This window comes from Papio anubis, chromosome 2, assembly GCF_008728515.1.
Source record: "Papio anubis isolate 15944 chromosome 2, Panubis1.0, whole genome shotgun sequence".
In the NCBI taxonomy this organism is placed as follows: domain Eukaryota; kingdom Metazoa; phylum Chordata; class Mammalia; order Primates; family Cercopithecidae; genus Papio; species Papio anubis.
In genome coordinates this window covers 76259453-76547810 of record NC_044977.1, presented here as the reverse complement: position 1 = coordinate 76547810, position 288358 = coordinate 76259453, and the positions used below count along the sequence as shown (strand labels likewise).

General features: G+C 39.9%; 4 protein-coding genes across 30 annotated transcripts; 2 read left to right on the top strand and 2 right to left on the bottom strand.

Annotated features, from left to right (window-relative positions):
• The first annotated feature begins 79568 nt into the window (after positions 1-79568).
• On the top strand, positions 79569-95680 carry C2H3orf49 (chromosome 2 C3orf49 homolog). Its single transcript, XM_031662923.1, has 5 exons — positions 79569-82162; positions 87084-87403; positions 91440-91564; positions 94912-95025; positions 95480-95680. Exons 1-5 carry the CDS (start codon positions 82038-82040, stop codon positions 95678-95680), a joined length of 885 nt encoding a protein of 294 aa, XP_031518783.1. The 5' UTR covers positions 79569-82037.
• A 1972-nt stretch (positions 95681-97652) lies between these two features.
• On the bottom strand, positions 97653-127652 carry THOC7 (THO complex 7). Of its 7 annotated transcripts, XM_021934272.1 has the most exons (9): positions 127518-127551; positions 118624-118725; positions 103437-103554; positions 102176-102303; positions 101778-101864; positions 100080-100137; positions 99104-99170; positions 98935-99004; positions 97653-97985 (listed from the first exon to the last, which is right to left on the bottom strand). In XM_021934272.1, the coding sequence occupies exons 1-9, from the start codon at positions 127534-127536 to the stop codon at positions 97918-97920; spliced, it is 717 nt and encodes a 238-aa protein (XP_021789964.1). In that variant the 5' UTR covers positions 127537-127551; the 3' UTR covers positions 97653-97917. The 7 variants fall into 7 exon arrangements, with proteins under 7 accessions (XP_021789964.1, XP_009198667.2, XP_021789965.1 ...); XM_009200403.3 differs by lacking the exon at positions 118624-118725 and having other exon boundaries at positions 97655-97985; positions 127518-127652; XM_021934273.2 differs by lacking the exons at positions 118624-118725; positions 127518-127551 and adding an exon at positions 126120-127073 and having other exon boundaries at positions 97655-97985.
• A 116-nt stretch (positions 127653-127768) lies between these two features.
• ATXN7 (ataxin 7) lies at positions 127769-279423 on the top strand. Of its 17 annotated transcripts, none has more exons than XR_004182146.1 (15): positions 127769-127881; positions 162135-162233; positions 175948-176262; positions 176497-176565; positions 184076-184129; positions 217358-217462; positions 244958-245210; positions 247238-247497; positions 247972-248054; positions 253171-253436; positions 255274-255472; positions 255837-255958; positions 260476-261454; positions 270839-271037; positions 276735-279423. XR_004182146.1 is itself a non-coding variant. In XM_031663213.1 (15 exons), the coding sequence occupies exons 3-15, from the start codon at positions 175959-175961 to the stop codon at positions 264532-264534; spliced, it is 2871 nt and encodes a 956-aa protein (XP_031519073.1). In that variant the 5' UTR covers positions 127769-127881; positions 162135-162233; positions 175948-175958; the 3' UTR covers positions 264535-268539. The 17 variants fall into 17 exon arrangements, 16 of the variants coding, with proteins under 16 accessions (XP_031519073.1, XP_031519075.1, XP_021789951.1 ...); XM_031663213.1 differs by lacking the exons at positions 270839-271037; positions 276735-279423 and adding exons at positions 262598-262664; positions 264425-268539; XM_031663215.1 differs by lacking the exons at positions 184076-184129; positions 270839-271037; positions 276735-279423 and adding exons at positions 262598-262664; positions 264425-268539.
• PSMD6 (proteasome 26S subunit, non-ATPase 6) lies at positions 275488-288119 on the bottom strand. 5 transcript variants are annotated; one of them, XM_003894222.5, is made up of 8 exons: positions 287795-288119; positions 286834-287039; positions 283812-283957; positions 283334-283553; positions 283113-283221; positions 278337-278505; positions 275852-275929; positions 275488-275701 (listed from the first exon to the last, which is right to left on the bottom strand). In XM_003894222.5, the coding sequence occupies exons 1-8, from the start codon at positions 287937-287939 to the stop codon at positions 275605-275607; spliced, it is 1170 nt and encodes a 389-aa protein (XP_003894271.1). In that variant the 5' UTR covers positions 287940-288119; the 3' UTR covers positions 275488-275604. The 5 variants fall into 5 exon arrangements, with proteins under 5 accessions (XP_003894271.1, XP_009198664.1, XP_009198663.1 ...); XM_009200400.3 differs by having other exon boundaries at positions 275491-275701; positions 287563-287993; XM_009200399.4 differs by lacking the exon at positions 287795-288119 and adding an exon at positions 287651-287772 and having other exon boundaries at positions 275491-275701.
• Positions 288120-288358: the final 239 nt, after the last annotated feature.

The following is a 288358-nucleotide window of genomic DNA, read 5'->3' as shown; positions in this document are numbered from 1 at the left end:
ACACAGCTAATAACAATAATAGTACTAGTGACTTTGGTTATTATAATAAATATAATTAATGACTTTTCAAACACTGTGGGTTAGATGTTATGCTAATCATTTTAAATAAATTGATTATTGTGTTCCATGTTGATTTTTTAATTAAAATAATAAGAGGGAATTTTTTTTAAAAAAGTTCAATCGATAGGCTTTATCCACAAGCATCACCTGCAATCAGGTAGTTTGGTGCCTTTGAAGATACTGCATACTGTTAAATAAAGAACTCTGTAAACCTAATGTTATTATTCACTGCAATAAACACAAACTAAATTTGTTTTAGGTCCAATGGGACGTCTAGACTGGCCCTACAGTCAGGTGCACTAGGAGCAATGTGTTCATTATAACAAGAACACAATAAAACTGCCAATTTTTCCTATTTAAAGCCATCCACAGAGAGCTTAGATGATGAGCTAACAAAATGAGATGTCATTAATTACATTCCTTGATAATTTTGATCCAAAATGGATCATTTTGCTTTTTCCAACTGAAAGTAAATCATTTATTATACATGAAGGAGTATAATTTTGGAGCTGGATGAAATATCAGGTAACAATACTTCATGGAAGCCATTATGCATATGTCTTGGTCCATAGCAGCTTTGTTTTCAACTGGTGAAAATATGCTGGTCTGGTCCAAGGAGCCTTCTGAACGAGGAAAAACCTAATGTTTTTGAATTATCTAGATCAGATTTCACACAGTCACCTAGATTTCCTCTTTGCTTCAATTATATAATTCTAATGATTATTTTTGCTTCACAACAAAAAAGAGCTGCCTGGTAGATAGTGAGCTTCCTATCTCGAGGATATTTAATCAGACCTAGGAGCAACACCAAAAACATCGTAGGAGAAATTCATCTCAGTCTATCAAACAAGGATTTGGCTATTAATATTTCAAAGGTAATTTATTTATTAATTCTATTAGGTATTTATCCAAAGGAAAAGAAAACAATATATCAAGGAGATACCTACACTCACATGTTTATTGCAGCACTATACCCCAATAGTAAAGATATGGAATTAACCTATGTGTTCATCAACCGACAAACTGATAAAAGAAATGTAGTACATATATAAAATGGAATAGTATTCCACCATAAAAAGAATAAAGTCATGTCATTTATAGCAACACAGATGGAACCGGAGGTCAATATGTTAAGTGAAATAAGTCAGACACTGAAAGACAAATTTCACATGTTCTCACTCATCTGTGGGAGCTGAAACAATTTATTTCATGGAGGCAGAAAGTAGAATGATATATACCAGAGCCTGGGAAGGGCATGTGGGTGGGAGTGGGGATAAAGAGAGGCTGATCAATGGGCACAAACATACAGTTAGATAAAAGAAGCAAGTTCTAATGTTCAATAGCAGACTAGGGTGACTATAGTTAGCAACAATGTATTATATATTTCAAAGTAGTGATGAGGACTTGAAATGTTTGCAACACATAGAAATATTCAAGATGATGGATACTCCAAATGCCTTGACTTGATCATTATACATTCTATGCATGTAGCAAAATATCACATGTTCCTTATAAATATAAAAACTTTACACATAGTAAATATGTAAATGAAAAGTGTTGAACCTTTTTCTTGAGCCTAGCATTATGGGATGAAACTGTGTGTAAGTCGCAGCTCCTATCTTCAAGCAAAACACAGTCTAGTAATTCCTTTTAACTTTGAGATTCTATAACTTCATCTTAATAAAATTTATATCAGATCTCTATTTTCCACTTTTAAATATTTTCTTTAGGGTCAATTTTTAAAATACTACTTATTTGTGTTTTTTTATATAGAGAGAAATGCAGGAAGATATCATCTCACCTTTTTTCCTGGTGTAAGTTAGCTATTGCTATATAACAAAGAGGTGGCTCTGAACAGCCATTATTTATTATTGTAGTTCACATGTCTGTGGGCCAGCTAAAGGATCGGTGATCTAGGCTGGCCTGAGTTGGGCAGTTCTGTTCATCTCGGTCAGGCTCATGTATCTGCTGGTTGCCTGGAGATTTTGTTGTGGGTTAGGCTTGACTGGAGCAGCTCCAAATCATACGTAGATAAGGACTGGAGAATGTGATTGAAAAGCTATCACAATTTTCTTTTGTCTGAACCAAAAGGAACTTTAGGATCTGCATAGGAGAGCCTTACTGCGTAGATACGAAAGAGTCTCATTTTTGCAGAAGAGACTTAGATAGAGTTTACTCCATCACCTCCCCCATTCCTCACAGAAAGAGTAGGACTTACCCAATAAAGAAATGCCATGTCTCCCTGGCCCCAAAGACCTGTGGAGGCACTGACAGGTATAGAGTAAGGCTCCTCTGTCCCTGGAACTGAGAGAGCAAGGGACGCTCTGTTATTATGACAGATCTGATGGTCTCCCTCACTGTACCATCAACCAACACAGAGGAGTCAGAAGTGCCTCCACCCCTGCCGCAAAAAGGTCCATTGCAACTCAACCTCAGCCTCAAAGTAGACAAAGAAAAATGATAATAAATCCAAGGGGCCCAAGTGTCCAAGGGAGCCAAGAATCCTGAGGAAGAACAAATAAAACAATCAGATCAGACCAATACTGGAAAGGAACTGTTGGAAGAGGCAGGCAACAACTTCAATAAAAGCAAAACAAGATGACCTAGATTCATATATAATATGCACTGGTGCATATCTTCCCCCCACACATAGACACACACACACAGACATGTACACTTCTCTGGAACCAAAAACATGATTTGGGGCATCCAAATCGGTAAAGAGGAAGTCAGACTGTCACTATTTGTTGATGACATGATCGTATACCTAGAAAACTCTAAAGACTCCTCCAAAATGCTCCTAGAACTGGCAAATAAGTTCAGCAAATTTTCAGAATATAAAATTAATATAAGCAAATCAGTAGCCCTGCTATACACCGACAGCAACCAAACTGAGAATCAAATCAAGAAGTCAACCCCTTTTACAATAGCTGCAAAAGAAAAATAAAATATTTAGGAATAAACTTAATCAAGGAGGTGAAAGAGCTCTACAAGGAAAAGTACAATCATAGATGACACAAACAAATGGAAACATATCCCATGCTCATAGATGGCTAGAATGAATATTGTGAAAATGGCCATACTGCCAAAAGCAATCTTCAAATTCAATGCAATTCCCATCAAATTCCACCATCAATCTTCACAGAACTAGAAGAAACCTCCTAAAATTCATATTGAACTAAAAAAGAACCCACATAACCAAAGCAAGACTAAGCAAAAAGAACAAGCCTAGAGGCATTGCATTACCTGACTTCAAACTATACTGTAAGGCCATAGTCACCAAAAGAGCATGGTATTGGTGTAAGAACAGGCACATAGACCAATGGATCAGAATAGAGAACCCAAAAATAAAGCCAAATGCTTGAAGTCAACTGATCTTCAACAATACAAACAAAAACATAAAGTGGAGAAAGGACACCCTATTCAACAAACAGTGCAGGAATAATTGGCAAGCCATGTGCAGAAGAATGAAACTGGATTCTCATCTCTCACCTTATACAAAAATCAGCTCAAGATGAATCAAAGACTTAAATCTAAGACCTGAAGCCATAAAAATTCTAGAAGATAACATTGGAAAAACCCTTCCAAACACTGGCTTAGGCAAAGACTTCGTGACCAAGAATGCAAAAGCAAATACAATGAAAACAAAGATAAATAGATGGGACTTAATTAAACTAAAAGGCTTCTGTGCAGCAACAGAAATAATTGGCAGAATAAACAGACAACCCACAGAGTGGGAGAAAATCTTTGCAATCTATACATCTAACAAAAGACTAATATCCAGAATCTAAAAGAAACTCAAACAAATTAGCAAGAATAAAACAAACAATCTGATAAAAAAGTAGGCTAAGGACATGAATAGACAATTTTCAAATGAAGATATACAAATGGCCAACAAACATATTAAAAAATGCTCAAAATCACTAATGATCAGAGAAAGGCAAATCAAAACCCCAATGTGATACCACCTTACTCCTGAAAGAACAGCCATAATCAAAAAATCAAAAAATTATAGACGTTGGCAGAGTTGTGATGAAAAGGGAACACTTTTACACTGTTGGTGGGAATGTAAACTAGTACAACCACTATGGAAAACAGTATGGAGATTCCTTAAAGAACTAAAAGTAAATCTACCATTTGATCCAGCAATCCCACTCCTGGGTATCTACTCAGAGGAAAAGAAGTCATTATACAAAAAAGATACTTGCACACATATGTTTATAGCACCACAGTTTGCAATTACAAACATATGGAACCAGCCCAAATGCCCATCAATCAACAAGTGGATAAAGAAAATTATATACTAATATATATAAATTATATATAATAAATAAATTATACATTATTATGTATCTTATAAATATATATTATAAACTATATATAGGTATACACCATAGAATACTACTCAACCATACACAGTGGTGGCAAGGCTTAGCTGCTACAAAGAAGGCATGTTTTAGACAAATACTCATGTGTGTGGGCAAAACACTCAAGGACTGTATTTGTGACTAACCATATAACAGGTTATTTTAGTTTCTTCTCTGTGGAAAGTATAAAGCATTCCAATAAAGGGTTTAATATAGATATTTTTTGCACCCATGCTGTTGACTGCCAAATGTAATAGTCTGATCATGATGTTGAAAAATTGTGTCTTTATTTAAAAAGAAAATAATGCCCTAAATTATTACCACCAAAAAATCCCTACTTATTTTACTAAAGAATAGAAATAATATTTGTACAAGGTTAGAAAATTCAGTAGTACATAAAACTATGAATGAGAAAGTAAAAATCTTACTTTGTCTTCTGCATTTTCCTCCCCTAGACTTTTCTAGGAAAAAGGAATCATTTAATAATGATTAATATAGTTTCCTGAATTTCTTACAACCCTCTAAAGTTTATGCATATACCTATACTTATTTTTATTTTTTAATTTATAGTAATAATAATTCTGTAGTTTATCCAACTTTATTACTTAATATATCATCATATCAATACATGCTTAATTATTTTTTCTTTATATTCTGCTTATGTAACCTAATTCTTTCTAATAGCCACATTGTACATTTCATAATACTGACATGATATGATTTTTCAACCAATTTCTTATTAACGGACATTTTTATTTTATTCAAGTTGTTTTTCTCTTACAAATAATGCTATCAAGAGCAAATACCTAAATACATTTTGTAGATCTTTTGTAAGAACCTCTACAGGGAAATTTCAAGCAGTGAAATGGCCAAGTCAAAGATATTTGCATTTTTATTGATTAAAAGCCTTGAAAATGTTCTGGTACTTAGTAGGCACTCAATAAATACTTATTAAAACTAAAACAGTTATATTGTCTATCAGAAAGATTGCCTTGATTTATTACAAATATTAAATTATTTTTAAACTGTAATAGTTTAATTGTGACCCTACCCAAAGGATGTATTTATTTCCTAATTTCCAGAACCAGTGAACATGATCTTATTTGGAAAACGGGTCTTTGCAGATGTGATTAACGTAAGAATCTTGGGATGAAGGGATTATCCTTGTTCTGTAGGTGGGCCCTAAATCCAAAGATAGGCATTCTTATAAGAGAGAAACTTGATAGATACACAAAGGGAAAAGAGATGTGAAGGGGGAGACTGAGATTAGAGGGATGCAGCCACGGTCTAGGAATCAGGGTCAGACACTAGGAGCTGAAAGTGGCAAGGAACAGATTTTCCCCTAGAGCCTTCAAAGGCCATGTGGTCCTGCCAAAAACTTCATTCCGGAATTCTAGCCAGCAGACCTGTGACAGAATACATTTCTGTTGCTTTAAGACACTAAGTTTGTGCTAATTTGTGATGGCAGCCTCAGGAAGCTAATACAATGATTATTACTAAATTGAAGATGGTTAGTACAACAGGAGAGAGCATCTGGAGTTTGGAGTCAAATTGATTATGACACAAAGAGGGGTCAGGTTGCACAGTCCTGCCCCTGTGGACACTCTTTGTAACTCTCTCTCCAATGACGACTGTCATCTCCAGTTCATGCATTCATTCTCCCAGATACATCTGAAACTGAGACCCAAAACAACTAAACAAGGGAAAACAAACACTAACTTACCGATTTTTCTTGGTTTGGGCAGAGGCAGATCAAATACAAATTGATTCAATCCAATTTTGAAAAGAAAGTTAATAAATGCTGTTTCCTTTTTTTTTTTTTCTTAAAAGCCCAGGTGGTGGCAGGTGGAGACTCACACATGTATATCCATCAAATCATAATTGATCCAGAGAGAGCCTTGTTGGAGAGAGAAGAGCATTTTCCCAGACAATCTTTGGTCTCTCCCCTGGTTGGAAATTATCATGCCATCTGGAAAAAAGAAGTATACTCCTTTCACAGACGTTGTGCAACTAATTATCAACCAATTCCAACTTGGATTGGCCTAGAACCATGGAGTGACCCCCTCTGTGTTCCCATGTCCCAAGCCACTGCTCTCTCAGCAACCAATTTTGATTTAATGAAACTGATCCTACTTTATGCTTAAAATAGTGCTTACAGTTTAAAAAGCACTGCCAAAGGTGGAACCTTAATTGTTTTGTGTTGTTTCCCATGACAAAACTATGGGATAGAAATGGGGCAGATATTATTGTATACATTTTCCGGAAGAAGAAACAACAAGGTTTAGAGAGGCTACGAGATTTGCCACAAGCCTTAAACTTCAAATTCACCGATGTCCTTTGCACCATAATGCCTCCTGAGAATCGACCCATTTGAGGTAGACATCAAGAAAAAATGAGTCTGTTTACTTTCAGATGCTCTCTTTCATTAGGAGGCCGTTGTGTCTCTGAGCTTAAAAGGAATCCTCTGTGTGTATACATGCAAAGGAAGATAAATAAGACATTTCTTATCATCCAAGCCCCCAATATCCTCTGAGTCAAATAGTTCGTTGCTCATTATATGTTTTACTTTCGATAAGATTAATTTTTAAAAAATTATTCCAAGTTGGCTGGGCGCAGTGGTTCACACCTGTAATCCCACCACTTTGGAAGGCTGAGACAAGTGGATCACAAGGTCAGGAGATTGAGACCATCCTGGCTAACACAGAGAAACTCCGACTCTACTAAAAATACAAAAAGTTAGCTGGGCATGGTGGCGGGCGCCTGCAGTCCCAGGTACTCGGGAGGCTGAGGCAGGAGAATGGCGTGAACCTAGGAGGCGGAGCTTGCAGTGAGCTGAGATGGCGCCACTGCACTCCAGCCTAGATGGCAGAGAGAGACTCTGTCTCAAAAAAAAAAAAAAAAAAAAATTGTTCCAAGCTGAACTCCATCATGGAGTAAATGTAAATTTAGCCTCTACCATCAACAGCATTTTTGGCCTCCTTCTATCGTATATCTTCTGATATCCAAGGCAGGAGATAATCAGAGAGTCCATTTAAAACTTATTGTCTAAGTACATAGCTCTCGTAAGACTTGATTTTGACATTTCCTTGGCAATTCACTAATAAGTAAAATTTTCAGGTGATTACTCTCTATAGGGCTATAAAAAGAAAATTAAAAGCAAGATCAGTTGTGCTTTTGAAAAGTGCTGAAAAAATCCTGATTTTTTTAATGATTACCAGACACCAAAAAAGTTATTTTCTAAAGATAATTCCCATTTCTGTTCCATGAGTCATGGAGAAATAAGCAATTTGAATTAAAGGCAAGATATCTGAATTCATATATTCAAATTTATTTATTCACAAATGTATAGAGAGTCCCCACTCTGTGCCAAGCATGTACTGGGGCTGAAGCAGTGAGCAAAATAGTCTCTGATCTTAAAAAGCACACACTGTACTGGGCAGAGTAAGACAATGAACATATGTCAATTTAGTATCTCGTTTTCAGCAAAACATGTTCAGAGATTCAAAGCTCACCACTCCTGCCGCCTTCACACAGACACCCTGAAATGGAAGCTCACAGAAAGCTATAAACACAGACAAAGCAGCTGGCCTCATGTCTATAATTTTAGGTAGCCAAGAAAAACTGCCTGTGACAATCATATACACAAAAAACCAATCATTCAGGCACTGGAAAAATGCTATCCTTGCAAAGGAATGTTTAAGGATGTGGACTCCTCTAAAGGATGGACCTCTGGAAGGGAATGTGTGTTTGCCAAGGGCTCCTTCTGGTGCCTGGGGGTCTTCTTCCACTTTCTTGCACCTGTTCTGCTGTTATATTCATATACATTCCCAGAGACTGTGGGAAGGAAAAAACAAAACACAGATAAAGTGAATTACAATGAACTTGCAAAGCATTTATTTTTCCCATGAAATGTTTTATTGAGCATTTGCTAGATAGCTGGCATAGTGATGAGTTTATCTTCTCAAGTCTTGTTCTTTTACCAAAGGAAAAACTAGAAGCAGAACCTGAAGCAGTATGTGGTTTCATGTGCATTAAAAATTGCCCCTTTAATACAAGGGAGTTATTTTGTGGTATCGGAACAGTTTTGCATCTTGATAGTGGTAGTAGTTATCTGGATCTATAAAGGTGATTAAATGTCATACACATAGACATATAAAAATAAATATACGCAATAACTGGGGAAATCTTAGTAAAGTCTGTGGTCTAGTTTGTTGTGTTGTACCAACGTCAATTTCCTGATTTTGGCAATGCGCTATAGTAATGAAAGATGTGACCTGTGGGGAAAGCTGGGTAATGGGTACACAGTACCTCTCTGTATTATTTTTTTTTGTAATTTTTTGTGAGTTTGTAATTGTTTGAAAAGCAAAAGTTTTTTTAAGTCAAATGGGTTTTTTAATTGAAATTAATCTGCCATGTATAGGGTCTGAGGTTTAATTAGCCAACCCTTCACAGAAACAATAATGTAGTAACAGTAATATACAAGAGAAAAGAAATAAGGTAAAAAAATGGCCTGATATAGTAGGAAATCAACCAATTATTTCTTAGGTGACTGAGGTGTAATTAATGAATAAAAAGAACAATGATAACAGTAATAACTGATCCTATAGTATTTACTATATGCCAGACTCTGTTTTCACATATCAATTTATTTAATCTGTTCAATGTCCTTGTTAGGTAGTAAATATTATTTGCCACATTTTAGAAATAAGAGAGCTGGAGCACAGATATGTTAAGTAATCTGCCAATACCACATCATCTATAAGTGGCAGACCTAGATTTGAATCCCAGCAGTCCAGCTGCAGACTCCAAATACTAACAACCTAGGGCAGGGGGCCACATCTTATCTCACTTTAGATTGGGCTCCATGAACAAAATAGTACCTTATGCGTCATATTTTAGGTTCCACAGAACATTTGATAAACGATAGTATGTTCTAACAAATATAGCTAAACCTATTTTTATTTTAAAGTATTTTTCTTCTTTAAATGTCATGTGAAACTTCACAGTGCTAAGTCTGCTCTCAAAGATACATTAATTGAAAGGTGATTCTTCTTCCAGGACCACTGTACTAAAGTGGACAATGCATTTCCCTTCCTTCACACACACAAAAATCTATACCACCAAAAAGTCTATACCCTCATTCAACAGTTCATGTTGGAACTGAAAACCAATTGCTGAGGTACACATCAAACATCCAGGTTCAAAATAAGTCAAATGTATCCATCCAAACATACAGTAACAATGTCCTCCTATTGAGTAGACCAAAGGTGATGAGTATCTGTCAAACACTGAATCAACAAAAAGTGACTGCAATAGCTTGTTGTCTTTATTAGATCATGTACACTTGTTTTTTTCTCTTGAAAATGGAAGTACCTAAAGCCAAGTCTTTGTTGATCCACTGGTTTTTGTCAGGCCATTCAATGATAGGAGAGGTCATGAATAGTGTTAGGGATAAAGGTTTCTGCGTCAGACTGCCTGGCTTCTAATCCTGACTCCTTCCTCTCACTAAAATATGGTTGTAGGGAAGTTGCCTTATCTCTCTTGGCCACAGTTTTCTCATTTATAAAATGAGGATAATACTAGTCACTACCTCATAAGTAGTTGTCAGAATGTACAATTCATGTAAAAGCATTTTGACCACACTCAGAATTCAGTAAATGTTTACTGTAATTTGATATTAGAAATACCCTAAAAACATCTTGCAATAAGTCTGCAACTGCATAGTTAAATATAAACATTTTCAGTTTGCTAAGAATAATAATGTTAAAATTAACTAGATTACATAGCAGCATTATTCACACTAGCCAAAAGGTGGAAGCAATGCAAGAATCCATTGATTGATGACTGGACAAACAAAATGTGGTATGTAAGTACAAGGGAATGTTTATTCTACCTTAAACAGGCAGGAAATTTTGACACATGCTGCAACATAGATGAACCTTGAAGAAAGACATTATACTAAGTAAAAAAAAGCCAGCCACACAAAAACAAATATTGTATGAGTCTACTTACATGAAGTACTTAGAGTAGTCAAATTCATAGAGACAGAAAGTAGAATGGTGGTTAACAGAGGCTATGGGGAGGGGAGATCAGAAAGCTATTGTTTAATGAGTATAGAGTTTCAGTTAGGGAAGATGAAAGTGTTCTGGAGGTAGTGGTGATGGTTGCACAGCAATGTGCATGTACTTAGTGCCACAGAACTGTACATTTATAAATGATTAAAATGATAATTCTGTGTTGTATATATTTAACACAATAAAGATTTAAACAACTTAATAATTATGAACTGCTTAGAACAAGCCTGGTACTTTGTAAGTACTAAATGAGTATTTATAAAATATACTTTTTTACGGATCATTACTGGTCATTAGAGAAATGCAAATCAAAACCACAATGAGATACCATCTCATGCCAGTTAGAATGGCGATCATTAAAAAGTCAGGAAACAACAGATGCTGAATAGGATGTGGAGAAATAGGAATGCTTTTACACTGTTGGTGGGACTGTCAACTAGTTCAACCATTGTGGAAGACAGTGTGACAATTCCTCCAGGATCTAGAACCAGAAATACCATTTGACCCAGCAATCCCATTACTGGGTATATACCCAAAGCATTATAAACTGTTCTACTATAAAGACACATACACACATATGTGACACATACACACATATGTTTATTGCAGCACTATTCACAATAGCAAAGACTTGGAGCCAACCCAAATGCCCATCAGTGATAGACTGGATAAAGAAAATGTGGCACATATACACCATGGAATACTATGCAGCTATAAAAATGGATGAGTTCATGTCCTTTGCAGGACATGGATGAAGGTAGAAACTATCATTCTCAGCAAACTAACACAGGAACAGAAAACCAAACACCACATGTTCTCACTCATAAGTGGGAGTTGAACCATGAGAACATATGTACACAGGGAGGGGAACATCACACACCAGGGCCTGTCAGGAGGTGGGGGGCTAGAGGAGGGATAGCATTAGGAGAAATACCTAATGTAGATGACAGGTTGATGGGTGCAGCAAACCACCATGGCACGTGTATACCTATGTAACAAACCTGCATGTTCTGCATATGTATCCCAGACCTTAAAGTATAATAATAAAAAAACCTATATATATATATACTTTTTTAAAGAAGGAAACAAGAAATGGCATACAGTAATTTTTATCAGTTCCAATAATAAGAAGAAAGTAGAGAAAGAACCCAGAGAAGGGCATGGAGGTCCATTGTGGGCTGCTCTGCCATTCTTACACCAAGAAGTCTGGTAGAAGACACTCCACCCACAGCTGGCACACAACAGTCATCTTACTGCCCTTGTACCTAAGGACCTAGCTACCTACTCCTTATCTGACTCTATTCTACCACTATTAAGATTAAATCTCTGCTCTAAACATTTCCACTAACTCTTTTCCTCCCTTTGAAAGGAAAGAAAGCCATGTTACTCTAGACACATTTATTCCATACTCTAGACTCTAAGCCTTGTTTTAATATCCATGAAATGGGGACAACAATGATACTTCTTTCACAGGAAGATAGAATATGAAAATAGAATGTTAATTCTCATTGTTTGGAACTTCAATAGGACAAGTCATATTTAGCATAGGTGAGCACTCAATAAATGTTCATGTATGCTTTCAATGAATTCCTGGAAATTGGAACTCATTAGGGCTAAGTTATTTAATATAGATCAGATTAGGATATAAATAGTATGTTTTTAATTTTACAAAACACTTTCTAAAGGAATGACTTGCTTTAAGGAGAGCTTGGCAGTCAATAATAAAGCATCAATAATTTCATGCCAAGCTATCCAGAGGTGTCAGGATTTAACTTGCAGTAAAGTGTCTCAAGCTGTTATCGTGCCAATGAGTCTTCTATGGCTAATACCTCATGTTGAGTGACAGTTTACAAAATGACTTTTACTTTATTATATTCATGTTTAAACTTCACAACCACCCCATGAAAGAGAGAAAGCCCACACTGTTGTGCCTTCTTTGCAGCCGGTGAAAGGGAGACTCGGGGAGGTTAAGTGCTTTGTCCATGTTCACATGGAGTGTTAGTAGTTGTGTCAACACTCAAACCCGAGTCTTCTAACTCTACACCAGGGCTTTTCCAATAACTCTGATGACTTTCTATTTCTGCCTCTTTCTTTAGGAAAGAAATGCATGAAAAAAAACCTTCAAAATGTTTTATAAAATGGAGGTATGATCTGCTTGGCAATTCCAGGGATCATAACAGATAAATCTTTAGAACAGGGATTGCAAATCCATGACCCATTTGGACTATAGATGTGGTTGATTAAAGATGGCTACAAATTCTTTGACTCCCGTACCTTGAGAAGTGGGGTGCTGCTCCTCTCTTTGAATCTGGATAGACTCTGACTGCTTTAATGAGGCAGAAGTGATGCTATGCCAATTTCTAGGCCTGATCCCCAAGAAATCACAACTTTCCCTCCTATCTCTTGGGCTTTCTCCAAGAGATCTAAACTGCCATGTAGGGGGTTCACCTATCCCTGCTGGAGCAACTATATGAAGAGTCTCTGTATTAGTCCATTCTCATGCTGCTAATAAAGACACACCTGAGACTGCACAATTTATAAATGAAAGAGGTTTAACGGACTCACAGTTCCACATGACTGGGGAAGCCTCACGATCATAGCAGAAAGTAAAAGAGAAGCAAAGGCACATCTTACATGGCGGCAGGCAAGAGAGCTTGTGCAGGGGAACTCCCATTTGTAAAACTATCAGATCTCGTGAGATTTATTCACTACCAGTTTCATGGGGGAAACTGACCCCACGATTCAATCATTTCCACCTGGCCCCGCCCTTGACATGTGGGGATTATTACAATTCAAGGTGAGATTTGGGTGGGGACACAGCCAAACCATATCAGGCCCTGAGATTATATGAAGAGGAAGTGGGACCCAGTAGGGCCAAACTGTAACTGTTCCCACCAAGCTATCATGCTTGTGAGTGAAGCCACTGTGGACCTGCAAGACCAGACAGACTGCCAGCTGAATACCATTGAAGTGACCGTTTATAAAGCCAAAAAAAAAAAAAGGTCCAGGTGATAACCTGTTCAAATTCCTGACACACTAAAATGTGAGATATAATAAAATGGTGGTTATTCTAAGCTAGTAAGTCTTGGGGGAAGTTTGTTGCACAACATATAACTAGGGAATGAGGTAGATGCGTTTTATTTGGCCTACACAGTAGAGTTTAATTGAATTATTTGACTACTTTTAAAGGTGGGTGGATTTCATGTAACAATTTAGATTTCTAGCTTCCTTTTGAAGTACCAAAATTATGGCAACACAAGGCCTCTTCCCAGTAATTTGATGGAGTTGAGTGACAGCCACGTCCCCCAAGCATTAGCTGCCATTGATGATTGAATTTACTGTTTTATCTGACCCCTTACAGTCATTTATTTTACCTGCCTGGTCCTAAAATAGTAGTCCTTAGGACACAGCCTCATTTTATAAAAGAAGAAGTAATTCATTCACATAGTTTAATATCTAAATAGGTGAAATGCACTTAACTCAAAAGATATTTAAACACCATACCTGGATCAATGGCTCCTCGATCAAACACAGTCTCATATACAGTGGTTTCCTTTTAAAAAGCACAATGTATTAGCAATAAAGTCAGCTTGAGAAGATTTGTTTTTACAAGCATTGAAGACTTTGAGCAGATGACTTCTTATAAGTTACCTCATCTTTCTAATTTATAGAGAGCTAACAGCCTCAAGACAAAAGACTTCCTGCTGTTTGTATCTCTTCCTAATCCCATCCCCCACATCAGTCTGCCTGTCATGCCCTCTTATCAGGGTGTGACTGCATTTGGAGATAGAGTGATTAAGTTAAATGAGATCACATGAGTGAGCCTTAATCCAATACGACTGATGTCCTTCTAAGAATTGGAGACTAGGACACAAACAGCACAGGCTGAGGGATGACTGTGAGGACGTAGTAAGAAGGTGGCCATCTGCAAGCCAAAGAGAGAGACCTCAGAAGAAACTAAATCTGCTGACACCTTGATCTTGGACTTCCAGCCTCTAGCACTGTGAGAGATAAATTTACATGGTCTAAGCTACCTAGGCTGTCATATTTTGTTATGGCAGATGAAGCAGACTCATACAGGAGATGAGCTGGCATTGGTTTACTAAAGGAAGAGGCAGAGGAAGGAAGCATTGAAAGAGAACCAGTTTATGAAACAATATTGTGGTCAATTAGGATTCGGCTAGAAATGTTCTTGGTTTATGAGGAGGTAAGCAGAGAGAAGAAAGGAAATGAAGACTAAAAATGCCCTCCTTGTTCCATTCTACATTGGCTTTTCCTGGAACCAGCCTTATCCTTGTACAGTCATTTATATGGATCATTTAGTGAATGAGCCTCAGCCAATTTGAAGATGGTTTGCATACTCTAGGGTTTAGATTTTTTAACATCTGCTAAGAAACTCCAGGGTTGAAGAACTTATTTAGATCAATCACATGTATAAACTATTTACAAATACAGTGTTTATGTTTATTTCTATTTTATTTATTTATTTTTTAGATGGAGTCTCATTCTATCACCCAGACTGGAGTGCAATGACATGATCTTGACTCACTGCAACCTCCACCTCCCGGGCTCAAGCAATTCTCATGCCTCAGTGTCCCAATAGCTGGGACTACAGGCGTGCACCACTATACCTAGCTAATTTTTGTATTTTTAGTAGAGACGGGGTTTTGCCATGTTGCCCAGGCTGGTCTCAAGTTCCTGACCTCAAGTCATCTGCCCTTCTCAGCCTCCCAAAGTGCTGGAATTACAGGTGTGAGCCACCATGCCTGGACTAGTTTTTATTTTTAAGAATGGTGAATAACGCTAAGGTTCCCTTTGTCTAGAGGTTGTTTTTTTTTTCTCTTGAATGCATGTGTAGTACTTGAGGCAGATTTTGATCTAAGCCAAATTCTAAAACTTAACCTGAATTTACAGTTTTGTAATGCACACAAATTCAGCAAAAGGAGATAAATTGAAATTCTTTTACTTCCTATGATGATTGAGTATGTTTACCATATGTTTATATGAAAGAATTTCTCATTGTACAACAATTACAAGGAAAAATGTTCTCTTTCTTTTACTGTAGAGGTTCACAAAAATGTACTTACTGTTAACACTTCTAATTTTTTATTTCTGTTTCCTGTGGCAATAATTTCCTTTTGATTTCCATCGCCTATTACAAAATAAATAAATAAAAGTCAAGTATGTGATGAGTGGCTTTTTAAAAATCACACAATTCAAGCATAGTCATGTAACAATTAACAATCTGTATCTTACCTACAATATACTTAATTCCTCTGTATGAAAAGAAAATTTGACAAAATATCAGCTTTATTATGTTAACAGATGACAAAAACAATTTCATTCAATAGTCAGTACATGATTATCCCATCTCCAAGAAAAAAGAAATACAGTATAAGGAAGAATAAAATGGTCTTCATTAACCATCACCACCACATCCTTCACTGCACCATAAACAGATTCTATTTAGTTAATAAACATTCATATCCAACTCATTTTTGAAGTCATGATATTCTGCACTCTGAAGAGATATTTTTAGATGGTGAAGAAAGTAGCTATATTTTCTATCCACTTATTTGGCCTCTCTGCCCTGCTCCAGACATGCTCCAAAGAGACTTAAAACCAGTCAGATGTGTGGAGAGGGTACCTAATTTATCACCAGTCCCTCAACTAGTTTCTGGTGCTAATCAAACACCTATGAAACCACTTGCATCAAAATAATATGAAAAAATTGTTTGTTTGTTGGCTCACAAATTTTTGTTTAAAACATAATCTCGGCCAGGTGCGGTGGCTCACACCTGTAATCCCAGTACTTTGGGAGGCCGAGGCAGGTGGATTTCCTGAACTCAGGAGTTCAAGACCAGCCTGGGCAACAAGGTGAAACCCCATCCCTACTATAATACATAAAATCAGCTGCGCTGGCGGCATGCACCTGTAATCCCAGCTACTCGGGAGGCTGAGGCAGGAGAATTGCTAGAACTGGGGAGGCGGAGCTTGTAGTGAGCCAAGATTGTGCCACTGCACTCCAGCCTGGGCAACAGAGCAAGACTCACTGTCGAAAGAAAGAAAGAAAGAAAGAAAGAAAGAAAGAAAGAAGAAAGAAGAAAGAAAGAAAGAGCGAGACAAAACATAATCTCTAGAAAATCTGTTTCATATCTAAGGTGGGAACTCAATGGCTTTCGCGTTATGCTGTTTTTTCAAAGAAACTCTAACTGTTTGGGATAGAGTAGGTTTGAGATCATTGGTAAAAAGGAACCATCAAGTTTTGTATACCGAGTACTTTCCTCTGCCCTTCAAAAGCATACAGAAGCCCTTAGAGTAAGTTTACCAAACCTCAACTGGTTTTAGCTCTTTATATCAAAAGCTTAGAAAAAAAAATCACATACTTGGGTTTGGCGTTGGAGACTTCCTTAGTCGTTTTCTGACAGCATTCCATAATGTTCCCATATTTCCAAAGCAGGAAACATACCCAGGAAATCAACCCAGCAAAGAAAATAGCCATCAGAGTGAAGATAAAAGGAACGTACCAGTCTTTGGATTTGTACGTGTTTATAGCTGTGTACACGATAGTCAGACCTTTTCTTTGCTGAGAAATATCATTTCAAAGGAAATACAGCATTAGTTGTGTTTTCAGAAAGCATCTGTTTACACATAGTAGCAGCAGTACAGAGCCATAGTCCTTTACAGACAGGAAGATATTGTCTAATATATGCATATTTTTTAAAACACTACAGGTGTTGGGACCTGTGTAGTTTTAAAACACTACAGGAACACCCTTGCATATGGAAGGCCCAAATTAAGGATGTGAAAACTTGAATTCTATGCAATGACCACTCTGTGATCTTGAACAAACCATTTCTCCTCTTTGTCTTCACTTTTCTCATTTGTAAAATCAAGAGTTTTCACTAGGTGGTATCTGAGGTCCTTTTAAGCTTATATGCTCCATTATCTACTCTACACACAATAACTGCTTTTGTGCAGCTTAAGAGAACAATGTGTTCTTGAAAATCAAGCATTCTGTTGAGAGGATTTGCCATCCATGTTTTTTTCAATGCTTCTATTTCAAAGGATAGAAAACAACAAAATAAACTAACCATAAAGTTTACTGAACAGACTTTATCTGTGCATTACTCAGGAGCCATTCTGGAATTCTGCAGAGGCTTTACATACCTATTTTTTAAATAATACAATACTAACAGGTCTGCTAAACTTTGTAAGCTTTGGATTGAAGATAAAATGAAATGATGAATATAATACATGCAGTGCAATGCCTGGCACATGGTATGTGCTCATGACTATAAATATCATGGCTACCAGAGAAGAAACCTTTTTTTTTCTTTTTTTTCTTTTTTTTTTTTTTGAGATGGAGTCTCACTCTGTCGCCGAGGCTGGAGTGCAGTGGCGTGATCTCGGCTCAACGCAACCTCCACCTCCCCAGTTCAAGCAATTCTCCTGCCTCAGCCTCCCGAGTAGCTGGGACTACAGGTGCTTGCCACTACACCCGGCTAATTTTTTGTCGTTTTAGTAGAGACGAGGTTTCACCGTGTTAGCCAGGATGGTCTCGATCTCCTGACTTCGTGATCCGCCCACCTCGGCCTCCCAAAGTGCTGGGATTACAGGCATGAGCCATCGCGCCAGGCCACGAGAATAAACTTTCAAAATACCCATTTGTAGAGATTTTTAATTGATAGAATTTTAGATTTTTAATTGATAGAATTCACTGAGTGATTTAATTGATTAGATTTAATTGATAGAATTCACTGATGGGCAGGACTTTCAGATCATTCAGACGACCTAATTAGTTTCTTAGGAGTTCTCTATGCTCTACCTGCAATTCTCACAAACTCTGTTTCACCTCACAATTTATACTCATAGATGTACACTCTAAAATGTAGTCCTGTGCTGGATGGTGTAGTGCCCAAGTGGAAAAGCACATGGGTGAAGGAGCTGCCCTGAGTAGCCCTTTAGCCTTTTTAGATGAAACATGAACTTACAGTAGAACATTTCCCACACAGAGACCCAAATAAAATTCTATGACTCTTTACTTCAGAACCAGTGGTTGGAGGAGGTGGCATATTGGCTCTTCTCACATAAATATCTATAACAGCAGTGCCCGTTCTGGGCTTGGTGGATTTGCTATATTTCAAGTTGTCATCAATTATATGTACAACAAGATGGTACCACCTCTGCACTTCAGCTTGAGACTCAAAATTGAAAGGATTCTTCACAATTAATTTTGGAGTATTTGAACCTCGAGTTGGGTCAAATCCAAAATGATGGTTCTCGTTTCCTTTAAAAGGGATAATTGAAAAGTTAGAATTATTTTAAGGTATATTGAAAGGTTTTCTCAAACTACTTTAAATTGCTATTAAAACACAGAAGGCATAATTTTTTTTAAAAATTTCCATTGCACCATGAGTTTTTATATCTATACATGGCTTATTAAAAAATTGAGATCAAATGAGCAACAAATTCAGTTGGTTAGGGAAAAAAATTTAAAGATTAAGATCATGAATCTGATCCCATATACGGCCAGCAAGCTTCAAATTATTATCCAATTACTTTGTCTAATTGATTCTCCTTTCCTTCTACTCAGATCAATTTGATTTCCATCTTCAACTTAGTCTAGTTCAATATAAAATGGGCCTGTCAGATCATAAAGATCTATTGAACCCCTTCTAATTTTAAGTTATCTCCATAGCCCTGGAGACAATGTTGATGTACATGGTCCTGACCTTCATGGAACTTATCACCCAGCAAGGGAATAAGACATCAAACTAGTCTTTAAAATCAACTGGCAATGTGCTTACTGATTTCCAAGCTTCTACTCCTACAGATAAATGACAGCAAGTCTGACCTCCATAATTTAAATAGGTCTCCACGTTATGCTGTCTCATGATACCCAGTAGTTTTCCTTTATAGAACTTATCACAGTTTGTAATTTTATAATTGCTGGTGTTACTACTAGTTTAACAAACAATGAGTGCCATAAATATCTGTCTCATATACTTCTGTGTACCCATTTCCCAGCACAGTGCCTGATACATAGTTGGTCCCAACATATGCCTTTCATAAAAAATAAGATAGCTTAAGTTGATACAGATCTGTGCAAATCCAAAAATAACACAGTTTGAAAACATGTATCCTATTGAATCTGTACGAATAGCATTGAATGGAAAGGTGGCTGTTGTTATCCAGCACCCTGGACAGCAGACTTCATTCCTTGCAACTTAACCTTCAGCATTTCCCATTCAGGTCCAAAGTCTTTTGTCAAAGCGTCTGTAAAATTACTGATACTTCCATTATAGAAAGAATTAGATTTGATATGTGAAAGTAAAAAGGATGCCTTGAGGAAACAATGCTATGGATATTAAATAGTTTAACCCTTATAAACATAATCATTTCTGAGGTTATATATGCTGTCTAACAGGGCAAAACTAATGTCAATTTGACATACGCTCATGATTAAAAGAAATAGCAAAATTATGCACCAGAAACCATCTCAAAACGAATTTAAAAATCTTGTGAATCTCTGTCGTGGCAGTTCAGGGCAAAGCCATTGACGTTTGTCCCAAGAGCAACATTGTCAAAAATGACTGTCTTATACAGAGAGGGTGTGCAGACAGGTGCTTCATCATTCTCGTTTTCAATGTCAACAGTGACCTGTCAGCCATGAGGGAAGAAGAAACATCAAATCCACACCATGTGACTATTTATACACAATATCAGAAATAAGCATATGGGTAGAGACGGATCATTTGGAATTATTAAATAAAAAGTCTAGAGACTTGGATTTGAAAAAAATGTTCCTGCAGATTGGAATTCTGGCTGTCAATCAACCAATCAGTGGTTTATTATTCCTGGGTTAACTGTGACATTCAATGTAGCCATTAGGGAGGACTTTGGGCTCATTAGACAAGCTTACGGAAAGTTCACAATTTATGTAAATGATGAGAAAAGGAAAGCTGAAGAATGACACCTCTAAAAATTATAAACCCTTGAACTCTTTAAATATCTATGCTTAATGACATAGATAAATTTGCTTCCTCTTTCTCAAAAGAGCTTCCTCAGTACTACTGTCTCAAACTCAATATTTTACTGGTAACAATATGATTACTTCAAAATATGCTCTGACTTTAATTTAGGGACTGTTATCAACCTTTTCTTAATTAAAATACCATAAACCAGGAAACTATGATTTACATAGAAAAAGATCAAAATATCAAGAATTTTTAAATGTCAGTGATCGAATGCCAGTCAGCCTAGAAAGGTTATCTACCCCACTCTTAGATGACTAATAACTTTCTCAACAATACTTGCAGAAGAATCCCTGGTGCGCTCATATTTGCAAGTATTATCTTTTAAAAATATTTTATGTAATGTTTTAAAAACACATCTAAATTCTTAAGGAATGGTTCATTCTTTAATACTACTTCTATAGACAGCTATACGTCTCATTAAATATGTGAGACATTTTTACATAATAATTAAATGGATTTTAAGGAGATTTCTGGAGTAGTCCAGTGCTATTTCCATTATATCACAGAAAGATATCAGAAATCTTTATTAAAATCCTGGGCCTGACACTTACTGGTGCCTTTATTTGGCACAAGTGACTTACCTTTGCTTTCTTCATCTGCAAAAAGCAGATCTCAATCTCTACCTTCTCAGGACTGTCAGAAGGATCAGTTCATTCGTTCAGTGAATATTTATTGAACACTTACTATGTGCCAAGCACTGATCTAGACACCACAGAAGCTACAATGGAAAACCAAAAACAAAGACCCTGATCTATTATAATTTATTCTAATGAGGAAAGCAAAGCAATAACTATATTGACAAATAAATATATTAGGCAATATCATAGAGTAAACTGATGCTATTTGGGTTAAGGAGATAGAGAACAGCTGATGGAAGTATTTTAAGACGGAATTCTTTCTTTGACTCACTCACCTATTCCCTTTCTCCCATATTTGTTACATGTCCTTAAGCATGTGTGTATCCTCACAGAATATGTAGCTTTTAGTTGTATAATTTTGACTTGCATAAATGATATGGTGCTATAGACCTTTTGTGTTTCCTGCTTGTCTCACCCAGGGCCACATATGTGCTATCCATGTTTTTGTCTGTATAACTTATTTGCTATTTCTGGAGTCTGTATTCCATAGTATGCATCTACCACATTTACTTGCTCATTTCCCTAATAATGAACACACATGGATTGCTTCAAATGCCCACCATTACACACAATGTAAAAGGCCCTTATAAACAAATTTCATTTGGGCAGAGATATGATTAAAGTGAGAATGTGAGCCAATGGAAGATAAGCATTACAGTCTTTGGCAGAGGTTCTGAGGTAAAACGTGGTTGGTGTGTTGGAAAAACAGCAAATGTTTCATGTGGCTGGACTGAAATAAGTAAGAGGGAGAGAGCTAGGAGGTAAAGACAAAATGGTAGCCAGGGCCCAGATCATACAGGGCACTGCAGACTTTGGAAATGACATTGGAGCTTAGCTAAGCATGATGGGAAGCCAATGGAGAATGTTGAGGAAGAGGATGATTTATCTTTGTAAAAGGTCACTCTGGCTGTGGTGTGAAGAGTAGGTTGTGAAGGGCACAAGTGGGAATGGCGGTTCTAATCAAGAAGCTGCTACACTAGACCAGGTGAGGTATGGTGAAGGCACAGTTGGGGTATTAGCAGTAGACAAGTAAGAAGTGGAAGGACTTAGGGTACATTTTGAAATTAGAGATGACAGAAATTGCTGTTGGATAGGAGAAATAATCTAGGGTATGTGATAGTGATTAAGTGCTCAGGCTTAATCCTTCTCCTTCTTTCAAATGGGTAATCTTGGATAAGTTACCTAACTTTGAAGCCTAGGAAATAAAATTCTTTCATATGTTGAAAGTAGCATCAGTAACTACCCAATGAGATGAGATTGAATTCTAAATAAGATAATCAAGGGCATTTCATAACACTTGACTTTTGTTAGGTTCTCAAACATGAGTGGGTGATGATGATAGTGATGATGATGATGGATTCCACTTTTGAGCTTAAAGCCCTATCTCCCTTTTCTGAATTTGAAAGTAACATGCGTGTGTGTGTGTGTGTGTGTGTGTGTATATGTGTATATGTGTATATATATATAATTTGACATATATATACATATATATATAAATAAAATTTGGCACTCGCTATATACTAGTTAACTTCTCACATGTTAAAATTTTGAAGCTTTCTGATCATATATGGTACCTTATACTTCTTTGTAACCTAGGATGTTGTACATAGAGTAAACATTCAATAAATATTCATTAAAGAAAGAAAGAATGAACAAGCTCCTGCTTTGTTTTTGGGCAAAACAGAGTCACTTGAAGATTTGAGGGTTGTTGAATTATTATTAAATCTGCTTTCCCCTCTTCTCATTTGTAGCAAGTAAATGATAATTCTAAGTGGTATCATACTATACTATTTGTGAGTCCTTAAATGTCTGCAGGAAATACTGCCACAGGTAACTAGGTCTAAAGATCACTTTCATGGGTATCACACTGAGACAAACAAGCCACGTAATCCCTTCCTCATGACTGTAACTCAGTCCCTGTGAAAGTCATTCTAACTATGATATGAATGGTCTGATGTTTTCATCACAATGACACACTCAGGAAACCTAATAACCATATAAGCGGCAAGCCAGGGGACTCTGTACAGTAGAAGGAAATGTGCAGTGAGTCATTAGGCCAGATGGAGACCTTGTAATTATTTAAGCCTACTGTTTCTTCTCCAATGACAAAACTTTATTGTCATTAATAACAGGCACCACATCATCAGTACAGCAGCATTCACTCTTGATTTCTTTCAAGAGTCCTTTGACATTGCTTACATAACTTAGAGGGCCATACTTTCCCCCACTGTGATGCCAGAAGAATGCACCTTGGTTAACTACCTTCATTACAAACATCACCTCTCAACAAGAGGCAGCCTGTGTTTAAGTCCAGTTCTACAAATCTTATAATTAGGGAATTAAGGGAAGTTTTCTAAACTCTGTGCCTCAGTTTCCTCACCTGTAGGGTGAAAATGATTATAGCATATTATTACCTACCTAAAAAGTTTAAGGTGAGGATGTACTATGTCAATATATATAATGTGTCTAGAACTGAACACATGGTAAGTACTAGATGAATATTTGACATTATTATGTTTATTATTTTCATCAGAATGAGAGGCATTAGCAGGTTCTTCATTTTCAACCAAGCCTCAAACTTTTAAAGTTTAGCATGTGCAAGTTATAGAATGTTTAGGCAGTAAGAGAAAGTTATGATCATTCTCCACTGCTGTAACTGTTTGACCAGTCTGATTTTAATAAATTAGAATTTAATAGAGCATCTCTATAATGTCAAAACCTGGGTCTCTCTACTTACCATAGTCATTGCTGTACGAGGGTGAAATCTGTCACAGTCCACAGCTTCCACGGTGAGGTTATATTGCTTCACAGACTCATAGTCTGGCTGTGTGGTAAGTTCGATCATTCCAGAGAGAGGATGAATCCAGAATCTTTGTATAACCTGGGTGTCTCCATTGGCTATTTTGTATGTCACACAGTTTGGTGGGTGGTCTTCATCAATGGCAATCACTCTTCCAACTTTGTAGAATGCTGCCAATAACATTTTACAAGGCTCATTCTCATCATGCAGATACATTGCTTTAAAAAACTTAACATATCTTTGTTTACCAAATAGTATCATAGTTTCTCAAAGGATCAGCCTCTATTCTTTCGGACAACGAAATATGTTTGAAGACCTTCAACTCTACATAATGGAAGACAAATTGAGAGAAAGTCCTCTATCACTTTAAACCATTTGCCTTGAGTCAAATAACATCAGTTAACAGTAAGTTTACAATAATAATGATTAGCTTACATGCACTACATGAATATTTTCTACTAGGCATTATGCTAAGATTAGCATCAGATAATGGTTCACAGCACAGACTCAAACCAGACTTCCTAGGCTACAAGTTTCAGCTCTGTCATTTATTAGTGCAACTCATTGGAAGATTCTGCAACCTCTCCAGGCCTCATATTCTTTATCCGCAAACTAGGAATAATATATACCATACAAAGTTGTTGTGAGGATTGAATGAGTTAAAATGTATAAAGCACTTTGAATAGTACCTGGTATATAAGTAAATACTAAGTAAAAAATAACTATTATTTAATTGAATTATCTCATTGAATCTTCTCAACAGGCTTATGATATATCTACTATTACTGTCCTCATTTTATAGATAAGTAAATTAGGCCTAGTGGTATTAAGTAACTTGCTCACCATCACAGAGCTAATAGCGGTAGAATCAGGATTTAAATCGGTACTTGATGATTCTACAGTCCATATTTTAAAAATCACTTTCTGTAATTCCAGCGTGCAATACCCCCAAATAATCTCTTAGAAGAGAAATGGGTATGATCCATTGGCTGCATAATAAATATACTCAAATTGTTATTATTATTATTTTAAGACAGGGTCTCACTCCATCACCCAAGCAGGAGTGCAGTAGTGCAACCATGGCTTACTACAACCTCAGCCTCCTGGCTCAAGTGGTCCTCCTGCCTCAGCCTCCTGAGTAACTGGGACTACAGTTGCATGCCACCACACCAAGGTAATTAAAAAAAAAAAATTATAGATATGAGGTCCCACTATGTTGCCCAGACTGGTCTCAAACTCCTGGGCTCAAGCAATCCTTGCACCTTGGCCTCACAAAGTACTGGGATTACAGGCATGAACTACTGCACCCAGTCTAGACCCAAATTCTTTATCCTTCCTATGTTCATGCTTTTTGCCATTTAACCTCATAGTGCCCCTCCCATTCTGACTTGGGGCCCAGCCTGCAACTTGTTTTTGCCAATGGGATATTAGCAAATCCGATGCAAGCAGAAACCTGAAAGGTACTTGCATGATCAGGCTTGCTTTTCTTGTGCACTTTTTTTCTTTTTTCTTTCTTCTTTTTTTTTAGATAGAGTCTGGCTCTGTCGCCCAGGCTGGAGTGCAGTGGCATGATCTCAGCTCTCAACTCACTGCAACCTCTGCTTCCTGGGTTCAAGTGATTCTCCTGTCTAAGCCTCTCAAGAAGCTGGGATTACAGGTGCCCACCACCATGCCTGGCTAATTTTGTTTTTGCTTTTGTTTTTGTTTTTTTGACAGTCTCACTCTGTCCCCCAGATTGGAGTGCAGTAGTGCAATCTCGGCTCACTGTAACCTCCACCTTCTGAGTTCAAGCGATTCTCCTGCCTCAGCCTCCTGAGTAGCTGGGATTACAGGTGCCCACCACCACGCCCAGCTACTTTTTGTATTTTTGGTAGAGACAGGGTTCCACCATGTTGGCCAGGCTGGTCTCGAACTCCTGACCTCAGGTGATTCGCCTGCCTTGGCCTCTCAAAATGCTGTGATTACAGGTGTGAGCCACCATGCCTGGCCTCTTTGCAATTCCTCCTTTTTCCTGAAAACAAGCTCAGGCTAGCCTGCTGGAAGATGAGAGAGGAACCAAACCTTCCCAGTCACCCCAGCCAAAGCCAGAATAGATCAGCTGAAAGCTAGCCAACTCTCACAATTTTGAGCAAGCCCAGTCATGACCAGACAGACAAGGCAGCCACTTCTTAGACTCATGGGCTAAATAAATGTTTATTGTATTACACTAGTATTTTGTTGGTCTTATTACATAGCATACTTATAGTAGTAGGTAACTAGTACCACAAGTTTACCCCTCAGTCATTTTTGCCTGAACCATAAACTCCAGGGCAAATACCTTATTGCTACCATTTACTGAAATACCACTATACAATGGCTAGCTCACCAACACATGTACGGGACATTTTGGTTGCTAATAACCAAGAATAAAAAATTAAGATAAAGAAATCATTTCATTGCTGTTCCCATCACTTTCAGCCTAATAGGGTTTCTTTCTCTGTTTGTATCCTCCTTTTACAAAGGTTCCCTATCAGTCTCTAATAAAATGTTATTTTTTAATTGTTATTATTATTTTTTAATAGATACAGAGTCTCACCATATTGGTCAGGCTGGTCTTGAACTCCTGACCTCAAGTGATCTGCCCGCCTCAGCCTCCCAAAGTGCTGGAATTACAGGAGTGAGCCACCATGTCCTGCCTAATAATGTGTTATTAAGCAGGCAATGAACATGTCTCATAATGCCAAAAACAGAGAAACCATACTCATGAAAAAAATGTGTTTTATTATGGCAAATCCAGAATATAAAGAGTCCAAACTTGCTCACATGAAATAATTAGTATTAAGAGAAAAGTATCACAATGGATACAAGACCACATAAAATAGATTACATGTAAAACTGCCATCTCTATCAGACAGTCCTGGGCAAAGATGATGTCATTTTCACATTTAACACCTGAATACGTATAATAGGAAGCTTATTGTTCTATAAGTATAAAATTAACCTTTCAATAAAAACTAAAAGCTATATTGAGCATCTTTAGCTGAAGTTTAAAATAGAGTAATTATGAAACTCTGCAACTCTGCCAAATACCTCATCAAAAACTATTGGAAATGAAATATATTTTGCCTTGTGACTTGCAACCCAGTGTGATTTCATTATCATGTATTCTCTTCTAAATATTTCTGATGAAGAAATCTTTTTGCCTATTCCTAACCCCCTCTAGAAGTGTTTGCGAATTTATCACTTACCATTAGAACAAAATTACTATAAATATTATAAATTTCCATAACTTGGGGGGAAAAAAACCTCATGTAGTTCTCAAATACACTCAAATTTTCTGCGCTAATCCACACAGTATGAAAAAGACTTCCACATTAATGGATTTTTTTAAATGTCCTCAAAGTCTATAGGCCAAATGTTTGATATTACTAGGAGAGTTCATTTTCTGAGTAGTTTTACCTTTCCAATTTCCTCCTTTAAAGCAAATTGCCACTGACTGTGAAGATTTTATTTCTTCTGATGGACATCTCAAAAACCAACTCTCACCTAAATTTACTCAGTTTGTACTCTGGTGGGGAGGATGAAGGGAGATTTAAAAAAAAAAAAAAAAAGAAAGAGAAAAGTTCTGGCACATTCTACATTGTAAGCACTCAATAAATGATAGTGATTATTATTTGGAATGGTATTGCAGCTATTTTAATATGTGTCATGTAGTTAACATACTAAAACTATCAGCTAATCCTCCTCTTAACTCATAAAATAATTATTGTAATCTTTCTTTTACAGATGAGAATTCAAAGACACAAACAGATTATGTGACTTGCTTTGAGTCATTTAACCAGCAGTAAGAGAGTCAGCTTTGAATCTAGATCTACATGACTCTAGGTCTCGTAGTTTTTTGCTATATCAGTGTGCTCCCTTTTAAAGACCTAGAAGTCCTCTGTCTCGGAAAGCAAGTCACTAGAAAACTATTTGGAGAATAGTACACATAGGGATGACCCACTTATCTCTTTATATGAATTCCCAGAACTTGTTTTCAGATCTCCGTTGGTCTCAGTCACCAAATCCATCCAAGAAAACCAGCCTGTAATAATAAACAGAGAACTAGACCAGGAATTTGGAAGTTTTCATTTAGCTACAATATCTGCTACTTATTAGCTGTGTAACTTTGAGTAAACTCATTTCTTTCTCCACTCCAATTTTCTTATAGTGAAAAAAAAGAGGTCGAATCCTTCAGCCATTCCAAATCAACAATATTATGACTGAAAATTCTCAATCCTTCTTCTTAGCCATCAATAAAGTATTAAATGATGCCTAAGAAAACGTGTAAGCGTTCAATACATTTAGAGTGTTTTACCTTCAAACATAAAATTAAATTTCAGGAAAACTTCAGTTAGTTGGAAAGAAACTGAGATGAAACACTTACTTCTCCTAAAATGGTATTTTTAAAAATGCCAGTCTTAAAAGGCAAAACTATGGAGACAGTAAAAAGATCAGTGGTTGCTAGGGATTGGGGGAAGGGAGAGATAAAAAGGAAAATGGAATTTTTAGAATAGTGAAACTACTATGTATAATCATAAAATGGTGGATACATGTCATTTTACATTTGTCCAAACCCATGGAATATATAATCCAAAGGGTGAACCCCAATGTAAACTGTTAACGTTGGGTGATAATCATGTGTCCATGTAGAGTCATCAGTTGTAAAAATGCACCACTCTGGCAAGGGGTGTTGATAATGGGGGAAACTGTGCATGTCGGGGTAGGGGGGAAGGAGTGTATAGGACATCTCTGTACTTTCTCCTCAATTTTCCTGTGAACCTAAAACCGCTCTAAAAAACAGTCTCTTTTTTAAAAAATGCAAGTCTCTATTTTTAAATCTTGCGTGGTTCTGTTAACTTTGGGAGGTCGTGGAATCCCTTTTGTAACTTGATGAAGGCTATGGAGCTTTTCCCCCAGAGATTCTCAAAGCCCATGTTCACACCCTCTGCTCCAGATCTATGATTTACAAGCCAGGAAATGATTAGATGATTGTGAACTATTCAACTTCTGACTCATCATCATGCTCTTTTAACTCTAGAACTCCCTGGAGCTAGAAGATTACACTATTGACCGCTACAGAGAAATTGGAGAATATGAAGAAAGGAAAGAAGTTACTGTAATGAAGCTCTATCAATAAAAGACTACTCAAAAATCAATATTGAGTACTTCCAAAAGCCCATAGGTGGAATGGGGGGTGGGAGGGTGAGAGGGGACCAGAATCCTGTTTACAATAAATTCAATTTATATGCACCTTTTCTGGATTGTCTGGTTACATATTGCAAAATCAGACTGTATTATATTCCAGAACCAGGATATAATAGGTGTGTATTTATTTCACAGAGAGGTTAAGAACTTCTCCAAAGCTGCATAGTGAGGAAAAAAAAAAAAAAAATGAAATCCAAATACAGCCCAGATACTGTGGCTCATGCCTGTAATCCCAGCACTTTGGGAGGTGGAGGCAGGAGGATTGCTTGAACCCAGGATTTCAAGACCTGCCTGGCCGACATGGCAAAACCTCATCTCTACAAAAAATACAAAAATTAGCTGGGCATGTTAGTGTCCACCTGTAGTCCTAGCTACTTGGGAGCCTGAGATGAGATGATTGCTTGAACCTGAGGCTGCAGTGAAATGTGATTGCACCACTGCACCCCAGCCTAGGCAAGAGAGAAGAGAAAGAAAGAAAGAAAGAAAGAAAGAAAGAAACCTTATTGCGCTTAACCTTGGTGGATGGTGGGCGGGTGGATGGGTGGGCAGACGGGCGTTGGGTGGACGGATGCCGCCCGCCGCTGGCGCCAGCGGTGGATGGACGGGCGGGACGGGCGGGCCGCCGCTGGCAGGCAGATCACTTCAGGATCGATCAGTTTTCTAGATCTCTCCTCAACATTTATAGAACACAGCAGGGAAACCAGCTGATTTGAAGTAGTGTGGGTTCCACTCAGTGATATGCTGGCAAATGTTTAACAACCAACTCTCTGAAAAAAATTGGGGTGTGTGTGTGTGTGAGCGCGTGCACACACATATTCACATAAATATACGTTTGTTACAAATTTTACTGATATAAAAGATAGGGAGCATAAAATTTACAGTTAATAATGAGATATAAAATACTCTTTATTGTAAATTTCCATATAGACAATTGCTTTTCACAGAATGCTTTCACTGATTTTTAACAAACTGTTCTGTCCATTGCCACACTGTAATTGCAAATGACAAATGAGTAGCGCCAACATGAATGTTAGTTGCTATTTTCCTTTGTGTTAAAGAGTAAGGTGAAAGTGAAACCATGTCAGAACTTCACTAGTTCATCAATGATGGGCATGGCTTATTTGCTGAATTGGAAAACAGTTTTTGATTGCTAGAAGACTATTCCCACAATTTTTGTGCTACTCACAACAGTAACCTCAGATACAACAGACTTTTACATTTAATCTGTATTATTAACATTTTCTCTATCAATTTCTTAAGACAAGATAATTTAAAACAATGAATCAAGTTCTAATATGTAATGTTTGTTGATTTCTATGGTATAAATGCTCTTACCATTTTCAATTTTAAATTATCAATAATTGTCGCTAACTTGGAAAGAGAAATGCAGTAGCATGCCATTCCATCTATGGAATTTTGCCATTCTATTTATGGAATTTCACCATTCAGTCCCAATAGATGTAAATAACCTCAAGGCAAAGATAATAGCAAAATGTAGTAACATAATTAAGAAGTACTGAGTTTTTAGTATTTACTAACTTTTAACATAATTTTTGTAACTGTTTATTAATTTATTTTTAATAATGACAATTATTAATAATCAGGTTATCAAATTCCTGCAAATTTAACAACTGGCTCTTGCAAGCCAGTATTATTCAACTCTAGGACACAACTGGCTCCATCCATCCCCTGAAGTATTCAAGTCAAACCCGAAAGAGATGCTGAGGAAAGGATGTGTTCCTCTCTTAGATGACAGAAGATACAAGGAGGACCTCTGCTGTCTCTTCTAAATTTAACGTTCCTTGATCTATACTAACAAATGTGTCCTACTTAATATGTAATTCATGGCTGAAATATAATTCGGACCAAGATCTTGACTCTGGACCTAAAATCATCACCCCAGACGTTCACAGGATTGAACTGAGTGGACAATGACCACATGGTTTCTACATTCTTTGCATTTAGATCTAATTAAGAGGCAAGGGGGAAGATAAATGGAATAAAATTAATACTGTGTAATTTTTTTATTACAAAAATCCTACATCATCAAATTTTAAGGAAGTCTTCGGGGAGCCATCAAGATGATACACTGAAGGTGTTACCAACGAAAAGTGCCTTGTTCTTGAGTGTCTGGGTTCCCATAATGCTCCCTTATTTGCTTGCATTTTGCAAATGTACATGCTTTTTCCACTGGTCCCTCATTTGAAATGTGGTAGGTGTTTCCTTCTGCACGCTTCAACACGATAGACTTGGGGAATCTCTTACCTCCTGACATTTCCGGAACAGAGAATGAATAGTGTGCAGCTTTAAATACAGGGCTGAAGTCATTGGCAGGAGCAACCTTCACAATGATGGTCACAGTTACTGTGAAATTGAACACTGAATAAATGCTTTGTAGTTGTAGTTTTATTCCACAAACAAGCTCCCCGTGCCTCCAGGAACAGGTTTAGCATGGAATTTTGAAGCTGCAATGGGATTTTCTCTGCTCCCAAGTAACCCCTGCTTCCAGACTCTGTGTTCTCAAGGAACCCAAATAAATTTTGGTGCTTGCCAAAGCAACTTAGTGAAAAATACATAATGTATTGCATGGTATATTTTATTTTGTATGGTGGAAATATCCATGTATTTATATACATCATTTTAAATATATAATTATATATTTCACACAAGATGGTTTATTGTATTTTTCATGGGTACAGTCTCCTCCATTACAGAGTTTGTTAGAGTGTCACTCTCAACCCAGCATGTGACATTCTCAATTCTGCTTTTAATATATATACTAGAAACCAGAAGGGAAAGAGCCTCAGAAAATCATGTTCGAGGCTTAGCCTTGAACACATACAGCTGTTCCTAAATATACACAGAGGTTGGTTCCAAGGCCCTGGCATATAACAAAACGTGCACATGCTCAAGTCCTGCAGTCAGCTCTGCAGAACCTGTGGATACAAAAGGTTGGCACTCTAATACATGCAGGTTTCTCACACTGAATACTGTATTTTGGTTCTGCATTTGGTTGAAAAAATAATCTGTACATAAATGGACCTTCACAGTTCAAACCCATGTTATTCACGGTTCACCTGTACCCTGAGGCCTTCAACTAGCTTAATTTCTCCAAGGCTCAGTTTCCTCATCAAAGAAAAAAAGGAATAACATCAGTTTCAATCTCCTACATCACAGTGTGGGTATGAAGACAAAATGAGATCATGCCCAAGAAAGTATATTTAAACTATAAAAGATTAAGTAAAAAGCAGCTATTACATTTTAATCACCTCAGCCAAATGTTTGTATATTGTGTGTTACCAAAAATGAACTCTATATTTCAGAAAAACAAGCTTAAACTATCATTACAGAGTCGTCAAAAAGAAGGAACTTGATGTCTCAACATAAAAGCAAGAAACTTGCAAACAGGGAAAAATTTTAATAGAGGTAAAATAATAATTAACATTTACTGTAAAAGGTACTGACTTGCCATTGGCATTATTGTCCCCATTTAGGCAAGAAAGCTGAGGTTCACAGAGTTCAGTTCTTAGACAAAAATCACAAAACTCATAAGTCACTGGATGGGTATTAAACCAAGCCATGTCCACCAGCATCTCCCAAAATATCTTCTTTGAGATGCTAATGTGTCAAATGTAGAATCCTAACTAAACAGAGGTAAAAGGTTTCTTTTTGGCAAGACTTCTTCAGGTTTCTAATGTATCATTATGTATTATAAATCTCCAGGTATGCCTTGCTCCTCAAACTTATTTGACCAAAGAATTCTTCTTTAGTGGATTATCTTGTGGAATTCATGTTCTGAAGAATGCTGGTATTGTCTCTACTGAAAATCCATGCCATGGGTGTCAAACAAACAAACAAAATTTAATCTAGGATTCATAGAACCTTTACTTCAGGGAATCTGTGACATTCACTGTATTTTGGTATGTGTTGTTGTGTGCATTATTCAAGGGATAGGATCCACAGCTCTTATCAGAATCTCAAAGGTGTTCATGCCCCGCAAGATTAAGAAGCGCCATTCTACAAAGACAGGTGATTTACACTAAAGCCTCTATATTTCCTACAATGAATGTCACTCATGTGTTGCAAGAGCGGGTGCCATTTACAGCTCTGCCATACAATGATTTTTATTGCATCCATAAACACTCAAAACTATATCAATTAGCTGACTTATAAAAATATACTGAACCACTTGTGCAGTGTTACAAGCATCCTTTATTCACATCCTTTGAATGTGTTGGGTGTGAAGGGACTAGAGAGAATGGGGATTTATTATGGTGAGAAATGTCTTTCCTCTTCCATATGGGGGAAAGGGTCAAATCTGGTGAGAGGGGAAGACTCGTTTTTGATTAGAAAATCAATATGAGTAGCTGCAAGAAAAAGTATCCATCCTGAAAGGCCAACTGGGCTACAGTATAGGCTTCTTGCATCAGAACACAAGTTAGGAACAGAGAAACCACAACAAGAACACTTCCGCGCATAGTGTCATGCTTAAGTCCCTGTCCCTTAGGCATCACCTTTCCATGTGGTTGGGTCATTTGTATACAAATCACCTTTGTAGACTTAGCCTCATTACAACTCTTCTATCAGTGTCTCAAGAGGGATTTAATGAGCCCTAGATTTGTTGATTACAGTTCAGCATTAAGTTCCCTTTGGTTGCAAACATATAGATATATACCATCATTCCACTCTTATCCATCCATGACAGGCAAAGCACTCTTCCTCGTTGCTCCCAGATGCAATCTCAGAATCCTTCTCAATGATCCAAGCAATTACCACCAATGATTCAGACTTCTCACAAGAGAAGAAACTCAAATGCCACCCCTATTCTAGGCTCTCCTTTACTGAGAACTGACATTCTACTACTAAACTTATGTTTGCAACCCAAACACCCACATTGTCTTGAATATCTTTGATGCCAACCACCTACTCGATTACTTATTACCATATTTTCCAGATACAATAGATGCTTGGCATTAATAACAAATGTGCCTAGAATTTTGAGAATCCCTATTTTCACAAACACCTCTATAGCCAACTAACTCTTAAAATGGTAATACGTAGGTGAATATGTAAATGACTCTTTGGGGCACTTGTATGTTCTGATGTGTATAACACTAAGCAAAGGGAAGCAGGTGTCAGGTGTTTAACTAGGCTGGGCCACTGTCTAAGTACTCTGCTCTAGATCTATAGTGCACAATTTAAATATGTACCAAAGAGTGGCTCACAATTAGCAAAACTATGACTGCTAAATCCACAAATGCCAAGAATTTTATGATCATACAATCTGGGTGGACTTAATCTCACTGTACCAAAGACTCAGTCTAACACAGGCTGACCCAAAATGGTGGGATGGTTATGAAAAGACCAAATGGCAGAGAAGGATAACCATGCCCTGCACCTCCTTGAAGGGCCTGAGCTGTGGAACTTGACAAGTAACTCATGATTTGCATTAATATGGCTCTATATATGTCATATAAAATAATTCAAATAACATACTTTTAAAACATTCTATTACCTATATGTTCACACTACATGTTGCCAAATATCTGGTTCTTTTCAAATAAGAAGTGTCTGGCATTACTACCACAAAGGCATTCAAGTATAAAGCATAACAGTTAGGTCTACACATCCCTTGCCCCTTCTACCTCCAAGGAGTGGTATTTAAGAATTGTGTATTCCTTAAGGCATTGTTAAGAAGCAAAAGAGACTTCCCAGATCTAATGAAAACTTCCAATATGAGTCCACCTAATTCTCCCCTTCCTCCTTTGCCTAACTTCACAAAACTGCCTCAAACATGATGGATCTTTACATTTTAAAATCTAAATTGAAGAGTCTAAAGTATAGATAGTTACTGCTCTTTGAAAAGTTTATCCAGATTACCGGTATGGGAAGGATGTAGGTCATCAAATACTAAAATCATTATTTCATAAGTATGTCCAGCTGCAATTACCTCTGGGTCTTCATAGTCCAACTCTTTAGCAACCCTATAAAACAAGATTTCTTTCATCAAAAATGACCAAATTTTTTAAATGTACATGTTTTCTGTTTTGTTTTTTTGAGATGGGGGTCTCACTATGTTGCTCAGGCTATTCTGAACCTCCTGGGCTAACCAATCCTTCTACCTCTGTCTCCCAAGTAGCTGGGATTACAGGCATGTGCCACTGCACACCCAGCTAAATGTACGTGTTTCAAGTAATACATCATTCTGGAAAAGGCAAGCATATCGCCATTTTCGTTTCACAGGGATGCTCTCAGAATATGCCCAAGATTGACAAAGACTGACATACAAAAGTAGGCATTTTGGTGAAACAAAGGCACATCTTAGACTTCCTTCCAGTGTAGATTACTGTTGGACAAAGCATTGTGGAAAAGCAGAATAAAATATGGGATGTATCTTGTCTTTATTGCATGTTAATGGTGTGACCTTAGGCAAAATATTTTAAACGAGAAAATATTTTTTTCTTTCCAAACTTCAGTGTGGGAAAAAAGGGAAAATATTTTGAATGTACTCTGTAAGTGATAAAGCACTATAAAAAATGTAAGTTATTCTTATTATGATGTTTCCTCACCAATTAAAAAATACCTATTAAGTACTAATTATGGTCAAGGTACAGTTGTAGGCACTAATGATATAGCAGTAAACAAGATAGTCCCCTATCAGAGATTTGAAAACATTTAGTAGCATGGGCATGAATCTCAGGTGGCATAAACTGGAATGGATCAATATGACACCGAGTACCCTGGTGTTCAGGAACAACTACATTTTTAAAATTTTAGAAACTGACTCATTTGTCCATACATTCAAGTGTATTGAGTACCCACTATGCACCAAGCAGGTGTTGACACACAAAAATAAACCACTTAGAAATGTGGAAAGCTTACGATCTAATAACACCAACAATGAAGTAGGCATTTACAAAAAAGTCTAATAGGTGATTTGATAGGGAATGTACAACTTATAATGCAAGCCCTTATCAGGGAGAACTAAGCCAGTTATGGCATTAAATGAAGCTTTTAGGAATAAGTAACATTTAATATCTGTGGAACAATTATGTAAATATAAAAATAAATTAGAGGTGGGTAATGATGGAGATAGTTATTCAAATATGAAGTGAACATATGAAGACCCAAATATTAGCATCATGTTTATAAAACCTCCATCTTCATCCAAACTTCATTTTAAAAGGTGACAATTTGGCATTGCATTTCAAAATGAACATCAACCCAGGAAATCTCTTGGCTCAGTGCCTAAGCTTCCAAAATTCACAATATATGCAAAAATCCAGCTTGTAGCTTATGGCGTTTGTCACAAAAATCTGGGGTTAGGGCCAGAGAAAGAGAAAGGTTACCAATGGTCTCAGCCATATCTTCTGGCTAAGTGTGGGGAGGGTGATTGGTGATATTTTGGTTATGAAACCTAACAAGGATTAGCACTTTGAAATAAAGACCTATGGAAATTAGAAGTTAGAAGAAGGGATCCAAGATAGAATCCCATCTTGCAAAGCAAAAAGAAAACTTACTGTGTCCATCATCTGCTGATGGAAAGCGTATAATCTCCAGAGGGTGTAGAGAAGAGGAGCTGATCAACTGCTCCCAAAGCCAGGAGAATGAACCACTGTCACACACATAGTCACACAGACTTATCTCTAAGGAAATCAGTGTGCTTTTTACCCTTTGATTCATTTCCCCAGTTAACCAGGACACAAATTACTTTGTGCTTATTATAAGAAGGAGAAACTGATGGCAGGCAGCAAGATAATAAAGGACATGTCCAAATGCCTTCCAGCAAGGGAGGATCGCTTGAGGCCAGGAGTTCAGGACCACCCTAGGCAACACAGCAAGATCCTGTCTCTACAAAAATAAAAATAAAAATTAGTTGGGTGTGGTGGCAACACCTGTAGTCCTAGGTACTGGGGAGGCTGAGGCAAGAGAATCACTTGAGTGTAGGAGTTCAAGGCTGTGTGAGCTATGATCACACCACTGTACTCCAGCCTGGGTAACAGAGCAAGACTTTGTTTCTAAAAAAATCTTTTTTAAGACAACAGAGGAGCCCAGAATTACGCTGTGCTGTGTCAGAGTTCCTCTTGCTGAATCTACCAGCACCATCTTAACTGTGGCCATAAAATGACTCCATCTCTCTGGAGTTACAGCAACTGGTTCTCACCTGGATGACATTTTCAGCATTTGGCACTTGCTCAAAGAGTTGTCCAGAACCAACTGGGCCTGAGCTAGGAGCATAAGGAGTTGTATCAGGAGGCTCATCAAGGTCATGACACAAGAGTTTTGCAACTACTGTATCTTTCACAATTTCCTCCTTGAGTGTGTGCCTGTTTAATTTTTTAAGAAGAAAAATTCCTTTAGATGGATATTATTTTTAAATGTAATGCATTTTCCATAAATATCCACTAGTTTGGGTAATGCATGTATGTAGATGCCCTGTGTATCCTGGAGCAGACAGATCAACTTTGGAGTACCATCTAAGAAGCTATTTCCCAAAATGTTCTATGAATTTGGTAAGATTGTTTACATTTTCTGGGAGTGTGTATTTTCTGAACCCAGCTGGGCACTTGTTTGGGATGGGCAGTTGATCAAGGACATCACCTCAGTGGAGAAGTCTTGAGTGGGAATCAGATAATTTTCTGGGATTGTTCCAACCTGGAACATCTGGGTGGTGTGGTCAAGAGAGATAATCCTTACCATTCTATAGGCACAGTGGATTTATTTTCGTCTCAATATGTTTACCCATTTCTTCATCAGGATCTCTCTGCCACAAATGCTCACTCTTAAGCCTTCAGTCTCTAAATCCTACTCATCCTTCAAAGACTAACAACTGTCATTCCTCAAGAAGCTCCTCTGATTATTCCAAGTCTCATGTGTTCTTCCCCTTAACAATGAAAGCATAGCACCTAGAACTTGAAGTCATTGCATATTTTTATCAACTGTTGTTTTACATGTATTCATCTTATCACTCTGACAAGATACAATCTTCTTACAGCAAAAGACCATAATAAGTACTCATTCTGTCACCACTGGGGGCTATAGCACTGGGTGCAGCATATGGTAGGTGTTTGGTTAATTAAATAATGATTCTCCTGGGGGAAGAAGGAGAAAAGGTAGAAGAAGAAGAAGGAAAGTGGGAAGCAGAAAGGATAACATTTACTGAGTGTATGCCAAGCCCAACTAAACAAATTCCAAGCATTGATTGTATTTGATCCTTACGACAATGATATGAGGTAGGTGCAATAATCTTCTTCATTTGGAAGGTAGAGTAATTGGGACCCAAACAAGACCACATGGGTGGTAGTTAGCAAGACTAGATTTTGCTTTTCATTAGGCAATCAGGAATAAAACCTAGGAAACATGGAACCGCTGTCCTATGTGTAAATAAGAAACATAGGGGAATTAAGGGGGAAGAAGAGTGACAGAGATGTAGGTTTGGAGACTGAGTTTCTGATAATAAAAATATTCATACTAACGGTAATACAAACCCACCATCCCTTATCCAAACTCCAAAATCCAAATCTCTGAAACTGAGAATTTTTTCATAACTTACTTGGCATCAAAATTTAGCCTGACCCTACCTGAAATTTTCGACTTCAAAACCTTACCTGAACTGTCAGATCTTTATTTGTCCCATTTAGTGTGAGTATTCACTATAAATTTGAATATGGGGTACATGGGGTATTACTCTTACTGGGGAAGTTGCATAGTATATGATATACACATCCTATTACATTTCTAAAATCAGATAAAAATATCTTCATCCTGAAACATATTCAGATAATGGGTTATGTACCTGTAATAAATCTCATTTATAAAACTCATATGATATGTGAGCACTGTGTTCAGAATGTCACATAAATTATCCCATTTTTTTCTTCATAACAATCCTGCAGGGTAAGTATTATTATTATCCAATTTTCAAAAGAAAAAGCTGAAAACCCAAAGGCTTAAGTAAGTTACCAAAGATCACACAGCTGAAAAACGACAGAACCAGGATTTCAAGCTAGGTGTATGGTTCCAAAATTCAAGCTTTTACCACTTACTGCCAGATCCTGGAAACCCAACTTGCAGTAATAAATAGTGATATAGTTTGGATATTTGGCCCCTCCAAATGTCATTTTGAAATATTATTCCTAATGTTGGGAGATGGGGCCTGGTGGGAGGTGTTTGGATCATAAGCGTGGAACCCTCATGAATTGTGGGATTGGTACCACCCGTCCAGAGTCAGTTCTCACTCTGGTAGTTCATAGGAAAGCTAGTTGTTTAAAAGAGTGTGACACCTTCACCCCTCTCTTGTTCCCTCTCTTGCTATGTGATGTATCGGCTCTCCCTTTGCCTTCATCCATGAATAAAAGCTTCCTAGGCCTCACTCAAAGCCAAGCAGATGCTGGCACCATGCTTTTTGAACAGCCTTCAGAACCATAAGCTTATTAAACCTCTTTTCTTTATACATTACCCAGTCTCAGGTATTCTCTTACAGTAACACAAAATGGACTAACACAGATAGTCCCAACAGGTTATTTCTGAGGACCATTACCTGGGGTTGAACAAGAGTCAATGTGATGATTAACCACATGTCCAGTTGGGCCAATAAATATGGTAATCTCTCTGCTCTCTACCCACTCCAAATTCTTGCCCCTGCCCACTCATCTCAACTTACCTAATGAGGTACCGATCACAGAAAGGTGAGTTGTCATTAATGCCATGGATATAGGCAGTTACTAGAATTGCTGCACACCGCCGGTTACAGTCACAAGCCTTAATCGAGAAGGACTGGACACTTGCAAACTCTGTTCTCTCCATGTCAAGACGTGTAGCAGTAACCACAGTCCCATGCTCTGTAACAAAATAGCACATCTTCTACAAACTGGTCCATGCTGTCATTTTCAAAATTACTTTATTACATACATAGCAATGGAAAAGATAAGGTGAAAATTATGCCCCATTCATTAGAATTAAGAAATAGATTCAGGCCAGGCGTGGTGGCTCACGCTTGTAATCCTAGCACTTTGGAAGGTCCAGGTGGGGAGATCACTTGATGCCAGGAGCTTGAGGCAAGCTCTGGCAGCATAGTGAGACAGATCTCTTCAAAAATAAAAATTACAAGTTAGCCATGTGTCGGTGGGAGGATCGCTTGTGCCCAGTTCAAGTGTGCTGTGATCACACAACTGCACTCTAGCCTGAGCCACAGAGCAAGACACTGTCCCATAAAATAAATAAATAAAATAACAGAAAAAGAAACTGATTCAAAATATAGGCACAATTTTAATTGTTTATCACCAAAATACACTAATTAATCATACTATGTTAGCTGATCACAAAAACAAAATTATTTTTGGCTTAGGGGAACAGAGAAGACTTTTTAGAAGAGGAGGCCCTTATTTGGGGACTTGACATATGTAGGATAAGAAAATGGTGGTGAAGCGGCTGGGCGCGGTGGCTCAAGCCTGTAATCCCAGCACTTTGGGAGGCCGAGACGGGCGGATCACGAAGTCAGGAGATTGAGACCATCCTGGCTAACATGGTGAAACCCCGTCTCCACTAAAAAATACAAAAAAACTAGCCGGGCGAGGTGGCGGGCGCCTGTAGTCCCAGCTACTCGGGAGGCTGAGGCAGGAGAATGGTGTGAACCCGGAAGGCGGAGCTTGCAGTGAGCTGAGATCCGGCCACTGCACTCCAGCCTAGGAGACAGAGCGAGACTCCGTCTCAAAACAAACAAACAAACAAACAAACAAGCAAACAAGAAAATGGTGGTGAATGGGGAGATCATTCCCAGTAGAGAGTATGATAAATGAAAATACGAACCATAACTCACTGTGCTTCTTTCCACACATCCATCCACTTACCCACTCGACAAACATTTACTGAGTGCCAATTATGTGCCAGGGAACTGTGCTAAGCTCTGTATATGCTACAATGAAGTGCAATCTCTGCATTTATCAAATTTATAGTCTGGGCTTGGAGACAAACACTAAGCAAGTGTAGAAAATCACAATACAAAATTCGAACAGACATATTATTAAGAAAATGAAAACTGTAATGTGATTTTTTAAAATAAGATCTAATGGTCAGATCCTGAAAAACACAAGAGCAGACATCCCAAGGCAGGCAGCCTAGTTGTTTGGTTTCAGTATAATGGACCAAGGTGGCCAAGGAACAGGATGAGGTTGGAGAAAGATGCAAAGGCCAGAGAAAATACCTTGGGAATGAGGTAAGAAGTTTGGATTGCATTCCGAATGCAAAGGAAAATCCAAGGAGGATTTTACACAGGGGAGGAATATGATCCAGTTTGACTTCAAAAAATTATTCTAGCTGCTCTGTGGAGATTATTGGAGGCAGTAAGGGTGAAAGAAGAAGCCCAGTTAAGACAAATGAGCATTAACTTAGGTAAGAGGGAATGGTGGCTATCATGACTGGGGGCTCCTCTAGAGACAGAATCTGAAATGGGGATTTGAGTGAAAGTAGTTTATTTGGGCGGTGCTCAGAGCTATGTGGCATAAGGAAAGTCATACAGGGAAGGAAAAATCCCAATAAAAAGTACATTATCAAACAAGTCATTACTGTGGGAAGCTAGAATTTAATAATCCTGGGATCCCTGGAAGCCAGTGTAGAATGCACATTCAAAATTGTCCCCCACCAGAGGCAAAGAACTAGAGTGCACCAATTCCCTTTATTCATTGACTGATAACTCCTAGCAGGTAGTAGTTCTCTAACACTTCTTGGGGGGTGGGGCAAGGCAGAGCAGATATCAGATCCCAATAATACCTGAAGCAAAGAAATGCATATACTAGCAGGTGGAAATTGGGTGCTGCACTGAATTGTTAAGGCTTGAGGAGGTATGAGTAGGATATTGACAGCATTGGCTACAATGGCTTAAACCAGCCTATGTGCTAAGATGACCACCTTCCTTACTCAGCCCTAGACGAAGCTTTAAATACCACACAATCTGACCCGTCCCTGGTCTCAGCCACAGCTGATTGGATGAGGAATGAATGAGTGACTCTAGAAAGTCCAATCCAATCTCTCTCTCAAAAAATTTGGACCTGAAGTACAGAGTAGAGTTAGTTAGATCTGAGAAGATGTGCTAGAAGGGTATGTTCAGTGAAGGGCTAGGACTGCTGCTTTGTAGCAGATGAACAGCCACATGTTAGCTCATGAGTGAACAAAGACTTGGGTCTCACAGAGAGTTATTCAACAGATGTTTATGAAGCATCTACTATGTGCTTCATGTTGAGGTTCTTAAAACGAAGAAGACTGATATGTAACCCCAAGAAACTCAGTCTGTGGAGGAAATAAAAAGATCAACAGAAGACGGCAATAGCATATGATAGGATATATAATTTGTCAAGAACATTTCTCAACCTACCTTTGTCAACTGCAAAGTAATCATTCTGTGGATCTAGTTCAAAGGTTAAATCCCCCAGGTTATCTTCATCTGTTGCCTGGTGCTCCTATGATTTTCCCAATTGGAATTTCTTCATCCAGTGAGATGTCAACTTTATTGTGCCAAGTTGAGTTTATGGAAGTCACACTCGAGACAGCATTTTCAATATTTAGTAAACGTGTTTTAAAAGGAAAAATTATGAGAGAGGCATTTGCTTGCTTTGTATTCTTTTCTTCACCTTATGGTGGCAAAAGAGTAGGAGGTCGGAGATTGCAATGATAAGAGTGGAATTTGTGACCATGAGCTTAACAAGCAACCCATTTATTGAGCACTTACCTACAGTTTAGACAAACTCCTAAGCATTTTTTAAGTGTTCCTGAATTTCCTCGCAGCAACCCTAGGAAGTAGGGACCATTTTTTGTCCTCATTTTACAGTCATGGAAATGGAAATTGTAAGACCTTAGGTAACTTTCAGAAGTAAATATCAAGGTGGCTGAGAGAGGAGTTGACCCTGGGCCTATCTGGCTCTAGAGAGCCTGTATGCTTAATCACTGTGCTCTTATCCTTCTGTAAGAACCAGCTTCTTACTGGTTCTTATACTGAATCATTGTTGACCCTCAATATGGTTTTATAAACTCCTTGATGATAATATTAGCCAGACTCTCCCTTGAGGATAGAGATAATCCAACATAAGTAAGACACTAAGAACATATTGCACTAATAACACTTTATACTATTGCAATTTCAATACACTTTACACTCTAAAATTATTTTGCTTTCAGTTTTTAGAAAACCCTTTTTTAAAAATCTTACATCTTAAAGTAGTTGTTTACATCTTACTCGCTTATTTCCCTTCTCAAAAAAAAAAACAAAGCAAACATAAAAATTTAATAATGAATTTGTAAAACATTTTCAAATTCAATTTTCAAGCTCAAACTAAAATATTATGTTTTATGGTCTTACCTGCAGGTAAGAACGGGGTCCTTATTGTTTACATTGATGAGAAAAATCTTTAGATTTCCAGTTGTGAACAGTCCTCCAGAATCAACCACTTTAATAATCAGTGAAAAACTGAAAATGAAGCCACAAGAAAGACAGCTGAGATTTTATAGAAACTAACAGACTTTCACAGAAGTAGAATCTGTTTAGTTACAACAATCAGTTAAAACAATCGATTCATCTAATTAAAGTGTCAATCAAGCCAGTTATTTTAACAGTTAGAAATGGCTAACATTTTGTTAAGGACTAAATCAGTCAAGTCAGTTGATAGGACAGGCAGGAACTTAGAAAAGTCTGCTAATCTCCATATACAATGAAAAGGCAAGGGGATAATCCTTAGCATGTTATAGCAAACAGAGCTTATGGCTATGGGTTCTTACCTTCCAAACACTGATGTTTCAATTTTGGAAACAGACAAATGCACAGGAGAAGGTGTTAAGAACATTTCAAAACAATTTAATGACTATGGGGGGATATTAGGACAGTTAGATGACTAACGGGATTTTATTTTAACAGAGATGTGTAGGGGTTTGAGGCAAAAGAGTGCTCAAAATGATGAAACTGAATGTATCCTAATGGAAAGATGAATGTTCACATCCATAAAGTATGATCTTGGGTAGGCCAACTCTCCCAATTTGCCCAGGACTGTCCAGGTCCAGAGATTTAGCACTGTAAATCTCCCATCCCAGAAAACTCCCCTGTTCCAGCCAAACTGAGAGAGTTGGTTATCCCTTCAGAAAAATAAAAAAAAGTACTTGAAATTTACTATTAAGACCAAACTGACTGTTTTTTTTCATTTGTAATAAAAACTAAACCAGTTTTCAATATCCCTCTTCTTTCATAATTTTTCCTACAAGAAGATTATCTATGAGATACTGTTGACAAAAACCACAAGTCAATCTCTTTTAAGAATAAAGACACTTAAAAAATAATTCTGGGCTGGGCGCGGTGGCTCATACCTGTAATCCCAGCACTTTGGGAGGCTGAGGTAGGCAGATCGTAAGGTCAGGAGATTGAGACCATCCTGGCTAATACAGTGAAACCCTGTCTCTACTAAAAATTACACACACACACACACACACACAAAGTTAGCTGGGCGTGGTGGTGGGCACCTGTAGTCCCAGCTACTCAGGAGGCTGAGGCAGGAGAATGGCATGAACCCGGGAGGTGGAGCTTGCGGTGAGCCAAGATTGTGCCACCACACTCCAGCCTGGGCAACAGAGCGAGATTCCATCTCAAATAAATAAATAAATAAATAAATAAATAATAATTCTGGGAAGCCTTAACTACAAGAATAGAAGGAATAAGATGTGGACAAGATCCGCAGCATTAAAGAATTCAAGTTACCTGTGGTCTAGCTGAATGCTGGAGGGTTGATGACAGCAAGGAAGGAAGAAAGCAATGAGCCTTTCTAACACTTTCATCAGGATTTGAACAAGTGATTTCATGGCCCCTATATCTTTTTTGAAAGGAAAGAACGGAGACAATTGATAAAAATCAGTGAGGCATTTCCAAATTTCCTTGACTCTCACTTAAAGATCTGCTCAGTGACCCTAAAAGCTCTGCAGCTAAGAAGAAAATTAAGGAATAGCGTACTCTCTGTAAAACTTCAATGAGGTCCCATTGCAAAGCTTTAGCCAAATACTTATTTATTCGAATTCTGCAAACAGGGGTTAAGTTGTCCCATGTTAGCTCCTCTGATTTAAATCATACTGAGAAAAAGGAAAGATTTAGTTTTCACTTATCAAGAAAAAGTTAGTTTGTTAAAAACTCATTAACAACTTTTACTCCCATTGTTAACAAATCTGGGGATTTATAAATACCTTGCTGGTGCATAATCACTCTTCCATGAGGTACACCAGGCCAAAAAGAAAAGAAAAACAAAACTGTGATGGCTATAATCCATTATTCCCAGAGCAATTTATGAAATAAGATAATTTAAATAATTGTTTGTCATGGGGCACAGCAGTGAGATTAAAGGAAAATGGATAAAGAGTCTGGCAATTTCTACTAAAAAATTATATAAAGATAATGCATACAGCTGACTTTAAGAAGTTGGCCGAAGAAAGCATATCCCTTTTTTTGGCCAAGCATGGTGGCTCACGCCTGTAATCCCAGCATTTTGGGAGGCCGAGGCAGCTGTATTACCTGAGGTCAGGAATTTGAGACCAGCCTGGCCAACATGGTGAAACTCCATCTCTACTAAAAATACAAAAATTAACCGGGCGTGGTGGCACATGCCTGTAATCTCCCAGCTACTCAGGAGGCTGAGGCAGGTGAATCACTTGAATCCAGGAAGTAGAAGTTGCAGTGAGCCAAATTCGCACCACTGCACTCCAACCTGGGTGACAGAGTGAGACTCCATCTCAAAAAAAAAAAAAAAAAAAAAAAAGTGAAAATGTCAGAAAGACTCATTGCTTTCTTCCTTCCTTGCTGTCATCAACCCTCCAGCATTCAGCTAGACCCCACGTAACTTGAATTCTTTAATGCTGCAGATCTCGTCCAGTTTTGAACTCCTAATCTGTTTCACTGAGAGGTAATCTCATATGATGTGTGGGCCCCTAGTCTCCGATGGACTGCTCTTCTTTTTTTTTTTTTTTTTTTTTTTTTTGAGACAGAGTCTTGCTCTGTCACCCAGGCTGGAGCGCAGTGCAGTGGCACGATCTTGGCTCACTGCAAGCTCTGCCTCCTGGGTTCACGCCATTCTCCTGCCTCAGCCTCCCGAGTAGCTGGGACTACAGGTGCCCACCACTATGCCTGGCTAATTTTTTGTATTTTTAGTAGAGACGGAGTTTCACCGTGTTAGCCAGGATGGTCTCGATCTCCTGACCTCGAAATCCACCCACCTCGGCCTCCTAAAGTGCTGAGATTACAGGCGTGAGCCACCATGCCCGGCCTCCACTGGACTTCTCTTCTAAAGATGCCAACACTTAGGATGTATGCTATCCTCAGCTTTCATAATAGAAAAGAATCTCTTATCAGATTCAGGAGCAATTTGATTGGAAAGGTTTAAAGGTCCATTTCCTTTTCCTATGAAGCACATTGATGCAGAACATATTACTGAAAAGGGTGTTCACAAAAATCACTATAAAAATAAAAATAATAACTTGAACCAGTGGCTACCCACTTGGCAGATGTAATGTCAGTGCATTAACTTTTTAAAGATACTGTATTACACTGTGAATGAATTCTGTGTCACAGGTATCCAGAGAGGAGTGCTCACCTACTTCCACAGCAGGATGCAAATGCCACCCCCAAAATAATCGTGGCTTCACTCTGAAAACAGAATGATGCAGAGAGGAGCCCCAACGCCAAGTCTAGCATCAACCAGCCACCATGCAACTATAGGTTAAGTAATGATCTCATTAAAACACACACACACACACACACACACATCAAAAGCATCTTAATTTTGGGAGCACATCAAGGCCAGATGAGGGAAAATATTCATGAAAAGGGAAATACTAACCAAAGAACTGGCATTTCGAATGAAAACCCAGTAGCAGTATTTACCTTCTAGATCCACTTTCAAAATCAAAAACTGCTGCTGTGGAAATTGTTCCGATGCTGTTGATTGTAAAGCCAGAGCCCTCCGGGGAAATGAAGTACTGTTTATTGGACAGTAAAGAGAAAGCAAAATATTGCAGATACATCAGCTACTTCCCTGGCAAGGTTCCACACATCTCTAAAAACCAGACCTGAAATCTCTTTGTGCTCTGAGCCCATTCCCACTCCCCTGACCCCCAGCCATATATGATAGACTCTCAGTAAATGGTTGTAACTGATGATGATGATGATGATGAAATTACATTCTGTTCAACCAATTTCAAGTTTCAATTCTTTCAAGTTTCTATTCCTTTTCAAGAATAGAAAAGTGAGTTTTCCTATTCTTTTATGTTCAGTGTGTTATCTGAAAGTTTCTCACAACACTTCCCCCAATGCTAAAATTAAATAAAAAGGAGTTTACATTTAGAGAAACATGCTGACTGTTTAATAAGAACTCAGGCATAATTTTGTTTGTTTGCATGTTGATGGAAAGGATGGGCTTTTGTGGGGAGGGAGGTCATAGAGCTGAAGAAGAAGGAAAAAAAATATGAAATATTGAGACGTCTGTTCATCTGAATTTGTATGTGTAGGCACAGGCAATATTTTATCAAGTTGTTTTTTTAACCTCTCATTGATTTTCATTTATACTACCTTCCAGTTATTCTGTTAAGTGCTTCAAATACGTTGTCTTTTAATTCTCACAATAACTCTATGTCATAGATACTGATATTATCCCTATCTCACAGACAGGAAACACTGAGGCCTAGAAAACTCAAGTGACTTGTCCCCAGTTTGAGAGCTGAGTCTTTAGTCACTTTACTTCATGACTCTCTGTTCTCTACATTGTATCCCTAAGACAAACTTCTTGAGAAAGACAACAGTGGAAGTCAGGGTCTCTAATCTAGGTGAGAATCAAATGACCAGAAAAATCCAGGGCAAAAATCCATAAGAGGATTAATATCAAGAGTTCATTACCCTGAGTGCTATTTACTTAATAATTGTGTAGACACAAAGATCATTTAATAGAGAAGATTAAGCCCAGAAGAATTGCAAAGCAACCTCAAAATCTTTTGGAGGAATGAGTGACCTTTTAATTTATCAACTTGCTGATGAATCATCATGTTCTGATTCATTTTAATTCATACCCTCCATTCTCATACATATAAATAAGATGGACTTGATTTCTGCTCTTTCTGTAGAGCAATGTAGAATATTAGCATTCAGGAACACAGGCAAATCCATCATATATTTACTCTTATGTCAAACACAGGAATTATAATGCTTGTCTCATGGAGAAAGGATGAAAGGAGGTTGTGGTTAAATTACCTGAGAGCACTCGCACACACTGGGTCTGCTTATGTATAAATATATATGATTTTTAAAAGACGGTTGCATTTATGTTTGTAGCCATTCCAAAATTTGCAGTTCCTAATTCAATTTCAGTGTCACACAGTTGTCAACAATTGTTTGGGAAGCAATGCACATTGGGAAGCTACATCTTCATGAGGTTTAATTTTTCATAAAATTCAATATCCTTTTTTTTAAAAAAAAAAAAAAAATTGATGACACTGATATGAACAACTCCCGCCGTCTTTTAGGGAAGGTCTGGAGATGGTGGTTGCTAGGCAGCCAGGGCCATCACTGGGAAAGCCACCTAAATGAAAGATTCCCCGAACAGGAAAGCAGTCCTAGGAATGAGAAATTAACTGTCTGTGGGCCAGGCAACTAAGATTCTTTTTCTATTTGTTTTTTTCCCCTCCCACTGTATCTGTAATAATGCCATCAACTGGTGAAGAAATATTTGAGCTATAAAATAACAATGGCAACACAACTCCCAGGTTCTGAAGCATGAGCACAGATTACAGGTGAGAATGTGTGTCAAAAGGAGCCATCAGTTTTTCCGGATGGACTTACACACAGAAGCCACTTTATTCCCTTCTCTGAAAGCCTTGTTCATGACTATTTGCTTTTAAAGAATCTCGGGAATTGGAAATGTCAGTGCCCAAACTTCAGGTCAAACACAATGAGAAGAGTTAGAGCCCCTCCGACAGCTCGCAAGCTGGGTGCTTCAAGAGCAGGGACATAGGAACCATGGCTGGATTCTTCTGGGTTCTTAGCATCATTGATAATAAAAATAACAATGGTGATAGCTATCAGTTACTCTGACCCTGTGCTCAGATTTTTTCTTAATGAATTCATTTAATTCTTGAGATGATGCTAGCCCATTTTACAGGTGAGGAAGCTGAGGCTTGCAAATGTTAAGGAAGTGGCCCATGAACACATAACTAGTGAGTGGTTAGGCTGAAATTCAAACCCAAGTCTTTCTGACTCCAGAGCCATTGTGTTATTGTGCTGGTCTCATAGAAGACTACTTTCCTGGGAGAAATACAATATGTCTTTCTATGTTAAAACTTGTAAATTAACCGGGTGTGGTAGCACACACCTGTAATCCCAGCTACTAGGGAGGCCGAGGCAGGAGAATTGCTTGAACCCTGGGGGCGGAGGTTGCAGTGAGCCAAGATCGCGCCACGGTACTCCAGCCTGGGCGACAGAGCAAGACTCTGTCTCAAAAAAAAAAAGGAAGTACCATGGGATATATGCTTGCCCTTGAAAGCTTGAGACTTCACATGAAATCCTTTTTCCTTTCCTCCAGAGTATATTAGATCCCTCTCGTACATCCACTTTATAAGCAGTAGGAAAGGTTTTTTACCTATACACTTGCACTGGACTATTAGAGCCATTATCCTTCCTAGCACAAATCCTTATTAACCACTCTAATACATTGTCCTTATAGCTAGCTATAAAGCTAGACACCTCTATGCAAGTCGCTGTAGTATCTTTGCTTTCTGAACCCAGACCTAGCCTCAGAATCCTTCTCAACACTCCTGAGAGCCTCTATGCATCAATAAGAGAGGGTATGCAAGTGGAATAGGATTTGCCATCCTTGACCTAGCCAGATGTTCTCAGTGGACTTACCCAGGTGTTTACTGTTTCCCTGGTGGCAGCTAAGGCATCTGAAAACAAATATTTGTAAAATACGCAGAATTATTGAATCATAATACCTGGTGTAGGCAGGCCCAGGAATGTGAATTTCTAACAGGCTGACCAAAGTAATGTTTATGTACTCTAAACCTGGTTCTTTTAAAGCGATTTTCAACCTTGGTTATACAATGGAACCACCTGGAGAGCTTTAAATGGGACAATGTCCAGAACACACCTGAGACCAATGAAATCAGAATCTCGGGGGTGTAACCTGGGAACGAATATTTGTTAAACGGTGTATAACTTCACAGTGCAGCCAAGTCTAGGATCTTGCTATAGCACATCTCCTTTTTTTTTTTTGGCACCTCAATCCGGTAATCTATTTCAGACCTATATCTTTCATAGATCTGAGTAGACCGGTATTTATCATTCTTTCACATGTTTCCATTAGACAGATTAACTCTGCGTGATTTAACACATTAGTTTATATAGGTTCTCTTCCAGCTCAGGGGCCTTCGTTTTTGGTATGTATCTTAAGATTTCCCCAGAAACAGACCCTAAAATGAAAATTTTTGTGCAAGTTATTTAGTAAGCGCTTCAGAAAAACTGTGGAAGAGGGACTGAGATGGCAAGGAGGCCAAGCAAAAGAGTGATTGCAAAATACCACAGATGCAGCTTTAGCTTGGCCCTGTAGGCAAGCTCAGGAGTGCACGTTCTGCCTCAGAGTTGTCCCCACACAAGGAAAAAAGATGGGGCTTTCATATTCATTCAGTGGTTAAGGGTTACTCCAGGGAGACGTAAATTCCCAGGTACTTTTTGTTTTTTCAACCTGCAACAAACACCCAAAGGCAGCCCTCTCTTCTGGCTGATGGAAGAGCAGAAGCACGTTGAAACTGGTGGGGAATGGGGTGCACCACACAAAAATGGCAAAAAGGTATCCAAAGGGATATGGGAAGAGCATGGATATTGTCCACCGCAGTCCCTAAAATTTCCTTTGTTGTAGAAGGCTGAAATAATTGTTTGGCTGAATCATACTAGAAAGCAGAGTTAGTTACCACATTAGGAAATCAATCACCTTATATGTGAGTAGCATTTAATTCTGTCCCTCCCATATTCTTTGACAAGTCTGATAGCAAGTGGGCTTCATTTCATCTCTGAATTGATTGGTAAGGGCTACCCAGAGCATTGTACTGAGAGAAAAGGTGAGCTCAGGATCAATTAGTGATGCCTGTCATGAGCAAATGAGAAGGCAATCAATACTGTCAGTGAACACTGATGCCTCAGGTACCATCAGAATGCCTAGGGAGATTTTAAACAATACTGATGCCTGGGCCCATTCCCACAGATTCTGACTTAATTGGTCTGAGAGGGTGCCCTGGCGTTTGTGTTTTATTAAAATCATTCCACTTGGTTCTATTGTTGCAGTCAAGACAAAGAACCACAGTAATATGCACCATGAATTGCCATGCTATTTCCCAGTTGTTCCAGGAAATATTTTCAGGAATACTTTAAAACAATGAAATAAATCCTCCTAAAAACAAATATTTTATTATAATTCCTTCCTCAGCCTCATAAAAATTTCTTTTTCAAATGTGAACATCAGGACATTTTTGTTTGTTTTGTCTTGGGCCTTCAACAAAGTGTTGACCTTAAACATGCTAACTGACGCCAAATCTTCATCTTGCATGAAAAGACTTAAATTATTGATTTCTTTTCATATATCCTCAAATAATTACACTCAGAGACAAACATACCTCTGTAAAACAATCATCTTTACCTGCAGGAAACATTGCCAGAATGTATATATTTGCAGTGTGTAACACAGAAAATAATAACTCATTGTGCAATTGTTCAGACTTTATTGCTTGCAGCAAAATGATTTAGCAATGGCATGACTACTGGCTATAGTATGTTACAAACTTGCATGCCATCTTGTGGAGGATGTTGCAAGTTGTGCAACTATGAAGTAAACAACTGCCGGAAAAAATATTTGTTAAAACTATTATTGTGGTTTTCTCCAAATACCTGACTTTCATGTGGAGAATTAAAGATGTTTTCTAGATAATTAAAGCTCTTCTTAAAATCACTTTTCCAAAATTATATAGCTACTTCAAGCCAAATTGTTTTTTAGCTTGAATCATCCAGATAATTGCCTCCATTCTCGTTTTTTTGGCCACTCTATGACTAAACTAAATGATATTTCATCATATAACAAAATTATCTAACATCATATCATATGACTCAAACCTTTTCCCCCTGTTCTCTTGGTGTCACAAAAAGATAAAATTTTAAGATGACGTTAGGGTAGAAGACCAGGACAGTGGGAGCAACCCAGAAATTAATCTCTCAAGTGATTCTGCAAACATTTCCTGAGAGTCTACTATGAATTAAGAAAAACAAGGCCCACTGCCTGTTTATGTGAAGGAAGAACACAGATAACACAATTTTATAAAAGCATTGATATGTCTACAGGACCACCAACCAATTAGGTAAAAGCAAACCATTCCCTTGCTATGTAAATTGGCATCAAGTAGCCCAAAGAGTTAGTTTTTCTACTAGGTGCAAAAGGTTTACATCTCTAGGTAATCTCATCTTTTTAATAAACATGAGAAAAGATTTGTGTGCATCGGCACCACCCAAGTGATGTGGTATTACATGAACGGCAAAACATTTTTGTTTTGTCCTGTTTTGTTGGCTGTTTGCTCTGAACAGTTTAACCACTGACAAATCTTCATTTTATTGCTGTGAATAGACTTAAATTATGGATTCATGTGTAGTGACACCTTGAATGGGTTCCCACCCCTTTCACATCCTCTCCTTCTTGACACTGACCACAGTGGGTTTTAAGAAAACCCCAAAGAGCTCTTTCTGTTCCCAAAAAGATAGCCACCCTTATTGTCCTTCAAGGGCAATGACTATATCAACCATTTAAATGTCCTAAGAGACTAGTCTTAAGCATAAATTATAATCAGTGAGGACTATTCACCTCTTACCACCTTTAAGCAACCACTGGGACATATCCATCATACCTCACATACCTCAGTCATCCCAGGAAGTTCAGTCCTTCTCACCAGGACACCCGCTTATCCCACTGACATCATCAAACCCTTTCAATGTGTCCTCAAAAATTTAGTCTCTCATCAGCAATCTCCCCTACATCCTCCACCTCTTCTCTGAATGTTCCCTTTCCCTTTCACATTTCTCTGGACAATTCCCTCTCCTTTTCTTGGAGGCAGCAAATTCGTGCTTTTTCCCCTTCTTCAGGTCTCCAGCACTCCCCGCAGCCCCCTCCCTCTCCTCACTCTCTGCTGCTGGCCTCATTTCTTATTTCACTGAGTGGAAGCAATCAGAAGAAAATATCCACTGCCACTATTTAAAATCCTTGATTATCGTTTTAAAATTGCAAACTATTCCTTTATAGAGTTCCTTATCCTTTTCACTGCTTTATTTTGCTCCATCACACTTGGCAGCATCTGATATACCAAAATATATGGGCAATCTTCCTACCACTAGAATATCAGCTCCATGAGAGCAGAGATTTTTGTCTCTTTCCTTCACTGTTAAAGCCCCACTTCTTAGAATATTGCTTGGGACAAATAAGCACTCAATAAATAATTTTTGGTCTGATACACTGACTCGCACCTGTAATCCCAGCATTTATGGAGGCCAAACAGGACAATCGCTTGAGCCCAGGAGTTTGACACCAGCCTGGGAAACATAGCAGGACACTGTTTCTACAAAAATTTAAAAAATTAGCCAGTGGTGGCGACATGCACCTGTTGTCCCAGCTACTTAGGAAGTTGATGGGAGGATCACCTGAGCCTGGGAGGTTGAGACTTCAATGAGCTATGATCATGTCACTGCACATTCAGCCATGGGCAAAGAGAAGCGAGACTCGTCTCAAATACTATCACAGCGCCCCCCGCCGCCACACACACACACACACACACACAATTGTTGTAAGGGCAACAGAATGAACATGCAATTACCCTACTTGCCTTTTAGAATATGTCACCTGATCCCCATCTTCCTCCCTGGTTCTATAAACAAACTGTGCTTCTGACAGCAGGCCCTCCACTCATGCCTGGATGCCATCACTTCAACAACTGTTGTCACTAACTCCTGCATTATTCATTTTCTCCTCTCTATTGGATTATCCCTATCCACATAGAACATGCTAGAATATTTCTCATCATTCCAAAGTAAAAATTTCCCTTGATTCCAAAATCTCCTTTAGGTACTATCCTATTTTCCTGCTCTGCTTTTTAGGAAAATTCTGTGAAAGTTGTCTCTGCTCACTATTGCTACTTTCCTCATCTATCATTCTCTTGAAACTTCTCCAATTAGACTTTCATTCTCACTTCACCAAATGAACCCACTTATCAAGGTCACCAAAGATCTCCATTCATTCACTCATTAAACACCTCCTATGTGCCAGGTACTTGTCTGAGTTCTAGCAATTAACATTTGCCACTTCAGTGATTGGTCATCTCAGTTCTCATCTCCCTCAACATCTCAGCTGCACTTGACCAATCTCTCCTTGAAATACATTGTCCTGAGGCAGGAAAATAGGGTCTGGAGGCAGGCAACCTAAGGCTGTTTCACAAGGACTTCCTAAAACTAAATTGAAAGGAAATCTCTAACTTTCCACACCTAAGTAACAAAAGGATCAGAGGCTTCACCCTTTGCAAACAACCTCACCTTTTCTGCACTGCAGATGGGAAATTGGCTGTCTGCAATAAATCAGCCTGATTGCGGGTCCAGTCTTCCTTTGCAACTTTTTAACTTCACTCCAGCCTCTGAATGGTTGCTGTCCACAACCAGCCAGACTGATTGGGGGCAGAGCCTTTGTTTGCATAGAAGTATAACTTTGTAACTTCACCCTAGCCTCTTGTTGGTTACTTTTTGCAACCAATCAGATGTTTGCACAGGAATGTGACCTTTATAACTTCACTTCAGCCTCTGGTTGGTTGCTTTCTGCAACAAATCAGACTGATTGCGGACTACCATTTTTGTTTACATGAGTTAAGCAGGATGTGGCCAATGGGAAACTTCTAGCGGGTATTTGAACCCAAGAAGATCCTGTATCCTTGCCCTCGAGCTGCTGCTCAGGTCTGCTCCCACACTGTGGAGTGTACTTTCATTTTCAATTAATCCCTGCTTTGTTCTTTCATTGTCTCATTCATTCTTTGCTTTGCTGGCGTTTTTTCCAATTCTTTGTTCAAAATGCCAAGAACCTGGACAACTTGCAGTCACGACCCTCTACCAGTGACAGCCCTATACTTCTGGGAGACACTTCACTCTCCTGATTTTCCTTTTACCTTACTGGTCCTGTTCAATCTCATTTGCTCAATCCTCCTCTTCCTTCTAACCGCCGGAGGTAATCTCATTTGGTTCCAGGCTGTAAACACTGTGTACAAACTGGTAATTCCACCTTGACACTCCAGGCCCCATGTCTTTGATGAACTACATATTTTTAAACCTAGTTGCCTACTCTTTCTGGATGTCTAATTGGCTTCTCAATCTAAACATGGTCAAAACAAAGCACACAATTTTCCTCCTCAACCTCATTTCTCTTTAATGAGTTGCTCAGGCCAAAAACCTGGAAACTATCTTGATCCCTCTCTTTCCATTATATCCCACACCCAATTTGTCAAGTCTGTCAACATTACCTCCAAAATATATGCAAACTGCCAACCTGTTTAGGAGGAAAGGGTAATCATGTTTGCAACTTACTTTGAAGTGCACAAATATAATAAGAGGAATCCATATATGGATACAAAAACAGATAATGGTGTGATAATGCAGAGACAGTAAAATATTAATGATAGAATCTAGTGGTGGGTATGTGGGTGTTCACTCTCAGTTTTTCAGCTCTTTCACCTTTTTGGTATATTTAAAATTTTCTATAATGAAATGTTGGGAAAAATATGTAAAATGCAATAACTTCTCACCACCCCAAATGCCCGCATTATCTCTCACCTGGACTGTGGCAGTCACCTCTAAATGGTCTCCCTGCTTCCATTCTCGCCTCTTGACAGTCAACTTTTTCACACAGAAGATAGTTTGATCTTTTTAAAATGTTATTAATATGATTTATTCCCCTACCAAAACTTTCCAATGGGATTAATCCCACATTAGTCAAAAGAAGATCCAGAGTCCTTACCAATGTTTGAAAGGACCCACAAAATCTGATGCTGGCTACATCTCCATGTCATCTTTCTAATTCTCCCACTCACTCTTTGCTCTTCGGTCAAATTGGTATTTTTGTGGTGCCTTCCAGATAAATGCTAAGCCTGTTTCTTCCTCAGGGCCTTTGTCAACAGCATTCTACTCCAAGATACATGCAATATACAATTTTGACTAATCTAAGTGTATCTTCAAATAACACTATATGACTTTATAGATAGTGTGGGTATCTTATAAGAGAGTTCTTATTTCCAGTTTTTCCTCTTGTCGCTTATGATGTTGCTGCCATTCATTTCACTTATGCACGTGATATAATCACCCAATATACTGTTACTATTAAAGTGATCTTTTAGATCAACTAAAAAGAGAAATACATGTACTTTACCTTCATTTATTCCTTCTATATCCTTCTTTATGCAGATCCAAGTTTCCGCGCCGTATAATTTGCTTTCTCCCTGGAACTTCCTTTAACATTTTTTGCAGGACAGGTGTCTGGTGGTCATGAATTTCCTCAGTTTTTGTTTGTCTGAGAAAGTCTTTATTTCTCCTTAGCTTTTTTTGTTTATTTGAGGTACACTTGACCTCAATTTAAAATTGGATATATCTAAGGTATGGAATTTGATGACTTGATGTAATTTTATTGGATATATTTTATTTAAATATCAATAAAATTTCATTTTAAATACTTCATTCCACTCCCGTTTTGTTTGGTTTCTAATGAAAAGTCTGCTGTAATTCTTATCCTGTTCCTCTATAGGTAAGGTGTTTTTCCCTCTGGCATCTTTCAAGATTTTCTCTTTCTCTTTGGCTTCTGAGGCTTGAATATGGTATGTCTAGGGGTATGTGTGTGTATGCAGGTATGTGTGCATATATAAAATCTGGTAGATGAGTCCTAGATAATATGAGGCTCAGGCGAAGTCTTTTCCTTTGGAGAGTAGGCCTTTGTCATGCAGAAAACTCTGGGATTATTTCACCATGATTCTCTTCTCCTCCCTCTCCCAGAGACACAAGGTGTTCTTTCTTGGATCTTGACTGTGAGAACCTAGTAGGGTTCATAACGGTAAAACTTACAAAAGTGTAGGACTACCCCCACAAGACTGTGACACACAGTTTCTCACTCTCCTGCTAGTCCACACTTAGCCTCCAGTAATTCATCAAAGCTACCAAGTAAATCTTCCCACCAGTCTATGGTTCCAGAAGCTTCTGTGCCAAATAAGCAGAGGTTGGCTATCAGTTTTCTGTTTACCCATCACTCCAGATTTTGGAGTGGCAGTTTGCCCTGAGGTGTCCAAGAAAAGTTTTGATTTTCATTTTGTTCAGCTTTTCTTTGTTGTGAAGATGAGAAGTCCCACTTTTTCTACATCTCGGAACAAGTATCAGGGACTCTTAACATGTAGAGTAGTAATGGTGGTGAAGTATGAAAAGCCCTGGCCCTGGAATTTAGGTAGGTTTAGAAGTGGATATAATCCAGATTCATTACATTGTCATTTATTCAGCAATTACTATGGAATTTCGTCTTTCATCTTTCTAATAACCCCAGAGATAGATCATATTAGATCAACCTTGCAGAGGGTTCTAGCACAATCTTCCTACTCTGTGGATTCTAGTTAGGCATGTATAAGATGTTAACAGGTGTTACATTTTTTAAGTGCAGTGGACAAATAATTGGAACAAATTTGATTAAACACACATCTCTCTATTAGACAACTCCATGGGGAATTTAATGTGCTGTGTATTGTTAATTCAGGGGAGATGTGTAGACATCATTTCCCAAAATAATTTGATTACAGGATCTTTTATTTTTCTCATGGAGCATCTGGTAAAATGTGTGTTTTGTGGAATACTTTGGGAACTGTTGGTATGATAGGAAACATGCAAGATTTAGAGCAAGATGGACATGAATTTGAATTGCCACTCCACTACTTACTGTTGAGGCAAATTACTTCATTTAGCAATATATTAGGTAATACTACAGCAACAATAGCATCTACTTCAGGGATTAACATGGGGATTCAATGATATAAAGTATGTGCCTATCACATAATAACCACTTAATAGTTATTAATATCATTTTTACTATCATCATCATCATCAGGCCCCAAAACATTGGCAACTTCTTCTTAATACTAGAACCTGTTTTTCTCTGAATCAATATAAAGACTCAGACAAATGAATATTGTTATCCAGTAATGAGTACATGAATAGCATCTGGCCTGATCTACTGTGTCAGAATGATGTGTGTAGGCGTGTGTCTAAATGTAAGTTTCCACGCCTATGTCACCACTGAAATGTCATTCCATGATTGGTGAAATTCTGAGAGAACATTGCATAGGCCTTCCAAATATGACCCAGGAACAAATTCTCTTCTGTGAAAAGTGTAGGGCCGGAACCAGAAACATTTAATCTCTATGAGCAAGCATTTAGAAGTCCTTTATTTCAAATGAATTACTTGCATTAATTGTCTAGTAAGTCATTTTGATTGTACATGGAGTCACAACTAAACCTTATCGGACTGTGATGTGTTTTACGCCCTGTAATGTCAACATTTTAGGTGGGTGAGCTGCCATGGAGAATACCAAGGAAGCAATTGTGTTATGATATCTGATTCCTGTGTGGCTGGAGCTGCTCAGTGCTGCATTCCATCCTATAATCTTGAACATGTTGATTTGGAGCAATATGCATGATTAGGTGGTTTAATTGCATGTTATAAAGAAAGCTGTGACCTTTCCAGTCCCTTCCTGGATGTGCTATTGGGAGAAGGAGTAGACAAATGTGTGTGAGGAATCTTGCATAATTATTTAAGAATACTCAATACTTTTTAAAACCTTGTGGACAATACCTCAAATATTAGTGGTCATCTATTGCTTAAAGAAAATTTTGTATGACTCAAGTTGCCTTGAGCAAGTATCCAATAGTATTACCAAAAGTTGTAGATATTGAGTGTACAGCATCAACACGTACAATTCTGTAATTTTTAGCCAGTCTGGGAAAGCAATACAACACTAAAAATGAAAGACACAATATTCTTTTCTATCAATTCGTTAGCTAAAATATTATAGTTTAATAATGCCATAACCATTCCATATGACATCAAAAATTAAGACATTATTGTAAAGCCTATCAATTGCAAAATGTTTTACAGTTTAAAAACTACTTTCGTGTTCATATAAACGTAATCAAATATTATGTTTAATTATAATGAGAGAAAGCAATATGAGACAAGACAAAGCAGGTATCATTTTCCCAAATTTACAGTTGAAACACCAAAGCAAAAGTGTTAAGTGATTTGCAGTAGTAGAGTAAGAACTTAAACCCAAGCCTCTTGGTACCAAGCCCATAGTTTCCTCTCCATCTAGGGCATTATAAAACCTGAGGACGAGACCTCGAGTTTTGAAATACAAATTAATTCTGCCAGAAAGCTGGATTCTTTCGCTACCTGTATACAACCAAGATTCCTAAGAACAAAATGAAATGTCATGACATCTGTTGCTAAAGTTACCTAAGGATTAGGTTGGGTCGGCGTGCACAGGATGGAATGTACTAGAAGGGAATCAATCACCCGGACAACCCAGACCTTAATCATTTTCACCTAAAGTATCCTGATAATTGAGGCAAAGGTATGTTTGAAACCTAAGTTGTGGGTATAACTGACTTGATTGCCTCCATGGCTTTACATTTGAATTCAATCACACATAAAACCACTAGGCACTGTTACTCTCTGTCCCAAAGCATAAATTACCTCCAAAACAGCATCCTCTGGGTCGTTGGCTGCTGCTCGGTAAATGACTGTGCCTGGGGCAGTATCTTCCAGGATATAAATCTCAGAAACTGCCAGAAAATGTACAACAGATGTGCTTGAATGAGCATCACCACCATAAGCCCAAAACCCCTCATCCAATCTGAATTTCAGATAAAACTTAAGGCATTGTGCTTGCTCAGCACAGATGTTTTTATAGCGCTATTCCCATTAATCCCATAATGATAATAATAATAATATACCATTTGTCAAGTGTCTCTTATGTGTCAAGTATAGAGCAATGAGATTTATACATTTAAACAGGAACAATGTTGAACATTTTTTGAGTGCTTATTAATTACTAAGCACTTAACATCACTGGTGAGTTTATTATCATTTCCATTTTACTAAGGTTTAGAAAGATTGAATAACTGGCTCAAGGTCACATAGCTAATACGTTAATATTGCCTAATTATTTTATTAAAGTTTATCTTGTCCTTAATTTTGCTTTCTTCCCGTATGTTTTTAAAACAGTGAGGAATACAAACTTGCAAATTTGCCAGTTTGCAAGTTTTTCCAGGGAACAGGAACCTTGAGGCAGTAAGAGATCCTTGAGTGTGTGAGGGGAAGAACCACCCAGGGGAAACTGCTGCACCATTGTGCCAAGAAGGCAGGATTTGTGGATAGCCAAGGGGTCCATGGGCCTGCTTAGGGGGTAGCCAGGACCTGCTCATCTGATGAACAAATGCTCATCAAGTGTCCACAAGCACTCTGGCACCAAGCTGCCAGTTTTAGAAGTCAGAAGAGCATAATTTCACCTTGGATCTGCCCAGGAGGAGTTTACCATCTGCCCTGGGGAAGGGAAAAAATGGAGACACTTGTTGAGCACCTGCTGTGTATCTGGCACTTTAAAACCCTGAGCCTCATCAAGATGGGATTAATATCTCAGTTTAATCATTGGGGAAACTGAGGCTTAGACAAGACAAGTAGTTCTCTCCGGTTAGTTGTCACTCCAATATCTGAGCCTCAATTTTTTCATAATAGAGAACATGTAGGCATTAAATATTTGACTACATAGAAAGAGACAGAGATGAGGAAGAGAGAAAGTGAAAGAGATACATACGTGATGAAAAAAATAAAAATTAAAAAACAGAAAGCAAGAAGAAGCAAAAAAGCCATGATCCCTGTCCTTGGTGAAGCTTCTAGCTTAATGATATAGACACATCATTAATTAAATAATCACACAAATAAGAGAATAATTTTAGTACACAATCATCAAACAAATAAATGAATAATTCTCAACACTGAGGCAGTTCCTTCACCTTTCTAAGTCTGTTGTCTATGTAATAGAACTAAGAGTAGAACTTACCTCTAGTGCTGTGAGCATTAAATGACGTAGTCAAGTTAAAGCTCTTAGGACAGTGCCTGGGACATCATTAGTGCCCAGTGTCAGCCATTTATCATTTCTATTGTTACTGTCATTCTTATCACTATTATAGCCATGATGTTTTGAGAGTACAAGGGGTACAGGACACAGCATCTATGTAGACATATCCACTAGAGCCCTCTTTCCCCAAGAGAAGAGCCTCTGTACCTTGGTCACCCTGGGCAAGAGATCCAGTGAAGGTGGGCGGTTCATTCACATCTGCAATCTGGATTAAAATGGTCTGTGATGCTGTTGCCCCTTGGTTGTCTTTGGCATAGATTATCAGGGAATAGAGTGTCACCATCTCAAAGTCCAGCTTGGGTACTCCAGTGGTGAATAACTAGATTTTTTTTAAATGAGGAATGATGGAGTGAATGACTGGCTTCATCAGGATGTAGATGGAATAGTTTAGGTCTATAATCCCTATTATCAGTCAGCACTTTTTTAAAGACACAAAAATCTTGTACTTAAAAAGTATGGTGATCTGATTTTTTTAAAAACTTCCATGAGCCGAGAATTCACTTATGTTATATCCAATGGTTTCTCCTTCATTTTTCCATCTGTCTACGTTTTTCCTAATAACAAAGTTAACCATTTATTGAACCCCTTCCTCACTTTGTCAAGGATTATCCTGAGCGTTTTACAAACATTTCATTCCATCCTTGAAATTGCAAGTGGATGCATTTTACAGTTGGAGAAGCTGAGACTTGCAGAGTTAAGCTGCTTGGCCAAGTTTTCACGGATAGAAATACAACGTATCTGGATTCCACCTGACTTCAGGTTCATGCTCTTCATCATGAGTCTAAGCTGCTTAGCACTCAAAATGGATGAAAGGGCCAGATAAGAGCCCCTCTTTTCCCTCCCCTCTTCAGTCACCCACGTCTCCCCTTTCCTGGGTCCTTTGTGGTTTTCACCTGTTTTTTTAACTGCTCTGTGCAGGGTCCTCTTGAGGTTGAGTATCAAGAGAAATGGGATCCAGTTTCACCTCTAGAATGAAATGGCCCTAAGACTTTGGCCATGATCTTTCATGTCTCTGGATTAGATGTCTTCATCCTTACATGAAAGCCTTGTAAGTTCTGTTGCTAATGTCCTTCCCATGTCTGTCATGATGCAGCTAGGTTAGGGAATGCTTGTTTCTAAAGCTTTCTTATTAGTAAAGCAACAGAAAGCAAAGATTTTATTGAATAGCAAAAGCCACTGGAAGCATACTTGTCTTTGGGCATTCTATGTCAAACCACGAACCCTTTCTAAAATGATTATGGGTTTTAAGGCAATACTAATAGCTTACATGTATTGAGCACTTACTATGTACCAACTCTAAGTGTTTAATATTAATTACATTCTTTAACCCTCAGAAAAACATTGTGATTGATACTTTTATTATGCCCATTTTACAAATGAAGAAACAGAGGCTTAAAGAGATCACCTAACAAAGAACAGAGAGGAAGGACAGGAATCCAGACTTTCCACCAAAATCCATGCTGTTAGCCATGCAGTACACCACCAATGTGGCCTCCTTCTCAGTAATAGAATCACCGAATCTCAGAAAAAAGAAGCATAATGTCATCCCACCAACATCATATTAACAAAAGCTAACATTTGTTGAGCACTTTCTTTGCACTAGGCATTGCTCTCAGCCCTTTAACTCACTTAATCATGAAAACAAACCTGTGAGAAAGGTAGTCTTACTACCATCCCCATTTCACAGATGAAGAAATTGAAGCTTAGATTATAAAATATATCCTAAAAAGTCATGTTGCAGGAAGAAGTAGAACCTGGACCTGACCCGGGCCAATCTGCCCCCAGAACCCTTGCACTTATCAGCATCAGCTGACCACCACACCTACTTGTTTTTCACACAATTACATGAAAAGTCAGTAATACATGGATATTTTATAGCTATACTCTGCTGAGCACTTATGGTAGACTGGACATTTTATCTCTTCAGTTCTCACAATTATCCCATAGAAATTAATGCTATTATAATCCCAATGCTACTGATGAGGAAATTGAGGCTCAAGGTAACACAGCTATTGAGTGACAGAGCTGAGATTTAAAGTTAAGTCTTTCTGACTCTAAATTTTTTTCTTTTCATCATACCCCAATGCTTCCTGATAAGTTAATTTAATACCACAGCCTGGTGTTAAAATATACAAGGTTTTCCAGCTTTGCTTAAGCACAACCTTATCTTCAAGGAGCTCCCTTAACCAAGAAGTACAACCCTGGGCTCAAGCTGGCCCTTTAGGTGTGTTTTCCTCTGTCCTGGGAGCCCCAAGGGACAGCAAGTGTGTCCATTTTGCTCCCTAGCATCTTACATGGTATCAGGCTTCCGACTTGTTTTCAACAAATATTTATTGAATCAATGCAAATGCCTATTCTTTACACTGGAAGAAAACAGGAAGATGGTTTAAGTCTCCATCTGGCAGATTACTCCCACCCAGGGAACAGGCAAGGCGCACACAGAAAGGGTAACTTGGGTTCATTTTTCCAACCTGCCTATGCAACCCCACTTATGTTGCTCAATGACAGGTAGCAATTTGAAGATTACATAACTAGAGTGTACCTTGTCTCATTTCCATTGATTTATCTATATAATCAGTTCACTTCAAGCTTTGCTATTGTTTCTGCAGAGACTAGCTTGGTGTTCATTTGGTGGTTGTTGGTTTTTGTTTGGCTGCCTGACCAATCGCCCTTCCTAAGCTCAATCAGTCTTTTGCAAAACAAACAAGCATATATGCTGCAAGGAAAGAAGTTCAACAAAGGATAATGATATGCTGGGATATGCTAAACCCCAAATAGAACAGTATTTCCGTCCTTGTACTGCAATGTTGTAGAAACAGTTATTAACTCATTTCGTTTAGCCTTTATCTGCAGATGTATTTGCATGTTATGAAACTGCTGCATAATTGAACTACTTCTAAAGCTTATCTTTAATAAAGTTATGATTATGTGGCCACATCTTTCTTATTTTTTTATTACCTGTAATCTGGCTATAATAATGCTAAATATTGAAATATATTTATTACAGTAACAGCTACTGTGTGTGGACTGCTTGCTATGGACAAAGCAGTAAGACAATACTTTCCATACATTATCTTTCAGAATCTTCTTGCTAATCCCTGAGTGAGGTGGTATTATTATTGTTAATCTCATTATATAGAAAAAATAATAAAGCACAGAAAGTCAAGTATATTACCCAAGGTCATGTTTCTACTGACTGAAGGAGCTGTGGTTAAAAACTAGTTTATCAGACCCCCAAATCAGTGCTTAGAGCAGCTATGCTCACTACCTTCACACACAGAAACACACACACACACACACACACACACACTAAGCAAAACTACTGAACACTCTTTGCCATCATTCCACTGCTATTTAGACTTATAACAAAAATCTAATTAAGTACAAGCAGGAGAAAACATTTTACACCAAACTGAAGCTGGAAGCACATTTAAGTCTGAAAATACCAAGGTTTGGCAAGGATATTCAAGAGCTCATAACAGACCTCTCCTGACCCTTTTAATTCTGTTCTCTTTACAATAGCAATTTAAGCTGTAAGCAAATCATGTCTCTTTCCTGCAAAACTCCTCAGTGGTTTCTTAGGTGTGGGAGGTGGATTTAACATCCCCAATTCTTTAATCTTTTCTATATTCATGTTTTTGCCATGTGCCTTTGCAATTCCTCCTAACAAAAACAGGGTATATTTCTTCAGCCCATGGCTTGGATATGTGACACTTGTTTCAGCCAATGATATGAGCAGATATGGGTCTTGAAACATACATGTGGGGTTGAGCATATCTTCTTGCTCTCCTCCTTTTGCCCGGAGAAGAATGTCCCTCTGCTAGCCAGTGTCCCAAGGAGAATGGGAAGGACAAGAGACAGACCTGAACTCAACATGCAGACTTGAGCCAAACCAGACGAGATCAGCTAAACAACATGCTGCTCTCAAGGACTTTATTACTCCAGCACAGCAAGCAGCATAAGCTTCATGTTCACATTGGTCCCCTTGCTCTCACGTGCCATGGGGACCATGTAGAGGAGCCCAGCTGAATGCTGTGCATGCAGTGGGTTTGTATCAAGGTTTGAGAAACTCCGACCTTAGGGAATCTGGAGCTCTTATAACAGCAGACCCCAACCTTTTTGGCACCAGGGACTGGTTTCGTGGAAGACAATTTCCACAGACCAGGGTTGAGTGGGAATGGTTTCAGGATAATTCAGATCATTACATTTACTGTGCACTTTATTTCTATTATTATTACCTTATAATATATATTAAAATTATTATACAACTCACCATAATGTAGAATCAGTGGGAGTCCTAAACTTGTTTTCCTGCAACTAGATGGTCCCATCTGGCCGCGATGGGAGACAATGACAGATCATCAGGCATTAGGTTCTCATAAGGAGCACACAACCTAGATCCCTCGAATGAGCAGTTCACAATAGTGTTCACACTCCTATGAGAATCTAATGCCACCTCTGATCTGGCAGGAGGCAGAGCTCAGGAGGTAATGAGACTGATGGGGAACAGCTGTAAATACAGACGAAACTTCACTGCTTGCCTGCCACCCACCTTCTGTTGTGTGGCCCAGTTCCTAACAAGCCATGGACTGGTACGAGTTTATGGCCTGGGGGTTGGGGACCCCTTTCTTATAATGAACAATCAGCCTGCCAAAACTTTAATCCAGAGGGAAAAATTAGCTATATTATATCTAGCTGGGTATGATATAGCCATCTAGGTAAACAAAACTTCCTAACATGACTCACAGACACTGCAGGCTCTGCCTTCACCATCTCCTTTGCAGTATAATCTCCCACCATGCTTTCCCTTTGGCTCCTGTCACATTGATCCTTCAGTCCTGTCTTTCTACCATGCTCTTCTTGCTACAGGGACTTCGCACATGCTGCTCCCTCTGCCTGGAATGTTCTTCTCTTCTTCTTTATCTATTCAATTCCTATGCATTCTGCAGATTGCTTTTCACGTAGTTCTTCCTCAGGGAAGCCTGACTAGTTAAAATGTCCCCTTTAGGGGCTCCCACAGACCTGTGAGTCGGCCTTTCTTGGCTATTATTGCATTTACAATTTTATGTTAGGTTGGTGCAAATGTAATTGCCATTGAAAGTAATGGCAAAAACCACAATTACATTTGCACTAACCTAATACTTTTGGGTATGTTCACTTGATTACTGTGTCTCCCTATGAACAAGTCAACTCCATGAGGGCAAGGAATTCCCTGTGTCTCAGTAGATTCTTGATAATTACTTGTGAAATAAATGGATCTTGATGTCCCCAAGGATTTTTAGAGTGTCTGACATATAACAGGGTTCCAAAGAGTGGTCACTAAATTAATAATATACAGTAGAAGGTAACAAAAAAGAGAATGATATTTCATTTTAAAGCCCTTGTGGTATCAAGTGATAATAGTGTTTGCCAACATACTTACTTCCCAAAGATGTGTGGATCTACGAGACAGCACAAATGGATGGACTACAGGATTTGCATTAATAATAACAGGATCTCCAACCAGAGAAGCATGAGGTGAGACAGACACAGTGATTTTGGCAACCTGTGTATGTTCAGAGGCATTTTCCAGAAGACGGCTGGCATTCTCGATGACAAAATTTGGAAAAGCTAGAACATCGTAGAGGAAACACAAAAGTTGGCTTTTTAATGAGGATTTCGACATGGCTTCCTAACTTATTTTGTGTTTTAAAACCACAAAGGAAAAGTGCAATAAATACTTCTTTTTTTTCTTTTTTTTTATTAAATTAGAAGTTACTTTTTAAATTAAATGTCTTAAAAATCAGTTGAGTTGGCTTGGTAGGGTCATCGAGAGCTAAGAAAGGTTTCAGAACTTACCCTACAAGTCACCATACTGCAATTTCACAGAGGCTGGCAGAAGACACAAGACTTTTGGGTCAGAGACAAAGGACTTTATTACTCATAGCTCAGCAACCAGCATAAGCTTCATGTTCACATCCTTTCTCTTTGTTCCTCAGGCCCCATGAGGGCAAAAACAAATGGCCTAACTAGATGCTACACATGCTTTGGGTCTGCATTTGTATTACAATTGAGAAATCCTTAACTTACAAACCCACATGTTATAAAATGAGCAGTAAGTCTGCCTGACTTTGACCTGGAGGGAGAAAATACCTTTATTATACTGGATGCCAAACAAACCATCCTCTGCTTCAGAGGGAAATAGTATCTCTATCACTACTTAAACATGCTTGAAACAAATTGTCCAGAACAAAGGCAGCCAGTGCCTCTGCTCACAAGATGTACAGAAGTGCAAGAGACCCATGGAGAACTGTCTCCCAGCAAGGGCTGGTCTTTTTTCTTTTGTTTGGTTTTTTTTTTTTCTATACTTTAAAAAATATGTGTAGCAGCTGCTCAGCGCCCCACCCCCATTTCCTCCATACTCACCTCTACAAGTGGAACGCTACTTCTACAACTGCCTGGAGAGCAGCTTCTCCTGCACAAAGGATAAGCCAGAGTGCCAGAGAGTGAAGGCCCCTGGAAGCTGTCTTCACACAATGGCCAAAAGGGATATGGTGAATGGTGATCAAATACCTCAGCTTCCTCACCCTTCAGCGTGGATAGGTAACACTGAGGTGTGCTTCCACACTGGATTCCTGAGTGCCCCAATGAAATCGAGCTCTGGTTGCCCCTGGTGCTAACATGCTTATTAACACACCCTTTATCCATTGCCTACCATTCATTGTCTGGCTTCCTTACCCCACTCCGGGTGTTTCCTGGGATCAGCTCCTAGGTTAATTGCAGTACTTGCACTGGAACTCTTCCCTTAGTGTTGGCTTTCAAGAGAATCTGAACTAAGGCAATGTGATATAATAATGTTTTGCAGTGTACAACAAAACATAAAGAATATGGCACTGGCTACTCCAGTAAGAGAAGAGTATCAGGGAAATCGGATATCATCAGTTAATTCAGATAAATACTGAAGTTTAGAAAGGTCTTCTGTCCTGCCATATCTGATCCTTGCTCATGTCTCTGGCCTCATCTCTCCATATGTCCATTTTCATATGCTCTGTTTCAATTATCCCGAACTTCTTTCCACTTCTCTAGTCCACCTCTAAACAATTATATATATTTTTTCTACAGCATTTTTAACCTACTAACATTCTACCCATTCTTCAGTTGGCCCTTAGACATCACTTTCTTCAGAAAGCTTTTCCTGGCCTGCCTGACTCTGCTTCAATATTCCTTCTCAGTGTTTGTGTGTTACTCCATCATAACATTTGACACATTATATTTTAATTGCCTTTAGTTTGGGTGACTCCTCAGAGAACCATTACTCTAACTGCAAAAAAATGTGTTTATTTTGATAACTGAATAAGAATACCTCATACTTTTTTTTTTTTTTTTTTTTTTTTTTTTTGAGATAGAGTCTCGCTCTGTGGCTCAGGCTGGAGTGCAGTGGCGCGATATTGGCTGACTGCAAGCTCTGCCTCCCAGGTTCACGCCATTCTCCTGCCTCAGCCTCCCGAGTAGCTGGGACTACAGGCGCCGGACACCACGCCCGGCTAATTTTTTGTATTTTTAGTAGAGACAGGGTTTCACCGTGTTAACCAGGATGATCTTGATCTCCTGACCTCGTGATCCACCTGCCTTGGCCTCCCGAAGTGCTGGGATTATAGGCGTGAACCACCGCACCCGGCCCCTCATACATATTTTTTGAATGAATAATAAATAATATTAATGATCATTTGTAGGACATTCTTTCACACATATTTTTTTCATTTAATCCTCACAACAACCCTGGGGTGAGGGGTACTATTATTCTTGGTTACATTTTCCACATGAGAATGCTGAGACACAGAAACACCAAGTGGTCTTATGTTATACAGCTAATCGATGGCAGAGTTGGGATTTGAACCCAAAACTTGACTTGCTGGAGCCAAATCTCATGTTCTCAAATGACTGAGATGTCTTCATGATTCAGGATGAACTTCTCTTGGGTAAAAATTAGAAAAAGCAGAAGTTAGCTGGGCAAGTGACTCATACCTGTAATCCCAGCACTTTGGGAGGCCGAGGCCAGTGAATCACCTCAGGTCTGGGAGTTCGAGAACAGCCTGGTCAACATGGTGAAACCCTGTCTCTATTAAAAACACAAAAATTACTCAGGCATGGTGGTGGGCGCCTGTAATCCCAGCTACTCAAGAGGCTGAGACAGGAGAATCACTTGAACCCAGGAGGCAGAGGTTGCAGTGAGCCCGGATTGCCCCATTGCACTCCAGCCTGGGCAACAAGAGCGAAACTTCATCTCAAAAGAAAAAGAAAGAAGAAAGAAAGAAAGAGAGAAAGAAAGAAAGAAAGAAAGAAAGAAAGAAAGAAAGAAAGAAAGAAAGAAAGAAAGAAAGAGAAAGAAAGAAAGAGGAAAGAAAGAGTGAAAGTTTTCAGAATCAAAATTTGAGAAGGTTCTCATGCAACTGAACGATAGCTCGGGGGAAGAAGGAGGAGAACCACATAATGAATGAACTTTCTGATCAAGCAGATTTCGGCTCAGATCCTAATTCTGAGTCTCACTGGACACATGACCACTTGGACAAGCCACTCATCTTCTCTGAGGCTAGAACATAACTGTCACTCAATAAGAAACCTCTGACTGGACCAGTTAGGAAGCTGCTCATTGTTATTTAAAAGATAAGTGATACAGATTATTGGCCACTATGATTTGTCATGCATTCTCATAGAAAATGTAGAGTTTCTTTTTACATAAATTCATTATGTTTTATTAGATGGGATGTATGAACTGGGGGTTAAAATAGATCCCTAAATGATGTTATTCCATACAACTTCTGTCTAACCCTGTGGTGTCAGGAAATTACTCAATGCTTGAAGTCACAATGCATTTGGAAACAAAAAGTCATTATATGTCCTACTGTGCTGGCTTACTTTGTATTTTTCTCTCTTTTCTTCTTTCTCTCTCTTTTATTTGTTCTCTGCTCCCCTTAATTTCAGCTGAGCTTTTTCTTTACAGTGAAGGTTTCAGCAAAGGTAACTAAGGCTAGACTCTCAGAACATCTTTGGAAAAAGCAAAGAATTTTTTTAAAGTGCCCTGAATTCAGGTCCTATTGCCTCTTCATTCCCGAATTAAAACTTCTCTTCCAATTTAGTTGGTCAAGCTTTTATTGAATGGTAAGGTTGGTCCCTAGGCATCAGGTATAACTTAAGAAATTCACAAGGATGAATAGGGCCTCCTACCTGCCCCTTCACTCCCTGCCCAGGTACACTCAGCCCAGGAGGAAATGTGATGTATCCAGGAAAGAGCAGTGAGGCAGACACTCTCAGTGCCCCACCCACCCACATCCCTTTCACTCTTACCCTTTCAGTGCACACTGGCCCAATTCTATCTGTCGGCACCTGTGGTGCCCTCTGGCACTGAAGTGCTGGAGAATCAATGTGCTTTTTTTTTTGGGGGGGGGGGGCTCCATCAAAGGAGCCTTTCCTGTCCAAAACTTCATGAATCTATTTCATGAAGGTGATTGCAAGCCTCTCAATGAAGGTGGCTGCAAGCCTCTCTCCAGTCATGTATATTTTCACCATCCTCTTTCCTGATTCAAAAAATTATCTTCTACTTCCAAAGGTGTGCTTTAGGATACATACAACCTTTCTGTTTAAACAATGGTCTGAAAATTTCTGAACTATAAGATTTGATAACTAGATATTTTCTGTTTTTGCTCATTGACTTCCCTCTGGGTAACACATTGCAAAACCTTATTCAGAACATTTACTCCATGGCCAAAATTTGCATTCTATTAGGGGTATATGACTATGTTGGAGGTGGGGGACTATGGTTATTTAGCAAAGTAATGATGCGTGGGGGGGTGTGATAGAATAATCCTCCCCTTACACTCTCTATGTCAAGATATGCACTTCCTAATCCCCAGAACCTGGGAATGTGTTAATTTTATTTATTTATTTATTTATTTATTTATTTATTTATTTTTTAATTTGATGGAGTCTTGCTCTGTCACCCAGGCTGGAGTACAGTGGTGCGATCTCGGCTCACTGTAACCTCCACCTCCCAGATTCAAATGATTCTCCTGTTAGCCTCTCGAGTAGCTGGGATTACAGGGGCTCACCACCACGTCAGGCTAATTTTTGTGTTTTTAGTAGAGATGTTGCCCAGGCTGGTCTCAAACTCCTGACCTTAGGTAATCCACTCACCTTGGCCTCCCAAGGTGCGGGGATTACAGGCACGAGCCACTGTGCCCAGCCAGAACGTGTTAATTTACATCACAAAGGGAACACAAGTGTGAATAAATTAGGAGTCTTGAGATGGGGAACTACACTGGGTGATCTGGATTGACCCAGGGTGATCACAAGGGTCCTTAAAAGCAAGAAGACAGTCAGAAGGAGAAGTGAAGCATGGTCAGAAAGATGCAACATTGCTGGCTTTTAGGATAGACAAAGGGGGTTAGGTCATGAGCCAAGGAATGAAAGCAGCCTAAAGAAGCTGAAACAGGCAAGGAAACAGATTCAGCCCTCCAGCCTCCAGAAGGAAGCACAGCCTTGCCAATACTTTGGGTTCTGCCCCATAAGACCCATGTCAGAACTTTTAACTACAGAACTGCAAGACAAATTTATGCTGTTTTAAAGGCATCATCAAGTTTAGGATAATCTGTTGCAACGTGAAAAGAAAATTAATACAGGGGTTATTTCGATTTTGTAAGAAAATATCAATAAGCACATCTTACATGATTGAGCTGCCCATAGTGAATGTGCCAATGTACTAAACCTGAAATTGGGTAGCATCACTCCTTTTCTCAAAATCCTCTAAGAGCTTCTCATCTCACACAGAGCAAAAGGCTAAACTCCTACAATGGCCTCCAGATCCCACATGCTAGGCCCTTCGTTATCTGTCTGGCCTCATATTCTACCACTCTTGCCCTCCCTCCTTCTGTTCTAGCCACACAGGCCTTTCTGTTCCTTGCACATATCAAGCAGTCTGTGCCACAGAGACTTTGCTCTGACCATTCTCCTCGTCCAAGGTGCATGTTCCCTGGATCTCTCCATGACTCATTTACTCATTTCCTGTAGGTCTCTGCTATTAGGTTGGCATAAACATAATTGCGGTTTTTGCCATTAAAAGTAATGGCAGACCAGGCGCAGTGGCTCCTGCCTGTAATCCCAGCACTTTGGGAGGCCAAGGCAGGTGGATCACTTGAGGTCAGTAGTTCAAGACCAGACTGGCCAACGTGGTGAAATCACGTCTCTACTAAAAATACAAAAAATTAGCCGGGCATGGTGTCGGGTTCCCAGTTACTTGGAAGGCTGAGACAGGAGAATCCTTTGAACCCAGGATGTGGAGTTTGCAGTGAGCCGAGATCACACCACTGCACTCCAACCTGGGCGACAGAGCAAGACTCCATCTCAAAAAAAAAAAAAAAAAGTAATGGTAAAAACCTCAATTACATTTGTGCCAACCTAATATAATGTCACTATAGCAGAGAAGTCTTCTCATGCCAAATAAAAACATTTCCCACCCCTGCAGACACTTCCTATCTCTTCAAATTTCAGATGTTACTTGTTCATTTTTTTGCCTCCTCCCTATCCCCCTCCCACTTAAAATACAAGTGTCATGAAATTGGGAACTTTCATCTGTTCCTCGCTGTATGCTCAGTACCAAGAACAGTGTCTGTCCATAGTAGGCATTTAATAGGTATTTGTGGAATGATTAGGTGAATAAATGAATACAAAAAATTATCCTTTTTTGCTAACTGAAGAAGATCAATCCTATTGACCTATGGGTCAAGACCTTATTATTTTGTGACAAGGAATGCACTTGAAAACTTGCTAGTACATGTCATTTTGTTGGTTTGGATTCTCTATTCAATTCCACAGGTTGGGCCATGTCAATGATGGCTCATGTCTGTATTCGATGGCGTCTTGTTGCCATTGCATTAAAGAGTGAATTGATTTTAGGTTTTTCTTCAATATATTTGCATGTGCTGAGAAACTTGGGAATAATTTGGTTTTCCACTAAGGGTATATTCTGAAAAACAATCTCAATTCCTTAACATATGATAATATCTAGAAAAGGGGATCATAATTTTCTGAGAATATCAACACATCTACCAGACTGGTTTTGTTTTGTTTGAGACAGAGTCTCAATCTCTCACCCAGGCTGGAGTGCAGTGATGTGATCTCGGCTCACTGCAACCTCCACCTACCAGGTTCAAGAAATTCTTGTGCCTCAGCCTCCCGAGTAACTGGAATTACAGACGTGCGCACCACACCTAGCTAATTTTTGTATTTTCAGTAAAGATGAGATTTTGGCATGTTTCCCAGGTTGGTCTCAAACTTCTAACCTCAAGTGATCCGCCTGCCTTGGCCTCCCAAAGTGCTGAGATTGCAGGTGTGAGCCACCACACTCGGCCCAAACTGTTAAGTAAGTAGAGCTGGCATTTTATTATGCATTTCCTGTCAAAATAGTTACTTAAAAAAAACTATTCACTTTCTGAAATTAAGTCAATAAGTAAAAACAATAAGAATAGAGCCAGGCACGGCCAGGTGCAGTGGCTCACACCTGTAATCCCAGCACTTTGGGAGGCCGAGGCGGGCGGATCACAAGGTCAGCAGATCGAGACCATCCTGGCTAAGACGGTGAAACCCCGTCTCTACTAAAAATACAAAAAAATTAGCCGGGCGTTAGGGCGGGCGCCTGTAGTCCCAGCTACTCGGGAGGCTGAGGGAGGAGAATGGTGTGAATCCGGGAGGAGGAGCTTGCAGTGAGCTGAGATCCGGCCACAGCACTCCAGCCTGGGCGACAGAGCGAGACTCCGTCTCGAAAGAAAAAAAAAAGAATAGAGCCAGGCACACTGGCCCACACCTGTAGTCCCAACTACTTGGAAGTCTGAGGTGGGAAGATCACTTGAGCCTCAGTTCAACTTGGCAGGTATATAGGAAGACCCCTTCTCTAGAATAAAATAAAAAGAATAAAATGATGGTAGGCTCATAGCTGTATCACAGAGACAAATTGTGAGAAAATATGGAATGCTATGTAAAAATGCTGGCATAGAATGATGGAAACTGAGAGGCTGCCTCTTCATACTCAAGGACAAGAGGAGATTTAAAAAACAAAATTCATCTCGAGAAAGACAGAGCCAATAGAAAAAATATATAAAATAAAATTAATTTAAAATTAAAAAGAAAAAACTAGTTGAACTCTGTTCATGGAGATTGTAAAATAATGCCTGACAGCTGGTGTAGAGCACTGGGAGCAGTAGGGACTGTGGTAAACTGAGAGCTTGTTCCCACCCAACTGGGCTACCACTGCTCTGCCTATATGGGAATGTGGGCCGAGTTGCCAGTGACTCTTAATTTTTTATGAGGATCCTGAAATGGAGATTTTTATGTGAAATCTTCTGATATTCAAAACATCCTGTAGGCCAGGGGTGTCCAATCTTTTGGCTTCCCTGAGCCACAATGGAAGAAGAATTGTCTTGTGCCACGCATAAAATGCACTAACACAAATGATGGCTGATGAGCTAAAAAAAATTTTTTTGGTCCCCAAAAAAATTTCATGTTTTAAGAAAGTTTATGAATTTGCGTTGGGCCACATCCAAAGCCGTCCTGGGTCGCATGTGGTCCACGGGCCACATGCTGGACAAACTGGCTAGAGGCCAAACATGTCTGAGCATTTCCAGTGTGTGACTCCAGAGTCAAGATAACAATCTTTACCCAAACACACAAAAAAGTCAAAATATAACAAACTAAGTTGAAATAAAATATTTCTTACATTTCATTAGATCTTTCAGTCTTTAAGATACCCATCATTTATTCTTATAAGAGTGAACATATTTTACTTGATTTTTTTGTTGTGAATAATACAGTTTGGCTTTTTTCCAATTCTAGAAGTGGTTGATTCTAAAGCAAATGGTTGAATTCATCAATTGAGTTATTTTATGAGTCAATTCATGCCATAATGAGAGAAAAAAATATTTAAATCATTGTCTTGTTATGCATTCAAAATTTTTGTGATTCATTTCTAAACTTTTGGGTCCAATTTTTTAGTATAAATGTAATTTATGTTCTTTTCCTAAGTCAAACAGTAAAGTCTATAAAGTAAAAAATTTTAAATCTCCTACATATTTCTCCCCACCTCTGCTGCTCTACCACTTTCACTCGTAATCTCCAGGAATAATCAGTTAAATCTTTGTTATATGTTATTTCAGAATTTTCTATGCCTGTTGCCATGTGAATATAGATAGGTGTTTTTTAAAAGATCTTCTTGTGTTCATAGTTTTAGCACATGCTGCCTCCACAGTACACCACAGATTACCTCCTTACCTGCACATTGGAACACCCACACCAACCTTCTTCTTTTAATGGCTCCAATATCCATAGTATGCCTGAAGCACCATTTACTTAATCCTCCATTGGTAGACATATGGGTTGCCTCTAGCTTTTGTTATTACAAATACACCTACATATATCCTTATATTATTGTGTACTTGTGTAGGATACCTTTCCAGAGGTGGAATGCTGTCTCTGAGGCTTGAGATTTCAGATGTTGGCAGGTATTTCTAAATTGCTCTCCAAAGAGCTTACTCCCATTGATATCAACAGCATCTGAGAGGTCATTTTGATTCACATGTTGACTTTCCAGTGTGGTACAACCCAGAGCACTGGACAATTTTAAAGACCAACACTGAGAAGTTAGAGAGTAAATGCCAACTGATAGAGTATCAAATAATTATTTCAAAGCTATTTATGAGTCGTAAGTTAGAAATACTAAACTGGGGCAGCAACCAACACAAAAAAACAAATGAAAAAAAGGCATGATTTAACTTGAAAGCCTGTTGGCTCTTCGAAGACACTTTACTCCAGCTGCACCTTTGCTGACTTCTGGGGAGTTCATCCCTTGGTAAAGAGTCTTCCCAGGAGAAACACTGTGTTGCCAGGCACCCTGTATACACTTCCTGTGACACAGTTCTTGCTGAGTGATCTGTAACATGATACCTCCTTCTCTCAAAAGGGCAAAAGCTTCAGCAAGAGGATTTGCTTGAGCCAGGTGGAAAAGCCCCCAGTAGCTATTTCCCCACATGCAAAGGTCTCCCAAATCCCAGTAAAGCTGGGGCAGCCAGAATTAGTGAGGACTCTTGAGGAAACTCATGTATTTTCCAAAGGATTCTGCTTAATAATGACTCCAGGTCACTAAAGTGACATTGTCCTGCTCTAGTCTATGTATTTACTTCACCCAGACTCGGAATAGAAACCCAGAATCTCAGCTTACGAAGTTTGCAGAGGGCTTACAAGTTGCCAGGCAAGGTTAGCATGCAACCAGATAGCGAGAAGATGCAAAAACAGTCTAATAATGGGGCCAATAGCCAACTGAATGCTTGTGAATATGTTCAAGTTAAAGCTTAGGGGAAAATCAGCTTTAGGAGCACTGATGGGAGAGACCTGGCTCAACAGAGAGTTAACATGAAAGCATCTCTGGAGGCAGCAAATTGGTGACCCACAGGTTAAATATGGCCTGCAGATCACATTTTTAAATGTGTGAGGCTTCTTAAAGATTTGAAGTTCAATAGAATTGGATTGGTCCAGTACTCTACAGTTTACCACAATCCCAACCCCTCCCTTTTACACCCCACCCACTGCTTCTCACATTTCCCTGCTTGGCTCCTGCGGGTATTCATGTTTGCAATCTCTGACTTACAGGTTTCAATCAATTGCTATCTCAATAGGAGTCAACTGTTGTCATGGTTACCTGAATAGGATTATGCAATCTCAGACATGTTCAATGGAAGAATAATGTTGAGAACAAGGGAGATTGTGTTTTGACCTGATTTTTTCCTGCTACAGCTGGCTTTTTGGCTTTTCAGAGGGACATTTACAAATGTCCAGGGAATGATCACACAGGCATATAGCTCCAAGCCATGTCCTGTGAAGGGTAGTTGATAAGGAGAGTTGACTGATGAAGGACTCCTGAATGGGTGCGCTTCTCTTTAGTTCCACTGTTCCCCCTTTAGTTAAACCACTGGACTACAGCAACAACTTAACACCCCAACTTAGTATCTCCTTCTCTCTACTCTATAATCCCCTATAGTTAACTGTTCTTGCATTACTATAAAGAAATACCTGAGACCGGGTAATTTACTAGAAAAAAATGTTAAATTGCCTCATGGTTCTGCAGGCTGTACAGGAAGCATGGCACCAGCATCTATTTTTGGGATGCCTCTGGAAGCTCACAATCCTGGCTGAAGGCAAAGTGGGAGCTTGCACATCACTAGGTGAAAGCAGGGGCAAGAGAGAGGGCAGGGAGTGCCACGCACTTTTAAACAACCGGATCTTGCAAGAATGCACTTGCTATCATGAGGACAGTAACAGGGGATGGTACAAAACCATGGGTGAGAAACTGCCCCATGATCCAAACACTTCCCACCAGGCCCCACCTTCAACACTGGCAATTACATTTCAACGTGAGATTTGGGCAGCGACACATATCCAAACTGTATCTCCCCCATATCCTAGTTCATCTCAGTATTTAACTTCTTACATATTACCTGGATCTGCACACTTCTGGTACTCCTCACCCCCATCTGTCAACGGCCTGGACCAAGTGTCTACCTAATGACTTTTCAACACCCACTTTTTCCTCTCCAATGTATTCTCCAAGCTGCACACAGCAACCTTTAAAAACATATGCATAACTATGCCTTCCCCATGTTACCTATGTTCCCACCACACTGGTCTTCTTCCTGCCCTCAAACACGCTGGTTTGCACCTGCCTGTGAACCTTTGCTCATGTAGTTTTTTGCCTTGGAAATACCTCTCCCAGATCTCAACATAGTTTGTCTCTTTTTCAACATTAAATGTCTCACTTCAAACACCATCTCCTGAAGCGATCTTTATTGATCATTTTGGAGGAGTGACCACTCCCAGTCACTTTCTACCATGTTTTTCTACTTTTTTTTTTTTTTTTTTTGGAGACTGAGTCTCGCTCTGTCGCCAGGCTGGAGTGCAGTGGCCTGATCTCAGCTCACTGCAACCTCTGCCTCCTGGGTTCAAGCAATTCTCTTCCCTCATCCTCCTGAGTAGCTGGAACTACAGGCGTGCACCACCATGTGCAGCTAATTTTTGTATTTTCAGGAAAGACGGGGTTTCACCATGTTGGCCAGGATGGTCTTGATCTCTTGACCTCGTAATCTGCCCGCCTCGGCCTCCCAAAGTGCCGGGATTACAGGCATGAGCCACCGCGCCTGGCCTGTTTTTCTTTTTATTTATTTATTTTTTATTCTCTTTTCTTCTTCTTCTTTTTTTTATTTTGTTTTTGTTTTTCTGTTTTTCTCATAGCATTTTTTATCAGTACCTGAAAAAATTTTCCATTGGGTAACGTATTTGCTGTCTGCGTCCTCCACTAGAATTGTAATTCCTGGGCAAGGATTCTAGTCATTTTCTTCACAACTGAATCCCATTTCCCTGAACAAATATATGAAGAAATTCCCTAAAAACCCTCCATAAGCCTATAATCCCAGCACTTTGGGAGGCTGAGGCAGGTGGATCACCTGAGCTCAGGAGTTCAAGACCAGCCTGGACAACATGGTGAAATCTTGTTTCTACTAAAAATACAAAAAATTAGCTGGACATGGTGGCACGTGCCTGTAACCCCAGCTACTCAGGAGGTTGAGGCACAAGAATCACTTGAACCCATGAAGTAGAGGTTGCAGTGAGCTGAGACAGTGCCACTGCACTCCAACCTGGGTGACAGAGTAAGTTGCTGTTTCAAAAAAACAAAACAAACCAAAAAAACCCTCAACTCCTCATTGCTCTGAAGATCAAGACAAAAATCTTTAATCTGATCCATAGGACTCAAGAGGTTTGGCCCTCTCCAGCTTATCACACATCTACCTCTTTGCTCTAGCCACCCTAACTTTCTTCCACATTTGTCTTTCTTTTTTTTTTTTAGACGGTCTTGCTCTGTCGCCCAGGCTGGAGTGCAGTGACGCAATCTTGACTCCCTAGTAGCTGGGACTACAGGCGCCCGCATGCCCGGCTAACTTTTTTATATTTTTAGTAGAGACTGGGTTTCACCGTGTTAGCCAGGATGTTCTCGATCTGCTGACCTCGTGATCCGCCCCCCTTGGCCTCCCACAGTGCTGGGATTACAGGCGTGAGCCACCGCGCCTGGCCACTTTCTTCCACATTTTCAAAGACACTGGGCTTCTTCCACCTCTGGGCTTTGGCACATGCTATTTCATCTGCCCGAGTCACACAAATTTTCACATGATTGGCTCTTTTCTCCATTCAGCATTCGGGACCAATGACCTCATTGGGCAGGCTTTCCTAATGCCCCATCTGAAGTCACTCCTCATCCTCAGTCACTCTATCCCGTCATCCTCTTTTACTTTCTTCATAACATTTACTACCAACTGAAATTAAAATGTTCATTTCCTTGTTTGTCATCTGCGTCTCCCACAGCATATTAAGTTATATGAGTTCAGAGATTTTGTGTATGTTGTTCACTGCAGTATCCCTGGTGTCTAGGGTGGTGCCTGGCAACCACTAGGCATTCAAATATTTGTCAAATAACTGAATGACTCAAAGAATCTTGGGAGGTAGCAGTTATTATTCCTATTTTATGAACAAGAAAATGAAGGTCCAAAGAGGTTTTCGTTACCTGCCCAAGGACACATAAGCTTGGAAGGGGTAGATCTAGAATGTAAATCCAGACACAGCTCAAAATTGATGTCTCTCTATACTCCAACTCTTTCCCCCCATCCCACTCTTCCTAGTTCTATCATCTGCTTCAGGACTCCTTTGGGAACCTACAAGTTTTGTCACAGATGCCACAGCAGCAAATGTTTCAGCCTATTACATACACACATACATGCAGACATGCACACACACAGACATGCACATAGACACCCATGCACAAATAAAAAACAGCTCTCTTTCCTAGCATAAAACTCATCTCATTTATCTAGATAATTGATTAAATACAACAGAATTCAGACAGGAGTGCCAATAATTACACGAAAAATATTGCCCTGTTGCTAAAGAAATTATTCATTTATTCAAGCACCTATTACTTATTGTGCTCTGAGGATGCCAACAGATGAGGAAAAACAGACCAGGGAGGAGCACATGTCCATTTGGCCAAGGCATATTAGATACACTGTACTTCAGCGCTTCTCAAATAAGGGGCAGAGGAACATCTGCACCCACTCTCCTAAAATATGGATTCCTGGGTCTCATTCTCTGCTGCAGCAGAATTTCTATTTCACTTGAATTTTGCTGTAAAACTATGACTTGGGCACTATGATTAGTCCCACTTTAGGGATGAGAAAACAAGTATGGATAGGTTAAAATGAATTGACCAAGGTCACATAGCTAAGCTAGAAATGAGAACTCAGGCATAATTCCCAAATCCACTCTCTTAGCCCCTCAACATTATACACTTCATTCTAGAGCATTTTAAAGCTCTTTGCCCCAGTACTGAAACATAGAAGACCCTCACTACTCCAAGTGCCGTCCAGCATCATCAGCATCACCTGGGGGTTTGTTAGGAGTGCAAATTCTTGGATCCCACCCCAGATATACTGTTTCGAAATCTGCATCTTAAAAAGACCTCCAGGAAATTTGTGCGCACTTGAAAGCTTGAGAAGTATGCTCCAGATTATTGATTAATGCAAACACAGAAAGCAGAGTAATTGTTGTAACTCCCAGAACCTTTCTAGAGGAGTTTTTCTTGTTAAGCATCTGGTTATTTGACTGAACAACTCAAAGCGCGAGAGGGTGACAGGACTAAATCCTAGTGTCTGCTGCCACCTTGTGGTGAGAAATTCCATCCCAGGCAGAATTTGCTCTTCACCACGAAATAAATGGGGCAATGTTCAAAGGGAGGGGTGGTTCAAGGTCTTCAATTCAGCAATGTACTTTGAGATACCACTACAAAATTCCAAGATGTAATGAAAACCACCCTTGGGGTACATTTTGAGATGTAATGAAAACCACCCTTGGCGTACATTTTGAGATGTCCAAACAACAACTGGCCTTGTCACATGTGTCCCACAGGACACGGAGAACATTCACCAGCTGTAGCTGAGAGCTCTAACAGAAGCTCAACTTGTGTTAATCAACAGATCATTCGTATTCCTATAGGTGCCTTCCCCTTCAGAGGTCAAATATGACTTCTGAATGTGGTGGTCAATTAGTGCATGGGTGGTTTTTTTGTTGTTTTGTTTTGTTTTTTGCGATCCATATGCCAGTGTTGATGCAATCAGATCATCATTTCAGCATTTGCCTTGTTCAAGAATCTGTGAAGTGTTCCACAGAGGTCCATGGAATTTCACACAGCTCAGTCAAATACATCATTGGTGACCTCTGTGAAGCTGTAAACAGGGCCAGTCCCACAAATAATGTCTCTGACACTTGGAAGGGAATAAGGGAAAGGCTCTAAAAATTTCCTACATATTTTATTCCAAATAGCCCACACTTTGACAGTACATTCAGTCACTGGATGATTTTGCATCGAAGTCTGTAAGTTCGAGAACTGAAACAGTCCAAAACGGCTACTACAGGTGAAGTTGACAGCAATGGCCCGACCTCAGCTGTATCTACCAGAACCCTTTAAGATTGCCTATGGAAAAGTTGGACAGTGCCGAAGATTCCAGCAACTCAAGAAGAAAAATGGCTCATTCAAAAGGAAGGGGATAGAAAGGTAGGTAACAGAGATTCATTTCCTTTTCTGTCAAATGAGAGTCTTTGGGTTTGGCATAGTGGCATGTCCTTTTAAGCATTACATTTAAAAATGAGGACTCTGGATGGATTGCTGGGGAGGGTACTGCATTGGATCAAGAAATCTAGTGCGACAATGTAAGGTTCATTTTATGATCAGAAAGGTCTTTATTGTAACAAGGAAAACATTTCCTTTACACTTGAAATTGAGTTTTAATGTGGCATAGGAGACTAAAATAAGTACTGATTCTATGTTGATATTTCAGCATCAGAATTTTAGACATCTCACATCCCATGAAAATACTATTACTTTGAAAAGTCATTAGTGCATTTTTCAAAATATGTCCACGATCAGTGCTTTCTTTTTCCTATCCCAGCAATTTGGGCTGCTGAAATATGTACTAATCACATTTCACTATGGACACATTGTTTAATTTAACATTAAAACTGCCTTAGACCTGCTATTTTTTTGTCAGTGACAAAACCTTACAGACAGGTATGAAACATCCAAAATATAATATATTTTAATTTGGAAAATCAGTGTGGCGATTTATTTTCCAATTTCTTTGCGCTTCTTTCTTACCAGGTCCATGGACTATAGTTCAGACATGTAGAAGTGAGGTGTTTTAATGAGTCCTGGAAGCATCAAAGACCAAGCTTAGGAACTTCCATGGACAAAATAAAATACTGCAGAGATTTCCACTTTCAGTGAAAAGTAGGAGCTCCGGGGGAAGCAATACAACCAAATAAATTCAGTACCAACACAAAAATATTAAAAAACATAAAAAGGGAAGGGTTCTGCTCGTATCAGAAGTTGCAGCAGTTGTATTCCTAGGCTCTGGAGCTAAATCACCTTTGTTAATTACGTTTTAGATAGATTGGAGATGAGAGTGGGGAGGATGGGAATGGGAAACAACTTCTAGAGATTCTGAGACGACTTAGAACTGGGCTTTTAACATGGGTGGTCTTCGAAATTCCTGAATCTTCTGAAATTGTATTTGCGTTGTTCTGTGTCAGAGTATGTATATGTGTGTACATGTTTATAGTAGTAGAATCACTTAAAAATTAAATTATTCTTAAAGGAATCTCAGAGGGCTTTACGGGAGATTTATCCTAGCCCATAAGTTATCTTTGGGCAAATTAGGAAATGGTGCTCCCTCCTCAGGACATTTTACTGCCACCTGCCATAAAATCATTATAATAACTGTACACAAGTCTAACTATGAAATTGAATAGCACCCCCTAGAAGTCGTACATGTACAATTTGCAGAACCCTGCCCTTGGTCCCAGAAGGGAGGCTGCTAGCTTCTCTCTTATTTTGCCCTCTAGTGTGGGCTCTCTCCTTGCCTTTTACATTTTCTGCATTGTTCTGATCCACATGGTAATAAAAAGTATCATTTATTGAATGCATTTTAAGATTCCAAACACATGAATTATTTCCCTTTATTTTCACAATTCTGAAAAGACTATGCCCATTTTCAAATGAGAAGATGAAAGCTTATAGAAGTTACCTAACATGCTCAAGGTCACAGAGTTGGGGATTGTCCCGAGTTGAACCAATACCATTGAACTCCAGTGTCTAGGCTCTCACTGAACTACTCCCCATGTTTCATTACAGAAAAAGGCTGAATGATTTGGGTTCCGTTTAGAACAGTGTTTTCCTGGAGAGTAGTACATATGCTACTGATGATGGTACATGAGGTATTTTAGGTAATATATGAAGAACATTGTTAATGGTTATAAATTTGTTTTAATCCATATTAGAAATATATGTTATATATTTAATATAATGTAATAGCATAATATAAAACCTAGGATTTCACCCAGAGAAATGAAGACTTATGTTCATACAAAACCTATACACAAATGCTTATAGCAGCTTTATTCATAATAGCCCCAAACTGGAAACAACCCAAATATCCTTCAATTAGTGAGTAGTTAAACAAAGTGTGGTACATTCATATAATGGAGTATTACTCAGCAATAAAAAGATATGAACAATTAATACACAAAACCTGGATGAATGCTCAGAGAATTATGCTGAGTGAAAAAAGCGTATCTCAAAATATTACATGATGTATATTTCCATTTACATAACATTCTTGAAAGGACAAGAATTACACACACAGAAGACAGATTCGTGGATGCCGGTTTAAGAAAGGGGGGACCACTGCTTTTGGTGTATTAGACATGAAGTCCCTGCCCATGCCTATGTCCTGAATGGTATTACCTAGGTCTTCTTCTAGGGTTTTTATGGTTTTAGGTCTAACATTTAAGTCTCTAATCCATCTTGAATTAATTTTCGTATAAGGAGTAAGGAAGGGATCCAGTTTCAGCTTTCTACTTATGGCTAGCCATAAGTAGAAAGCAACGGCAACAAAAGCCAAAATTGACAAATGGGATCTAATTAAACTAAAGAGCTTCTGCACAGCAAAAGAAACTACCATCAGAGTGAACAGGCAACTTACAGAATGGGAGAAAATTTTTGCAATCTACTCGTCTGACAAAGGGCTAATATCCAGAACCTATAAAGAACTCAATCAAATTTACAAGAAAAAAACAAACAACCCCATCAAAAAGTGGGCAAAGGATATGAACAGACAGTTCTCAAAAGAAGACATTCATACAGCCAGCAGACACATGAAAAAATGCTCATCATCACTCGCCATCAGAGAAATGCAAATGAAAACCACAATGAGATACCATCTCACACCAGTTAGAATGGCAATCAAGAAAAAATCAGGAAACAACAGGTGCTGGAGAGGATGTGGAGAAATAGGAACACTTTTACACTGTTGGTGGGACTGTAAACTAGTTCAACCGTTGTGGAAAACAGTATGGCGATTCCTCAAGGATCTAGAGCTAGAAATACCATTTGACCCAGCCATCCCATTACTGGGTATATACCCAAAGGATTATAAGTCATGCTGCTATAAAGACACATGCATACGTATGCTTATTGTGGCACTATTCACAATAGCAAAGACTTGGAATCAACCCAAATGTCCATCAGTGACAGACTGGATGAAGAAAATGTGGCACATATACACCATGGAATACTATGCGGCCATAAAAAAGGATGAGTTCGTGTCCTTTGTAGGGACATGGATGCAGCTGGAAACCATCATTCTCAGCAAACTATCGCAAGAACAGGAAACCAAATACCGCATGTTCTCACTCATAGGTGGGAATTGAACAATGAGATCACTTGGACTCGGGAAGGGGAACATCACACACTGGGTCCTATTGTGGGGAGGGGGGAGAAGGGAGGGATAGCATTAGGAGATATACCTAATGTAAATGATGAGTTAATGGGTACAGCACACCAACATGGCACATGTATACATATGTAACAAACCTCCACGTTGTGCACATGTACCCTAGAACTTAAAGTATAATTTAAAAAAATTAAATTAAAAAAACAAAAGAAAGGGGGGACCAGTGGAAAGTGGGTGTGGCTATAAAACATGAGGGATCCTGGTGTTACTGGAAATGTTCTGTATCCTGACTGTATCAATGTCAACATGCTGGTTGTGAAAATATAGTTTTGCAAAATGTCACCATTTGGGAAAACTAGGTAAAGAGCACACAGAATCTCCCTGTATTTCTTTCTTTCTTTTCTTTCTTTCTTTTTTTTTTTTTTTTTGAGATGGAGTCTCGCTCTGTCACCCAGGCTGGAGTGCAGTGGTGTGATCTTGGCTCACTGCAAACTCTGCCTCCCGGGTTCACGCCATTCTCCCGCCTCAGCCTCCCGAGTAGCTGGGACTACAGGCACCCGCTACCACGCCCGGCTAATTTTTTGTGTTTTTAGTAGAGACGGGTTTTCACCGTGTTAGTCAGGATGGTCTGGATTTCCTGAGCTCGTGATCCGTCCGCCTCGGCCTCCTAACGTGATGGGATTACAGGCTTGAGCCACCGCGCCCGGCCCCCTCCCTCTGTTTCTTACAACTGCATGTGAAACTATAATGATCTCGACATTAAAATTTTAATTTTAAAAAATACCGAAATTTCATGGGTATTATTACTTGGAGTGAAGCTAACAAAAAATAGTTAATTGAGGAAGAACATTAGGTAATAATTGTATCACGGTATAGGTGATATTCTAGCATAGTGATTAACAACACAGACCTCAGAATCAGATAATCTGGACATAAATTATATTTAACCTCTCCAAGCTTTAATTTCTTCATGTGTGAAGTAGAGATGAGAACATAAAGATTAAATTATATTATACACATGAAAGCACTTGGAAGAGTGTTTAGCACACAGAAAGCTATCAGGAAATGTTGTCTATTGTTTAGTCTATTGCATATAATAAAATATGCCAAAATTATGAAGATGGTACACGTAGTCGCTATATATGAATTTATAGTATGTTATCTAAATGAGTGTTTTATGTAAATGCAGTATTTATGGGGCCTTGGAGTTTACTCCTTATTGACTACCCTAGCAGACTCTCTCATCTTCTGTTACTTTCACTTTGAAACTGCCAAATCTAGCAAAAACTATCTCAAACTATCATTGAAATAAGATTGCCAATTTGCCAATGTAAGTTCATGGATTCCAACAGTCAGACCTGGATTAAAGTCTGCATTCAGTCCTTGGTCAATTAATTTAACCTATGTCTCAGTTTACTCATAAGTAAAATGAAGCTAATAATATAACCTACCTCTAACAGTATTGTGTTTAAATTAAATGGCAGCCAGATTACTATAATTTGATAACAAAACACCAAGTAGTTGCTTTGGCTTTATTTTTCTGTGATTTGATTCTTGGTCTTCAATTTCATTTTTTTTTCTGAATTGTATAATTGGTTCACATTTGAGGTTTGTGTTTTAATGATTCAAATTATTCATTTTTAACTTTTCAGTTTCCCTAATATGAGTCATTTTTATTTTGTTTAGATGGCATAGAGCTGTGTCTACCAACTTACTAAAACAAAATGTATTGGTCCCTAAAGAGGAGTCATCCAGTGATAGTGACATGGGATTTCATGAAAGTCAACAAAATCAGAAAAGAAATTTGATGACGAAAGTGAAGACTGCTTTTGGGAGGATGCTGTCCTACAAGTGTAGAAGCAAGCTAGCAAGTACCAGCAAAGAGGGCTCCACTGACCATAAGGAAGCCCTACTGTCAAACATGCAGAGCCTTCTCCCTAGGATTGTCAAGGAGCTTCCATCTCCCAAGTTATTTACAGCAAAAATGAGAAAGCTTTCAGAGAATGGTAATCAAATTCGGGCAATTTGTCACTGGGTTGAGGCCAAGAGGAAGAGTGAAATTAGGATGGATTATCTTGCTACAAAAGTATGGCAGCCCTGAGGAGCTTGTCTGAAATGCAGAATCTCAGGCTCTACCTGGGACCTTCTGAGTCAGAAGCCACACTTTAGCAAGATCCTCAGTTGGCTTGTATGTTCATACTGTGTGTGTGTGTGTGTGTGTGTGTGTGTGTGTGTGTGTGTTTTAGATGGAATCTCGCTCTATCACCCAGGCTGTAGTGCAGAGGCATAATCTCGGCTCACTGCAACCTCTGCCTTCTGGGTTCAAGCAATTTTCCTCTCTCAGCCTCCTGAGTAGCTGGAACTACAGGAGTGTGCCACCACACCCAGCTAGATTTTGTATTTTTACTAGAGATAAGGTTTCACCCTGTTGGCCAGGCTGGTCTTGAACTCCTGACCTCAGGTGATCCATTTGCCTTGGCCTCCCAAAGTGCTGGGATTACAGGTGTGAGCCCCATGCCTCACCTTGTTCATACCTTTTGAGAAGCACTGAATTGGATTGCCTTAGAGGTTCCTCCCAGTTCAATTAAACAGCTTTCTAATCAGTTTAAAATCACTTTTTATTTAAATATATGTGTGTGTATATTCATATATACATTATATATAATTTATATATATATGAAAATCAAACTCAAGCGGGATTTTTAGTTTTGTTTCTGGAAAAAGTAGTGATGCAGACTTTCACATGGCTACTTCTAACAGTGGAGGGGGTAGTGGAAATTAAATGAAAAAAATGTATAACTGGTAAGTCATAAAGAATGCTCACTTTTATTGCATCTACTTTCTATGTACTGTGTGGAAGAATCAATATTTGAACTGTTAATTTTAAGTCGTTTTTGCAACTAGTAATAATGCCATTTGGCATCCTATGGGTCATGACTAACAATACTACCAATGTTTGCATTCTCATCTGTAGCTTTTCAAAAAATAAATGGAGTCTAGGCCGGGAGCAGTGGCTCACGCCTGTAATCCCAGCTCTTTGGAAGGCTGAAGCAGGTGGATCACTTGAGCCCAGGAGTTTGAGACCAGCCTGGGCAACCTGGTGAAACCATCTCTACCAAAAATATTTAAAAAAAAATTAGTCAGGCATGGTGGCATGTGCCCGTAGTCCCTACTAGGGGAGCTGAGGTGGGCGAATCGCTTGAATCTGGGAGGCAGAGATTGCAGTGAGCTGAGATTGTGCCACTGCACTCCAGCCTGGGTGACAGAAAGAGACCCTGTCTCAAAAAAAAAAAAAAAAAAAAAAAAGAGAAGAAAGAGTCTATTTTTATAGCACTTTTATATTTACAGAAAAATTAAACAGAAAATGTAGAGTTCCCATGTATACCTTCCCTTCCCTGATCCCCACAGCTCCTATTATTAACATCTTGCCTTAGTGTGGTACATTTACAATCGATGAACCAATATTAATATATTATTATTATTAACTGAAGTTGTAGTTTACATTATGGTTCCCCCTTTATATTGTGCAGTTCTGTGGGATTTGACAAATACCTACTTTTATGTCATACCCTGTCATAACATGCATCCACCATTACAGTATCATACAGAATAATTTCACTGCTTTATATATCCTCTGTAGCTTTTTAATGTCCTTCACAGCACAGAATCAGGAAACACACAGCCCTTATAGTGTATGTAAATATACATACAACTTCACATTTTACACACCATGATCAGGCAACAAAACTGATGTGTGCTTTTCCCAGGGAAAAAAAAAAAAAAATCTTGGTGGTTTCCAGCCGACTAATTTCAAACAAACTCTCTGTTCTGGAAAAAGCAGTCACTAATACAAGCATCCAAGCATCTAGCAATTACCTGGTATGGATTGAGCTGTGTATTTCTGTTGAAAATAACAAAGAGGATATGCTTCTATATTGCTGGGGCTGGAATTGAAGAATCCAGCAGAAAACAGAGGATCAAATTTCTACTCTTAATCTGTGCACTGGTTTATTTTTGTCTTAGTTGGAATAACAAATATCAACTAAGATTTCTCCAGAAAATATACTCATCCCTTAGGATGTAGCTCAAACATTAATACCCTTTGTTGTAGCCCAAAATCAGTTGCTCTTCCCCGCTGACCTTCAAAACATGTTTTTATATATTTAACAAATATCTGCTAAGTACTTATTATATGACAGCCACAATATTTGGGATAGAGTAGCACATAAAACAGCCATGGTCCCTGCCTCATGGAGTTATAGCATAGAGGGGCTTTCAAACATGCAGAAAATTACATTTGTTCCAAAGGAGCACAGGATGCTATTGAAAGAAATCATGGGTGCTCTAACTTTAGGGGAGGGGTCTCAGGAAAGGCTTCCCCAAGGAAGGGACAATTAAATTGAGATCTGAAGGATGTCTAAGACATAAGGATGGCTTACACAAGGTGGAGGGAGGAGAACAGTTTCCCAGGAATAAGGGAGAGCATGTTCAAGTCACAATATCAAGAGATCACCAGGCACAATTTAGCAATGAAAGAAATCCAGCAGAGGTTGGAACACAGAGAGCTAAGGAGAGGCTGGTTGAATTAGGTAGTAAGGGTGTCTGTCATAGGACACATTGAGAATTTTTAACTTTCTTCTAAGGGTGATAAGAAACCATTGGGTACTTTCAAGCTGGGGATTTATATAATCTGATTTGCATTCTTAAAAGATAGCTTTGGCTGCATAGTGTAGATTGGATTGGATGAGGGTAAGTGCAAATGCAGGAAGAACAATAAGCACCCGTACATTGTTTCAGGCAAGGAATGACATTAGCTTGGATTAGTCATGACAGTGGGAATGGGGAGATAAAGGGAGAAATAAGCATAGATAGAAGTTACAAGATTTGGGGAAGAGTTGGACAGTGAAGGGTGGGGGAGAGGGAAGAATTTCTGGATTGACCACTTGCTTTGAAGGTGGAGGCATCATTCACTAAGATAAGGAGCAATGGACCTGGATTGAAAAATAAGTCATGAGTCTGGCTAGACTTGCTGACTTGAGGTCCCTGCCGAATAGCCAAGTGGAGGTGTCAAGTAGGCTAATGTATTCTCTGAGGGTCCCAGAGAAGTCCTTATCAGTAGACTTTAAGCAACAAGATGATTTTAGGTGTGCACACAGCATGAAGGAACAGTATAACACACAGCAAATTGCAAACACCCTTTCCCCAATGCTGTCATCAAGGAAAATGTCTCATTTAGTGACCCCCTTTTTTAAGAAAAACAGAGTAGCTGTAGTCCCAGCTACTCGGGAGGCTGAGGCAGGAGAATAGCTTGAACCCAGGAGGTGGAACGTGCAGTGAGCCGAGATCACGCCACTGCACTCCAGCCTAGGTGACAGAGGAAGACTCCGTCTCAAAAGAAAAAACAAAAAGAAAAAGAAAAAGACAGTAATCTTAGGTTTAGTGCCTTCTGCAAAAAATAACATAGCTTTGTTTTTAGCATAGTGATTTTAATGCCTATTTATGATACTAGTCTTAAATTTATGGTAGTGTTTTAAAGTTTCCTTTATAAATACATTTATTGAGTTAAGCACTGAATTGATATGTTTTAAAATGTTAAGGAATCCAAGGTTCCCTGGATATAGGAAAGATGAATCAATGATATGTAAATGACTGAGTCTTGAGCCACATTTCTTGAAAATAGAGAGAAAATTTGCTTTAATCCACAATGAATACCCAAGGGAGGGTCTTGCATAGTAGAGGATTACTTTTCTAATTCCACAATGGTTCAGGGGAAAAACTTAAATCTCGAAGAGAGAGAGAGGTGGCTACCTTGTCAAAGACGGGTTGGTGTCCACTGAGGTCATGACCATAACAAAAGGCAAATGTTTGCAGGAGAAAATGTAAGATTGGGAAGAGCAAATCCATTTTTTATTTTTAACTCTAAAGAAAAAAAGCCACTGAAGCAGCATGTGATGCTATCTTCTAAGAATACTGTATTTTTAATAGGAAAAATGTGTTCCTCATTGTGATCCTTACAGATTCCTTTTTCCCCCTTTCTCTAAGCGACTATACAACTTGATGTTGTAGAGGCAGAGACAGAGGAGATAACCCAGGGAAATACACTCCTTCGGGCCAGGAGAACCACCAAGCGGTTATCTGTGACGTCTCTTCCTTCAGGACTACAAAAGGTAAAACGCTAAACAAATTTGCCTCTAAAGACTTACATATAACTCAATGTTTAGAGATTTTGTGAAAACCAAGTTCTGTCCTACCATAAGTCCTCCACGATAAGCCTTTAAATCTGCTGCTTCTGTCTCCTCTCCAAGAATTTAGGGTACTCTTTGGGTCAGATTCTTCTACTTCTATGCTCAAACTGTTCAGCTTCTACTACATCTGGGCAACAGTGGAGTTTGGATATTTGTAACTGACTTTCTCACTCTTCAAATGTTAGTATATTAGCATTCTGGCCTATCTGTGCATACTATGTGGAGTGGAACTCATTACTGTCCAATGCAACTTTCTGTGAAGATGCAAGTATACATTGTCCAATATAGTAGCTGTTAGCCACACTGAAATGTGGTCAGTGCAATTGAGGAACTGAATTTTTAATCTTAATTTTCATTGAAATTAAAATGTAAATAGCCATATGTACAACACAGAAAATGCAGTGTAGATGATCTAGGACTCTCCAAACCAATGCTTTTACTTATCCATAGGTATGCATGGGTTTTTGTGTGTGTTTGTTTTGAGGCAGAGTCTCGCTCTGTAGCTCACCCAGGTTGGAGTGCAGTGGCACAATTTTGGCTCACTGCAACCTCTGTCTCCTGGGTTCAAGCGATTCTCTTACCTCAGCCTCCTATCTAGCTGGGACTACCGGCATGCACAACCATGCCTGGCTAATTTTTGTAGTTTTAGTAGAGACAGGGTTTCACCATGTTGGCCAGGCTCGTCGCGAACTCCTGGTCTCAAGTGATCCACCTGCCTTGGTCTCCCAAAGTGCTGGAATTACAGATGTAAGCCACCGTGACCGGCCATGCATGTATGTTTGATCCTAAATTGCCCAGTCTGTTTTTCAAAAATAGAACCATGGACTATTATTATTTTAGATATAAGACTTACCTTAAAGCTATGTTCCAAACTCTGTTCTAAGTGCTTTAAAAATATCAAGTTGGATAATGCTTACAACAGCCCTATAATGTAGGTAGCAATATTATCCTTATTTTAGGGATGGTACTGAGAGTTTAAGTAATTTGCCCATGTAAGTGACAGAGCCAAGTTTCAAACCCAGGAAGACCTGGCTCTAGAGTCCTTAGTAGTAATTGCTATGCTATAGACTAACTGTACTGTCCAAATATGCTAGTCAATAGCTGAATGTCACTACCTATGTTAATTAAAATTAAATAAAATTAAAAGTTCAGTTCCCCAGTTGCACTAGCTACGTTTCAAATGGCCAATAATTGCACCTAGTTAGTGGCTGTCCTATACAGCACAGATAGAGCACAGCACATTTCCATCTTCACAGAAAGTTCCACTGAACAGTACTGCTCTGGAACACCACTGTCAGAGTGCACTGATATTAGTTTTGAATTTTTGCCTTTTGTGTGCTAGGTTCGTATTTAGTGTGCCCATATTACGTTTTAGGCAGTTTGTAGGTTTGGGGTGGGGAGTATAGGGTGATCCAATGGACATGGTCTTGCTTCTGTGGAACTTACAATCAAATAGAGGAGATACACATTAAACCATAGTGCCACACAGCAGTATTCTTTTGAACAAATGTTGCTGGAACAAGTGGGCATTCATATAGGAAAAAAATGAAAAATTGATCCCTGTCTCACACCATATACAAAAATTAATTTCTGTTCAGTTATAGATTTAAGTGGAAAAGGCAGAAACCTTAAAACTCCTGTAGGACAATAAGAATATCTTCATGACTTCAGCATAAAGACTTCTTAGGACACACATAACACTAACCATAAAGATAAAGATGGGGCAATTTGGCTATAATTAAGAATTTCTTTCCATCAAATGGTGTTAGATCAGAGGTTGTCAACTAGCTATGAAAATGGTTTGTTTAGCCCTCAGAATGTTCTCAAAAATATATTTGAATTGGCTGGGTGTGGTGGCTCATGTCTATAATCCTGGCACTTTTGAAGGCTGGTGAGGGAGGATCACTTGAGCTCAGGAGGTTGATACCAGCCTGGGCAACATGGCAAAACCCCACCTCTACAAAAAAATATAAAAATTAGCTGAGCATGGTGGTGTACACTTTTAGTCCCAGCTCCTCGGGAGGCTGAGGTGGGAGGATCACTGGAGCCTACAGAGGTTGAGGCTTTAGTGAGCCATGATCATGCCACTGCTCTCCAGCACAGGCAACAGAGTGAGACCTCATCTTAAAATCTATATATGTATTTGAATTAGTTGTCCACATTTAAAAATTAGGATATTTCAAATAAAATTCTGGGTTTTCCACTTTCTTTTGAAAAATAAAAAGATTTGAAAATACTAGGACAATTCCTCAAGGCAACAAGCAGGAGCTGCACCAAGGTACTGCAGGAGGTGTGTTCTCTTCAGTCCATACCAGCCCCAATTAGTCCTGCTTTACAAAACTTGCCTAGGCACTAGATTTTGCCATAGTTGTATTCCATAAACACAGACATAATGTAGTAACTGCCAAGTATGCTAGTATGCTAGGTGCTTAACAGGAAAAAGTACTGGATTTTATGAAAGAGAAAAAAGAGGGGTCTTACTTTAGCTAGATCAGGGAAGATTCTGCAAGTGACATTTGAGCTGGGCAAGCTGGCAGGGTAGCAGTGGTTCAGCAGACTCCATATGTAAAGGCAAAGGGTAGGACCCAGATCTGGTCCCATATCCTACTTTGTGTAGGTCTCACAATAGTCCTAATGTGAATTATTAAGCACAAGGGGAAGGAAGAGTAAACTCAGTAAGACTAAAAAGGGCGTATTAGCTTGGAGCCATGACCTGGGAATGATTTCCAATTGCAACACTATTAGGACAGGTACTTGTAACCAGTAAGCCAGGGATAATGGGAAAAGTATCAGGCATGGGGTGAAAAGAACCCAGAGCTTTCTTTTTATGTTTGAAGATATGACTGCCATGAAAATAAGGAAACCTGCAGAAACGAGACCAAATTAACAACTAGATTCACTGATAATGAGCTTTCTGGGGCACTGGTCCACAACGGCCCCACACTGTCACTGTGCCCGGCAGCTGCAGAGGCAATTTCTTCTTCTTCCCCTTATGAAGACCTGCTTTTTTCCTGATGCTGTATATTCTTTCAGAGTCAGACAATCTCATTTCTCTGCACCCTATAGATCTCTTCAAAGAGAGCTCTGGGCACAAAGAAGATACTTGGGTGTGGAGAATAATATGAATACAGCCTCCAATCCAATATTGTTATGTGGCAAATGTTCAGTTTATAAGAGAATGTCCCGAAGGTGAGAACTCTTGTTAAAGCACCATCACAAAAATAACGTTGGTAGTTCCTAATCTGATGTATTTTGCATTTTTACCATAGGGGCCATATTCACCAAAAAAGAGACCACACTTTCCAGCACTTAAAAAGAAGAAGCATGGCATGAAAAACATCCTTCGAAAATCAGATTTGACAGTAGGAAAGCTTCAAATGCAGGTAGTGGACAAAGGCTTTTAACTTTTGAATCTCAGAAGCATCAGAGAACCAGGCTTAACCAAACGCACAGCCCTATTAGACAGCATGGGTGGGATGAAATTAATGATTAGCATTAAGAAATAATGTTAGTAGGGGGGCATTCTGAAAGTGGCTAAAGGATTGCTAAGGACACCTAGGATGATGCTGTGTACCTGATAAATATTAAATGAATTCAATTAAAGTGAAGGCATATACATAGGTTTCTTTTCAGAAGAACTGAGATCGTCTTTATCACTGGGTGGTAAATGTACGCTTTCAAGCTCCATTTGCTATGACTTGAATTAGAATAATATTTTAAGACTTGCAAAATGTCCACCAGTTCCAGAACTCTTCTCTTGGGAAAAGCAACTATCCCTTTGATTTTGACAAGGCTTTCCAAAACATGGCTACATTTCTTGGTATTTATCTGTCATAGGTGGATGACCTCATAGAAACCGTGACCGATAAATCCATGAAGCTATTGGCCCAAAGACATGCTGAGCTTCAACGGTGTGAGTTTCTGGGGGATGAAATTCTTCAGTCTTCTAAACAGTTCCAGAGGATATCCAAGAGAACCAAGAGGAAGTATAAATTTAAAAATGTGTGTTTCCCATGTACCTGCTGCTGCTGCTTCTGACTTTGTTCCTGATTCTTTAAAACTTATCTTCCCTAGGCTGGGCGTGGTGGCTCACGCCTGTAATCTCAGCACTTTGGGAGGCCGAGGCAGGCAGATCCTTTGAGGTCTGGAGTTCAAAACCAGCCTGGCCAACATGGTGAAACCCCATCTCTACTAAAAATACAAAAATTAGCCAGGTGTGGTGGCAGGCGCCTATAATCCCAGCTATTTGGGGGGCTGAGACAGGAGAATTGCTTGAACCTGGGAGGCAGAGGCTGCAGTGAGCCGAGATTGCACCACTGCACTACAGCCTGGGTGACAGCGCAAGACTCCATCTCAACAATAAATAAATAAAAGTTATCTTCCAAGAGACTCTTATCTTTACTTAATCCTGAAAAAATCTCTCTAGTGAATTAATCAACGGGGGTGGGGATGGGGAGACAGCATTTAAAAAAAATTCTACCCAATAGTCCTTTAAAAAATAAGTATCTTTTTTGAAAAACTGGTATTTGTCTGGGGCACAGTGGCTCATGCCTATACTCCCAGCACTTTGGGAGGCTGAGGTGGGTGGATCACGTGAACCCAGGAGTTTGAGACCAGCTTGGGCAATATAGTGAGAATCTGTTACTACAAAAAACTTTTAAAAATTAGCTGGGTATGGTGATGTGTTGCCTGTAGTCCCAGCTACTCGGGAGGCTGACATAGAATAATTGCTTAAGCCTGGGAGGTCAAGGCTACAGTGAGCTGTGATCAAGCCACTACAATCCAGCCTGGATGACAGGGCAAGACCCTGTCTCAGAAAAGAAAAAAAAAATTGATTTTTAATTCTGAGTCAATATAGGCAAATTGTTGTTTCATAATTTTTACTAATAATGGAAAATAGAAACATTTGTCACAGCATAGCAATTCTGCAAAGAAATTTCTCCCATGACTTGCCAGATGAAATTAGAGGAAGTATTTATAGGTATTATGACACTTTTAATATGACTATAACTGCGCTAATTTTAAACTTTCATTTTTAAGATAAAAATTATTATTAAAATTACAAAAATATAACATCATTAAGGTATGATTCATGCAAAGTGTCATGTTTCTTAACTAAAATAAATGGTAAGGATGGAGCCGAACAAGTATTACACGTGTAATGAAATACTTAAGAAAATCACAAGTGATTCAGCCTTAGCTTAATTTTTAAAAAGATAATAAATTATTTATGCAAGACAATCTTTTTTTTTTTTAGATGGAGTTTCACTCTTATTGCCCAGGCTGGAGTGCAATGGCGCGATCTTGGTTTACCGCAACCTTTGCCTCCTGGGTTCAAATGATTCTCCTTCCTCAGCCTCCTGAGTAGCTGGGATTATAGGCAGGTGCCACCATACCCGGCTAATTTTGTATTTTTTTTAGCAGAGATGGGGTTTCTTCGTGTTGGTCAGGCTGGTCTCGAACTCCTGATCTCAGGTGATCTGCCTGCGTTGGCCTTCCAAAGTGCTGGGATTACAGACGTGAGCCACCGCGCCTGGCCTATGCAAGACAATCTTAACAAACTATTTACTTCAAACAACTCTTCACTTTATCAGTACATTGTTTTCTACTGAAAATGATTCTTAAAGAACAAAACAGTAGAGAAAAGAGATCAACAAAACATTTGAGAATTATATTCCTCACATATTAAGGCGAGATATAGAAACTAATGCGCATTATTTTACTTTGCATCTTATAATTACCTCTCATACCAGTGACTTTTAACAGCCTGGAACCTCTCTATACAATAAGCATACACCACAAACATTTTGCATGTAATTTCACAGATTCATAGCCCTCCTAAACCCTCTTCATAGACTCCATTTTCAGAAGTGTAACCATTTCCAGAAATTGGCCCATTTTCCCATGTACATCCTAGAAATGCCAACTTCTAACAATTTTCAACTTATTTTGTAAGCCAATCAATGTTACCAGTTAAAAACTACCTGGAATATTAATGAGCACAAACATATCCAGCTTAAAAGCATTTTATTAAGCATTTTTGGATGTTGCTTCCTACCACTTAAGAATAAAAAAATGCATTTTAATAAAAACAAATCTATACTGAAGTCATTTTCCTTTGTGTGAGGAAATATGAATGAAATACACATTCATATTTAAAAACAGAGTATTTTACTGCCAAAACTTTAAATATCTCAAGAGCACACCACATTTTAAACACATTATGGTCACGTAGCTATTTCAATATTCCTGGGAGTGGTGGGCGATTAGCCTGTCTATGGCTTAGGATCTGTTTCCATGCTTGCTTCCTGAGCGTCTTCTACCTCTGAGAGTTTTTCATCATCTGTAATTGAGAAGGAAACATAAAACCTTAGTCAAGTTTGCCTATGTTTTATATTCAATGAACACATGAAAACATGTTTATCCTGTATTAGCCAATACAATTAAAGCAAAGATGGCTACTAGTTGAATCAAACTTTCAAATTTATGTGATAGATTTCACTTTAAAAAAAAAAATCTGGGCAGGGTCTGGTGGCTCACACCTGTAATCCCAGCACTTTGGGAGGCCGAGGCAGGTGGATCATTAGAGGTCAGGAATTCAAGACCAGCCTACCCTACATGGTAAAACCCCATCTCTACTAAGAATACTAAAATTAGCTGGGCGTGGTTGCATGCACCTGTAATTCCAGCTACTCGGGAGGCTAAGGCATGAGAATCACTTGAGCCTGCAAGGAGGGAATTGCAGTGAGCCAAGATTGTGTCACTGCACTCCAGCCTGGGTGACAGGAAGACTGTCTCAAAAAAAAAAAAAAAAAAAAAAACTGGGTCTTAGGCTATTCTTTAAAACAATCAAAAGATCAGGTAATACAAAAATTTCTAACTGTCTACAGTGAATATAAAGAGCAAGTCTCCAGTTCTCCAAAGTACCCACCACTCAGTGGGTATGCAAATGTTCTTATGTACTGATTCCTTATTATTGCCTGCCTGGGTCCTGAGTTATTACATTATAGTAATCAACTACAGTGAACCAAGAAAGATTCCAAATCTATCATCCTTGAATTTTTCTTAATTTAAACCACTATGTCTATCTTTAAATCCTATATTACCACAAATTATGACTTTTCTACATATATTCAAGAAAGTTGAACTTGAGTACCTTCTAACGTCATCCAGCTATATTGTTCAGAAATAGAAGGTATACTCTCTCTCCAAGATATATATTTCAAAAGATACATTCCTGGGTCATTTAAAAAATCTTCATAAACATTTATTTTGAGACTATTTCTACTTACTTTCCAATGTTTGCTGAAGTTCATGGATGGTACTAAGAAGAACGTGAAACTGTTTCCGTCTCAATTCCAGCTGTGTTAACAAGAAAAAAATTTATACAAATGATGACCTATATATATAGATATATAGACAGACAGATAGATCACAAAGGCTAAATATATGTGCAAATACCTTATCTTCAACACTTTCTTTAATGTGTGAAAGATGCTCTAATTCTTTTCCCAGAGCCTCTAGTTCCCTGGAAATAAAACAGTGTTACATTTTGCTGAATGGGGGAAAGAGATTACAATTAATACCTAACTTTTTAGTTACTAGATAGGATTTTTAAAATAAAAAAAAAAAAGACTTATAAGGAGTTATAACACTCCATTATGGTGAAACTTCTGAAGCTGGGGATGATTTCTTCTTAACTTCTAAATATGGACTTACTTTCATTAAAATTACATTTTTGGATACATTTTTAAAGTACAGAAAAACACAGATAATAAAATAACAAGACCCAAGAAATGATACATATTGTGAAGCTTAACTTCAAGGGTTTTTTTTTTTTTTGGTAAAAGAAATAAAACATTGCCAATTAACTCGAAATATCCTTTGAATCTTACCTCTAGACCTCTATCCTGGGCTGTTTTATCTCCTCTACCTCCCACTCAGGCAACTACTATATCATTCTAATTCTTTTTTATGCATATACTTGTATCTCTGAATAATATACAGTATTGGTATATAATATTTGAAAGGGGGTTCTAACTTTTATAAATGGTTATTATTCTTTGTTTCAGGACTGTAGTAATAATTTAAAATTTATTATGTGTCTTTTCACTGACTATGTTTTGAGAGCTGTGTTTTAAAAGGGCATAACTAGTTTATTCTTTTTAACTGAAATTCAGTATTTTAATATATGAAGACCATATTCTATTTGTCCATTGTGCTATTGATGCATATTACATGCATTTATTTCAGACATATAGGTAGTAAGGGCAGAGGGAAATAAAATCTAACAGAGAAGTATGGGAAAATATAATATTGAAGATCTGACCCCTCCTTTTGAAACATATTTATTCTGCAAAAAATGAGATGCCTAGGGTAGTTTATGAGCATTTATGTATAAAGGTTAGTTCCTTTCAAAGTAAAACTCTACACTTACTTTAATGTCTCATGCCTGTCTGGATGGTGTTGAATCACTTTTGCCAAAGCATCATATTCTGAAAGACATAAAAATATTTATCAAACTAAGGGTTTTTTGAATATGAATTATCAAAACAAAAATGTATAATATCAACAAAAATGTATAATATCACAAACCTCTTCTAATCACTTCCCTAGTACATCAAGAAATGAAATCATTGAAAGATGAGTATTGCCAGTTTTAGTTGACTGAGTTATAATTATAATGATACACAACATCAAAAGTGTTCCAAACAGGGGTTTTAGCTCCCACTTTTTTTCCATTTATATGTCGTGGACAGAATATAAGAGGTCAGCATAAGCATAAGCAAATTTAAGTTATTATTGATTATCAAATAGACTGATTCTGAGAAGGATCTTACTCACTAGTTGTCTAAAAAATAAAATAAAATAAAATAAAATCAGTAAATATATCCTACCATTAGTTTGAGTTGTTAGTCAACAGCAAATTACACTTCTCACTCATTCCAAAAGTTAAGATTTCAGAAACGTGCAAATAACTTAAAATTCAGGTTCTACTTTCTGCTCTACTGAGACCTCCAAGATAAGTCATGTAACTTCTGTTAACCTTTCTTATGAAGTGATGAGTGATGAGTGGCAGGATTTACTTAAAAACCTCATTAACCAACGAAAACACTCCAAATATTTTTAAATGACTTTTGAACTGATACTAAGTTGGTATATCTTACTGTAAATAGGGCACCAAAACTTCACCATACACATTTTAAACTGAAAAAAACAACTTGTAAAAAGAGGAAATTAAGCTTCATCTTAATTAGTTCATTAAAAAGTGAACATTCATTGTTTTAGAACTGAGCATATTAATTCAATAAAAGTATGATTCTTTTGAACACAAATTTTTTGAATTACAAAATAATACATGCCCTATGTAAAACAAAACAAAACAAAACAAAAACAGAGAAAAGAACCTAAGCCATAAAAACTCACAACTTCAAAATAACCATTAACATTTTCTATTTTCTTCTAGTTTTTCACATCAATGTAACAGTTGTGATTATACATTATATTTTTTATTTTTATTTTTCTTCAATTTACATTTTAAGAACAGCATTGCCTCTAACATTAAAAATTGTCTTGAAATAGTATTTAGGAACTACATAAGGATATACTCTAACTTAAAAACAAGAGATTATAACAAAACTCAACTTTAACCTTCTTATTAGATATTGTAGGCCGTCTAGAAATGTTTGCTTGCTTTGTACTTAATGAAAACTCACAGAGTTTAAATTCTTTTCCATTTCATTTTTTGGAAAGTAGCTCTATTAAACAAACAAACTAAAAACCCAAACCATAAATCTAGTATATTTATGTAAATCGCCTCTGCTGATTAACTATAACATTATTTAGGCAAAAGGGTCCAAGATGGTAAAAATTTAATACTTAAGAAATACTGAGATAAGAGAAAAACAAAAGAAATACTTAGATAATCAACATAATCCAGCAAAAACATTCTTTTCAACACAGACCTCCTTCTGTATTTTAAAGAATAATATAGTTCTAAGGAATTAAAATTTGGATTTTTTTTTTAAATCAAGGTTGATTCAGGCTGCAGATTATACCTCACAACATTAAAAACTGCATGAAAATAGTAGTCAGTAATAATGTATTTGCACATTAAATCCCTCAAAACCCTTACCTTGGCGATTTTTTCGTATTCGTTTTGCTTGAAGAATTTGCTTTTTGCACTCAGCAATTTTTTCATGTGCTCCAGCTATGCTACATTCTATATGAGAAGGTTTTTAAAAGATAGTGGTAACAAAATCAATAATCCATTTTTAATTTTAAAATGCATTTATAAATTAAATTCTATTGGTAACAAAATAGACACTAGTATTTTAAAAAAACAGCTGTAACCCAAAGTACTATATCATGTTAGAATATGCATTTTTATAGCTAACATTTACTGTATTCTTTCCATTAATACAGTAATTGTTATTATTCTTTTACCACCAATCAAAGAAAATTGTTAGCAGATATTGTTTCCTTTAGACCATAAAAAATAAAATTACAGATAGAAACATTAAGATTCTTTACCTATTTCCTTGTAAATTTTTTCATAATTTTCCATTTCTCTGAGATTCATATCATATACTAGTAAAGTTTTGCCCATTGAAAATTCACATTGAGACAGCGTGCTCAGCATACGTTGGTACTGGCTATACCTAATGAAAAAGAGAGAAAACCAAAATAAGGATGCTTGTGGATTGACAAAAATGAACTGTTATAATGCAGGCAAATATTTGCTAATTAAATTATACCAAGTTCTGAAAGAATCATTTGCTTATTTAAAATAATTTAGAATATCTGTCCCTTAAGTTTTCTTTTTATCAAATGTAGTATTCTTGAATTTAACTACTTTAGTTACAAATGCAAAGATGGGACTGCTGTTCTTATCAATACACGTTTTATTCAAACAATTATTTGAATTTTGTTTAAAAGACTAAGAAATACTTTAAGATGTTTTTTTAACTTCACAGTTCTGTTCCCACAATTTTTTCACTCTATAAAATCATTTATATGGAAAGCAAATTCAAATGAGGAAAAGTTTACTATGTTAAAAAATAAATAAATATAGTTGAGCATGGTAGCTCATGTCTGTAATTCTGACATTTTGGGAAGTCAAGGTGGGCAGATCACTTAAGGCTAGGAGTTCCACACCAGCCTGGCCAACATGGTGAAACCCCATCTCTACTAAAAATACAAAAATTAGGCATGGTGGTGCTTGCCTATAATCCCAGCTACTCAGGAGGCTGAGGCACCAGTACTGCTTGAACCTGGGAGGTGGAGGTTGCAGTGAGCCAAGATTGTGCCATTATTGCACTACAGCCTGAGCAATAGAATGAGACTCTGTCTCAAAAAAAAAAAAAAAAAAAAAATTAGATATACGTGTGTGTGTGTGTGTGTATGTGTGTGTGTATCAGGTTGGTGCAAAACTAATCGCGGTTAATTGTGTCAACTTAATATATACATACATAGCGGTAGCCTTTTATTAGCAAAGGAGAAAATTCCATTTAGATATTTTATCCTATTAAACACTTATATCATAAAAGTAACCAAACTAATGAATCTGAATTTAATCTTCATTTCTCCTTACCAATCCTCCTTCTCCATGTTTTAATAAACATATGGGAGGCCTCTGAAGAGAAGAAAAGGCCAAGAAAATCTACTCTCGATTAAGAGTTGACTCCACTGGACATTTAAGGTGAGTGAAAATTTGATCTATTCACAGGACCTCAATATATGGCCTAAAATCACATTAGGACATTGGTATGGAAACAACAGTGAAATGAAATACCCCTCTTCCTGGGACCCAGAGTTGCACCATTTAATGAAACTCTTCACTAGCAGATTAATTCTCCGATCATCTCCAGCACCATCTCCATCAATGAGGAGACGCTTCCGTATAACTTCATCTGCAGGAAAGAAGGCCAATGTTACCATCTGGCTCTTGGTAACTTTCAAGCACAAATAACCAGTATGACTGTTCATGTGTTTATTCAAAAGAAAATTATTAAAATGTAAATGTATTTAATGCCACTGAACTGTACACTTAAAAATGGCCAGCTAAAATGGTAATTTTGTTATGCATATTTTATGTTACTGCATATAATAAAAAATATTTATATAGTAAAGGAAAAAGAAAGTTATTGCATGACTATCGTGTGTCAGGTATTGTTCTAAGGGCTGGAGTATTAGCAGTGAAAAGATGTCCTTACAGAGTTGGCAGTCTACTGGGTTGTTGAGTGGAAATAATCTTCAGGTACAATGAAGGAAATAAAATAACCTGCCCAGACAGACAGAAGTTCAAATGCTCATGTTTTTGGTTGGTGAGAGGCATTGATAAAAGGAATAGATAGGAAATATTTAAAAGATGTAGTAGCAAACTAGGAAAAAAGAATGAGATGGGTCAGGGAAAAAGTAATGGATTTGTTAGATAAACATATAATTTAAGGCTGGGTGTGGTGGCTAATGCCTGTAATCTCAACAGTTTGGGAGGCTGAGGCTGGAGTATTGCTTGAGACCGGGAGTTTGAGACCAGCCTGAGCAACACAGTGAGACTCTGACCCTGTGAAAAATAAAAATTATCTCGGTGTGGTGGCATGTGCCTATTAGTCCCAGTAACTTGGGAGGCTGAGGTAGGAGGATCACTTGAGCCTGGGAGATCAAGGTTGCAGTAAGCCATGATCTCACCACTGGACTCCAGTGCCTATTGGCAACAAAGTGAGAAGCTGTCTCTGAAAAAAATAAAAAATAAAAATAAAATTAAATTTAAAAAGTATATATATAGTTATCTGTAAGGTTTCTTTCCCCATGAGGATTTTTTTTTTTTTTAACAATACTGTCTGACTTTCACCCCAAGGAAAAGAAAAAGAGAGAGAGAAGAAGAACAAACAAAAACAAAAACAAAAACAAAAAACAGTGTAGATGACAATGATGGCCAACAAGCAGGGTCCACATCTGTCTGCCTGGCAGTCCTGAGCTAGTGTTCTTTCCTGGACAAAATGATGCTGGATCATAACAAGAGCAAGGCAAATTAAAACCATAGTGAAACATCATTTTTCATCTATCAGATTGGCAAAAGATCTGATAAAACGGTTGGGCAAGGGTGTTAGAAAACTGCACTTTTATACACTAATAAAATGCAAACTGGTAATTCTTTGTAGGGCCACTGAACGATAACAAATAAAATTAAAAACGCACATACCTTTCTGACCCCATAATTCCAATTCTAGAAATTTGTCCTATAGAAGTGCACTCATGCACAAAGACAGACATAAAGGAATGTTCTTAGTGGTGCTGTTTATAGTAGAAAGATTGCAAACCTATTCATCAGTAAGAAACTGATTAAATGATTAAACATTCACATAATGTCATAGTATGAGCCAAAAGAATAGTGCAGATATACTGATACCAAAAAACTCTCCTTAGATATGTTAAATAAAATGAAAACAAAACAGGTATTGAAAAGCATATACAATATGTTGCCATATGTGCAGAAAAAGGAGGCTTTGCGTGTGTGCGCATGTGCATCACACATGCATGTGTATATTCAGAGACTATCCTTGGAGGGATCCACAAGAAACTTGTAACAGTGGTTATTTCTGGTAAGAGGGACTACAGATAGAGGTGGGAAAAGATATAATTTTCCTGTATGTCTTTGTAGAATTTGGGGGGTTTTCTGTTTTGTTTTTTATAGTATGCATTCATTATTTTTTAAAATAAATTTAAAGTGTGAATAATTCCTGGAGAGCCTCCATGCTGAATCAACAGCAAAATCTTTAAACAATAGTTCCTGTGTGTAGGCAGAAGTATTTTTGAGCGCAGGTGCAGCGGAGATAAACTTTGGAAGGCAGATGGCTCCAGTTTTAAAATATATTCTGTGATAACATCAGATAAACATTTTTAGAATTGGGTTTGGTTCTCAGAGTCATGGCTTTGACAGACTGCTCAAGCTACATATTCATCAAGTGTTTTAATTTTACATTTTAAAAATACAAACTAATGCTTTCAGTTTTTTAACCACCAACATTATCTGAAAAGACTGAGACAAATAAAACATAGTCCTTGAAGAGATTAAAATGCAGAAAATAAATATTAATAGAATTTTGTTACTACAAATGTTTTAACCTTATTAAAAAGAAGCATCTAGTGGGTGAATCTGGTGGCACTGATGGTATTCAACAGTTCCTTTGTTAGTCTTATCTGTGTTCTCAAGTCTCCAAGAAATACCATTTTTTCCCCACATGCCTGGATCTCCAATTCTAGTGAGGACTGGGGATTTCAAATGTAAATACATTCAAGTAATAGGAAAACAATATCTGAGGCAAACTGGAGAGTGAGTGCCCTGATTGAGAGGAAAAAAATATTAACATATGTAACAGAGATTAAAGTTTGATGCTGTGGTTTGAATGTCCCCTCCAAAACTCATGTTGAAATTTAACAGCCATGGAAACGACCTGAATAGACACTTCTCAAAAGAAGACATACAGATGGCCAACAGGTATATGAAAAAATTCTCAACATCACTAATCAGGGAAATACAAATCAAAACCACAGTGAGATACTGGCTCACCCCACTGAGAGAGGTTATTACCAAAAAGACAAACAATAACAAGTGTTGGTGAGGATGTGAAGAAAGCAGAACCCTTATACACTATTGGTGGGAACGTAAATTAGTACAGGTATTATGGAAAACAAAATGGAGAGTCCTCAAAAAACTGAAAATATGAGCTGGAGAATTCACAACCTAAGTGTCCACTGATCAATGAGTGAATAAAGAAAATGTGGTATCTATACACCAAGCAATACAACTCAGCCATAAAAAGGAATGAAATAGCATCTTTTGCAGCAACCTGGATGGAGCTGGAGGCCATTATTCTAAGCGAAGTAACATAGGAATGGATAATCAAATACTGTATGTTCTCATTTATAAGTGGGAGCTAAGCTATGAGGACACAAAGACATACAGAGTGACATAATGGACTCTGGAGATTCACAGGGTGAAGGTTGGGAGAGGGGTGAGGGGAAAAAAAACTACATTGGGTACATTGAGTATAAGCACAGGTGAGAGGTGCACTAAAATATCAGAATTCACCACTGATCTGGCTCTGTCACCCAGGCTGGAATGTAGTGGCATGATCTCAGCTCACTGCAACCTCCACCTACTGGGTTCAAGCCATCCTCCCACCTGAGCCTCCCAAGCAGCTGTGACTACAGGTGCAGGCCATCATGCCCAGCTAATTTTTGTATTTTTTGTAGAGACAGAGTTTCACCATGCTACCGAGGCTGGTCTCAAACTCCTGAACTCAAGTGATACACATGCCTCGGCTTCCCAAGTGCTGGAATTACAGGCATGAGCCTCTGTGCCTGCCCCAACCCACCCAAAAAATGTATGTATATATGTTTGTTTGTTTGGAGACGGAGTCTCACTCCTTCACCAAGGCTAGAGTACAGTGGCGTGATCTCGGCTTACTGCAACCTCTATCTCCTAGGTTCAAGCGATTCTCCTGCCTCAGCCTTCCGAGTAGCTGGGACTACAGGCATGTGCCACCATGCCCAGCTAATTTTGTATTTTCAGTAGAGATGAAGTTTAACCATCTTGGCCAGGCTGGTCTCAAACTCCTGACCTCAAATGATCTGCCTACCTTGGCCTCTCAAAGTGCTGGGATTACAGGCATGAGCCATTGTGGCAGGCCTCAATAATTACTTTAAAATTAAAAATAGAACTACCATATGATCCAGCAATCCCACTACTGTTGATGTGTCCAAAGGAAATGAAATCAGTATGTCAAAGAGGTATCTGCACTCCAACATTTACAGCAGCCTTATTCACAATAGCCAAGGTATAGAATCATCTTGGATGTTCACCAACAGATGAATGAATAAAAAAAAAAAATGTGGGCTGGGCGTGGTGGCTCACGCCTGTAATCCCAGCACTTTTGGAGGCCAAGGTGGGTGGATCACGAGGTCAGGAGTTCGAGACCATCCTGGCTAACACAGTGAAACTCCCTCACTACTAAAAATACTGGCTGGGCGTGGTGATCGGCGCCTGTAGTCCCAGCTACTCAGGAGGCTGAGGCAGGAGAATGGCGTGAACCTGGGAGGCGGAGCTTGCAGTGAGCCGAGATTGCACCACTGCACTCCAGCCTGGGTGACAGAGTGAGACTCTTTTTCAAAAAAAAAACAAAAAATTGTGGATGTGGTGTGTGTGTGTGTATACAGTGTGTATGTGTATACACATATACACATACACTTAAACACACACACATATATATACACATACACACATATAAAATGAAATACTATTCAGCCATAAAAAGGAGGACACCCTGTCATTTCAACAACATGGATGAACTTGGAGAACATTATGCTAGGTGAAATAAGGCAGGCACAGAGATATAAATAATGCATGATCACACTTATATATGGAAGCTTAAAAAGTTGGTCTCACAGAAGTAGAGAGTATAATGGTGGTTACCAAAGGCTGGGGTGGCTAGGGAGAAGGAGGTTGGGGAAATGTTGGTCAAAAGATACATACTTACAGTTAGGCAGGAGGAATAAATTTCAAGAGATCTAATTGTACAGCAAGGTGTCTACAGTTAATGATGACATAGTGTATTCTTGAAAAATATAAAAAGAGTGAATGTTATATGCTCTCATCACAAAAATGAGAACTCTGTGAGGTAATGCATTTGTTAATTAGCTAGTTAACTATTCCACAATGTATATATACTTCAACAAATCATGCTGTACACAACAAAAACACACAATGTTATCTGTCAGTTTAAAATAAACACATAAAAAAGAAGGAAGTTTAATTGCCATCATGCCGGTTTTAAGAGGGGGAACGCTGAAGAGGTGACTGAAGAGGTGATTAGGTCATTAGGGCTCTGCCCTGATGAACAGGCTTATGCAGCTATTGTAGAAATAGGTTAGTAATCTTGGAGTGAGCTCCTGATAAAAGGGTGAGTTCAGCTCCATTTGTTTTCTCCATCTCACGCTCTCCTTTGCCATGTGATACTTTTTGCCATGTTATGACACAGCAAGAAAACTCTCACCAGATTTGGCCCTTTGATCTTGAATTTCCCACCCTCTAGAACCATGAGTCAAATAAATTTCTATTGTTTATAAATTACCCATTCCCTGGTATTCTGTCACAGCCTCGGAAAACAGAATAAGACGGAAAATCGTACTGGCAGTGTGGCTGTTGCTATAACAAATATCTGAAAATGTGGAAGTGGCAAGTGTTGCCCAAGTCTAGAATCATAAATAAAGACTTAAAATAAAGTCTTTAAATTTGTTGTAATTTTGTCTTTTGACAGATGACCACAAAAGGACCTGGAGACAGCTGATGACCTGAGACTCCTTGAGGAACATAGGAAAAGGTGATGCTAACCTTCTTTTTTGGGGGTGGGGTGTACTATCTCCTTCACATAGCCCTGAGGGTTAAGTCCCTCTCAGATCTGAGCTCTGCTCTCTTAAGCATTTAAGCTCACTGATATCTTTGGCTTTGGGGGTATCAAGGTTAGTTTGTGCTGTGAGAGAACATTTGACTTTGGAGTACCTAGGGTTAGTTTGTACTGTGGCAGGGCACATGACTTCTGGGTTCATAGTGGCTGACAAGTCACTGGCAAGGGCTACATTGTTTTGGCTCCCACTCTGGTGATATGCATGATGCCATAAAAGGCTTGGGTCAAGCCCTGAAGAATGTGGCTGGACAGAAATATGGGTTGCATCCCATTGGTGACCAGCATATGGCCGGAGGGAAAGGTGGGTTACACTCTTTGTGGCTAACACAGAGGGCTGCAGTAGTAAAGGTAACCAACAGCAGTCACAGCAAGTGGTTATTACCATGGGGTGAAGAGGGGCATGAACTCTGGCTTTTGGAATTCATAGGTATGTGTGTTTTTTCTTACATGTTTAGATGAGGGAGGCCTCAGGCATCTGACTGGGTCAGACAAAAAAGAAACTGAAACATCATTGGCTCAGTGGGTCAAGGCAATCTCAAAGCCAAAGCCATTTTGGCTTTGGAAGACCCAATATCCAACATCAAATGGTTTCTTTAATTTCTAAAGATCTGAGTACCCTGCCTTCTGGCCAATCTGCCTTTTTTGTGTATGAGGTTTCTGGTTCTGGAAGCTACAAATATTTACAAATGGCAAAATCTTACAAAAGATAATTCAGAATTATGATGCCATTACATGGAATGTTCCAGATGAAAAAGACTATTCATCTAAGAAGTGCACTCAAACCCCAAGCCTCCCAAATTACTCAGAGAGAACAGAATTCTTATTGGTATTCAGAAGCCTCAAAGAGACAACAGTGCTCTAAAATCACCTTTTAAAAAGATTCACTGTAAAGAGCTAATAAAAGCTGGAAATGGAAGATATTCCCTTACCAAGGATGGTAAAACTGATGTAACTCCTACTGCCTCCCTCTCTCTTACATTGCCTGAATATTTACAATCTCCTCCTAAGTATTCAGTCTGCTTTGTCTGAATTGCCATTCTTCCCTGAAAAAAGCAGTTAAACAGTTTCCTTATAAGAGAATCATTTGAAAAATCAGGAGATAATCCCCAAGTGACTTGTACTCCCTGGACAAAAATGGACTTCAGGGCCACAGTTCAAGATTTTCCTAAACCTACAGAAGAATTTCACAAGTTTTCTGAAGAATTCAGGGTCTTACTAGTAACTCATTATTTTTAAATTTTTATTTTTTTAGACGGAGTTTCGCTCTTGTTGCCCAGGCTGGAGTGCAATGGCGCGATCTCTGCTCACTGCAACCTCCACCTCCTGGGTTCAAGCTATTTTCCTGCCTCAGTCTCCCTAGTAGCTGGGATTACAGGCACCCGCCACCACGCCCGGCTAATTTTTTTGTAGTTTTAGTAGAGACGCGGTTTCACCATGTTGGCCAGGCTGGTCTCAAACTCCTGACCTCAGGTGATCCACCCACCTTGGCCTCCCAAAGTGCTGGGATTATAGGCACGAGCCACCATGCCTGGCCTTACTGGTAATTTATAACCCCAGTATACTTGATTTGTACCAACTAGTACATGTATTGGTGTAATCTAGGGAGCCCCACATGGATGAAAGAGGCAGAATGGCAGTCTCCTGAGAATTCTATCAAGTACCCAGCAAGCTCTGTCCAATCTACTTATGGGTCAGGCAAAACCCAAAAGACTGCAGATTACCTTTTGAAAAGCCATTCCCCAAGTATTTCAGCTCCATGGCAACCGACAACCTAGAATGACATTTGGGCCTGTCCTAGGGTGCTTCCCCAAATAAGCAATCCCTAAAACAGCAGTTTCCAAAAATTCACTGCCATTTGTGCAAACAACCAGGACATTGGAAAAAGGACTGCTGAAAAAATTTTCCAGGAAAGCCCCTAAAATCAGGCTTCCCACCCACCCTGTGACAAAAAAAGTTCCTATAAATCTGGTATGTATTGGTATAAATGCTATCAGTCATAATTTTGGTTGAAAAATAACCAAATTTCCTTGTCAATTTCATCATTATTATAATGAACTCTCATCAGGTTTTAACCATGGCCATTTTAAGTCATGTTGTCAACAGTGAATTGTTTTGGTTCTAATGCCTTTTATGAAAGCTTTTGCAAACAATTATAATCCTAAAGTGCTGTGTCTCCAAAAAACTATATCAGAAGAATGAAAAGAAGGCCGGGTGCAGTGGCTCACGCCTGTAATCCCAGCACTTTGGGAGGCAGAGGCGAGCAGATCACTTGAGGTCAGGAGTTGAGACCAGCCTGGCCAACAAGGCGAAACCCTGTTTCTACCAAAAATATAAAAATTAGCTGGGTGTAGGGTTGCGTGCCTGTAATCCCAGCTACTCAGGAGGCTGAGGCAGGAGAACTGCTTGAACCCAGGACGCAGAGGTTGCAGTGAGCCAAGATCGTGCAATTGCACTCTAGCCTGGGCAACAGAGTGAGACTCTGTCTCAAAAAAAAAAAAAAAAAAAGAAACTCTGACATGACTTTTAGTTTGTACCATTGGACAAAATTTCCAAAATTTTAATGAAGAAACTGTAAACTAAAAATAAAATTCTAAGCCCTTCACTCAATTGAATGGACCCCCATTCAATAGGCCAAAGGCTTTCCAAAGTAAACCTGAAAAACTAGTTTAGGCCATGATGGGAATGGGGGTAGGGTCAGAATGCCTCATTATACCCTCCTTCTAGAATTCAGGCACAACTGACCAGCATGAGCATTAAAATAGAGATCTTAAGACTGACCAAACAGACTCTTTGTACCAATAAGATACATCACATGACAGCAGACATTGAAAGAAATTGAAGTATTTTACTCCGAAATATATTTCTTTGATGTATTTAAAAATGGCCCTGCAAAGTTGTCTCTTGTCAGGGAAATCTACATTCTGTGGAGAATCTCCTTCCCCTTCCAGGTCTTTTCCTGATCCAGAGATTGACTAAGAGTCTGGCACCTTTTTAAGTCTGATAAGAAATATTTACCATCTATTCTCTGTGAAGCCTGCTAGCTGAAGGCTTCACGTCTATAAGAACCTTGGCCTCCACAACCCCTTATGTTAACACAGAAATTCCTTTCTATTGATTCCAGGTCTTTAGATCATAACTTAACCAATTACCAATCAGAAAATCAACTCCACCTAGGAGCTGGAAGTCCTCCCCACCCCCCACCTTCCAGTTGTCCTGTCTTTCTGTACTGAACCAATATACATCTTACGTGTATTCATGGATGTCTGCCTGTAACTTCTGTCCCCCTAAAATATATAAAATCAGCTGTAACTCAACCACCTTCGGCACATCTCAGGACCTCCTGATGCTGTGTCCTGGGCATGTCTTTAACCTTGGCAAAATAAACTCCTAAATCTATTAAGACTTGTCTCAGACACTTTTTGGTCTACGAATCTGATGGGTTTGTAAAACTGCTAACCAAGATCAAACAGAGAATGAATTAATTACATGAGACTGATTGAACTGATAAATAAAAACTATGGGTTTTCATGGTTTCTTTATTTGAAACATTGCTGGTTCTTTTAATATTTTGTTTTACAGATTTAAGGAAACTTCTTTTTTTTGAAAGCTATGTATAGTTTACAGCAATTTGGTAAAGCATACTTTTATGAATAAAAATAGAAACATTTGCTTTTCCTTTCTACCTGATGATACCTCCAGAATTTGGAAACTATTTGTTAGTACTGTTATTTTTATGGCAAGTTGGTTGTCTGCGTAAGTTCAATAAAGAATCTGTTCTCTTTAACAGGACAAAATTGGAAACACTGGTTATATTATCAAGGCTCTGACAGGAATACCGTATTTGAAAATGTGCTTAGAATGCCTAGCTTCAGCTGGGCATGGTGGCTCATGCCTGTAATCCCAGCACTTTGGGAGGCCGAGGTGGGTGAATCATCTGAGGTCAGGAGTTCGAGACCATTCTGGCCAACATGGTGAAACCCTGTCTCCATTAAAAATACAAAAATTGGCCAGGTGTGGTGGCATGAGCCTGTAATCCCAACTACTCGGGAGGCTGAGGCAGCACAATTGCTTGAACTCAGGAGGCAGAGGTTGCAGTGGGCCAAGACTGCGTCACTGCCCTCTAGCCTGGGTGACAGAGTGAGACTCCATCTCAAAAAAAAAAAAAAAAAGAATGCCTAGCTTCAAAGGTTCTCAGCATTATAGTGAATGAGTAAAGGCTGTCACTTCCTGGCAGGCCCATGAACCTCAAGGTACTAGATATAGCAGGCAAAGTCTGATATGTGCCTTCATTTGGCTTCCTAACATTGAGAGGTTTCTAAAAGTCTAATCTGAGATTCCTTGTCAAAGTTCGCAGCAAAGCAAATCTAAAAGATGGCTATGTAGTTATTCTTGCTGCACTTTTATAAATAATCAGACAAATTGGTCTGCAATTATCTTTTGTAGAAATGAGGGTGAATGTAGAGAAAAAAATTATGTTAAAAAAAGTTATAGTGGCCTTGTTATTAGATTGTAGCCTGGCTCATTGTTTTTGCTTTCTTTTTTCTTTTTCTCCTTTTTTTTTTTACTAGTAGACTAGACTGGATTCTGAATTCTTATATCTGGCTAAGACTCTCAAATAACAAAAACGGCTGTTTCTCTAGCCCTATAAGCTAAAGCTGGACAACTCGATGTAAATTTCAGGGGAGATGTCTCATACCTGATACATACGCCACATAAAGAATTCACCAGAATGCCTGATGTCACATCAGAGACAATCAAACTCCAAATCAGGATGAGAAGTTGTCGACTTCATGTTGTGGACAACTTTTCCCAAGACCATTGGAATAAGACTCCCCATCATAAGACTCTTACTCCTCTTAATTATTCCTTATTTATGCCTACTTCTTTACCTTGACAGGATAATGCTATACATTTTCACAATCAGTACTTCCTAGAGGTAACTTGGGACTGCCGGCTTTTATTTATTTATTTATTTATTTATTCAGAGATGGAGTCTCACTGCCATTGCCCAAGCTAGAGTACAGTGGTGTGATCTTGGCTCACTGCAACCTCTGCCTCCCAGGGACTGCCGGCTTTTATTTATTTATTTATTTATTTATTTATTTATTTATTTAGAGATGGAGTCTCACTCCCATTGCCCAAGCTAGAGTACAGTGGTGTGATCTTGGCTCACTGCAACCTCTGCCTCCCAGGTTCAAGCAATTCCCCTACCTCAGCCTCCCAAGTAGCTGGGATTATAGGCATGTACCACCACATCCAGCTAATTTTGTTTTTATTTTTAAGAGAGACAGGGTTTCACCATGTTGGCCAAGCTGGTCTCAAACTCCTGACCTCAAACGATCCACCCACCTTGGCCTCCCAAAATGCTGGGATTATAGGCATGAGCCACAACACCTGGCCTCTGCTTTAATTTAAGATAGTCATGGGATACTAGATTACCAACTAAACAAGGAGCAATCTGTGCAATTTATTTTTATTTTATTTTATTTTATTTTTGAGGTGAGTCTCGCTCTGTTGTCTAGCCTGGAGTAGAGTGGCACAATCTTGGCTCACGGCAACCTCCGTCTCCTGGGTTCAAGCAATTCCCCTGCCTCAGCCTCCCTAGTAGCTGCGATTACAGGCGCCTACCTCCACGCTCAGCTAAATTTTGTATTTTAGTAGAAATGGGGTTTCACCATGTTAGTTAGGGTGGTCTCAAACTCCTGACCTCAGCAATTCACCTCCCTTAGACTCCCAAAGTGTTGGGATTACAGGCATGAGCCCACTGCACCTGACCTCTGCTTTAATTTAAGATAGTCATGGGAGGCTATCTTACCAACTAATTAAACAGGGATCAATCTGTGCAACTGATAGTTTTTTTTTTTTTTTTTTTTTTTGAGGCGGAGTCTCGCTCTGTCACCCAGGCTGGAGTGCAGTGGCGCGATCTCGGCTCACTGCAAGCTCCGCCTCCCGGGTTCACGCCATTCTCCTGCCTCAGCCTCCCGAGTAGCTGGGACTACAGGCACCCACCACCGCGCCCGGCTAATTTTTTGTATTTTTAGTAGAGACGGGGTTTCACCGTGATCTCGATCTCCTGACCTTGTGATCCGCCCACCTCGGCCTCCCAAAGTGCTGGGATTACAGGCGTGAGCCACCGCGCCTGGCAGCAACTGATATTTCTTGTTGCACATAAATACATTGGGTATTGTAGAGCAGATTACTTTGTTAAAACATGTAGACTCCTCATCTAGCTATTTGATTTTAGTTGGTTTGGCTCATGGGGATCCTGGCTAAGGAGAAAGCTCCAAACTCTTCATATTTTCCACCTGCTAATCACAACAGTAGTCTCCCTGGTGTACTGTATCTTCTCAAAAAGTTTTAAATGTTTCCAGAGAGCCATCTGTCAAACATCAGATGGTATGTCTCTAGCTGGAACAATAAAAACTCAAACAAACTTATAATAATGGGGAGGACACAATAAGCTATAAACACATGCTGAGACTAGAAACTCAAAATGATGGCAACTGAGTAGTACTGGTGACCTAAGTTTTGATTACACTCTCACCTACATAACCACCTAACCAAAAGGCAAACTGTCAAATAAAAATTACAGGAGGCCACTGTTTTGGACTAAGTTCTTGTACTATGTCCCAATGGACCAGACTAAAACTCAAAATGGAGTTACCCATGCTAAAGTTTCATGCCTCCAAACCTAGACTAAGTTGTTACCCAACCTTCTAAGAGATCAGAAGAGAAGGATAACAGCTAATTTCCCAAAGAGGCCAGTTTAAATCTTCAGTGGGCATAATAATGAAGTTCCTTCCACTTCAGTCCTTGCTTCTCTACAAAAAAGGTAGGCTGAAATAACCTCATGTTAACTAATCAGTTTTTTCTATTGTTGGCCTCTCTGTCCCCACCTTACAAGAAGAGTAGCTTTGAAATGACTAATATGCTATCTGTTCTGTGCTTCTACTTTCTTTAGCCCTTCTTTGTATATAAAGCCAGCCTCTGCTGCTCAGCTCATTGGAACACTTATTCCATTTTATGGAATGATGTGTGGACCAAGTCTAGACTCGAGAATAAAGCCAATTGAGATCTTTAAACTGAAAAATAAACTTCAAGGCTGTCCCTCCCACCACACACCCAGGCCCAGAACTCTAGGAGGACAGAATGGTTTTGGAGGACGGACCTAGGGTGCCCTCCATAGGTTTGCTGCCCAGAGCTACCTTGGGTCTCTGTTCCCTGCATTCCAGTACAGTGCTCCTCAGCCACCCCAGCCGTGGTTCAAGAAGGCCCAAGTGCAACTTGACCCACTACTTGGGAAGATATAGCCATAAAACTTGGCAGCATCTACATGATGCTAACTCTGCAGGCATGCAGAGTGCAAGTTGTTCTCTGACCTTCCAAGAGATCCACTTAGATTTCAAAGGATGTTGTGGACAGCCTAGAAGCCCAGACAGAGACCCGTCAAACAGGCACAAGGAGTCCCTACTAGTGCAGTGCTGAGCAGTATAGATACCCTGGAAGGATATACAAAAAACTAATATAAGGGGCTACACCAAGAGAGAAGGCAGTATAAGTGGGGTGGATGGGGAACAGACTGGAAGATTGGAGATTATCTTTTTATATTATTTGAATTTTGAGCCACAGGAGTACTCAAGACCTGTTAGCTCTTGTTAAAAAAGAAAGCTGAAATCCTTTCCTTCTTCTCACCCCAGGCAGGGAGAAAGCTGTGCTCTAGCAGAGGCTTGGTGGGGAATGAAAGGCTGAATCTGGGGCATGAGTGTGTTAGAACACTAGGGAGCCTGGATGAGTGAAGACAAATAGCAGGACCCAAAGATATATAGGCAGTTGGGGGTCAGATTTTGGGAGTCCGCACCAGTAAATACTATACTTGTACACCTTGCTGGTAGGAAAATGGGAGTTGCTAAAGATTCATGGGCCAGAATTTTTAGGAGGATGTACAAAATGGATTGTAACTGGGAAAAGCCCAGAGGCAGGGAGGCTAGTTAGGAGGCTACCAAAGCATATACAGTTAGGAGCTAACATGGCCTGAACTAAAAAGGAGAGATTAGAATCACAGGTCCTGGCTGGGCACAGTAGCTCATGTCTGTAATCCCAGCACTTTGAGAGGCCAAGGTGGGCAGATCACTTGAGGTCAGGAGTTCGATACCAGCGTGGACAACATGTTGAAGCCCTGTCTCTCCTAAAAATACAAACATTAGCTGGGCGTGGTGGCGTGCGCCTGTAATCCCAGCTACTTAGGAGGCTGAGACAGGAGAATTGCTTGAACTCTGGAGGCAGAGTTTGCAGTGAGCCTACATCTCACCACTGCACTCTAGACCGGGTGGCAGAATGAGACTCCATCTCAAAACAGAAAAAAAAAAAAAGAATCACAAGTCCTAGAAGGCAGGTTAGGACTGAGCAGACGACTTGGTTAGGAAAGAACAGGGGCCAATGCCAACACTGGGGTGGCACAAGTAGGAGTGTGGCACCCCTAGTTCTGGCAGCACAGGGAATCCCCTGTCCAGGCATTCACAGGCCCTCCTCCCACTCAGCCCTATCCCTCTTTAGTCTAAGCACATCTCACAGTCAACTGCCTGGGCCAGGAAAAAAAAAAAAAAAAAACTGGAGCCAATGTTTTGGTTAGTCCACCCAGTGCTTACTGTGTGTGCATGTGTGTATATTCACATAAGACCAACATTCGACTTCATCTGTAAAATGGGAATAAAACTATCTACTTTGTAGAAATATTGGGAAACTTAAGGGAAATAAAAGTATACAAAGGAGCACAATGTCTGTCTATAGTAGGCAAACAAAAAATATGTTATCCTTATCTTTATATTAAATTTAATCCACAACTTATATCATCCTATAAAAGAGTAAATGTTGAAGATTTATCTATAGATATATCTATGTAGATACATATTAGGCATTTATGCATATGAAGTTTTGCCCAGTTAGGATTCCTTACAAATTTGCTTCTGTCTCAAACTTACTGGGAAGGTCATGGTGTTTCTAGCTTAAATTGTGCACAGAGAGTTGCTGCCTAGAAAACTCTGTGGACAAGAATTACTGAAATAACATGTACAAAGTGCAGAGCACAGCTCCAACAGAAACAAAATAAAACAAAAAGGTAAGCTCTCAGTTTGAGAATAGCCTCTGTTCTTTTTAAATTTAAAGATGGGCTGCTGCTGATAGTTACTAACACAAATGGCATGAGCATTATTATTTTTAAAGACATTTTATCAATTAGCTCCATACTGAACACACTTAAAACATGTTTGTTTACTATACACATTGACTTCACAAATTATCGTGCTTGAAACCCTCTGTAAGCAATCTGAATGCTTATATTAGTAATTCTGCTGGGCTTTGGTCTATCCTGTAAAAACAGTAAAGGTGGCTTAGCAGATTTTATTTTTGTTATTTTATTGATGTTATCAATATCACTCCTTAGTTGTCATAATTACTTTCTTTACTACGAGGATCAACATCATCTGGAAGGAGTTTCTAAACCAAAATACTTGACACCTGCTGTGAGGATGGTGGTTTTCCACCTGGCTTTAGGGGTTGTAGGACGACGGCTGGATAATACCATCCATCTAGCTCCTGGAAAGACTGTGGAGTGTGAATCTGAGTCAAGAAAAGGAGGCAGCAATTAACTTCTTATATTAATTAGTAAGTAATATGACCACACATTGTCTAGTGTATACTGTCTATGAGGCAGGGGCATGAGATACATATTTGCTCATCAAAATGCCTCATATCCAATATGCCTAAACGTTAACCACTGAAGACATAAAAAACAGGATTGGTTTAACAGTAGACTATTATCACAATTCTAGAACTTATAACTTCCTACTGGATTTGGTTATACATTGTACCATAATTGCACATACAAAATATCTGTCTTTCAAAATCAGTTTACAATCAGTAATGACACATTTATGCTGAAATGTAAATATTCACTTGCAAAATGGGATACATATATGCCAACACATACCCAGAAGAAATATAAAATTACTCAAGACACCAAATAAGCCTCAAAAAGTCCTTTCAAGAAGTTAGATCTTAAAACTCTATTTTTCATAAGCATAAACGCAGGAAGAAATGACTCCTTTACAGTTACTAGAGCAATTCTAGATTTCCAGGCCTCTGGATAGATGACACAGCCATTTTAGCTATGCTCTCATTTTATCATAAAAGGGAGTTTCTCATAAATCCAGACTAATATTCCTTTCAAAATTCATAATTGTTCTTTCCCTATATTTGCCATTAAAACCTTGATTACAAAACAATTTCAGAGACAGGTCAAGGCTTGACAACCAGTGGCAATAGCATCACGGTTATGTAACTCCCTGCTAAGGCTAAATTACAGGTCAAATGTGGCTCCCTTTGAGGGAGGGCTGCAATCTCACTTGCCTTTGTGAACTAGTAATCCTGTGATCTACCAGTGAGGATTAGCATTTCCTTTCTAAATGCAGTTTGGCAAAAAGTTCTGTAGGTGCCAAACTGAAAGCCACAGGAAGGGATAACAATTTCAGACAGGATTATAGTGGGGGAAAACAACTAGCTACTAAGGCACTACAGCAAGATATACCAAAATCAAAGACACATATACCTTTTGACTTATCTTTTAGAAATTATTCCCACAAGTACACGAATATATCTATGCAAATATCTCCATTGTAACACTGTTTGGAACAGTAAAAAACTGAAAACAAACTAAATGCCAATAGAGGATCTGTCTAAAAAATTAATAGAGTATACACACTGATATAAAAGAATAAGGTAGATTTATATTCAAAAGAGCTCCATGATAAGCTAAAAATTAAAACAATTGAACTCATGGAGGTAGACAGTAGAGATGGTTATGAGAGGCTGGGAAGAGCCGTGGGGTGTTTGGTGGCAGGGGAGGAGCAGGGATGCTTAATGGGTACAAAAATATAGTTAGAGTGAATAGGATCTAGTATTTGATAGCACAATAGGATGATTACCGTCAACAATAATGTATTGTACATTTTATACCAACTAAAAGAGCATAACTAGAATGTCTATAACAAATGATAAATGCTTGAAGATAATGGATATCCTATCTACCCTGCTGGGATTATTTTGCATTGTATGTATGTATCAAAACATCTCATGTACCCCATAAATATATGCACCTACTACATCATTTTAAAAAACTTTTACAGGTACACAGAAGTTGAATACAGACCAGCGTGTAAATGACTGTATAAAATTTTCAAGCATATATGCCTACTGGTATACTAGCCAACATATATATAACACTTAAATATGCTAAGGACTGTTTTAGATGCTTTTCATATATAAACACACTTAATCTACACAACAGCATTATATAGATAGATAGATAGATAGATAGATAGATAGATAGATAATTTTTGAGACAGAGTCTGTCGCCCAGGCTGGAGTACAGTGGCGCCATCTCAGTTCACTGCAAGCTCCGCCTCCCGGGTTCACGCCATTCTACTGCCCCAGCCTCCTGAATAGCTGGGACTACAGGTGCCCACCACCACGTCTGGCTAATTTTTTTTGTATTTTTAGTAGAGACGGGGTTTCACCGTGTTAGTCAGGATGGTCTCGATCTCCTGACCTTGTGATCTGCCCGTCTCGGCCTACCAAAGTGCTGGGATTACAGGTGTGAGCCACCGTGCCTGGCCGCATTATAGATATTCTTATCCCTATTTTACCAATAAAAAAACACCTGGCCAAAAATTAAATGTCACAGGAAGTAAGGAATACAAATGGAACTCAAACTCAGGAGTCAGGCTCTAGAGAAGGTACTTTTACCTTTTAGAAGCATTAAAAATCATTCTGGGAGAGGAATTACTATGGAAGGTAAAGAGGGGAAGGTCTTCATTTTTCATATTGTGCATTTCTTCTTGAATTTACTGACATGTAGTACTTTTTTTCTGAAGTAGTAACGGTAGTTAACCGGGTGGTAAACTTATTCTCAGGTACTTCATTTTCTCTGTACTAAAAATTCTACTCTGTTACTGAATAAAGCTATGACGTGTTAACAACAAAAAAGAAAACTGGTTTGACTTGACCTATTTTAAATGAACAAGAAGAGAGACTAAGGCCATGTAAAAACAATGTTCATGGAGATTCCTGTAAGATTTATCGTTAGACCACCACAGCTCATGTAATTAAGATAAATCACATATATTAGCCCATTGTGTTACATTCCTTATGGCAAAATAACACCTGGTCCCTCCTTTCAAAAAGCTCAAAATCATTAAAACAATTTTTAAGGTCAACAATATTAAGAAGACGCACAAAAGCTGGGTGGAAGGAACAATAAGATGGTCTGATTCCTCCATGTAGACATTAACCTCTCCTAAGATACTTCTGACCGGTCTACATAAATTGCTGATGCCAAGGGAAATTACTTACACCAAAATTACATTTAAAATTTTAAAAGTAAAAGAAATGCAAAACATCATGTTGAGGTCCTTTGTCTTTTCTCTCTGTTTGTTTAAATGTTTAGAGTATAGTGCTAATAAAGTCAAGATGAAATGTCAATCTTGCTTTGAAAAACCAATTATCTTGGCTAAAGAAACATCATTTCATAGTTAAACTGCAGCAGTTATCCCTCTGTTGGGGCCACAGAAGATGCAACAAAGTGGGCAAATCCAATGGCACTAATGAAAAAAAAAAAACCCAAAACAAATGAACCCTGTGCCCACAAATGTCTATTAACATTGGATCAGCAACTGAAAATAGGAATAACAGAAGCAGCAAACACTTACATAGCATTTATACAATCCTAGTTGGTGACCACACATCCTATTTGTTTCTTTTCACTCTGAAAAGTGTCCTGGTTTACACAATAAATTAAATGGTCACTCAACTTCAAAGTGCTTTACACATATTACCCTGTTTCCTCCTTGAAACAACTCTACAAAGTGTGCACTATTATCTTCCTTTCACAGATGAGTTCTCTCACCTCTGCATTCACAGAAAAATATACACAATTACATTATTAGAAAGTCACAGTGCAGCTCCATTATGCTGTCATATTGTTTGTAGGCATATTAAAAATCATTATTTCAAATTGCAACAAGTATATATTCATGCATTACACTTTTCTAAGTTAAAAAAAAAAAAAGGCTACCGTCAAACCAGCAAGCTCTATTAAATGGAAGGTAGAGCCACATTCCACCACAAACCGTTTCTCTATTTCTCATCTGTCGCTCTGGCATATCAATATATCTACTTAATGTTCTCTGTATGGCAAGAAGTGCTTCTGAAATGATTTCTATCAGGGTACTAACAATATTTAGCATCCTTTAAATTAACAGATACAAAATACAAACAGTTAACATAGTTTAAATTAACAGTGATAACATCCAAACTGTTTTTCAGTTAGCCAAAATGCTAGAGTTGGCAACAAGGGGAGAAAATGGATTTGTCACAAACTAGCTGTGTGACTGTAAGTCATTAACTTCCAAAGACCTCCACTTTTTCACTTATAACATGACAGTAGTGGTGAAAATATCCAGTCTAGTAGCCATAGCTACTCTAAAGCAGGACAGTTCCTCAAACCAAGAGCAGGAAAAAATGGCTGCTTCTTCAAGAGCTCCCAGTCCAATTGGATATGCAGACGCAGAGGAATGGATTATATGAAGGCACAGTGATACAGGTACCTCAAATTTGTAACAGACATTGGCTCTCATGTAAGCTCCATGAACAGTTACTGGTACTCCTCCAAGAGCTTTCCAGGAGGATGAATGAGATATCAAGAGCATCCACTTCTATCTTCCACGCTAACCTCGCTCTAATCCAAGCCCATATTTCTCTCATCTGGAATACTTTGTATTGGGCTCCCTGTTTTCATTCTTGCCTTTCTAGAATCCATTTTTTATGCAACTCAGATGATCTAAAAGATGAATTGGATCACTAACTCTCCTGCTTAAAATCCTCCAATCATTTCTAAATGCCCACACAGGACAATTCAGTCTCCTTTCCAAATCCTGCAAGGCTCCTCCTGAGCTCCCTTTTACCTCCTTTTGTATCATACTCCTCTTGGCCCACCTGGATGCAGTCCTGTCCCTAGATCCAGCCCACTGGCTTTCCTTATTTCCTCCAAAGGGTGCAGAACTTGTTTTCACCTCAGGCCTTTGCACTAGTTGTTGTCTCTATCTGGAATACTTTCCTGGGCTCTTCATGTGGTTGAACCTGTCAGGTCTCACTGCCCTCCCCCATTACTCTCTGTCCTCATTCCACCAAGTTCATTCTCAGAACTTAATTACATTCCTTTTCAGAATTTATCTTATTTACTTATTTGATTGCACAATACGGCTTCTTTCCCCAAAGCAGGGGCCAGGGCCCGCCTGTCTAGTTTACTACAAAGTAGCCAGGACTTTGCATTGTGCCTACAAGGTATGCAATAAATACCTGCTGACTGATCACACATACCACTCATTTCAGCTTGATTTTTTCAAAAGCTGAGCTGGTAAAAACCATGTTTATAGAGGATTGTCTGAAGAAGTTGTAGTTTGTCTTTCCCTTATGGTCTAGATATTCAATCAAAAAACCTTGCTTTGAATCAAGCCAGATTAGCAGAGTTACCCACTACCCACCTAAACCAAATTGTCCATTGGTTTTATTTAGACAGGGTCTAGTGCTGTTGACAGGCTGGAGTGCAGTGGTGCAATCATGGCTGGTTGCAATCTCAAACTCCTGGGCTCAAGTGACCCTCCCGCCTCAGCCTCCTGAGTAGCTGAGACTACCTACAGGTGTGTGCCACTCCACCTGGCTAATTTTTAAAAAATTTTAGTAGAGACGAGTAGCTGAGACACAGGTGCACACCACCACACACGCCTGGCTAATCTGAAAAATTTTTTAGTAGAGATGAGGTCTCGCTGTGTTGCTTAGGCTGGTTGCAAACTCCTGGGCTCAAGTGATCCTCCTGCCTTAGCCTCCCAAAGTGCTAAGATTGATTACAGGTGTGAGCTACCACACCCAGCCTCTACTGGCTTTAGAATCTTTCTAAATTGTGATTTCACCTTCTTTTACCTAGCAAGGGATGTGCTACAAAACAGCTCTGTGATCTTCAGTGCTGAAAAGAGGTTAAGGATATGACACTGGCTTTCATTTATAAGGACCTCAATGACAAACTTTTCCTCTAGTTCAAATCAGAAAAAAAAAGTGCTTTTCCTGGGCATCTAAGATTGCCTTCTTTCATGAACACTAGATCACAGAGTAGACGAGGTACTGCCTCTCGGCATGGCCTATTAGAGAAACAGGTCACTTACAGCTTGGTTAATTAATGTACTAGACTTTATCCTTCTGCATTTTGAGGATCACCCCACTTCTGACTTCCCTTTATTTTTCCTAATTTCAGTGTTCTTTTTGTCTTGTTTTCTAATCCATTTAATTTGTACATTTTCTCATTACGGTGAACTGCCTTAAATCTTTTCTAGCATAAGGCATATAAATAAAGTATTAAGGGTGACAGCAGCAATATGCATAAAATAACATGGCTAATAGGCAGAGGGTCAACTTCTTCCAGGAAAGAAAAGAGGGGATTTTTGAGTTGGGTCTTGAGGAAAAAGTGGAGTGTCACCTGATAGAAAATGCAGGAAAAGGCAACCTGTGCAGATTAAGAGAGAAGGCACAGTCCACATCAAAGGAAAGTGGAAGACAGATTAGTAAAACTACTCTGACATTTAATAATATTTACTGAACATTAATTATTATGTGTTGGACTCAATGCAAAGCCCTTTACAACTTTTTGTGTTTAATCCTCAAAACAATCCGCTGACACAGATTTTATTATTATCTCCATTCAGAGACCGAAGCTGAGACAGTCTGTAAGCGGCAGGGTAGAGATTCCTGTGGACTCTAAGGATGTGGTGGGGCACTCTACTGCAGTCAGTACTTCAGAACTCATCTTCTGTCCCTATCTCCCATCTGACAAAGCCTATCGCTCCTTTGGACATCTCTATCTCAATAAATAGAAAAGTAGTGCTAACAGGCACACAGTGAAGTCAAAAACCTGGGATCATCCTAAACCCCTTCTCCCCCCATTCATTCAATACCCAAAGTTCTGACATTCTGCCTCACAAATATCCCTCCCACCTGTCCTCTTCTCTGCATTCCCTCTTGGTCACAGTCCTCATTGTCTCTCACCAGGGCCACTGCAGAAATAGGAGACACAGGAGGCATAATAGTGAAGAGCGGGAACTCCGCAGGTGGTCTCCCTGCCTTTGACCCTCTATGACTTACTATCTGTGCGACCTTGGGCAAGCTAACCTGTGTCTGTTTCATCTGTAAAATGGGGACAACAATTAGAATATTACCTGACAGCACCATGTAAACGTTAGTAAGTGGTAAGGAAACTTAGCTCCTCACTTTCTCTTCCTCTAATCATTCTGCACATAACAGAGACAGTGTGTATGTGGTTTTTTTTTGTTTTTTTTTTTTTTGAGACAGGGTCTCACTCTGTCACCCAGACTGGAGTGCACTGATGCGATCGTGGTTCACTTCAGCCTCGACCTCCCAGGCTCAAGTGATTCTCTCTTGTCAGCCTCCCAAGTTCTGGGACCACAGGTGTGTGCCACTGTGCCAGACCAATTTTTTTGTATTTGTAGACATGGGGTCTCATTATGTTGCCCAGGCTGGTCTTGAACTTCTGAGCTCAAGAGGTCCACCTGCCTTGGCCTCCCAAAGCGCTGGGATTACAGGCGTGAGCCACTGTGCCCGGCCATGTGTGTGTGTTAATGCCAATCTGATTAGCACAACACCAATGTTAAAACTTTTAATGGCTTCCCATTGCCCTTAGAAATCTCTGGCTCATAACTTTCTAAATTCTAGCAATAACTGTCAACTTTGAGTTCTTCCAACATCTTGGGGCCTTTGTACAAGTGGCTACCAACCCAGAACACCAGTCCAACATCTATTTATTCTTCAAAAATGGGATTATCTTTTTTGGGGAAGCTTTCTCATTTCCATTGATTGGATAATCTTTGTTACATGTTCCTACAGTTACCAACCTTGTACTTCCTTGTGGTAATATTTGTCACTCTTAAAACTCATTAGTCAATGTTTCTTTCCCTTCCGACCGAAATTTTGGAGAGGGAAAAGTTCTTGCTTGTTGGTTCTGGGTTGTAATCCCAAAGCCTAGTCCAGGAAGGATAAATGTCCACTAAATAAATGAAACTGGAATGAAGCAAAGCTGAAATTCTACATGAAGTTCCTGGGTCTTTAGTAGTCTTCCACCTCCACTACTCTTTACCAGTCTGCAAATTTGGGCCTATCACTGTTCTTCCCATGGCCAGGCCCTTTAATGTGGAGACCCTGGTGGTCTTCAACTCTTCAGAAGTGGCCTCTCCACAGGCATTTAGTTACTGGTCACCCTCTCCTGAAAAACACCCAAGAGCCCTAGATCTCCCCTTCCCAGATATCAAAGGAGCTCCTTCCTCCCTAATCAGATAACTTGTAGGTTCTCCCTCCAGTTGCCGATCATGCCCCTTCCCCTTTCCCCAAAGTGTCACCTTATTTCTGCTCTCACTCCATAGACCATCTCCCTTAGACAGTCCACAAACCCAGTCTTTGCCCCTCTAAATCCATTCCAGCTGACAAATCACCCTCCCCAACACACACATATACATCTTCTATCCTCCTGACCTACCCTAGATGGTTTCTCATCACTATACTGGCTCCTCCTTACCCCCCGTAAATCTCCCAGGTACACTTCCTCGTTACCTTCCGGATACCTCATCCCTCTGTATTCCTTTTATAAATAATTCCCTGCTCCCTCTCCTCACCCACAATCCACTCGCAGTTCAAGGCCTCATTGCCATCGACTCCATTGTCTGTGAGTCCTTCCCAATATGACCCAGGACCCCTCCAGGTGTCACGCTCCGTATCCTGACATCCCTTGTAGACGAGTCCCGAAACTCCCGTTCCATCCCTGGAGCTCCCACTCCCTCCTAGTCCTCCACAAACCTTCCAGGCCCCCAGCCCCAAGCCCGGCACCACCGCCCACCATTCGCGGCTCCTGGGCCCTCACCGCGCCCCTAGACAAACCCGGACTCCCTCCGGTCCCACCCGCCCTTGCACCGCTTCTAGCCGTCTCGGCCACCCACGTGTGTTCCCAGCCCACCGACCACGCTCCCGGCACACCCTACAGCCCCGCGCTGCCTTCGGGAGAGCGGGCGGGGGAGGCCGAGGGGCTCCGAGGGGCGCTCGGCCTCTGGCGAGAGGAAGGACTCAGGGAAGCAGCCGGGGAGGCCCGGGGCTTCGGGGAGGGGTCTGGAAGGCCGAAGCGCTCGGGCGAAGCGGCCGGGGCAGGCTGAGGGGTTCCCGGAAGCGGGCTGGGAGGCCAGGGGTCTCCGGGGAGGCCGAACGGGCTGTGCAGCGGGCGCGGGTGGCGGCGAGCGGGGCCTCACCGTCAGTCACGGCTCCCATGGCGTGCGCGGCGGCGGCGGCGCAAGCTGAGGCGGCGGTTGGCGGCGGCGGAGGTCAAACTCCCACAATGCAGCCGGGTAAACAGCCATGGAGGAGGAGGCGGCGGCGCCCGCGGCCGCCTGCTCCGACGCCTGAGCCGCGCCGCGCCGCCGCCGCCGCCGCCGCGGGACCCGCGCTCCCCACGCTCCCGGTACTCCCCGGGGGCGGCCGCGGCCGGCGCGAGTTGGGGTGAGGCTAGGCGGCCGGCGGCGGCTCCGGCTGCAGGCCGGGCTCCCGCCGCCCCCCTTGCAGCCCCCGCCCGGCCCACGCCCAGAGGCCGCCCCGGAGGCCGCAGCCAGCCGCCAGGTGAGCTCGCCCGGACGCCGCCAGGGCTGCGGGGACGCGGCGGGGGCTGCGGGCCGCCCGGAGTCGGGGCCCCAGCTCCTTCTCCGGGAAGGTGACTGCGGCCCCGCCGCCCCATCCAGGGTGACGCTGCTAGGGGTGGGCTCGCTTCCCTGGGGGATGGGGAGGGTGACGGGGACGCCAGGATCCGGCTGAGCCCGGGAGAGGCGGGTCTAGGGGTACAGAGGGGGCGCGTCGCTGGGGGTCCCCTCGAAGTTGGCGCCCACTCGCGCTGGGGCGGGTCTCGAACGCCGGCACTTGCGCGGGGCGCGGCCGGCAATCAGAAAAGGCCCCGGGTTCCAGGTCGCGCGGTTCCGGCCCCTGCGGCCGCCCCCTTCCTTCCTGGGCTCGGCGGGTGCGGGAAAAAGGGTGAAAGAGAAACTTGGCGACCTCCCGGAGGAGTTCGCGGAGCGACCAGGAGCGTGTGCCCATCGTCCTCACCCGGCACCCAATTCCACCACAGAGTCGGGATCTCGTCGGTGATCATGATGGGGTGCTTTTATTTATTTTTCTTTTTGATTTTCAGAAAATGTCTCTGTGACTGTCCCTGTCTTAAGGGGAAGTTGAAAGTGGGGGCGGGGGTGCTCAATGAGAAACGTTGCCTTGTGTGTAGTTGTCTGGAGCACACTGCAAATTATATGGGCATCTCTTTTCGAAATCACTTTGATTCAACTTCGATAGCTTTCTCGTAAATGGCACGGTTAGGTGGTGAGAGGTGGATGAGGAAACAGGCACCAATACAGCTGATTTGACCTCCAGTGGGATAGATACGATTAGCACCAGGATCATGTCTCAGTTGACACAGGTTTGTTATTTTATTCAGTCATATCGTTGTTTTCCAATTTTCCTGTCCCCTAAGTAGATCTTGCATCTTCATATCCGGGATGAAGAAGTTGTGTGGGATAAATTTGGTTGTTTCACTTTCCTTACTAAGTTTAGGTACATTATCCCTGTTTTCCCCCCAGTTCTTTCAAAGAGGAGAAGTTGCAGATGCAAATGTATTAAAGTGAAGTGTGTTTAACCTCTAGCAAGAAATATGTACAATTTTAGTCATATTATATGAGACCAGTGACTTCAATAATACCATTACAGTGCTCTCAAGAATTAGCGCTCAAGAATTTAACTTTTGTCACAAAGACAAAAATTACTTTATGTGAAGATTCTGAGATGTAACTTGCCCTCCCCTAGGGTGTGAAGTTTCCCTGACTTTCAAAAAATACTGACCTAAACGCTGGCTGTAGGTGCGCATCAGAGCCTGTTCATCTCCTTTGTTAGGAGACAGGGCACTCTAAGTAAAGAACTGTTTTAAATCTTAAGTACTACAAATTGTAAACTGAAATTGTCAGTTGATTGGGGTTCACAATACCAAGTTGCATTTTGGTGGGGATAGTTATTTAGAAAGTAATCGTCATGTGGTGAAATGTTCTTTTTTAAGTGTTTCTTAATCTTATAATACTGATTTTGAAACATTTCTTATATACTGATTTTAAATAGTATCTAGCTATTTAAAATAATCTTTAATATTTTCATGGGAAAGTATCACTGTCCCCTGTAACTTAAATTTTCGTGAGATATTCTGTCAGTTATTCATAGATGGAGTGCTGTTCAAACATTTTTATAAGTTCATTTGATAACTTATAATTTTGTTGGATGATGCTAGAAATTTTCTAGAGTAATAAGACGAAGAGGAATTTGAAAGACTTTAAAGTTTGAGCTGTACCTGAAAATAAACATTCCTGAAAGTTATTTTATTTTATTTTTTTTGACACAGGCTTCCTGTGTTGCCTAGGTTGGAGTGCAGTGGCACGATCATCAGGGCTCACTGCGGCCTGGAACTCCCGGGCTCAAGCGATCCTCCCACCTCAGCTACCAACTAGTTGGGACTACAGGCATGTTCCATGATGCCTGGCTAAGTTTTTCATTTTTATTTTTGTAGAGACATGATCTCACTATGTTGCCCAGGCTGATCTGGAACTCCCGGGCTCAAGAGATCCTCCCGCCTCAGCCTCCCAAAGGGCTGGGATTACAGGTTTGAGCCATTGTGTCCAGCCTGAAAGTGCTTGACTCAAGTGGTGAGAAACACATAATTTGAGCCTTTATGAACTCTAAAATCTGCTTTGTCAGCTACATGATTTTACTTGCAATTGCATTCATACAGATCTATTTGTTGAACATTTAAGAATTGTCTTTTCATCATATTGTATATCTTGTGTATATGAGAGAACATCTCTTAGTAAACATTAGGAGTGGTCTTCTTTTTACATATTAACCTGTTGATGAATGTTAAAGTAGCAAAGACTCAAGTCCTTACCCTTCTAATGTTTCTTCTTTTCAAGGAAGATCTTTATGGGCAGAAACACAGAAATGGAAGTAGCAGATTTTAAGAAAACTGATTCAGACTTTGAACTTGTATGATCTTATATTTATTGATTTATTCGAGTCATAAGATTTCTGTTTTTTTTTTTTTTTAGAATATGAAAGACTAGTTAAGAAAAATTTGTGTGTTTATTTGATATTTACTTTCTGAAAATATAAAAAATGATGAGAGAGCTAGCTATATGGTCTTCATTCTGGGCCCGTGAAATAATGTAAGGATTTTTGTAATATGCTTTTAGAACAAGGGTTATCCTGGGGGGTCTGTGACCCTCCAAACGTTGGTTTCAGGGGATTCCTGAACTCCCTGTAGTTGTGACCAAAACTTTTTGTATATGTGTATTTTTCTGGAAGAGGGTCTGCAGTTGTTTTAGAAAAGAGATCCGGGACTTAAAAAAAGATTAGAGACACATCTTTTTATTGAATAAAATGGAAGTTAGAAATCTTTTCTTTTTTCTTTTTTCCTTTTTCCTTTGAAACAGGGTCTCACTTTGTTGCCCAGTCTAGAGTGCAATTGCATGAACATGGCTCACTGCATCCTTGACCTCCTGGGCTCAAGTGATCCTCCTGCCACAGCCTCCCAAAGTGCTGGGATTACAACAGGCATGAGCCATCACAGAATGACCATTTTAAAGAGAAAAAAACATTTTTGAAAAGTAGATCTATGTGCTCATTACTTGCCTTTTAAAGTTATCTTCAGGCTGGGCACAGTGCCTTACACCTGTAATCCCAGCACTTTGGGGGGCCGAGGCGGGTGGATCATTTGAGGTCAGGAATTCAAGAGCAGCCTGGCCAACATGGTGAAACCCCATCTCTACCAAAAATACAAAAAAAATTATCCGGGCGTGGTGGCATGTGCCTGTAATCACAGCTACTCAGGAGGCTGAGGAAGGAGAATCACTTGAACCCAGGAGGCCGAGGTTTCAGTGAGCTGAGATCACGCCACTACACTCTAGCCTGGGCGACAGAGTAAGACACTGAAATAAATAAATAAATAAATAACGTTGTCTTCAGACTTAGAGGCACTTCCATTTTATTCCCACAGCAAAGCACTGCCTATCAGTTGATAAGCCAACCTGGTCTGACATGCTAGTCCTGCATGCACTGTGGCTGTATTTTTAAAAAATTATATCCAGAAATTCAGACCAGATAGTTTGATGGTAGATAAGCAAAGATTTGATCTTTACACCAGCCCTTGGAGTAAATGGGTCTTTCAGCTCCACTCTCTTCTTTCCAGAAAATGTGAAATTTGACTCAGAGGGAATCATTCTAAGAAAATGTGTTTGTGCCTTGGCAGGACAGTAGAACATGATTGGGAAAACACAGTTTGAGTCAAAATAGACTTAAAATTCAAATTTGGTTTCCTTTATTCACTCTAGCTACTTACCCTGCTTAACTCTTCAGTTACTCATCTGGATATGACTAACTAGTACAGTTGTCGCAAGGCTGGCTAGAAGTTTCCTGTATAAAAATCTTAGCTCCTCTTTGGCCCACAAGAAGGACTTATAAGCCAGATTTGGGGAACCAGTAATAAACATCTGAGGAAACATGTATATTAATGGTATAGGATAACAAGTATATTATTTCCAAATTGGTGTGATGAAGATATTAACACTTAAAACATTTTTTTTTTTTAAGAAAAAGATTTTCAAAAATGAGTTAGGATTGAGTCGTCCCCAAATGTAGATATTTACAGGAAAGTGGAAAATGATGGTTTATTTAGCAGAGTGGAGGACATGGATGCTGCTGGGCAGGAAGAAACAATAGCCACCCACCAGCATTGTATTTCTTTCTGTGGGCAAAATTCCATTTAACATTTTCTCTTCACTTATAATCTGAATTAAAAAATTAAAATACTGCACATGTGCTTTATAGTCCATCACTCCTAAAAGTGCTTCACCACTCCTTTCATTTTGAGACCTTCACAGGTAACCCAAGGAGTTCGTGGGTGGAAGTTACATTTATCGCTTTAGTTCTTTAGTTGTCTAATTCTGCTGGCATTTAACCCAAGGAGTTCATGGGTAGAAGTTACATTTATCGCTTTAGTTGTCTAATTCTGCCATCTTTAAAATGCCTTCATAGTTGGGTACATGTGTTGATTTTTCTCAATAGGAAAGGGTCTGGCAGTACTGAATCATATTTTACTTTAAATGCTGAAGTAAGAGAGGGCATTATGAGTCAAAAGAAAGTGTGAGATATATAAATAAAATACTGTATAATGCTTATGGCCATAAAAATAAACTTGCTTCTACTATTTCTATAGTTTTTCCCTTTCCTGTCATTTATTTGTGGCGATCATTTATGCCTTCTTCCCTTAGGTTGGGAAATGGTTATGATCACAGGCTTTAGACTTTGAATATGGCCTTGATTCTCATTTCCTGCTCTCTGGTTGTGTTTAACTTGGTCCAGTCTACTTCTCTGAGTCTAGAGGAGATGACCATTAAATGGGATAATAAATGCAAAAAAATTTGCTTAGTCCTAGGCCCCTAGTAAGTACTCAGAAAGTGGTAGCCATTTTGAAGATAGTTACATTCTCATCTTTGGAAGGAGATATCATACTTTTTTTTTTTTTTTTGAGACGGAGGTTCATTGTTGCCAAGGCTGGAGTGCAGTGGCATGATCTTGGCTCACTGCAACCTCCGCCTCCCAGGGTTCAAGCTATTCTCGTGCGTAAGCCTCCCGAGTAGCTGGGATTATAGGCATGTGCCACTATGCTCAGCTCATTTTTGTATTTTTAGTAGAGATGGGGTTTCGCCATGCTGGCCAGGCTGATCTCGAGCTCCTGACCTCAGGTGATCCACCTGCCTTGGCCTCCCAAAGTGCTGGCATTACAGCCATGAAGTACCGCATCCGGCTAGAGATATTACACATCCTTTTAAAGAGAATACCTTTATTCATCCTGGTTCCCACTTAAACCTTCTGGAACCATCTTACTTTCAACTCAGAAAAACCTTTTACATTTTCTTGTTATCATAGGCAAGTATCCCAACATCTTGACAACCTATTGGACTTTTCCATTGTTTTTAGCTAATGGGGTTGCATTCTCTATTGGCCTGGCAGGTAATATCAAAATCTTGGATATGTCAGGGGCCAAACCAACAAGCCTGCACAGGTTTGGAGCTGTGATCCATTAAAAAACTATGTGATTTTATAGCCTGGAACAGAGGTCAGCACATTTTCTGTAAAGGACCATATAGTAAATATTTTTTACTTTGCCAGCCATCCAGGTTTCTACACCTACTCAACTCTGCCATGATAGCAGGAAAATGGTCATAGCTATAAATGAATGGGTGTGACTGTGTTCCAAGAAATGTTTATGGACACTGACATTTGAATTTAATACAATTTTTATATGTCACATCATATTTTATTTTTTTCAATCATTTAAAAATGTAAAAGTCATTCTTAGCTCCTGTTGTATAAAAATCTTAGCTAGATTTGGTCCATGGGCCATAATTTGCAGACTCCTTGCCTAGAATATTAGATGGATAGATTTGTGGCTTTGCCAAGCAACCACCCCCAACACATGCACACACACATATGTGTGTGTGTGTGCTCACACACTGCTGTTTTATTTAGCATACTCTGCTTTTGGTATGGCAGTTTGATCTAATGCCCTCATCTCTTTGGATAGGATGAAACTTTAGTCAATAAGTTGTTATTAGTCATATTGTGTGGCCTTTACTTCTTAGCGCATGCATGATTCTGTCACCAGTTAATTTTATTTATTGTTAGGTGTTCTCACCTTGCCCATTTTTAAATAGAGCTTGATGATTGGACCCTCTCAGATGTGATGGTTTTTGAAGGCAATCGGTGCTTTTGGAGCTGTCTTTTGCTTAATGTTCCTGTTAATCCTTCTTTGCCCTGGAAGGGAAGTAATACTGGCCCCTCAAGCTGCTAAGTAGACATTCTTACCCTAAAGGAAATCTGTATCCTAGTCTTTCCCATTCCCTTTCTGCATGATGTTTGGTTCTATAAAGCACACAAAGATTCCTCTTGTGTTCTAACCCCTGGAGATTAGCTCCAGGATTGGCGTGTACAGAGCATGTAGATATATATGTCTGTGTGTAATTTCATCCTGCCATCACTGAAGCTCTGAGGGCTGCTGCTTTTAGTTTCACCTTTTCACTCTCTCTACCTTTCTCTCCTGGCCATTGTGTAAGGATGCAGATTTGGTGACCTGATAACTGCTCTAACTGATTAGTTTATTTTTTGCTTCCTTTCCTGCTTTTCAACATTCTCTACTGATTTGCTTATTTTGCAGCAAGTACACTCTTTTTGGAGTTTACTTTTTCAAAACAACATTGTGCTGAAAATAAAACCACTAGAAATTATTTGGGTATTGTAGGATTTTTCCCCCTCCAAATGTACAGTAAATACAGTATAAGAGGCATGAGTCAGTATTTTAGGTAGAGATAAAATGCAATTTTAAAAATTGCCATTTTATATATAGATATTAGAGATGTAAAATGTGTTCTTTTAGCATTTAAGGATTTCCTTCTTGTTAAAAAAAAGTAAATTTTGTACATATCTTTTGGATGACAGTTTGAGCAATATGAACCCAAAGTCATTACAAAAAAAGAAAAAAAGGTAAATTCACATCTAGGAATTTAAAGAAACAGTTGGTGAAGTATGCACAGATGCATGTACCAGACTGCTCACCTCTCCTTTAATAATAACAAAACATAGAAAGTGATCTAAATACCTATTGATGAGGAATTAATTAAGTGAATTAGGGTCTATCCATGTAGTGGAATATGCTGCAATCTTTAAAAAGCATGATGCAGTCAATATTTATTCGTAGAAAAAAGGGTATATAATAAGACTGTGTATAAGATGGAACTTTTAGGATAGGATTTTGGTCATCTTTGAAGTGTATGGAAGAAAATGCCAGGAGCAAGAATTGTTACAGGGGAGAACCTGTTTTAATTATTAAATTATAATCTAAAACTATAATTTTGATTGTTAAACAGATTATTATCTGTTTTGTTTTTTAAAAAATTAAAAATCAAAACAGATTATAATTTAATGCTTTAATTAAATTATCAATTAAATTGTTCCTTTTTTTCCTTAGCCAGTTACCTTCAAATGCAACTCAACTTTATTTGCACCTACATCTTTGTGGTTTAACTATGATAATTTTAGCAAATTTTCACTTCAGTTATTTTGGCTTTGGAGTATGTTCTATGTCCTATGCCCCTCATTCTGGTAGAGATACAGTTCATTTTTATATGAAATTAGAAACGTAGATCTAGCCTTGAAGAATGAGAAACGTAACCTCATCTGGCTGTGACATAGTGACTTTTTGTGGACTTTGGGCCTTAGAGTTTGTTATAGGAAAATTTAGGAAGTGAATAGACTATAAAATATAGAAATATTACGATAATTCATGAAACATGTCTGTCAGTTATCTATTGTTAACTACCCATTCCAAAACTTTGTGGCTTAAAACACATACTATTTTATTTTCTCATAATTAGGGCAGAGCAATTCTTCCATTGGTAGTACCTGGCCTGAGGTCACTAATGTGGCTGCAGTCCTCTTAAGTCTTGAGTCAGAACTAGTTCGTCAAGCTGGGATATCTCTCTGAGCTCCACATAATCTCATCTTCTAGCAGCCTAGACCAGATTTCCTCAGGTGGAGGCACTTTGTTTCAAGAGGATGAGAACTGGAAGGTTTCTGGAGGCTTAAGCTTAGGAGTCACAAAGTACCACTCGCCATATTCTGCTAGTCAAAGCAAGTCACAAGGCCAACTCAAATTCAAGGGATTGGACAAAGATACCCCCTCTTGATGGCAAATGCTGCCAAGTCATATTGCACAGGATAGCCTACAGGAAATTGTTGCAGCCATCAACCTATGTGCCAACTTGCTTCTATTGTATTAACTATGTTTGTTTGCCATGGCTGATAAAACTGCTCTGAGGAACAGTGCTAAATGGTTTCCTGTGCTATCTCTTGGGATAACAGCTCTACATGTAGGTAGTATTATCCCATTTTAAAGGTATGAAAAGTGAGCCTTAGAAAGGTTAAGTAACCTGCCCTAGAGCTTTTATCTAGTTAGGGACAGATCTTAAAAGTTAAGGAAAATTTATCTCTATACCAGTGTTTCTTAATCCCATCACTAAAGAACTTGCATGGGGGAGGGAGAGAGGAAGGGTGGGAAGTGGGAGGAAGCATGTTTTTTAAAATCTCAAAATCCATTTTCTTAAAATTTTACATGAATTTTGTATTCTACTCTATAATGTATCCCTTTTCAATGTAAAATTAATGGTTTAATTGCCAATCAAATTAAATTTTTCCCCCCTAGTTTTTAAGAAAATGCAGTTCTTCTAGACACAGTATAACAGCTAATCAGCCAGAGATCTTTGGTTGTAAGCAGTAGGAACTAAATCTGACTAAACATAAAAAAAAGAAGTTGCTGGAGGGATGTGGTGACAATAATGCCAAAGAATCAGGCTTCAGAGTGAACCAGATCTAGAGCAGCTTCAGGGATCCAGGTAGCAGGACTCAGTAGACAGTCTTCTCAGGATACAGGAGAGCTAACTTCTCCAGCAGTTTTTAATCCCACTTTCTACTGAGAGTGTATCTTTCATGCCCAGACTGGGTCCTAGCAGGTGCCTTGGTTATTGCCTCACTCAGACAGTACCCTTTAGGGGAGTTGTCATTCCCCAGCAGTGGGAATTGATGGAGGGCAGGTAAAACCAACAGTTATTTACTATCTGAACATTTGTGGGCCACTCACTGTGAATGGACTTGGTTTAGACGTTGTATCACATATAAGCGACACCATAATGATCCCTGGTTCACCCCTCTCCTTCCCAATCCTACATCCAAGGGTTTTGTTTTGTTTTTGAAACAAGCTGTCTCTCTGTCACCTAGGCTGGAGCGCAGTGGCACAGTCATGGCTTACTGCAGCCTTGACCTCCTGGCCTCAAGTGGTCCTCCCACTGCAGCTTCTTAAGAAGTGGGGGATACAGGTGTGTGCCACCATACCTGGCTAATTAAATTTTTATTTTCTTTTTTGTAGAGACTCTGTTATCCAGACTGGTCTCCAATTTCTGGGCTCAAGCCATCCTCCCACCTTGGCCTCCCAAAGTGCTAGGATTATAGGCATGAACCACCACACCTGGCCCCAAGGATTCTTAAACCCCCATCTTTAAAAGCATTCTTGTGGCTCTACACCGTCTATTTCCATTTAACCTTACTGGTACTTACCACTCTTAAGTGCAGTACTACATGTGTTTTTTACATGATAATCTTTCCTGAAATACACATTTTTCCTGATTTTTAAAGAAAAGCATATAGACTCTAACCATTTGTTGGTAACAGAGTCACTATAAACATTTTTATCCAGTGTATAGTGATCCCCTTAGAACCCAGTGAGATAAATAAAGTTTATGGTCTCTGCACTAAATTTTCTCAAATTTCTCTGCATTTATTTTTTTGTCTTCTTATGTCTAAGTGCTTTCACTGTGACTTTGCTAATACTTTGAAATAAGCATGTTAGACTTTATAGCTTATAGGCTGAAGGGGCAACCTACATTTAGTTGGCCTTTGTAAGTATGAGTTAAACCACACTTCAAATGATAAAATGCTGTACATATACAGTGTGATTTTATGCAGAGCATTTTCGTGTATGTCCTCCTGTTTCATTGTATATTCCAATCCTTTGAAGTCAGGGAAGAGGAAATATTTTCTCTATTTTTCAGCTGAGGATAAGGTTTAGAAAGGGTGATTTCCTCTCCAGCCTAGGACTATTGCAGAACCTAGGTGTTCTGATTGCCCATTGAGGGTGATTCTAGAACAGTGGTTTACTAACTGCAGAAGCCCCTTTTCTGGATTCTGAAGTTTCCAGGCTGAACTGGAGATGGGTAAACTAATGTTTGGCCTCATTTGAGTAATGTTCCTTTATTGTAGTGACGTTGGTGTGTGTCTTAGTCTGTTCAGGCTACTCTAACAAAATACCATAAACTGGGTAGTTTGTAAACAACGTACCTTTGTTTCTTACAGTTCTGAAGGCTGAGAAGTCCATGATCAGGGCACCAGCAGATTCCATGTCTGATGAGGGCATGTTTCCTGTTTCATAGCTGGTGTCACATGGTGGAAGGGGCAAACAAGCTCCTGGGACTCTTTCGTAATGGCACTAATCTTATTCATGAAGGTTCTGCCCTCATGACCTAATCACCCCTGAAAAGGTCCCACATCCTATTACCATCACCGGGAGGGTTAGGATTTTATTTTATTTATTTTATTTTTATTTTTTGTAGAGATGGGGTTTTGCCATGTTGTCCAGGCTGGTCTGGAACTCCTGAGTGGCAAGTGATTCTCCCACCTCAGCCTCCCAAGTAGCTGGGACTGCAGGTGCATGCCATCACACTCAGCTAATTTTTTGTGTTTTTTGAATAGACAGGGTCTTGCTATGTTGCCCAGGCTGGTCTTGAACTCCTGAGCTCAAGTAATCCTCCTGCCTCAGCCTCCCAAAGTGCTGGGATTACAGGTGTGGGCCACTGTGCCCAGCCTAGGATTTCAACATGTGAATTTGGGGGGACATAAACATTCCGACCATGACAATGTGTAATGATGGTGTCTAGTAGTCACCTTGGTAATTAGTAGCTGCTGTTGTTTATTCTTGCCTTGGAGGCCCAGCATCTTTTTATTTCCCCACAGATAGCCAGTTGAAGAGCTGATTTACCCCATCTCTTCTTGCCACGATTAGCTGGGTTTGAAGTACCTCTTGGGGCCCTTGGATCTGGCCTTTTTTACTTCTTTACAATGTAATTACCACCTTGTGATATAGTCACTTGTCCTCTCAGCCCCTGGACTCTTCTTTTAAATGGTCCTGTCTGTTTTCTGCTGACGGGTCTATCGCTACAAGAGGTTTTGAGAGAAGCACTTGACACTTTTGTTTAATTAAGGTCTCCATATAGTTTTCTGTTAATAGCAGGGTTGTATGTTAGGCTCTTTCCCCCCATTACTTTTAAAGTTTCATTGTAGTCTGGATCATAAACTTGTCTGTAGTGGTAATATGGTGGTTCTTGTTTGGCCAGACCATTTTGTAAACAGACACATCCCAAGACTTCTGTAGCTTTTGGAACCTTGTTCTGACATTTAACACTTGTTTTAAAGTTGTCTTTTTCTAATTTGTTTCAGGCACTGATTTCTACAGCTTCTAACCATGTTTTGATAAGCACTAGTCAAAAAACTATTTTTTCCTCTTGCATTTTTTTGTTTGTTTGGTTTTTGTCTTATGGTTTTTGTAGATACTGTGAGCCTTTGGAATCCTTCAACTTAATTCTAAAAAGAATACGAGTAAAGTTCTACATTGAAAAATAAATATTTTTCATTTCCTTATACTTTTTTCACTGGCATTTTAAAGTTTTAGCATACTGAACACAAAGGCATTTTTAGTGTTCTGGCTGCTCTAAGAGGAGATATTTAAGGCTCCATTCTCTGTGTCCTCCATTCCCTACCCTGTTGATTATTATTATTGTGGTAGTTATAACTATAAATCATTTGCAGATCGAAGTTAGAAAAGAGACCATTTGCCATTACATTAAGACAGTTTAAAGGAATCGCTTGTTCAAATTTACTAGCTTCCTGAAGCTAGTAAAGATGTTTATGGTTTCCAAGATTCCCTGTTAATATATTTCAACACTACAAGACAGTGAATAACACATGTTCAGCTATTATAGATTATGAGGAAAGCTAGTTCCTAGAAAAGATTTTTCAGTACTATAAATGGCACTAAACTAAAAAATCAGTTGTCGTAATAAACAGCGGTCCTGATCTGATAGTAGGCAGGTTTCTTGGTGTGTCTGTTCTTTTAGCTAACGGCCAGCAATGAGTAGCTTTCTTTTCCATAGATCTGGTGTCAAGTATTAATCAGCTGTAGACTGGAAAGTTTTTATTGGCTAGCATTTGTAGTGGAGGAAACACTAGTCTGTTTTATCTGTCTCTTAGCCATATAACTGCATATGATATCATCTGCATGGCGTTCTTACAGAGAGAAATAGTTGTATTTCATTTGTGGTAAGAGTACTTCAGAATATTAAAATAGTGAACTTTGACCTTGAAGCATCTAAATTGTCTCAGTTAAGATTGTGACGTATACTGGAAAAAATTTACACCTTAAATTCAATTTAGCATTCTTGTTTTGCACATTTTGAATGGTTTTTTAATTTAAGAACAAAGTCCATAGAATGATTGTACTATTGAAAAATCTTAAATCTCAAAAGCTAAGAAAGGTAATTTAGATTTTAAGTTTCAAGAATTACATAAATTTGGGTCTTACAGAAAAACTGAAATTCCTGAATGCTTACAGAGGTTTTTGTTTAAAATTTTTTTCATGATTACAGAAATAATAAGTGTTTGTAGAAAACTCAGAAACTTCCACAGATAGACGGAAATAAGTTACTCATACTTCTACTACCTAGAGATATCACTATTAACATTTGATGTATATCCCCCCAGCTGCTTATAGAGTTCTCCAATAAAATATACTTTGAAATGGTATGCTTAGAAGTAAGGGTAGAAGAGTGGTAGAAATGGGTACATAGTGTGAGCCAAATTTTGTTAATCCTACTGCTTGTCAGACTGCCCGCTAGGTGTTGCCTTCAGGCTGATGAGAGCTGCCTGGCCCTTTGGCCAGCTTTGGCTGATTGGCAGCAGAGCATCTTTTCTTAGACAACTGTCTATATCTGTCTGTGTCTGTCTTTATCTTAGCAACTGTTTCTTGTCAGCTCCAAATGCCTGCTGGTTGCAGAGGGAGAGGTTTGGGGTCCTTATTGGAGTGACTTATTGATATGAGCCGTAAGTTCTTATCAACCCCCCGGAAAAATTCTTTAAATCCGCTCTTTAATGCCCGAATATTCACAAATATAGTATCCTTCAGATTACTTGCACCAAGTAACAGCAAGGTAGAGTATTTACAGACTCCCAGGTGATTTCAATTAACATCTAACCTCAAATCCGGTCGCCTTGGTAAGAGAAAAATCCAGAGAAGGAGCTCAAAGCAGATTATAGTATAAGCATATGCCAGTCCTCTCTTGTGGAAAAAGAAAAGTGCTAATCTGGTCAGAACTGTTAAAGAGACAGGCAAGGCTGAGCACAGCAGAATTCTCTCATCCTGTTCATCTTTTGCATTAGTGCAGAAGAAGGATTTATCCCAGGATGAAAGAGAAAGAAGGAAGGATGGCAGGCGGGTGGCTAGTAATAGGAGATGGTTGGTTCTCTTCCTGTCTGCCTGGGCTAGTGGTAAGCAGGTCCTGGGTCTGAAAAACTAGCAAAGTGAAGTGACACACAGGGCAGCTTCCCCAGGCAGTGATACAACTTCTTGGTATTCAGTGTGAAAATACAAAGCTGACTTTGATTCCTTGCCATCAGCCAGAGGAAACCCAGGAGAAGTAGGAGGCAGTGGCATCTCTTTGTAAACATTTTATTCTTGACAAGTAACAGACTCCTATCTAGAGAATTGTAAGCGTTAGCCCCTCCATTCTGCTAGCTGTCTTTCAGGAGTACTCTCAGTATTCTCCTGCACTGACCAGTTTAAAAGGTGTTATTTCTGCTCCCATGCAGTGCTTTGTGTGAAGGAATTAATTTGCAAGATCAATAACCATTGTGATAACTGCTCACATGCAAAAGAGAGATTGCTGATTTTACGGGTGTATGGTTTGCATTCTTAGATCTGGCAGGAAACAAAATCCAACTCAGATGGTTTAAGAGACTTTAAGTGAAATAATTATTTTCAGAAGGATGGGCAGAGTTCAGGATGACATGGGTTTCTGTCACCTAGAAACTAATAGCAATGGCAGGCTGTTGTCACTGCTAGGTCTGAGGGAGCAAAGAGAAGAAATAGTGTTACTGGTGTCTAGTGAGAGCTGGAGCCATAGTGGATGGGCTGTTAAACAGGAGCTATAGTACTGGAGGGATTCAGCCACTGCCAGAAAGGGAGCCCAGAGCAGGGAGGGAACAAGGAGGGAATATTCTCCCGTCTGACTTTTTTCTTTGCTCTTTGATCTTTTTCCAGTGCCTCCTGTTGGCCAGACTTACCTCGAAGCTGGCCAGCAGGTGAGTCTATGATGCTGCCCATAGAGGTCAGCCTCTTGGGACTCAGCAGGGCCCAGAATGGTGGAAAGTTGGTCCCGGGATGGAAAGTGGATCAGACAAAATTATTACCATACCCTATAGCATATTCTTAATCTCACTTTCATAGTTTTATCTCATCATCCTCATCTCCTGAAATCCCAAAATAAATCTTAAAGCATGTGAACTATTGATTATGACTCAGTTCTATCTTTTAATATAAATAGCCCAAAGAGTTACCCTACTCTTATCAGAGTAATTAAATATTCAGAGAGAGAATCTGAACAGTTCTCAGAAGAATTGGAAAATCACTGAAAGACCTTCTGTTGGGGCATTTTGTTCTTGGCTAAAATTAAACTAACATTTAAAAAATACGCATATGAACTGTACAAGTGATTTATCTTAAAATATAAAACTTGTACTTTTAATGACACATTGCTGAAATGTGTTTTTTATTATTAAGGTTAAGGTGCAAAAGGAAAGTGCAACTTAAGTCCTTATGCGTTATCCCTTTAGTTTTTTTTTTTTTTTTTTTTTTTAAGATAGACTCTGGCTCTGTCACCCAGGCTGAAGTACAGTGGCCTCCTGGGTTCAAGCAATTCCCCTGCCTAGCCTCCTGAGTAGCTGGGATTACAGGCATGTGCCACCATACCCAGCTAATTTTTGTATTTTTAGTAGAGATGGGGTTTTACTATGTTGGCCAGGCTGGTCGCCAACTCCTGACCTCAGGTGATCTTTATAAGGCAGAATGAATTAGCAAAAGGATTCTTATCCCACCAATCTAGAAATACAAGAACAGATGTGACTGGGCGCGGTGGCTCATGCCTGTAATCCCAGCACTTTGGGAGGCCGAGGTGGGTGGATCATGAGGTCAGGAGATCGAGACCATCCTGGCTAACACGGTGAAACCCCATCTCTACTAAAAAAAAAAAATACAAAAAATTAGCCGGGCATGGTGGCACGTGCCTGTAATCCCCGCTACTCGGGAGGCTGAGGCAAGAGAATCGCTTGAACCTGGGAAGCAAAGGTTGCAGTGAGCCGAGATCGCGCTACTGCAGTCTACCCTGGGCGACAGAGTGAGACTCCGTCTCAAAAAAGAAAAAAAGAACAGATTTTTAGCTTATCAAAATAGAGTCTGTTTTAGTCCATAACTTTATTGAGTTTTGAGGTTTGAGACATGGGAAGATGAATATTTACTCTGTTCTCCAGAAATTTATGACCAAATAGTGAAAAGAGGTCCACACCTACCTATAATAATCGGTGCTTTAATAAAAGCATCAGCTGTGGGATTAAAAAAGAGGGAAAAGTGATGTAGTCTGTCTTTATCGGAGATTCTTTCAGACAGGTCACAAATATTAAAAGGCTACAGTTGCCGTGTCCTAGAAGTACAAATGAAAAAAGTGCCAAATAGCCCTGACTGAAGGAGTTGGTGTCAGAGTGAGCCTTTCACTGCTGTTTCCTCAAGGGCAGCCAGTCTTTTGGTGCCTTTCCATTGCCGAAAGGAAGCATGATATCCAAAACTTTGAACAGATCTTTCAGTGGTCCTCTGATCTGGCCCTGCCTGCATCTTCTGTCTCACCAGATGCTCTGCTTTTTAGTTCCTTAAACTTGCCATTCTTCCTCAGTGTCTTTTCTACTGAGATTTCATTTGTCTGGGGTGCTTGCTGCCACCCTCATCTCCCTCACACCTTTTTGCCTCCTTTAAATGCCTCCTCTTCACAGAAGCCTTCCCTGACCTTCTAGATAAAAGTCAGTGACCTTGTTACTTGCTTTAAAACCCTGTGTGTTCAGACACCCTGCCCTTCTCATTCAAAGCACTCTTTCAATTTATTTGTGTAAAGATTTTATGGCTTTCTTTGCTACCAGAAGTAAACAACATGAGAACAGCGTTCATTGCTGTCAGTTTCACAACTGTCTCCTCAGTGCCAAGCATGGCGCTCAATAGAGACTTGCAAACAAAGGAAAAAGAACTGGTTTCAACCCAACCCCTACTACTCACCAGTTGTGTGACCTTTGGTGGTTTGCTTCTTGGAGTCTCAATTTGTTATCTGTAGAATGGGAATAATGATGATAATGGCTATCATTTATTGAGCACTTAGTGTGTGCCAGACTGTGCTTTACTTGCATTATCTTTTCAGTTAAACCCCATCAGAGAAGTGAAAAGATTTTCTTTTCTTTTTTTTTTTTTTTTGAGGCGGATTCTTGCTCTGTCGCCCAGTCTGGAATGCAGTGGCACAATCTTGGCTCACTGCAGCCTCCGCCTCCCGGGTTCAAGCGATTCTCCTGCCTCAGCCTCCTGAGTAGCTGGAATTACAGGAGCCCGCCACCACGCCCGGCTAATTTTTGTATTTTTAGTAGAGATTGGGTTTCACCGTGTTGGCCAGGCTGGTCTAGAACTCCTGACCTTATGATCCACCCACCTCGGCCTCCCAAAGTGCTGGAATTACAGGCATGAGCCACCGTGCCCGGCCGAAAAGATTTTCTTAAAGTCACATAGTTTGAAAATAGAAAACAGAATTTAAACTCTGGTCTGTTTAATTTAAAAAAATGGATTGGTCTTAGCCATGCCTTTTTGTGATTGAGTAGTACCAATGCTGAGAATGCCAAGGTTGAGGAGGGAGTAGGTTGGGAATCTCTTAAACCATTTTAGGGAATCAGTATGGGAGTAGCTCTGCCTATTTGAAGAGATAAGTGACCTCTAAACTGATTTCTGAAGAAGTTAGTTGAGTCTAGAAGCAACCTGAAGTGCAAATACTCTTAAGAGAACTTTTCAGTGTGCTGAAAACTGGCCTTGTTCATTGTGGTTGGAGTGTTCTTTTTTTTTTTTTTTTTTTTGAGACGGAGTCTCGCTGTGTCGCCTGGGCCGGAGTGCAGTGGCACAGTCTCAGCTCACTGAGAGCTCTGCCTCCTGGGTTCATGTGATTATCCTGCCTCAGCCTCCTGAGAGGCTGGGATTATAGGTGCCTGCCACTACGCCCCGCTAATATTTTGTATTTTTAATAGGGATGAGGTTTCACCATGTTGGTCGGGCTGGTCTTGAACTCCTGACCTTGTGATTTGCCCGCCTCGGCCTCCCAGAGTGTTGGGATTACAGGCGTGAGCCACGGCATTCTACAGGGCTAAGAACTCTAAGGTTGGGCCAGAGAGTAAAGGGACTTACAGGCTGCTGGGCCAGGCTGGGCCAGGGAGTTACTTTCTGCTAAACACTGTGGGGAGTCTTTGATGGATTTTATTTATTGTTGAAAATATTTTGGAAGCAGGAAGTCCCAATTTGGAGTCCCATCTTGGGGGCAGAAGTATCCAAAGCCCTTCTCTCAGTTTGCATCTCTAGTAAAGAACACATTTAATTATTTCATTCTGCTGCACCCAGTGTGACGTTGTTTGAAAAGGCACCAGCATTGTGAGGTGAGGAATGGATTTTTATGTTTAGTTGCAGCAGTATAATTTTGCTGCTGCTATTATTGTTTTCCTTTGGGGACAGATTGCCTAGCCCAGATGGATGGCAACCTTACACAAGTTACTTCACCTCTCTAGCCTGTTTCTCATCTGGAAATTAGAAATAGTTAAAATATCTATCTTGTCAGCTTGTCGTGCAACATTTACACAGTGCGTGGTGTAAAATAAACTTTTAGGCAACATTAGCTGTTACTGTTTTTAATATGACCTATCCATTCTGGCCTTCGACTCTTTTTTTGGGGGGTCGGAGTCTTCTCTGTCGCCCAGGCTGGAGTGCAGTGGCGCAATCTTGGCTCACTGCAACCTCTGCCTCACAGGTTCAAGCAATTCTCATGCCTCAATCTCCCAAGTAGTTGGGAATGCAGACACATGCCACCATGCCCAGCTAATTTTTTTGTATTTTTAGTAGAGATGAATTTCACCATGTTGACCAGGCTGATCTCGAACTCCTGTCCTCAGGTAATTCACCTGCCTCAGCCTCCCAAAGTGCTGGGATTACAGGTGTGAGCCACTGAACTTGGCCTCTGGCCTATGACTCTTAAATGAATGTGTGTTGTTTATTTATCAGACAGGTTGATTGGGACGTAGGTACTGACATTTTTAAAGATCATGATTTTAGGATCTTACAAAGTAAAGCTGGCAATTAAGAAAGGCAATGAACACCTTAGTGAGGCAGTTTTGGTGTTTCCTAGGTGTGTTTAGGCTGAACACATAGATGAAATGCATAATATGAACATGAGCCAGTACTTAAAGAGCCCGTGGTGTGTGCCAGGACTGTGTTTTCCATGCATTCTTCCTGAGAAGTAGGTTTGATTATACAGTATTTATTTTACGGATAAGGGTTATGATCTTTTCTTTCTAAGACGTTATTAGACAGCTATAGATGTGGACACTAAACCATGTGCTGCTCCAAAACTTTTTGAGCCTTCAGCATTGTGTAAAGGCTTGACTTACCTTCCATCAACTTGCGCAGCTCTGCTGGAAGGGAAAAATGGAAACAGGGCCCTTAATTTTTTCTCATTATTGGATTAATTGGAAGCACTAGGCATGGTGTGCTGCCTGGTGCATAGTAGAGGCTCAGTAAATGTTTATTGAATATAAATCTGAATCAGTCCAAGTGAAAAAAAGATAGAGAAAAGCAGTATTAGCAGTATTAGATCCTGGCCCCAGCCTGTTTTCTATTTTTAAAAAGTCTGAGGTCACCAGAGATTTTATTAGCATAGTCCATTTGTTAATATTGCAGATTAATGGTTGAAGGCTGAGGTGAAGAATTGCCCAGTGTGTGTTGCATGGGATTAACTCCAGTCTGGGCAATTTCGTTATGTCTAGAAATCTGTTCACTTCCCACTAGGTACCCCTACTGCCCAAGAAGCTCCAGGCGCTGTGCTTGTGTTCAGCTGATTCATTTATTCCCAGTTAAAAAAACAACAACAAAAAAAACCTAGTTGTAACATTAAAATATGCAAATAGGATAGGTGTAACTATCCTAAATAATCCTATATAACTATGCTATTTAAACATAAATAGGACGGTGTAACTGCCATAAGTCATCACTAGTGTATTTCAAAGCCAGATCTGATTGATATTTCTATTTTCCCTAAGCTCAGGTAATTAAGAGTTGACACCAAGGAAATATCATTTAGTATTAAGGGGAGAAAAGAGGATACCTTATTGCATAGAATAGCAAACAAGTAGCATTTAATTCTAGATTTCTTCTCCTTTCCCCCAACAACAGAAAAAATAAATATTTTTTTCCCCTGGGGGAACTTGATTAGGATATTTATTGACCCTGTCAAACCTGAAAGTCAGATGGTAGCCAGATTACCAAGATTGATTGATTACCAAGCATCCTTTTTGTGATTTATTATTTTATTCCACAAAATGAAGATACTTGAGATAATTTTGTTCATTTACTATAGAAGTAGTTCATGTAGAAATTTTAAAGTGTCAAACATTAAGACCCAGTGTCTAGATCTTGGTTTCTAATACCATTCTCCATTAAAAGGAGATTCTGTGCCTGGGACGGGGAATAAACAATATGAGCCTGTAATATCTTCTAGTTCCAGAAAGTAAGAAAATAACACACGCAGACACACACACATTCTCTCTCTCTGTCTGTCTCTGTCTCTCTCCCTCCCTCCCCCCGTCCCTCCCTCCCTCCCTCCCCCCCTCCCTCCCTCCCTCCCTCTCCCCGTCTCTCCCTCCCTCTCTCCCTCCCTCTCTCCCTCTCTCCCTCTCTCCCTTTCTCCCTCTCTCCCTCTCCGCCTCTCTCCCTCTCCGCCTCTCTCCCTCTCTCCCTCTCTCCCTCTCTCACTCTCTCCCTGTCTCCCTCTCTCCCTCCCCACATACAATGATGGGGTATGTCAAAGGGACCAAAGAGACAACTGAAAGAGCTCCCAAAGGTCAAACCTAGAACAATTTGAACAGCTAAAAAACATAGTATTAGATTGTAACCGAATGTATAAAATAGATGTAAATAAAATATATAGTATATATATATATTTAAAGGCTCATATAAATATGTAAACAAATAATATGTGATATAAAATCATAAATATCCATGAGGCCATACTGGTATAAATAAATGATTGGATAAATAAGCAAATGGGAGAGAATAGATAAATTAATATAAAAGAACTCCAAATTATTTATGCAGATAATCTTCTCTCAAGGAGATGGAACATCACTGCCAATCTTTTTTTTTTTTCCTTATTTTGGAGGGGGGATGTCAGGGTCTCCGTCTGTCACCCAGGCTGGAGTGCAGTGGCACAATCTTAGCTCACTGCAGCCTCTGTCTCTTGGGCTCAAGATGTCTTCCCACCTCAGCCTCTGAGTAGCTGGAACTACAGGTGTGTGCCACCATGCCCAGGTAATTTTTATTTTTATTTATTTTTATTTTTTTAATAGAGATGGGATTTCGCCATGTTGCCCAGGCTGGTCTTGAACTCCTGGGCTCAAGCGATTCACCTGCCTCAGCCTCCCAAAGTGCTGAAATTACAGTTGTGAGCTACCGCACGCAGCCCACTGCCCATCTTTTGAATCTGGGCTGTGCCTAGTGACTTCTTTCCAAAGAGTGCAATATGGAAAGGGAGGAAAGAGACAACTTGCTGACATTGGCCTGGGCAGTGATTTTTTGGATATCACCCAAAAGCACAGGTAACGAAAAAATAGAAAAATGGGGTTGCATCAAACTAAACAGCTTCTGTATAACAAAGGAAATAGTCAACAGAGTGAAAAGACCATCAACAGTATGGGAGAAAATATTTGCAAACCATACATCTGATAAGGGGTTGATATCTAAAATATATAAGGAACTCAATAACAAAACAGATAACCCAATTAAAAAAGGAGAAAGAACCTGAATTGACAAAGAAGATGTACAGATGGCCAATGGATATATGAAAAGATGCTCAATATCACTAATCATCAGGGACATGCAAGTTAAAACCACAGTGAGATCACCTCACTCCTGTTAGAATGGCTATTCAAAAAGACAGAAGATAACAAGTATTGGTTAGTATGTGGAGAAAAGGGAATCTTTGTACATTGGTAATGGGGATGTAAATTATAGTACAGCCATTATGAAAAACAGTATGGAGGTTTATCAAAAAAAATTAAAAATAGAAAAGAACTGTATGACCCCTCAGTCCTACTTCTGGATATATATCCAAAGGAAATCAGTATGTCACAGAGGTATCTGCACTCCCATGTTCATTGCAGCATTATTCACAATAGCCAAGATGTGGAGTCAATCTTGGTATCCATCAATGGATGAATGGATAAAGAAAATGTGATATTTAGGCCAGGCACAGTGGCTTATGCCTGTAATCTCAGCACTTTGGGAGGCCGAGGTAGGCGAATCATTTGAGACCAGGAGTTCAATTTAGCCGGGCCAACATGATGAAACCCCATTTCTACTAAAAATACAAAAAATTAGCAGGCCATGGTAGTGTACACCTGTAGTCCCAGCTACTTGAGAGGCTGAGACAGGAGAATCGCTTCAACCTGAGAGGTGAAGGTTGCAGTGAGCCAGGATCGCGCCACTAAAATACAGGAGAATAAAGGTGTGTACTAAAAAAAAAAAAAAAAAAAAAAGTGATATCCAGTGTATATATACAAATAATGTAAGACTATTCAGCCTTAAAAAAGAAGGAAATCCTCTCATTTTCGACAACATGGATGAACCTGGAGGATGTTAAGTGAAATAAGCCAGACACAAAAAGGCAAATACTGCAGGAATCTCACATGTGGAATGTAAAAATATTGAACCATAGAAGCAGAGAGTAGAATAATGGTTGCCAGAGGCTGGGAGTTGAGGGATTGATGAGGGAAATGGGGAGACGTTGATCAAAGAGTACAAGTTTCAGTTAGGATGAATGAGTTCAAGGAATCTGTTATGCAGTAATGGTGACTATAGTTAATAATACTATATACTTGAAAATTGCTGAGAGTAGATCTTAAATGTTCTCACCCCCCCCCAAAAAATGAGGCAACAGATATGCTAATTAGCTTGATTTAATTATTTTATAACATATACATAAAACATCTTATTTACACCGTATAATTTTGTCAATCATGCCTTAAAGCTGAAGGAAAATACATAGTCACATGTTGGTATTGGTTCTTTAGCTGTGACAAAGATACCATACTTATATAAGAGGTTAACAATAGGGAAAACTAGGTGTCGGGTTTACAGGAACTCTCTGTATAATCTTTGCAAGTTTTCTGTAAATTTAAAGTCATCCTAAAATTAAAAGTTTATTTTAAAAAAATACTATGGCAAGGATAATAGTCTGTAGTTCAAGTTTAATTTTCATCCCATAGGGAGCCTGAGGTAAATAAAATAGCCCTTAGTGTTCTGGTCTTACTATGGTGTAAAGTGGGGCGATTCTTCCTTGCTGTTGTCTTATGAAGCCATGACAGTTTGTTTGCAGAATCAGAGAATGCAGTATTTCTAAATGTCCTCCTGTGGAATTTCCTACTGGCATGACTTTTTTCCCCTTTGCTTCTGCCCAGTAGCAGTCCCTTGAGTGGCATTTGCTGTCCTAGTTAATCAGAGGGTAGGAGAAATGAAAAACTCTCCTCTTCCCCCTCCCATGAAGTTTCAATGGGCACTGGAAATGTAGGTCAAATTGCATCACCGTAGAAAGGAGCGAACAGGAAGGTATTTATGAAGTGCTGCCAATGTCTCTTTAGATTCAGTCATGACGAACTGGTGTTGAGCCCGTTTAGATGTGAGATACAGGGAATCAGGGGGCATGTTTGTGATGTAGTCCCAGAATGTTATATTTCAACCAGTGATAAAAGATCTCTGTCTGAAACCCTAGTGAAAATGACTTACACTGGCTTTGCTTAATTTGCATCTCCCAGCTTCCAGAATTCTTTTTGTCTCTTATTTATTATTGGCACATTGCAAAAATTTGTATTAATTTAGCCAGAGAGATGTTTGAATTGTAGAAACTATTGCCATGTGTACATTTGAAAAAGTCTATTGTTTGGTAGTCACATAAGTCTAATAATATATTTTGGAAATTATGTATAATCATGTGCACAGTGACATCTTGATTAGCACATAGAAACCACAAAATATGTTTTTTTTTTATTTTTAAATTATGTTTAAAGTATCTGTTAGATGGATCTCTGTTTTATTATTTATTTTATTTTATTTATTTGTTTTTAGACAGAGTCTTACTCTGCCACCCAGGCTGGAGTATGGTAGCACTATCTCAGTTCACTGCAGCCTCAACCTCCCAGGCTCAAGTGATCCGCCCACCTCAGTCTCCCAAGTAGCTGGGACTACAGGCATGTGTCATCACACCCAGCTACTTTTTATATTTTTTTGTAGAGACAGGGTTTCACCATGTTGCCCAAGCTGGTCTCAAGCAATCCACCTGCCTCCGCTTCCCAAAGTGCTGGGATTACAGGTGTGTACTGCTGCTCTCAGCCTCTCTTTCTCTCTTTTTTTTTAATGGAAAAATCTTATAGATTTTAGGATATAAGGAGACTTTAAATATATGTTTTTATTTTTTACATATTGTGTGCTACCTACTCCTTTGTAAGACACCCAGATATTGACTACCAAAATATTCTGTTACTGACAGTGTTATGAACAGTAAGCATCCTGATAGCAAAACCAACTCTAAAACCTCTATTTTCACTCCCTTCTCCCATCAAGATAATCAGTAGTTGCTTTATGTACAAAATGGAAAGTCAGATGATAAGAGATTTTTACAGAGGCTTGGATATTATTTAATAATATGAGTTGAATAGATTATTCTGTGAAATATGTTTATAATTCAACATTTTTAAGCTATATTTTTAACTTTTTATTTTGAGATAATTATAAATTTATAGGAAGTTGCAAAGATGGTCCAGAGAGGTCCTGGTTATTCTTCACCCAGTTTCTCCCATTTATTATGTCTTAACTATAGTGCAGTATTAAAACCAGGAAATTAACATTGGTTTAAAGTACGTGTATGGTTGGTTCTGTGTCATAATATCATGTATATTTTCATGTAATCACTGCCACAATCAAGATACAGAACTATTCTATCACTAAAAAGATCTTGGCCAGGCGCAGTGGCTCACGCCTGTAATCCCAGCACTTTGGGAGACTGAGGTGGGCGTATCATGAGGTGAAGAGATCGAGACCATCTTGGCCAACATGGTGAAACCCCGTCTCTACTAAAAATACAAAAATTAGCCAGGCCTGGTGTCAAGTGCCTGTAATCCCAGTTACTCGGGAGGCTGAGGCAGGAGAATCGCCCAGGAGGTGGAAGTTGCAGTGGGCTGAGATTGTGCCAGTGCACTCCAGCCTGGCGACGCAGCAAGACTCCCTATCAAAAAAAAAAAAAAAAAATCAGATCTCCCCTGTGCTACCCCTTTATAGCCACATTCATTCCTGTTACTCTCACAGTCCCTAACTCCTGGCAGCTGCTAATCAGTTCTCCAACTCTAAATTTGTCATTTTGGGAATGTTACATAAATGTGATCTTTTAAAATTGGCTTTTTTCTCTTAGCATTTTAAAAAGAATTTTATTTTTAAAAGAATATGATAAAATTTTTAAAAGAATATTTGTTTTTTTAAAGTTGTTACCCAGAGTTTGATTCACTAATTTTTAAGACCATATTTTTCTAGCTTGGGTGTTCCATACTCTGTGTTGCTATATTTGAACAGCAGCTAAAGTCGAATATGCCGACGTAATAGCTGATTATAGCATTAACCTTATTGCCTGCTGTTAAGGATGATACCCTGATGTTAAAGGGAAAATTACCCTGGGAAAAGTCCATCCTGTCAACAAAGTAGATATTACAATTGATGAAGAACAGGAATAAGAAGTCCAAATGTTTATACCAAATAAAGTAACTGACCATATTTGTACTCCATTTCGTCTTGAAATCTTCAAAGGAGAGAGACTTTTTGGAACATGATATTTAAATGAAGAGCAGTTGAAATATTTACATTAATTAATTAATTTACATTAATTAGCTTATGTCACAGAATTGTGGAATGTCACCATACGAAATTAAGTGTCTGCGTCATGTTAAGCTTCTTCGAATGTCTTAAGTAGGAAATGGAGTTCTATGGATAGACAAGGGCTGGAAATAGCCTCAGAAAAATCAGATCTTCAGATGCTGGCATACTGTTTTCTGACAAAATATGGAGAATATTCTAGGATCTATAGGAGGGCATGTTAGTGTTTGGCTACAAATAATGATGCCATAGTTCTAGGGAATGCCACATGGTCAAACCTATAGCACTGAGCAAACAGAAGGTGAATCCCAGGATACCATTCTGCAGCTCATGGCAGTGAATAAGCACTGGCTCCTCAGCTTCTCCAGAATTCATGTTCCTGAGGTTGTGTCAGGACAGATTTTTATGAATAGGATAATCTTGCAACTAGCAATTGATTTTTGTTTGGCCCTGGCTCCTAACATTTTAGACAGTCTTCCTCCCAGTTGGGAAAATATTCCTGGTAATTAAAATCATCCTTTACTTACCAGCTTAACATTTTTCGCTTGATCACATTTGTTTTCTTTAAGCAGCATATGATTGTACTTAAAGTAGCTATTGGGATAGAGGAGAAGGGAAACAATCATTTATTGACCATCAGCTATATGCCAGCCACTTTGCTAAGTGTTTATGTACATTCATGCATGTAATTGCGGTATTGAAAAATTGCATTAATAATACTCATTAAGTTATGGGCCTGAAATAAGCAGCATCCTAAGCAACTCTTCGTAGCAAGCCAATTTTCTTGGTCAGATTTACTCAAGGGGTTTGTTGACCAAAACACAGTAGAGAAGGAGTGAGACATGGTGCATACATGCCTGTGAGAAATGGCGTAAAGAATATAATTATATCTATTAATTTGTATATTCATGAGACAATGTGTAAAATGATACAGAATTTAGACATGTAAGACCCAGCCCCTCTCCCCTTAGCTGTTTATCCAAATGAGGGAAACAAGTTTTGAGTTAAAGGAAAATATCAACTAACTACAGGACTTTAAAAATTGCTTAACCCATCAATGCAACATGTATAACAAGGTATTACATAATTATTCTTGAAATCTTTCAGACTGTAAGTGCTTTAATATTCAGAAGAGGAAATGATTACTTATCTCTGACCCTTGATTTTGTTATCTGTATGATTTTGCTACCTCATAGAAGTGAATAAAGTAATGTATATAAAAGACTTAATATAATGCCTACTACTTAGTATACCTTCAATAAATTATAGCGGTTGCTGTTGGTAATGAAAATTATGATAGTAAGAATACTTCATAAGGGTAGGCTGACTGCTATAATGACCCAAAACCCCAGTGCCTTAATATATGTTTATTTCTTGTTTAAGCTCAGAGTGTGTTGGCAAGGAGGCTATTGATTCCCCTAGTCATTCAGGAGTGAAATTGTGTGGCTGTGCCCTCCTGTAGGTGCTTGGAGTCCTTTCCATTTGACCAGCAGAGGAGGGTAGGAGAGACTGAAGCTCAAGCCAGAGAGGTTTGTATGGGCCTAGCCCAGAAGTTTGGCAACCAACATTTCTTATTTTATTTTATTTTATTTATTTATTTATTTTGAGATGGAGTCTCACTCTGTCACCCAGGCTAGAGTGCAGTGGCACTATCTCGGCTCACTGCAACCTCCACCTCCTGGGTTCAAGCGATTCTCGTTTCTCAGCCTCCTGAGAAGCTGGGACTACAGGCGTGCACCACCACGCCTGGTTAATTTTTGTGTTTTGAGTAGAGATGGGGTTTCACCTTGTTGGCCAGGCTGGTCTGGAACTCCTGATCTCAGTGATCCGCCCACCTCTGCCTCCCAAAGTGCTGGGATTACAGGCGTGAGCGACGAGCGACTGTGCCTGGACCCAGCATTTTTTTTTTAAGAGATGGTGTCTTGCTCTCTTGCACAAGCTGGAGTGCAGTGGCGCAGTCATAGCTCACTGCAGCCTTGAACTCCTGGGCTCAAGTGATCCTCCTACCTCAGCCTCCCAAGTAGCTGGTACTACAGGTGTGGGACACCACACCTGGCTAATTATTTATTTTAATTTTCATAGGGATGGAGTCTCACTGTGTTGCCCAGGCTAGTCTCGAACTCCTGGCCTCGAGGGATCCTCCCTCCTCAGCCTCCCAAGATGCTGGGATTACAGGTGTGAGCCATCACACCTGGCTTACGCAACATTTTTATTTACATTTTGGATTCAGTCACATGTCTTGACCTTACTGCAATGAATATTGGGAAATTTAGGCAAAATATGTGCTCAGGCGGAGAATGTAAATATAGGTGACTATTGGCAATCTCTATCACAAATAGTATTTAGAAAGGCTTAATAGAAGTGGAAGCATTTTCCCTGGATCTTTCAGAGAAGAGTGAAATTAGAGTGAAATTTGTTGTATGCTGCTCAGTCTGTATTTAGGAAGTAATTTTTAAAGAGGCAGAGTAGAAGAATTAAAAACTCTACGAGCATTATTAATGAAAACTACATTTATCCCACTAGCCACTGCCCTTACTGTCAGTCATTTGGTAAGTGACCTTTGGCAAGCCATTTATCTGTTACAGACCTGCATTTCCTCACTTATAAGCATTCTTTGTAGGATTGTGGTGGAGATTAAACAAGATAGTACATGTACAGAGTTTAGCAGAGGGTCTGATCCAAGTTAAGCACTCAGCGAAAATTGTTCTTATTGGTAGTGTTGATAAGTATGGCCTCAGAGTAAAATGCATGCTGTTTGTTTATTTAACATCTATCCTAAGGGACCGTGCTAGACTAGCAAAGAATGACTTGACTGAGGACACATATATAAATTTTAGAATTTTGTAACCCCAGGCCAGTCACAAGAGATTCACGTTCCCCTGGTAGACTATTGGGGGACAAACTCTCTCTGTTCCCCAGGCTTTCCTCCTCCCAGTCAACTTTAAAGACACCTCCACCACACACACCCCAACTCCTGTCAACAGGAGTACTGGACTTTAATTTGCCTCTTATCCCTCCTTCTCCCTTCCTTAGCATTGATGTCCGTAGGTGAGTTTGCCTGGGAAGAGTGAAGGTAAATGCCAGAGCATCTCTTTATTCCACTGGCCTAATTGCAAGTTCTTAGCAAGGCGATAGCATCCCACTCCAGGCACATATTAACCTGGGTAGCCGTCAGAACCTGTGGTTCCATTTTATCCAATTCAATTCATCAGGCATTTATTAACACTTAACAGCGCTGGGCCCTAGGGATACAAGGATGAAATGTTGCGGACCCAGCCTCCAGGAAGCCCACCTAGAGCAGTAGGCATGATGACCTGATGAAGTTTCATCTGAGCTGGGTTTTGAAGTGTGGATATGAGTTACTTGGAAAGTAAGAAAGGAGTTCAAGGAGGCATGAGCAGCAGGTGTGGAGAAACCGGTGGGAATTGTGGTGTATGGCAGTGAAGGAAATGGTTTTAAGCTCAACTCTAACATGCAATACCTCAGCTTTTATTGGCCTCATCTCACAAGCCTCAGTTTTCTGTTAAAGGAGCACAGAAAGAGTTCCTTTGTTATAGACGGGAATACTAAGTGCATGTAAAAGGCTTACTTTTTGTTACTGGGCACGTGGTAAGTGTTCAGTAAATGTCAGTTACTACTACTATTATTATTGTCATGTGCTCTCATAAATTGACTTTCAAATCTACTGACTTGATCAAGGTTTTGCACAATGACAAATGGGAGAATTACTGGGAATTTTATATTTTAGTTTTCTTTTAGGCTAATGGTGAAATGGTGCCCTATAGTCACAAATAATGGACAAAAAAAATGCCTTGCTGACCTTTCTTTGCTAAAAGAAGAGGGAACCTAGTTAACCTCAGTGAAGCCTGGGAGAGAGGGGCTCAAGATGGGAGAACTGTGCATCCTGAAATGGCAAAAGAGTGAAGGATGGCTATATTGAACATATTTGGAGAGAGGAGAGGGACTAAACATTGTGTAAGTATGTACTAATAGAAGCTGTTAGAAAATGGAGGCTCTTTAAAAATAAGACTCCATGTGAGGCGTTCCATGAAGTGTTGGGAAAGCCCTAGGACTGACTGCAGTGACTGAAATGTACTCAAGAAACCCAGGCCAGAGTTACTGGCGCCCTTCCTCACAATTGGCCTTGACTCCCTCTCCACTTGTGTGTTTTCACATTGACTTGATCCTCAGTGGAATAACTGAGCAGTGGCTGTAGCTCAGTAGGTAGAAAAACCCTCTAACCTTTGAAGAGGGAAATACCCAGTAGCACCATTGAGAAAAGAGGTTGTGTATAGAGTTTCGTTCTTAAATTTGCTTTGCCAAGGAGAAAGCCTGTGAGAGTGAAAGCAAGGTGGAACTGGGGTCCAAAGAGAGGAAGTAAACTAGATGCCATGTTAATTTGTATTTTTGGAGAGTATGTCTGCAGTTGATATATAACTTGGTTTAAACATTTTTACAACCTGCTAAAAATTTGGGTTTGGGTGGTCGATTTTCATTTGGAAGAAAAGATTTAGGAAGACAGTATAGTTCTGGGGGCACAAGCATGGCTACCTACAGGAGACAGGTTTGAAAGGAAAATAAGTGATACAGCCAGCTGAGTACTTTGGAAATTACGTGCCCAGTGATAAAGGGCAGCTCCCAACACAGCTTAATTCAGTCATCTCCTCCAAGAAAGTTGGCCCCTGTGGCCAGAGTTTTAGATTTTCCCAGAGAAACCAGGAGTTTGGAATTTTATGTGAATCTTCCTGCCTTTCAAATATTAGCAACAAAGCCATTTTTTCCCCCCAAGATCAACATAGAAAACAAAAAAAGTGGGCTATTTTAGGTCTGTGGACTTTTCCATTTGCAGCGAGTATCAAGATGAAGAGAAAAACGCACAGCCTAGGAGTTAGGTGACTTAGCTGAGAATAACACTGCCAATTCTAGTGCCAGACACAGTACTTGGCATGGAGCACATTCTCAATTTGTTTTGTTTTGTTTTTGAGGTAGAATCTCATTCTGTTGCCCCAGGCTGGAGTACAGTGGCATGATCATGGTTCACTGCAGCCTTAGCCTCAGCTTCCCAGGCTCAAGTGATCCTCCTGCCTAAGCCTCCTGAGGAACTGGGACTACAGGCATGTGCCACCATGCCTGGCTAGTCTTTAAAAATTTTCTGTAGAGACGGCATCTTGCTCTTCCTCAAATGGTCTTGAACTCCTGAACTTAAGCAGTCCTCCTGCTTTGGCCTCCCAAAGTGCTAGGATTACGAGCATGAGCCACTGTGCCCCAGCCTCAACATGTTTTTATTGAATAAATAAAGCAGCTGAGATCATCTCTCTTGGTTTCAGTCTTTTCATATCTAGAATGGAGAGATTGGAGTCAGCCTTCAAGGTTTCAGGTTGCTTTGTTTTATTTTTTTCCTCCCTATTCCCTCTCCCGCAACAAGCTCTAATTTATAAGATCACAACTGTGTTTTCCTTGTAGGATTCATTTCTCTAGCCCCTTTTCTTCCCTCTTATGCACTCTTTAAGAAGCTAGGGTGCCAGTCTCACATTAAAGCTTGGTGATTTTGCTTATAAGTTAAGAAGTTAAGTTTATTCTGTTAAAAACAAGACTGACTTGGTTTAGCCTTTTTTTCTTTATTGTGATTAGCAGGTTTATACTTAATTTTGACAGACTGTATGACATAACAAGAGGTGATTCAGATTATGCCTTAAGTTGCAACAAAGTTCTGAATCTTAAAAGCACACAGAAATGTTACTCCTAGAAAATAAGCCATTTTCCCTGTAAAAGCCAATATAACACTGCCCATGTAGCATTGTAGGCTTTTCTCTGTTTAAAATGAATGATGGGGTGTTTCTGAACCCTTTGGGCTTCTGCAGTATATTCTTTTATAACACATTCTGGTGATAGCTCTATTTTTAAAATACATTTTTTTACTATCTTGGACAAGATCATTTTTTGTTGCAGTTATCACAAATCAATTCAAAAAATAAGCTCATAAAAAGGGGGGGCATTTACCCTAGATGCCAGGGGCTTCTTAGAACCCTAGGGAAGCTAGGGAAGGAAGTGCTGTGGGCCACTCAGGGGCTATGGCGGTAACAAGAAAGCCCAAGAACACTCCTGTGCAGAGACCCTCCTTCCCTCCCTCCTTCCCTCCCTTCCTTCCTTCCTTCCTTCTCTCTTCTGTCTCTCTCATTTCTCTCTCTCTCTCTCTCTCTCTTTCTCTCTCTCTTTCTCTTTTTCTCTCTCGTTTTTTCTCCTGGGACAAACAGGAGATTAGTGACCTCTTGGGTCAGATTCACTCTGAGCAGCACATTCATTCTTTCATTCTCCCTTTGCTGACTGTCTTTTTCCTATAGACTGAAATAGCACTTAGAGGTAGCTTGCAATCTCCACCAAACTAGACCCTCTTCATCTCAATTTCTCGTTCTAAGAAGAACACATTGACTGTCTCAGTTTGTGTCGTGTGTCCAGCTTAGACAAAGTTGGGAGTAAGTAGTTTGTAGCCCCATAGTAAAAGTATGACTTGGCATGGAGTTGAGAATTACATAGTTCTTAGAAAAAAGGGTCAACATAGGCTAGGGAGCTCCTCTAGGAGAAAGATGTCTTATATAATCTCCCTTCCCCTTAAAAAAAAAAAAAGAGTTAATAAACTGATGCTTCAAGTTATGTCTTCTTTCTTTCTCTCCCACTGCTAACTGACCATCATTTAAAGAAATCTTTTTAAAAATTATATTTGTTGAATGCTTATTACGTAGTAGTCGTTGAATGAATAAAAGGTATCAAGTTTAATGATTCTAAGAAAATTTTCCAAGTCTATTTAAAATGATTTCTTTTTAACTATTTCTCTTTGCAAAACAAAATTAAGTTGCCATTGAGGCAGTTTGGTGTACTGGAAAGGGAACTAAATATCACCAAAGGCCTGGATTCTAGTTAGTTTCACACCACTTGTTTGCTGGGTAATATTGAGCAAATTATGACCTTTCTCAGTCTGTTTCCTCAGTAGTAAAATGGAGATCATAGTAACAGCTCTTTTGAACACAGGGTTATTAGAAGATCAAATGAGAGAATACATACAAGCATATAATAGGTTTTTCCCCTACTAAAGAAAGGCTTTTGACCCCTATTCTAAGTAGAGAAGTTACTGTTTTTAAATGTTTATTTTTAGTAACTGCAACTATCATTTTTCTCTAAGAATTGGATTTCCTATAAAGCATTTTTACAGTATGCAACTAGTAAGTGATGAATTCTTTTAAAACCAAAACTATCCTGAAGGAGATGAGTATTCTGAATCTGATGACTTCCTTGGATACTTTGGAGAAGTAGCAGCAGTGTCCAGATGGAAAACTGAAAAATGGCTTCACCTAGTGAAATAAGATCAAGTGCGGAGTCTAATCTGATGCTGGTGTTGTTCTGCCTTCACCTTCTGTCTACTCTGAAGGAATCACCATCAGGGTGGTGAATGCTTATCATGAACATAACGTCTTTATTGACTGCCTCTATCATGGCAATTTGTAATTAGCTTTGAGTGATTTTTGCATAGCTATAAAGTATTTAGGATTCAAAGAAATGCATTTTGGCTCAGGACAGACATGTTAAACAAGAAAGCAGCTTTTATTGGAAGTAAGGCAGAAAAGGAGCACTAAAATGGAAATCAGAGAAATTTTTAAAAAGAAAGGAGACTGGGAAGGAATTAGAAATCTGAAGAGAAACATCTGGTTTATAAAGATTGTAGGAATGATTTTAAGCATTACCGAATAGCATTTTGAGTGGATAAAATTGACACTTTTAAAAAGGGAGAGGGAAGCAGTATGACCTGGAAATAACTTAAAACCTAATAAAGATAATTATGAATAAATGTTCAAAACATGGCATATAATTTCAGCCACTGATTTTCAGAGATGCTTTATTCCTATCTTAGGATCTCAGGCCATAGAAACATTTGGTTACCATTTTAGAGTACATGAAAATAAATAAAAATTGAGCAAAGCAATATTACCTCCTCCATATCTTGCTTTATAGCCAGTGAGGATTACAGGGAGAGAAGTATATGAGTAGTGATTTTTTCATATGAGCTCAGCCTGTCTTGTGCTTTATACCTTGACAACGTCTGCCCCATAGCTGTGTCATTGCCCGTGTTTGCTGCTTTTTCTCTTCTGCATGTGAGATTTGAAGACCAGCTTATTTTCTAACTTTGGTTTGTTAATCTGTAATTTCTTGACTCCTTAACTCATTGCTCCTCTACAAATTAATTAAAAAGCACATTTTACCTGAAATATATGCACACAACTATGAAGATAATGGAGCACATAGTTTCCTTGTGCTTTTTAGGAAGATGGTTCAATTGAATTTTTGTTTCCTGTTGAAGTATTAAAAATTGCTTTTATAAACTGCTGAAATGATAAAGAAGGACAGCGTGAGCTCTCCAAATAATAATCTTATTCAATCTGTATTTTTAAAATCTGTGATTTGACAAGTTTCATAGGAGCAGGCTTTCTGAATCGCCATTTTAAAAATTAAGTGGAAACTCATTAGTGCAAATTACATACAATGATTTTAAACCCCAGGAGGCTAACTGTGTACATATTGAATAGTCATTTGTTCTTAGTTTATTGTAAATATAGCCAATTAAGTTCATTGTAACACACACACACACACACACACACACACACACACACACACACGCAAATCACATTTGTTATAAAATTGGTAAAATGTCTTGAAATTTAACAGTTTGACATCTCAAAGCACATATAATTTTGGAATATCTGGCAACCAATGAGACTGTATGTTTCTGATTAGCTTTGTCCATCCACTGTTTCATCCATTTGCCTTTTTTCTGTTTTTGTAGATCTGAACCGAATTAAGACGAACGAGCTTTCACAATTGCAGCAGATGAAGATCCATTGGTAAATCGATCAGGATTTTTGGCCTACCCTCCAAAGAAAAGGTAACTGGCTGTTCTGAGATCGCAAGCACAGTTGAACAAATACAGTGCTTCCAGTTATAACAGAGTTTGAGTTTTACCAAAGGATGATAGTTTGTTAATTTTGAGGCATCTGTGTAAGATCTCAAATGTTAAATGTAATCCTGAATATGATCTTAGAAAAATGAAATGACAATGAATTTAGGAGTATGATATTATTAGGTATTTGTTTCTCAACACAAAAACTGCTAAATAACATGCCCTCCAAATTTGTTAAAATTGCAGGAAGACTTTAGTTATAGAATCCTCCTTCTCTCCCAGTCTATACCCACTTTTTTCTGGAAGTTATCCAAAAGTGTGCTCTTGTTTCTTTCCAGCACCATTCCCCCAGCTCCTGTTTTCTTGTCTTTCCATGTAATGTAGACCCAGCTGCTTAGGGCAGGGAAGATCCTAAGCAAGACTGTAAAACAGGCAGGCGTTCTTCAGGCACACTTTCTGGGCCCAGTGCCTTTGCCCAGGCTGCCAGACAGCTCTATGGTAATGAGTAGTCTCTGATCATTACAAAAATAGCAGCCATCATTAATGGAGTGTCTTTTTTTTTTTTTTTTTTTTTTTGAGACAATCTCACTCTGTCACCCAGGCTGGAGTGCAGCGGTGTGATTATGGCTCACTGCAACCTCCACCTCCTAGGTTCAAGTGATTCTTGTGGCTCAGCCTCCTGAGTAGTTAGGATTACAGGTGTGCACCACTACACCTGGCTAATTTTTGTATTTTAGTAGAGATGGAGTTTTGCTATGTTAGCCAGGCTGGTCTCGAACTCCTGACCTCAAGTGGTCCACCCGCCTTGACCTCCCAAAGTGCTGGGATTACAGGCATGAGCCTCCAATGCCTGGCACATTAATGGAGTTTCTCACTGCATGTCCACCATTGTACATTTACTGTTTTGGGGAGGATAGTGGTGAAATTTCACATAATACAAAGCAGAAAATTCCTGGAGGAATTTTGATTAAAAAAAAAACAGGGCTGAATACAGTGGCTCACACATGTAATCCCAGGACTTTGGGAGGCTGAGGTGGAAGGAATTGCTTGAGCTCTGGAGTTTGAAACCAGCCTGGCCAACATAGCTACACCCCCAACTCTAGAAATATTTTGTTTTATTTTATTTTATTCTGGAGTGCAGTGGTGCCATCTCAGCTCATTGCAAGCTCCGCCTCCCGGGTTCTGGAGCAGCTGGGACTACAGGCACCCGCCACCATGCCCAGCTAATTTTGTTTTTGTATTTTTAGTAGAGACGGGGTTTCACCATGTTAGCCAGGATGGTCTCGATCTCCTGACCTCGTGATCCGCCCTCGTCGGCCTCCCAAAGTGCTGAGATTACAGGCGTGAGCCACCGCGCCCGGCCTACAAACAATTTTTAAAAATTAGCCAAGCACGATGGTGTATGCCGTATAGTCCCAGCTACTCAGGAGGCTGTGGCAGGAGGATCCATTTGAGCTCAAGAGCTTGAGGCAGTTAGCCATGATGATGCCGCTGCACACCAGCCCCAGCGACAGCAAGACCCTATCTTAAAAAGCACACAACAACAACAACAAAATTATTCTCCTACTTCTGAAAGGAATGAGATAACTTACAAGTTAAGGTGCAGTTTAAGATGAGTCATTAAAGACTAAAACAGAACAGAATGGAAACAAGATTAAAGGAGTTTCAGCCTCTGGAATCAATTATCTTACATACTTAGGTAACAAATGTGATGCCACAATCAGGTTTTAGGCAACTGTAACAAAAATGGTAGCATTTCAGACAACACATAAAAGATAACATTTTTACCATTAACAATCTGAAACAGCTTCACAGAAAGTGTTTTAGTACTATTGAGATGTTTAAAAGAACAATTTGGGGAGCTATGAAGTCTCTACCTTGAAAACAGTCTCTTAAAATTTTTCTGGACTAAAGCTGAAGGGATATGCAGAGATATCTTTCAGTGATCATTGAAGTCATCACACTGAATGTTGTTCATTGTGTCATGTCTGCAAGGTGCCAGAGAAGAGAGAAACAGGCTTTCCTGTATGGTGTCCAGTCACTGACAATGGAGGAGTATAGGGAGAAGCTAAGAGGAAACACGTTTGGCAGAATGCCAAAGGAGCTCTTTAGTGCCTGTTTATGGAGTTTTTACTGTGTGCATGGGGATTGTCCCTGGGAGGAAAAGGAGAAGAATAGGAGGTGATTTACACGGACTGCAGTGATAACTTAGGGTTTTTTGAATATTATACCAATGAAAAGATTAATATGATGCCAGGAAGTAAGTGACCAAGAAGCAGAGAAAGAAGAGGAGTCACAAGTTCAAAAGTCTCTAGAGACCAGAGAGACCAGAGAGGGGAAATAAAGTGAGCCAGGTGGAACTGTGAGAAACCATCCAGTCCATGATCCACCTAATGTGGCAACCCCTTCTCAGCAACAGATTGTAGGCCCAATATCTGTTCATGCAACAAAGATTTATTGGGTGCCAACCTACGTGCTATGTTCTCTTATGGGCACTGGGGATAAATTAGTAAATCGAAAGGACAAATATCCCTGCCATTGAATTGGCGCTTACCTTTTTTTCTTCATTAACAAGTAAAAATTGGATATGTTTATCATGTACAGTATATTCTTTTGAAATATGTATTCATTGTGGAATGGCTTAAATCAAGCTAATTAAGGTAGGCATGACTTCTCATACGTATGTTTTGGTTGTGAGAACACTTATCTAGTCTCTTTGCAATTTGCAAGAATACAACACATTGTTATTAACTATAGTAAGCATGTTTTGCAGCTGAAGTTCTTGAACTCATTCTTCCTAACTGAAATTTTGTACCTTTTGACTAACTTTCCCTAAACCCGTCACCTCTATCCTCTGGTAACCACCGTTCTATTCTCTACTTCTCTGAATTCAACTTTTTAAGATTCCACATATAAGGGAGATTGTGTCCTATTTGTCTTTCTTGGCCTGGCTTATTTCACTTAACATAATATCCTCCAGGTTCATCTGTGTTGCTGCAAATGACAGGAGTTCTCTTTAAAAAAAAAAAAAAATACAGATAGGGGTCTCACTATGTGTCCTAGGCTAGTCTGGAACTCCTGAACCCTGGGCTCAAGTGTTCCTCCCACCTTGGCCTTCCTTCCAGAGTGCTTGGATTACAGTTGTGAGCTACCACATCTGGCTGGATTTCCTTCTTTTTAAAGATTGAATAGTATTCCATTGTGTGTGTGTATATCACACAGTGGAATATTATTTAGCTATAAAAAGAAGGAAGTATTGATAACATGCTCCAACATGGATAAACCTTGAAAACGTTTTGTTAAATGAAGGAAACCAGACACAAAGGCCACATATTATGTGGTTTCATTTAATATTCAGAATAGGCAAATCCATAGAGACAGAAAGCAGATGTGGTTTTCAGGGGTTGGAGAGGGAATGTGGGCAGTGACTGCTTGATAAATACAGAGTTTGCTTTCGGAGTGATGAAAATGTTCTGGAACTAGATAGTAATATTGGTTGTACTACACTGTGAATGTACTAAATGTCACTAAATTGTACGCTTAAAATGGTTAAAGCCCAGGTGCAGTGGCTCATACCTGTAAATCTAGCACTTTGGGAGGGCGAAGCAGGAAGAATACATGAGTCCAGGAGTTTGAGACCAGCCTGGGCAACACTTGAAACCCTGTCTCTATTTAAAAAGTACAAAAATTAGCTAGGCGTGGTGGCATGTGCCTTTAGTCTTAGCTATTTTGGAGCTGAGTTGAGAGGATCACTGGAGTCTTGGAGGTTGAGGCTGCAGTGAGCCGTGATTACACCAGCTGGATTGCACTTGCGCCTGGGCAACAGAGCGAGACCTTGTCTCAAAATAAATAAATAATAATAAAATGGTGAAAATGGTGAATTTTAGTTATGTGAATTGTATTTAAAAAATAATGGCATTTAGAAAGACTTTCAGAAATGTGTACTTTATGTCTTAGACATGAGAAGGTAGTTTAGCTAGAGTGGAGTCTTTGTAAGGGGCAGTGGTGGATGCTAAGGGTGGGAAAAGGTTTGGCTAGATATTGAAAGATATTGACTGGCCAAGGAGTTTAGCAGCTATAAATATAGCACCATATACTCCATGAGGAAGAAGGAAACTCAAGAGAGGTTGGTGCTCTGGGAATTGCAACTAAAGATGAAGTTTCAAGCAAAGGCAGTGGCCTGTAGTTTTATCAGTCTGTGCCGTTGCTACTCACCTAACAGAGTTTTGTGGCAATCTCACAAAAGTTTCAATATTTAGAGTTTCTTCTTCTAAAAAAAAAACTTTATAAAAGGATAATCATCTTTTAAAATAATCATCCTGACTATAAAACTATGTTGATAAAAAATCTAAACATTATATAAATATATATGCTAATAAAAAGTTCCTTTGAGTTTAAAGAATTAAAGCACCTTTAATTCTTTTACCCCTTGCTTCTCATATGGTAAATCCAGAGTTATCTAGACTGTTTTTTGCATAAACTTAGCATCATCATCATCATCACTTTTTCACAAAAATAGGTACATATGATTCATAGTATTTTTTGCATGTTTCTTTAAAAAATGTTTATCTTGGTTGTCTTGCACTTCTTTTTTTTTGGACCATTACAGTATATGCTATTTTATTTGTAAAAACAAAAAGTTGAAAAGTAACGGTTACATACCTCTATTAGAGGACGAATTGTTATAAAATGTGAAAGTAGCTAACACACACTGAGCACTTAATATGTGCCAGGCACTATTCTGAACATATTAATTTATTGACTCTTCATAAGCTCATGAGGTAGATATTATTGTTATCTTCCTTTTGCAGAGGAGCTAACTGAGGTACAGATGAAAAAGTTGTCCTGCCAACGTCCAGAGTTAGGTAGTGGCAGAGATGGGTTCCAGGACCAGCTTCATCTCCAACTCATGTTCCCATGAGGAATGCTGTGGCTGGTGGTGTCAGATTTTACTTAGGATTTTTTCAAGAAAAGTCAATCTGGAATTTTTTGTGAAATTTTCCAAGTTTTAATGTTGGCTTAAAAAATAGCTTTATTGATATGTAATTCAAATGCCATAAATTTACCCCTTTAAACTGTACATTTAATGGTTTTTAGTGTATTCACAATATTGATTGTATAACTGTTTCTTCTATCTAGGTCAAAAACATTTTTAGCACCCACAAAGGAGACCCCATCCCATTCCTAAGCAGTCACCCTCCATCTTCTCTTCCCTCAGCCCCTGGAAACCACTAATCTTCTCTCTGTCTCTATGGATTTGCCTATTCTGGATAATTCACCTAAATGAAATCAAATAATTTGTGACCTAGTTGTCTGTCTTCTTTCATTTAGCATAATGTTTTCAAGATTCATTCATGTTGGAGCATGTATCAGTGCTTCATTTTATGGCTGAATAATGTTTTTTTTTGTTTGTTTTTTTGAGATGGAGTCTCACTCTATTGCCCAGGCTGGAGTGCAGTGGCACAATCTTGGCTCACCACAAGCTCCGCCTCCCGGGTTCAAGCGATTCTCCTGCCTCAGCCTCCCAAGTAGCTGGGACTACAGGCGTGCGCCACCATGCCCGGCTAATTTTTTTGTGTTTTTAGTAGAGATGGGTTTCACTATGTTGGCCAGGCTGGTCTTAAACTCCTGACCTCATGATCTGCCCGGCTTGGCCTCCCAAAGTGCTGGGATTGCAGGCATGAGCCACCGCACCTGGCAATAATATTCTTTGTATAGATATACCACAATTTGTTTATTCATTTGTTGATGTACATGTGCGTTGTTTCTACCTTGTGGCTTTTAGGAATAATGCTGCTAATGAATATTAGTGCACAAGTATCTCTTTGAGTCTCTGCTTTCAGTTCTTTTGAGTGTATATCTAGAAGTGGAATTGCTGGATCATATGCTAATTCTGTGTTTAAGCTTTTGAGTAACTACCACTGTTTTCCAGAATGGCTACACTATTTTACATTCCTGCTAGCAATGTATGAGAATTCCAGTTTTTTCATATCCTTGCTAACACTCTTCATTTTCTGTTCTGTTGTTGTTGTTGTTGTTTATTACAGCCATCCTAGTGGGTGAGAGGTGGTATCTCTGATTTAGATTTGCATTTCCCTAATGACTAATGATATTGAACTTACTTTGTTGTTTTTGTTGTTAATTTACCGAGCTGAAAGAGTTCTTTCTACATTCTAGTTCAAGTCCCTTAATCAGATATATGATTTGTAAAAATGTGTAGGTTCTGTGGGTTTTCATTTTCTTGATGGTATCCTTTGAAACACAGAAGTTTAATTCTGATGACATTCAATTTACCCATTTGGCTGTGTTTTCATTTAGATGGAGTCTCACTCTGTTGCCAGACTGGAGTGCAGTAGCGCAATCTGGGCTCACTGCAACCTCTGACTCCCTGGTTCAGGTGATTCTCCTGCCTCAGCCTCCTGAGTAGCTGGGATTACAGGCACGTGCCACCACACCCAGCTAATTATTGTATTTGTAGTAGACATGTAGTTTCACCATGTTGGCCAGGATGGTCTTGATCTCCTGGCCTTGGGATCCGCCTGCCTCAGCCTCCCAAAGTGCTAGGATTATAGGTGTGAGCCACTGTGCCTGGCCTTGGCTCTGTTTTTAAAAAGAAATACATGATAAGTTAGATTCCAGCCCACTAATCACCCGCTTGTGATTGCTGCTCTGCTGCCACTGCCCCAGAAACCATTTGGAAAAATCCTCATGCTTTTTGAAAATACCTGTTTTCCAAAGAGATGGAGCAAGCTCTGGAAGGCAGGAAAGGCAGATTTCTCACCAGGAGCAATTTTGTTTTGGTTCCCCTTTTCCATTCCTGAAATTCCTTCACTTAGAACACCTTGATGTAGACGTGGGGGCATAGTAGGAAGTGGACAGAGGATCAAGGCCTCAAGGTCTTGAAAATTTTATGTTGATCAAAAGAGAATACTGGTTAAAATAAAAGATTAAATTGGTGAAAATAAATATTTGCCTTGAGCCATAGATGATGTCGTTTAAAATCAGAATGACCATAAGAGTGTAGTTAGTAATTGTGTTTCTAGGAAGAAAGGTTTATGGACCAGTACACCTAGAAGTAATTTGGGGTAAGGTCTTACTCTTCATATTTCTTTATGTGTGTACTTGGGAGGAGAGGAGGACAGATAACTGTATTCATTCATAGTCATTCACACACCTTAGTGAAAAATAGTTAAATCTGCAGGAAAAACTCTACCAAGAAAACTCTACCAAAGAAAACCCTACCAAGAATAGGAGAGCTTTACTTTGGAGGTGGAAAGGGAGTGCAAGTTTTTGTGGAACAGTCTGTTGAGAAGCAGTACAAACCCAGATAGGCTCCTGGACCACGGTGCAAAGAGAGAATGGGGGAAAGTCAAGGGTGCCATGTTTACTGGATCTATGGCTTTGCTTAGAGCTGGACCTTGGCTGAGGAAAGGAGGAAGAAACATTTGTGTTATTCTTTCCCTCTTATACTAACACACCTGCATTGTTAGTCCTTGGGTTCACCCCAAAGGCATTTTGCTGACCACTTTAGAGACATGGTTACAACTCATCTTATGGTTTGTGGGAAAGTGGGTTCCAGGTTCTAAATAACACCCTTATGTTGGGAATGCAAATTGTTGATCGCTGGGAGACTAAATGTATGTCTCATTGTCACCTTGATTTCAGAGCATATACTCTTAACTCTGAATCCATGAAGTCCTGTGATACAGAGGTGGGGATGAGTTCCCGTGTGCTTAGTGAGAGGGTTCAGGAAAGAGTTTGTTAAAGAAATGGAATTTGTGGAAGAACTTTGAGTGAACAGCAGGATTTCAGCCAAGGGAGGGAAACTATTATAGATGGAGTGACCTATATGAGCAAAGACTTGGGAGCTGGGAGTTGGATGGAGTTGGGGTAGGGGCATGTTTGAAGTTCTGAATTTGTCATTTGGGTTGGACCATAGACTACATGCAGGAGGCAATTGAACCCTGTAGAAGTGGTGGAGCTGAGGCAGGGGCAGACTGTAGAGGACCTGGAATGCTAGGAGAGAAGTTTTTATTTATTTTATCAGTCAGTGGAGAGCTCCTAAAAATGGTAGGGGCTAAAGCCATACTTCAGCAAGATTGGTCTGATAGTATAGCATACATAGATTAGAATTAGGGCTTACTGTGTGACAAGCGTGGTGCTAATAATAATAGCTGACACAGTGTGCTTTTGCACTGTTAATTTCTTAATGTTTCTCATAAAGTAGTTACTCCTGTTTTACTCATTTTATAGATGTAGAAACATGCACATAGAGGCTAAGTGATTTCCCCAGAGTTATACAGCTCGTAGTGGTGGAAGTGGGATTCAGCCTGGGCAGATAGGCCCTAGAACCCATGCTCTTAATGGCTGAGCCCAAAAAAATGGTGATATTTACAGCATTGTCAGTGCAAAGGTACATGGGAAATTATGTTTAATAGTGTGTTTAACCTGCATTTTATGGTAGCTGAGGCAGTACACTAGAACTCTATACAGTCAATTTCCTTTTATAGCTGAATATTTGTCCAGCTTTTCCATTCCTTGTTTTCTTTTTTTTTTTGAAATGGGGTCTTGCTCTGTCATCCAGGCTGGAGTACAGTGGTACGATCTCAGTTCACTGCAGCCTCTATCTCTCAAACTTAAGCAGTCCTCCCCGTCAGCCTCCCAAGTAGCCGGGACTATAGGCACATGCCTGCATGCCTGGCTGTTTTTTTGGTTTTTTTTTTTTTTTTTGTAGTAGAGACGATGCCTCACTGTGTTGCCCAGACTGGTCTTGAACTCCTGAGCCTTGGCCCCGCAAAGTGCTGGGATTACAGGCGTCAGCCCATCACACCTGGCCTCCATTCCTTTTCTATAACTTAAAACTTTCCATTTTTAAAAAACTCCTCAGCCTAAAGACTTTAAATCAACATTTCAAATCAAGTTTGTCATAAAACTACAATCCAGTTTTAAATCCCTACAAACATTGGGCATTATTAATTACCTTTTATGTTATAATTATTACCTTTTATATGTGTATTTTGAAATTTTCTTCTCTTTTCAAGCAATTTACTATTACTGGTGAATGTTTCTTTGGGAGAGTTCATATGTACATGCAAACATATGATTAAGAAAACAGTCCAAAAATTCAAGGCTTTGAGATGTTTAGCAAATGATACATTTTACTATAGAATGAGTATGTGTACAGGTTAAGTTTTTAAAAAGCTATTTATGTCTTTAAGTCCTCACTGTTGCAACTGTCCTTATTATTCCTAATTTTGCACTTGATTGCTATCAATTCCAACCACTGAGCTGATGAATTCAATTTACTCTTCCCACTCTTCTCCCTCTACTGGAATACTGATATTCATGACAAGCTATAAGGTATTTCACTAGAGGGAGCATAGTTAAGGAAAGGCATGCCTCTTGTGCAGAATACAGCCCTGGCTCTTTCTGGAGAAGAAAGAAGGAAAGGGAAAGATGTAGTCAGAGGAGTGAGAGAGGATTTGAACAAAGGCTCAGCCAATTTTAGGAGGATATAAAGAAACCAAAGCCAACACATTCCTAATTCAGTGGATCTGAGTTTCTTGCTGCTCAAATGACTTCAGTCCTTTGGGGTTGATAATGGAGAATCTCTGTTACCAACCCTGTAATTTACACAGATAAGTATACTGTACTTACTGCTTTTCAAGTTTATTAAAATGTTGTATTGGGACTGGTGGTTTTTTCCAAGTAAAAACGGTTGTGTGGGATCTTGTGTCTTAGAAATGTTTTGGGTAGTTTTTGCCTTTTTACATTAAACTGGATTTGATGTTGGAAAGGTCAACTTTTTGTTTTGTTTTGTTTTTGTACATTGTGATACCTTTGGCCTTTGAACAAAACATTTTATGAGTGCAAAGAATCCTTTTTGTAAAGAGAGACTTGTTACCCTTGGCATCTACTGAGAACATCCCTAAATTTGGGTGATGAGATAAGACCACATTTTAAATACGTCCTTGGAAGGGATGAAATGCACAGAATTTGCAGTACTTCACCTCTGACAGCCCAGTTCTTAAGCCATATACAATCTAGTTGGCGGTGACAGTTTTTTTCCACAAGAGTGTTTTGATGAATTGTTTCCCCTACTTCCTACTTTTCTCACATACTCAGTGAAATTACTATCTTATCTTCACCCTGGTGCCCAGTAGAGTGCCTGGTCTGTAGCAGGCAATCAGGAATTGTTGGATACATTGAATACTCATTACTCAAGCCATATAAAATGAATATTACTTCAGTTTGCAGACAGTGAAGTTCCTCAGAGTTACAAGGCATCATCAGAAATGTACTGGCAGAATCTCTGATTGATATTATACAGGCATAATACTATATTAAAATAGCATTAAGTGAATATAAATTGTATTGCCCTGGTGTGGTGGCTCATGCCTGTAATCTCAACACTTTTGGAGGCCAAGGCAGGAGGACTGCTTGAGCTCAGGAGTTTGAGACCAGCCTGGGCAACATTGTGAGACCTTGTCATCTCCACACACACAAACACACAAAAAATTTATATATATTTATGTTCTTGTTATAATTTGGTGGTATGGAAAGGGAAGATTATCTAGGTAAGAGGTCATCAAGTTCTTTACTGTGGGCCTGTAGATAATACAGCTAAGTATTGGGTTTCTGTGTACTCTTGTTTATAAACAGTGTGCTTTGCATAAGGAACACTTTTAAAAGTTGCCAAAATTCAAATATCAGATGCACTGCCTCAGCTTGCTGTTTTGACTTTTTTTGGTGACTCATTCCAACTTTAAGGAAACCTCTAACAACCGTGGATATCAGAACATTTCTAGGAGTTAGGACTTTTTTATGGGTGAAGAAAGAGTGGATAAAATGCATTGTCTGCAGCAAAAGAGAATTGGTTGGAGAAATACCAGGAAATGCCTGTCAATCTCTTTTCTGCACATCCTCTTCAGTTTGATAATGAGTTTCCTAAAGGATTTAGCTGAATTGCTCAGTTTGATATAAGACATTTATTTATAGTGCTTATTGATGAGATTCCTCAATGATTGATAGCTGCTATTAGTTTTGAGTATTGAGGAACTCAATAATTGGTAGCTGCTATTCGTAATAATTTCCCTTAGTAACGATCATAATGCCAAGAGGATACTTAATATTTTTCATTTTAAGCCTGGTTGTGTTTTATTAAACCAATCAAAAACTTTGAAGAAAGAAAGAGGTATCAAGCAGGAATTGGAAACGAAGTACTCTTAAGTTGCTGTATTGATCCCCATTGGCTAGAAGTCATATTAGTGAATCTTGAAGTTGTTTCACATCCAAAAGGGGAAAATCAAGCAATGTCTTGAGGAAGTAGGACCATACTTCATGTTTGCCATTCTCCTTATTTTTGTTCTCACTTTGTACTTTCAGGGATCTGAAGAGCTGTACTTAACAAGCAAGCGCCCTTTTTTATCTATGTGGCTTGGTGGCTGCAAGCTTTTCTTTTCAATGGTAGCTTCAAATGCCGTTAAAATCCAAATTTTCGTTTTTCTTAAGTGTAGAATTTCAAAATTCCAAGTAATTAATAAATTGTGTACTTTAGGAAAACAGAGATTGGGTGTTTTCATGTAATTATTCAGATTTGTAGTGATTTGGCGTGAATGAAAAATTGAAAATCTGCACAGGGGTCATCTAAGCTATGTTAAAAGTTAGTAGGGAACTATATTCCTGTCAAGGGAATTATATGTTTTACTCCTGTGCATTTTTCTCATTGATAGTCTTATGGAGGAAGTTAAAGCTTTAGAAATGATTTTTAAAATTAAATCTTTCCAATCATTTCTACTATTTTGGTTATTTTGATAAGGACAGGAAGTAACCATGGTTGCACTTTTTGGACTTGTTTGCATGCAATGCACGAAAAAATTTTACAGACTTATTTCTAAATCTTTCTAAAATAAAAGTGTGTGTATGTATATGTGTATGTGTGTGTGTCTATGTGTGTGTGTGTGCTTTTAAATTTTGAACCCCAAACCCTCTTTACCAGTCCCACCTTTTGTTTGGGTTGCAGTAACATTTCTTTATTAATTTTTATGCTTATGTAAACTTTTCTGTGTTTCTGCAAGTTGGACCAACAAAGAAGTTGGCCACCTCTGTCACACCAGATGTTTGAGGTTAAAAAAAAAAAAAAAAAAAAAAAAAAAAGGATAATTACACTTCCTCCCCATCTAGTCAGAGAAAGCACTTGGGAGCAAGCATCTCTGACACACATTACAGGAGTTGATATTACTGCAGTGTGAAACATGCTGATCAGAATCATTTTGTCTCAGGCTTCAAATGTTCACATCAATTTGAGAAAATAGTAATATCAACACTTACTGAAAGTGTTTGGTGTGGTCTGCTACTGTTTCAAGTATTTTGAATGCTTTAGGTCATTAAGTAGCCTTTTATTTTGCCATCTGTCGCTAAGCAAATATTGTGTGTGTTGGGGAGGGATGCTAAGTTTTGTAGGCCAATGCTTAATTTAGTGAACAAAATTTGACCGAAAACAGTATTTTCTAAACATGTTTTGTAGGAATTCCTTATATTCTCCTACTCCCTGGGGTCTCGCCCTGTCCAAGACAAGACAACCATAAAGAGAGAAGGACTAACAACTCAAGTTAAAAATGAATCAGATTTTTATTTTTGGGGTGAATGAATCACTTCCAGGAGCAGTGGAAACCCAGAAACTTGGGGTGGTGCTTCTAAAATATGTACACGGGTTAAAGCTCCTCTCGGTTTGTTTCACTCTCCTCCATTCCCTCGCATACTGATCTCATGGTCTCTCTTTGCTGGACGAATTCAAGTTCCCCGGGCGCACAATGTGACTTCCAATTGCGGGTCAGGGGCACACATGTGGGTGGCGTGGCGTGCACACGGTACTTCGTCCTGACACCTGGGCAGACACCTGGGCGGCACTTCCCCGCCAGCCCAAGGTCCCCTGCATGCCCGGCGTCCGCTCTGCGGCGGCTTCCCATTCATGCTTTTGACAACTGCGCGGCAGCCTGCAAGCTGAGGGCAAAGTGCCCCCTGCACCAGCCTCTCCTGCGCTGCCCTGGGGCCGGCCGGCCGGCTCCTCCATAGGTGGCTGCATTTCCGACTTCGCCCTGGCTCCAGTCCGGGGGCTTGACGTGCAAACTTCGCCAGAGCGAGCTGAGAGGGAGGGACCCGCAAGTGGGAGGAGGCGGCGGGAGGCGCCTCCGCTTAAGGGAGCCGGCCGGGCGCCGCCGCTCGGACGGACGCGCGGACGGAAGGAAGGAGCGGGGCAGCCGGGCCGGGCCCGGGGATGCGAGCGGCCGAAGGGTGGGCAACTGGAGGTCCTGGGGTGCGGCTCGGGCTTCCCCACGCGGGCTGTCGTGGTGGGGCGCGGCGCTGGAGCGGGGCCGCTCCGGCGCTGGCCTCCGCGGCAGGTCCCTGGGCAGAGGCAAGCAGGGGACTCAGCGCCGCGGTGGCGGGCCGCCTGCTGCCCGTCCCCTCCCTCGGGCGGCCGCGAGAGTCGAAAGCGAAAGCTAGCCCGCGCCGTGGACTTTGCGCCCGGGGCGGGGGGTGGCCTCCAGGAGGCGGGCTTGGGGGGCTGGGCGGCCAGGGGGGCGCTGTCAGCGTGCCCCACCCGGTCCACGGGCCGCGCACGCCGCCGGAACTCCCCGGCGCCTCCTTAAAAAGCGGCCCCCGCGCGACTCTTTCCCCCTTTTTTTTTGTTACATTGTAGGAGCGGAAAGAATGTCGGAGCGGGCCGCAGATGACGTCAGGGGGGAGCCGCGCCGTGCGGCGGCGGCAGGCGGAGCAGCGGCCGCGGCCGCCCGGCAGCAGCAGCAGCAGCCTCCGCAGCCCCAGCGGCAGCAGCAGCCGCCACCGCCGCCGCCACGGCGCCCACGGCCGGAGGACGGCGGGCCCGGCGCCGCCTCCACCTCGGCGGCCGCAATGGCGACGGTCGGGGAGCGCAGGCCTCTACCCAGTCCTGAAGTGATGCTGGGACAGTCGTGGAATCTGTGGGTTGAGGCTTCCAAACTTCCTGGAAAGGACGGTGAGTGTCCACGCCCTCCTACCCCCCTTCACCCCCTCGCGACCCCCTCCTCTCTCCTCCCCTCCCCCCTGCCCCCGTCCTGTGACCCGCCCCCTCGAGGGGCAGAGATGCTATCGTTTGCTGGGTTGCGGAACGCAGAGGTGCCCACACCTACCCCGTGCGTGCGTGAGCGTGCGTCACACTCCCGGCCACTGACCTGCCTCTCCCCTCCTCCTGTGTGTGTGTATCTCCTAGGGACAGAATTGGACGAAAGTTTCAAGGAGTTTGGGAAAAACCGAGAAGTCATGGGGCTCTGTCGGGAAGGTGAGTCCAGCCCCCCTGATGGAGTTTGTACAAACCCCTGGGAAGTTTCCTTGACACTTCACTGGGGCCGGGAACTTCAGCCCACCATACCGACTCCCCGACTCCCCCACTCCCCCGTGCCTACGAAGATGCTGCCTGAGGAGAGGTGGGAGGGAGGGGGCAGAGCGCTTGGAAAGTTTGGTTTGGGTGCCTCCTGTAATAAGGAGCATCCGGAATCCTTCTGTGGCCAGGCAGGAGCAGCATTATTGGTGATGAGTGCTGGGAACCGGCGGGAAGTTTAACCTGGATCTCTGCATTTCTGATCTCCTTATGGAGAAACACGAGTATAGGAAGGAATTCTCAGCTTTGAAACCTTTCCACGAATGCTTTGGGGACATTTTCTGTTGGCAGTCGAAACAAATTTTGAACTTAAAGATGCTGCTTTACCTATGCAGTCTTATTTCTGTAGGATTTAAGGCACAAGTTGAGGATGCTACAAAAAGATCATCTTAACCCGGAGTGCAATTCGGTCACATTTTTTTGCGAGCTGCCAAGATCGGGGGGAAAGCAAGCCAGAATTTTATTTGGTAAAACAAGCCTTTACTGCCCGTAGCTAGTGAAATCAGGGTCTAATTATTTGTTAGTTTTAAACTTTGTTAAAAAGATACACTAGGGAAATAAATAGCTGTAGCTAAAGGTATGTCTCCAAATGAAAGTCAGGCCAGGTATCTGGAAACTGTCAGACTTTTTCTTGAGATTTTCTTTTTCTGTCAATAGTCAGCTTTTGCTGTCTAATACCTGCATTAGGCCTGGGCACGCTGTGGTCAGAAAGGACTTCTGAAGTTAAGTGAACTTTGGGTTCAGTTTTAAGTCATTCTTTCAGTGACTTAGGACGAGGCTTTGAGTGAGATTTGGACCCGGAATACTGAGTTTATAGTCCCCGAATGCAGTTTTATTTCTCACTTATAGCCGTTTATTTCGGCAGAATTTTTGTCTGTGGCCCAAGAATAGGTAGAACTTTGGCAACTGGAGCATTTTTAAGTCCAAAGTTTGCCCATTGTTACTGTCTTCACATTTCCTTCTTGTTTTTCACACCTGCTTTTTCTTCACTTAACTCTGTTTCAGTTTTTTTGAATTGGCCACTTCTTGGTCTCTTGGCACTGGGAGGAAGAGTAAGACCAGTGAAAGCCCGATGAGAGCTTCCAATTGGAACAGATTATAGAACAAATTAGTTGATTTTTAAAATGAGAATGGCTGTTTGAGGGTAAAGGAAAGCAAGGGAAAGCACAAGACTTGTTGATGATGTTGCAATAGGAAAAATCAGTTGCTAGTCCGGTTTTAGTGCTGAATTGGCAGCCTGCCTGGGCTTAAAAAGTTAAAATCACTAGGTGGCAACTCATAGGAAGTAGTTGGAGTAGGGCTTTAGAGGACCTGACCCACTCTTGTTCTTAGTTTTCATTCTCTGGGTGTGGATACATATCCCATAAAAGCTTTCTAAATCTGTGTGAAAACAAGTTTCTAATTATCAATAATTCTGCTGTAAAGGATGAGTTAAGTGTATTAATGTTACACTGGGTGCCTTGAGCTGGACAGGGATCCAACCAAATTAAGGGGACTGTATCTAATTTTTGCTATATGTATTATTTTCTGTTGGGATACATTTATCAGCATGTTTTCCATGAAGATTTAAGACCTTAAACTACCTGCTTTGAGGCACAAAAGGGACATGAATCTTGTTAGTGTTTTTGTTTTGTTTTGTTTTGTTTTTTTGAGAAGGAGTCTCGCTCTGTCGCCAGGCTGGAGTGTAGTGGTGTGATCTTGGCTCCGTGCAACCTCCACCTCCTGGGTGCAAGCGATTCTCCTGCTTCGGCCTCCCTAGTAGCTGGGACTACAGGCAGCAGGCCACCATGCCCAGCTAATTTTTTGTGTTTTAGTAGAGACGGGGTTTCACCGTGTTGACCAGGATGGTCTTGATTTCCTGATCTCGTGATCCACCTGCCTCGGCCTCCCAAAGTGCTGGGATTACAGGTGTGAGTCACCGCGCCCGGCACTTATTAGTGTTTTTTTAAGGGTTCCCCTCCTCCCCCTTTTAAAGCTGCTGTAACCATTTAGAGGATACTGTAGCTACCAGGCCACTTGGAACTTATGCCTGAGTCGAGACTGAAGTTTTAAATTCAGTCAGTTCTTCATTTGTTTGTGACTTTGTGGATTTTCTGGGGATATTTTAAAATCCAAGTTTGAGGATGTCCGGCACTCACTCAGTGGACCTTTATGTTCTCGTAACAGACCGTTATAGGCTGCTTCAGAAATGAAAATACATTTAATATTATCAAAACTTACTAGACCATTATTCATTGTCTGGATAAAATTATCTGCTACTAAGAAAAGATGTTTTGAAGTTAAATCCATACTGATTCCTCTGTCTGGTCTCGAGCTCCTGACCTCAGGTGATCCTCCCGCCTCGGCCTCCCCAAAGAGCTGGGATTACAGGCATGAGCCACCACCCTCACCAGAAACTCCTCATCTTGAAAGATCTCTAGGAATATGCACTTGACTTGAATTCTCCAATTTGCAATTTTGGACCTAGGGGTTATAAAGCCTGGGTGTGAGAGAAAGCTGCTTAACCTTGCATTAGTTGTTTCATCTTTCCGAATATACTTTCCCTCTTTGGAAGATAATAATACCAACTTCCCAAGGTTATTGTAGGAGTTGAAATTAAATTAGATAACATGTGAATGACTCAGTACACACTAATTCCTTTTAACTCTTCTGACTGCTGATTAACCTTAGGCCTGACTTATTAGTTCTATATTTCTAGGTATGGGGTTTTTTAATCTTTGACCTTTGAAAAGGCTTCAGGGGATTGTAGTTCCGCTGAAACTGTATGCAAAATAATGTGTCAGTTTTCTAGGGTAGGTGTTCACAGCTTCTCTTGGGTTCTCAAAAGGATCATTTACACGTCCCCACCCCTAAAATTCAAAACTGCTAAGCCAGGCGCTCTGCCTGTTTTTTCTTTTCACTTCTTCTTGTAACTTACTTTGACCAACTCCTATCAGGCAAGACTACCCAAGGATTAATGCTGTGGCAGAAGGTTGGAACTCTTGATTTAGATAGAGGGAAATTATTTGTGGTTTTGGTAGGAAACCTACCCAAGGCAAGACTACCCAAGGGTTAATATTGTGGCAGAAAGTTGGAACTCTTGATTTAGATGGAGGGAAATTATTTATGGTTTAGGTAGTATATCATCCCTCTTCTGCCATTTAGCACAAGTAGGCAAATATTAAGACAAAATTTGGTTATCGTTCAGAGGTCAACCTAGTTTCGTTTGCATTCTTGTATTTGTATTGCCTTATTCTTGTTCTATAATTTGTAGTATTAGTTGTTAGCATGATTAATTTTGGTGGGAAGAAATTGGTAATACATTTTGACTTTTTATTGTTGTTGTTGAGACGGGGTCTCGCTGTGTCACCCGGGTTGGAGTGCAATGTCATGGGCACGATCTCGGCTCACTGCAACTTCCACCTCCAGGATTCAAGCGATTCTCCTACCTCAGCCTCCCAAGTAGCTGGGATTACAGGCGGCACCTGCCACCATGCCTGGCTAATTTTTGTCTTTTTAGTAGAGACGGGGTTTCACCATGTTGGCCAGGCTGGTCTTGAACTCCTGACCTGAGGTGATCCACCCACCTCAGCCTCCCAAAGTGTTGGGATGACAGGTATGAGCCACTGTGCCTGGTTGACATTTTTGAAATGATTAAACTCAAAAGACAAATTACTGTTTTTTTCCCCAAGGTGATTTGTGAAATTCTGGACTTCCACAAATTTTGGATTTGTGAAACTTAACAAAATTGTGTTTAGATTGAATTAATTGGTACTAATAACTGATTAGGGTTTCTATATTAGTGCCTGAAAATTTAGAGACCCTTAAAAAATAAAAACTTTAAATACCTTAGTTTCACAGCAGATTTTAAAACCTGTATGGTGTCATTGTAGGAGTCAGTAATGGAATTGGAAAAAATGACATCTTTGGGAAGCCGTCCATAACTTCTCTAAGGCTAATTGTTGTATGGTATCGAAGTACTCTACTTTTTCTTTCTGCACTCTTAAGTGTCAGCATTTGAAACTGCATTGTGTGATGGCTCATTGTTTAGAGAGTAAGTTCCCTGAGGGCAGGGGTGTTGTTGATGAAGGCATATTCAGCTCTTGCACACCATTGTGCTTGTAAATATTTGCCCCAAAAGTGAATGAGTAGAGTTACTAGGAAGATTGAATTGAGTCACTCTAGTGTGTGGTTCAAATGACCAATTTTTCATTGTATTGTGACTCCAAAAAAGATAGTATTCTGTGTGCTTGTGTGTTTAGGGGGTGTTGCTGTATGGCTCCGGGGGAGGCCAGAAGCTTTCAGCACTTTTTGTTTCTCTGTCCTTAATATAATGCTCCATTTACACTTTCCAGGAAGGGTGCAGACAGGACATCACCTCTCTTATCTCTGATATTTAGGCAAAGAAGTAGAATGACAACCCAGTGTGGTGTCTATACTTGATGATGGGTGATTTCCTTCTCAATAATTAACCTGACCGTGATTGAGCCTGGGGCAAGATGGAAAACTGTGTGGTTAGCACCTATAGACAACTAGAGTTCAAAAAAAAAAAACCCAAAACAAGCTTGCTAGGGAGTTGGATAGCCTCAGTAAACACAGACTGAGTCAACACAGTACCACCTTTTTTCTTTCCTAGGGGAAAAAAATGGTTCATGGTTAATTAATGGAAAACAAATAGGTGTTTGTGAAGTATTTTACTGTTAAAGGCACATTGTAGGTATAATTTCCTCTCCCTGAAATAGAGAGCATTTCTATTTTTCTCTAGGGTTTCTTTTGTCTGCTTTTCTCCTCAACTGTTTCTTATGGACAATTTGAAACATACAAAGTAGAGAAAATATTTTAATGATCCTTCTTGTATCCATCACACAGTTTCAACAAATGAGTCATGACCCAATCTTGCTTCACCTCTGCCCTACTCCCCATAGTGAATTATTTTGAAGCATACCATTTCTTCTGGTTTTGTTTTTCTGCTCACATGGACTTCAGCTTACTTCCTGCAAAATGGAGGCTTTTTGTGTTCTGCACCTTTTTTTGAGGCAAGTCAGGCTACCATTTCTGATCCTCTCTGTGGGTGTGTAAAGGTTCTGCAGATGGCAGTACTTGCAGTGTGGTTATCTCTTACGTGGAGATATAAACCAAGCCTCAGACAGGAATCGGTAAAATCCAAGTGCCCTGCCTCAGCATCACCTGGTGCTTGCATGTAAGGTGCAGTCAGATGATTTGGTTGCAGATCACCCACACTTAAGAAACACCTCCATAGATGAGAGTCAGCGTTGCTGTGACGGTGGGCAGCGTCCTTGCTGACAGCTCCTGCACATGACTCCTTACCTGTAAGCTCTTCATTAACCCATAGTTGCAGGAGCCCCCAGAGACCCATAAAGACCCTCCTGTAGCAGGGACTTTTCCCCAATTGCGGCGCGTGGGCCAAATCTTGCCTGCCTGGTTTTTGCATTGCGTTGGTTGAAGTAAAAACTCAAAAGATTTCATGACATGTGAAAATTATATGAGACTTCACTGTCAGTGTCCATAACTAAATTTATTGAAATGTAGCCACGGGCGTTCATTTACTTGTCTGTGGCTGCTTGCTGCATACAGTGAACAGCAGAGTTGACTACACACAGCAAAGACCATATGACCCACCAAGCCCAAAACATTTACTGTTTGGTTCTTTACAGGAAAAGTTTGCTGACCACTATTCTGAGTTCCTTGGTTGATAAAAGGAAACCCAGTCTGCAGAATTGCAGAATGTGATCTTATTATTCTTGAACTGTCTATTTTGAAGGGGAGAATCTTCAAAATAATAAAATCCGTTAGTCTTAAACCAAGAGTTCATTCAATAGTAAAGAAACATGTTGAGTTAGAAGGAAATAATGGAGAGAATAAATGGTTTCACATAAGAAGGTTGCTGTCTTTGTCCACTTTTATCATTCACTGTCACTTTTTTATGGCATACACCTGATTGGGAGCAGTTCACGTACAGAGCACGAATAGAACTGTTACTGCTTCAGCTTTCAAGAGCCATGGACCATGAGAATGTTGCCTGAGTTCTATTAAGCCCCTCATGGTACGTAAATATTCAGGAGAAAGAGTCCAGAACTTTCATGGAATTTCCATTCAAATTCTCCAGAATTGCTGCCCCTGAGCTGGTTTAGAGAAGCTGAAGCCTTGTTATAGGTCTTAGGAATTATAGGAAAAATTCACTGGGAAACAAATCTGCATTTCGATTAAGAAGGCAGACAGTGTTCTTTAGGCCCGTATCTTTACAGTTTTGTGCTTACTGGAAAGTAACACCTGGCACAATCCATGCTGAATTTCTGAACCCTTAGGTTTCACGGTTCATGGAGACCATGCACATATTTCCATGTGCACAGTAGGATGGGGTTCCCAAGCTGTATCCAATTTACAGTTGTGCTTGGTTCTTGTAAACTCTAATCTCAGGAGGGAAATATGAGGTATTTATGAATCACAATCCTATGATCTAGGTATCACCATTATCTCCATTTTACAGATGAGGAAACTACGACTCAGAAAAGTGAGGTAGCTCGCTAAGATCACAAAGCATGTAAGAGGCCCTGTAACCCAGATCTGTCTAACTACTCCACAGCTCACGTGCTTAACCAGTCTGCTGTTCCGAGCCCTTTCCAGAAGGTACATGGCTTTTCATGAGCTTGAGCAGGTCACCCTAACCTTTGTTTTTCTTATCCTTCTCTGGAAATACTGACCTTTACCAAAAACCATTTTTTTAAGTGAAAATATCAGAGCCTTTTCCTTGCTGTGCCTTACAACAGTCAGTGTGTTGTATTTAGTTGTTCTTTTATAAATTTTTTTCTTTGAGGGGGAGGGGAAGTATCTGCAGTTTGCATTAGAAGTAATTGGCTTTTTAAAAAAAGATTAAATGAAAGCTAAGGTTGCAGCAGATAGCAAACACAATCATCTGGGATTTGTGCCATTAAAAAAAAAATCCTTTAGAAAGGGAGAAGTGAAATTTTACTATTTAAATACCATTTCAGTGCAAGATTGCTTTTAATCACATTGATGTTCAAAGTTTTTGTGGCAGTATTTCTAATAAATGTGCCCCTCTGATTATTAAAGTATTTTTTTTGATTGAAATTCTAAGGAGAAAAGAAGCCTGTTAGTAGACTTAGCAGTTGGAGTTACTGTACTTTTGAGAAAAAGGCAGAGGGTTACACTTATATTCATCTTGTACAGCAGGGATTATAATAAATGAGCAGAAGAAGGAGAACGATTTTTGCATTTCAGCCACTCATAACGTAAAACTAGATTAAGTGTTCTTGTTCTTCTTTGTATTAAAGACCCGCTAGCATGAAATGTTTTTTTCTCTTATATGTAAGCGTATGGCAAGGAAAAAGAAAGCACTAGTTCATTATCAGTTAGATTCACAATGTTAAAACAGAAACTATTTCCCTCCCAGGTTATACAGATGTTTTCCATAATCCTGAACTCCAGTCATGCAACAGAAAAAAAGGTAATGCTTTTAACCAGTGGTCCCAGGCTTTATATTTCAAACAAGAAAGTTTCAGAAATAATTTGGGGACTCTAGACATACGGTTGCTGGCAATTTATATGTACTTACCTCAAAAAGGTATGAGAACATTGTTTTGAAATAAAGGACAGTCCTTTAATTATGAAAAAGTTTCACTTTAGGAAAGACATATTACAGTGTCATTATTTTTTTCATTTCATTACGGTCTTCTCAGAGAAGAGTATCTATTTCGGTGTTTGAGTACCATAGCTTTAAATCATTTTTTCCAAGAGTGTGTTCCAGGGAACCCTGTTTCTGTGTGCTCTTAGTTGGTGTTATGCAGAAAAGGGGTTCCATATGGCAAGTTTGCAGAAGTCAGCTTTACACAGAGGCAATTCTGGGAACTCCAGTTCTAGAATTAAGCCTGGGCTCAAATCTAAGCTCTAGTAGGTAAGCAATTTGAAGGAAACTACATAGCTTTGCTGAACCTCGCTTGACTCAGGTATGAAATGAGAATAATAGTAGTAACTAATAGGGGTTGGGAGAATTGAATGATATAATGCAGGTTATCAGTAATGAAAGCACAATGTCACAGGCATGCCTCTCTAATCAAGTCATCAGCCAGGACTGTCGAAGGAGCAGCAGAAAGTGAGATGCCAGTTTTTCTTTAGCAGGCAAGGTGTAGGTAGTGAGAGGAAACTCTGGCATGCTCAGGATGACAGAGTGTAGCAAATGAACCACAGTTTTTTTCTTTTTTTCTTTTTTCTTTTTTATTCTTTTGAGACAGAGTCTTGCTGTATCACCCAGGCTACAGTGCAGTGGCATGATCCACGGCTCACTGCAGCCTTGACTTCACTTCCTGGTCTCCAGCAATCCTCCCATCTCAGCCTCCTGAGTAGCTGGGGCCACAGGGGCACACTACCATGCCCGGCTAATTTTTGTATTTTGTTCGTAGAGACGAGGTTTCACCATGTTGCTCAGGCTGGTCTCAAACTCCGGAGCTCAAGAAATCCTTCCACCTCAACACCCCAGAGTGTTGGAATTACAGGCATGAGCCATCACACCCAAACCCCAGTTTCATGCCTTCTTGGACTAGCAAAAATGGGAAGTGGGAGGTGACATTTCTTAGTTCCTCCTTTAGCCACCTCCTTGACTTGCAGAGAGGAGCACAATGTGGGTATTTACTTTTTCCTGCTTGTGCAGAGTTGTACTTGCTCATCTTGTGGAAACCTGTAGTTTGTGCTGCTTTATGCTGCTGCTTGTAATGTTTTTCAAACCCCCTTTTTTATGGGCAAAAACGGTAGATTACAGGCAGCAGAATAAAGTCATCATGAAGGTGGGAAGTGGATCAGAAAGATAAATGAGGATACTACTTACATGATTTTTTTAATGTGTGGTGATAGTCATGGGGGTTTTCTGCCTGTAGAGGGAATTTAGAAAATTGCCTTTTCAATTCTTGGAAATTTCCACTTTAACTTAGCAGTTCTTCATTTAAATTACCTTGTTCTTTTTGGAAACTATATAGAAAGACTGGTTTTAATGGAAAAAATTATCATTATAGAAGTTAATACATGCTCACTGTAAAGATTTTACTAATAATAGAAGTATGGAACACAGAAGCCATCATTCTGTGTAATCCCAGTCTGGGCCAATTTTGTATTTTCAGTTACAGGATTTGGACTTAGGGCAAATCACACTCGATCAAGGACACCCATGTAACCACTTTGGGCACTTACTGGTAAGCAAAACTGAAACTTGACAACCTGGTCATTTCACTTTTTGACCAGGTTGGCAAGTTTCATGTTCTCTGGGACTCATCCTAGTGTAGATAGAGTCTGAGGATACAACTCCACAGAAGGTGAGAAAGCACAGTCCTAACTCCCAAGTCAGGCACTTGGTCAGCAGATATTTAAGTGCCAGGTTTTCTCATGGGTGTTAGGGATAGAGTGACACAAATCAGATGGAGCCCCTGCCCTCTAGGGAAATGAGACAGTAAATACACAAATATTTCCAAGGACTATTGAATGCTGTGAAGTCGAAGTAGGCTAATGAGTTGGGGTTGGGGGATTCTAACTAACATGATCAAGGAAGACTTTTCTAAGCATTTAACATTTGAGCTGAGACCAGAATGCTGAGAAAGAATCAGCCACAGGTCGGGCATGGTGGCTCACACCTGTAATCCCAGCATTTTGGGAGGCTGAGGCGGGAGGATCACTTGAGCTCAGGAGTTCGAGACCAGCCTGGCAACATAGTGAGACCCTATCTCTACAAAAAAATTAGCTGAGTATGGTGACCTGTAGTCCCAGCTACTTAGGAGGCTGAGGTGGGAGGATCACTTGTGCCCAGCAGGTCGAGGCTTCAGTGAGCTGTGATTGCACATACTGGACTCCAGCCTGGGCAACAGAGCAAGACCCTGTCTCAAAACGTAAAAAAGAAAGAAGCAGCCATCAGATCTTGTGGAAGGGGCACTCTGAGAAGGGAAGGGGGAAGAATGTAGGGAAATAATGCTGACAAGGTTAGATAGCAGAGGCCAAGGAAAGGAATTTGTATTTAAGTGTAATGAAACTTGGGAGGATGGTTGGTGGTTAGGGGTAGCTTCAGCAGGGGAGTTATCGAATTCGTGTTAAGGTCATTGGCAAATATGTGGAGGGACTGGCTGGCCAGGTTAGAGGTGATAGTGACTTAGACTTTGCTAATGGCAGTGGTAATGCAGAGAGGTTATCGTGTTCAGGATATGCTTGGAGGTGGAGTTTACATGATTTGATGAAAAATTGGATGTGGGCGAGGGAGAAAGATAAGAATTGGGATTTGCGGCTTGAGCAACTCAATGGTACCACTTAATGAGCTGAGGAATGCTGGAGAATGTGGGAGACTCAGGGTCAGCAGCTCTGATTTTGGCTACACTGTTTGATGTACTTAGTGGGCATTCATGTGCAGCTGTGGTGTCAGCAATTGAATACACAATCTGGAGCATGGTGGAGCAGCCTGGGGTGGAGACTGGGTCAGTCTATATCCTCAACATACAGAGGACATGGAAAGTTGTGGGACCTAGGTTTGTTTCCTAAGATAGGAGTGTCAATAAAGAATCCATTAGGGCCAAGGGCTGAGCCTTGGGTCCCTCCACAGTGAGGTGGTGAGTGGGTGGGGAGGACTCTCCAGTGAGGCAGTAGGGAAACCAGATGAGTATGGTGGTGGTGAATCTGGGAGGAGAGAAGAACATGCTTTAAGTGAGGAGTGATGGTCTGTGTTACATGCTGCTGTGAAGTAAAGTCAGGCCAGAGAATCGATCTCTGGCTTTGATAGTATGAAGTTCATTAATGACCTTAATCTGGAGAGTTGGGGAGGCAGATCCCTCATTGTATAGGGAAGTGATAGTCCGAGCTGAAGAAATGGAGAGGGCAAGTATGGACAGCTTTTTAAAGGGTTTTGCTTTGAAAGGCAATTGGAGAAATGAGGCAGTAGCAGGATGAAGACACGGGGTAAAGGAGCTAAGGGAATGATGAGGAGGTTTGTTTTATTTTATTTGGATAGTATTAGGGAATGTTTGTCTGCAACTGGGAATGATCCAAGAGTAAGGGATAATTGGTCATGTGAAAAAAATTGATAATCACAAGTATAGTACCTTGAGTTGGAAAAAGGAGATGCAACTCAGAGTCCACATGGACAGGCTGGTTTTGGATGGAATCAGAGACTTTATCCCATTCTCATGAGAGGAAAAGCATGTGGATTCAGTTGCAGGTAGGGATGTAGAATTGTGGAATAATATGTTTAGTTCATTCTCATCATTTCTGTGAAGGAAGAGGGAAGTTGGGAGATCATCTGTTGAGAGTAAGAGGAAGAGTTTCGTCTTCCTTTTTAAGTATCCGGGCAAGGATACGGGGATACAGCCAAGTTAAAACAAACATTTATGCATCGTCCCTCGTAGTAGGGATCCCCAACTCCTCGGCTGTAGATCAGTACTGGCATATGGCTTGTTAGGAACCAGGCCACACAGCAGGAGGTAAGTGGGGATGGGGCGCTGAGCATTACTGCCTGAGCTCAACCTCCTGTCAGATCAGTGGCATTAGATTCTCATAGGAGCACAAACTCTGTTGTGAACTGTCTCCGTGCATGGGATCTAGGTTGCATGCTGCTTTTGAGAATTTAATGCCTGATGATCTGAGGTTCCCCCGGTCCCCACCTAACCCTGGTCAGTGGAAAAATTGTCTTCCATGAAAATGGTCTCTGGTGTCATGAAGATTGGGGACTGCTGCTTCAGAGGCTTCCCAGCACCCTTAGAAGAAAATCTAAACTCCCTAGCAAGGCCTGGATGGTGGGAGTGTGTGCCCAGAAAATCAGAAATCTCAGCAACTTGAGGTGGAATCCTGTCAGAGCACTGGGGTGAAGAAGTAGAGGTCAGGAGAGGAAGGCTTCCTGGAAGAGGTGAAGGGGGAGAATTGGAGAGTTAGCCAGTCCAGTGTGGAAGCAGCTTGTGAGGCTGGGGCATCACTGTGTGGGAGCCTGAAACCTGTTGCAGCCTTGGCAGGTAGGTAGTGGAGGGCAGGAGATGGGAGTAGATGTGTTTGAAAGATCACCATGGTAGCATTGTAGAAATGAATTGGTGGTAGCTAAAGTTAAGGGCCAGTTGGGCATGTAGCCACCTCCTTAATGTGAAATCCCCAAGTTTCTAGGTAATGGTAAATGGAGGAAGTGGAATTTTGAAATGTACTTATACAGTCAAATGAATCAAAATGAATTGTTTCTCCCCTGATAAAACCTTTTAGTGGTTTCTATTTGCTTGCCTTTGTTCATTCATACAACATGTATTTATTGAGCATCTACTTTGTGCTAGGTATTGTTCTCATTTTCAGAAAAACAGCAGCAAACAGAACTGCCCTCTAAAGGTTTATTTTAGTGGAGGAGACAAGCAACAAAAACAATGAGTTAAAAGTATATGGCAGGTGGTAATGAGTGTTTTGGAAAAAGATAAAGTATGGGAAACACAATTTAAAATGGGGTGAGAAGGGATTTTCTCACCTACAAGTCATGAGAAGGAGTCATGACTTGTAGGATGTGAGAGCTTCAGTCACGTGCATATTGTGGATGAGCTTTCACACAGAAGGAACAGCAAATCTGAAGTCTCTGGTTGGAGAAGACCTGGTGTTTTGAAGAACAACAGCGGGTGGAGTGGCTGGAGAGGCCATCGTGGAGAGAGTGCAGTGGAAAAGGTCAGATGCTGAAGGATTATGAGTGAGTTGGGCAGGCAGATCACACAAGGCCTTGTAGCCCACTGAAAATCCAAATCCTTTAGTGTTGCCCACAGGCTCCACTTGGGCTTTTTCCCACTTCTCAGTCCTTGCATATGCTCTTCCCACTGACTGGGCTATTGCTTCTCCTGCTGCCCCACACCTCTTCGCTGATGGTTTCTTCTCAATTGGCTAGACTTAGGTTAAGTGTCACCTTTTTTAAAAATTTGTCCTAATGCTCTGCCTCCCCTTGCCCCCCAATGCCCAACAGGCTCTAGTGTGTGATGTTCCCCTGCCTGTGTCCGTGTGTTCTCATTGTTCAACTCCTACTTATGAGTGAGAACATGCAATATTTGGTTTTCTTTTCCTGTGTGTGTTTGCTGAGAATGATGGCTTCCAGCTTCATCCACGTCCCTGCAAAGGACGTGAACTCGTTCTTTTTATGGCTGCATAGTATTCCATGGTGTATATGTGCCGCATTTTCTTTATGCAGTCTATCATTCATGGGCGTTTGGGTTGGTTCCGAGTCTTTGCTACTGTAAATAGTGTTGCAGTAAACATACATGTGCATGTGCCTTTATGGGAGGGTGATTTATAATCCTTTGGGTATATACCCAGTAATGGGATTGCTGGGACAAATGTATTTCTGGTAGGAGTCACCTTCTTGAGTCTTCCACATCACTCTCTATATTGCTTTATAGCCATTATCAAAAGATACCCATTGCTGTCTAGTGTCAACATAAACCAAGCCATCACTCTTGCTGAAAGGTGCTGTTATTGTTAGATTTGGGGTATAAATGCCAGGTAGAAGGAATTATCATGACAAGTGTTTACATAGATCTTGGTTAATTTGCACAATTGGCCCGGAGGGGGAAACAGTATAGACCACCCACTAATAATAATTCTTGTTGAAGGAGGGAGACAACATTCACTACAGTAACACTCCCCTGTTGGTTATAGAGTGTGATAGAGTGTGGTTCATCTTTGGTTTGTCTTTGGTTCCAATGTCCTGGTACCCTTTTTTGGTTGAATAACAATTTGGTGTGAAGAGAGAAATGGTTTTGGAATAGCTGCTTGGTATATACAAATAAATGATAGCGTGCTTGAATCCCTCTGTTACATTACCAGGGTTTTCTTTCCCAAGATAAACTCTGTGCTTTTTTTCAGCCTCTGAATAGGATATTTATTTTCTCCCTTCCCTTTATTCCTGTTTCTAGGCCTTTTTCTCTCCACTCTGATGAACTACTGTACTGGAGACAGACTCGGTGTCTGCTGTAGATTTTATATGCTACACTTTCTGTTCCTCTTATCTTAGCCCCATGTCTGGTGAGCTTTTTATTGTTAACTGGCAGCTGCGATGGCTATTTCTTCAAAAGATCTTGTTGTTTGGTAGATGTTTTCTTAAAAGCTGGTGGCTGTTGCTGAAAATAATCTGTGTTATGTGAGTTTATAATCTATTCATGACTCATATTCTTCTCATTGTAGTGGTAGTTACACTAGGGTAACAAATACAACAATTAATTTTTTTATTCATTAGTGCTGGGTAGTCTTTGTAGAAATTTCACAAAGATCCTCTTTTTTTCTTCACCAGTAAGTCTGAAGTAAAAATAGCTACTTAAGGCTGAGCGCAGTGGCTCACGCCTGTAATCCTAGCATTTTGGGAGGCTGTTGTGGGAGAATCACTTGAGCCAGGAGGTTGAGGCTGCATTGAGCTGTCTTCATGCCACTGCGTTCCAGCCTGTGTGGCAGAGCGATACCCTTTCTCAAAAACAAACAAAAAACCAGCTACTTATATATAGGATTTAGATAGATGGCAATCAAGAATTACGAACACATGACAAATCCTTATAGCTATGTGGTTGCATACCCATTTTGTTTGAGTGCCAAGATATTTTTGAAAAGTAATTGATAACTTAAAAAATTAAGCATCTTAGACAATACCTGGTAGAAAGTAGTAGTAATAATAGTAGCTCTCATTCTTTGAGCACTTACTGTGTGTGTCAGGCACTGAGTAAAGAGCTTTACATGGACTGCCTCTCTTCATCCTTACAACAGTAGTCTGAAACATGTATTTATATTATCCCTGTTTTAAAGACGAAACTGAGGCTCAGGAAAGTTACGTTGTCCCAAATCTCACTGCTTACGAGTGGCAGAGCTGCGATTCCTGGTCTGGCTCACCCCATAGCCAGAAGATTCCCTGATTTATCAATTTAGCAGTGGCTGATTTCTGCATGTGGAGCTGACATTTGTGGGGACAATAGGAGTAGGCGTTTAATTTATTGGTAAATGAGTAAAGTATCAGGTGCACTCCAGAGAGCAGTTTAAAATCAGGGAAGTTGTTTGGTTAATGTTTTAGGTAATAGCAGCAGTAGTGAGGTTCTGGTAGAGAGGGGGAAATGGATTATCTCAGGACCTTGGGCCTAAAACCTTTGGTAGGCTTGAGTGTGCGTATTAGTCCACGTACGGGTTCATCTAAACTCTATAGAGTATACAGTTTGTAGAATGCATGGTGGAGAAATGGTTAACTCTGAGAAAGCAAATCCTAATGGTTAGTTGAGACAGGTGAAAACAATTTAGAAATTAAACATAAAAGGGAAATGGCGTATTTATTACCCACTTAGGTCTACAGTGTCTACATCTGAGAAGATAAACACAGCTAATACAACATTTTAGAATAATGCACAGAGATTGTTGTAATCCAGAAATTATCCAGGAATCTTTCTCTCTCTCTCTCTCTTTTTTTTTTTTTTTTTTTTTTTGAGATGGAGTCTCACTCTGTTGCCAGGCCAGAGTACACTAGCCTCCCGAGTAGCTGGGATTACAGGCACGTGCCACCACGCCCAGCTAATTTGTGTATTTTTAGTAGAGATGGGGTTTCACCGTGTTGGCCAGGATGGTCTCGATCTCCTGACCTCGTGATGCGCCTGCCTCGGCCTCCCAAAGTGCTGGGATTACAGGCGTGAGCCACCACACCCGGCCTGCCTTTCTTTGGAAAATTAGAATTATTAATTTTTACTCGCATCCATTAAGCAAGGCTCTGGTTGATATTAAGTAAGTAGATTGATCTGACCTCTCATTCTTTTTTCCCCATCTCTGCTTGCCTTGGTGGTATTGCTACCCAGAAAGGAAATAAGTTCCAACAACAGCAAACGACAGAACTTTTCATCAGATATTTTCTTTTGCCTTGGTCATGTTACATTACTGTGGCCTTACCTGTGTATGTCAGGAGTGGCATAAGGCCGATGGGCGTTTGCTCAAAGACCAGGCCAGCTTGCTCTTCCTGACTGCAGAGCCTGTCCCAGAACCCTGTCCTTGGCTCACCACACAGTGGTTCACACTGCGTATTGCCAGTGAACTGACTAAGTAGTGGAGAGATGATTGAGAGGCGCTCCGATCCATCCACAGGAACTGAGAATTACCTGCTCAGTAGTCTTTGGCAGGAATCTAAGGTTTTGAAATGGTTATGACTAAATTGGACATAATTTTTTGAACATGAAAATAGGTCTTAATATATATTACATCTGTTATTTATACATATTTTATATATATTTTAATGGTTCTGAAATAGTGCTGAGGACTTTGAGAGGTCAGGCTTTAATGCTTGATTCGGTAAAATTTACCAGCCCCTGTTCAGAGACAGATTTTCCTTACATTTTAAAAGGTCGGTTTTTATTTTTATTCCCAAATCCCCAGGAAATTTTAAGTGCTGTCAGTTTTGTGAAAAGGTAACCAGAGAGTGAGTAGGGAATATGCCTTGCAAGCCATTGGTTTGGCATCATTACTCAAATTCTTATTTGCCTGATGGAAATATCTTGTAACAGGATCACTTTGTGTGTAGCCCCACATCTTTCCCTGGAAAGCCTTGGCCGTAATTCTGTCTATATCTGGGCATTGTCAAATGAAGAGAGAAATCCAGAGTGGAAGAACAACCTCTTGATCTTTTCAAATCCCAGAGTTTACTTTTTTTTTTTTTTTTTTGAGACGGAGTCTCGCTCTGTCACCCAGGCTGGAGTGCAGTGGCGCAATCTCAGCTCACTGGAAGCTCCGCCTCCTGGGTTCACGCCATTCTCCTGCCTCAGCCTCCCAAGTAGCTGGGACTACAGGCGCCCGCCCCCATGCCCGGCTAATTTTTTTGTGTTTTTAATAGAAAGGGAGTTTCACCATGTTAGCCAGGATGGTCTCGATCTCCTGACCTCGTGATCTGCCTGCCTCGGCCTCTCAAAGGGCTGGGATTACAGGCGTGAGCCACCACGCCCTGCAAGTTTACATAATTTTTAATGGATTCTAACGTATCTGTACTACCCAAGAATTTTTGTACCAAGTTTTAGGATACTAGACAGGTGGCTACATCTGTGAAGATACAATAAGAACTTGTGCATTGATTTTGTTAAATATGGCTGTTGATTGCCATATGTGGCTTAGGGGAGAGTAGAATGATGTTTCAAAGAACTGCTAAGAAACTGAAGTGAGACATGGGGATCTAGAAGAGGTGGACCCTTAACACTGGAGTTAATGGCATATACAGTAGAAGTTTTTTTGTTTGTTTGTTTAAGAGAGGGTCTCACTGTGTTGCCCAGTCTGATCTTGAGCTCCTGGGCTCAAGCATTCCTCCTGCTTCAGTGTCCCAAAGTGCTGGGATTACAGGCGTGAACCACCACATCCAGCCTACAGCGGAAGTTTCCTGATTTCTTGTTTCTAGTGCTGATCTTCTTGCTGTTACTAACTTGTAAGCACCCCCAAAAAAGTAGAGGAGAAAGCATGAAGCTTAATTACCGCAAGTTGGATTATAACTCTGATAAAGGTTTTGTAGGCAATACCAGTGAATACCCATGTCTGGAATCTATGCTTATAATGTGTCTGGCCTTGACTACGTTGTCAGGGGCTCAGGAAGAGCCCCTGGAGGCCATAGAGGACACTTAGGGACTTTCTCTTGCTGTGGAAAGCGAACTGAAGGCCCCTGGCTCATGAGGCCACTGCAGGTCTGATCCAGTATTCCCTTTTCCTTATGGCCTTTTTGTCTTCTCTTCAGAAAAAAGGAACATGATTGCCATCTATTTTTTTTGCTTTTTTCTAATACTCTTGACTGTATTTATTCTGGTTTAGGTGATCTCCTTTGTCTCCACCCATACCCTCTTTAAATTGTTCCACTGCCCCTGAAACTTTTACTTTAGGAAAAGAGTTTACATTAAATGCTGCTCTTTTTTAGTGTCTCCCATGTCATTTAGGTGACATGGGTGACAGATGTAAGTTATAACGATGATAAAACTATGTCAAAGGAGAGAGAAGCCTGAAATTTGGAAGTAGACACAGGAAGGACTGGGGTGTGGGCTTTGAAATCAGGGATTCTCAAACTGGGGTTATTTGAGCAATGGGAGGTCCTTGCATCACTTAATCTATATGTGCGAAATATTGGCCATATTTACATGAGTACAGTTTTCTAGAGAGAGAAAATATACCTTCCAACAGATTTTCAAAAGCCCTCATGACCCAATAGTGTTTAGCACCACCAGTGAAAATTCAAAGTGTTTCTATAAGATCATCACAAATTTCCATTATTAGTTTACTTGTACTTAAAGCAGGTGTTTTGTGCAGGTTCCCATATTCAAAGTAATTTAAAAAATTTTTTAGTTTGGTTTCTAAATGTTTTGTTTTGCTTAATGCATTCACTGCTATATTTTCTGCAATATTCATTACAGAAACATACAGTATTTTGGCTGCATTAAAAGTTAAGAGTCAGAAGTAGGCCACGCTGAGAAGATGAACATTTTTTTGTCTTAGTGATATCACTTAAGCATGCATCATTTCAGATAGACAAAAAAATTTCAGTCCTACCTGAGGTTTTGGAACTGAAGTTATTTGTAAATTAAGGGCAGATGGGAGACAGACTTTAGAACTTGAGGTGGCAGCCAGGGTGATCTTTCTAATACTCTCATATAATAGTGTCTTGTTCTTGCTTAAATGACTTCATTGATTCCCATTGCCCTTAGGGTAAAGGTAAAACTACTTAATGTGGCTGGTGGACAATGTTCTGTTTGCCCAAGGCCACTGCAGCCTCTAAACTCCTTGGCTTTTTCACAGGTTATGTGCTGTCCCTGTGTAGGTACACTTTCCCTTTTCCCAGACAATTTCCCTCTGCTCCTTTCCCCTGACCCCTTTCCCCAATAAAAAGAAAATTGCTTCTCATCTCTTAGATTGTGGCTTAGGCAGTAATTCTTCCAGGCAGCTTTCCCAGGCCTCTGGTCCAGTTTTATGTCTGCTGTTTGCTTTTTGTGTTTCAGCCATAGGGAGATTGTTCCATGTCATCACAGATAGATCTGCCTAATTTTATTCAACTACCGCCTAGTTTTTCATACTATGAGTGTGCTATTCTTATTTAAACTTGACCTTTATGGATGGACATACAGACTCTTGGCAGTGTTGCTGCTTTTACCAGCAGTCCTACAATTATTTTTACAAGTTTATTTGCAGTAGTGAGGCTTTCATTTGCTTGTTTTGTAAGTAAACTCAGACAACTTAACAGTGTATCTAAAGAGGTAATGTCAAAGTGCCCTCCAAAAAGGCTCTACTAGTTTCAGGTGTCAGGTCTATCTAGATGACAGAGAAGTATGTTTTATGGCTAGGGACATGTTTCCTTTCTCTCTGAGTCTCTCCCTAAGGAACTGGCAGGATCTAGCTTTTTTTTCCTGTGTCTTCCTTTCTTCAAGTTTTGGGCTGTTGAAATTATAGTTTTCTGTCCTGTAGAAACTTAGAGCCCTGTGATTTGAAGATGCAGTCTGACCTTCAAAGTAGTCAGTGTTGTTGTTAAAGGAAGAATTAATTGTAGGCTTCCTGGTTATAATAATGTTCTTCATCTGAGAATCTGAATGTACCTAGGACATTAGTTTTTTAATCCACACAAAATCTGAGGTACAGTTTTTGCCACCTTGTTGTTGACTTTCTTCATGTACTCTGCAAGCGCTGGCCTCCACAGTCTCAAAGGCAAAAACTGTTTTTGCCTCCCTCAAGAAAGTCTGTGATGAGTGAAGTATGTATCTTGTAACAAGATTTTGGGGTTGAATAGGAAACAGAATGTTAAGTGACTATAGTTTCAGCTACTTTTCTTTTGCAAAAAAAAAGGAAGTAAAATTTCCCTGTGACTATGGTAATGTCCCTTGTATCCCTCTCATTTAAGTGGTATTCTCTACTGGGTATTGAAGTAAACCTGTGCAAAGTAGTTTGTTATACATCATTTCATGGGCAATAAGGGGGTACACAGTGGTTCCTGCTGAATGGGTAGTCAAGTTGATGCTTCATAACTGTCATTACCTATTGGAGGGAGTGGCTAGTTGATTTTCTCTTTTCTGTTTTTTTTTTTTTTTTTTTTCTTTTTTAAATGAGCTTGTATGGTGTTTATTTTAGGATATGACCCTGGGTTTTCCAAAACAGTGTTGATTGGAAGTTGCGTAGTTGGTTGAATCATAAATGTACTTAAGAAGCTACTTACGTTCATCATTGTTTTTAGAATCAATTGGCCTAACTCCTTTGCAGCTAATTGCTGACACTGTATTTGTATTGAGAAGCCAAAGACTAATTCCTCCAGGAGCTGGGGAAGTCTGAAACCACCCCCTTGTGTCCTGTCCTTTAATACTTCTTGCCAGCTGGCAGCCTCTTCCACAGCCTCCTCATTCCTGCCTACTTGGAGGCTATGATTGAGTCTGGCCTCTTTGGCGCAGTGTGCTGATGTTTTGCCGCTTCTGGGAAGAAGATTCACAGAGGGAAAGAACTGCTAGTTTTCTGGGTTCTTGGGGGCAGGGAATGTTTTTGTTTATGCTTATGGGAACCATAAGCCAGGGGTGGAGAAATCATACGGTCTTCCTACTTCTTTTCAGAGATCAAAATTGAATAGGAGTGGGGCACTAGGAAAGAGATGTTCTTGGTGAGAGGCAGAGAGTATTTGTATATGGGAACTGAAGGAATAGAGAGTGAATTGAGGAGTATTATGTCTTGGTGACTCAGTTTTAAAGTACTTCCTCTCTGAGTTCCTGTAGTCACCAAAAATTTTGTAGGAACTTAATGTTTGTTGCACAGCAGCATCAGTTTTCTGGGTTAGAGTCCCTACCGCACTTACCACAGATCTTGGGCAAGTTATTTAACACCTTTGTGTTTCAGTTTCCTCAAAGTGGGCATGGATTTCAATTGTGTCTCTCCCATAGGGCTCTTACGAGAATGCTTTAATTAATGTAGAGTTTCTCAGTCTCAACACTATTGACATTTGGTCTCAGATAATTCTTTATTGTGAGAGAATGTTCTGTGCATTGTAGGATTACAGTAGCTAATCTTGCTGTGTGATAGCAGCCTCTCTGGCCTCTACCACTGGATTCTAGTTGTGACAACCAAAAATGTCTGCAAACATTGCCAATGTTTCCTGGAGGCAAAATTGCCCCTAATTGAAAACCACAACTTTAATATTTAGAAAGCCCTGAGCACAGTGCCTGGTGTGTAGAAATGTTCTGCAGTGTTTACTGCACAGTAGTTGCTTACTAAAGGGAATGAATGAATGAATGAAAGATTGAATGAACTACTGAATGTTGATGCTGCTGCTCTTCCGCTATTGAAAGAGTGCTAGTTCCTTTCTCAACAGTCGCATTATGGAAGAGATCACTTACTGAGATTCTTGTGGCCCTGCAGTAATTGAATTTTTTGGGGTGGCTACCAAGGTGAGCACTATCTCCCTGTCTTGAGTTTCACTGGTATTGCACAGTGACACCTATGAAGTGCCAGAGTAGCTCTTGCACTGTATAGTCTTATTTCCAAGATGCCTACTTTTCCCTTATTTTAGTATTTCTGAAATCAGAATGGATTATGAAGTTTAAGGGTACATTAAAAAACAGTTATTCCCCCAAAGCTATTCTCACACACTTGATGACAGCTTTCACATTAAGGAATGTGGTGTCTCTGTGAATATCTGGGCTTTGCAACCAGATTGGAAGCTCCTTATGGAAGCAAAGGCTATAATACGATGCCTTTTTTTTTCCCCCCCCGTAGTGAGCTCAGTGACTGGAACATACTGCCTCAAACTTTTGAACAGTCTGCACTTTCCTGTGTTTTGTGATGATGCGCTTAAACTGCCTTTCATATGGTTTTGGACCTTTATACAGCTCACGACAACAAACAGTACAGTCTTTCACATGATGATATTAGTACCAGCAGTGTTTTTTTCAATAGTCACTGTTTTGCCCTTTCAGCAATGAGTTTGAGTGGTTATTTGATCGTTTTAATGCATTTTGCTCATTATAAAAGTGAGTATACAGCACAAACTAATGTCCAAATGCTGGTGATAAGCAGATATGTTGAACCTTATGTAGCAGGGTTGCATCTTAAGTGTTGTTAGCTTAGGCAAATTTTACTATATGCTGTAAAGGAAGAAAAATAGTGTGACTAATTTTACGAGTCATTCAGTGCATATTGTTTTGAAACATGCTTGCAATAGAAGGTATGAATCAACTAAGATGTTAAGATGTAAGTCCCATGAAGGCAGGGTTTTGCTCACTAGCGTATTTTATTGTAGAAAGTACCTTAAAAATAGTAAACACTATCGTACTGAATGGGCAAAAACTGGAAGCATTCCCTTTGAAAACTGGCACAAGACAGGGATGCCCTCTCTCACCACTCCTATTCAACATAGTGTTGGAAGTTCTGGCTAGGGCAATCAGGCAAGAGAAAGAAATAAAGGGTATTCAGTTAGGAAAAGAAGAAGTCAAATTGTCCCTGTTTGCAGATGACATGATTGTGTATTTAGAAAACCCCATCATCTCTGCCCAAAATCTCCTTAAGCTGATAAGCAACTTCAGCAAAGTCTTAGGATACAAAATCAATGAGCAAAAATCACAAGCATTCTTATACACCGGTAACAGAGAGCCAAATCATGAATGAACTTCCATTCACAATTGCTTCAAAGAGAATAAAATACCTAGGAATCCAACTTACAAGGTATGTAAAGGACCTCTTCAAGGAGAACTACAAACCACTGCTCAGTGAAATAAAAGAGGACACAAACAAATGGAAGAACATACCATGCTCATGGATAGGAAGAATCAATATAGTAAAAATGGCCATACTCCCAAGGTAATTTATAGATTCAATGCCATTCCCATCAAGCTACCAATGACTTTCTTCACAGAATTGGAAAAAACTACTTTAAAGTTCATATAGAACCAAAAAAGAGCCTGCATTGCCAAGACAATCCTAAGTCAAAAGAACAAAGCTGGAGGCATCACGCTACCTGACTTCAAACTATACTACAAGGCTACAGTAACCAAAACGGCATGGTACTGGTACCAAAACAGAGATTATAGACCAATGGAACAGAACAGAGTCCTCAGAAATAATACCACACATCTACAGCCATCTGATCTTTGACAAACCTGAGAGAAACAAGAAATGGGGAAAGGATTCCCTATTTAATAAATGGTGCTGGGAAAATTGGCTAGCCATAAGTAGAAAGCTGAAACTGGATCCTTTCCTTACTCCTTATATGAAAATTAATTCAAGATGGATTAGAGACTTAAATGTTAGACCTAATACCATAAAAACCCTAGAAGAAAACCTAGGTAATACAATTCAGGACGTAGGCATGGGCAAGGACTTCATGTCTAAAACACCAAAAGCAATGGCAACAAAAGCCAAAATTGACCAATGGGATCTAATTAAACTAAAGAGCTTCTGCACAGCAAAAGAAACTACCATCAGACTGAACAGGCAACCTACAGAATGGGAGAAAATTTTTGCAATCTGCTCATCTGACAAAGGGCTAATATCCAGAACCTACAAAGAACTCAAACAAATTTACAAGAAAAAAACAAACAACCCCATCAAAAAGTGGGCAAAGGATATGAACAGACATTTCTCAAAAGAAGACATTTATGCAGCCAACAGACACATGAAAAAATGCTCATCATCACTGGCCATCAGAGAAATGCAAATCAAAACCACAGTGAGATGCCATCTCGCACCAGTTAGAATGGCAATCATTAAAAAGTCAGGAAACAACAGGTGCTGGAGAGGATGTGGAGAAATAGGAACACTTTTACACTGTTGGTAGGATTGTAAACTAGTTCAACCATTGTGGAAAACAGTATGGCGATTCCTGAAGGATCTAGAACTAGAAATACCATATGACCCAGCCATCCCATTACTGGGTATATACCCAAAGGATTATAAATCATGCTGCTATAAAGACACATGCACACATATGTTTATTGCGGCACTATTCACAATAGCAAAGACTTGGAATCAACCCAAATGTCCATCAGTGACAGACTGGATGAAGAAAATGTGGCACATATACACCATGGAATACTCTGCAGCCATAAAAAAGGATGAGTTTGTGTCCTTTGTGGGGACATGGATGCAGCTGGAAACCATCGTTCTCAGCAAACTTATCACAAGAACAGAAAACCAAACACCGCATGTTCTCACTCATAGGTGGGAATTGAACAATGAGATCACTTGGACTTGGGAAGGGGAACATCACACAACGGGGCCTATTATGGGGAGGGGCGGAGAGGGATGGCATTGGGAGTTATACCTGATGTAAATGATGAGTTGATGGGTGCTGACGAGTTGATGGGTGCAACACAACAACATGGCACAAGTATACATATGTAACAAACCTGCACGTTATGCACATGTACCCTAGAACTTACAGTATAATAAAAAATAAAAAAAATTAAAAAAATTTCATGCAAAAAAAAAACAAAACAGTAAACACACAAATAATTGTGGAAGTTAGTCGCTTTTCCCTTATTCAGTCTCAATTCCTGCAAGTCTCTCAAAGTATAAGCATCACATTATCCTGTGATTCTGGTATTTAATTATATGGATTTTTTTTTTCATACAATAAGGCCACTAAATGCAAGCCAGCTATCTCATCTAGTTGAAACAGCCATCTGTGCTAACATCAGTCACACAACTTACTGTGTAGGTCTTAACTGGTTGGCCTCCATGTGGTGTCTGAGAAATTTTCAAGGATTATATTAGCTGACTTTAGCCAACTGAATCCTCCCTTAAAATGGAACCCTGCTACTAAAATCAAGACAGAGGAAAATCATTAGACATGCAGTAAGTTATGACCTCAGTTATACGTTAGGTGGTCTTATGTTAGTCGAGAGACTATTGTGTTTACCTTTGAAGTGCTAGAAATACATCCCTGCAGACTGAGCCCCAAAGGTGAGATCTAATTAGAAGTTTTGTGATTTGAGGTGGGGCATACAGGATCCTAATAACCTCCTGTTTGACTTTCTCACATACGGTTTTGTGTAGGAAAGTAGGGGAGACTGCCTGTGATAGGTTCTAGGTAAATATTTGTTGATAGATTTAACCTCAGATTATAATATAATGAAAGAGATAATGATCTCCCCTGGAATACAGCTGGATTTTTCTTTATCCATGATTCTACTCAGCCCATATTTTGTACCTTTGACTGGTTGGTCCATTTTCTAGTCTGCCCCTTTCAGTCCCAGTGGAATATTCAGGCTATAGTAAAGAATGAAAACATTATAATTTTCAAATGACCACAATCTAATTTGTAAGTGTTCTACAACTGAAACTCATTTAAAAAAAGGCAGCAAGCTCAGTGATAAGAAGTCTAAAAAATAAGAGTGAAAATGTTCCTGCCTAGCCTAGTGTAATTATTTTTGCTATTCAGTTGCATAGGCAGGCTGCCAGAAGATGGGGGTACAAATTAATTAACCAACTGTTTGCAGAGATATGGCCATGTCATTACTGATAAGCATGGACGTAAATAAGGCAGTGTGTCGACTGTTTTTCAGAAATGAGGGAGGACAGAAAATATGTTAACAAAAATAAAATAGACCAAAGGCTTAGTAGGGGAAAAGAATAGTTTCTGTTGGTTTCCATTTATTAGCCCATAAAGTTCCTTTTTCTTGTTGTCTTTAAGTGCTGAATGTGGGGGGAAATGTGGATTGTCACATGAGTTTTTTCAAAAATACTTGAATGTTTTATGCCTCAATTGAACATATTTGAAACTCAACCCCTACTCAAATCATTTTCAATATAATTTTTTTGTATACCATAATTTGCAGTAATAGAGGTTTATTAGGCCAGTGGTGAATTTTAAGTAGTAGTATGTATAAAGTAACTTATGTGAATAGTTTTACATACACAAGTGTCTTAAAGTAAATAATATTTGTAATGTAAGAAGCTGGGTCACTTCTATAAGAGCTGAATCTTTAAGTTACTTGGTTACTCTTCCCTAGAGATGAAACATAGTAGGACCCTTAGTAAATATGTGTTGGAGGAAGGAATGAAGCTTTGTAATCAATGACATATCATTGCATGCTGGTTAGGTACTGGGTTCAGGAGTCAACTAGTTTTAACCTTTAACACCAGCCCCACCTCTTGTCAGCTGTGTGATCTTGGACAAGTTACTTAATCTTTCAGCGCCTGTTTCCTCATTTGTAAACTGGGGTTAAGAATGGTACCTGTGCTACAGGGTTGCAAGGATTACATAACATAAAGTATGTAAAGTACTTAGCACACTGGCCCATTAAGGGCTCAATAAATGTTTGACCTGGTGGCTGTTGTTGTTATATTGTATTTTAAACATTTGCCTGACCTTTTACTTTAGAAGCACTCAAAACAAATCTGGGAAGAAATAGGTGTTTAGGTTGAGACATCAGTCTGAACTTTAGCTGGTCAAGGTGTTATCTGCCAACCACATATGTTTGCATATGGTTGTGGTAAAATGTGCTTTGAGTACCTTGTTCAGGTATGTTGACCAGGTTCCCCTGGAAGGACAAATAGTGAAACTGCAAAGTCTGAAGAAGTAAAACTGAGATAAGAGAATGCATGATACTTTCTCATGAAAGTATTGCCATTAGGTCTTCTAGTTTTTGAAACAGAAATAAGCAAATGAACTAACAGTCAAAACAAACTTGCATTTAAGTATTTCCCAGTGGTAATAAACTGCACCTAATCTGTTTAAACAGAAAAAGGCTTTGTAATATTAAGAAGGATTAGGAGTAGAAGTAATTAACCAGCAGTTAACACTCCCCTTTCTCCTCTTCAGTGTTGCCTTACAAATCTCTCCCCTCCCCTTTCCAAACCAGAGAAAGCAGCTGTACAGATGGGTTTTATGCATAAAGTGAGACCTAAAGAAAATGCATTCAGAGCTAAAAAGGTACAATGTTCAGAGAAGTTGGCATTAAAACCAAAAGAACAGTTCATCCTTATAGGACCTGGTCTGACCAAATGCTGTCAAACTGTGAGGCACCGTGAGTATTTATGGAATGAGTGGAAAAGTGAAGAGGTCTGATTGATTTGAATTGTTTTCACAAGCATCAATGAAAGCATTAAGATGTGTATGAGTGCAACAGAATCTTTTAGACACAGGAGGTTTATCTTTATTTTTATTGTAACTTCTCTTTAAATAAAGCTGCCTTGGGGGGAAACTTTAATTCACTTGAGTGTAAGCAATGAGTAGTTTCAGATACTAATGCATGGTTCTCATCATTCTTGGAACTGTATTTTAAATTCCTGGGTGACTTTGAATTATTTATACTTAGTGTATGTGCCTTGCCTTTTAATTTTTTTTTTTTTTTTTTTTTTTTTTTTTTTTTTTTTTTGCATATGGAAGAAATAAAGTTTTAGGACTTGATTTATAAGACATTTGCCTAAAACTAGGGGAGAATCTTCAAGATGATGGCTTCTCAGTATCTTGGCTGTCTCAGAGGCCCTTCGAACTTAGATGTCGTACATATATGTGCTTCATTCTCAGACCTGGCGTTCTTCCAGATTCTTTCTCAGAGACCGATACCTCTTATCCATCCCATCCTGTTCTGCAGGATGGGAAGCATGGCATCCTCTCTTCACCATCTTTGTATCCAGGCTATTACAAAGTCATGTCAACAGTTCTTTCTAAATATCTTGGAATCCTTTCTCTGTCATCTCACTGCCACCCCCATGTCTTTCACCCTGTACTGCTGCAGACAGCTCTTGACTGACCTCCTCACTTCCACTTTTAAACCAAGCACCTCCCTTCTCCATACTATAGTTGAAGCAATGTTGAACATAATAATAAACAAACTGATGATATTATCCTCCATTAAAATGCTTCTATTACGCACTAATGAATGTCAGAGTAAGGACCTCCAAAAATCTGCTCTGCCATAAAAGCAATAAAAACACTGGCAAGAATCATCAAAATCACTTCTTTAGAATTCTGCAAATTAACCCCAAAGGCTTGCAAGTTCTGATGAGCATATATTCAAGAAAATGGCAGAATCCCTAAGTACAGAGAATTCGGTAGTGTTTTAACTTGCCCTATTTCAACCTCTCCTCCCCAACTCAACAGTAACTTTGAAAACCAGCAGCTTTACAACTACGGTAGCTGTGAAAGCTAGCAGTCTAGCAGCCACTGAAGGGGACGAAATGGGTTTGGAGCTCCCCCAAAGCCTTATTTTCAGAGAATTGTCACTGATTTATCTGGTAGCTCCCTGAAAAGCCCGATTCTCAGGGCTTATCTTTATTTGGGCTAGCTCTGAGCTCATGCTGTGACGTATTCCTAGGGTGTTTAAAAAAAAAAAAAAATCAGCAGTGATTCTTCAGTGTCACAGTTGCTTGTGATGGTAATGTCAAGTGGGGCTAACAAGAGGCTGACCAGAAAAGTAAATAGGAAACACTGGGGAATGAGTTGTCAGTTGGGGACTTTAAAGAGTTCCACCATACTCCTGAGAATCCAGAAAACCACATGGATGTGTAGAGTTGTGCACATGCCCAGAAAGGACCTGAGAAGGCCCTAATCTCTCACCTCTTGCTAACCTGGAGGCTGTATACAAGCAGGAAGTGAAGGCTAAAACAGAGTCATAAACTACCTGCTGGAGCATTGAAGCCATGCCCCATCACACACACACACACACACACACACACACACAGCCCCTCAGCCAAGGCTGGGAGCCTTATGGCAGACATAAATGCTACATCAACCATTTAAAAACGTAAAGACAGGTCAGTAGCCAATGCCATTTCATAATTAATTCTGTTCTAAGTTGAATGAGAGCTATGGAATTTACACAATATACCTGGCAGATGTGGTGTTGCAATGAACAAAAGAAGGAATGGTATTCTTAACTGAGTCATGAGATTATAACCATAACCACAACAATAATAATAGTAACAAAATAAACACTGTTCTTTGTCGAGCCCTTATGTGTACACTCTGCTTGCTGTGTTTAGACAGATATAGACCTCAACTTTTTACGTGAATTACCTCATTCAGTCCAATAGTCAACTAAGGTTGATACTATCATTTTCAAATGTAGAAACTGTGTGCCTAGATGTGCCTTGAGGTTAAGTACATTGCTGGAGGTTACAAAACCAAGCTAAGTGATAGACTCTTAGAGCCTGTGTCCTACCCTAGACTACATGCTTGTCCAAATGGTAGGGATGCAGGCAAGATTTATAAGGTTTTTGATAGGCACTTCCAGATTTAGGACACATGGCATTGAAAGCTTGTTTTCTGACTTGAGAGGTCAGGATTTGCTGAAAGTATTTTGAGGAGTAGCTTAAGGAATCTGTGAGACAACCTGTCATGTGTACTGCCATGTTAGTCACTGTTGTAGCCCCACCTGCCAGTCCCAACGCGAGTTCCTCAGGATTTTGATACTTGCCTACTCTATTCTGTCCCAAGCATTTTATCTCAATTTCAGTACAAGCAATGACAATGTAAACATTGTAACTCTTACCTGTTAGGGGTCACTATGATAATATTGGCCATTTGTAATTAGTGAGTAATTAATATTGGTATTTTCATCTTTCTAGCTCCTTGGTCCTCTGGTGCAGGAGTCCCCAGTCTCTGGGCTGTAGACCAGCACTGGTCTGTCAGTGGCCTGTTAGGAGCCAGGGTACGGGGTGGGTGGGTTGGGAGAGGGAGAGGAGTAAGCATTACAGCCTGAACTCTGCCTCTTGTCAGATCAGCAGTGGCATTAGATTCTCACAGGAGTGTGAACCCTATCATGAACTGCACATGCAAGGTATCTAGGTTGTGCGCTCCTAGAGTCTAACTAATTCCTGATTATCTGCGGTGGAACAGTTTCATCCCGAAACCATTCTCTCCTTGCCCTAGTCCCATGGAAAAATTGTCTTCCATGAAACTGTTCCCTGGTGCCAAAAAGGTTGGGGGCGGCTGCTGTGGTTTTTGTTGCTTGCTTTTTACTTGAAACATCTCACTTTTTTTTCCTTTAAATCCAGTATTTATTGACTGCTTTGATTTACGCAGGGCCAGACCTCATACATTTAGCAGCTTGCTGATTGGTCTCTAGTTGGTTCCATCATTTGACATCTTTTGGTCAAAGGGAAATCCAGTTAATATTTAACTATTGGAGTAGATAATATGAATCTGGGAGATGTGCTTATGGAAGGTGGAAATAAAATTCTACTTTTTTCCTTTCGTAGTTGAGACTAAAGCTCACTTAACAGCAATTTAAAACTTTAAAAATATCATCGATGCTACTTTTGATTACCGACTATTCAGAGTCACCAGTTGAAATAAATTTGGAACTGACTATAGTAAAACCTGTTATGTGGAGACCAGCCTTCCACTTCTCTCTGGTTTCTTAGAAATATATCCAACAATGGAGCCGAGAGTCCTAGCATCTCAGGAAACCTTTGAGCAGCAGTGAGAGCAGACAGTATAGAGGTACCCGCAGGAGTCTGCTAGCAGATGGGAATAGCTTGATTGACTTTTCATGAAATGAGACAGAAGAGCAGGGATTTCTTGGGAGAGGTAGAGAATAATTCAGGAAGGGCACTGAGCAGTGAAGGAGCTCATCTAGTAAGATGGTAAAGAGCATGTACTTTGGAGTAGCCTACCTTCACATCCCAGCTCCTCTGCTTACTGACTCTGTGACATAAGTCAGGCAACCTCTCTGTGCTGCCTCACTTGCTTTCTATAAACTAGGGATATTGACCCTGAGAAGTGAAAATGAGTTAATACTTAGCATTGTCCTTGGAACACAGGAGGCACTCCGTAATTGTGAACTGTTTCATTTTCGTTACATGTATTAACACTTCCCAGGATTTTTTTCTTTTGTGTAGGGTTGTGATTTGTGTTCACTGACATATTTACCCAATACTTTGAATAGTGCCTAGCCAGAGTAGCCATTCATGTATTTATTCAGTACATAAATGAATGAATGACATATTTAGAATACCTGCCACAATAACTGACACCCATTAAGTACTTAATACATAGTGTGACAAGAGGTAGTGGCTACAGACCAGTAGAGATCGAAGCAGTGGCTAGTGTACCCCACTGCTAGTAAAAAAAGAAATGATTGTAATAGTATTACATACATAGCACATGCTCCATGCCAAACACAGTTATAAAGGCTTTATGTGTGTGGTAATTCTCTTTATCCTGATAACTACCCTTAAGGTTGCTGCTATTATCTCCATTTTACAAGTGAGTATGCTGAGCAGAGTAACCTGCCCAAGGGTCACACTCCTAATGAGTGATAGGATTGGGATTTGAGCTCAGTCTTATTCCAGAGGCCATTCTCAAATTTTTTTGTTGAAAACCTGTGTGCCAGGTACTGTGCTATGCACATGTGGCCGCTGACCTCACGGAGCTTAAATCTTAATGAAGAAGATAGCCAAAACACAAATAAGAAATAACTGTTCGACAAGAGAGAATTGTGTGAAGCCACAGGGACCTGCCTTAAATTGGGTGTTCAGGGAGTCTTTCCAGTGAAATGTGAGCTCAGGTCTAGAGCCAGGCAGGCAAAGCATTCCATACAGAGGGAATAGAATTAACAAAGGGCCTGAAGTGGGGTTGGCATAATTGTCAAGGATTTCAGAATGCCAAAGTGGAGAGTTTGAAGAGAGCAGTGTGTCTTGAGGTTGCCGATGTTAGGCAGGGCCCTCTAGTATTTATTTTCATTCTCATTACATTCTAGAACCACTGAGGAGATTAATTGGGCCTGATGACATTTATAATTTAAAAGTATCTCTGTGGTTACTGGGGAGCAGAGGGAGTGTAAAGTAGGCCCTGGGAAGCACGGCCAGCTCGAAGACCAAAGGACAACAATGGAGAAGATGATAAAAATGTCTTGAATTTCCAAAGTACTTACTGTGTAGGAGGCACTGTCTGAAACATTTACATATATTCGTTTAGTCCTAGTAGCCTGCAAGGTAGGTACTTTGACTTTACCCATTTAGAAATGAGAAGATTGAGGTACAGGCCAGTAAGTGGCAGGGCTGGGATTTGAACAGAGCCAGTCTGGCTCCAGAGGCTGTATTTTAACCTCTGTGATCTATTGCCATAGTAAACTTAAGTTCTTCTATTCTGTGCTTAACCTTAACTTCATGTGTTTATATTAGCTGCACTAAAGAAGGAAGAAACTACAGACTCATCTTTGGATTCCTTCCTCTGCCTTAACCTCATATCCATGGTCTCCTGAGCTCTTTGCAGAGTGCTCTAGACCATGTCTTCAGTCTGGTTCCACTATTTTCATTGTATAGTTTCACTCATTTTCATTGTATAACCCCTTCCTGTCTCACTCCATTGCATCAGCCTTTCGGGGCCGCCTTCCTTACCTAGGTCAACACACATTTATGCCAGAGTTACCTTCTGGATCATGTGGTTTCCTTACTGAAAGACATCGGTTCCCCTTGGCTTGCAGTATTGGCCCTCTGTTGCTGGAGCTCCAGCATGCCTCCCCTACCTTTCCCTTGCATGGCCTGCAGGGAGGAGTGTGTGGCCAGCAGTAGGAGCACAAGAACACTTAAGAGTTAAGCACACATTGTGAAATAGTCAGTTGCTAATTGGTGTATATAGTTGTTCCCCCATATCTGCGGAGGATGCTGTGCAAGATCCCCAGTAGATGTCTGAAACTGAGGGTGGTACTGAACCCTATATATATTTTTTCCTGTACATACATACCTATGATAAAGCTTAACTTATAAATCAGATACAGAAGAGATTAACAACAGTAATTAATAATAAAATAGAATAATTATAACAATATGCCAGCATTCTTATTCTTGTGCTTTGGGGCCATTACTAAGTAATAAGTATTACTTGAACACAGGTACTACAATAGCAGGATTTGATCTGATAACTACTAAGTGACTAATGGACAGGTAGTGTAGACAGTGTGGATATACTGGACAAAGAGATGATTCATGTCCTGGACAGGATGGAATGGGATGGTGCAAGATTTCATCCTGCTGTTCAGAATGGCTTGCAGTTTAAAACTTAGACGTTATTTCTGGAATTTTCATTTTAATATTTTCAGACCACAGGTAACTGACACCTTAGAAAGCAAAATCATGAATAAGTGGGGATTACTGTAGACCAGACTTCCGTGAATTAGTAAGAGCCAGGGACCTTGAGACAAACATTTCTAATGTGGATCAATTTTGTGGGTTTTGTTTTTTGGGTTTTGTTTTTTTGAGAGAGAATCTCGCTCTGTCACCCAGGCTGAAGTGCCGTGGCACAATCTCAGCTCACTGCAACCTTTGCCTCCCAGGTTCAAGCAGTCCTCCTGCCTCAGCTTCCCAGGTAGCTGCAATTACAAGTGTGTACCACCACACCCAACTAATTTTTGTAATTTTAGTAGAGATGGAGTTTCACCATGTTGGCCAGGGTGGTCTCAAACTCCTGACCTTAAGTGATCCACCCACCTCGGCCTCCCAAAGTGCTGGGATTACAGGCGTAAGCCAACGCGCCCGACCTATGTTTTTGTTTCTTGAGCTAACATTTATTGAGTGATTACTATCAGTAGTACTAAGCACTCTCCATGGATAAGTTCATTCAGTCTTCACAATAGTATTATGAAACACAGGTCCTGTTAACTTTATTTTACACACAGAGCAACTGAGATTCAGAGAGGTTAAATAATTTAACCATGCTCATATAGCTAGTAAGAGGAAGAGTAGACATTTGAATACAAGTAGTCTCGCTGCAGAACTGCTTTTAGCCACTGTGCTGGATTCACTAGCACAAAAGAATTTGCCAATGTGCAGATTTGAGAATCAGACATTGAAACACAGAAATTTTACTAGAAACTGCCTCTAGGTATAAAATGTTTTCAGAGAAGACTGTTGAACTTGAACTTCTTTCTCACTGAATGGCATACCCAATTCCAGCAGATGATGACTATGTGTCACTAAATGACATAAAGGCACAATTATAACCTTCTGACTTATGGTGGCATCAGAAGGACTTAATCTTTCAATTATTATTCATCAAGTAATATTTAGCACATATTCATTGCTGCTTTCTGTCAGCCAGGTTAGGCACCATTAGGCACTGCCACTAGAGCAGTCAACAAGCTAGATATGGAATGTAGTCTAGTGGGAGGAAGTTAAGGCTCACACAGCTGGATGAATGATTACAAATGGGAGATAGTGCTTGGCTAGGAGCCCTGCCTAGCCAAGTCTCTGGGGAAGTGACATTGAAGCTAAGACTGAATGAAGTAGAGCAACAAGCCAGGTACAGGTCTGGGGGAACTGAGTTCCGGGCAAAAGGAACAGCAAGTACCACGCAGGGTTCTGCAACAAGAGAGTGTGGTGTGCTCCAGGAACAAAACCAAGGCCAGAGTAACCAGATGCAGAGAGGCACCGCCAAGCTGTTCAGGGCTGGTGGGCCAGATCAAGGATCATTGTTTTTATCCTAAGAGCAACTGAAAGCTACAGAAAAGTTCCAAATGCCAGACATTTACTTCATAAACACACAGTGATAGGGTACTTCTCAGGTTCTGTGCTAGGCAAGGCAAAGAGTCTGCTGTCCAGACAGGACTACTGAGGTTTCTATTTGTAAATTTTTATTCATAAACCATAAATCAGTGAGTGAAGGGCTGAAATGGCGGGCATAAAAAGTATGAGTAGGAGCCCAGCAGAGAGGACATTGGGACTAGTTCTTGTTGAACGGTGGGAATTGTAGAAAGAGCAGAGAGAATAGCTTTGTGTGCTGTAGGAGCTGTTCTGGCCAAAGGAAGGAATTGTGGGAGAACTAGACAGGTTCTGAGAATGCCAGGAGACTTGAGGCAGAAGCATATTGACTGAGGCTGGAGAGATCGGAGGGACCAGAATGCTGGGGGCTTTGTTGCAGAGAAGTAGGTCCAGAGTCCAAGCCCCACTTTGAAGCCAGTAGGGGTCTTCAAATAGAGAAGTGGCATTATTGCTTTACAAGTTTGTGGGCTCAGGCAGCTGGGAGGAGGAGGCTGGAAGAGGAACAAACTCTGGCCTTATTAGGAGACCTGTTCAGGTGAGTAGAGGCCCCATACCTTGACCTTGGGCACTGGCAGTGGGAGTGGCATAGAGGAGGTGATTGTGGGAGAATACTGGAAATTACCAGGGCTTGTGAGTCCAGCATACCTGGGTTTAAACCTTGGCTATGCTATATACCAGTTTGTGAGATTTCAATCCCGTGCGCCTTAGTTTCCTGACCAATACATTAATGACTTTTATCTCATAGGCTGTGGGCAAACATTGAGTGAGCACTAGTGCCAGATGCATTTCTAAGACTTTGGCATGTAGTAGCTCTCTTAGTCTTTCTGTCCTTTGAAGTACCCAGTGAAGTAGATACTATGATCATCACGATTCAATACGTGAAGAAAATGCTGGCCAGGCGCAGTAGGTCACGCTTGTAATCTCAGCACTTTGGGAGGCCAAGGTGGGAGGATCGCTTGAGCCCAGGAGCTTGAGACCAGTCTGGGCAACATAGTGAGACCCCTGTCTCTACAAAAAATAAAACAAAATTAGCTGGGCATGGTGGTGCACACCTGTGATTACTCCTAGCTACTCAGGAGGCTGAGGTGGAAGGATCGTTTGAGCCTGGGAGATTGAGGCTGTGGTGAGCTGTGATTGCACCACTGCACTCCAGCCTGGGCGACAGAAACCTTGTGTCCAAAAAAAAAAAAAGTGATATTTGAAGAGATTATATAACTTGCCCAAGGTCACGTTTCTTTTGATCGAGGGAACCAGGATTCAGAGTGATACTGACCCACATTCTTAGCCACTCTGCTTAAAGTGCCAGTGATAGAGAGTAACTAACTAACTGGGGAGGGGGAAGGAACAGCCCTTTGAAGAGGTGACAGCTGAGCTGAGACCTGATGTGTGAGAATACACCAGGCATCTTGTGAAGTGCAAGCATAGAGCCTGGCTGGGGAAAAGATTTCTTTGAGGAGAGAAGGGAGGTCAGTGTGCCTGGAGCAGAGTGAGCCAAGGAGAGGGAAGTGGGGAACTAGGGAACAGGATGAGAGGAAAGTGCATGCGTATCTGGGGGCTTTGGGGGCCAGGGTAAGGGCTGGAGTTTTATTCCAAGAGGAGTAGAAAGCCACTAGAGAATTCTAAACAGAGGAGTGGTGTGATCTGGTGGGGAATTTTAAAGAATCAGTCTGGCAGCCTTGTGGAAAGGATTGTAGACTACTTAGGGGACTTCTTCCAGAGTTCATTGAAAGGGTGCTGGTGGCAGGCCCAATAGTGGTGGCCATGGCAGTGGAGAGAAGTGGATGGAGGTTTTAGAATAGAACTTACTGGGTCTGCTAGTGGCCTGAATGTGATGAGGGACAAGAGAGTTGGAGATGACACCTGGGCTTTTAGTTTGAGCTGTTGGAGGATGAATAGTATCATTTACCCAAAATGGGGAAGGTTGTTGGGTGAGGAGCAGAGAAGGGTCAAGAGTGAAGTTTTGGACATGCTTGTTCTGTTTGAAATGTATATTAAGACGTCTAGATGGCAATGTCTAGTAGGCAATCTGGTACGTGAAACTAGACAGAGCTTGGGAGCAGTCTGGGCTGGAGATAGAAACGTGGGAGTGGCATGTGGAAGTTTGAGATGCATGGGAAAAGGGAGACATGCAGGGTAGTGGGCAGGTTAAATGCTTTGCAATACCATTCAGGTTTTCTTGTTATTGAACAAAGTCCTGAAAATAGAGATAGCAACACCAAAGTAAATACATTCACCACGGTTTGCAGTATAGTTTCTAGCAGAGAGACTTCATTCTGCATGTGACTGAAGTTTCCACATACATGTGCTCAGGTGTCCTTGTGCTTAAACCTAATCCTCCCTAGTATGCTGGCCTGGGGTCTCCAAAGTACATGATGGCCTAGATGTGGGTGCTGGCCCACTCACTAATTGGAACATAGGGGTGACCTAAATCCTCAGAAAGATTTAGGGCTTACACAACAATAAAATCCATTCTTTCAAATTAGTTTGGAATCCATTAATTCAATTACAATTTTTAAATTGTATGTTCAAGTACATAATTAATGGCCCAAGTTGTATATTGCAAGTGTATTTTGTAAACTTTCTAATTGAATAATGAACTCATTTTTATTTGGTATTTTTATTTTCTGTTGTAAATCAAGCTTTTCATAGCATTTGAGCAAGATCCCTATGTTAATTTGCAGATGGGTTGATTGTGAATTTATGCTTTAAAATATTTAGGAACATACATACTGTCCCTCACACACACATTATTTCATTTCTGTTGCCACAACATTCCACACTCTGTTCCTGTTGCTAAGGCCCCTGGAATGTCCCAGTGCAGAAAAAGGATATAGAACTCCTTTTTTTTTTTTTCTGAAGAAGACATTTTATTTAAATTATTTTGTATCCTCTAGTTAACTTCCAAATATGGATATCTGAAAGTAAAGAATTCAGAAAGCTAAAATTAAAGTTGCTTTATGTTTTAATAAAAGAAGCTCAATTTCTTTTTCTTTTTCTTTTTTTGAGACAGAGTCTCACTCTTTCACCCAGGCTGGAATACAGTGGCATGATCTTGGCTCACAGCAACCTCCACCTCCCAGGTTCAAGTGATTCTCCCGCCTCAGCCTCCTGAGTAGCTGGGGTTACAGGCGCCTGCCACCACACCCAACTAATTTCTGTATTTTTAGTAGAGACAGGGTTTACCATGTTGGCCAGGCTGGTCTCGAACTCCTGACCTCAGGTAATCTGCCTTCCTCGGCCTCCCAAAGTGCTGGAATTACAGGCGTGAGCCACTGCACCGGGCCCAAGGAACTGCATTTCATAGGGTAGAATGAACTGGGTTTAAGTATACCATGTTTCTTTCCACAGAGGGAGCATGTGTGTGCGTGCTTTTTAGAGAAATTCAGTGTGCTCATGAGAAATTAAGAACCGAGTTTTCCTGTCACACAAATGAGAGTCCTGGTTATGCTACTTTCTTGCTGAGTGATATTAACTAAGTTTGTTTCTCCATAAGTAAAATGGGGATTATTTTGTAGGGTTATTATTAGAAATAAATGGGAAAAACCATGTAAGAACTGCTTGGCATAGGGCCTGGCACATAGTAGTCTCTCAATAAATGTCAGCTGTTTATCATCAGTTGCAATTGATCTTAAGTTATTGAGGAAATAGACATTTTTACAGAAGTATAGGTTCTTGGTTCCTTACAGGATAACCCCTACCTTTTTAGTTTTACTAGTCATAAGTCTCAGAAAAGGATCAAAGGAACCAGGGCAAAAAAGAATAATATTGTACATGATAAACATCATGTGACAAATTGAATTCTTATTTGAAAGGATCAGTTTAGATTTTTATTTCTCTTAATTGCTTTATTTTTTAAGGGGTAGAGGGTTAGTCCGCAGAAGAATCTGGTATCTGGCAAAGTGATCTATTTTAAGTAACATTGCTTTATATTCAGAACTGAGGGAAATCAGAGACCACCAGCAACGCATTGCAGAGACCTAAAACTAAACTAAGACTGTTTATTGAATACTATTTTAACTGCTATATAATAATAAAACGAACTGAGTTGATTTCATTAATGAAATTGTTCATTTGATATCTATCTTACACTTTTCAGTTGTAAATTATGAATGTTATACCAGTTCTGTAATTTAGATGTATCAGAGGCATTTAGCACAAAAGCATATGGAACTTAACGGTAAACTACTTTAAATTTTATTTTTCAGAATGAAATGTCATGTCAAGAAACTGTAATCTTGGGTGACTTATTACAAGTATATCATTGCATAGATATTACCTTTCCCCTTCTCCCACATGTACTATATTTAACTCAATGTGGGCAGGCTTTCAAGGAAAATAGCATATTGTTTGGCTCTTATTTTTTATTAAATAAGCATAGTCACAGAAGTCTGTAGTCTACTGGAAGCTTCATATCTAATCAGTTTATACCGTCAAAGATTGTCAGCCCTGACATTCCATTTTATTGACATTGGAATCTGGAAGGAATCTCTAAATATCATTATTCCTCTGGTCTGCAAGAGGTAAGAAATCCAAGCCACATTATAAGTCAGAATTGAATTCCAGCTGTTGACCTTAGACAAAGTACTTTACCTGTCTGTGAGTCAGTTTTCTCTTCTTTAGAGGAGGGATATAATGGTATCTACCTAGGTAGTTGTGAGGATAAAATGAAATAGTAGCACGTAAAAACTACTCGGTGCTGCAGGTACATCCCCAAATCATGCTGGACTCTATATGTCAGATTATAGCTAGCTATCTGTGCAATTCAGTATAATAGAAACTGTTGAAGAAAATTCAAGCTATAGCCATGTGTAGATACTAGATCAGTAATTTGGTATTTTAGAGATTATCATCACTTGACATCTCCTTAGGGAATTTTCTTCTCCCTTTAAAACCACCAGGATCTCTCAGGCTGGAGAAAGTGTGAAATTAAATCTTCATAGGAAAGAAAGCAGACGCTAATCAGCTTCTTGGATCTTCCCCCTTGTCCTTTAAACTTGGTATTTGATCTACTAAAACATTTGCTTAAATTGAAGTGTGCTAATTATCCATTTATTGCAGATACTCTAAATAGTGAATATGGTGTAAAATGCTTGTTTAAAATCCACTGATTTTGAAATACTTAAAAAGTTAGATTCTGGATCTAAACTTTTAGCTCTGTTCCCCAAATTGTTGTTCATAATTAATTGTTCATAGTTGAGATGTTTTAGTTAACCATATTTACCCAGGTATCAAGTTACTTTCAGTTTTCATGTATATGCATATAGTTTTGTTTTACTTTTGCATTTAATTAAGTTGCTGTCTTAACTGTTAAAACAAACATTTCATATCCTATCCTATTTTGGTAACCAAACTGATTAATGTATGAAATGCTGTTTGTACTAAAGTTCAATCTGTCTTTCTGGTGGCATCAGTATGTAAGCAAAAGGACTAGAGGTTGCTATGACTTGGAAAAAATATATGAAAATAATTTTCATTATATGACATGCTGGCAAACCAATTTTACTCCTCTCTGAAATCTCTACTCCCTTTCTTAATTGTTCCGCAGAACCCAGGAACCAAATAGCTAGAATAGAATGCACAGTTAAACAAATAAAAGCATTAGATGGTACAGCTTTGTGAACGAAGCATTTTATATGGTTGCAGATTCTTTCCCTTAACTCTTGGTAGAGTTCATCTAATGTTGCTTTATTGTACGAATGTATTCATTGTTTGCATTTTAAAAGATTGTCTGTTTCACCTCATAATAATTATTTTTGGCGCACTTTAACCCTTTTTAAAGTGTCTGTGTAAGCCTGATTTGATTTCTATTTAATGGTGGTGGTGCACCACATCAGTTCATTTGTCCTGGTATGCTTTATAATAAGGCAACTCCTTTAGAAAGTATTGTTTCCTGGCAATCACGTCTGTAATCTCAGCGCTTTGGGAGGCAGAGGTGGGCAGATCACGAGGTCAGGAGATCGAGACCATCCTAGCTAACATGGTGAAACCCCGTCTCTACCAAAAAAAAAAAAAAAATACAAAATACAAAAAATAAGCCGGGCGTAGTGGCGGGCGCCTGTAGTCCTAGCTACTCCGGAGGCTGAGGCAGGAGAATGACATGAACCCGGGAGGCGGAGCTTGCTGTGAGTCGAGATTGTGCCACTGCACTCCAACCTGGATGACAGAGCAAGACTCCATCTCAAAAAAAAAAAAAAAAAGAAAGTATTGTTTCCCAAAATGGTTTTATATCAATCAGAACCAGATGAGTGAGTGATGCTCTGTTTCTCTGTTGCAGACATGCCAATATTTGGTTTCTGTCCTGCCCATGATGATTTCTACTTGGTGGTGTGTAACGACTGTAATCAGGTTGTCAAACCGCAGGCATTTCAATCACATTATGGTAAGTGCTTAACCATTTAAAAAATTGTTATTAGAAGATAAAAGGTAAAGCAAGATTAAACTAAGGAACAGTGATGGCATGCATAGGGCATAATGTCCCTCCCCCACCAGGAGGTAGACTTTTTAATTCACTGAATGGGTTAATAACAACCCATTGTTGTTGGATATTTTTAAATTTTTATTAAAAGTGATATGAATGTTTTGGCTTTTATTGAAATTAGAGAAAGTATAGTTTATAAAATCTCTTGTAAAATGTTGCATCAGTATAGTTACCAGTTTGTTTCCTTCTAGAGCCCCTGGTTGTATATTCAGTGGATTTTCAAATTATATATTACACTCACAGTATGGCTACATGGGCTTTTTATTTTTATTTTTATTTATTTATTTATTTATTTATTTATATTAAGGAAACGTGATTTTGAAACTTCTCAGTTCAATAGTTCTAAATTTTGGGTGTTAATTGTTGAAGAGTCCAAATACAGTTGTTTGGCATTGTCGTAATGCCTTTACAGTGTTTAAGATAAGATTCTGATTCTAAAAACCTTGATTTTCTGCCCAGTTTTGCTCAATAGCAAATCATAAGTATTTGAATACCTACCTTGTTTCAGACATTGAGTATGTAGTATGATTCTTACTGCCACAGAGTTTACAGTCTAACTGGAGAGGCAGGCAAAACTAACTAGATACACTTTAAAAATAACTATAGGTTTTTTCCTCATTGCTCTTACTACTACAAATGCAAGCTTGCAATAGAGAGTGACAATGGGTTTCTTCTATAGATAGAGTGTTTAAAGAAAGCATCTTAGGAGGTGACACTGGAGCTGAGTCCTAAATGATAAGAAGGAGCAACTCGGGCAGCGATCTAGAATAAGAGCGTTTGATGCAGAGGGAACAGCCAGCACACAGACCTGAAGAAGGCCTGTGTGGCTGAAGGGTATATAGTATTTAGTGAAGGGAGGTAGAAACTGGAGGAATCCAGCATTATAAGCAGGAACCTGATCATTCATAGGCCAGGCTAAGAAGCAGCTTGGGCGCACCAGAGGATTTATGTAAGAGAGTAACACAGTCCTATTTCAGTGGTTGATTTGCTGAGAATAAATTCTGGGAGAAGGGCAGAAGCAGGGAGAATAGTTAAGAGGCAAGAGATGACATTGGACTGAGAGTAAGATCTGGCAGTAGAGCTAGGAAGACTGCATAGCTTTGAGATACTTTTGTTGTTTTTGTTTTGTTTTGTTTTGTTCTTTTTTTGAGACGGTGTCTCACTCTGTCGCCCACGTTGGAGTGCAGTGGTGCGATCTCAGTTCATTGCAACCTCCGCCTCCCAGATTCAAGCAATTCCCTTGCCTCAGCCTTCCTAGTAGCTGGGACTGCAGGCGCCCGCCACCACGCCCAGCTAATTTTTGTATTTTTAGTAGAGACAGGGTTTCACCATGTTGTCCAGGCTGGTCTCAAACTCCTGACCTCAAGTGATCCACCTGCCTCTGCCTCCTAAAGTGCTGGGATTACAGGCATGAGCCACTGCGCTCAGCCAAGAAACATTTTAAAGTTAGAATTTACCGATCTTGCTGTTGAGACTGCTGTTGCTGGATTAAGAGTCACACCATCATAAGCAACATTCCACCATTTTTTTCAAGGAATAAATCCTCTGTTTAACCATAAAAAGATCATTTGAGTTCCTGCTTCTAGAAGAAGCCCTGGGGTAGGCACTAGAGTGGGTACAGAGGTGGATAAGATGTCATTTCCCTGCTTCTGACTTGTGGACAATACAGACAATATTTTGGAAAAATCACTTGTAATCCACTAAAATGGGAGGTGTGTCAATGGGGACAGACAGAGCTGCCACATATGGCTACACAGTTTGTGCACTGAACAGCCGTATTTGGTGGCCCCAGGTTGGCAACAAGGTTGACGTGAGCAAGCACAGGAGCAGGAAATTCCAGGCTCTCTGGGATGTGCTGCATGAGTCACCATTGGCCAGAATTGATGTACCCACCTGTGGATGAGTGAAGCTCAAAGGCAGGCGGGGACTAGCTCACAGGGCATCAGTGCCCATGAGTCCCCTGCTCTGGACGTCTCAGTGAGGACCTGTTGCAGATTTTTTAGAACCAAAGTGATGTGACTTAGTGGTGCCCCAGAGAATTGATGGGTAGAGTGGATTCCTTAGGCAGAAGGAGGATCTCTTGGTCCCCTCTTCTAGGAGTATTTTATTCACTGGTTACAGCATATTTATATGATTTTTTTTTTTTTAATCTTCTCGTTTCCCCTCTTAGAATGTCAGTGTATGGGTAGGAAAAAGTGTTTTTTGTTTTTTTTTTGTTTTTTTTTTTTGTTTTTAGACAGAGTCTTGCTTTGTCGCTCAGGCTGGAGTGCAGTGGCGTGATCTTGGCTGGCTGCAACCTCTGCCTCCTGGGTTCAAGCAGTTATCCTGCCTCAGCCTCCTGAGTAGCTGGGATTACAGGTGCATGCCTCTATGCCCGGCTAATTTTTGTATTTTGGGTAGAAATGGGGTTTCACCATGTTGGCCAGGCTGATCTGGAACTCCTGACCTCAAGTGATTCGCCCGCCTCGCCTTCCCAAAGTACAGGGAATATGGGCATGAGCTACCACTCCCAGCCAGGAAAGTATCTTAAAATCACATTTTTCTGTCTTTCTCCTTTCCTGCCTTTCAGTCCCTCACACAGTATCTCCTAGTGAGATACTTGTTGAATAACAAAGGGTTGGTGTTAACTTCAAACATGTAAATGGAAAAGTGTGAATGCACTCCAGGGTCTCCTGTGGTTTGGCAGGAGGTGTGACTGACAAAGTCACTAGGTGGGAGGCTGAGGTGACAAGGGAAGTATTAAAGATATGAGAGAGGAGAGTTCCTGGCAGAAAGATGAAGGCCAAGTGCTCTGAGGGAGTTATTCTGCCGGGAAATGTGTAAGGAGTGCCCTCTTTGAATCAGCAGTAGAGGAGATGGCTGCTGGTGGAATTGACAAGAGGTTTAGGGTGAATGTGGGTTTGGGAGAGTAACTGCATGAAGTAGAGGGAGGTACCATGTGGTGGCCCTGGAGGGACTTCCCCCGACTCACTTGGAGGAAAGGAGAGGTGGACAGGGTTCCCAGGACCAGCAACCTTTACCGGTGCTGCCACAGTCTCTTCTATCTTTTGGGGACAGGGGTTGTGACAGGAAAGATTATTTTTGGAACATTTTCTTTTTTGTTGAAATTTTTAGAAAGCCAGTTGTTGCATTATTGTTTTCCATAGTTAACAAAAAACAGTTTTCAAATTCAGAATCTTTCAGAGTGACTGTTGTAGTTTATTTAGCTGCCAAAACAGGGATGGTACTTTCTTTCAGTGATATTGGCGAAAATGTGTTGGCAGTCTTCTGTGAATTCATATATTGCTGTTATCTGTCTGTGACTTTTATGAACAAATGAATAGTTGCTACAAACTCCAGCAGGCAGTTCCTTTAAAACCACTGCTACCAGGACAAGAAAACATGATACAGTGGCAGCAAGTCTTGTAAAGTCAGTCAGTGCTGGTGGTAAAAGTATTCTGAATTGGTGAGCAGCTATTATTCAGAGTAGTTAAGAAGCCATGTACTTTTTTGCTAGCCAAGCTGCAGCTTGAGGAGTTAACAATTAACCAGGATTTCCATTTGAGCAATGATGGTGAATGATTGTGGTGCCATTTTGGCATTTCCAGTTTTTCAGTCTGATTGCTCTCATAGCATAGTTTGCTTTCTTGGAAACTACATAGTAATACCATGATTTCTTGATGTTGTTTTAATGTTTTAAAATACTCCAGTGTGCCTCATATTTCTCTTCAGTTACTTAGTATTTTTAGGAGTAAGCTGTGAAACCCCATCTCTACCAAAAATACAAAAAATAAGCCGGGCGTGGTGGCGTGCACCTGTAGTCCTAGCTACCTGGGAGGCTGAGGCAGGATAATGGCTTGAACCTGGGAGGCGGAGCTTGCAGTGAGCCCAGATTGTGCCACTGCACTCCAGCCTGGGTGACAGAGCGAGACTCCATCTCAAAAAAAAAAAAAGAATAAGGTGTTTCTTACTGCTAATTTCAGATTTAAAAATATAATTCAAATCAGTGGATCCCAAACCTGCTGTGCATCTGAATCAGAGGAGCTTTCTAAGTGAGCAGCTTCCAAAGGCCCGCTCCAGATGCTCTGCATGGGAATTTCAGGGATAGAACCCAGGATCTGCATTCTAAACAGCTCCCTGGGCTGATTCTGACACACTGGCTGGCTGGAATGCATTGCTTTCACAGATGCAGATACAGTCCACTCTGGTGGAGCTGCTGATTGGTACACACAGTGGCTGACATATAGTGACTGACACAGATTGGCGCTCAGAGATTCATTGAGCCAACCAGAATGGCAGGAAGGGAGGCCCCTGCTTTTTAAAATATCTGTATTACGTTCTGGAAATGTCACATTAATTGCCAAAAAACTTTTGAGTAGGAGGAAGCATTGAGAGATGGTGACGTTCCTAGGGTCAGAAGCCCCATTCTTTTGAGGTGGGAATCTTAAGTTCTTCAGTTAGTTTAGTGATAAGTGTGTTGGTTCTATACTGGCTACTGAATAGCATAAACTGTGTAGTACTACTTACATGCATTTACTCTGGCTCTGAATGGTGGGATTAGCCTAGGGTTAGCAGGTGACTTGTGGGGTGCTTTTGAGGCTGTATACTGAGAGAGCTTCCTAGGAATTCCTATTTTGTGCTCTCCAGCTTCACTGAGTTTGCTTATAAAGAATACTTTAATATTTCTCTTTTATGCAGACACAGGGGTGATATTACCTAGGAGAAATAGATGAATGATGTTTAGTCCGCTTGGACAAGTACCACATTTAGAATCTCTGTGATTAATTGAAACCCTACTCAGATGTCGGCTGTTGAAGTATTTGCCTCAGATTAGTTAGGCTGATCCACTTGTTCACCTTTTGGCTCAGCTTGACTCTCTAAGCATGGCCTTGGTGGTGACATATGGAGCAGCCACCTTTTCCCAACCTTAATCAAATTCTGGCTTTATTATCTGCTGACTTAATTCCACTTAGTATTTTTCTTTAAATCAAACCACTTTTATTTAAATAAATCAATTTACAAGGAAAATCTTACTAAAACAATAAAGGGGGAAACTAGTGTTGCCTGCTATAAGAAATAGTAAATGTGAAAATGAATGCTGTGAAAAGAAGATTATTTAATTTTATGTTGATGCTTTTGCCAGTGCTGGCTCTGAGCCTGAGGCTTGCTCTCTTTGTTAAAATGGAGACTAGCACATTTTAGGCAAGTATTGTCCACACAGTAGTGCGATATTATCAGGAAAATGGAAAGAAATTGGAAAGGGAGTAAGTTTTCGCTTGTCATTTGATGTTATTAATATTAGAGAGTGATGCCTACTCCATATTGTTTGGAAATACCAGCTCAAGTTCTTGAATTTTGCTACCTCATATGTTTAAAGAGCTATCTACTGAGGCCAGCCTTAGCCCTAGGAAATAACAGACCTTGAAGACAGAATTTTGGAATCTCATGTTGATCTGTAAAAAGAACACGTAAGACAAATACCCTTTGTCATCTATCGATATGTTATATATTGAGCCACTACTGATCACTGTGAATGGTATGTAAGTCTGTTGGTGAGGCTTCAGTGTAAAACATCTGCCTTTCTCAGACTGTTCACAAACAGAAGTGTCATAAATCTGACTTTTTCATGACTTAATGAACATAGCTTTAGTAGAAACACTCCTGTGATCTTACAGCTTTCTCTCCTTGCAGATATTACAAATCCTGTAAAATTAATAGCCACACACATTGCTTGGACTTAATGTTCCTTGGTGTGCATTGAGGTGGTTTGGATTCTTTTAGATGCTAGCATAAATTATATTTTCTAAAATGTCATTTTCATCAGGATGAGCAAATTACTCATATATTCATATGAGAAATTACTTGTACTTTTTTGAGCTAAGTAATTGGTTTCAAAGAATGTTAGTACTATAAGAGAAAAATGAATTTTTACTCTGAGATCTGATGGACTGCTTCTGGCAAAAATGCTGGTTCTCATTGTTGACAACATTTTACATAGTTCTGACCAGCAATTGCCATCGTATAATTATCTTGCATCACAAAGCAGAGGTTTTACCATTTAATATAGAACACTTCCCTCCCCTTTTGCTCTCTGATTAACTTAGACCTGGAAAGTAACAGGTTCAGATATTTTTTAACGTGTCATTTTTTTTTTTAGCTAATAACTGTTTTTGATAAGGAAATAAACTCTTTTTTTCTCATAAGTATACTAAATTTAAGTCCACTGACTAATGATAACTTTTAATAGTAACTGGTGATTTACAGAGAATTTTTGCATGTACTATCTTATTTCCTGTTCTTAACAATCCACTGAATGGATTTTATGCTTAGTTTAAAGATCAAACTCGTAAATTAAATTTCATTCACACAGATAAAATATACCAACTAGGCCATCTTTTCTGCCTACTAACATTGATTTATTTTGCATGATAAGGATGTATAGAGTTAAAAGAAAATTCAGAGAGCGTATGAATTGCATGTGTCACAAAGCTATCATTAGCGACAGATGTTCTAGCTGAAGTAGAATTTTAAGTTTGCTTCAAGAAGCTGGATCAGTATTATAAACCTGTTACCTCGGAACATTTGGTAATTCAAAGATATAGTGATGGTAGGTAGATAATTGATTTAGCATAGTCATTGAATTTCTCTTCTGCCTGTTCTACTTTATTTAATTCTAAATCATAGTAGCTATCTAAAACCAAACTCCTCCTCTTTTTGTATGAGACTCGTAACATTTTGTAGCTTCTTTAGAGAATTGACTGACATGTTTATTTCTGCAGTCAGTATAAAGACTGAAACTTGTTGCGGAGCAAAAGAAAAATTACTTCACTCTTTTGCTTGGAAGACATGTACCAGGTCTTTCTCCAGCAGTCTGGGGATGAGCCGGGAATGGGAGCTAACCAAAACAGGCACATGAAAACATGAATGATGTCAAGGTGGAAATTAGTTTAACTCTGGAAGGAAATTCCAGGTTGACCTTTTGCCCTAAACTTCTTGTCACTAAGTAACCATTTTTGGATAAAGAAAGAAAATGTTTTTTCTTTCACTTGTCATTTATTGCTATTAATATTAGAGAGTGATAGTGTAACATACAGTGTATTCATTTTTTTCTTTGCTACAAGTGAAAGAATGCTAATTAAATTTTTCAGATAACTGAAGTAGCATTAGATAAAGGTTTATTCTCTCTCAGCTAATATAAATTTATCTTTTTTCTCTAGTTGTATTATAAGCAGATATATTTAAAATAAAGTTATGACATTTGTAGGAGCAACATTTTAATTTCTAATTATAAAATGAACTTATTTTTCCTCTTACTGATATCTGTGCTCTTATGAATGTCTATGCCTTTGGGACTGCTTTAAAAAGGAATTAAACTAACAATAGTATTACTCATGCATTTAACAAAATTTATTGGGTGCCTAATATATGCTAGGCATTGCCCTCTACTGAGGTAGAAAAGCAGTGTCTGTGATTTCATGCACCTTATATTCTGACTTAATATAATATATTGTATTGAGGAGAGAGAAAAATGAAATTGTGTGAAATCAGATTATTTCAGGTAGTGATAAATGCTAGGAATAATGTGAGAGAAAATGACTGGGGCAGACCACTTTAGGTAAGGCTAGTTAAAGAAAGTCTGTCTCTGGAGTTGATGTTTAAACTCAGTGATGAAAGAGAGCCAGCTCATTTGAAGATGTAAAGGACAAGTGCTTCACATAGAGGAAATATCAAGTGCGGAGGTCCTTAGATGGAAGTGGTCTTGGCAGAAAGGCCAGTGAGGAGACCGAAGGACAGTGTGCAAGGAGGAAAGGGGTCCAAGTTGAAACTGGAGAAAGTGGTTCTAGGACCACATGACACTGGACCCTGCAAGCCATGAGAAGAATCAGGATTGGACGGTGTAAGTTGCTGGAGTATTTTGGCCAGGAAGTGTTTGATCACATGGTTGCTGTATGGAACACAGGGGACAAATGTGGAACCAGGGAGACCAGTTAGTGAGCTGTTTCGTACTAGTTAAGGTGAGAGCTGGATCAGGAGAGAAAGCTTAGGTTAGGATTGTAGCAGCAGGGGCAGAGAAGTGTGAACAGAATTAAAATCTGCATCGGAAGTATAAAGCCAGCAGGGCTTGCTGATGGATTGGGAAAGGAAGGGAGGAGGAATGACTCATGGGGTTTTTGGCTCAAGCAGCTGGATGAATTTACTTGCGCTTATGGATCAGGAGGTTGTTCTTTCAGTTTGTATATGGGCATTTATTTTTAATGAGGTGCATTGACCTGAATGAAAAGTGTTGATATATTAAGTCTTTAGGCATTTTCTAAAGATTATAGAAGAAAGTAATTATTGCAGTGATGCCAAGTTGGGGGGTCATTTTTTCTTTTCAGTTTTTTAATGTTATTGTAATCTAGTCATATAAGCCAGAAAACAAAAGAAAATGTGTGCACTTTCCCGGGACTTCTCATGTATTTGTTGGGTAGTTGTGAAAATTTATTGACTAACAAACCACTATCTTTCAATTTGTTTTTAATTATTAAAATAAAATACATTGTAAAAGAAAGTAAACAACCAGAGGATAAGTATGCAATCAGAATGAACAAAGCTCCTTCATCTTACTTTTCAGGGGTACAGTTTGACATATACTCTTGGAGGGTTCCTAGAACCTGGACAAAGGAATATTTACCAGTATATTTTTTCCCCTCACATATTAAAAAAAGTAGATTCAGTGTGAATTCACGTTTTTAACTTAATAATCTATCTAAAATATTTTTTCAGGTTAATACATACTGTTCTGCTGTAGTCTTTTTAAGGACTGCCTGTTATTCCGCTTCATTAATGTATTTTCACTTAACCTGACTCCTGTTGATGGACACTTAGATCTTCAGTGTTGCGTTACTGTATACAGTGCCTTAAGGACTGTTCTTCTTTGGGAATGTCTGTCAGTATTTCAGCATATTGATTCTCCACATGGAACCTGGTCACAGTGCCCTCCAGGTTTGTACTACTGTGATTTGATGAACTACTTCAGCAGTTCTGATTTGGGTTGCCACAATAATAAGGCAGTGAAAATGTGAGTTTCTGGCAATATCTATCTATCTGTCTATCTATAAATTGTTTATAATGTATATATGTATCAAAACATTACACTGTATTGTAAATATATAGAACTTTTATTTGTCATTTATACCTTAATAGAGGGAAAAACAGTTGGAAATTTTTTTTAAAAAAAGGCTTAATAAAAATTAAGAAATTATTATTTAATATATATATGAATTGTTAATATTCACCAGTGTCACTCTTGACTTGCCTGCTACATGTAGAAGTCATTAGCTATTATAGGATGGCCATGCTTCAACTTTAAAGGAGATATTTCAGGAAATAAATCCATATTTTATTTATATTTCCTAAAAAGTATTTTTCCTGACAGTCATTTCACAAGACTAATTTGTACGTTGACTAAGATAAGTACCTGCGATTTCAAGCCTGCTAAGCTGTGATCTTACATATGACCAGAAGAGGGAGTTTTTATCACTTCTTGATGCTGTGGTACCTACTACCTGACTGGAATAATTCCTCTGATGTATGTACTAGTCCAAGTCCATAAAACAAACTGGTTTGGGAGGGGCCCAATAGCTAAATTTAGCTATTTCCCTTATCCCACAGTATGTGTGTAGAAATCCCAGTCTTTAGGTTTACTTCAAAGTAATTTTATACCTTTTCATCTTGTGCATTTATTTGAAGATTAAAAAAATAAAAGAATTATTTCCATTTAAAATAAAATACAAACAGCCCCTGATCACACAATATAGAGTTCTTGATTTATATTCTCTTCAGGTCACAAACTTTGGAATGAAATTTGTTTCATTACCTCTTATGCTTGATATATTTCTTAAAAAGGTTGTTAGAACTTCTGTTTTGTTTTCTTGAGACAGAGTCCCGCTCTCTTGCTCAGGATGGAGTGCAGTGGTGCAATCTCGGCTCACTGCAACCTCCACCTCCCAGGTTCAAGTGATTCTCATGCCTCAGCCTCCTGAGTAACTGGGACTACAGGCGTGTACCACCACACCCAGCTAATTTTTGCATTTTTAGTAGAGACAGAATTTCGCCATGTTGGCCAGGCTGGTCTTGAACTCCTGACCTCAAGTCATCTGCCTGCCTCAGCCTCCCAAAGTGCTGGGATTATAGGCGTGAACCACCACACCTGGCCTACAACTTCTAATACTGAAGATGTGTAGTGAGCTTTAGAGAGTTAAGATGTTATTTTGCCAAAGTGGCTAATAGGCCTTTTTCTGTGTGATTCAACTGTGGTCTGTTGTACTACTTGAGTCTCAGCCTGCTTAGCCAAACAAATTAAGAGAGTGACAGTAATCAAGACACACTTGTTTGATGTAATACCAGAATTTTGTATTTCTTTTTTTTCTTCTTCTTCGAGACAGATTCTCAGTCTGTTGCCCAGGCTAGAGTGCAGTGGCGCAGTCTTGGCTCACTGTAACCCCCACCTCCCGGGCTCAAGCAATCCTTCCACCTCAGCCCTTCCAGTACCTGGGACTAGAGGCACACGCCACCATACCTAGCTGATTTTTGTATTTTTTGTAGAGGCAGGGTTTCACCATGTTACCCAGGCTGGTCTCAAACTCCTGGGCTCAAGCAATCCACCTGTCTCTGCCTCCTGAAGTGCTGGGATTACAGGTGTGAACCACCCCCCTCAGCCAGAATTTTGTATTTCTTTAATTTTTCTTCAGCTACCTTCACGGTGCATTTTTATAACAAATTTTTTAGACCAACTCTTTCTTTATAGATTTTTTGATCGGCATATGAATGTATTAAATATGTACACCTATAATGTATTTTTATGTAAATACACAAATGTAATCATCTCAACTGTTTTCAGTGCAGCCTTTTTCTTATTTCATTGGCTCTTTCAACTTACCTGCCTTCTCTAACTGTAGCAGTCCGCACTACGCTATAAATCATACATGCTGCATTCTTAGTATGTAACTTAGTATGCATCCTTCTATATTTTTCTCATGCTTCTAACTCTATCCAGGCACATCGAATCATGTATTTTATTAGTAGGGGCTTTTGGTGATAGTTTTACAAAAAAATGGATCCTATTATGCACACTTCTGCTCCTTTTCTACTCAACAATACCTCATGTAAATCCATTCACAGCCCTGGATAACACTAATCCCCTCTTTTTAATGGTTGCATACTGCTCTAAAGTGTGGCTGTGCTGTAGCTTCCTCTGCCAGGCCCTCTATGGACATTAATTTTGTTTCTTGCTTTTTGTCTCTGTGAACCAAACAGCAGTAACCACTCTGGTACATACATACTTAATTACTGGTGGTTTAGTTTCTGTGGGATAGAGTCTCAGGAGTGGATTCCTGGGTCACAAAAGATAGTTATTTGCAGTGTTAATAGCTGCTGCTGGATTGCTTTCCAAAAAGGCTATAATACTTTATCTCTACCAGTCACTATAAGAGTATCTCCAAAGGAGTAGATGTATTTATTTTTCTAAGCTTCCATTTATTTTTCTAAAGCCTCTTAACAATGTTCCTTACACACACACACACACGTATGATTAATTTTAATTTGAATTTCTCAAACAAGCACGAGTCTGAGTAATAATAATATGAGACAGAGATCTTTCAAAACGAGTGATTATTTAAAAAAATATTTAAACAATTGTAGGCAGTTTCCCTGGCATCTATGGGAAATTTCTATTCATTCTGTATGGGATTTACCTTAAGGAAGAAATCTCATTCTTTTATGCTAGGATTCCTCTGTGCAAAATGTGAGGCCTCCTAGAGGATAACAATTTTGAGTGTGATTAATTGCAAGGCCAAGGAAAAACTATGGCCAGTTTTGTTTCTGATCTCACTATCCTCTTTGCAGTTGGTATGATTGGTCACCTTATAACAGTGTTCATTGTGTGTTTCAAATAATAACTGGGCTGAGGTCAGACTGTGGTTAACTCAAAGCCTGTGTAAATCAGGCCATGAAAATATATTTTATTTGCCTGCCTTACACACATGAAGTGTGGGTGAGCCCTGGAGAGCCCTCACCAAAAGATAAGCTAGAGGAAGGCTGCTGCATGGTTTTAGCCTCCAAGGTGAATTATTCCCATTTAAATTTCATCTCCCACCTCTCCTAATCCAGTGTGAGTACCTAATGAGCGCTGGATAATAACATAGCAACATTTCTAGGTGAAGCTAATCTGATTCTGGATAGCAGGCTTCCAGGCCCACAGCCGAATGAATTGCTTGGTATTTCCAAGTTTGAAAATACTTTTTTCCCCTTTCAAGTGCTCCTTGGCAGCAGGTAAGGAATGTTAAAGCTCCTGTAAGTGCCAATTAAGGCCAATTATAACTCGCCTGGCCTGCTGAGACAGTGAAGTGGAGTTAGTGGAGACTTGTATTCCTGTAAAATGGAGAACTGGCTTTCACCAATGACAGGAACACAGTATTTCATAACTGCCAGCAGCTTGTTTGTTGCCCTCCAGAACACTGAATGACACCTCTGCTGGCTTCTCAAGGATTCCGTTTAGGAAATCCCAAGATTTGTAGGGGACTTGACTAATTTCTATAATAGAAACCTCAGTTTTTCTGTTTCTGTTTAACTCTTCTTTTCTATCATCCATCCAGTTTCTCCTTGGCTGTAATCATAATAGCTAACATTTGCTGAACGTTTAACAAGTGCTGGACACTGCATTACCTGCGTTATCTCAAATTTACTCCTCAATCCAGGCTTGTGGGAGGAGGGAGTATCAGTCCTTAGCTCTCCAGAGTCTCTTGCCCATGGCTGCACAACTAGAAGTGCTCAGACTGCAGGCTGGCTGCCCCCTGAACCCAAACCTTGAGTGCTTCTCCTAGCCTCCTGCAAGTTTGCTTGTTTGCTGCGAATAGGCTAATGCACAGTTCAGAACTCCCTTTGTGCACTAGAGTAAAATTGACATGTGTACACCGTCCAAACCACAGCTGATACATATAATTTTTGGTCAGTGAGGCACGGATGTTATTCTATTAAGATGTTATTTTAGTCTGTAGTTTTTTTTTAGTCTGTAGTCTTAATTTTTTTTCTTAGGAAAAAAGAAATATGACCATGTCCCCAGACCTAAACACTTATATCTGAGCCATCACTGGGATATTTAATATCAAAATAAACTTTATTTGGATAGGATATTGAGAAATGATTTGAAGAAAATTGTGATAATGCTTTACAAGCAGAACAAAGCAGTATTTGCTTAAACATTTTATTCAGGGCATTAAGAGGGGCACATGTGAGTGTTTAAAATTGAACTTTGTTCTCAGTTTCTATGTATTTGTATTATTGGTATACAAAATTATGTTTTCCTGGCTTACACAGCCATTCATTCATCCCTTTTCTGATGTAGGTCTTAAAAATGTTAAAATTGTTTTTCTCATATTTCTGAACTTAAATATAGACGTGTGTTTGTAGCATTTAAGAACATTTGCTAAAATTCACCCTGGTTTTCTTTAGTGTCGCAGAATGACTTGATTCTTAGAACTGTCTTGGATTGGCTGACTCTCATAATGATATTTTTCCCCACTGGTACAATCACTGTGTACGAAAGGGAATATTAGAAAAGCAAGCATTTGTCCTTGGGAGGCCAGCAAGAAGTCTGGTGTCCTGTCGTACAAGTATAGTGATAGGGAAGTGTGGTTTAGCTCAAGAAGGATCCTCCTACCCTGTTCTTTTCTGCTATTGATGACGTTAAGGAGATTCCTTGGCTACCCCTGCAGGGAGGGCAGGTGAAGTAGAGTAAATACTACTAAGACCTGTGGCAATCAGGTTGTACAGCCATGGATTTTTTTTTTTTTTTTTTTTTTTTTCTAGCTTAAGAAAAGCTTCAGTGAATTAACTTAAAATTCTTATTTTCACTAATGAGCTTTTGAAAAGATTTGGGAGATGTATCCGCATCCTGTGCTTCTAAGGCTTGCTGATGACTCTTCCCTTGGGTTCTCCTAGTGTCTTTTAAGGGCTACCATAGTTTTGGATTGTATGACCGTTATTGTAAGGAATCTCGGTGGTGGGGGAGGGCTTGGGGGAAAGTGGGTTTCAGAAAATCCCCTGGGTCTTGGTATTGCTGACATGGTTGGGATCTGAATCTTTGTGAAAATAGGGCAGTGCAGCTATTATTCTTTTGCTTTAGAGTCAATTTAGAATTTGGCCCGATAGAAGACATTTTCAAGCTTGTCTAAAAACTTCCCCACCCGTTTCAGGCTATATCATTTCCACATATGTAACTCATGACTTCTGCCCAATATTCTGTGTGGGGTGATAGGATTTTGTAGAAGAATCTTTTCCCGCTTCTTTTGACATTTAAAAGAGTTCATTTTGAACTATCAGATTTCTAAGTCATTATTATAAAACTCAGATCACTTGGCGGTTTTTTCCATGTCACTTGTGGTGATTTTTTTGTTGTTTTGTTTTTATTAGAACTCTGTCACCTGGGCTGGAGTGCAGTGGCGCAGTCATAGCTCACTGCAGCCTCAAACTCCTGGACTCTTGCCTTACCCTCCCAGGTAGTTGGGATTACAGGTGTGAGCCATTACACCCCATTCCATGTCTATTTGACAGTAGATTTGTTGATTGGCCAGAGAGAGGGAGCATGATAGGGATGATAGGGAAACAGGCCAGGAAGACACTATTTTCAAGGGGGCACTCAGTGAGAGAAATTCTTGGATTTAAAAGTATGAAAGCTTTAGTCAGTCCTCCAGTGATTGAACAACAAACTGGACAAACACGTGGATATGAAATTACACATATTTTACAAATATGCACAGAAAGTGGGTTAAGTTTTTTTGTTACTAGATTTAGGAAGGAAAAGTATGCTTAGGAATAATAAACTTTTTTTGTAAAGTTTAGCAACTATAGATAGTATAGGGGAAATAAAACCTGGAAAAATGCTGCAGGCATTTTATAGAAATGTTTAATTTTAAGACCTTTAGGTCTACTGAGACCTAAAATGTAGGTTTTTAAATAAATCATGTAAGTTTTGTAATATACCTGGTAGTAACTGTGTCAGTTTAAAGGCATTCAGAAAAAAATTCACAAAGTATAAGTAATTTGCATTTTAGCAGGTTAAACTTATAGTATTCCATCTTCCCCAGTTTTGACAAGTTGCCTTTCAAATAGAAAGATTAATTTACACCGTCCAGGACGCCTGGTATGACCATATTAGATGAAATTAGACTCCACCCCCTGTTTTCTGTTGATCTGCCAGGACCTTTGTAATTCAAGTGCTTTTTACAGTAGTAGCAAATGTTACATAAGCCCAAACATGGAGCATATTTGGAGTTGGTGGGCAGACCTAAATCATGATGCAAGCCTGCAGTAGCAAGTGTGCAATGAAGCACAACCAAATTCTGTGAATGGAAGGTAGCAAGACGCCTCTCCAAAGCAGCCCTTCTGCGCAGGAGCTGAAAGCTCCACTGGGTAAGTTTTCTGAGGCAGTTTTCAGAGGCTGGGCTTGGCTCAGGGCCCAGCTCTGGATGAGCCTGTGGACGGTGGGTAGGTCTTTGCTAACCTTACATAGAACCAAGCAGAGTTGGGAAGAGTTTATGCAGGCCTCTTTCCTCCTGGCGTTTGTCTTGCCCTGCCAGCAGGCCAGGAGGGCTTCGCTGCTCAAGTAGTGGAGGGAGGGAGCCTGCAGAGCTAGGGGATCAGCGTGGTTAATCGCAGCCACAGGGATTAGCTGCTGCAAGCTGTCCACAGGAGCCATTCTGAAATGTCATTTGAGTGATCTGGCCAAAGTTCAGATGCAGACAGGAGTCGAGTTTGTTATTAACTCCAACAAAATGCTGAGGTTTGCACCAAACAGTTCCCATATCTCAAAACAGAGAGAGTATTGGTTACGTCGCTCTCTAAAAATGGAGGAACGTTGTAACATGCTTTAACTGTTTGTTTTTTATCTTACTTGTGGTAAGTGAGGTTTCATGACAGGCAGTTTGCAGTGTTTCCTGTAGAATGTGTTTGAAAGCTGTTTTGTCAGATACTTCAGTTCCACAACAAAGTTTCAAACAAAACACTGCGTCAAGAGGAAGAACAACTTCAAAATACAACCAGTAACCCTGGGAAGTCATTCAGTAACTTAAATTGAGTGTATAAAAATTTAATTATGGACTAACTGCCAGAAAAGATGATTTTTTTCAGTTGTGTTATTAAGGTAGCCAGCAGAGCTAAGCTGATTCTTCTTGGGTGGATGTGAGGCTGTTCTCAATGTTACCTTACCTGTCTCAGACCTTCTGTCTTCATGCAGGAAGTGAGGTGTCAGTTGAGTTCTTTAGTTTTCAGAGGATTCAGATTTCATGCCTTCTGCAATAATGAGCTTGACCGGATGGTTTTAATTGAGGTTGAAATTTAGCTCCCCAGTTGTAGGACTTTAAATATGAAAAGATCTTAAACCTTTAATCAAATTGCTGTTGATTCTCTATAACTGATTGTTCTGAAAACTCTTGTCAGACAGTTTTAGGTTTGCTATTTCTGCTTTCGTTTTTGCATGTCACTTCTGATGTTTTATTAGTTGACAGCCCTGGCCTGCAGGTGGAGCAGATACTGTTTCTCTTCAGAAAAAATAAATGTGTGTTGCAGACTCATTGAAAACATTGGCATTCCTGAGTAATTAATCACTCATTCCTTATTAAGAGAATGCATAATGAAGGAAGCTGTTAGGCTGTGTTCAAAATGTGAGGTTTTTCTTATTTCCATGTTTTGGTCTTCAGGTATTCTGCCCTGCCCCACCCAGAATAAGGTGATAGAAAAAGGATATAAAACCAGTGGATAATAGCAATAAGGATTGTGACTGGCTCAGTGTAGCACTTTTTAGCAGATGGTTTTGTCATTTCGTTGTACCTTGCAGAGTTGCTCTTGTTTGTTGGACTGGGAAGATGATGCTCCCTGTTGGGATTCCTACACAGAAATTTCTATTTTAAAAGACAAAACAGAAACCAAACAAAAACAAGACAGCTCCTCTAATTTGAGTTTTACCAGTTTCCTTTTATTCTCTCTCTTTTTGTGTATATGTAAAAATTGGATTGGAGTGGTAACGGCGTAGTTTTGTTTTGTTCTTTTAAATTGTCTTTTAGCATTTTGGTAATAGCCCATATATTTCATTTGGGAAAGACAGTGACCTAGACCAAAATGAGACTGTAGAGATACTTGTGTAAAGACTGAGTATGTTTGATGCTTGAACTGCAGATAGTGTAACAAATTGGAAGGCTATACTTACAAAGGTAAATAGCTGAAATTCTAAGGTGTTCTTTTCCCTAACATATAGAGGATTAAATCAAAAGTAGCTAGAGACTAGTAGATTTTTGTTTTGGCTCTCTTTTCTTCTCACATGTTGGTACCTGAGGTATAGAAACAGTTCAAGTGAATGATGGTGTGAGAGCGAGAAAGGGGAGTGAAATTTTACAAAATGATGTGCATCACTCAGATGGTGAGGTCATGTTTGTTTCAGCCAGGGTGATTTATTGCTGTAGTCTGTCAGCATCATTTGGGTGACACTGTGCTCTCTGATGATAGCAGAGAGAAGTCCTTATGGCTGTTAGCAGAGCAGAAGTGTCAGCCAGCATGTACATTCATTGTGTGGTATCTGTAGTTAGAAACGGTGACAGCAAGATCACAGAGGTGGCATAAACAGTTGGATGGTTGTGTTACGCTCAAAAGCAACAGCATCCTTTTCCCAAAAGGTACTTTCCCCAAGTGTGTGTATGCGTTAGAGAGGATGATAACCCTCGGGTCGAAAGTCTGCACCTTGAACGGGGTTGCAGGAGCATAGAAAGGGCGTCCTTCAGGAACTGAACTGATCACTCAGACCACTCGGTTTTACTTAAGACAAGCTGTTTCATGAAAGAAAAAAAAAAGGGTGTTATACTCGTAGCTGAGGTGATCAACTGTTACAACACTCTGTACCTCCTCTTTTTCCCTATCATTCCATCTTTTTCAATAAAAATTTTTGGATTTTTTTTAAGCCCTTTTACAAATGTTTGCAAAGAGCTGCAAGTTAAGCAGGCAGGGAAGGAGTATCCCCCAGATATTCAGTAAGTTTTTCATATTTCTCACATACTTGAAAGCAGAGTTCAGAAAGAACAGTCCTCTTGGGAAGAATTCCTGGCAAGAGGATTATTTGAGGTTGCCATATTTCTGCTCCTTTCTTAGCAACATTATTTACAATCCATTCACGCCTGTCCCTTCCCCCACTGAAGTGGAGTCGTTCTCCCTTGTAATCTGCCCTTTGTGATCTGTTCTCTTTCATGCAGCCAGTGTGAATGGGTATGCTGCAGTGTGCGCTCTGTCCAGAGACGTGGAAATGCCAAGAGACCCGAATACTTTAGTTGGGCCTTTATTTCTGTCATAAAGCACTGACTTGAAGAGCTTGATAATTTGATTAGGACCTTTGGTGAAAAGTTGTTTCAAGTGGCCCAAGTGCTATAAATGACTCTCTTTTCTGCACTTTCCCCTTATGTTTTAATTTAAAAGCACCTCCGCATTAGGGGGAGGAGAGATGCATTTGGCAGAGGTAGCAGTTGGAGACTAATTTGTAAGGGCAGCCAGTGTTGAAATCATCCTTTTCAGTTAAATCTCTCTAGTGGAAATGATGCCAAGTGCTTTGTGGCAAGGACTTTTTCTTTCTTAGTGTTTTCCAGTGCCATTTGTAACCCACCTAAGCATGCTCTGAAGTTGCCTCCCAGCCCCAATTTTGGCTAATTGTCCTTTGAGGCACTGCATGTCAGAGGTCAGTTCTGAATTCCCCAACTTGAGATTTGAATGTTCCAGGGACAGTCCCACCGACTTGCTTCCTTTTAAGCAATTAGACTACACTCAGCTCTCTCTGGAATAGTTTCATCAAGTGTCTGGGGAACATAAAGAAATTGGATCAAAGATAAAGCAGATTTAGGATTAAAAAGAACCTGTGACTACAAAGAGTGGATGGAGTAGGACCATGTTTGCTTGTCAGGCCACGTGTGAGTGCTTTTAAGAAGAATAAGAAAATTTAGAGGGAAAAGTTGACAACAATGAAAGTAGTGAGGAAATATGAAATGCTTAATGTTCATGTGTAATCCATATGTAGTGATATGTAGTCCATGTGTAGTGATTTGCAATGGTATGCCAAGTATTTTTTAATATTCATTAGGAAAAAATATATATATATATGAAACTCCTACATCAAATACAAAGTCATTCTTTCAGAGATATTATTGCTTAGGATAATGCTAAATTAGTACCTAGTCGGCCACTGAATTTTTAAAAATATATTAATAATCGTCTAGATATTGTGCAGATTTGGAAAAGGATCCAAAGTATGATTTAGTTGTGAATAACAGAAGTTTAGGGAAAACACTAGTTGGGAGCAAAGTACATGTGTAAGAAAAAAGTGCTGAGTTTGTTTGTTTGTTTGTTTTTTTAATGCAGTCTTTATTTCTAGTCTGCCTCAGGTCCTGCTCTTGGATGTTTTCTTAAGGAGTTACAATCCTTGTGAAAGACACATAATGCCAACTGACACCTCATGAGTTGTGTTTGGTGGCCTGGAAATGGAGTATGACAGTTTGGATTAATTGGGAGCGATGTAATAGCAAGCTGCAGTTATTTTTCAACCTGGACATAAAAATAAACAGTAAATAATTTTGTGAAGGGACAGCTTGATGAATGACCTAAAGTTTTAAAACTGAGCTTTTGATATGTGCATTGTTGCTTACTATGACTGGCCAAAGACTGTGTGCATGTTTACCTGTGTTTTACATTTTATAGCCATGTATAACCTTCATTATTGAAAGTCCTTGCTTTAAATGACCATCATTATGGGATGTTTGTGGAATGGAGCTGTCAGAAGGCATGAAGTCGTGCATTTCTTGAAGCATGCATTGGTATTTCTCATAAGGCCCGTCCATGCTGAGTGCACACTCTGTTTAACCTTAACTGACTGAGTCTATCTGAAAGTATGAGCGAGTTTCATTTAAAGAAAAATTTGTGGGTTTTACTTAGAAAATCTGCCCAAAATTTCCACCTTTGGATCTGTAAACTGAATTTGAGACTTGATCTTCATTTTATTCTATTTGCAGTTTTTCGTGAGTGTCTTCTGAATTCTGTGAGGAAAATGAACCAACCTTTTATTTGTAAAATAACTTTATCTTGAATGAATGTTCTTTTTGTTTGGTATGAATTTGCTAATTTTTAAATGAATTCTTAAAGTTGCTCCCCTGAGCTCCTATCTTAGAATAGGTTGATATCTTCCTGAAATGGCATGTAAAAATATGTATACTAAATCCTTATCACACTGGAGAAGATAACTTACAGTAAAGAGGGTTTGGTTTGTTCTTAAGTGATTTCTACTTTCTTTAGAAGTCAGGAGGTGTTATTGGCGAGTACTTTTCTGTCTAAAGAAATAAGCCTGTAGCTGGCATCAGCCAAGCTAATGGGGTATCTGTCTTATGTGCTGTTGAGTTCCCAGTACTTGGTCCATAGTAGGCTCTGTGCTGCAGTCTTTGCAACTCTTTATCATTTAATCCACAGCAGCCCTGCAAAGTAGGCTTGGCAGTTGAAGACACTGCCAACGAGGATGGAGTGAGCTGGTTGCCCAGGTTCACCCAACTAGTAACTGGCAGAGCAAGGATATGAACCCACATATCCCTGACTCTAAAGTTCTTACCCTTTTCAGGTAATCTTTTAAAAAGTATTTTTATTTGATTTGGATTCTATTCAGGCTGATTACTCAACCCATACATATCAAGACTGTGCCCAACAGCCCTGAGCCTCTGCTGGGAAGGTGACCGTAAACAACCTGAGAGTGACTGGAAGCACGCATATTGTATTGTCTACTGGTTGGTGGGTCCAGCCTTACCCTATTGAGCAGGTGTTTGCTGATGGTCTTTTGTAGAGCATCCTCATCTGGAAACTGTGTTTAAGTTGATTCCTTTTAACCAAGCTATAAAGACAGCCCCAATTGGCACGTTCTGTCACAGTTTACTCTTCAAACTGATGCAGGATTTTTCTTCTTGGTCACACTGCAAGCCAGGGATGCTCGGCCAGCGATGCCATGCTTGGGCCTCCCTCGGCCACGCTGGGTGTGCCGCAGCTTGCCTGTGTTATAGGTTGTACCTGCGTTTGGCGGTTCCTGAGCTCTTGTATTGCACCCAAGAAGAATGAGGATACGTGGAACATTGGAGGGTGAGAAAAGTGGAGAACAATTTTATTGAGTGATGGCAACGGCTTTCGGCAGAGAGAGAATTTGGGGAGAGGGGAATATTTCCCCCATGTGGCTGGGTCTAGGGCCCTTTATGGACTCAGAATGGGGAGTCTGATTGGTTTGCGAGTATTCAAAAAGCTTTAAAGCGAAGGCACAACTCAAAGGTGGGCATGACAGTGTAGAAAAACCAATTTGGAAAGGGTAGGTATATATAAAAACAGGTGAAGGGTGGGGACCAGAGGAAAGCATCCCAAACGGGAAGACGAATTCTCAATCCAGTCCTAGGATTTAACTTGTAGCTTGACTTTCAGGCTTTAAACTGTCTTCAACTTGGAGGTGGGTTTTCGTCGGAGACCCTCCCCTGTCTGTCTAGGCACTTGTCTGCCTCTATCAAAACCATCTTGGATGCTTTAAGACCCTCCAAGCAGAGAACTGCTACACTGGCTGACACACTCATAGCTGATTTTTAGCTTAGCAACTTCCAAAATGGAAAGGTGAAATCGAAAACAGTCTGGATTTCCCTTAAACATATTCTGGATCCCACCCTGAATATACCAAAAAACTGTCATCGATGACAGATGTTCAGCCTATGCAGACTTGTACACTAACAACCTGCTTTTGCCGAGCACTTGGGGAAGATGGCCTTCTTACTGATTTATGCCCCAACCCTCACCTTTATCCCTGCCCCTCCGTGATGTATTATGACTTGCTAATAATGCCATTTCAGAGCAGGCAAGTTGCCTTGTGCTTTCACCCAGGTGCTGGAGTCAGCCTGCCTGGGATTGCACCCATCTTTGCCTCTTAAGTAACCATGTGATGTTGGACAACCGACTTGAGTCCTTTAAAGCCTTGGCTTCCTCATCTGGAAAGTGAGGATAATAATAGTATCTACTTTGTTAGAAAGATGGTCAGGATTGAATGAGATAATCCATGTAAATCCCGTAGCATGGTGCCTGGCATGTGGTTTCTACGCAATACACAGTAGCAGCTGTTGTTGATGTTGTTGTTCTTGAAGGTGAGATTTCTCATCAGCCAGTTGTTTGGATTATAAAAGATTAGTAAAAGGTTTAATAAGATGTAAGAAAAGAGCCCTGAATAAAGGCTATGGGATGGGTTGCAGCTTGTGAGTTACCATGAGATGGTGGAAGGAGGTTATCTGAAATTGGATGAAAAATTGTAGCATCAGATGTGTTTGGGTGTGGTTAATAACACACATGGTGGTGAACTGAGGTAGATGGTAGAAGTTTGAGGGGTGTGCATTTTGAATCTTCCCACGTGGCTCATTTCAGCCAGTTTTCTGTGTTCACCTGGTATTTCTTACAGATAAAAATCATGAAAAGTGAATGCAAAATTTCAATATGTTCAAATTGTTTCTTAGTGTATCGGTGGCTTTGGAATGCTTTTGCATTCTCAAAACAAGCTTTATAGCAGAACTGAGGATATTTAATTTACGTTCTGTGGGAGTTTCTTAGTAGTTAGCCACTTGAATGATACCCGTTGAGAATGGGACAAATTGGTACTGTGCTCAGGAATGATAGTATGCCTTGCTTTATTTTGGCATGTATAAAATTGAGACCAGAACACCAGATTTTTCTTCTTTGGAAGTATGTATTTAATAACGGAGTAAACTATATTCATTGTAGAAAAACAATACACAAATGTTTTTAAAAATAGAGCTATAATCCCAGGAATAACCACTTTTTAAAAAGCTTGACATATATCCTTCTAGATTATTATCAAGTATGAATGTTAGCATTTGGAGTTACAATTTGTTTTGACTGCTGTTTAGATTTGTGCCCTAATTTTGACACTTGCTCATTATAAATTATTTTTAGTTGTTTTCAAAGCAATATTTATGATATAAAAAGATGTAATTATTTGCTTTGAACTCCTTTTTGGTGTGTACCTGGGTGTTAATACTTAAAATTTTTTTTTAAATCTCAGAATGAATTCAGAATTATAAGCTTAGTATTCTCGGTTGCATTCCATTTTGGAAGACCTATACAGAGCTGCCCACCCTCCTATACCCACTAATATCCTGCCCTTGCCATGTGACGTATTAAAGCCACGAGGGAAAAGAGCCCCATGAAACTCCATCTCCCTCGCTTCTCCCCAGCATAACACACACGTACACACTTAGGCATGTTTGTCTTTCCTTGTCTCTGCTCTTTCCTTGTGTCTGTACTTGTCTGTCAGTCGGCCTGTCTCTCCCTTGCTGGAGCCATTCATCATGCCCTCCTCATTCAGGGACAGAGTGTGCTCTCTCTGGGCTGGTGCCAGATCCTGGAGAGAGGAGCGCTTTGAAAACTCAACTTGGCCTCCTCAGCAGACCACATTGCAGTTGTTCTCAGCATCTGGCCACCGCTTTGTCCACTTAATATAGGGTCCCTAACCCCACCTATAATTTGCCCACTTCTCTTCTGATCTGGGAGCAAACACTTTTTTAAAGCTAGATGCCCAGTTTAAAATCTTATGAAAAATAAGATCTCACAGTGGAAGGATAAGGGGAGTCCAACTCAACTATAATTAAATTTGGTTTTTCCTTCTTGCTTTCTTGTCGGGGGAAAGCCAGATGCTTTTCACAGAATAAGTTACCAGTCCATGATGTTAAGGAACAGCTTAATTCAGTAGCATGACAAGAATTTGAGCTGACACTTTTCAGCCAGAATCTCAGTTACTTACACACACTACACACACACAATCTGTTTTAAATTTTAGTGAATGAAAAATTCACATGTAGATTGTCATTCTTAGTTTTTAAATAGTTTTTATTGTTACTGAAGTAGAAAATAGAATTTTTTTGAAATATTATCGATACATCAGTAGACTTTTAATGTTAGAAAGCTTTGAACCTTGATTTTCTAGTGTTTTCTAGTGCTGAATCCCATATTAAGAGTTAATAGATAAGAAAAGAAGATTTTAACCAAAGAAAACAGGGGGAGGGTGGACAATGATGGGAACAGAAAATTGAAAGGACAAGCTTAAAGTTACAGTTAGTTCTGCTATAACACAACATGCATTCCTAAAAAATTACTGCACAATGCAACATTACGCAACAAAAACCACATGAGGCTTATTGGGAAAACGGGGTAATGGCACAACATTAAAAGACCTCATCAGTGACACACACAGAAAAACATAGGAACCTAATGAAAAGGGTAGCAGAGTCTTACAAATGTTAAATGCTCAAAAAAAAAAAAAAAAAAACATAAATACTAGAATAAACATGGCAGTTACCTTGAAAAGACCTGGCATTTGCTTGTGGAAGGCGTGAGAAGGGTTGCAGCTTGACTGTGAAGTGATGGAAGGAGGTTATCTGAAATTGGATAACAAATTGTAGCATCAGATGTGTTGTTTGGGTGTGGTTAATAACACCCATGGTGGTGAACGAGGTAGATGGTGGAAGGTTGAGGGAGTGTGCATTTTGTGTTTTCCCATGTGGCTCATTTCAGCCAGGTATAGTTTTCTGTGTTCACCTGGTATTTCTTTCAGACAAAAATCATGAAAAAGTGAATGCAAAATTTCAACATGTTCAAATTGTTTCTTACTATATCGGTGGCTTTGGAATACATTTGCATTCTCAGGCCTGCAAAACAGGCTTCATAGCGGAACTGAGGGTATTTAATTTGATTGAGAATTTTATCTAATCATTTGATCTTCAAAGAAAATACATCACACATTTGCTCTGAGACACCTGCTTGAGAATTCTGATACCTAGAGTGTACTTCTTAAAAGTTAAAGTTCTAGTTGAGGGTTTTCTCTGTCTTCTTCATATCACAGACATGCCCATCCTTTAGTGCACTGTTTCAGGGGGTACACAAGGTGATTTTTGTAGATAAACATGGATGAATATTTTAATGTTTAGTTTATATAATAAGCTTATTGAACTTACTGTTTCACAGATACTATTGTTTTGGAAAAACCTATCTCAGCTGAGGGTAGAGGTGCCCTGCTTCATCCTGGGGCCCATCTGGAAATGGATTGGGAGGTGGTTTCAGGTTGTCTTTGGCAGATGGGCACTACTGGTGAAGAAGCAGTAGGAGACTAGGAATGCTAACCATTCTGAAATCCTGTATGAAGAACTGTCCTGTCCAAAATACCAATGATGTCCCCATGAGAGACTGGTTAGTATTAGAGTAAAGAGGAGGAGGAGGAGGAGATAATAGAATTAATAATGTAAATTAAAATGTTGAGTTTAAAAAAATAGTATTTTATGTAGCTTTGGTAAGAACGATGAAAATAGTTTGCAGTTGATGAAAGTTTGGAAAACACTAATTGAGGACAAGTAGTAGTGGCGAGCTTCATTTGACAAACCCTTTAGTGCCTTGTAGCAGACAGTATTCTCAGTGCCATGCACATGCTAACTTACTCAGCTGTGGTTAATGGTTCTTGAGGCATTAGCCTAGTCTACTGTAGTGTCTCAACCGTGGCTGCACAGTAGAATCAGACAGGGAAACTTGTCAAAACTCTGGATGCCTAGTCCACACCCCAAACCAATTAAATCACAGTCTCTTAGGGAGGGACCTATGCATCAGTGTTTCTAAAGCTCCCTATGTTATTCCAGTGGGTAGCCAAGTTGACAGCCACTGGTCTAGGGCCTTCTAATCACTCCTTTTCACAAGAAAAGCTTTACTAGTCATGCAGAAGTTAATTGAAGACCTCTGTCCCATGCCTTACAGAGAAAGACGATGGAGACATGGCCCACAGAAGCTGTATCGTCTAAGGCAGGTGACAAATGCAAACGCATGTTTACAATCCTGGCTGACAAGTGCTGATGCTTAAAAGTATGTTCAGAGTGTTTTGGGATCATAAAAGAGAGAAAAACTAAATTTAAAAAAAATCTTCAGATGCCAAATTTGGAAAACTGTTAAACTGAATTTATTTTAGTTTTTTCTTCTTATACACAACTTTCATTTTGGAATGAACAAAAAGCAAAAGGCACTTATAAATCACTATTAATTTAACCTTCCTAACTTGATTGTAGCCTTTGTGTAGTTGAGATGGAGAATAGAAATTTGAATTTTGTCTGTAGATAGCTAGGATAATAATTTTGTCCTGGTGTGGAACACACTCTTAAGTACTCCATAAGCCATCATTGAAGTAATGCCCTTCCAGAAATAAGTCACCACAGTTTTACCAAGAAACTCAGGACTGCTATAAGAAGATCTTTGGAAATAAACCATTGAAGTCTTACTTGTGGTCACTGATTATCATGTGCCTAATGTTTTAAATACTCATATAGCTCCTGTATTGTGATAAGTCAATGTTGGATCACATGCATTTTAAAACTTAGAGTTAAGCAAATGTGTAATTTTAAATTAATTAATTAAAGGCAGCCACTAAGGTACTTGAGCGGATAAAGTTACCAAATAATTTATTTGTTTCTGATGGTAACATTCTTCAATAGCTCTTGATTTATGTTAGTATGGATTACCTTACTCTAAGAAAACCTGATTCTCCAGTGGATAGATTTATTTTCAGCTAAACCTTTGTAGTCTATACTTAACCATGAATTACTTCCTGGTTTAAAAAACAGGCGTAGCTATTTGTGGTATTTTTGTCCTGCGCCTTTGGCATCTTAGTGGTGTGAACCAGAGCTATGCCATCTGTAGTCAAGTGAGATTATTAAAAAAAGGGGGGTGGGAAGTGAAATGATTCACTGGAAAATTTCAGCACAGATTCTTAGGGAACGATAAGATAACCCTAGAAACATTCTTATTTGTGTCATATGCTGGTGGGTAGTGACAGGGAAAAAAAAGAAGGTACAACTTGTTTCTTAAGATTTTGCTATTTTGAAAATCAGAGAGGTGCTATGTTAGAAAGGAAGGAAGAATTGCTTGCAGTGTCAATTAGCAGAGCTCTGCAGATGAATGAATAATTTTCCTCTCTGTCAGTGCACGTTGGAGCCAATGAGGTTCATTGCTAGCATGCAAAACCCAAAAGGCAATATTCTCATGTTTACGATGGTTGTTTAATTTCCTGATGTGATAAAACGCTTTATGCTGAGATACTTCAGAAACAGAAGGACCCGTTCCTAGAATGTTAAGTAAGTCTGTGGGGCTTAGATGAGCCATTTCTGAAGGCTGCTGAGTTTAACATATCTTCACTTAATGATACGTGTTTTAACCTGAATATATTGATTTCAGGGAATTCTTCCAGAATTACATTCGAGATTTGCCTGAAACATGGTATCTTTTTTTCTTCATTTTCCTTTTCAGAAAGAAGACATAGCTCATCCAGCAAGCCTTCTTTGGCCGTTCCTCCCACTTCAGTATTTTCCTTCTTCCCTTCTCTGTCCAAAAGCAAAGGAGGCAGTGCAAGTGGAAGCAACCGTTCTTCCAGTGGAGGTGTTCTTAGCGCATCCTCATCGAGTTCCAAGTTGTTGAAATCACCCAAAGAGAAACTGCAGCTCAGGGGGAACACCAGGCCAATGCATCCCATTCAGCAAAGTAGAGTCCCCCATGGTAGAATGTGAGTATGGCCAAGAGGGTTTTTAAAGCTTACCTGCTGGAAATAGAGCTGTGTACACCAGTGGCATCCGAGAGTGCCTGTGAATAATATACAAGAGAGCCCACTTGGGGAAGAATTCAAATGTATGTTATATTGTTTCTTGATGTTTCCCTATCATGTCATAGGAAACTTTTCAGAGTAGTAATAGCAATGATAATAAGGTTACTAATATTTATTGATCCATTCTTGTGTGCTAGCTGCTGAAACCTAACTCTGTGTGTATACTATGTCACTTATCACAACAACCCTATGGAATAGGTACTGTTACTATCCTCGTTTTCCAGATGAGGAGAAGGAAGCTTCATGAGGTGGGGGAGTTTTGTCCAAGAAGGCCTTAAGTCACATAGGCCTGGATTTATGTCCCACGTCTGTCACTTCTTAGCTGTAGGGGTTTGGGCAAGACATGGTTTCTCTCTGAGTCTAAGAATAACAGCCACTGTGCTGGGTTATTGAGAATATTCTAGTTAATATATGTCTAGCACCTGGCATAGTCTCTGGCCATAGGAGACGGTTAACAAATGGATACTGGCACTCCTGCTACTGCTGCTATTGATAATAGTAATGATAAAAAGATGCAGAGATTCCTAGATGCCACTGTAGAATTTTCTGGGATCTGCAGAGCAAATAGGGAAGCAGTGCTTCCTCCCTTCAGCCTTAGGTTCACATCACAGCAGTGATGAGGGAAGACTGAAGGAAGTTCACACCTTCCAGGCATGTCTTTGGCAAGTTTCTATGGTCACTCAGTAGATTGGCAGGCTTCTTGAGGTCACGTGAGGGAACAGCCATGCACTCCAATAGAAACATACTTCGCATTGTTGGGGTATCCCTCAGCCAAGTGGCGGATGGCTTTTCTCAGGCCAACCTGCCTTTGGAGGGTATAGCACACATCGTAGGTCCAAGATCTGGTAACCTGGTTAATCTCAGGGCAGGGTCCAGCACCTGCTGCTGCCTAAGGACCTTGCCAGCTGGGAGAGGATGTGACATCTTGCAGTCTCTCTGCTGCTCTCAGGCTATTCCAGGTACAGCTGTTTGGGGCTGTTTGTCCTGGTTGCTAAGCCCCCAGCCCCTGTTCTTCTGTCAGAAGTACAGTACAGCAAGCTTGGTTTTTGTTCTGGGAGCTGTCCGAAAGCCAAAAAGGTACCAGTGGTAGTGTATAAGTCACTGGCTAGCTTAACAGCTGTTAGAGCACTGACTCCACTGAACAAAGTTTATACAACCACATTGATTCAAATCTTCTTTACTTAGAGCTAGGCCTTTAGATAGGAACCAGGCCAGTTGTTAGCTTCCTACCGGTATTTTCAGTTTTACCAAGCAAAATGATAGTGTCAATAAGATTCCAAGATTCATTCCTTTGTTAGTGGCACAGGTATTCCGTAAGCTCCTGTCATAGAAACATTTTTCAAGGACTGGAGAATTACCACTTTAGTGACACAACATATATTTATTAAACACTAGTCTCCCTTATTGACAGAAGCAAAGAACCTCCTCTTGGAGATATGTTATTAAGCATGTTTGAGTTCTCATAAGTCTGTAGTGACATTTATTGGAAATATTTGCTCACTCAGAAGTTTACTTTGTTTTGATGAATCCTTTATTACAAGTGGCAGTCCTCAAAAGATAGTCTCTAAGGGTTCTGCAGATAGTCTTTGGTTCTTTTAGACCTTCTCATGTTTTGCTTCTTATAAAAATTGCATTGCTGCATTGGGTATCAGGTCTAAGTCTCCCATTGGCTCCTGTGTAAAATTTTTCGAAATGATAAAAGACCAGGCAAATCTGATGGTCCACTGAGGGTTTTGCCTCACCAGAAGGGCTTATAGGCTTAATATATATGAACCTTACTAACAGAATTCATAAGGAGCCTTCCAAGAGGCTGGCCCTGTGCAGCGCTTGGGTAGGCCCAGGCTCTACCCTCATCCCTCTGGCTCACCATTCACCTGGGGGCTGCTGAGGCACTCAGTCACTGGTTTTCTCACTTTGTCCTATGACAGCATGACGCCCTCTGTGAAAGTGGAAAAGATTCATCCGAAAATGGATGGCACACTACTGAAATCTGCGGTGGGGCCAACCTGTCCTGCTACTGTGAGTTCCTTAGTCAAGCCTGGCCTTAACTGCCCCTCAATACCAAAGCCAACCTTGCCTTCACCTGGACAGATTCTGAATGGCAAAGGGCTTCCTGCACCGCTCTCTCTGGAAAAGAAACCTGAAGACAATTCCAATAATAGGAAATTTTTAAATAAGAGATTATCAGGTAACTTCAAATTTTCTTTCTTCATAATGCTTCTCTATATAGAGAGAGCATTAAATGGGCATTCATGGGGAGCAAATCAACTGCAGTCTAGAATTCCTATTTTTAAAACTGGTCACCTTCAGCTTTAGGAGGAAGTTCCTTAGTTAATGTGTTTGTTCTCTTCACTCTTGGTTTTTAAAGAGCATGAGAGTGTATGTGTGTAGGTCATGTAAAAGTAGCTATCTAGTGGTGTATTTCTGAAGGAAGTAATACTTAATATCTTTTCTGTCATCTGATGGTAATAGTCACCCCGTCTTAGTGATGTTGCTGCTTTGTTGCGGCGCTCACACATTGTATATATTTTTATTTATTGATAATGTGGATTTTATTCCAGCTATAATTTGTCTAACTGTTGATTTCTTCTATTTTCTTACTTACAAAATACATGGAGGAGAGTTTGTCAGGCCACATGTAATGCCTGTGTTCTTTTGACAGAAAGAGAGTTTGATCCTGACATCCACTGTGGGGTTATTGATCTCGATACCAAGAAACCCTGCACCCGGTCTTTGACATGCAAGGTGGGTGGACTTCTGAAAGTCAAGCCAACTATCCTGATAAACATGGGTGACTGGGATGTACCACACTGCTCGCAAAGTCTCTCTGACCCAGAGAGGATGCTCTGTGGATTGTTCTGAATTGTGTAGGTGAAGGAATAACTTGGAAGAAAGCCTCAGATTGACAAAATGTGAAGTGTGTTGTTATAAATTACAATCTTGACAGAGGTTTTGTTTCTGTTGAGCAGTGTTGTATCCACAGGAATAGTGTTCTTTCCAAGTCAGTCTATTATTTTTAAAGACTTTTAATATTTCCATATGGAAATGTAATATGAGAGGCTACCCTTGACTGTGCTGTAAATTATACTGACTTAAAGCAAGTCTAGAAATTTCCTTTGCATGTGTATGAACATTTAACAAATGTGTCACCCATGGTTCTTAAATTTTAAAAAACCACTTTTTAAAAAAATCTGTGACTTTGAGATAGCCCTGTTTTCTAGTTAAAAAAAAAAAAATACTGCAAGCCAGGCGTGCCTGTAAGTCCCAGCTAGTGGGGAGGCTGAGGCAGAAGGGTTGCTTGAGCCTAGGCATTCGAGTCGGCCTGGACAACATTACGAGACCCATCTGTTTTAAGAGAAAAAACTAGATAAAATATATAAATAATTTATACACAAGCTAAGAAAATGTAATGGTCTTCCTTTTTGCTCTGGGGTCTTCCTTATTTCCTTTAAAATGCCAGTATGTTAATAAGGTATATTTGCTGAAAAGTAAGGGTTATTGATGTGGGGGGTGGCTTCAGGTCATCAGTGAACACCTCTACATAAATGAGCTTATGTGTTGATGTGCATTTCTCTGGAGGGTGTCCCCAGCTACCCCCCAGAAAGGTTCAAGAAGCATTCAGAGTCACTGCTTTGAAGTATGTAATTTTAAAACCTTAGAGGGAGGGGGTAAAAATGATAAAAGTTAGTGTTTTCTTCTAAAAATTAATAAAATGGTTAGTGTTTTATTTTAGATTTTATTAAAGTGTATTTGAATAAAGGACTTCAGGCCCTGCCCCAGGCCCCACCCAGTGGAGGCATGTTACAGTCTTCTGGAGTGGGAAATTTTTAAATGGTTCTTACTTTAATTTAAGCTTCTAATTTAATTTTAGTGTATAGATTTTGTCTTACAGCAGTGGTTCAGAACCTTTTTGGGGAAAAGGGTTGGTCAAGAGTGCCTTCAAATATCTCATTTTTTTAAAAAAAAAACACGGTCCATCTTTCCAGAATAAAATAGTGCATATACATATACATTCTGAATTTTTATCTTGGATTAATGGATACCCCCACCCCAAGCCCATCCTTGGATTTCTAGGTTAAAAACTCTCTTAAAACAAACTGCTTTTGTTTTGTATAGGGTACTAATTGGACACACAGTGGTGTAGTCGGGGTGGTGTATGAAGATAGCCATCTGAGCTCTGTAGAATTATGTCAGTTTCAGCTGCCCCTGAGAGAATGTGTGAAAGCATGCCTCAACCCTGTCCACATCATGATCACAACTTGCCATTCTCCTTTTGCCTTCTTCCTGCCTCCCTGGCTCTCAGTAATATGGATTTCTCAGTAATATAGTACCTGTGGGCAATGAGGTTTGCTTTTCTCAAACCCAAGATCTTCTTTTTCAGTCGTTTACAAAGCGTGGCAGGGAACCACACCTTTTTTCTTTCTTTTAAATTTTGTTGTGATGAGAACACTTAACTTGAGATTTCCTCTTGTAACAACTTTTCAAGCGTGCAAGACAGTATTGTTGACTGTGATAGAATATTGTACAGCAGATGTCTAGAACTTGTTCGTCTTGCTATAACTGAAACTTTATGCTCATTGATTAGTAACTCCCTATTTCCCTCTCCCTTCAGCTGCTGGCAACCACCACTCTAGTCTTTGAGTCTGTGAGTTTGATTTTAGAGCTCATATAAGTGGAATCATGCAGTGTTTAATATTTCTGTGACTGGGTTATTTATCTTAGTATAATGTCCTCAAGGTTCATACTTGTTGTAGCATATAGCAGAATTTCCTTCTTTTTAAGGGCTGAATAATATTCCAGTGTATGTATATACTGCGTTGCCTTCATCCAGTCACCTGTTGACAGACATTTATATTTTTTCTACATCTTGTTTATTGTAACTAGTACTTCAGTGAAAATAGGAGTTCTAATAGCTCTTTGAAATTCTGATTTCAGTTATTTTGGATAAATACCCAGAAGTGAGGTTCCAAACGTTTTTTTTTTTTTTTTTTTTTTTTGACTCAAAATCTTCAAGGAGCTTGACAAACATTCTTCCTGTGCCTTTATTGCTAGGTGGACTGACTTTGAATAGGTCTGCATTTTTCTCCCATCTTCCTTTTCAAATGATATGTGCTCCCCTTGTCCTTCTTTAAGGGTGTCATTACACTCTGTGGCATTGGGCTAAGCCTGTTATTGCATTAATATGTCTTCAGACCCAGCTCGTCATGAGATCGGCATAGAACTAGCAGAAAATGCAGCATCCACCAGGCCTGCCCTTTTACAGGATGCATTGACTTTTTTTCATTGTTTAGTCAGTTCTTTTCCTTTTCCTTGCCTTCACTTTGGTCTGAATCTATTAAGCTCGGTAGGGCTAAACATGCCTGCGTGTCCCTACCCTGAGTGTTTCCCAAGTTGCTGCCAGGTGTCTTCTGTCTTAGACTTAGAACGTTATCTGTTCTCTTCACCATCAGGGGATTTGCTGCTCTTCGTTCCCATTACTCATTCTCTGTTGTCCGTCTGCCACCCTTACTGCCCCTCCTCACTTCTTCATCTGTCTAATATCCCGTCGAATTTCCTCTTTGCCTTCCATGCAGAGAGATTTGTGACTCCTGTAGCCTTTGTCCATTCACTCATTGTAGAACTTTTTATTACATACATCTGTGAACACCGACCTCGCTCATTCTAGGTCCCAGGGAATAAAGGGTTTAGCACAATAACCGCATGTTCCCTGTACTTGTGGCGCTTACAGTCTGATGAAAGAGATGGAGATTATTGATCACCAAAATAAGTGTAAAATTACCACTGATTAGTTATAAAAAGATGAGAGGACTACATTATGAAAGCCTGCAAAAATGAAGTTTGGCCAGGGAAGGCTTTCTTGCCATAGGAACATTGGGCTGAAATCAATATGATGATTTGTCTGGGCAGAGAAGGATGGGAGAGGTAGGAGAGGTGGAGGAAACAATATGTGTGAAGGCTCTGTGACAGGGACAGAGCAAATTCCTTAGAACCTTAAAGCCAACCAGATGGCTGAACAGAAAGAGGGAGGAAGAGGTACGCAGGACCAAAGGAGCAGGGATCAGTAAGCAAGGGTCTTAAGAGTGTGCAGGGCCCCGGAGCCTAGTTACACAGTCAGTCTTTATCCTGTGAGCCTTGGGCAACCTCTATCAGATTTCTGTTTGGAATGTTCTTCACAGCTCAGTGGAAACCCTACTTACTCTTCAAACTGAGCTGGGAAAATGTATCTGCCTGCTTTCTTCATTTGGCTGTACTGTGCTAGGCACTGGGGACATTCAGGCTGAGGAGAGGTTTATACATCTGATTGGAGAGACAGGCAGGTGGACCAGTAATGTATGTTCATTTGTTCTTTCAATACATGTTGGAGGGCCATTATTTTTATAAACTTTTTGTTCAAAGCATTTGAGTGCCAGGTATTCTTCTAGAAGCTGGTACAACACAAACAAAACAAAGTTCCTTGTCTTCATTTAGGTTACTTTCTTATGGATATTTTTCATATTAAAGAAAATCAAGTAAAAATGTAAAAAGCTAAACACATTTATCTGTGCCAGGTTAGATTATTTAGGTAGACATAGTTTGCGGTGTGTCTCGTAAGGAGGTGGGTTGTGTTATTCAACTGAAAATGGTAGTTAGAAGCATAATTCCCTTTTTAAGTCCCTAAAGTTGTAGCAAATATGCCAACACATTTGTATTATGTATAGGGGTATGCACACATTTACAGTATTTTGTAATATAAAAGAAGAAAACGTAGGTAAATTCGTGTATGTTTATGGATATGTGATTGGGGCCACTGTAGCTTATGTAAACTCGTCCATTCCTCAGGATTAGCATCTCCTTGCATTTTTACAGACTGAGATCTCAGCAGTATGGAATGGTCAGGTTTAACTTGAGTAATTGGACTTGACTGCCGATAAGATTTGCCCAACTCTGACCAGTTTACACTGGTACATTCGACTGTATCTTCTGTTAGCAGTAGTATTAGGCTTATTTGTTTTGTTTTGTTTTAATGCCAGTAACTATGAAATGTGTTTGGACTACAGGCACATTTTCTTACAAGATTTGCTTCAATCACAGGTTTGTATTGGTTGCCTTAAGACAAACACTGCCATAATTTGACTTTTCTTTTTTCTCTGTGTGCCCATTTCTTAATTTTGAAATTAGACATTGTCTGAAGACCCAGGGGTATTGTCCATCCCATTTCCTTGATTTCCATAGCCAGTGTCTGTCTATAGGGATTACTTTGTCTCCCTTCCTGTTCATAGCATTTCTTCTCAGCCTCATCTGTCCAGTGCTTCTTGGCTGTGGCAGTCTGTCTGCAGAATGCTTTGGGCCACTTTAAGTTTTTACATGGCATTTTCATTGGAAAAGAGAGATGCAATTGCGTTGAATTTTTATTCTCTGGAAGTTACTAAAAGAACACTTTCTGATACATGTTTTATAGAATAATTGTTTCTTTCCTTTAACATTCAAAATTTTAAATGGTTCAAAGAGGGTTTTCTAATGGAGTTGATAAGAGCCCCCAAATCCAAATTGCTATTGTGTCACAAAACGTGAGTACTTGTCATATGGCACTAATGGTTGCACTTAGTTACATACCAGGTGTCACCGCTCACATTTCTTCTTTCTTCTGATGGAAATAAGATTTCCAGATTCTTCTGCATTTAGAGCCTAGAATGTATGCTTCTAGTCTAGCTAGGGAGAAAATATTGGGCTCTTAAGGTTTTTAGCTTATCAAATGCTGAGTACCCTTTCACTATGCTTATGGTCTAGGTTGCTTTTTTATTGGGAGTGGTGTTTGGGGATATAAGGCAGACCAAAAATTAATTATGAGATTCTTCAGTTTCTGTATTTTTTTGGTCCACAGACACATTCCTTAACCCAGCGCAGGGCTGTCCAGGGTAGAAGAAAGCGATTTGATGTGTTATTAGCCGAGCACAAAAACAAAACCAGGGAAAAGGAATTGATTCGCCATCCGGACTCTCAGCAACCACCGCAGCCTCTCAGGGACCCGCATCCCGCCCCTCCTAGAACGTCACAGGAGCCGCACCAAAACCCTCACGGAGTGATTCCTTCCGAATCAAAGCCTTTTGTAGCTAGTAAACCTAAACCTCACACCCCCAGTCTTCCAAGGTAAGTCAAGCCCTCCAACTCTTTCTTCCACCTTCGGAGATGAGACTTGCACATGCTGTAAAATCTCAGTATGGTCATGATGTTGAGAAACATACCTCAGGCTCACTGTGGAGATAGTTTTCTTAAGGGAGTTTTACTAGGGAAAAAAAAAAAAAAGTTGAGTTCATCAGTAAGTTTCAACCAGGGCTTCTCTTGGTTGTAAATGCAAGCAGCAAAATAAAGCTAGAGTTATCTGCTCTATACTTGCTCAACATCAAGTGTCTCAACCCTGTTGACCAGGCAGAAATTGGTCCTTCCTGCAGGTTAGTGACAGGAACTCTTCACTGGCTATGGCCGCAGTTTCCCTTTCATTTGTCTTTATATAGCAGTGGGAATTCTTGCTGGGGACAGGCATTCAGCCTGAGTTTTTACAGCATCCGTTTATTAATGTGTTTTTTCATTCATTCATTTGGGGCTTTGGCCCCGAGCATGTATTAGCATTTTAGTAGCAGAGTAAACAGTGAATCAGAGTGTTTTAATGAGAACTTACACACATACCTCAGAGACAGTGATGGTGGAATATGTGTGTGTGTGTGCTTATATACTGAACCAAGTTGAAGTAAAGACTGTACCTAGTTTCCAGAGGGAAGGGAAAAAGAAAGGCATAGAGAAAGAGGGGCTTCCGTGTTAGCCGTTCATTTATTGGCAGCAAGAGCTTCTGCTGAGGAATGTGCCAGCCCTCGGTTGCTATTGCTTACCATTTCACCCTCATGTGTCTGATCTTTAAAATGGTTGCATAAAGGTGGAAGCACCTCCCTCATGGAAACCCAGGTGTCTGTTTGAGCCTGTCCCAACATGAGCTTTGTGGTTTCTATGCAGTATGCTGGAGGAGCCATCAGAGGAGGCTCCTCAGAGTGTGGTCAGGACCTGGCCAGAGATTCCTCCCCAAGTCCTTTCTTTGGTCATCTTCTCGTTGAAGTTTTTGCATCTAGAAAAATGTAAGCTTAATTCCAGAGGCCATTATAGGTGTAGGAAAAATACTGCCTTAAGTAAGAGGCTGTAGGCTATCCCCATAAAGTGGTAATACCACCTTATTCTTGTATCACCTCCTGTCTCTCCTAGGTTATCTTAGAGCACTTTGTGAATTACAGTCAGCCCTCTGTATCCATGGGTTTCACATCTATGGTTTAAACCAATTGCAGATTGAAACTATTTGGGGAAAGAAAAATTGTGTCATACTGATCATGTATAGGCTTTTTTCTTGTCTGAGTATTCCCTAAACAATACATTACATAGCATTTACATTGTATTAGGTACTAAAAGTAATCTAGAGATTATTATATGGGAGGATGCGCATAGGTTTTATGCAAATACTACACCATTTTATATCAGGCCACTTTGTACATTTGTGGATTTGCAGATTTGGCTATCCCTGGGAGGTCCTGCACTCAATTCCCCATGGATACTGAGAGAAGACTGTGTTTCATTTATTGTCTTAGTAAACCAAATCCAGTTGAAATTTGAAGAGAAATCAAAGAATTCTGTTAAATTCCATATGTATTTCCCCTTCTTTGGGGGAGAATAGAAGAGGGACCTGAACCACCCAAATGGCAATAGAAAGGATTCGTTCTCAGTTACCTTGATTGTATCTGGCAAACAGCTGAACTTAACATCCTTCAGTTCAGGAGAGAGGTTCCTTTAATCCCAAGCCACCTGGATCGGCATCTGTTTTCCCCCAGTGCTACAGGTGGAACTCAGGCCTCCCCTAGGTTGTTTTGGATACATTGTTGTATCTCAGTTAAGGTGGCTGATTCCCAGGTGTGTGATCTGATCCGTGCTGCACTTTCTACTCACCAAGGCCTCCAGGCTGCCCTGCTCAGCAAGGTGGGAGTGCCCCCATTGACCCTCCTCCAGTCCATGAATCTCCACACCCTCCCCTGCCTGCCACTGAGCCAGCTTCTCGGTTATCCAGTGAGGAGGGCGAAGGCGATGACAAAGAAGAGTCTGTTGAAAAACTGGACTGTCATTATTCAGGTCATCATCCTCAGCCAGCATCTGTAAGTTCCACGTCCACCCCCGCATTGACCCTCCCCACACAGCATGGACAGGGCATTGCAGGGGGGCGCGCCAGGGATCTTGGCATGCCCATTATGTGTGGGACGCGGTCAAGGTGTGAGAGAAGCTCAGAACAGGGTGCCCCAGAGGCAGCACGCACTCTGTATGGGGGACGTCTCATGCTTTTTTCCCTTTCTCTTCCATGACACTCAGGGCTAGGCATCGTCACTCTCATGCTTCACTGCCTCGGGTACTCAGAGGCAGTTCTGTCTTTCCTGATTAGCTCCTTTCCTGAAGGAGTGAGAACCCTGACTGGGCATACCAGTGTGGGAGTCAGCAAGCACGCGGCTATTTTCTCTCTTGCAGTTTTGCACATTTGGGAGCCGGCAGATTGGAAGAGGCTATTACGTGTTTGACTCCAGGTGGAACCGGCTTCGCTGTGCCCTCAACCTCATGGTGGAGAAGCATCTGAATGCACAGCTATGGAAGTGAGTGCCTGTTGTTCTTGGGGAGAGGAACTGACTTTACACAGTGCTGTGTTGTCTTTTGTTTCCTGTGAGACTGATGTTATGAAGATATGCTTATCTAAACAAAGCTGGCCTTTGGCCCTGAGAAGGTGCCTTGTCATTCATTCATTCATTTACTCCACAACTACATATTGTTCTGGGTCCTGGGGTTCAAAGCAGAAGGACTCTTATGTGTATGGAACTCACAGTCTAGTTGGGATTGGCTGAGGGGAGAAAAAAACTAGTCTACAGAAGAATAAGGAGATGATAGCTTGTCCTAAGTGAGAGAATGGAAACAATAACAATCACCAAGACTTACTGAGAGCCAACTATACACCAAACAGCTTAGATATACTTAACATTCACAATTCTCTTGTCAGTTGACCATGATTATACCCTCCCCCACACCCCTGTTTGTTTTTGTGTGTGTGTGTGGTTTTTTTTTTTTAATAGGTGACAAAACTGAGATACAGTGTCATGCAGCAAGTTAGTGGTAGGGCCGGGAATTGAACCTAGAGGTAACATGTGTTCAAGTAAACAGCTGAAAATATACAGGCCAGAGGGATTCAGGGAAAGCCTCTGTGAAGAGGCAGATGGATGAGAAAGAGCAGTCACTGGGATGGTGGGGAGGAGTGGGTTCTGGGCAGAAGGAGGCACCTGTGTCAAGGTCTTGAGTCAGAAATGACAGCTTTTTGGAGAGAGAGCAAGAAAGTGAGCATGGTACAAGCATGGCCAGGTGACACTGAAATTGCTTCAGTGTTGAAGGTTTTAGGTAGAGGAGCCATGTGGTCCAGTTTGCAATTTAAGACACTTTGTGTGATATTATGTACTTAATGCTTCCCAAACAGGATTTTAAGTGGAAGAAGAGTTCCATGGCCAAAAAGGTTTAACTCAGCCTTTCCTGTAAAAAAAAAAAAAAAAAAAAAAATGTTCTATTTTTTACTGCAGAACTTCTCAGAGCCTTTAATGGGCACTGTGCTTTGTAACTGTTGAAGCAGGGAATGTCATGTATAATGTGGAATACGTCCCAAACTCTTTTCACCTCAGAACCTTTCTTAGGGGAACATCTTGGAGAACTAGTATTCGGTGGGAGTGACTTTGGTGAATAGTAAGCTTTACTAAAGTGACTGTCCAGTAATCCCCAGGCCATCCCAGATCCTCTGTTTGGGCATCATTTACTAGGGCCTCCTTAAATGGACTCTGCCAGTACATTCATTTGCCTCCCTGCCTTGGTTTTCTAATAAAGTCAGACGCTGGTCAGAGGCCTTGGATTGTCTGCAACCCAAAGAACCATCTCCATGATCATTAGTAGGACATTTGTTTCCTTAGAAGACCAGATCCAGAGCACTGTTACTCTGCTTTTCTTTTTCATGTTTCTTTCTGGTTCTTGCTGGATAAGAGTTTCTTCTTTATGAAGGAACATTGTCCCTGGCTAGACACAGAATCAGGGGACTGGTTTTGGGGGTTCTGCAGGGGTTTTTCCACACCAGAATTCCCTAAGATACGTGAAATCTCAACTTCATATTTCTTCCGACTACCCACTGGGACTTGGAAAGCACATTGAGCTCATGAAACTATGGGTTTAATGTACTCCTGAGAGTTTAGAATGGACTTCTGAATGTTTTATCCACATTATGTTGGTATGTGGCTCATGGCCAACAGTTTGAGCAAAGATAGTTTCAGTTCCTAGTGACTTGTACGGTGAGACTTTCCTCTTGGATGTTGTGAACTTTTTAAAAAGTAGGATCATAAGGTCAACTCTCCTGTCTACTCTCTGTTCTGTCTGAAGGCTGCCTACTTGCTTCCAGCAAGAAGGAAACTGACCCTTTCCATTAGCATGACCACTGGTTTTTAAAAAGTCTACAGCAACAAGGGGCGTGTTGCTCAGTAATGAGCTGGCACATAGGCTTGGGGCAGATGAGACCTTGGTGCATGATGCCCCCCAACATAGGAGTGCTGGCAGCCTTTTCAGGCAGCCCTTGAGATTTGCTCTGGGGAGCTCAGCGCTTCTCATCCAGAGAACTATTCTCATCTGGCATCATTAAAGCCCTCAAGGAAACTTTCAAAGTGATCCAGGTCCCATCCTACTGGCTCAGCCCAAAATCCTTCCTTACAGGGTTATTGTGGTGAAATTGGAGGTAAGTGAAGTGGGAATTGAGTATGAAATGAGTAAACTTCAGTTTGTGGAGTCTCTGGCCAGTGGTGAAATTTGACCAGCACTTTCTCTGCAGCATGGCCATAACCTGAAAGGCCACTGCCCACCTCCTGTGATTTCTGTGAACTGCTTGTCCTCTGTTGATTTGGGACCAGTATCCCATATTCCCTAAGAAGGGGCTGGGATGGTTTTCAAAGGTTTTTGTTGGTGTTATTTTTTTTTAACTTTTTGAAATGGTAATACAGTCACTGGGCTTAAAAAAGGAAAAACAAGGCTGAGGCAGGAGAATGGCGTGAACCTGGGAGGCAGAGCTTGCAGTGAGCCTAGATCGCGCCACTGCACTCCAGCCTGGGCAACAGAGCAAGACTACGTCTCAAAAAACAAAGGAAAAACGAGTATAAAGAGGCATACATTGAAAATCCTGAGTCCTCCTGTCTCCTACATGCTTGTTTTCCACCCAGCCCCCACAGACGTTACTATTTTTTATGTATCTCTACATAGTGTTATTTTGCCTCTTTATACACAAAAGAGTAACTACTTAAAAGAACTTTTCTAAGAGGAACTTGTAATTGCCTCTCGGAGAGATCCACATCCTTCCCTGCTCTGGAAGGGAAGATTTGGTTCCAGGCAGCCTGGTCTTTAGGCCCTGGCTTCCTGAGCCACCTGGTGGTCATGAGAAGCCACTGCTCCCAGTGAGCAGTAGGGCTTGGACTTCATTTAGAGCAGGGATTCTGGATGCCCCAGAATCACCCAGGGGCCTTGTTGCCATACAGCTTCTGATGCAGTCATTCTGGGGTGGGGCCCAGGAACTCAGCTTTCCTAACCAGTCTCTCAGGTAATTAATGACAGTGCCTGCCACCCTCCTCTATGAGTAGTGCAGAGAGAGAGCCTAGCCTCCCAACCTTGGTTCCACATTAGAATCCCCTGACATTAGAATCCCCTGGAGAGATTTAGAAATTACTACTGTCTGTCCCCACTCCCCGCAGAGACTCTGGTGTAATCGGTATGGATGTGGCTTAGGCTCCACAGGTGACTGTAGTGTGCAACAGCTGGAGTTGAGAAGCACTAACATCAGGCCAGAGCTGCACCCTTGAATGGGGTTTTGTTTTTTGTTTTTTGTTTTTTGAAACAGGGTGTCACTGAGTCACCAAGGCTGGAGTGCTGCAGTGTGATCTCAGCTCACTGCAACCTCCACCTCCCGGGTTCAAGTGATTCTCTTGCCTCAGCCTTCTGAGCAGCTGGGATTACAGGTGCACACCACCATGCCCGGCTAATTTTTGTATTTTTAGTAGAGACGGGGTTTCACCATATTGGCCAGGCTGGTCTCAAAACTCCTGAACTCAAGTGATCCACCAGCCTCGGCCTCCCACAGTGCTGGGATTACAGGTATGAGCCACCGTGCCTGGCCTAATGGGATTTTTAAAGCATTTGCAAATACTTGCAGTCATTAATTCATTTTATTAATAACAGTAGTCTTTAAAAGCATCTGGAAATCACCTAGGCAGAAGTCTAGGCCAGCTCTCTCACTGGGGTAGTGGTTGGGTCAGCCAGGGCTACCCTGTAAGTCGGGATCAAGGCAGTCCTGGCACTTGCCTTCCAGTCAGGTCTTTTTCTCTTCTGTCACCTCAGTTTAAATTCTGCCGAAGAAGTTTTTGAAATTTTGTTACTGTCACATTTAACATTCAGAGCTAAAATAAAAGGAGACCCTCCCTGGTTTGAATTTAGACGGTTTCCGGATCCCCTAATAAATACCTTGCCCACACATTCTTAACAGAATCCATTGTTACAACATCATGCTGAATATCCCTTGATACTGTGGGGCTTTAGTCCCTTGTTCAGGCCAATAGTTATGACCTAGCAGTTACTGTTAATTAGCTGCACCCTTCCTTTTCTCTCACTCGTTCCTGAATTCTCTCTTCTGTGTTTCCTGCACTGTGCTGAACACTAGGACTACAATGGTAAATAAGCTGGGGATGACTCTCTGCAGAGGATTTGGTGATTAGCAATCCGACACTTAAAGGATGAGCAGAAGTTGGGGTATTGGGTCATGGCATTTTCTCAGAATATAAGGAACGGCTGGAAGCAGGGAACAGGGCATTGGGGGTGGGAGGTGGAGTTGGAGGCTGGGGTAGTAGCAGCGGGGAGTTGCACACATATAGTTACTCTGAGAGCCCCAGGAAGGCATTAAAGAATTTGAAGGAGAGAGGTGACAGAATTGGCTTTGTAGTTCAGAGTGATCGCTTTGATGTGGATGATTTCTCTGTCATAAGCAGAGAGGGTGCCATCTGAAAGTCTCCGTGAATGGCTGTGGTCAGTGTCATTCACTATCCTCTCATTTTTTCAGGAAAATCCCACCAGTGCCCAGTACCACCTCACCCATCTCCACACGTATTCCTCACCGGACAAACTCTGTGCCGACATCACAATGTGGAGTCAGCTATCTGGCAGCAGCCACCGTCTCTACATCCCCAGTCCTGCTCTCATCTACCTGCATCTCCCCAAATAGCAAATCGGTACCAGCTCATGGAACCACACTAAATGCACAGCCTGCTGCTTCAGGGGCGATGGATCCTGTGTGCAGTATGCAATCCAGACAAGTGTCCTCTTCATCCTCATCCCCTTCCACGCCCTCTGGCCTTTCCTCGGTTCCCTCCTCCCCTATGTCCAGGAAACCTCAGAAATTGAAATCCAGCAAATCTTTGAGGCCCAAGGAGTCTTCTGGTAACAGCACTAACTGTCAAAATGCCAGTAGCAGTACCAGTGGCGGCTCAGGAAAGAAACGCAAAAACACTTCCCCACTGTTGGTTCACTCTTCCTCCTCCTCTTCCTCCTCCTCCTCTTCTTCTCATTCCATGGAGTCTTTTAGGAAAAACTGTGTGGCTCACTCTGGGCCTCCCTACCCCTCAACGGTAACATCTTCCCATAGCATCGGCCTCAACTGTGTGACGAATAAAGCAAATGCGGTGAACGTCCGGCATGACCAGTCAGGGAGGGGCCCCCCCAGCGGGAGCCCTGCTGAATCCATCAAGAGGATGAGTGTGATGGTGAACAGCAGTGATTCCACTCTTTCTCTTGGGCCCTTCATTCACCAGTCCAATGAACTGCCTGTCAACTCCCATGGCAGTTTTTCCCACTCACACACTCCTCTAGACAAACTCATAGGAAAGAAAAGAAAGTGCTCACCCAGCTCGAGCAGCATCAACAACAGCAGCAGCAAACCCACAAAGGTTGCCAAAGTGCCAGCCATGAACAACGTCCACATGAAACATACAGGCACCATCGCAGGGGCACAAGGACTGACGAACAATTCCCTCCTTCATCAGGTAGGAAATGGACTATGACCCCCATGGGAATGCCCATTTCCTCTCCCTTAGGATCTTTTGCCAGCTCAGAAATGTGTTTGGTTGGGTTGGTTGGTTGGTTTGTAAACAGATATTCAGCTTCATGGTGTCTTAAAAAACAAAAAAAAAACAGCTCACAGCCATATGAAGGTAAAACAGGCTCTTCTGCCAGAATTTCTGGTGCCTTTGGAAGATGCTCTTCGGAAAGAAAGTGTAGTAATGCGTTTTTAGTAGATAGAACTGCAGAAAGCATCAGGCATGACAGCAAAATCATAATTGGAGGGGAGTCCCTTTATGAGATAGCCAATAATATGTTATCCCAATGCTGTGAAGTGTGTGCCATTCAAGGCTTTAAGGAAGGAAGCAGGCATTGTTTCCTGGATAGTGGTTCTTCAGTATGTTCCTCTGAGGAAAGCTGGGCTAAAATCAAACTGATCTAGAAAGGGGTGTTTTAAGATTTAAAATGAGGCCGGGCGCAGCGGCTCATGCCTATAATCCCAGCACTTTGGGAAGCTGAAGCAGGCGGATCACCTGAGGTCAGGAGTTTGAGACCAGCCTGGCCAACATGGTGAAACCCCCGTCTCTACTAAACATAAAAAGATTAGCTGGGTGTGGTGGTGCACGCCTGTAATCCCAGCTACTCAGGAGGTGTAGGCAGGAGAATTGCTTGAACACGGGAGGTGGAGGTTCCAGTGAGCCAAGATCACACCACTGTACTCCATCCAGCCTGGGCAACGGAACAAGACTATATCTCAAAAAAAAAAAAAAAAATTATTATTTTTCCCTCTCAAAAGAATTTCAGATACTCTGGTTAAATCTCACCCCTTATTTTCTCTTCCCGTTTTTGAGGGAGGCAGGAAAAACAGGATTCAGTATGGGCATAGCAGAAGATTGAAATCTCATTCCAAGCTCATAGTTAAAAAGAAGTCTGCATATGAACCCATCAGTAGAGAAGTGGCTAAGTGGTTGTGGGATTCATAATTAACCATGACTTTCTCTCTTAGGCTGTATTTTTGTCTCGTCCCAGCTCTTCTGCCTGTTACTGACCTCACCTGTAGCTGTTTCTTCCAGCTTCCTTTGCTCTAACTTCCAGCTCATCTCTCATCTTGTTATTTTATTCATCAGGATATCTCCTCACCTTGCTTACGAACAGGAATTTCAGCAACATCACCCCTGAGCCCTGATTTAAAATGTGAGGCTCTTTTTCATGGTTTTTTTTCCCCTTCCTCGTCTTCAGAACTTAACTCAAATGCCAGCCAGGTTAGAACTTTTTCAGAAAATACCAAGAAGTTTCTTAGTATTTTCTTAGTGTGATGTAATTTTCCTCTAATATTTGGGTGAATTAACACCCAGTGCCAAAGCTATGGGGAAAATATTTGTGAATTTAACCAGCTGCATACATTATGGGTTATTATGTGTTGTTTGGCTCCTGATCAGGGGATTCCTGGACAAATGAGAAGTGTGCTTTTCCTTCTTGGTTTGTAGTTACTCATTACAGTTTATAAGCATAATAATCCAATATAAACACAGAAGACATGGTGTACCCATTATTCAACACACCATCATTGAGAGTAGAGTCCCCAGGAGACATGATCCCCATGGGAGGGGCATCCCATTGTGCTGTAATGTCCATCTCACATCTGTATTAGTGAGCACACTGTCTTCATTTAGACAGGAGTGTAGATCTTAATGCCCACAAGTAACAAAAAGGACAGAAGGGGGCCAGGTGGGGCACAGCAGAGATTTGACAGTGCCTACTAGAAATAGGGCGACATGGAGCAGCTGCTTCCAGACATTTGTTACCAGCTTTAAAGAGAGGCTGCAGATCTGGACTTGCATGTGAAATTTAGTCGAGATATATGTGTGTGTGTGTGTGTGTGTGTGTGTGTGTGTATATATATATACACACACACACACACACACATCCACATACATAAATACACACACACATACACGTTTTTTTCTCTTCTTAAATCTGGTATAGACTATGTATCTGTGGGCCATCTTTGGCTCATGACCTGCCATTTTGCCACCTTTGATTTTTACCATATAGTGGCACTGTGTCTTACTAGAACAACGCAGACAGCCTAACTTTGGGCTTTTTCCTTAAAATCAGTTTCCACTTAAGTTTGTGTTTGAGAGAGTTTCTCTGCAGAGGAGTACTTTTTTTTTATGCTGCACAAATCCTGGGGCAGGAGTGGGGGTGCTTGCTTAGAGATCAAAGGATCATTGAACCCCAAGAAGTGTTGCACATTTTTATGTCTTTGTTCATTTATCTTATAGCTTTCATAAGAATCTCAAAGGGACTCATGACCCCAAAATACTTTAAAGAATGCTGCTGTTACAAAAGTAGGGATCTCTACTTGCTGTTCCTTGTGGAGCTGCCTTTAAAACAAAAATAACTGGGCTAGTTGAAGTTTTCTAAACAAGGGGATGAAGAGTGGGACACGCTAGCAAGTCTGGGAGATGATGGGGTTGGGTAGTGACCCCCAAGAGTCTGTTCATGGCCTCTGCCACCAAAGATGTAAAAGCCTACTGTGAATGCCAGAGTTTCCTCTCCCCCAGAGTGCGAACTGTCACACCTGTGTGTGCTGGCCCTTGACCTTGTTCCCTTCTCAGTTAACAACCTGGAATACCTTCAAGGACACAAAATCAGTAAATAAAACTAACAGGCAAACATAAGAGCCTTTTCTCTAAGCTAGAAACCCATGCCTGCATCTCTTCTAGCCAGTTGTCTAGAAGTAAATCTTTGCAATGATTGTGCCCAGTAATAGTGAAGGCATTTGAAAGCTAAGGCCAAATTCTATAGCTGACTGTTCCTGGTGTCACTCAGTCAATGGAGACTTTAGTAGTGTGCAGCCTTTGGAATATTCTTGTTTAGAATCAAGAGAGTGCAGTGTGTAAACGCTTACTTACCTTTTCATTATTTCCCCACCCCCTCTTTTTTGAAAGCCAAAGGCACGTCCCTGACAGCTGAAAATAGCACGGGGAGGAATAATGCGGACACTTTTGAGGACAAGTTACACCTCCACTCAGCACTCTGGACTCCACGATGCCTTTGAGTCTGTTTTCCCAACCTCCTGTGGGCCTCAAGGGTAGAAACCTGCCTGGCTGTTGTTTTAACAGAGGATTTCCCTGAAGCTATGTCTCTAGCAGTGAGTACTCATAAAGGACACTGGATCAAGTTCAGCCACCGAATTGCTTTTATCAGTGTTAAAGTGGTCTGGACTGCTTGTACCAATCTGTGAGAAGTTTTTGTTTTTGTTTTGTTTTTTAACTTGCAGTATATCACGGAGCCACTCTTCAAGTAGATTGGCTGGGCAAAAGAATGTTTTGGCAAGAGCGTTACTGTAGACCTTTCTCCCTCCTTCCTTTTACTACCATTTTTTTTTTTTTTAACACTGTCGTCTGTAGGTCACTCTCCAGCAGTTAGGCACCTTAACTGGAGACCAGAAACCTTCCAGAGGACAGAGGGCTGCATCCTGAGCAACCCTCTGAAGAAGGGAATTAGGCTTTAGATTTTGATAGCAGTGTTCCAGGAATGAAATACGGATGTTAGCCCAAGGCACCATGACAAAGTAGCCCAGCCTTTTGAAAGTAATTTGGGAAAAGAAACTGTCAGAAGTTTCTAACTTACAAACTGGTTTGAGATTTTCGATGCCCAGACAGCAAGCATAAATTATTTTGGAGACTTACTTTTCATGATACAAAAGCAATTCTGTGTGATTTTGGGTTTTTTTGTTTTTGTTTTTTTTTTAAGAAAGAGAATGCAAGCTAGTTTTGAGAAAGGAAGGCCAAATTGGGTCGGGGGAGGGTGGGAATGAGGAAGTTAAAATCACTATAGGGAGAAAAAACTTTTTTCAAGATTTCCAAAGAGAAGAAATTTTCTTAATCCATTAAGTTTTCATGGTAAACAGTATGTCAGATTGGGTTGGTTGTCCTACCTAGTCTATTTTTGAAAGTCACCTTTTAAAGTGACATTATTAGATACATTTAAATGTTTCCAAGGCACTCTCTGCATTACCCTTGTTTTCCTCTTTGGATACTGTCCTGGGACTAAATGTAGGTTTCCACTTCAAGCACTTCTGGCATTGTGTGGTTTTGTATGCACTCCCCTTCATGCCACTCCAGATGTTTATTTGGATGTGGTTGGGGACGAGAGCAGACACCAAGGGAAGGGAGTTGGAGAACATGTAAGTCCCGATCTGAAGGTCTTGTGATGTGTGTATAGGATTGCCCTGACCCACACCCTCCTTTCTTGGGATTATACCAGCCATCTTCCTGAGAGTTTTGGAGCCCTCTAGGATTTTTTTTCTAGTACCCCAACCCTAAAGAAAGACCTTAATACGTTAAAACAGCATTGCTTGGAGAAGGTGTCATTGAATTCGGGTATGAGCCAGAGCCTTTAAATGGGGGCTTCCACCACTACAGGCTTCTGACACGAGAACCAGGCACTGTTACTTAGAAGAACACACAAAAGTTGCCGAACACAGGGTAAAATTTCCACGGCACTGATCATTGCCCTGGCCAGGGCCTGATGAGAGCCAGTCAGTACATCCTTTTTTCCCTACAGTTCTTGGGTTTCAAACTTCAGTTTCAGGGAATTTCAAGTCAACAACAGGTAGAATGAATAAACTTGGTTACCAGCCTAATAATGTGAATTGCTACAGAATTATTCTTATTATGTAAGAAAACAAAAACTTTATGCAGATACTTTAGCTATAAATTGATGTAAAATACTGATTTTTTTTAAAGGAAGGAGAGAACAGTATCTTGTTCAATTATTATGCAATCAATCAGTAAATGTTTTTAAAATGATACTACAGGAGAGCTTAGTAAGGAGAGGGCATGGATGGGCCAGTTTGGCATAGTTAGGATAAATCAATGTGGTTTCCATCCCAGTCGGGGAAGAGAGAGGAGGTGAGAGGGAATCAGAACGTACCTAGTTGATTCCTTGGTGACAAGTGCAATGGGGTATGGGTAGAATTTATTTTCAGAGCCAAGAGGACTTGATGGTTATAAATAAAGTTGCCTTTAGCAATGGAATTTACAGAGAGATCATGTTGTTCCGAAAGATGTGAATAGGATCTATGATAACAAGTTGATTCAGAACAATGTAGATATTTAGATTAGCAAGTATTGAACATTTGATTTCTTAGACTGAGGTTTTAATTGAATTTCATTATGTCTCCCGGTAATACACAGAGCATCGGGATTAGGAAATTAGCCATTTTGGATTCTGCCTGCCACAAACAGACCTATTCTAAACAGTGCTATTAAATTTTAGACTGTTCAAATATTTTATTTTCTCCTACAACTACTTTTTATGATGATGAACAATTAAGACCATTTAAAACACGGGAGTACAAGTATTTTTTTGAATTAAATTAACTTGCAAAAACCAAATTTACAGTGGTTGGGTTGTTTCTAGACAGACTTTGGTATCAATTTAAAACCAAGATAATTTTTATATTCTTTCCAATAGAATTTCATGACAACTCCTGCAGTTTTCTTAACCTACAAAAAAAAAAAAAAGTGCTGCAATGATGAACAAAGAATTATACAAAACCTACTTTTGTATCTTTATTTTGGAATTTCTTGTTCTATTATAAATATGGAAGTATCCCTATTTCAGAAGACATATTTTGTTAAAAATGAATTGTACATATTTAAATATGTATTTTTGCACAGGTCTTTTTTTCTGATATCCTGTTTTGGTACAATTGAGATCATCTAGTATTTATTTATTAATTAATAAAAGTAAATACCTTTTTATAATTTGAAGTGGTTCACTGCCAAGCCAATAGTTCTAGAACCTGCCTCCTTTACAGTTTTAAGGGATGCCTCTGTTCTGTGAAAAGTCTTTGTCCCTTTTAGTGTCTCGGGAGTGGATTCATACAGATGAAGTGGGCATTGCTTCTTCCTGGTTGCCTGGTTTCCCGATAGACTACATGTAACTAAGTGACACACTGCTTTTCTTTTGTTAGTATTTTATGTGTGAGAGTGTGTGATTGTGTGTGTGTGTGTGTGTGTGTATACTCTGAGCACATGTATGTTAGTATGTGATGTGGTTTAAAACTAATGGAAAAAACTGAAAGTGCCTGAACCTAGTTTTAAGCTTAGACAGAATCTCTTTAAAAAGACTTGAATGTTCAGTTGAACTTTTGGAGTTTGCTTTTTTCCACGTAAATATTGTTTCTAAAATTTTAGGGGAGGAGTTGAAAACCACCCATGCTGGTAATTTTATAAGGTATTTTAAAATTAAGACCTTTTGGTTCATAGTAATTCAATTGGTGATGGATTGCCTGGTGGCACCAAGGGTTGCAGATCTTTTTGTCAGCCAGCAACTTACATGATGTGTCCGTTTTGTTATTCACTCATGAAATACAATTTAAAATATTTAAAATATTTTGTATTCCAAAAATATAATACAAACAAGTACCTCTGAGAACATGAAAAAAATGTATAATTTGAAAAATGTAACTTATAAAGGCAGCTGTCTTCCTGTAAGAGTTCTGTTGCCAAGGAATTTCTTAATGTCGCTCATTCTGTCCAGGGGGTTTGGGGGGATTGGGCTTTGAAAAAATATTGTTAAAAAGTTTGTTTAGCAGAAAATAATCATTTTTACATTTTGTGCAAAACATTTTACATTTTCAGATCATTTAAATGAGCACTACATACTGTCAGTGTGAATGTAGGGCCTTGAAAGCATTTTGCTTTTTTTTTTTTTTTGAGCTTGGTTATAAAAGCAATCTCCTGTGTTAAAAACGTGTGAATAGTTTGATAATTTGTACACATAATCAAGAGCATCTCAGCTGGACTTTGTGTTGGCTGCTGTATAGAACATGAACAAATGTCAAGGGATAGAAAATTACTTTGGATATTTAAAAGAGAAGAAATATATAGTCTATTTGTTTTGTAACAAGTTTCTGTAAATAAAATAATTTATACTATTTATAAGAAAAGGTTGTGCTTTGCTTTATAAGAAATTAGCTTGTGGAACAAACATGTTACTTAACGGGCAATAAAATTAGGACTTCTCAATAAATAAGGTTGGCTGCATGAAATATTTTACATGTTTCTGCCTCGTGATACTAAACCCTTTCAGTCTACTCTGACTTTTCTTCACTTTTGGCATTGAACACCCTTGTGAAGCCCCTTCACTTTAGCCTCCCTCTTACATAAGCTAAATAATTCTAAGACCAGGGGATGTTTCCATTTGCAGGCACAAAGCTTTGCCTTGGATAAATTAGCAACTCTGTAAACAGTGAACACTGCTGTATTCTGGCCTTGCATGTTTGTGAAGGAAACAAGAGGGAGTTGATGGATTGAGAAACACATTCTGTTTGTACTTAGGTGCAAAATTGATGACATGTAGTTTTGATTTAAGATAAGCTTTTTATCCAGACCTGGTCTAATCTCTTCCTTTTACATATCTTCCTTACTGGCAATACAAGTGCATTTTAGTATTATTTGGAACACAGCGTAATCATTTACCTCTAGAAATCCAGACATTTTTACTGTTTGCAAATCATTCTGATAAATTATTTTTGTTGCTTAAAATAAGAGGAGCAACTGCTTTGTATATTAGCAAAAATGTTCATACCTGATATGAGAGAGTCATGTTGGCTTCAGTTCCTACTGCCTTATGGACTTCCCATTCCCTCCTTAACTTAAGTCAGCCACCCACTCAGTACTTGCCACAAATCTAATCATGAGGTGCTCTCTGTAGGTAAATCCTTTCACCATGGATGTCCTCAAACCTCCCAAGAAAAGGTTCAACTGCTAAGTCAATCTCTTACCCTTTTTAATTCCATTCCCTTGCAGGTATCCCGGCCCTGCATAACAAGATGATCCCAACTCAAAGAAAAGGGTTTAGCAGTGTTGGATCTTGGCATATGTGGGATTTCACCAGGCAGAAAGGCAGACAAGAGTAAGATTCTAGGCAGATGGAGCAAATGCGTCGAACGTGGGTATGAAGATGTTGAGGGATAGAGAATAATTCTGCAGGAATTCTGCTGGATGGAAGGGCCTTATAGGGTTAGAAAAGCTGGTGTCAGACTGTCAAGGACCTTAAATGTCATGGGGCCTCATCCAGGAACACATGGGATCAGGCTTAGATTAACCCAAATGTAACTCTCAGAGCCCAGAGATACTTCATGGTCCAGTCCTAGCACCGTGCAGCTGCCAAAAGTCAAAGCCATTCAAATCTGTACTGAAAACTTTGGAAAATCAAAGAAGCACTTAAGTCTCTTTCCCCATCTCTTGAATTCTCACTCTCTCTTGCCTCAAAGATCTGTCTTTACCTGCCCCTGTCCCCGGTCCTAACAAAAAGCACTCCCCTAAATCAAGTCTAAGTTCCTCTCCCTTCTCACTCCTTTCTTAGTGTCTTCTTTCTTGTAAGAAGTTCTTGCTTCTGTTGTTAATGGAAGTTAATTAAAGTAGTCTTTCACCTTGTAGGGCTGTAATTCTTGGCACTTGTTATCCTCATTTTCTACATCCAAAACCCGTGAACTAGAATATCTCTTAGGAGGTAAGGAAGAGTGAGGCTATCAGCTGAAGAAAAAGTCTCCAGAGGGAAGGGGAGAATCACTTGTAATTTAATACTCTGTCAAAAAAACATCTCTGCCACCTATGGCTCCCCAGTAACAATGGAAGACAGAATCAACAGGTGAGAACCTCGGACAAAAATAAGTTACAAAGCCATTGTAATCCAGGTAAGAGCTATTAAGTTTCCAAACTAAGGCTGACCATGAGGATACCTGATACTGATTTCAGATATCTTTTAAAAGTAGAACCAACAGGCCTTGAGGTCTAATTCTATTCAACATTAAAGGGAAGAGTGAGTCTAAGAAGACTTCAGGTTTTTAGCTTGGCCAAACCAATTGAGCTTTAAGTGAAATGTGTGATATGGCAATAGAGAAGGAAAAAGACATAACGATAGATTTGAGCTGCTGGTGGGAAATTGTGGTTTAGTGCCCAGCTGGCTGTACAGGCTGGATGGACCTTAGGGAGGTTTGAGCTGGAAAATAAAGATGGAGAGTTGTCTTTCACTTTTAGATGATCAATGAGGTCATAAGGGTAGATGAGTTTACCTGGGGAAATTAGGTAGCTATTCGATTTGGCTTATTATGTTAAAATAATACTTCTCTAGTTAAGTACTTAATATGCCCGACACTGTGCCAAGCATTTTACATATATCCTCTCTTTTACGAAGCCCTCATAGGGCAGGTATTTTGATTCCAATCATACTGATGAGGAACTCCTAAGAAGGTATCTTGCTTAAGGTCCCATGACAAATAGGCGGCAGATCCAGGATAATTCAAGCCTGTCAGAACAGTGATTCTTAATTTTTCCCCTCCTTAGGCTCCAGGAATCACGTGAAGTTATGGATCCTGTCTGACCGAGGCACAGGCACACCACATGTTTATATTCCGCCTCCAGGATATCACAAACCTGAAGCCCATCCTCCATGGCCCAGAGAGAAAACCCAGGACAAGACCTTGGAGAAGACTATTTTCATGAAGACAAATGGAGAAGAGCACTAGAGTAAAAAGTCAGAGAGGTAAGGAAAAACAGAGAAGGGTGAGATTCAGATGGTTACAGGGTTAGAAGTTTAGAGTCGATTCCATTATAATTATCAATGCCATCTACCCATTGAGGTAATGTTTTATTATCCTGCTGTTTAGTCCAGGATAATTGGAACAGCATGTATTGGGTTGGGTGGAAAAGTTAGAACTTGGGCAGGGAGATTGCCAAAGAAGAGTATGAGTGAAGATGTGACTGAGTGATTGATGATGGTCTGAATTCGGTATTCAGGGAAGAGAACTGGAAGCCCACCACGTAGAATCTATGCAGGTGCTCTTTTTTTTTTTTTTTTTTGTTGAGATGGAGTCTCGCTCTGTCGCCCAGGCTAGAGTGCAGTGGCCGGATCTCAGCTCACTGCAAGCTCCGCCTCCCGGGTTTACGCCATTCTCCTGCCTCAGCCTCCCGAGTAGCTGGGATTACAGGCGCCTGCCACCTCACCCGGCTAGTTTTTTTTTTGTATTTTTTAGTAGAGACGGGGTTTCACCGTGTTAGCCAGGATGGTCTCGATCTCCTGACCTTGTGATCCACCCGTCTCGGCCTCCCAAAGTGCTGGGATTACAGGCTTGAGCCACCGCGCCCGGCATGCAGGTGCTCTTAAGACACTGGTTTGATTGGAATTACCTTCTTGTTAGATCTTAGGAATCTCCTTCCAGGTAACTTTTTCTATGATTAGACAATTGATTTGTTCAGGGTCACAGAGCAAAGTCCACATTCAATTCCATGTGGCCAATAAAAGTGAGGGGCTACAAGGTGGGATCCAGGGGCCAGAGTTATCAAAGTGATACAGCACTTTTAGGAATAGGACAGGGAATGGAGGAATTGGAATTCCAGTATTATTTTCAAAAGCAGAACTGGCTAGATGTGCTTGTGATTCCTGGGTGGAAACCATGGCAGTGGACGGAAGCAGCATGAAGGAAAAGAGCACTGGAATTCAGGTTGAGGAACTGTGAAGCCAAGGGTGTTGTATAGGTTGTCCATTTCAAATTAGTTAGGGTTGGGAGGAAGACTGAGGCAGCTACTTGGTTCTGGGATGATCTGCATGGAAGAGGGCAGAGTGACTTGGAGATGTGTGATTGAGGACAGTGAGCACAGTGAGTTGATGGTGTTGCTGGGTTGTAAGCAGCTTCAAAGAGATGGTATTTTGAAAGAAGGTGGAAACATAATGGCCAGGAGAACAAGCAAAGGACTAGGAAACAGTGAACTGAGGTGCATATGAATAAACAATCTCTAACCCAGAGGATTTCAAGAAAAGCAGAGTCCTCAAAAACCAAAGGTAGAGTTTCCCCACATTGATATTATACTAATTACACGTATAACAGTACTTTGGAAAAGCACAGGTCTCTGGTCACCTCTAAAAGGCAAGGTTGGTAAAGTTGTCAAGGTGCCACCTGCTGGTAGTCTTAACTAAATGGTCTCTTCAAGGGAAAGGGGATATATAATGGTTGGATTAAAGGCTCATTGAATAGCAAATTGTCCCTCTTGTTTCCAGATGGGGATTTTACCTCACTGCCCCATTGCCACTGTGGAGGCACAGGTTTGTTACCAGCAACTACAAGTTTATGCAGCATTGGGAAGGCCAGGGATTATCATAGTTCCCTCCACCCTTTTTCCCCATAATCATGGGGGCAGGTATTTCAACTGTCAACTATTCATCCTCTTAAAAACATTAGGTTAACGGCAGCACCAAGGACTAATTCAGAATATGAAATTACAGAAATGATTTGCTAATTAGTAGCCTTTTATCAATTAATGTTTGGTCAGGTTATAAAAGACCAAATGTATTCAGTCACAAAATCCTAAGTGTATTGGAGTATTGCATGCTCAGTGATCAAGTTGTAGGTATCCTTCTAGCTGTCTGGGGCAGGTAAAAGCTGGGTGCTTAACAAAAGTGGTTTTTACACTGTTTCTGTCCTAAGAGATACTGCTATTTAGTAAGTTAAAAACTGACCTAAAGCTATTATTTCTAATACAGGAAATAGATTACTATACTTTGACATAGCTTTAAAATATTTATCTCTTACTGGATAGATTTGCTATAAAATCAAATTTTATTGAGGTAAGAGAAACTGGCATTTTTGCTTTAAAAATAACCACAAAAGATAGTTTATCCTGGTGATGTCATTTCACACTAGGATAATTTTGACTGAAACCAGGGTTAAAAATAAGACTGTTTCCAACTTCAAAAGAAAACATTTACCAACATGAAAAAGAAAACATTTACCAACATGAAAAAGGAACTATGTATAACTGTTTTAGCTCTGTCGCTCTGCAAATGTAACTATCATTTCATAATCTTATTTTCATATTGTGAAGTACCCTTCTTGAATAAAAGCAGAAAAGTAAGACTTTCAAAAAACAAGCTGTATCAATTAAAGCTACTAGAGACAAGATGGTTAAGAATTATTTGGATAGTTTCTCCTAGCTCAAGCTTGTCCAACCCACAGCCCACGACAGCTTTGAATGTGGCCCAACACACGTGTAAATTTTCTTAAAACATTTGAGGTGTTTCTTTTTTGTTTTGTTTTGAGCTCATCAACTTTTGTGTGGCACCCAAGACAGTTCTTCCAGTGTGGCCCAGGGAAACCAGAATATTGGACACCCCTGTCCTAGTTGATTAACACAGGAGACTTTTAACCATCAACCTCGCACGTACAATATTGGGGATAGTGCAGGGATAACAAACTCAAATGCCAACAGGGGCCAGGCAGACAGGCAGTGTATCTGAACAGACTGGGTGGACTGGGGCACACTGGAAAACAAGCTATGCTTATCGCTTAGCTTATTGGAGCATGAGTCCAGAGTTAGCCTAATCTTTCCTTTTTCCAGAGAAGCTAGATATGTGGTTTTTAAACTATCAACTTTTACGTGGTGACTATAAATTTTTTTCTTGAAAAAAGTATTTAGGGTGTGCCAGTTGCAGCCTGTGGGTGACCAACTGCAACTTTGTAACATTCAGAAGCCACCTTTGCATTCCTGACTAGCTTTGGTTTTCTGTAGAAACCCAAAAAGCTGAGGTTTTTTTCTTCAAGAAATGTTTTCTAGATAAGCGTTTTTAGAAATTCATAGGTGGAGATTCTCAAATACTTTAGGCATATTCAGCATTTTAAAAGCCTTCCCTCCACCATAGTGCCTACAGGAAACTCCTTTGAAAACAGCGCTCTGGCCACATTGCTTTCCTTGGCATATAACCAACGGCTCTTCTTCCAGCGATGAGAGCCACTGTCTTCACTTTTAAGATAATGCTTCTAATATTTTGCCATTAATTACCTTGTGATAGGGCTTTGATTTCCCAGCCTATTATTCATAGTCTACTGAAGAGTTTTTATCATGAAGAAATGTTGAATTGTATCAAATAATTTTCAATCAAATGAGATCATGTGTTTTTTTCTACTAATATGTTAACAGGGATCATTCCCATCAGTAAATGCTCTTTAAAACAAAAACACTCAAAACTCTTCTTTCCTTCCCCTGCCTTTTACAGTAAAATGCCATTTGCCATTCTCTTCTGAACTCACCTCTACCAAAACTGCTCATTAAGGTCACTAGTATCTCTGGCATCTTTCACTTAAGCCAAAAAGCTTAGGATCTCCTCTGATAAATTTTCTCCCCCTCATCCTCCTCACCCCATTCTAATCTTTTAGCAAATCCAGCTGCCTCTACAATCCATGCCACCAAATGCCATAGTGAGACTTAAAAGGTAAGCCAAATCTGCACTTAAAATTACCAGTGACTTTCCCTGTCTTTCTTCCCTCCATATGTGCATGGGCTCTCCCTCCTTTTCACTTAAATGTCACCTTACCATAGAAGCCTTCCACAACACCTCACAGAAGAGAGCCTATACCCTGTATCTCTATCTGGTTTTATATTTCTTATAGTACTTATTCCTATCTGACACACTGAAAAAAAACTGATAAAACTAATAAAGTAATAACTTGTAAAGTAATAACTTGTTTCAAACAGGGGAACAACTTTGTTTTCCTCACTGCTATTACTATGGTCCTACTTTTGGAAAAAAGATTCAATTTGCTAATATTCACATACAAGGTTTTAGAAAACTGAGATCGGCCTTGGTAGATTCTGTAATCCAGGTTATGTCGGCGTCCTAAAATAGGGTAACTTCCTGTCCTATATGGTTACTTGTTTCTGAGGGAAAGCTTATTACACATTTTACTGTCTTCTATCTTTTGTATACTAAGTGGGAGACACTGTTTAATTGTAGGCCACTATATAGTATGTACTCTTCTAAAAAATCAGGAAGCTTACAGGTAAGAAATAATGGGCTGTGTCACCATCTGAGGCATTTAGGATCTGAACCCAGCTGCAATCTTAACACTATAAACCAGACTTTCAATAATGAATAATTCAAGTGACAGTATTTTAACGTAAGTGGACCCCATTCTACAAGGCATATGTGTTTAAGAAAAAATAAGTGGAAAGAAACAACAATGCATATTTATTTTATACAGGTGACCTGGGCACATAGTGAAGTAAGCTATAAAAATTCCAAATAATTATCTCTAAAGGAAATCCTTTGTTACATGGCTTTACATATTAATTACTCTGGAAAGTTTTTGAACTCTGTTTAGTAGCAGATCTCCTTTCTTGATAGTTTCTTGGTACTGCCAGTTCTTGCTATCAGGTCTATAAATAAATTCAAGAAAAAATGAATTATTTACCAGTCACATTACTCCATGACAATAGTTGACCTACTTTTAACATTTAAGGCACTTAAAATTTAGGAATGCCCCTTATTCTAAGCAATGTAACAAATGATACACAAAATGAGAGTACCTGTTGGTTTCTACTATTTCATTCACTTTATCTATTTTGCAGTGTAGTCTCCCAGCAGCAATAAACCTGGACAGTTCCCTAGAGGAAAAAAAAAACAGCATTAGCTTTATAGAAAATTCTTAGAAAAATGCAAACTGCATTACAATACTGTCTTAAAATTGTAACATTTAGCGTCCCTTCAAGCTTGTTATTGCATATGCAGTAGTTGAGGTTGTCCCTGATGTATTGCAGGCTTTAAGTCATCTAGAATAAACATGATCCTAGAAGTTCCTATTCAGATAGAAAGTAGATCAAACAATGAAACCATTCATATGTACTCTGAGAAAAACTGTAGGTTAGGAAAAATTAGGGAATAAAACTGATCAAAGTAATAAAGTAATAAACTGTTTCAAACAAAAGACCTAAAACAAAATTATGGAACACAGCCCATGGGTAAACACATCAACAGCAGTAGTATTTACTAAAACAACGACCCCTTCCCTCTCCAACATATCTTAGTCTGAACAAGTGGGAGGCGAGAAATGATGCAGAATTATTGCTTTGCCCATTTTTAAAAAGGGGATTTCATCTAAAATGTAATTTTTTAAGGGAGAAAAAAAGAAGAATCCATGACAACCCAGATTTGAAATTCTTAGGTATCACAGAAATTTAAAACAAGGGCTTTTTAGGTAACAATAACTAGAGCTCAGTGGTGCAACCCTTGCCACTTAAGCTTGTCTTAGAACGTGAAGGAAAAAAAACTGAACAATTCAAATACTACCTGAATTCAGCTACTACCTGAAAGGTACCAGCTGCCTTGCATTCACTTGTCATCAAGATGACTTAAGGAATACTGCTGTGTGTGCCCCTAACTAATTAAGGCTTTATCATCTTCACATCACAGTTAAGATACTGAAACATCACAGTTAAGATACTGAAGAGACATAACCTGACCAAGGCCACAGAGTTGGAAAAAGAAGGAAAGCCAAGCCCTTTTTCTCATGCACTGCTCACAACAAGCCACTCCTTCCACTGACTCATGAAAAACACACTCATAAGGCCCAGCCTGCACCCTAATGAACAACCCTCTTGGAGAGTGGTCATCTGACTTCAATTTCACAGACTAGAATTCAGAAATGGAACAAAATCTTGGGATACCTGCCTTCTATTTTGGTAAGGATCATTTAAAAAATGTGTTGGTGTCTGAAACTTACCTTGAAGTGGTTAAAAAACATAAAATGTATAGATTGTGACAATATGTTAACAGGTACTGTACAATTCTTTAGAATGTTATGGATGTTTGAAATTTAAAAAATAGTAAAAAGAAAATGGTCTTATTTAAAAGAAATGCATCTTCATTTAAAGTTTCCACTGCGGACCACTGAAAACACCATCATCAACATTTAAAAACACCTACATGTGGGAGCCACCGATCTAGATACCATCTGGACATCCCATATTGTGTATGTCTCTTCCCCAACTCTACTCTCACCACCCTCGTCCAAGCCACAGTAACATCTCCTCCAAGAGCTACTAAACAGCACAACTGGTCTCTCTGCCACCTTACTCTATATAAGACACTGCATAGGACCATGTAACTTGGGCTCAAAATCTTCCAGTGGCTCCCTATCAAACCTAAATTAAAACTCAAACTCCATTCCATGACCTACAAGGCCCCTACACAAATCACCTAACTCTCCATATATTATCTTCACAATCTCCTACTGCTCCCCCGACGATGCTGGAGCCACACTGACATTTTGTGTTCCTACAACATCCAAGCTTATTCCTGACTCAAAGCCTTAGCCTTTTCTATCCCCTTTTCTGCATGCAGAAGGACTCCATATGGCTGACTCTTCTCAATTCAAATCTCAAAGCAAACCTCACCTCCTCAAGCATGCCGTATGTAAGGATAGCATTTTCTCATCTCCATAGGTTCATTTCTATGTGAAATTACCTTTTATATTTGCTTCCTTGCCATCTCTTCCCTACTACTACAATGAAAGTCTGTGAAGAGGGAGCTGTAAAACAATACCAAACATACAGTAATGGCTCATTAAGTAGTTGTTCAATCACTGATGCAAGTACTAAAAGTCCCACATTTAACAACCAATTTGACCAGAATTGCAGCAGCAACCTAAAAACTGGAAGGAATTATCAGAGGGGATATGACCAACTGTAAAATACGAGATCTAAGAGTCATTACTATAGCTGCAGTGTGGTCTACAAAGAAGTAACAGAAGACAGCTCTGGTAACAACTGGTCTAATGACCTTTAACAAATCACTAAGAGTCACTACAACTCATTTTCCTATCTGTTAATGCAAGGGGCAGATACAAGGAAGGCAGAGGCGACAGGATATATATGTTTTGATAATACTGAGGAAAAAACCTCCCCCCTCCCCGTCAAGGTTGAGGGAACCAATGTAAACAAGTAAACTGTACCAAGTTCACGTATTAAAAGGCAACTTTAAAATTTCAATTAACATGGCATTATTCAGACTTACTGATCAATGAATTCCACACCAACACCAAATGCTTCTGCCATATAGCCAAGGGTTAATGACCTGTATGATTCCAGCAGCTGACTGTATGCATGAATTCTCATTTCTCTTACATAGTATCGATAATGAGGAGCAAAAAGCCAGTCCTTTTTCATTTCCTGTTCCACAACCGCTGCAATGAATAAAATGACAAATTATAAGACTCTCCTTTTCAGATAAAAAGATTAAAAACTAAAGCAACACTAGTTGAGTCCAACAGATAGATGAACAAGTATCAAACTTCTCACTGCCCTGCCACATCATGTCATCAACAATGGCAGCAACAGCAGTGATAAAGAAGGCCAGGTATGTAAACATCATCCTTAAGTAGCAGGTGGCTATTTGACATCACCATCAGAAAGAGCTCAGCTTCTAAAGGAACCTGTTCACAGATGACAAAGTTCATGTACTAACATTTTAACCATGGAGAACTTCTTATGCCTTAAGTAAAATAAAGTAAAATTCATTTTTTAAACAATTCTAACAGAGAAACAGCAGGTGCAGTGAAAAATGATTTATATAGACCAGAAAAAGGTATAAACCAGACATTTTCAAACAGCAACAAAACTCAGAAGCAAGAAAGCAAAGACTGATGACTCCTATTTCCTGTTTATTTGTTCATGTAAATAGTCTACATAACAAAACACCATGAACAAGGTTTGAAGACAAATGATAAACTAGAAAATTTATTTACAATGATGAGTTAATGGCCTTGATCCAGAAAGAGGTCTTTAGAAGTCAATTAAACAGTAAAATGTATGTAGAGGATTAATGAGCAATCCACACAAATATAAATTTACTGAATAACTCCTGTATATCACTGCTCTAGATAGTTATATAGCAGTGAACCAAAAGACAAGATCCTTGCTGCCACAAAGACTAAATTTTCAAAGGGCAGAGACAGATCAACAAATACACAAGATAAATCCTGTGAAGAAAATAAAAGTAACATGATAGAGTGACGAGCAAGTCCTCCACTGGATTGGAGTGGACAGGGAATATCTCTTTGAGGGGTTGGCTAAGCACAGAGCAATGTAAATGATAAAAAAAAGTCTGAAGGCAGGAAAAGCATGGTTAAGCCCAGGAACAGAAAGGATGGCAGACTCAGTAATGCAAGTAGGAAGACAACTACAGGGATACAGAAGGTGAGCAAGAAAAGAGACTCTAGAGTACACTTATGTTGTGGTTTCAACAAGATGGAAATCCCTGGAGGAGGAGAATAGTTGTTTTTAGTGTTGGGGGTCAGGGTGGGATTTAAGCATACGCTGGCAGTGTTCAAGTGGATATGCCTATTAAACAGCCAAGTGAGGACACTAAGGAGGCATTAAGGCATGAGTCTGGTGCTCCAGTTTGGGGCTGGAGACACGAATTTGTCAATCACTGCCATCCAAACGTTATCTGATGGCACAAAATGAAGATAAGAGACAAGGGCAATAACTCAGTCTAAGGCAGTCAGTCACTGAGAGGTGTAACAGTGGATGAGGAGGTAGGTCCAGAGAAAACAAGAGCATGTTACTGCAGAACCAAGAGAAAGCTGTGGTGAGAAACAAAGGATGGTCAACATCAAGGCAGATAAAGATGAGCAAGGGAACACATGATTTAGCAACATGGAGTTCCATGGCCACTAACCATGAGATGGTACGTATTCTCACTAATAAGAGAAATGCATAACACAGCAATAAAATTATTTCTGTCCTCTCAGACTGGCAAAGAGTATGGAGAGGGTGGGACAGGCTCTCTCAAATGCTATAGATTGAGAGAAGTATAAATTGTGTAAATATAAACTGGCATATTTCTGGAGGGCAACAGTGGTCGACACAATATATTTAACCTTTGGAAAGTTCAATTTCTTAGACTTTTTTCCCAAGGAAATAACAAGTGGGAAGGATGCATTGTTGGAGTGTTCAAAACAGAGTTGCTTATAATAGGGCAAAACTGGAAACAACCTAGTTTTCTGTCAGTAGAGGATAAATTATGGCATAGCCAATACATTGAAATACTAGGAAGTCCTTAAGAAAGGATAACGTGAAGCTCCTAGGAACACTACCTGTTCAATTTGCTGCTATTCTCGATGTTAGTACACGACAGCCACTCAAAAACTAAATGACCAATTATATATATAGTGACATGAAATGATACATTACTTGTGAAGAGAAAAAAAGGTACTTACAAAACAGCGTATAAAATACATCCACAATACATAAAAGTGTTACATGCCTGTATCTCTGAGTAACAGTACCCCTGAAGGACACACTTGAAAACCTGATTAACAGCAGTTGCCTCTAGAGAAAGGACACTGGTGATCATACATTACAGAAAGCCTTTTTCTTCTTTATATGATACTGTTTACAACTGTATCATATAAAGTATACATATAGTGTATAGTATATGTGTACATATAGCTTTGGTTTTTAAATGTTTTTCTTTTTTAAAGTGCATATAACAAATGAATAAAAGGTCTAGAAGGATATATAACAAAATATTAAAATCATTGTCTCGGGGAGAATTTTATGTGAGTGAATGTGTATATGGACTTGGGAGTGAGGTGAGATACAAAACCTTTCACTTTCTCAGTTTATTTTTGATTTCTAAATATAGTCAGGTATTACCTAGAAAAGGACACTACTTCCTTTTCCAATTGAATTATTTTAGAGCACATTAGTACCAAGTACTATCCTGCTGTCAGGTCATTATGAAGATTAAAAAAAAAGCATAAGGTCTGCTCCCAGAAATTCTAGTTAGCAAAGGAGGCAAACTAGGAAATTATCACAAAACAGTGTGCTAAGTTTTAGCAAGTGGGGCAGGTGGCCAGTAAGTATATGAAAAGATGCTCAACGAAACTAGTCATTAGAGAAACACAAAATTACAATGAGATATCATTTCACACCCACAATGATACCTATAATCAAAAAGACAGAAAATAGTAAGTACTGGATGTGGGAACACTGGGACCCTCACACACTGCTGATGTGAATGTCAAATGGTGCAGGCACCTGCTTTGGAAAACTGGCAGTTACTCAAAAAGTTTATCAGAGGGTTACCATTAAAGTGCAGCCATTCCACTCCATATGTCCACAGAAAAAGCTGTACACAAATCTTCACTATAGCATTATTGATAGTAGCCAAAAAGTGCAATCAATCCAAAAATCTATGAACTAATGAATGGATAAATAAAATGTAGTATATACGTACAACAGACTATCATTTGGCTATAAAACAAAATGAAGTACTGATACATGCTACAACATGGATGAATGTGAGAGCATTATCAAGTGAAAAGCCAGGAACAAAAAGCCACATATTTTATGACTGCACTTAGATGATATGTCAAGAATAGGCAAATTGGTACAGACATAAAGTAGATCAGTGGTTGCCAGGGGCTGGGGGAAAGGAGGAATAGGGAGTGACTGCTAATGGGTATGGGTTTCCTTTTGGGGTGATCAAGATGTTCTGGAATTATTATTTTCAAAATCTTGCCAACATACTAAAAACTACTGAATTGTACACTTTAGGTAATTTTATGGTATGTGATTTATACTTCAATTTTTTTAAAGGAGGGGGCATAAAATAAGAGCCCCAGGAATGCAGAGAAGTAAGAGATTTGTTCTGACTGAGGGAAGCAGGGAACGGCTCTATATTTGAGTTGAGTGATGACCAGGAGACCCCAAGCATAAAAAAGGGAAAAGAGCAGTTCTACAATATAACCTTATGTACAAAAGCAACATAACTTTATGTGTATGTATGAGAAGATAAGGCCAAGTGAGTAACTCATCATGCTGGAGAAACCTGTTCCTACATTACCTGAGGTAAGTACTATGAATTCTCACAAAGCAGCCCAATTTATATGCATGGAGAAAGCATCCAAAAACACTGGGCCAAAAGCCACTGCAAAAACATTAACAGTAATCATTTAGAATCCTCCATTCCCACTTTTCACCAATGCTATCTATTAAACCAAACACCTTCTGAAATTTGCAGCATGAACAAGAGACTGTATCAATGTCAAATTTTAAGTTTTGGGAAAGACCCCTGGGTCAACTTGATGCAAGCTAATTCTTCTATCATCTTAATAGTTTGTGGTCATTATTAGGAAACCAAATAGCCAGGAAAGAATGGGGACAAGAGGGAAAAACAAGTAAATGTGTGTAGGCAGGATCACTATAAACTAGCTTTGAAGGAATACAATTATGTTCAACAGATTATTTTCTTAACCCATAGCCCTTGAAAATGATTTGCAAATCAGCACAGAGATTTAGCTATTTAGCTATTGCATACAGAATAACCTATTGCTGAATTCAAGGTTCAATTAATCTCTAACCCAAATCACATTCAGAATTCCCTCACTTCTTTCTCCATGAAGTTCAATATTTATAGCCATTTGCTAACTTTTGCCTTATACCCCATTACGACGCTAAACCAGGGGTCTGGCAAATATCCTCAGCAAAGGGCCAGAGAGTAAATATTTTTAGGCTTTGCAAGCTACATAGCTCTCTGTCACATCCTCCTTTTTTAAACAACACTTTAAAAATGCAAAATTCATTCTTACCTCCTGGGCCATACAGCAGGCCACAATCTGATGACCCCTTTTCTAAACAAAACTGGGCACATTAGGAATACTGATCAAAGACATGCAGCTATCTACACACTACATTTCTCAGATAGGTAAAAAATCTTCTGAGGTTATTTGCACATAGGATCAGGAGTAAGACAGATAATCAAAAATATCAATTCTATCCTTACCTAATGATTGGAAGAAAACAGAGTAACGGCATTCATAGAGTGAAAACAGATACTGCCGAACTGCTGGAAGACTGTGCAACACTTCAAGAATCTCTGCTCCTTTAATGACCTAGGTATTTTAAAAAACATATATACAAAATTTTAAAATGTACACTTTAATGATTTTGTGTATTGAAACAAAAAAAGGTCTTTAAATTTGAGTATAAAAGTTTGGTCATTACCTTTTCCCTGAGATCTGGTCTTTCTAAGGCAATCATACTGACATAGACAGTGTAAGTCACAAATGTTTTATAATCCATGAGTTCATAGGATGTAAATGTTGAAACAGTGTCAAGGAAGAGTTCAGCTGCCTGTTTGAAATCACGAATAGCCACACAATAAAGACCCTGATACACTTTTAGGCGGTTTCTCCTGTCCCAGTCTCCTCCTTCTTCTATTAAGCTATGAAATAAAAACAGTAAGATCATAGTCTGGAAACAGACAAAGCCATGTTTTAAAAAATTTTCTGTTATTTGAAATGAGGAAACAACTTTTAACAACTTGAACCAAAAGGAAATATTTAAAATATTTTACTAAATAAGTACATCAATTATTTGACCAAACTTACTGGCTATAAACAAAACAGGCAGTTTCTTATATCAACTTCTCATTTGTAGCATCATAATTTAGAGAGAATATAATCCCACTGTTAGAAAGTACCTTTTCGCCTTTTCTGTGTTTCGTGTGATGAGATCATTATCCATATAAAATAAGCCAATCCTAAGGAGATAGAATACAATATCCAATCGGTGACCCAGGGCCACAGTTTTGTCATATGTCTTGCGAAAGGCTGTCAGAGCTCCCTCCTGTCAAGAAAGCCAAGGCAATAGGTGAGAAAAGGCTACAAGTTTCCAAAAAAAAGCTATCAGCTGTCTGGGATTTTCTTCAAAAGTTGGGGGAACAGGTAGGAGTAGAGGTACAGCAAGATGGCCATTAACTGGTAATTGTTGAAGCTGGGTGGTAAGTACACAAGGGTTTATTATTCTACTTTCTCTACCTGTATAAAGCATAAAAAATACATAATGCCCAAGCATATACTTAGATTCTGGAAAACAATTTAAGAAAAATATAATATATTCACAATTGTTAAGTATTTTTCTTTGTTCTGTATATTCAATGTTTTCTCTCTTCAATAATCACAATATACTATTTCAAAATAATCATATCTGAAGGGTTTTGGAAATTGTATCTTAGTCGCTATTAGAATATGACTAAATTTGTAAATATATAATTTTCTCTCAAAGCATTGTGGGATGTTTCCTTTGCTTTAAAGACAAGAATGTGAATAAAATAATTTATTCACACTTGGTAGTTTTCAGTATGTGTCTGCCCGGTTTGTTTTATGTAATTATTAGTTATCTTTCATAAATTTATAAGGGACTGGGAAGAGAGCAGTGGATACACGTAGCACTCAGATCTTGGTTTTTAAATACTATCCCCCACTAAAAGGAACCAGGGATCCTGGGACAAATGGATAATTCTAGGTTTATTGGAGTGAAAATAACAGGTGAACCTGTGACATTTTGTTTTATCAGAAAATAAGACTAATGAGATATGTCAAAAGGACAAAGTGTCTTGAAAGAGCCTCTACTAACAAATTTGCAACAAACTTAGCACCATAAAGAATAAAGATTCTCATCAGTGGTAACAGTGAATAATAAAAGCCCACTAAGTCCATTAAGTATTTAGTAATACTAAATAAAATAAAATATAAAAAAAGAGTAAATAGGAGGGGAAAAGTTCTTTTTGGAAGAATGATATTTAATAAACACAGAGGAAATATAATATTAGAACATTTTACAACTTCCTGATATTGATTCAAGCATGTCCTTGTTGAAATTCTTCAAAACCTGAATCAAAAGTTTGAAGTTTCTCATTCATATGTAATATATTAGTCTTTAAAACCAAACCACAAACACACAGCTTAAAAGTAAATGGAAACCACTAGCTAATTCTAAATTTTTATGTATTTTCCAAATTTTTACAATGACCAAGTCTTAAGTTTACAACCAGAAAAGAAAAAAAAACCTCGTTTTAGATATACATTACAGAACATTTAGGCACTTATTATGTGCTAGGTACCAGCCTAAGCTTTTTCCTATCTTTAATCCGCATTAAGTAGAAACTATCAGTACCCCTATTTTACATATGAGGAAACCGAGGGTTTCATAAATCATAATTACCAAGGTTGAAAATAGAACCCAGGCAATCTGATTCAAGAGCTGACACTATTTTTATTTTTTTTATATTGGCACCATGTCATTCTACATCTAAATACTTCCAGGCAAATAATTTAAAATTAAGAACATTCAAAGCCCTTTTTCTTAACCACTATTACACAGTTACTCAAATTTCAAAGATCCAGTAATGGTGGGTACCCCTCTGGTGCCCTGATGGTGGAGTAAGCTGGTTGTTATATAGAACAACAGGCCACACATATTTAAAAAAAAAAAAAAAAAAAAGTTCATTATCCCAACAATTGTTTCATATACTATACCCTAGAGAAACACTAGCATATATACACAGAGACATACATAAGCATGTTTTTACAGCAGCAGTTTGCTAAAGCAAAAACAGATGAAAATAACACACATGTCCAACAACAGCTGAACAGGCAAATAAACTATGCCAGAGCTAGCTCTACTGTGGAACATTTGGCAGCAGTTAACCAGGATGAGCCAGATTTATGTATGCTGGCATGGAAAGACCTCTTAAATATGGAAAGACCTCTTAAATATAATGCTGAATGAAAGGGGCAAACAGGACCGTACACTAGTACACTATGATCCCATGTACAAAAAAAAAAAGAAAAAAGAAAAATTTCTGCAGGTATTAATTTTTTTTTTAATTTGTTCTTTTATTGAGCATTTATATTTTTATATATAAAATTTTACATAAAAAAGATTTTATGGCCGGGTGCAGTGGCTCACGCCTATAATCCCAGCACTTTCGGAGACCAAGGCAGGTGCATCACCTGAGGTCAGGGGTTCAGGAGTTCGAGACTAGCCTGGCCAACATGGTGAAACCCGGTCTCTACTAATAATACAAAAAAATTAGCTGGGTGCGGTGGCGCACGCCTCCCTCGGCCTCAGCTACTCCGGAGGCTGAGGGAGGAGAATCGATTGAACCCAGGAGGTGGAGGTTGCAGTGAGCCAAAATCACTCCATTGCACTACAGCCTGGGCGGCAAGAGTGAAACTCCGTCTCAAAAAAAAAAAATATTAAAAAGTTTATATAAATGCACAATAAGGTACAGAGTAAAGAAAGATCAACAGAACTTCAGCATTTACTATACTGTTTCTTAGTTTCTGCTAAGGAAAGTATTACTCGTGTAAAGTACTAAAGACACCAGACCAGTGCTTCCCAACCAAGTGAGAAAACTGCTGAAAATGATCCCAATTTTGTAAAAGCAGTAAATAAAATTCTCTAGATCTACACTTACGTTTTTATTGGCATGGGGTGAAATGGGGAAGAATACAGCCCTAGCTGCTCTTTAGGGAAATGACAAGGCATTTCATGGAGACTTTTTCATCTTTACATTGATTCACTAGTATAAGCAAGCATGATTACCTTTATACTTTTTCTAAAACGAAGTTAATTTTTTTAATGAGAAACGATTATCTGGAATAGTCCCCAATTTTAGCCCACACTAACTACAGAGAGGGGAAACCATCTCCACTCACTTTGTCACCTATCCGGCAGAGGTACTCGGCCTTTGCCATCATTGCATCGCGAATTTCGCTCTCTCCTAGATTCTTCTCTGCATCTTCCAGCTCCTCATCCAAACGCTTCAACTCGTCTTCATTTGCCTTCTTCATTTTATTGAGTAGGTCCACGTCTATCTGCCAGTCGAGGGATCTGCACAAGGCTTCATAGTAAGGAGCCATGTCTGACATGCAAAAAGAGGGATGTGTGAGTGGGGACACTTGTGCCCTCAAGTCAAAGTCGGCCCACGTCTTTCACCCCCCGACCCCCAATAAGTCATCCACCAGTCTCTTCCCCACTAACAGGAAGGTATGGGATGGCGCTTAACAATCGACTTGGCAAAACATGAAACGTATGCTGGTGGGAGGTTTGCGTGAGGGCCAATCCTGGCACTGCCAACCTCTACTAGGGCTGGAGGGAGGGCAATCCTCGGTTTGCTCTTGCCGGATTCTGTTCCAAAAGTCTTCAAACAGGGAAAGACTTTTTATACACACATACACACATATGTTCAAACACTCACATTCACTATAGAAGGGCCAAAAAGAACCGAACCCAAATTTCCTTCCACAGGCAAGCTGAACTCTCCTGCTGGAATACCCCGCGCCCGGGAGCAGTCCCGAATGACAGTAAGTCACGGGGCCTTTACTCTGTGCCTAGCACAGGGATAAATATTAATGCCTCACGACTCTCCTCCAAGCTGCCCTTACAGGGGAAGGCCGCACAGAGATGCCAACCGCTCCGAAATAAGGCGAGGTCCCCCAGGGTATCCCCAAACCAAAGCAAAACCCTAAGGACCGGAGAAGCCAGGCCTGGTCTCGGAGACCCCGTCAGAGGGACGCCCCGGGGTCTGGAACTCCATCAAAAAAAGTCCCCGCAGGCTCCGGAACGCGGGGATGGCCCAGGCCTAGGCCGCTGACTCGGCGCTCGTGCGGGCCTCACTGTTATCGCGGACGGCCGCCATCAGCTCGTCGCGCACAGCAGCGTCTCCGCGGTGCTCCGGCAGGCTGAGCAGGAAGCGCAGCTGCGCGATGCGCAAGTCGGGGTTCTTGGGCAGACCCTCCTCCTCCAGGTTCTCCAGCGGCATCGCGGCGATGGGGACAGCGGCTGACAGGAGACAACTCGGTTCCGACCGGCTACGGCAGCGGAAGCGGGAGGAGTCGGCGAATACGCCCGGCCGCCTCCGGCCCGACTTCCGGCTCCGTCTCCGCCGGCAGCGTCCTCTGCTGGACACCTCCGGGAACGCCTCGCCCGGCCTGGGCGCCTGCGCCCCAGTGTGGTCACCGCGGGCTTTTCCAGGCTCAAGGCCCCGGCAGAGTCGCAGAGTGGGTGCGGCCCAACTCAAAAGCCCAATTTCTTGAATCTCTTTCTCACTCCCTTTTTAGCTATTTTACTTTCTGTTTGTAACTGATGGGACCTTAAAATTTTTTGAAAACTGAAAATGTAATAACAGCATCGATAAAAAATCACCATAGTTTGTCGAGTCGTTACTCTTATGCATCTCAT

Excerpts from the sequence above, each read along its gene's own strand:
- PSMD6 (XM_003894222.5), bottom strand. The coding sequence starts at position 287,939 with ATGCCGCTGGAGAACCTGGAGGAGGAGGGTCTGCCCAAGAACCCCGAC. Across the intron at positions 283,554-283,811 it reads AACACAGAAAAGGCGAAAAG|CTTAATAGAAGAAGGAGGAG; the intron begins GTACTTTCTAAC and ends TTTATTTCATAG. Across the intron at positions 275,702-275,851 it reads GAAATAGTAGAAACCAACAG|ACCTGATAGCAAGAACTGGC; the intron begins GTACTCTCATTT and ends ATTTATTTATAG.
- ATXN7 (XM_021934259.2), top strand. The coding sequence starts at position 175,959 with ATGTCGGAGCGGGCCGCAGATGACGTCAGGGGGGAGCCGCGCCGTGCG. Across the intron at positions 253,437-255,273 it reads CACACCCCCAGTCTTCCAAG|GCCTCCAGGCTGCCCTGCTC; the intron begins GTAAGTCAAGCC and ends CTACTCACCAAG. Across the intron at positions 255,473-255,836 it reads ATCATCCTCAGCCAGCATCT|TTTTGCACATTTGGGAGCCG; the intron begins GTAAGTTCCACG and ends TCTCTCTTGCAG.
- THOC7 (XM_021934272.1), bottom strand. Across the intron at positions 102,304-103,436 it reads TCTGGGTCCCAGGAAGAGGG|GTATAGCCAGTACCAACGTA; the intron begins GTATTTCATTTC and ends CTTTTTCATTAG. Across the intron at positions 101,865-102,175 it reads AAAAATTTACAAGGAAATAG|AATGTAGCATAGCTGGAGCA; the intron begins GTAAAGAATCTT and ends CTTCTCATATAG.
- C2H3orf49 (XM_031662923.1), top strand. The coding sequence starts at position 82,038 with ATGGCCCGACCTCAGCTGTATCTACCAGAACCCTTTAAGATTGCCTAT. Across the intron at positions 82,163-87,083 it reads AAAAGGAAGGGGATAGAAAG|ATGGCATAGAGCTGTGTCTA; the intron begins GTAGGTAACAGA and ends TATTTTGTTTAG. Across the intron at positions 91,565-94,911 it reads TTCCTTCAGGACTACAAAAG|GGGCCATATTCACCAAAAAA; the intron begins GTAAAACGCTAA and ends TTTTTACCATAG.